This window comes from Myotis yumanensis, unplaced genomic scaffold (genome assembly GCF_028538775.1).
Source record: "Myotis yumanensis isolate MYYU_CA2020_CCGP unplaced genomic scaffold, mMyoYum1.0.hap1 SCAF_1, whole genome shotgun sequence".
NCBI lineage: Eukaryota > Metazoa > Chordata > Mammalia > Chiroptera > Vespertilionidae > Myotis > Myotis yumanensis.
The window spans coordinates 125496769-125785126 of NW_027223752.1; the positions used below are offsets into that span (position 1 = coordinate 125496769).

The following is a 288358-nucleotide window of genomic DNA, read 5'->3' on the forward strand; positions in this document are numbered from 1 at the left end:
GGGTGTTTTGGCAGAGAGCATAGCTAACCTCACCAAAGACATCACCACTGAATGTTATCCCCAAACTATGGGTGTGGATAGTGTCATAGAACAGAAGGAAAATTGGACTTGCCTCACCCAATTCCTAAAGTAGATTTATACTTAAAAGCCAGAAAGTTCCTTTACATTCCATACCAAGGAGCATCTGCCACCTATTGTTCATGTAGAAGACTACAGGAGTTGAAAATCCAGTCCTGGCCCTCCACAAGTTAACTCATTCACCAAGTATTCAGAGGACCCATCCCAATGGCCCTCCACTTTCCTCTCAAGTCTCTTCCCTCTTACTAAAAATAGAAAATATTTGAGATTATGAATCTTTGTGAATTACTTTAACTATAATAAACCTCTTTCTAAATGTGATGGTGTTTGAAAATTCTTTTATTTTCAATTTTAAGATTTATAGCTTTCTAACAGAATTTAAAGGTGGTTAGGCTTTGTGGGTAGAGGTAGAGGCAGTAGCACTGACAGTTGCCCTTGAAATCACAAACTGGACCATCTTTCCTCCCCAACCCTCTTTGCCAGAATGCTAGGCAGCAACTGTGAAGGGCTTAAGGACTTCATCACAGATGTCTGCTGACCTCTGTACTATCAAAGCCTCAGGTGCTTACCCTGCCATAGTACCTCCCTTTGTCCAATCATTGATTGACACATCTTTCCCTTTTTCTAGATGTGTACACCTTCAGGGAAGAAATCATATCTAGTTCAACTAGCAAACAGCAGATAGTAAATATGTATTAAGTGAGTGCTACAGAGAAAGTATGTCTGATATTAATTTGTTCTAGCTTGCAGCTCCCAAATCACTACTATGCCAGACTCCAGGAGTATACATTTCTTTTTTTTTTTTTTTCGATTTGCATATTAGGGTTTTATATAGATAGTCATTGCAGTCACAAAACGATGTGTTCTCCTTTCCCATTCTTATTTTATAAAATATAAAAATAATGACAAATATATGTTCACTATCAGAACACCTGGCCTTTTGCTTTAGCTCACGAGCATGAAATTGTATCCATTTGATGTTTTGCTTTTCATATCTGCAAAATTCAATGTCATTAAATACCATTGATTCATTTTTCAAGCATTTGAAACTATGTTCTTGAAGCTAGAGACCAAAGGTGATATGAGAAGGGTGTCACAAAGTGGAAGATGCATTCCTCAATGCCACCGATGTGCTTTGAATCTATACAGAAAATGACTTGAGAACAATGCAAAACTATACTAGTATACCTGCAGATGCAGAGGATTATGCAAACTGGTTATGTGAGTGCTGAGAAGATAAACCAGAATAATGGTGAGACCTAAGTTAAATGGGGAAAAAATAGGCAATATCCTGGAAAAGGTGAGTTTTGCACAAGATTATGAAAGTAAGTGAAAGGTTAGGGCATCAAAGAGTGAAGAGCACTCTGTGGAGTAATAACAATAGTGAAAGCATGGGACTGAGAAGCTGGGTGGTATACAAGGGCAGGAAGGAAATTAATTGGCTGTAATAAAAGGAACAGTGCTAACTAGTCTATACAAACTAAGAGTTTAGTGCTTGGAATAAATATGGGAGCAGATCTTGAATGGTAGACTGAACAATTCATGTGTTCTTTTCCAAGCACTAGATAGCTACCCATTCATTAAATCCATTTGTATTGAATGCCTTGTATGTGCCAGGACTTACCTCATGCTAGGCACTATGTGAAGAGTTTCAAACATTGTCTCATTATCCCTCACAACAATACTATCAGTTTTAATATATTCCCCCATTTTGTTCATAAGGAAACTGAGCCTCTGAAGTCACACAGGTAGCAAAAGATATTCAGACCCAGAAGTTCTATCTCTGAAGCTCCCACTGATAACTACTACAGTTACAGGCATTTTCTATAGGTTTTTGAGCAAGAGAAGAACATAATTAAAATATTATTGATAAGAAATTACACAGTAGTTATATGAAAGATGAACATGAAAGCAAAGTCCATGTTTTTAAATGGCTCATATGAAATATTAACCATTAATTTAGTCACAATCAATATTAAAATGCATACAATTTCCCCACTGAATCTTTAAAAATCATGTATATTCTGATCTGAAAGGAGAAAGACTAAAACTTAATAGTACCTGCTTCCTATTCTCAGCTCTGCTGAGCAATGAGAACAATACACAAAATTTCTTTCTCTTCTCTGAGAGTCTAACATTTGATGAGATTTTATGTATTTATTTAACTTTGCTATGATATAAAATCCCAGACACAGAATTACTTTTTCTTTTTAATATCTAGCAAAATTATATAGAAGTCAAATATCCTTTTGCAGCAATTTCATGATAAAAATTAAAACTACAAAAATGAAATGTTCATTTACTTTCTGCCTAAAAGAAGAGTTATAGGCTCATGTCAAAGAACATTTACTCTTCATGTCACATAGTTACTTCCACTGCCATTAAGTAGTGAAACATCTAGATTAGAAACTGGAAAAAAAATCTTTGGTGAGCATCACTGCTTGTGATTACAGAACAGGTTTGCATATATATATATATATATACAAGATATGCTAGAATTTGTTTAAGATTAAAGAAAAAGATAGGCTAGTAAATGTTATTTCTAGGATTTCAAGTACTAGAACAATTTCGCCCTATTTCTTTGAAATGCCATATAAATTGTTGCCAATTATTCATTATCTGAACTTATTCTGGTATTTTTATAGTCAACTCCCTTTGCTCTGGGAGATTGATCTACAGTAAATATAAACTTTGACCCTGGGACTCAGCTGCCTCATTTGACAAATGACTATGAAGGGTCTTGGAGATAACTAGCTTAACTCCCTAAGAGGGTAGGACAACTGCTAAGAAACTGCTAAAGTTTCCTCCAGCTCTAACACTCTCTAATCTACAGAATGTCAATGAAATTTTATGTTTTATTCTGTGATAAATCTTTTGGCTAATATGTAACCATCTCTATTTACTTTTGTGCTAAAAATGCAATTTGCAACCTGGAAGAAACTCCAAAAGAAGGAAGTTTGAAGTTACTTTCTTTTAACACGATACTCTTACCCCCAAAGAAGTTGAAACACAGAGCATTAACAAAGTTAGAAAGAAAATGAGCATCCTTTAGATTTATGTCTAGCCTATTTGTAAACTCAATCCAGGAAGGAGATTCTAAATTCCCCTGGGTAATCTTCTTGAGAAGCTAACAGAATAGTGCCAAATATTTACATTCTTGCTTGAGGCTGACTAAACTTTGGCTCCTTGAAAATGTTACCTGTTTTCATTATCCCTACAGAACCCCATGCTGTGCCAGGTTCATGGTGGTGAGTTCTTTCCACCTATTTTTATATGTTGATAAAGACTGTTATTCAGTTTAAGGCTCTTGTGACCTGAGAAACAAAGAGCTCTTGTAAGAGAACTTGAAAATCTTTTATAGTTTGAATTATTGGAGGTGATTGAGCTAGTTCATTTTCAGTCTTGAAAACATGTAGCTTCTCAAAAATATTCTTAGCATACAGGTCATGACCAAGAAAGATTAAACAGTCATTTCAAGTTTTAGCACAGGCAGAAACATTTTTAAGCTGCTCATTTCCCAAGGACTGGCTAGTTTAGGAAACTGGTTTATCAAAGCAATGACATCATTGTCTAGTTTTCAACCTTTCTCAGCTAAATTATTATTTTTTTTTTGTCTTTCATTTTTTTTCTTATCTTCTAGCTAAATTAGAATCTGCACTTTAAAATTTGGTAAGTCTTTGGCATGAATTTACAAACTGTAAATTCAAATGTAAATTTTCATAAATGTAAAATGTAAATCTTTAAATTCTGCATGTAAAATAAATATATGTATATATGATAATACATATACTAATTACATATACATCTATGTTTATAAATATACACACAGATAATAATAGAACAGGGCTTTCAGATTATATTTTTAAAATATGTTTGTTCCTCCAAAATATTAGTAAAATCTTGGTGGTTTGAAATTTCTTCTCTCACTTTCTTTCCACTTTCAAACATTATATGAGATATTATTTATAATAACAGTGATTTCTAGAACAAATTGAATAAGTATTAGAATATTCATTTACATAGAATCATTATTTTACATAGCAAGAGCAAAAAACATCTACAAGTCATTGACCAAGATTTAGTCAACCTATATCTACTCTGTGTTTTAAATGATTCAATTTTTTAAAAGCAGGAGATAGAACTTTTTAAAAAATCCTGATTTCTGACTTTCTTTAAGAAAGCAAAAGATCTGCCAACACCAGGCATAGATTCCAGTGTGACCACAGTCAATAGCAACTGTGTAGCTGCCTCTCTCTTCTAGTAAGGCTGTGCTCTTTAGTACATCACAGCCAATTGGACCATCTCACTTATTTGTTATACGTTTGGCCTTTATACTCATTTGAGTTTGCAACCATTAATTAGTCCAACCTTCTCATATAACAGAAGTTGACTAACTCAGAAGTTAAATGACTGCTGGGGTCCAATCCCAGCAGGTCCAGGGGTCCCCAAAGGTGTGGACGGAGTCGGCGAAGAAGGAATGACAGGGAGTCAGCCTTCAGTTGATCAGCAGCCTAGCCAGGATCTCTAACCAGGATCTCCAGCCAAGTTCTGGTCAGGATCTCCAGCGAAGTTCTGGTCAGGATCTCCAGCAAAGTTCTGATCAGGAACTCCAGTGAAGTTCTGGTGTGGTTCTGTTGCCAGGTTCTGTTGCCATGTTCTCTCACTAGGTTCTCCAGCCAGGTTTGGTCACCAGGTTCTTTAGCCAGGTTCTCCAGGTTCTCCAGCCAGGTTCAGTCACCGGGTTCTGTAGCCAGGTTCTCCAGCCAAATTCTGTCTAGGATCTCCAGCCAGGTTCTGTAGTCAGGTTCTGTAGTCAGGTTCTCTAGGCAGATTCTCCAGCCAGGTTCTATCCAGGTTCTCCAGCCAAGTTCTGTAGCCAGATTCTGTCCAGGATCTTTTGCCATGTTCTCTCACTAGGTTCTGTCTCTAGGTTCTGTGTCTCCAGGAGTATACATTTCTTATTTCAAAGCCCTAACTCCTTGATTCTTGGTCCTCTTCAGTACTAGGCAGCCATGCTGGATGTTTCAAAAAGGTTTTACCAGTATGAACCAATGATTTTCACTGCGTGGAGAAATCACAGGTGATCATTTTTTTCTTTACACTTTTTTTTGGGACTTATTGATTTCGTAAAAACTAATTGATATGTTATTTTTATAATTATATTAAAAAGTAACACTACAGCCCAGCTGGAGTGGCTCAGTTGGTTGAGCATCATCTTGTGCACCCAAAGGTTGCCAGTTTGATTCCTGGTCAGTGCACACACATGGGTTGAGGGTTTGATCCCCACTTGGGGAGTGTACAGGAGGCAACTGATCCATGTTTCGCTTCTCCCTTTCTCTCTCTCTCTTTCTCTCTCTCTCTCTCTCTCTCTCTCTCTCTCTCTCTCTCTCCCCCCCCCCTCCCTCCCTCCTCCTCTTCCTCTCTAAGTCCTCAAGTGCTCAAGTGAGGATTAAAAAAAGAAAAAGCTACCCTAACCGGTTTGGCTCAGTGGATAGAGCATCAGCCTGCAGAATGAAAGGTCCCAGGCTTGATTCCTGTCAAGGGCATGTACCTTGGTTGCCAGCACATCCCCAGTAGGGGGTGTGCAGGAGGCAGGTAATCAATGTTTCTCTCTCATTGATGTTTCTAACTCTCTATCCCTCTCCCTTCCTCTCTGTAAAAAATCAATAAAATATATTAAAAAAAACCCAAAAAACTGGACGATGTGGTTTGGTGGTTTAGCGTCCACTCAGTTCGATTCATGGTCAGGGCACATGCCCGGATTGCAGGCTCAACCCTCAGTGCAGCTGATCAATGATTCTCTCTCATTGAGGTTTCTATCTCTCTGTCACTCTCCTTTCCTCTCTCTATAAGGTCAATAAAAACATATTTTAAAAAAGAAAAAAAAATAACACTACAGAATTCAAAGGGAAAACAAGGAAGTAATAAAACTAAGAACAGATTTCTTTTTTAAAAAATCTCCCTCTCCACCCCCCCCCCCCGCCCCCCCATACTCTCTTCTACCTCCTCTGATCCTCCTTTCCTCTGGGAATTACATACAGTTGTCTGTGTCTATGAGTTTTTTTTCTTCTTCTTAATTTCTTCACCTTTTTCACCCAGCCTCTCAACCTCTCTCTCCTCTGACAGTTGTCAGTCTGTTCTCTATTAGTCATTTTTTTTAAAATTAAATCTTTATTGTTCAGATTATTACATTTGTTCCTCTTTTTTCCCCCATAACTCCCCTCCACCCAGTTCCCACCTCACCCTCCTCCCTCACTCCCCACCCACTGTCCTCATCCATAGGTGCACAATTTTTGTCCAGTCTCTTCCCGCATCCCCCTCACCCCTTTCCCCCACAAAAATAGCCAGTCCACTCCCTTTCTATGCCCCTGATTCTATTATAATCACCAGTTCATTCTGTTCATCAGATTATTCACTTGATTTTCAGATTCACTTGTTGATAGATGTGTATTTGTTGTTCATAATTTGTATCTTTACCTTTTTCTTCTTCTTCCTCTTCTTAAAGGATACCTTTCAGCATTTCATAAAATACTGGTTTGGTGGTGATGAACTCCTTTAGCTTTTTCTTATCTGTGAAGCTCTTTATCTGACCTTCAATTCTGAATGATAGCTTTGCTGGGTAAAGTAATCTTGGTTGTAGGTTCTTGGCATTCATCACTTTGAATATTTCTTGCCACTCCCTTCAGGCCTGCAAAGTTTCTGTTGAGAAATCAGCTGACAGTCGTATGGGTACTCCCTTGTAGGTAACTGACTTTCTTTCTCTTGCTGCTTTTAATATTCTCTCTTTGTCTTTTGCTCTTGGCATTTTAATTACGATGTGTCTTGGTATGGTCCTCTTTGGATTCCTTTTGTTTGGGGTTCTCTGCGCTTCCTGGACTTGTAAGTCTATTTCTTTCACCAGGTAGGGGAAGTTTTCTGTCATTATTTCTTCAAATAGGTTTTCAATATCTTGCTCTCTCTCTTCTTCTGGCACCCTTATAATTCGGATGTTGGTACGCTTGAAGCTGTCCCAGAGGCTCCTTATACTATCTTCGTATTTTTGGATTCTTTTTTCATTTTGCTTTTCTGGTTGGATGTTTTTTGCTTATTCGTATTTCAAATCGTTGACTTGATTCTTGCAATCCTCTAGTCTGCTGTTAGGAGTCTGTATAATATTCTTTATTTCAGTCAGTGTATGCTTACTTTCTAGTTGGTCCTTTATCACAACCTCGAGGGTCTCATTAGATTTCTTGTAGATCTCATGAAGTTTATTGGCAGTTTCTAGAAAATTCTTGAAAAACCTTAAAAGTGTGGTTTTGAACTCTATATCCAGTAGTTTGCTTTCCTCCATTTCTGTCATTTGTTTCCTTTTTCTTTGTCTCCGCATTTTTTATGCTTCCCTGTGTTGATAAAGTGGTTTTCTGTGCTAAGTGTCCTCTAGGGCCCAGTGGCTCAGCCTCCCCAATTACCTGAGGAGGACATTCTTGGTGCATCCCCTTGTGGGCTTTGTGCACAGTCTTGTTGTAGTTAAGCCTTGATTGTTGTAGGTATCACTGGGAGGAATTGGCCTTCAGGCCAATTGGCTGTGAGAATCAGCTGTGTCTTCAGTGGGAGAACTTCTGTGCTGGAGACACCCCTCTGGGGCAAGACTTGCTTTAATGGGGCTTTGGTGCTCACTGAGTCTGCCCCCTGAGTGTGTCCCTTATGGTTCCACGGAGCTGCAAACTGGATGGTCCCACTCAGACCTCTGGGTTTCCTGGCTCCTGGATCTCTAGGGAGGTGTTAATCTAGCCTTTGCCTGAGACTATCCAGCAAAAGCCTCCCTGCAGGGCTTGGGCAGGGTGAGTCCCATGGGATCAACAGAGCGGGACTAGCAGTTATGGCTGCTCTCAGTGCTGCCTTCAGAGGCTCTGCTTCTCAATGTCCTGGTAATCACTGTAAGCCCCTCGGAGAGAAAGCTGCCCTCAAGTTCCGACCGATGCCAGACAGTCCCGCTTCTCCCGTATGAGTCTGGGTCCCTAGAGACTCGCCCGGAACTGGAGCTCAGAGCCTGAGACTCCCTCCCGATTGAAAACGACAACTGCGCCCTCAGCCGACAGCCCGCTCCGAGTACGCCTCTGTACCTTAGTATTTTACTTCCGCACTGTGCCTCCTCTGAGTCTCGGTATGCTTTTCTCTTTGCTTCTAGTTGTAGAATTTCCACTCAGCCAGCCTTCCTGTGGTTCTGGATGATGTCCGTTCCATCTTTTAGTTGTATTATTGAAGTGGTTGTTCACAGCAGCAAACTCCGGTGTTTACCTATGCTGCCATCTTGGTTTTTTCTATATTAGTCATTTTCTATTTTGTTAGTTTATTTTGTTCATTAGATTCCACATGAGTGAAATAATTTGGTACTTACCTTTCTCTGACTGGCTTATTTCACTTAGTATAATGCTTACCAGGTCTATTCATCATTTTTTATTATTTTACTAGAGGCCTGGTGCACAAAATTCGTGCACGGGGGGTCGTCCCTCAGCCTGGCCTGCACCCTCTCCAATCTGGGATCCCTCTCGAAATCCGGAACCACTGGCTCCTAACCGCTCACCTGCCTGCCTGCCTGATCTCCTTAACTGCTCCCCTGCTGGCCTGATCTCCCTAACTGCTCCCCTGCTGGCCTGATCGCCCTAACTGCTCTCCCCTCCTGGCCTGATTCCCTTGCCTATCTGCACTTCCCTCCTGGCCTGATTCCCCTGTCTATCTGCTCTCCCTTCCTGGCCTGATCCCCCTAACTGCCTATCTGAGCTCCCTTCCTGGCCTGATCCCCCTAACTGCCTATCTGCTCTCCCTTCCTCTCCGTGCCCTTTGAACCCCTGGTGCAGGCAAGCTGAGAGCTCTCTGCTGTGGCCCCGTCCCTGTCCTGATTGATTGTTACGTGATGGTGTCACAGCAATTTGCATATTCCTCTATTATTAGTGTTTTTTTTTTGCGTCCAAGTAGTATTCCATTGTGTACCATAGCTTTTTATCCACTGATTTCTAGAGAGAGTGGAAGAGATGGAGGAGGTGGTGAGAGAGGAACAGCTAGACGAGAAAGACACATTGATTGGTTGCTTCCCATACTCACCCCCGCTGGGGAACCTGCAACTGAGCTGTGTGCCTTTGACCAAGAATTGAACCTGGGATCCTTCAGTGCATAGGCTGACACTCTAACCACTGAGAAAACTGGCCAAGGCTGGACCATAGCTTGGGCTGTTTCCAAATCTTGGCTATTGTAAAAAATGCTGCAATGAACATAGGGGTGTATATATTCTTTCCAATTAGTGTTTTGGGTTCCTTTGGATATATTCCCAGAACTGGAATCACTGGGTCATAAGGCAGTTCCATTTTTAATTTTTTGAGGAAACTCCACACTGCTTTCCATAGTGGCTGCACCAATCTGCATTCCCACCAAAGGTGCATGAGGGCTCCCTTGTCTCTGTATCCTCACCAACACTTGTTTGTTGGTTTATTGATGATAGCCCTTCTGATAGGGGTAAGGTGATATGTCATTGTGGTCAACAGATTTTTTTGTTGTTGTTAATCCTCACCCGAGGTTATTTTTCCATTGATTTTTAGGGAGAGTGGAAGACAGAGGGAAAGACAGAGAGAAACATCGATGTGAGAGAAACACATTGATTGGTTGCTTCCTGCATGTGCCCCAACCAGGCCTGGGCTAGAGAGGAGCCTGCAACCAAGATGTGTGCCCTTGACTGGAATTGAACCCGGGACCTTTTGGTCCATGCCAATATTCTATCCACTGAGCCAAATCAGCTAGGATGGATTTCTTTCTTTTTATAAAAAAAATATATTTTTATTGATTTCAGAGAGGAAGGGAGAGGGAGAGGGAGATAGAAACATCAATGAAGAGAGAGAATCATTGATTGGCTGGCTCCTGCACGCGCCCCCCCCCCCCCCCCCCCCCCCCCCCCCCCCCCGGATTGAGCCTGCATCCCTGGCATGTGCCCTGACCAGGAATCGAACTGTGACCTCCTGGCTCATAGGTCGATGCTCAACCACTCAGCCATGCTGGCTGGGTGGAATAGCAGATTTCTAATTCTACCATGGCTAACTTGACCACACAGATTATTTGCTCCCAAACTCCTATTCTAGTCCATATCAGTTTAAAAAAAAAAAAAATTTATTGCTGTTTTACAGAGAGGAAGGGAGAGGGATAGAGAGTCAGAAACATTGATGAGAGAGATACATCAATCAGCTTCCTTCTGCATGCCCCCTACTGGAGATATGCCCGCAACCAAGGTACATGCCCTTGACTGGAATCGAACCTGGGACTCTTCGGTCCGCAGGCCGATGCTCAATCCACTGAGCCAAACCGGTCAGGGCCATATCACTTTTGAGGGCCCTAAAGAGCTGCTCACTTTTTCATTTTCAAGATAATTTCTCTTGATAGCTTCCAGCAGACCTCATTGAGGAAAGAATGGAGGTCTATAGAACTGATTGCTCATTGAGGGTAAATAACCTAATATACCCACTCAGGTAGGTATCAGCATATAAAGAAATTACTTTACAGAGACTCCCCACTAACTTCTTTCTCAATTTCCCAGAGATAGAGTAAAAGTTTATGTTTTCCCCAGAATCAAATTAAAATTTGAAGTTAAAGGCTGTCCAGGTGACCCTAGTGAACGCAGGGTCAGCAGGGTGGGTTGAAACCTGTTAGTAAGGCAGCATTAAGATGCACTTCAAAAGCTATGTGAGTTTAGCTTTTAATGCAGAAACATTTGATGCTGTTTTTAAATGTTGGAGCATTAACAAAGGATGATGAGAATACAGGGTGAGGCAAAAGTAGGGTTACAGTTGTGAGTAGGCGAGACAGAGTTTATTCTTGTATTATTTTCCATACAAACAACTGTAATTCTACTTTTGCCGCACTGTGTATACGTTTGCTTTGGCTGTAGTTTAATACTTGTTGCAGTCATTTTTACATGAACTGCTTACCCTTTCTTCTTATAGTGTATTACAATTATTTTCAAACAACTGTCATGAATTCATTTAATTATAAAACCAAACTGTTGATATGTTTAACAAGTACAGCTTTTTATGTCATAGTAGTTATCTGCTTATATAGCTTAGTTGTTTGCTCATAATCTGAGAATGTGATAGATATAGAATTTACCCTAGTAAGCATGCAAAGCTTGCCTGTAGTCAGTTACCTTTAGTTTTTTCCCCTCTTTGATAGGATCAGATGCAGTGAGAAGGCCTCAGATATTAAATAAAGTCTAATAATTAATAATGAAAAGTCACCCTGAAAAATACATCTAAGTAAGATCATCTGCTAAATTGGGAGGGAAAAGTTTTCTTTTTCTGAAGAGAAACTGGAAATTCCTCCTTAAATTTGCTGTATTTATTCTTTATACCCCTCTGAGGCCAGGGTTTAAAAATCATTTTTGCTTTCCCCATAGGTATAGTTATGATTTGTGGCATTTTGATTAAAAATATATTCTGATTATTCCCTCAGAACTTTGCCCCTTCACCCCAATTTCTCTAAGGGTGTTTAAGGTTATAAAGAATGTTCCATGCTCTCACCTTAACATTCTGCCAATAATCGAATTCATTCTTTTTCACCCCTTTTCTACTATTTGGTCAGCAGGGATAATTTTTTCTTTCTACCAATCAACCATCACCATAAAAATTAACTACCTATTATCTTAAAACCCCAGCCAGAAGACATACTTAAAAATTCCATTACACATTAATAAATCCATTACTCATAGGAGCTACTGTCTAAATAATAATAAAAAAGATCTGAAAAGTTCATTAGTAAGAATCTGGGAGACTTTCCTGTACATGAAAGAGGTAGAAAAAATACGTTTATTAGCATGTTCAAGGTAGTCAAGTTTTTAACAAATATCTAATTCCTCACAACAACCCTGTGAGGTAGGTAAGTCACTGTTTTGTGATAAACTAACATCATTCCAAATAAAGTGCAATTCCTAAAAAAATAAATCTGCAGTAGGAATAATTTTGTTAATGATACCATTTATGTATATACTAGAATTTGTGTTTCTGTGTACTCTGATTCATGCAATAAGGTGTCCCTAGAAAAGTTTACTGCAAATCAAATTCTATTTAAATACACGTGGGGAACTATTTAAATAAACTCTGGGGTGAAGTTTTTTGTAAAATAAATCAGTATTTTTAATCTTATGTAAAAAAGGAATTTTCTTAGTATTTGCTCAAAGTGAGGCATTCTCAACAAAGTTTCACTCACATTTATCCATTCTTCAGTATATTCTCTCAATGTGGCACTATGCCAATTTAAGACTTAATTTACTAAATTAAAACTTAGCAATTTGGTATATGGCAGTGACCTGGGTTATCATATAGAAATCTCCAATATGTTGTGCTCAATCTCAACCCAAAACCTATGGTAGAAATGAAATGTAAACACAAAAAAATTGTAATTAACTTCAAAAAATATTTTTCCTTAAGAACATTACTTAATTTTTTCCTTTACATCACAAAAGAGAGATCTTAGGGTCTTTGAAGAGAAACACAATATTCTGTTATCTATACAATCCTAGTGATTTTTATTGCAAATTAAAGCCTGATTTTACCAATTTACTATTTATAAGGGAGCTAGCAGATATTACTATAAAAATTTAGGTATTTTTTTTTCCCTGTGGCAGTATGACTTACTAGGAAAAGAAATATTCCCAAGCACCCATTTTTTTCTTAAGTATATATTTAAAGTACATTTCTACTGTTAATCCAACATTAGTAAACATCCAGTTGCCTAATTTTTTTATGGTTGTCTTATCTGAAAAATACATTTCTACTGAAGAATTTCCATTACATTTAATTAGGAGATAGATGTTTAGATTAGTTATATAATTTATTTTGAACAATAACTCCAATTACGCTCAGGAACTTAGTTAACACTTAAAATCCACTGGCAGGTTTATAATACTTTAGCAAGTGGTTAAAGGAATTTGCCATTGTAAAAAATTATCCAAGCCCAGAAAAATCATTCTCACCAAAAATTTTAAAAATTAGGCAAAACAACAGGTAAAATAGACTAAGCCATCTATAACTTGTACATTCAAATACATACTAATCCAATAGTGCACTTTGGATTATAGTGAGGTAGGGCAAAGAAATAAAGTCAAATACATTTTGAACTGTGAAATTTATATAAACTGAAACAGTGACTTATACCCAGGTTTTAGCTGAATATAAACAAAAATTTTGAGAATTCAATGACAAAGTATTTTCTTAGATTCAAGGACAGAATTGTAAAAAAAAATCTTTGAGGTACATATAAATAAAAAATACAAAGATATATTTTCTCTCAACATAAAATATGCTTGTATAAAAATAACCCACGATATAGAAAAAAGAGATACAAACATTTTTGCATAGATTCTCCATATAAAATATTTCCCTGGGGCTAGACACTGGAAAATACACCTCTGAAACTAATATAGTTGAACTATTTTTCTTGGATACCAAGTATATACAAAATAAAAGCCCTTCATCTTAGGGAGCATGGGCAGGAGGGAAAACAATTAAATTTAGCATCAGTCTATATTTATTTCTCTGCTGCTCGAATATAAACCAATGATGACAAGAGGAGAAACTCTGGGGGTTTATTTAACAAAATTAAATTCACATTTCTGAGGCCATCATAATGCATCCAATGTCCATCAATCTGGAAAGCTGCAGAATAATGATGTTCCTCTTTGTTAAATAATGTGGCACCTTCCAACAAATACCTGTAAATTCAATGACAAAGTGTAGCAGAAAATTACAATACTTTGTTCTTAAGAGAAATATTCCTTAAATTCTTAACTAAGGAAAAAAAATTGAGATTGTTTGCATTGTATTCCCTGAAAAAGATATCCATCTAAACAACTAATGTACAATAATGGGTAATTAAGAATAAAACATTTAAGAATTTAAAAAATTGATATAATTTAAGAATTAAAAAAATATATATCTTAATTCATAACCAGTATGGTTCTATTAAGAGAAAACACACAAAAAACTTTTAGAGCAAAAAGTTAAAGGAACCCTGCATGTCCTAATTTGTATGCGATATTTTTATCTATAATAATGATGGTAACATTTTATTTAAAAAGTTTTTTAAAGATGCCCTGATTGGGGATTGAACCCTGCAAACCTGGCGCATTGGGACAATGCTCCAACCAACTGAGCTACCTGGCCAGAGCCAGTAATATTTTATTTTTAAATGATGACTTCATACCATATACTACTTTGACTTGAAATACCAGTAATAATCAGAATTTACTGCTTACTATATATAGGTACTATCCTAAACATTTTCGTGTGCTATGTAAATTAAATCCTCACAGTAATGGCACCCCAGATAGATATTGTCATCTCTGCTTTATAGATAAGAAAACTGATAAGTGAACTTGTTTTATAAGCTATGTGACCTTACTGGTCCACAGTCACATAGCTTATAAATGGTGGGGCTGGGTTTGAACCCAATTCTTTCTATTCCATAATTCAAGCACCTAACCAATATGCACCCTGTCGGCAACTAACTTCCTGTAGTAGATGCTGATCCTATTCAGTATACACAAATTTAAAGACAGCCATGATCTAAATAATATTTCCTTACGGGCTAGAAAAAGTCATACCAGAATAGCAGAAAAACATAAAATAAATTTATTTTTGACTAATTTTATAAAACAAACAAAAAACCACCTACTTGTGATCAGATAAATCCAAATAATAGGGTACATATGCCAGATCTTCAGATTTCCAATGCTGCATATTTAAGACAACAAAAGGAGGCGCCCCATGGCAGAAAACTCGTTGGGAGAATTCTCTTAAGCCACCACACCTAAAATTGAAAGTAGGCATGAACTTTATTAAACTTGGAATAAAGCTGCCTTTTATCACTTTTGGGTTGTCTTTATTACTTCATGTCATAAGCACAAATATCTATTTTAGGAATGGGTAATAATAGTGTAGCTATATTAATACCTTATACAAGGTGGGCAAAAGTAGGTTTAGAGTTGTGAGTACACGAAACAGTTTATTCTTGTATTATTATTTAGTGCTAGAGGCCCGGTGCATGAAATTCATGCAGCAGGGGCGGGGGCGGGGGGGGGGGGGACCCTCAGCCCAGTCTGCGCCCTCTTGCAGTCCGGGAGCCCTCACTCCTTACCACCCACCTGATCGCTGCTCCTTACCACTCGGCTCGCTGCTCCTTAGCAATGCAGTGGAGGCAGGAGAGGCTCCTGCCACTGCTGCTACACTCACCAGCCATGAGCCCGGCATCTGTCTAAGGGCACTGATCATCAGGGGGCAGCTCCTGTGTTGAGCGTCTGCCCCCTGGTGGTCAGTGCGCATCATAGTGACTGGTCGTTCTGGTCGTTCCGCCGTAACAGTTGCTTAGGCTTTTATTATATAGATTGTATTATTTATTTGTATTCAAACTGTAAATCTACTTTTGCACACCCTTATATATCTATTTCCAGAAGTTTACAGGCACTGAGATTCTATATGCAAGAAATGATACTTTTAAAAACTCCAGGAAAAGCTAGCTGTTTTATCTAGGCTTATAAAAGTGAGTAGCTTTTATTTTTAGATACATTTTTCTTTATCTAAGATGGTTTCAAAGGGAAATAATGACAGAGATGTGAAAATAGGATTCTTACAGGCCTCTTTAGACGAGATATAATTCCCTAATTGCTTCCTTTTGCCATTGAATGAAGCAAATTCTATTTTCTTAGCAGCATCAGGTATTAAGCATATGGATCAGAATTCAACAAATACAGTTATACAGTAAAATCTCGATTAACCGGAATGTTCAGGGTATAGTATTTTGGTTAACAAACATCACTGACTAAACTAAATAAACAGGAAAACCATTTTGCTTTAGTATTGATTGCTAAAATACATTAGTTCACTCTCTGAACTTAAGTACAATTAACTGAAAATATTTTATTCTTTCCTTCTTCAGTGATTAATTAGCTGTAAGATCATCATTCTAAATATTTGTTCTCATTGTACAATAATGTAGATATAGGAATTAAGAGGTTGAGATGAATATATTCTTTCTGCCCCTTTGGATTTCTATTTTTTAAAAATTTTATTATGTTAAATTTTTTGGTTGCAATTTACCTTTCTCCTAAATGAGGAGTGCAGAAAAAATCCAGTTAATTGAGGGTGCCGACTATCTGGGTTCCGGTTAAGCAAGGTTTTATTGTACCTACTCAGCAGTGGGGAAAAAAAGAAAAGGCATTTGCTTTGTATTCATCAAATAACTATCCTATATAATAAAAGGCCAGTGACCATAATGGCGTTAATGACCAGAACGACTGATCAACCAGTCGCTATGAGGTGTATTGACCACCTCTCGATCCCAACCCCCATCCTGCAGGCTCTGATCGCTGGGTGGCCAACGGGGAACCACGGGGAACCGGGGTGGGTGGCGGCGGGGCGGGACTGGGGACTGGTGAGTGGGCAGAATGACCGACCTCTTGGTCCCTCCCCCAGGCCTGCAGGCTCCGATCATGGCGAACGGGGAACCACGGGGAACTGAAGTGGGTGGCGGCAGGGCGGGACTGGGGACTAGCAAGCAGGTGGAAGGCAGACCTCTTGGTCTCTCCCCCCTGGCCCGCAGACTCCCATCGCTGGATGGCGAATGGGGAACCACGGGGAACTGGGGTGGGCGGCAGTGGGGTGGGACTGGGGACTGGCGAGTGGGCAGAAGATGGCCTTGATCGCAGACTAGGCCTATTGTCCCATGCACGATTTTGTGCGCTGGGCCTCTAGTAGTATTATATTCTACTTGGTAATGACAATGCAGAATAAGTATAGGAAACTAGAAGGTGTTAAGATTTTTAAAGTATTAGACTTCTTAAATACTTATGAGTAGCTATTTCATATAGTATTAACATCAAAGAGATATCAGTCCAGGTTTCTTTATAAAAAACACAGAATACTTTCATCTTAAATGTCATATACTCACCCCCGCTCTTCACACAGTTCAATCCTGGAACAGAATAACTCATCCACAGCCAGTCGTATCAAGTTTCCATGTGGAATTTCTTGGGGAGGACTACAAGAATTGCAAAATGCATGTAAGAACTGCTTCAACATTTTACAGGCAAATACATTATTAGGATTACAAAATTTACCAGTCAATTCATTATTAAAGCAAATCCAATAAAAGTATAACCTCTGTTACTCATCTTTGTACTTCTTGTAAATAGTAGAGAAACCAGTTACATTTAATAAATGTCAATGCATGAAGCTTTCCAAGAAATATTAAATCTTTCTGTAAACTAATGCTGAAATATGCAGTTGTTGTTACTTTAAAAAAATTTCCAGAGAATTCAACAGAAGGGGGAAGAAATTAGGGCCCAGAATCAGGAAGGCAGCTGATTAGTTACTAAAATTGGTAGCCTAAGTTGCAGCCACTGTTGGCCTCACTTACCTGGTTTATTAAAAAACTTTTTCCACATATTTCAGAAGTTGTTTTAAATATAGGATTAAATAAAATATGCAAAAGCTTAAAAAGTAGAGTATAATAAAATATTTTATTGAGAAACACAAAATATTAGTATTAATATAGTACTGTAAATATTTCATTATAGTTCCAAAACATATTCAGATTAAAATATTAGTTTAAAAAAACAAGACAAATTTCTGAAATACTTTAAGTTGTGATTTTAAGTAACAGAACTTTTTTGCCTGATAGATTTGAAAATCAACATCCTTATATCAGCAATACAGGAAAATGGACAAAGTATATTTCAGAAAAAGAGAGACATTGACTCTAAAAAGAATAAAATATCTTCAGTGTACCATGATATAATAATATTAAAGTAAATGTGCAATAAAGAAATATGAACTTAATAAGTTAGTGTATGTGAGGTATATCCTTCAAAGAGAACAATCTATTAGGCTGTTTTTCTGGACCATACGGCCAAATACAATTTCTGACAACAATGTGTTTGAGTTTGTTTTTCTGTCTTGTTTTTTCACTGACAATTATCCCTTTTCCAGCTCATGTCCATTGGGGGCTTTAATGTTTCCTAACACTCCATAGGGCTTGCCAGTTTGGCCTTCCTCCCTGTCATTTACTAGCCTGGAGGTCTGCCTTCGTTCTGAAAGCGAAAAATACTTAGGCTACCAGCACCTTTCCTAGTCAGTGAAAATGCTCCTCATAGCCACATCTTCTCCAGGTGTTAAGGTTCTAAGTTTGTGATTTCTGTCTATAATTATTGAAAGTACATGGAGTACTTTCAATCTTTTTTTAAAAATTGATTTTAGAGGAAGAGAGGGAGGGGGAGGGGAGAGAGAGAGAGAGAGAGAGAGAGAGAGAGAGAAAGAGAGAGATATCAGTTGCTCCCATATGTGCCCCCCATGGGGAATCAGACCCACAACCTGGGTATATGCCCTGACCTGGAATCAAACCCGCCACCAACCGAGCCACGGCTCAATCTTCTTATTCATGTAGAACTAGCCCACTCAACATAGATCTATTCAAAAGGTGAAACATTATATTGGAAACACATATTGAATAATGTTTTTCAAGAGGTTACATTTGTGATGCAGAAATTCATTATCTACAAAATCACATTAGTAAATCAAAGCAAGGGCAATATATTTTGCACTCTCAATAATTCATTACTTTGCAAGCGAAATGGTTATCAGTTGGTTTTGTAAAGTAAATTCTAAGATGTTTGGATATTTCTGCCATGGGACTGAAGAGTCTTGAATTTGTGTGGTTGATTTATGTCTAATTAGTGTTGTACTTTAAGAATTACTTTGACTATATATTTATATTTATAGCACTTCATTAAAAAAGTTGTATACTGTTTCTAAAAGTGACAAAATAGCCCTGGTCGGTTTGGCTCAGTGGAAAGAGCATTGGCCTGTGGACCAAAGGGTCCCAAGTTCCATTCTGGTCAAGGGCATGAACCTTGGTTGCAGGCTCCTCCCTTGCCTGGGCCCTGGTCAGGAAACCTGAAGGAAGCAACCAATTGATGTGTTTCTCTCACATCGATGTTTCTCTCTGTCTTTCCCTCTCTCTTTCGCTCTCTCTAAAAGATCAATGGAAAAATTATCCTCAGGTGAGGATTAACAAAAAAAAAATTTTTTTTAAAAAAGTGACAAAACAAACTTTAGAGCAGATAAGACTGTTAGAGAAACTTACTTTATATTAATTGTACGCTGCTGATCTTCCTGCACTCGAATTGGGCATCGCCAATTGGAACAGTAACTCTCTTGTATGGTAGACATGAGATTTTCGAGATTTTTTGTAAAATTATCATGTTCATTCCCAAACAAATCGATTATTAATGAAGCTTTATGAACTTCAGATTTATATTGCTGTTTTTCCATCTTGTCCCAAATCCAAAGTAGCTTCACAGTTGTAAAACTGTAGGTGTCCATTAAATAAAGAAAACAGTCTACAAACTCTCTACCTAAATGAAGAGAGAGTTCCCTGGGAAAATTTTCATTTTCATGAAGAATGACATATAATAACATCAAGAATCCATCTATGGTGCAGGTATTTTTCAGTCTTATTTCAACATAGAGTGGTGTACAGGATACTGCTTTGCGGCCAGCTTTGATAGTAAAAACACCTCCCCAAGGAAGAACAGGCCTCCAAAATGAGCGATCTTGATTATAGTTATTTTTAATTGATGCTTTGATCTCTTCAAACAGTGTCTTCATCCTGCATTTTAAAAATTAAAAGTAGAACATGTATGTGATTACATATGATATGTTTAAATGAAAATAAAGCTATCTAAAGATTTAAGTTATATTTGGTTAGATGGCGTCCCAATGCAACAAAAATATCTTAAGACAATTCTAGCTTTGAGTCATTTTGGGGGAAATATACATGGTCTTTGAAAAGACCACTTCAGAAGCTGCAACCTTTTTTCGAGGTACTGAATGGCTATTTGATAGGCTCTTATATTAATTATACTGAAGATTTTCATCTGTGATATAGGAAAACCCACTTCTAGGAATATATTCTAGGAATCCCAAAACACCAACCAGAAAGAATATATGCACCCCTATGTTCATAGCAGCACAATTTATAATAGCTAAGATGTGGAAACAGCCCAAGTGCCCATCAGTAGATGAGTGGATAAAAAAGCTGTGGTACATTTATACCACGGAATACTATACAGCTTTAAAAAAGAAGGATCTCTTACCCTTTGAGACAGCATGGAGGGACCTGGAGACTATTAGTCTAAGTCAGCGGTTCTCAACCTGTGGGTCGCGACCCCTTTGGCGGTCGAGTGACCCTTTCACAGGGGTCGCCTAAGACCATCCTGCATATCAGATATTTACATTACGATTCATAACAGTAGCAACATTACAGTTATGAAGTAGCAACGAAAATAATTTTATGGTTGGGTCACAACATGAGGAACTGTATTTAAAGGGCCAGGAGGTTGAGAACCACTGGTCTAAGTGAAATAAGCCAGTCAGAAAGATAAATATCACATAATCTCACTTATATGTGGAATCTAATGAACTGATGAATAAAATAAAACCAGAGGCATGGAAACATGGAACAGACTGGCAAATCTGAGGTAATCTCAGAGGTAAGGAGTCTGGGGGAGTGGGCAGGAAGAGACTAACCAAAGAATTTACATGCATATATGCATTGCCCATAGACACAGACAACAGGGTGGTGAAGGCCTGGGGCAAGTGAAAACCGGGTGGAGGGGGGCAATGCGGGAAAAGTGTGGGGGAGACATCTGTAATACTCTCAACAATAAAGATGGGGAAAAAAGAAACTGCAACCTTTTTTTTGGAGAGGCCTTTATATTATACCGCAGATTTTTTCAATGATATAGGAAAACCCTGTAATAAGAAATCTTAAATGAAGGTAAAGCTATTTAAAGATACAATCTAAATTTGGTTTTGGTATTCCTAATGTAAACTTCTTCCACCCTCCAAAATACAAGCTGTACTTCATTTTCTTGTTAATATGTGTGGTTTTACTTATAAAATGAACTGTAATGGAACCCTTATTCGGGCTACAGAATAATTACCAATTAGCTTTGAAAGACAACATAGGAAGAGTAATCGTGAGACTTAGCTGAATAGTAGCACAATACAAATATTATTTATATGTACTTTGGGATTTTTACTTACAATCTAGGACCACGCTATATATCTGACAATTTGAGGCCACGCTGTGAAGATTTGATTCAGAACTTGGTAAGTATCCTGATGCCCTACTCTGCACGTTTTGGGAATGAACTGAGGTGTCCTCTCTGTTTAAACTGGTACACATCCTTCCCCCAACTCTGAGGGTAGCTAAGTATTCTGTTTTTAAAGTCATCGACAGTATTCTAACAAACATGTTCATGTCATATGTATGGTATATAGAACAAAATTAAAAAAAAAAAAAGAATGATGTTCTAATAAAACTGAATAGAAAACTGCTTTACCTTGGGATAAAAAAAGTCAACTAAAAACATCATGGTCTTTCCAATATATTACTTTTACGGAAAAGTATATTTTTCATGAAAAAAGGGAAGCATCTGAGGAACAGGAAAAGAGAAGGGAGTAACTGAGGTCAGTGTCTTATTTTGACCATCTTTTCAAGTGCCACACCCTCCCAAGCATAACATGAATCCAACACTCAATACTTTGGACCTGTATATTTTATTTGCGTGAAAAATTTAGTTTAAGTTGATTTTACAACAGTAGTAGACTAAAAATTCAGTTATATGATCTATAAACACAGTATTTTTGGCTTGAAGAAAGATATTCTACACTCTAAAGTATTCAATACTATATTTAGTCTGAAATGTAGATGTTTATACATAGAAACAGGTTGGCTCTAGTCAACCAATTAGGAATAAGAGGGCGTGGCAAACCTGGAACCTAAGAGAACACAAAACTCAGTTTCTTCTACAGAACTAACATATTTCTGGGGCAGATTTGAAAAAAAAAAAATCTTAAGGCATTCAAATACTTTAAAAATGAAAATAAATTTCTTCATGGTTTATTTCTGTTGAATTTTTAAGAACTCTGTAGCAAAGTCATAGGATCAAGAGCTTGAGTTCACACTCCTACATACTACATTGAAAAGGAATGGTAAATCTCTAGTGCTTTTTTTCAAATTATCTTTTGGGCATGACCAAATGAAGAGTAACTACAGCTCTACAAAGCAACATTTATACTTTAAGAGAATTAAACTACAATTTTATATATTTGCAATGAGACTTCTTTAGCCTTTTTCAGGAAAAATAAAAAAGAGGGGGGTAGAGAGGACTGGAAGAACAAAAAGGCACTTAATCTGGTATCAGCACTAATGTGGTGATGTGTCCCAAAGAATTACTAAAAATTACTTAAAACGATGAAGAAATGCCTGAAAAGCCCTGACTTGCTTTCGCCACACCTAAGAATGCTCATTAGGCATGGCATTGGAAATCCTGGAGGAGTTATCCTGCTGTCTTTATTTTCCTGCCTCAACAGGCCCTCCAGTTTGAATAAACCTGCTGAACTGCCCTGACCTCTTACGGTATTTCCTTGGCAAAGCACCACCTCTTTTCCTGCGGTCCTTTCCAAGGGTGACAATCTGTACCCCACATTGGTCGTGAAAACCGGACCCTTTCCCCAAGGTATTGAATGCCGGACTCCCTAAAAGCTCGGGAGTCCTAAAGGTCCCGTCTGCAATCAGCGCGCTGAAATAATAGGAAAGACAGCCACGCGCCCCACCACGAAGCGGCGCGGGGCTTAGGGATGGGGCGGAGGGGGGAGGTAAGGTACCCGCTGCGGGCCCGGTGGGCACCCAGCTCAGCCCCCGGTCCGCGCTCCGGCCACGCCCACCCTGCCCCCTGCCCGCCGCACCCTGGAAGGCCTGGCACCGAGCACTGGCTCCGCACTGCGGGCGGGTCCTCGAAACACGCCTGTGGAAAGGCTGGACGCCGCTGTCTGCGTCCAGGCAGTGGCCCCGCAGAGCGCCTGGGACTGCTGGCAATGGGCTAGCGGACGGGGCCGCGGATGGCGTTTCCACACCCGACAGCCTCCGTCCACCGGGAAGCCGAATCCTCGTACCTCCTCGGGGACCGAAAACCGCCGGTGCCACCGCACCCGTCGCCGCCGCCGCTCGCTCATGGAGAGCCCGGGCTGCCGTCGCTGCCGCCGCCGACTCATGTACTAGAACCGCCGGCTGTCTCGGCCTCCCCCGGCGAGAGTGGTGGGCTCCGGCACGGCCTCCATCGCACCCGCCGCGGCGGGAGCCACAGCAGCTCCGGCGCCCAGGCCCGATCCGACCGGACCCACGGAGCCAGGACCGCGGGACGCGTTGCTTATTACGGAGGAAGATTCGGCCTGACCTCCGCCTCCCTTCCCCCAGCCCCCAGTTCCCAGACGCCCGACGGCGCTGCTGCGCAGGCGCAAAGACGCCCCAGTCAAACGTGCGTGGGTCGGGGGTGTACACAGCATTCAGCTTTGCCCAATGGGAGCGAACATCAGGTGCGGGGGGCGGGACCTCGCAGGGAGGGGCGTGGTTCCAGCGTCCGAGGAAAAGTGGAGCAGCCAAAGTGGGCAGGCTTTGCACGGAGGAGGAGCTTAGTGCCAAGCCCGTTAGGCTTTTTGAGGTTTGTACCATTTTTGGACCTTCCTTGATTTGTGTTTGATTCTAGATCTTGCCTTCTCAAATTCTTAACTTAGAGGGGGAAAACTTTGTTTTCTCAGAATTATTCAAGCTTTATCGGTTCTCAAACCTGTGGGTCGCGACCCCTTTGGCGGTCGAATGACCCTTTCACAGGGGTCGCCTAAGACCATCCTGCATATCAGATATTTACATTACGATTCATAACAGTAGCAACATTACAGTTGTGAAGTAGCAACGAAAATAATTTTATGGATGGGTCACAACATGAGGAACTGTATTTAAAGGGCCAGAAGGTTGAGAACCACTGGTAGGAAAATTTTGAATTAGTGTATTAAATGCTGCCTTTAGTGTTGAAGGTAATGCTTGGCCAAAATGCTGTAATTTATAACAGAAGTTAACATCCACTAAATAAAGTAGATAGCTTTAATTTGTGATGAAAAATTTTTGGTTTGGATATGATAAGACTCTACACATGAAGTGACAGCCAGAAATTTAAGCGCGAGAGTTGCTTAATGCTGCAGTCTGTGGGCTCAACCATAATAGCTGTTCAGTAGGCCCTGGTTCTTGTATTCTCCCTTAAAGAGTCAAAGCCCACATGGCTTTGCTTCTGTAGAACACAGACCACCCTGGAAAACTACCTCCACCTACAATTAGAAATGGGATAATGTTGAGATTTTCCCTATCTAGTCATTCAACAGATGATTGTCTGGAAAGACAAGTGCAACCCTTAGAACACACAATTCAGAGAGCTCAGTGTCAGCCCAGCACATTGCTGTGGTCCTTAGTCACAGCTGAGTCTGGCGGAGGTAGAATGTCATCTTGACCAATGTGATGGTCAGCCAGACTGGGGACCTCATTCCTCTCTCAAGGAGTCTAGTGATGGAAGGATGCAGGCTGGGAGAGAAGCGTGACTTACTGAAGTTAATTACTGCTGGTGGAGATGGGAATAAATGCATATCTCTCAGAGCAGAGGGGGAAGAAAGATGGCTCTGCCCCCAACCAAAGGAATTAATAATTGTGTCAAAGTCTGCTCTTTTCTGCTTTTTCTTATGGTATTTCACAAATGAGGAAACTGAGGCTCATTAAATAACTAGTGTGTATTGGAATTCACATGCAAAAAAGTTCACTCTCAATATTAAAACCATTCTGCAAGTAGAAAGTTCTTTAAAATGTTTATAAATTGGATTATATGTTTAATTGACACTCTCATAAGACATGGAATTCATTTTATACTCTTTGGGTCATTCTCTTCCAGAAAACAGACACAATAATGGTGGTTGTTACCATTTCTGGAGAATAGCAGGGTCCATTAAACTCAGCTGAGGCTTGGCCAAGGAGGGGAAGCATGAATTCCTTGCATACTTAGATAACTCACAAACCTCACTGAAGCCTTTAACCCAGATTTTCATTCTGCTTCCTTTCTGCTCCCCTCAAAGACTGATACCTGAGTTGCAGTTTTTTAAAAGACAGCTTTATTCAGGTATAATTGACAAATATATGGAGCATATTTAAAGTATATAATTTGATAAGTTTTGACATATGTATACTCTCTTGAAATCATCAGTACAACCAAATGAATAGATCCATCATCCTCAAGTTTTCTCATGTCCCTTTAAACTTTTTCCCTATCCCTCTTTGCCTCCCACATCAAAGCAACCACTGATCCATTTTCTGTCATGATAGGTTCATTAGCATTTTCTAAAGTTTTATGTAAGTAGAATCAGACAGTATGTATTATTTTTTTGGGGGTGTGTCTAGTTTCTTATACTTAGCATCATTATCTTGACATTCATCCACGTTGTTCTGTGTATCAATAGTTCATTCCTTTTAGTTGTTTTGCTGAATGTATTCCTTTATGTGGATGTACTGCAGTTTGTTTATTCACTTACCTGTTGATGGACATTTACATTGCATCTACTTTTGGGCTGTTACCAATAAAGCTACTATGAATAGTGTATACAACTGTTTATATGGACATACAGGAATGGGCAAAAGTAGATTTACAGTTGTTTGTATGTAAAAAAAGACATGCAGGTTATGATTATTGCAGTAGCTTTATTGGAATGTCACAATGCAACTGTAAGCCTACTTTTGCCAACTCTGTATATTTCCATTTTTTTCTGGGGTAAAAATCTAGAGGTGGAATGATTGGGTCTCATGGTAGATGTATGTTTAACTTTGTAAGAAACTGCTGAATTGCTTCCCAGAGTGGTTGTACTATTTTACATTCCCATTAGGAGTGTGTTCAAGTTCCATTTCTTCCAAAACCTCACCAGCACTTGGTATGTCAATTGTTTTTAACTTAAGCTGTTCTAATAGGTATGTAGTCATATCTTGTGGTTTGAATTTTCCTAGTGATTAATGAAGTTGAGCATCGTTTTATGTGCTTATTTGCCATCTGTGTATCTTTTTTGGTGAGGTGTCTGTTCAGATCTTTGTTCCATTAAAAAAATTGGGTAGTGTTTGGCCAGAGTGGCTCAGTTGGTTGAGTGTCTACCTGTGCACCAAAGGGCTGCTGGTTTGATTCCTGGTCAGGGCACATACCTGAGTTGTGGGTTCGATCCCTGGTTGGGGCACATACAGAAGGCAACCAATCAATGTTTCTTTCTCTCCCTTCCTCCCTTCCTCTCTCTAAGCATGTCCTAGGGCAGGGGTGGGCAACCCCTGGCATGCTAGCCAAACATGGCACGCCAGTAACTTTTGCTGGCACGCGAAACCCTCTCATAAAATCTTCCATTTACAATTTTTGTGAACATTTGAATGACTTAAATGTTAAATTACAAGGAACTGGCAAGACACTTGATGTTATGTTTGGTTACATAAAGGCTGAAAAGAAACTGGAAGTCTTTAAGAGGGATGTGGATGGTGAGAAATTTAGAAATTTCCCAAACCTCAAGAGGCACATCGAAGACCTCCAAAAAGATGACAGAACAGACTGTCAAAGCCTTCAAAAGCTGTTTTTAAACATCATCGAGTCAACTATTGAGCAGTTCTTCTCAAGATTTGCGAAATTCAGAGAACTGGAAGAGACAGCAAAATTCATGAGGTTTCCAGACAGCATGAAACTAGAGGAACTAAACTTACAAATGTTTTCATGGATAGACATGGCTGACTTTGAAATGCAGTTGACTGAATTTCAGAGTAGCTCAATTTGGAAGCAGAAATTTATTGACCTTAGAGTTGACTTGGAAAACATTGAAAAAAAAAAAAAAAAGCGATTAGAGACAGGAATACCAGAGAGAAGTGTCGAAAACGAACTATTGAGGACTTGGAATGCCATTCCAGAAAATTTTTTCTGTTTAAAAAACTTTGCAACAGCATTACTCTCCATGTTTTCATCCACATATGCTTGTGAATCTTTGTTCTCAGTGATGAATTTTGTTAGTTCTCATAATAGGAGTAGCCTGATGGGTGAAAGTAGTAGCTCGTGCATATCTCTGAAGGTCATGAAATAAAAACCTGATGTAAAATCTCGGTCATCAATGATGCAGCAGCAAAAGTCCCACTGATAATATCAAACGGAGTCATAAAGTTTTCTGTCAGACTATCAGTGTACATGTATACATTAAAAATAAATGTATTTTTCATCATCATATACTGTGTTTTTGTCGCTTGAATGAACTTTATTATTTCTTCAAGTTTCTTCACATAAGTACACCTTAAGAGATATCAAGTAGGCGTAACATGTTCTCAAAAAATTAGGGTTGGCATGTAGAAGAATTTTGAGTCAGAGATTTTTCTGGTTTTGGCACGCACTCATAAAGAGTTTGCCCACCCCTGTCCTAGGGTAAGGATTAAAAAAAAAAGTTGGGTTGTTTGTTTTTAGAGTTCTTTATATTTTCTGTAAATAAGTTCTTTATCAGATATAGGCTTTACAAAGATTTTCTTCCAGTATGTAGCTTCCCCCACCCCCTTTCTCTTTCTTAACAGTACATTTTGAAGAACATAAGTTTTAAATTTTAATAAAGTTCAAACTATTTTTTTTATGGTTGTGCTTTTAGTGTAATTGCTAAGAAATCTTTACTTACTCTAGGCTCACAAAGACCTTTTCCTCTGTTCTTCTAGAATTTTTCTTGTTTAGGCTGTATATTTAAGTCTATGATACATTTTGAGTTAATTTTTAAAAAATTTACTATATCCACTATTTAAAAAATTTAAAAAATTTATTGATTTGAGAGAGAGAGCAAAACCTCAATTTGTTGTTCTACTTATTTATGCATTTATTGGTTGATTCTTATATGTACCCTGACCTGGGATCAAACCTTCAACCTTGGCATATAGGGACAACACTCTAACCAACTGAGCTACCTGGCCAGGGTTTGAATTTAATTTTTAAATATATATTTTTATTGATTTCAGAGAAGAAAGGAGATGGAGAGAGAGATCGAAGTATCAATGATAGGAATCATTGGTAGGCTGCCTCCTGCACACCCCTTACGGGGGATCAAGCCTGCAACCCAGGCATGTGCCCTTGACTGTTATCGAACCCGGGACCCTTCAGTCCCCAGGTTGACTTTCTATCCACTGAGCTAAACTGGCTAGGGCTAATTTTAATTTATGGTTTACAACATTGATCCAAGTTCATATTTGTTACATATGAATAATCAATTGTTCCACAACATTTGTTGAAAGGCTATTCTTTTCCACTGTGTTGCCTTTATACTTTTGTCCAAAAATCAGTTGTGCATTATCATTTATAAACATTTTATTTAATATTTATTTGTTCTCAATTGTATGTTACACAGTGTTTTACTATTGGAGATATACATCAGTAAGTGTTCTTAGGTTGCAAAGACTAGAGACCAGATATTACTAACTTAAAATAAGAAATTTATTAGAAGGATGCGAGGTATAACAGAATTAAAGAAAAAGCTGAAAGCCCAGCCGGTGTGGCTCAGTCATTGAGCATCAACCTATGAACCAGGATGTCACAGTTTGATTCCTGGTCAGGGCACATACCTGAGTTGCAGGCTCAATCCCTAGTGTGGGGAGTGCAGGAGGCAGCTGATCAATGATTCTCTCTCATCATTGATGTTTCTACCTGTTTCTCCTTCTCCCTTCCTCTCTGAAATCAGTAAAAATATATTAAAAAAAAAAAAAAGAAAAAGCAAAAGTTGAAAATCAGGTTTTAGCTACCTTGGTTGATCAGAAGTGAGGTAGTTCCCCAACAGGCAATGGAACCCTATTGACAGAAGAAGAGGGAATGATGCTGGGCAGATATTACATAACAGTGTTTCCCAACATTTTTTATATCCACACATAATAAATAGTCAGAATTGGGCAGTGTGAGGGTAAACTGATGGAGATTATGAGTTGTCTCTATAGGGTGTGGTGAAAAATATTGTTACATTTTCTTTATATTATATAATTATAAGAAAAAGGCAAAGTATGAGGGAGATATGAAATATTGATTTTATATAAAATCTATTAAAAATTTGATGAGAAATTTGAGCTAGTTTTCATAATATGATTTTTATTTCAAAATTTTATTCAAACCTGCCTAACATATAGTGTCCCAAAAAATGTATACACATTTTTATTTTATTTAGTTAAAAAATATATTTTTATTAACTTCAGAGAAGAAGGAAGAGAGCTAGAAACATCAATGATGAGAGAGAATCATTGATTGCCTCCTGCACACAACTTGGGCATGTGCCCTGACCAGGAATCGAACCATGACCTCCTGTTTCATAGTTTGATGTTCAACCACTGAGCCACACCAGCTGGGCTGTATACATATTTTTAATAATTATGAATTCCAACGGGTTAAATCTGAAAAGAAAGAAACATCAATTGAGCTATGGGCTGTTAAAGTGTATATACATTTTTTGGGACACCATGTATATAAGGAAAAGTGTATCTATATATATAAAAGTGTATGTGACCAAATGACCGGTCCACCGGTTGCTATGACATGCACTGACCATCAGGGGCAGATGCTGGGCTCACGGCTGGCGAGATGCTGGGTTCACGGCTGGCGAGTGCAGCTGCGGAGCAGCAGCGAGCCTACTGAGTGGTGGTGGCAGGCACAGCGGGGCCAGGATTAGCGGGAGCGGTGTGGCACCTGGCCCAGGCTCAGGCTCCTCCCCAGCTGCCTGCCATTTTGCTCACTACTACATCCCTTGGGGGATGTTGGACTGCTGGTTTCAGCTGATCCCTGCAGGCCATGCTGAGGGACCCCACCGGTGCATGAATCCATGCACCAGGCCTCTAGTTCAGTGATGGCGAACCTATGACAAGAGGTGACACACGAACTCATTTTTTTGGTTGATTTTTCTTTGTTAAATGGCATTTAAATATATAAAATAAATATCAAAAATATAAATCTTTGTTTTACTATGGTTGCGAATATCAAAAAATTTCTATATGTGACACAGCACCAGAGTTAAGTTCGGGTTTTTCAAAATGCTGGCACCCCGAGCTCAAAAGGTTCGCCATCACTGCTCTAGTATATAATAATTATGCATGTATCTTGATGAATTTTCAAAAAATTTCACTTGTGTGTTCCAGTTATGTATATTTGCATAACAAATCACCCCTAAACTTATTGGCTTAAAATAGTAGTATTTATTTTGCTTATGAATTTGCAATTTGGTCAGAGCTTGGCTGGAGTAATTTGAAGGCTGGAGGCTGGAATTATTGGAAGTCTCCTTCACTTACAGGTTTGCTTATTGATGCTACCTATTGACTGGACTTTAGCTGCCTATGTGACCAGAATACCTTCATGTGATTCCTTGACTTTCTCATAGCATGGTGTTTGGGTACCAAGGGTGAATATCCAAAGAAAGAGAGCCAGTAGAAGCTCTAGTGCCTTATCTTTTATTTTTTTAAAATATATTTTTATTGATTTCAGAGAGGAAGGGAGAGGGAGAGAGAGATAGAAACATCAATGATGAGAGAGAATCATCAATTGGCTGCCTCCTGCTCGCCCCACACTGGGGATTGAGCCTGCAACCTGGGCGTATGCCCTGACCAGGAATCAAAACGTGACCTCCTGGTTCATAGGTTGACACTCAGCCACTGAGCCACACCAGCTGGGCTGTAGTGCCTTTTCTAACCTAACATTGGAAATCATGTAGTGTCAGTTCCAGTGCTTTCTGTATCATGGAGGTGAGCCACTAAGGCTATCCAATATTCAAGGGGAAGGAATTGGACTTCACCTTCTGATGGGAGAAGTGTCAAAGGATCTGTTGACATGTGTTTTTTTTTTTAATTTTATTTTATTGTTTAAAGTATTACAGATAGTAGTACATATGTCTTCTTTTTTTTCCCCCATTGTCCTTCCCCCGGCCTCCCCTGCTCCCCGGCACATATCCCCTCACCCCACCCCCTCCATGTTTTTAAACCACCACACTTATGTAACCAACTCTCTATTCAAGAAGCAGAACATTACCAATACTCCAACCTCACATTCCTATCATTACCTGCTGCCCCAAGTGTAACCACTATCCTTATTTCTAGTAGCATAGATTGCCTGTTTTTGTACTTTATGGAAATGAATCATGCAAAATGTACCTTTTGTGTCTAGCTTTTTTTCTCCCAGCATTGGTTGTGAGATTCATCTATGTTGCTCCATGTAGATTGTTCTTATTACTGTTTAGTATTCTATTTTGTAAATAGCAGATAATGTTTTTTGTCCTATTTATTGTTGATAGGCATTTGGGCAGTTTCTAGTTTTTGGCTAATATGAAAGGTTCTGATTTGAAATTCTAGTCCATGTGTTTTGTTATGTATGTTGAGAAAATGTGTAGGAGTGAAATTACTGGGTTTAGGGTATGCATGTATTAAATTTTTGTAGATACTGTTGAACAGTTTTCGAAACTCTGCCACCTGGTAATTTTGAACATGGTTTCTTAATATTAGGTTTTATGCTTGAAAAGGGTACACAAAATCCTCTTCAAAATGTATTAATAATGTGCTCCTCAGATTCTGGATAGTTATTATTGACAGACAAGGCTGGGCTCAGCTATCTCTGTTGACCGGAATGTGGCTTCTTCAGTGTGATGTCTTCTTACATGGTGACTCAGATTTGTAAGAGCAAGTGTGCCAGTGAACAAAGCAAATTCTGCATGGCCTTTTTGATCTAACCTCAGAAGTCTAGCCCAGTTTTTGCATGAGAAATGAATTCTCCATTGCATTTCTTCAATTCACAGAATTGTCATTAATCAGAATTTAGATAATTTGATTTTTAAAATTTGTATTCTAAATCTAATATCTGTTTCACTAACAAGTGTTAAGATTGAAATTCTTTGTTATAATGAGAATGGGTTTACAATAAATTCAAATTTTTCATATAAATACTTAATAGTAATGTTTTTCTTTAAACATACATAGATGTTGATCTATTTAATTTTAATAAGTAATTTTAGGACTCATATTATTATTAGTGAACTATTTTTACCATCACTTTTCCAATGTTGAATTTGTGCTTTGAATCTATAAACTTTGTTGGTTGGTGTTAAAAGAGATCCAGATTGTACCCCAAGCTATTCCCACAGTATTTTCACTAAGGTAATTGAGTTGACCATACTTTTATCAAGGTATAACAATTGATAACTGGAGCTGTCTAGAGACTACACTGAGTGACTTTTTCAGGAAGATGTTCTCATTTATCAGAAATGATTCAGGAGAGTATTAGGCAGGAGCTGGCTCACACCATTGTGACAGGGAAGGAGGACTGCTGTGTATGTCTAAGGCACTAGGGGTTGCAGTTAACATGTTGTTTCATGGGTGCTTTCTAGTAGCAAATTGCAGTGATTTTTTAAAGACTAGGTTGAACTGAAAATTGTATTGCAGTGATAAAGAACTGTGTTGTTGAGTCTTTTTGTCTTTCCCATTTGATTAATGTAATCCTATACAACACAGTGACTTGAACATTCTAGAGAGGATTGTAAAATGTACTCTAAACATAATTTAAAAACCACCCAGGTATGTGTTTTAGCATAGAGAAGTTATGGTGAAAGAAAACTAGCATAAATATTTAGAACAAAGAAGACTAAATGTATCATAGTATTAAAATGGTATTGAATGCACATATATAAAAGATAATATTCACCTAAAATTGGCTAGTTGTTTGTATAATTTTGACAAGAAAGCTTGTACAGTGAGAGGCATGGGCAGATGAATTTGCAAATCTGTCTCAAAAATTCTGGGACAATGTGCCAGCACTGGGAGTTTTAGCTCCTTGAGGGCAACTAGGAATCTTATGAGGTGGCTTTGGGAAGCTTGGACCTTAGGATTTGTCTCCCAGACACTAGCTTTATGACTATATTATAATGAAGGCGGAAAAATAGGCTGCTCTAAATATTGAGGGGTGAACTCTGGAGATAAAGAAGTTGTTCTGAGGTGGGGGAGAGTGGAAGGAATAAGTCACTTTTATTTTAAAAACATTATTAGGTTATTTTTTTATTGTGGACATTATTAGAAATGCCCCCAATTCCCCCCCCCCCCCCCACTTTCCCACTCCACCCCATCCCTGCAACATCCTAGGCCTTTACCACACTATTGTCTGTATCCTTGGATGATGCATATCTACACTAATAAAAGACAAAGATGCTAATTGACCATACCTTCGCTACGCCCTAAGCCACGCCCACCAGCCAATCAAGGCGACTATATGCAAATTAACCCAACCAAGATGGCGGCCGGCAGCCACAGAGCTGGAGCAAGCTGGAGGCTTGGTTGTCCCGGCGATGGAGGAAGCCAAGCTTCCCGCCTGCCCTGAGCTGGCTGTGGCCTCTACTCATGGCAACAAAGTTTCAATTATAGAAGACAAATAAATCCCAGATACCTGCTTCCAGCCAGCCTCCACTGGGAGCTTGGGTGGCTGGGGGCTGTGGCCAGCTGCAAACGGCCATCAGCCCCTCACCCAGGCTGGCAAGGCACTCCTATACTTATACTATTGTACTATTTGAAAGTGGCGCCTTTTCTATCTCCCTTGCTTCATTGATTGACAGTATTGCCAATTTCTATCCTGGTTGATAAAATGAGTAATTCTGCAATTGATTAAGGTCAAATCCATTTTGTTAACTCCTGTTTTTTTGTGTGTGGTTGCCATATATTTTTAATGCTATGTGGGAACTTAGGAAATAAAAAAATATCCTTTTTATTTATCTATATGTTTACCATTTCTGGTGCTCTTCATTCTTTTGTGTAGATCAAAGTTTCCATGTGGTATCATTTCACTTCAGCCTGAAGAACTTCCCTTAATGTTTTCTGTAGTACAGATCAGCTATGTTGTTTTAAAAAATGTCTGTACATTTTTTTACCTTTTCCCACTTGCCCCCTCCTCTTGAATCTGGGAAGGCTAGCGATTTCTTTGACCTGTAATATATAGCAGAAATGAAACACTATGACTTTCTGAGGCTAGTTACTAAAAGACCATGAAGTTTGTACTTTATTCATTAGAACACTTGTTCTTAGAGCTCTGAGTCACCATGTGAGAAAACTTACCAGGCTGGTGAGGCCACATTTTGGTCAACAGAGGCAGCTGAGCCAAGCAGTCTAGTCACTCTTTCCATGGCGTCAGATATGTGAGTGAAGCTGTCTTGAACCCCACTAAGCTTCTCATTCACCAGGTGAATACCACTGAGTGACTTCCTTTGATGCCATAAGGAGTAGAAAGATAACCTAGCCAAAACCTGCCTAAATTCCTGATTCTCTTAATTGTGAGATATAATGAAATCATTGATTTAAGCTATTATTTTTTGAAGTAGTTACACAACATTAGGTAAGTGGAACAAAATTTGGGGTGCTGTTGTAAAAAACCTAAAATGTGACATTGGCTTTGCAACAAGATGTCAGGCAGAAGTGGAAAGGACTTTGAGAAGACTGTTAGTAGAATCCTCACATCCATGGAGGAAGGTGTCAATGAGGACTTAAAGGAAAGTAAGGAAAATTTTATTGGAAGATGATGGAGGATCTTGTTGTGTAATGACACATGCTTTAGAAAATTTTATAATATGGAGAATTATGTATTTAATGAACTGACGAATCCTGCTTAGGAGATTTCAAGATAGAATGTTGAAAGGGTCAACTGGTTTTTGTTTGGTTTTGAACTGTGAATCATGAAGTATGGCTAGACAAAGCTATATGAGAAAAGGAACTATTCAATTTCAAACAGAATTTAGAGGAACAAGATCTGAAAATGAAACTCTTTTTCATCCTTAGTTTCTCCCAGAAGAACATACTCAAAGTAAAGTACTACCTCAGGACAAAGATAAAATCTAAGGCCATTAGAAAAGCATGGATTCAAGGTAGAGATGAAGCCAAGGTTATGTTTATAAAACTTTCTGTTAAGAGTTCAGAAACAAATAAAAGGGCTTGTAAGGTTCTTAAAGAGTTACATTATAGACAAGGGGTGGGCAAACTTTTTGACTCGAGGGCCACAATGGGTTCTTAAACTGGACTGGAGGGCCGGAACAAAAGCATGGATGGAGTGTTTGTGTGAACTAATATAAATTCAAAGTAAACATCATTACATAAAAGGGTACGGTCTTTTTTTTTTTTTTAGTTTTATTCATTTCAAACGGGCCGGATCCGGCCCGCGGGCCGTAGTTTGCCCACGGCTGGTATAGACTCTCTCTCTTAAACACTAGTTTCTAAGAATCTTTAGGACATTGCCCCACAGCAACCTCACAGGTAGCCCAAGGTAGAAAAGGATTTATTTAGAAGGAATTTGTGGATATGACTTTTATCTATGGAATAGGATATAAATTGATACACAAAAAAATCCATGACATTTATACAGTAATTATATAAGCTTGGATTTAAGTCCCCCATCCCACCCCCAAAACCAAAACAGAGACTGCATAAAATAAAGAGAGACTTTTGGACTTTCAACCATCTATGGGCAGGAAGCAGGCTGAGTAGGCTACACAGCTTCAGAAATGGTATAGTTCTGATTGACAGAGGAATGGTGGCATGAGAGATCCCCTTGAGCTCTTTCCCTGAAATTTCAACAAGTTAACCAACTATAATTCAAAAAAGAATTCCCTGCTCAATACAGAGGCACACCTGAGAGACCTGCATGTTAAAACATCTAAAGGTGGGCAACCAGGAATAAATGGGCAAACAGGAAGGGTGGAAAGCTCAGATGGACCACAGATGCAGCCCTGCAGCCAGGAGCTCATGGCTCAGCCTGGAGAGGGGAGGAAGCTGGTGGTAGCAGACACTTCACTTAGGAAGGACAGAGCTGCAGGGGGCAGTCCAGCAGGGCAAGTGGATGGAACAGTGACAAAGCAAACAGATAACTGACAGACCCTGCTTCCCCTCGTCCCCACCTTCTCTCTTCCCCGTCTCCTACTTTCCCTCACCACCCGCCCCGCCCCCCCCACCGCACCAGGTGGTCCCCCCCTCCTCCTCCTTTCCTCAGCGCGCGTGCCGCTGGTCACCTGCCATGTACTGTGCTGCCCCCTGGTGGTCAGCGCACATCATAGTGATCAGTCGAGCTCCAGGTCTCCTGGTCAAACTCCTGAGGGGACACTTTGCATATTAGCCTTTTATATATATAGCTACCATGATGGACAATGTAGATGAAATGGAAAAATTCCTAGAAAAATACAATGCTCCAAAACTGAATCAGGAAGAATCAGAAACCTGAATAGGCCAATAACAAATGATGAAATTTAAGCACTGATGAAACAAAACAAAACAAAAACACCTCTAAGCAAAGAAAAGCCCTGGTCCAGATGTCTTCACAGGGGAGTTTTACCAGACATTCAAAGAACTAACACTCATCCTCCTCAAACTATTCCAAGAAATCTAAGAGGAAGGAACACTTCCAAGTTCTTTTTATGAGGCCAGCATTACCCTAATTCCAAAATCAGATAAAGACACTACAAGGGAAGAGAATTACAGGCCAATATCCCTGGTGAACATAGATGCTAAAATCCTCAAAAAATATTAGCATATTGGATCCAACAATATATTAAAAAAAGATCATACACCATGACAAGTGTAATTTATTTCAGGGATGCACATCTGGCACAATATTTGTGAATCAATAAACGTGATACATCACATAAACAAGTTGAAAGACAAAAATCACACTATCATAACAATAGATGCAGAAAAAGCATTAGACAAAATCCAACACCCATCTAATCTAATAAAAGAGAAACATGCAAATGGACCACCCCTGCTACACCCCAAGCCACACCCACCAGCCAATCAGAGTGACTATATGCAAATTAACCCAACCAAGATGGCGGCCGACAGCCACAGAGCTGGAGCAAGCAGGAGGCTTGGTTGCCCCGGCAATGGAGGAAGCCAAGCTTCCTGCCTCCCCTGGTGGGCTGTTGCCTCCGCTCAAGGCAACAAAGTTTCAATAATAGAAGACAAACAAATCCCAGATACCTGCTTCCAGCCGTCTCCACTGGGAGCTTGGGTGGCTGCGGGCCATGGCCAGCCTGTAAACAGCCATCAGCCCCTCACCCAGACTGGCCAGGCACCCCAGCAGGACCCCCCTCCACCCTGAAAGGGGTGTGGTCAGTCTGAAAACGGCCCTCAGCCACTCACCCAGGCTGGTCAGGCACTCCAGTGGGGACCCCCTACCCGGAAGGGGCTGTGGCCAGCCTGCAAACAGCCATCAGCCCCTCACCCAGGCTGGCCACACCCTCATGGGGTGAGGGTCCCCACTGGGGGGCTTGGCTAGCCTGCAAACAGCCATCAGCCCCTCACCCAGACTGGCAACACCCTCATGGGCTGAGGGTCCCGCTGGGGGGCTTGGCCAGCCTGCAAACAGCCATCAGCCCCTCACCCAGGCTGGCCAGACACCCCAGTGGGGACCCCCACACTGAAGGGGCTATGTCCAGCCTGCAAACATTCATCAGCCCCCCACCCAGGCTGTCCAGGCACCCCAGCGGGGACCCCCACCCTGAAGGGGCTGTGGCCAGCCTGAAAACAGCCATCAGCCCCTCACCCAGGCTGGCCAGGCACCCCAGCAGGACCCCCACCCTGATCCAGGACACCATTCAGGGCAAACCAGCCGGCCCCCACCCATGCACCAGGCCTCTATCCTATGTAATAAAAGGGTAATATGCAAATTGACCCTAACAGCAGAATGACTGGGAATGACTGGTCATTATGACCCACACTGACCACCAGGGGGAAGAGGCTCAATGCAGGAGCTGCCCCCTGGTGGTCAGTGCGCTCCCACAGGGGGAGCTCTGCTCACCCACAAGCCAGGCTGCCAGCTGCCAGTACAGCGGTGGTGGTGGGAGCCTCTCCTGCCTCCTCAGCAGTGCTAAGGATGTCCAACTGCAGCTTAGGCCTGCTCCCCGCTGGCAAGTGGACATCCCCCGAGGGCTCCTGGGCTGCCAGAGTGATGTCTGACTGCCAGCTTAGGCCTGGTCCCCCGGGGAGCGGGCCTAAGCCAGCAGGTGGTCATCCCCCGAGCAGTCTCAGACTGTGAGAGGGCACAGGCCGGGCTTAGGGACCCCCCACCCCCCTGAGTGCACAAAGTTTTATTCACTGGACCTCTATTTTTTGATAAAAACTGTCAGTAAAGTGGGAATAGAGGGATCATATCTCAACGTAATAAAGACCTTATATGGCTTACCTGCAGCCAAAATCATACTCAATGGGCAAACCTAAAACCATTACCCCTAAGAACAGGAATAAGACAGGGATGTCCATTTTCATAACTCTTACTTGAGATAGTATTGGAAGTCTTAGTCACAGTGATCAGAAAAGAAGAAAACATAAAAGGCATCAAAATTGGAAAGGAGGAAGTAAAACTGTCATTATTGGCAGATGACATTATATTGTACATGTAAAACCCTAAAGACTCCACCAAAAAACTACTGGATTTAATAAATGAATTCAGCAATGTAGCAGGGTACAAAATTAACACACAGAAATTGAAGGCATTTTTATACACCAATGATGAATTCTCAGAAAGAGAAACTAAAAAAACAATCCCATTTACCATTGCAACAAAAAAATTAAGATACTTAGGAATAAATTTCATCAAGGAGGTGAAAGACTTGTACTCGGAAAATGACAGTACATTGAAAAAGAGATAGAGGAAGATATAAACTAGTGGAAGAATATCCAGTGTTTATGGCTTGGTAAAATTAACATCATTAAATTGTCTATACTACCCAAAGCAATCTACAGATACAATGCAATCCCTATTCAAATACCAGCAACATATTTCACAGATCTAGAACAAATACTACAAAAATTTATATGGAACCAAAAAGGACTGTGAATAGCAGCAGCAATCTTGAGAAAGAAGAACAAAGTTGGAGGAATCACAATACCAAATATCAAGTTATACTACAAAGCCATTGTAATCAAAACTGGCACAAGAACAAGCATATAAATAAATAGAACAGAACAGAGACCCCAGAAATCCACTCAAGCTACTATGTTTAATTAATATTTGACAAAGGAGGCACGAGCATACAATGGAGACAAGACAGTCTCTTCAACAAATGGTGTTGGGAAAACTGAACAGACACATGCAAAAAGATGAAACTAGACCACCAACTTACACCAGACACTAGAATAAACTAAAAATGGATAAAAGACTTAAATGTAAGTCGTGAAACTATAAAAATCTTAGAAGAAACCATAGGCAGCAAAATCTCAGATATCTCTCGTAGCAATATGTTTGCCAATATATCTCCTAGGGCAAGGGATTCTACAGAGAAAATAAACAAATGGGACTATCCTATATAATAAAAGCCTAATATGCTAAGTGTCCAGTCGTCTGTTCAACCAGTCAAAGCATAATATGCTAATGATATGCTAAGGCTGTTCAACCATGATGTGCACTGACCACCAGGGGGCAGACGCTCTGACTGGTAGGTTAGCTTGCTGCTGAAGTCCAGCTGATCAGGACTGAGAGAGATGAGCTGGACATGCCCTGGAGCCCTCCCTGGCTGGCCAACCTCCTGTATCCCTTCCTGGCCCCAATCGTGCACTGGTGGGGTCCCTTGGCCTGGCCTGCACCCTCTTGCAATCTGGGACCCCTCAGGGGATGTTGGAGAGCTGGTTTTGGCCTGATCCTGCAGGCCAGGCCGAGGGACCCCACTGGTGCATGAATTCATGCACCGGGCCTCTAGTATCAAAATAAAAATCTTCTGCACAGAAAATGGAATCATCAAACAAAATAAAAAGGGAGCCCACTGTATAGGAAATATATTTGCCAACTAGTGGCCTGGTGCACGGATTCATGCACATTTAAAGGAAATTAATTAGAAGAACGAGTCATGTGGTAATTATGTTACTGCAAAAAATTACATGTCAAAATACTATATATAATATAGTATAAAATTAAAATACAAAATATTTTAACACTTGGGTTGCGGGTGAATTTCCCGCCAAAATATAAGATGGCGCGTTAAAATGCCCATATCTTTTGAAGTATGGGTTCGATTGAAATGAAATATTTGGTAATACGCAGTTACAATCGGCCCGAGTTTACACGTTTCCCGCACTCCACCGCAAATCTATATGAACCGAGTTTAAGACGGCTCCCGCGGAGTACGCGCAATTCACGCGAGCTGACTTAACTCGTTTCCCGCAACCCAAGTGTTCTATAATAGAAGTGTCAGAGATGAAAGAAAATTAGTAAAATGTATATGAAAGTAATATATAAATTGATTAATAAATAAACAATAACATGATATAAAAACAAAGACATGATATAAAAATAACAAAAAATATGACATAAAAACAACATTGATTGATAAATTGATTAATGAATAAACAACATGATATAACAACAACAAAGTGCCAATAGTTGGTCTTCAGATACATTCTGTTGTCATGTGTGATTGGCGCCAGCAAGAGCTGTATATGGAGACAACCAAGATGGCAGCATAAGTAAACACCTGAATTTGCGCACAACCACATTAAAAATACAACTAAAAGACAAAACGAATATCATTCAGAACCAAGGGAAGGCTGGCTGAGTGGACATTCTACAACTAGAAGGAAAGAGAAAAGCGCATTGAGTCCAGTAGGAGGTGCAGAGGTGTGGAAGTGTAGAGGTATGGAGACGTGCGCAAAAGGGGCTGGCAGCTGGGTATGCTGTTGTCTTTTTCAACTGGGAGGGAGATACAACCTCCCCACTCCTCTGAACTCCAGCTCAGGGTGAGAATTTGGGGACCCAGACTCATACTGAGAGAAACTGTACTGTCTGGTATCGGGCCGGAGCATGAGGGTGGCTTTCTAGCAGTGGTGCTTGCAGCATTCATTGTTCCTGCACGGGGCTGCAGGACACAGAGACCCAGGGACCTATCTAGGGGGAGGGCAATCGGGCAACCATTGCTGTTTGCACCACCTGGTGATTCCCTGAGACCATGCCTCACCCAATTTAGAACCCCACCCAAGCTGTGCGCAGAGGCTTTTGCATACTAATGGCCTGGCGTTTCTCTACCTAAAAACCTGTCAAACTGTAGTTGGGTCAGAGAACCACAGAGTTTCCAAAAGAAGGCCTAAGGCTTGTCAGCAGCCTGCATTACTTCACAGCTGCGCCTCACCTGGTCACCTCCAAACCCCAAACAAAGAGGAGGAATCTGCAGATCTCTCTGTAGCACCTGCTGGGTGGCCTCAGGAAGTGGCGGACTTTGCACCTCCTTGGAGATCCAAGAGCCAGTCTACCCAGTGGTCAGAGTGAGACCATCCAGATTACAACTCTTCACATCCATAAGAGACACACTCAGGGGGCAGACTCAGTGAGCGCCAAAGCCCCACTGAAGCAAGTCCTGCCACATAAGGGTGTCTCCAGCACAGAAGTTCTCCCATTGTAGACACAACTGGTCCTCACAGCCAATTAACCTGGAGGTCAATTCCTCCCAGTGACACCAACAGCAATCAAGGTTTAACTACAACAAGACTGTGCACACAGCCCACAAAGGGGAGCACCAAGAGTGTCCACCTCAGATAATTAGGGAGGCTGAGCCACTGGGCCCTATAGGACACCTAGCACACAAAGCCACTCTAGCAACACAGGGAACCAGCCAAAATGCACAAAGAAACAGGTCACAAATGAAAGAAATGGAGGAAAGCAAACTACTTGATATAGAGTTCAAAACCATGGTTATAAGGCTACTCAAGAATCTTCTATAAACCTCTGAGAGGTATAGTGTGACCCTCAAGGATATGAAAAAGGACCAACTAGGAATTAAGCATAAACTGACTGAAATAAAGAATAATATACAGAGATCCAACAGCAGACTAGAGGATCCCAAGAATCAAGTCAAAGATTTAAAATACGAAGAAGCAAAAAAAGACCCAACCAGAAAAGCAAAAGGAACAAAGAATACAAAAATATGAAGATAGTGCAAGGAGCCTCTGGGACAACTTTAAGCGTACCAATATCTGAATTATAGGGGTGTCAGAAGAAGAGAGAGAGCAAGATATTGAAAACCTATTTGAAGAAATAATGACAGAAAACTTCCCCTACCTTGTGAAAGAAATAGACTTACAAGTCCAGGAAGCGCAGAGAACCCCAAACAAAAGAAATCCAAAGAGGACCACACCAAGACACATCATAATTAAAATGCCAAGGGCAAAAGACAAAGAGAATCTTAAAAGCAGCAAGAGAAAGAAACTCAGTTACCTACAAGGGAGTACCCATAAAACTGTCAGCTGATTTCTCAACAGAAACTATGCAGGCCAGAAGGGAGTGGCAAGAAATATTCAAAGTGATGAATAGCAAGAACCTACAACCAAGATTACTCTATCCATCAAAGCTAGCATTTAGAATTGAAGGTCAGATAAAGAGCTTCACAGATAAGAAAAAGCTAAAGGAGTTCATCACCACCAAACCAGTATTATATGAAATGCTGAAGGGTATTCTTTAAGAAGAGGAAGAAGAAAAAGGTAAAGATAAAAATTATGAACAACAAAATGACAGCAAATACTTCTATCAACAAGTGAATCTAAAAATCAAGTGAATAAAAAATCTGATGAACAGAATAAACTGGTGAATAGAATAGAATCAGGTATAGAAAGAGAATGGACTGACTGTTCCCCGGGGGGAAGGAAGTGTGGGGGGTGCAGGAAGAGACTGGACAAAAATTGTACAACTATGGATGAGGATAGTGAGGGGGTTAAGGGCAGGGAGTGGGGTGGGACCTGGGTGGAGGGGAGCTATGGAGGGAAAAAGAGGAACAACTATAATAATCTGAACAATAAAGTTGTATTTTTTTAAAAAGAGTTTTATATATGTTGTGCATGTGCGAGTCAATGTTTATTTTTAAATTGCCAGTGCGTGTCATATGTACTGGATGGTCAGACAGAGGTATGGTTGGTCAGCCCAGTGGTCGGCAAACCGTGGCTCGCGAGCCACATGCAGCTCTTTGGCCCCTTGAGTGTGGCTCTTCCACAAAATACCTCACGCATGTACAGTGCGATTGAAACTTTGTGGCCCATGTGCAGAAGTCGGTTTTCGGCCTGGGCGAGTCTATTTTGAAGAAGTGGCGTTAGAAGAAGTGGGGGGTGTAAGTCGGTCGGGCGACGGGAGACGTGGCACAGGCGGGCTGCGGGATACACAGCGTGGGGGAGGCGCTCGCGATTCATGCACGAGTTGAATGAGCCAGTCAGTCAGCAGTCTCATTGTGCAGTGGTTAGTGCTAGTCGTGTCCAAAAATCGCGCGCGGGTGACAAAAGTACCTACTTGAAGCATAAAGTTACCTGTATTTTTCCAACCAGCTGCAAATCCTACAGGTATTTTTGTCATCAATTTAAGAATTGTAATTATTTTGTGTTGGTGGCTTTATTATTATAAAATGAAACATTTTTTTAGGTGCCCTGTTTGACATGGCTACAGAGAAGAAGCAAAGAAAAACGGAAGACGAAAACCATGAATTTTTTAAATTTTTTATTTATTTTTTATTTTTTTTAATTAAATTTTTATTGTTCAGATTACATTTGTTCCTCTTCCCCCCCCCCCATAACTCCCCTCCTTCCAGTTCCCGCCCCACCCTCCGCCCTCACTCCCCACCCACTGTCCTCATCCATAGGTGCATGATTTTTGTCCAGTCTCTTCCCGAATCTCCCATTCCCCTTTCCCCCCCAAGAATAGTCTGTCCATTCCCTTTCTATGTCCCTGATTCATTATAATCACCAGTTCATTCTGTACATCAGATTATTTATTCACTTGATTCTTAGATTCACTTGTTGATAGATGCATGTTTGTTGTTCATAATTTGTATCTTTACCTTTTTCTTCTTCTTCCTCTTCTTAAAGGATACCTTTCAGTATTTCGTATAATACTGGTTTAGTGGTGATGAACTCCTTTAGCTTTTCCTTATCTGTGAAGCTCTTTATCTGACCTTCAATTCTGAATGATAGCTTTGCTGGATAAAGTAATCTTGGTTGTAGGTTCTTGGTATTCAGCACTTTGAATATTTCTTGCCACTCCCTTCTGGCCTGTAAAGTTTCTGTTGAGAAATCAGCTGACAGTCGTATGGGTATTCCCTTGTAGGTAATTGAGTCTCTTTCTCTTGCTGCTTTTAAGATTCTCTCTTTGTCTTTTGCTCTTGGCATTTTAATTATGATGTGTCTTGGTGTGGTCCTCTTTGGATTCCTTTTGTTTGGGGTTCTCTGTGCTTCTTGGACCTGTAAGTCCATTTCTTTCACCAGGTGGGGGAAGTTTTCTGTCATTATTTCTTCAAATAGGTTTTCAATATCTTGCTGTCTCTCATCTTCTGGCACCCCAATAATTCTGATATTAGTCCGCTTGAAACTGTCCCAGAGGCTCCTTACACTATCTTCACACTTTCGGATTCTTTTTTCATTTTGCTTTTCCAGTTGGGTGTTTTTTGCTTCTTCGAATTTTAAATCTTTGGTTTGATTCTTGTGCTCCTCTGGTCTGCTATTGGGTATAATATTCTTTATTTCAGTCCGTGTATGCTTACTTTCTAATTTCTTTATCGTAGCATCGAGGGTCTCATTAGTTTTCGTGGGGCTCTGCTCAAGTTTATTGCAAGCCCTCAAAATTGCGATTTTTAGCTCCATATCCTCCATTTCTGTCATGTTTTTTTGTCTCCGCATCTTTTATGCTTTCTTGGTGCACCCCTTGTGGTCTTTGTGCGCAGTCTTGTTCTAGTTAAGCCTTAATTGTTGTAGTTAATACTAGAGGGATTTGACCACCAGGCCGACTGGCTGTGGGAATCAGCTGTGTGGAAAACTTCTGTCCTCTGGGGAGGTGCTAACCTAGCCTTTGCCTGAGGCGATTGGCAAATGGGTCTGCGCAGGGCTTGGGTGGGGCGGGATCAACAGGGCGGGGGGAGGGAGCAGCTATGGCTGCTCTCAGTCCGTCCCCAGGGGCTCTGCCTCTCTGTCCCAGCAACCGCTGCAAACCTCGGAGGGACTGTAGCCAGACAGTCCCGCTTCTCCCGTTCGAGTCTGGATCCCTAGAGACTCGCCTGGATCTGTAGCCCAGAGTCTGAGACTCCCTCCTGATTGAAAATGACAACTGCGCCCTCAGCCACCAGCCCGCTTTGCGCGCGCACCACCGCACCACCGTACCTTTAAATTTTCCACACTGCGCCTCCTCTGAGCCTCGTAATCCTGTTGTTTTTCCTTCTAGTTGAAGAGTCTCTCCTCAGCCAGCCTTCCTGTGGTTCTGGTTGATGTCCGTTCCATCTTTTAGTTGTATTTTTGAAGTGGTTGTTTGCGGCAGCTGTCTCCGGTGTTTACCTATGCCGCCATCTTCGATTCTCTGAAAACCATGAATTTAAAGTTGAATGGACCGAGACTTTTGAGTTTATTCAAAATTTAAATGGCCTTCTGACCGGTCTTATTTATCAGGAAAAATTGGCGCATAACAAGAAATCAAATTTGGAGAGACACTTTACAACTAAACACGTGTCATTTAGTACTAAATATCCTGTCGGTGATGCAAGGAAGAAAGCAGTTGAGGAACTTCAGAAGAGTCAAGAAAAATCAAGTTCTGTAATTAATTACTGGATGCAATCTTCCAACAATGTTAATATTGCAAGTTTTGTGGTTAGTCCAGAGATTGCTAAGAGAGGAAAATCATATACAGACGGCGAATACATAAAAAGTTGTTTTATAAATGCATCTGAAGAGCTATTTTGGGATTTTAAGAACAAAGCAGATATTCTAAAAAAAAATTAAAGAGTTACCATTGTCTGCTAAAACAGTGAAAGATAGAACAGTCAAAATGTCTTCGAATATAACCAACCAGCAAGTCGAAGATCTTAAATTGGTTTCAGCTTTATCAATAGCAGTTGATGAGTCTTGTGACATAAATGATACAGCGCAAGTTTCATTTTTTGTACGATTTATTTCATCTACAGGTCCTAAAGAAGAACTTTTAGGATTATTGCCACTCAAAGGTCAAACACGTGGAGAGGATATAGCAAATGCTGTAATTGAGTGCATTGAAAAACATCATATTCCACTCGATAAAAATTGTCTCAATTTCAACAGAAGGGTCGAAAAGTATGACCAGTGTAAGAAATGGGTTTGTTGCTATTTTGAAAGAAAAAATTAATCACGAGATACTTACTTACCATTGCATCATTCATCAAGAAGCTCTCTGTGCGCAGACATTTCCAGAAGAAATTTGCAAAGTTATGGAATTGGTGATTAAGATTATCAACTCCATTATAGCTAAAGCTCTTAACCATCGCCAATTTAAAGAATTTAGTTGAAATGGAGAGTGAGTATGCAGATCTTCTGCTGCATAACAAGGTACGTTGGTTATCAAGAGGAAACGTTTTGAAATGTTTCACTTCCTTATTAACAGAAATTAAAGCATTTCTCCTTGAGAAGGGTGTTCACTATCCAGAACTAACGAACGATCAGTGGATCCAAAAATTTTATTTCATGGTAGACGTTACATCTCATCTAAATCAGCTTAATCGTAAACTACAGGGGAAAGGAAACACAGTTTTTTCGATGTTAGAAGAAGTTATTTCATTCGAAAACAAATTATCTCTTTTTGCTCAAGATTTTGAAAGAGAAACTTTGATTCACTTTCCAAGCCTGTTGAAACATCGCCAAGAAAATAATTCTGATATTGACATTTGCTATTTCAAAACAACACTTTTAAATATGAGGGAAGCTTTTCTCAACAGGTTTCAGGAATTCAGAAACAGCAAAGTGATGTTAGCCTTTGTTAAAAAACCTCTCAATGCTACTGTAACAGAATTAAATTTTTCTCCATTTAATATTGACATTGGCAACTTTGAAATGCAATTGCTGGGTTTAAAAAACAAAGAACTGTGGAGCTCGAAATTTGAACGTCTTGGCGCTGATATAGAAATATTGGAGAAAAACAAATGTGAACTTAGTTCACGGCACAAGTGGTCTACTTTGAAAGACCTGGAGAAGGAAGATATGTTGATTTTTAACACCTGGAATAGTATTCCTGACTCATATAATCAACTGAAAAAACTAGCATTTGCTGTTCTTTCCTTATTCGGGTCTATATATTTATTCGAACAATCATTTTCAAGCATGAACCTTATCAAGAGTAAATTGAGAAGTCATCTTATTGATGAGAACCTGGAATTGTGCCTAAAATTAAAAACAACAACATACAAACCTGACTTACCCAAACTTTCCAAGGAGATGGAAGGCCATTGTTCACATTAGTGTTTGTCAGTCATTATCATGATTTAATTTTATGGATATTGTTAGGTAAATTGTAAGAAATTTAATTTTATCAATAAATAATGTTGTTATTAAGTATGATATCAAGTTTTATTCAACGTACCTATAGTTTAACTAAGACTTAAAACTTTAAGTAAAGTTTATTAAGTTAATTTTAGGGAACGTTGTGGAGTGAAAAAAGATCTAGTGTTGAGGATTGAGGAAGGTATGTTGAGATGGTTTGGACATACGGAGAGGATGAATGAAAGGAGATGGATGAAACAAGTATACAAGATGAGTGTGGATGGGAGAGTTGGAAGCGGTCAACCTCAGCGAACATACCTCAATCAGATTGAGGATGTTTTTAGCAAAGGCCAGCTTAGGAGTACCCTAATTAAGTTAATAACAGTGTACCTACCTATATAGTTTAAGTTTAAAAAATTTGGCTCTCAAAAGAAATTTCAATCGTTGTACTGTTGATATTTGGCTCTGTTGACTAATGAGTTGACGACCACTGACTTAGCCTTTTATATAGGAAGGTGATACATCTAATAAAGGGTTAATATCCAAAATGTATAAGGAACTCATACTACTTAACAAAAGGAAGTCAAACAATCCAATTAAAAAAATGGGCAAAGGACCTAAATAGACACTTTTCCAAAATGGATATACAGATGGCCTACTGACATAAAAAATGCTCAAAGTCACTAATCATCTGAGAGTTGCAAATCAAAATGACAATGACCTATCACTTCACACCTGTTAGAATGGCTACCATCAACAAATGCCAAGTGCTGGCGAGGATATGGAGAAAAGGGAACCCAAGGACATAGTTGGTGGGAATGATACTGGTGCAGCCATTGTAGAATACAGGAGTTTCCTCAAAAAATGAAACATGCATCTGCCATTTGACCCAATTGTCCCACTTCTAAGAACATATCCTAAGAAACCAGAAACACCAATCAGAAAGAATATATCTATCCCTGTGTTCATAGCAGCACAATTTACAATAGTTAAGATCTGGAAACAGCCCAAGTGTCCATCAGTAGAGGAGTGGATAAAAAAGCTGTGGTATATTTACACCATGGAATACTATGCAGCAGTAAAGAAGAAGGGTCTCTTACCCTTTGAGACAGCATGGAGGGATTTAGAGAGTATTATGCTAAGCAAAATAAGCCAGTCAGAGAAAGAAAAGTATCACGTGATCTCACTCATATGTGGAATCTAATGAACAAAATAAACTGATGAACAAAATAAATCCAGAGGCATAGAAATATGGAACTGACTGTCAAGTCTCAGAGGAAAGGTGGGGATGGATGGGTGTTAGAGATTTACCAAAGAACTTGTATTTATATATGTATATCCCATGGACACAGACAATAGTGCAGTGAAGGCGTTGGCAGGAGTGGATTTGGTATAGATGGGATCAAGGGGGATAAAAGGAGACATCTATTGTGAAGCCATGGCCCGCCTAGCTCGGGTTCAAAGTCTTGGAGAAAGAGCTGACGTGCAAATTAATACACAAGACAAGAAATATAAATTTAGAAATTATGGGGGAAGCCAGCTGGAAACTTAGTTCAAGTGACTAAGCTCTGCTGAATCTCTAAACCCATCTCCTTTTTATTTACTAGAATACACAATTGCCCTTTAGGAATGCAAACAGGCATATCAAAAGGTAAAGTATGGTAAACAGTATAAGATTATCAGGTTAGGGGGTTGCCTTCGGCCATTCAGTCAGCAGCAGGTAATAATATGCAGATATTCAGCCCTGCTGAATTTCAAAGTCCCATTCAGCTTTCTGATGGACTTCTTCATTTGTATATTAATTACTGTTGATCTTTGCCTCCAGCAATCTATAATACTTTCAACAATAAAGATCTAAAGAATAATAAAAATATCTATAATAATAATCTATAATAATAAATGTGTAATATGCTAATTAGACCGGACGACCTTTTGGACGAAGCCGGGGCTGCGAGGGAAGCCCGGATCCCGGGTGCCTGCCGGTGGCCAGAGGAAAGCTGGTGCTGGCAGCCTGGGGAAGGAAGGCCTGCTCTTGCACGAATTTTGTGCATCGGGCCTCTAGTTAAAATATAAAATACTCAAAAAACAGAACAAAATCAAAAGTGAGCAGAGGACCTGGAAATACACTTCTCCCAAGAATAGCGAATAGATAGGTGAAAATATGTTCAATATCACTAGTATTTAGGGAAATGCAAACCAAAACTACAATGAAATACCATCTCACATCTGCTAGAGTGGTTATTATCAACAAGACAAGCAATAACAAGTATTGGAGAGGTTGTGGAAAAAAGGTAACCCTCATTCACTGCTGGTGGGAATGTAGACTGGTACAACCACTGTGGAAAGAGGTCTGGTGATTCCTCAAATAATTAAAAATAGAGCTACCATATGACACAGTAATCTCTCTCCTGGGTATAGATCTGAAAATGTCAAAATCATGTATTCACAAATATATATTCACTCCTGTGTTCATTACAGCATTATTTACGGCCAAGACAAGGAAACAACCAAAGTGTCCTGTGATGGAGGACTGGATAAAGAAGGTGTGATACATATACACAGTGGAGTACTACTCAGCCATAAGAAATGATGAAATACTACCATTTGCAATAACATGGATGGACCTTGAGAACGTTATGCTAAGTGAAACAAGTCAGTCAGAAAAAGCTAATACCATATGATTTCATTCATATGTGGGATATAAAACTGCAACTTGTGAACACAAACAGCAGTGTGGAGGTTGCCAGAGTGAAGGGTGTGGAGGGTGACGGGGGTCCTAATATAAGGTGACAGGAGGAGATTTGACTTGAGTGGTGGGCACACAGTGCAATATACAGATCTTGTAACATAGAAACCCATACCTGAAACTTATGCGATCATATTTACCAATGTCACCCCAATAAATTAAAAAAAAAAAGAAATGGTATAGTTCTAAGGAAAAGGAAGAATGGCTTGGAGGGCAAAATCAAGATCTCAGAGGGAAGAACCAAAAATGGAAAATCATTCCCTATTAAGCAGGATTCAGCCCCAATCATGAACTGAAAGCATATGCCCAGCTGTATTTTATAATTTCAGTGAGTTAGTGACTTCCTATTTTCCTCCTTTATTAATGGATATTTATTTATTGAAGTTACTCTGTGCCTTTCACACCACCATAGTTTGGGTCTGTGTGGAACAGATAACTTCTCTTTTTATTTATTTTTATTTTCTTATTTAAAAAATTAATTTTTCTCATCACCATTTATCCCTCTATTTCCTCTTCCCCCTCTATCTATTTCCCATCACCCCCACAATCACCACTCTGTTTTCCATGTTCATGAGTTCTCTCTTTTTTATTATCTTTTTTGCTCAATCCCTTCAGCACCCCCATGACCCTCCACCCCAGAGCTGTCAACCTGCTTTCTATGAGTTTGTTTACATTTTGCTTGGTACTTAATTTTGTTCATTAAATTCCACATATGAGTGAAATCATATGGTACTTGTCTTTCTCTGACTGGCTTATTTCACTCAACATAAAGTTCCCCAGGTCCATCCATGCTGTCTTAAAAGATAAAACTTTCTTCCTTTTTACAGCAGAGTAGAATTCCACTGTGGAAACCACAGCTTTTTTATCCACTCATCTACTGAAGGACACTTGGGCTGCTTCCAAATCTTGGACTGGACATAGCGCTACATATATTCTTTTGAATTAGTGTTTCTGGTTTCTTCAGATAAATTCCTAAAAGAGGAATCGATGGGTTATAAGGCAATTCAATTTTTAATTTTTGAGGTAACCCCATACTACTTTCCACAGTGGCTGCACCAGTCTGCATTCAACAGTGCACAAGAGTTCCCTTTTCTCCACATCCTCCCCAACACTTGTTGTTTGTTGATTTAATTTTTTAAAAATTATTTATTTTATTTTTTTTGTTAATCCTCACTAGAGGATATTTTTCCATTGATTTTTAGAGAGAGAGTGGAAGGGAGGGGGAGATACAGAGAGAGAAACATTGATTGGTTGCCTCCTGAACATGCCCTGACTGGCTCGGGGATCAAGCCTGCAACTGAGGTATATTTCCTTGACTGGAATCAAACCCGGGACCCTACAGTCCATGGGCCAGCGCTCAATCCACTGAGCCAAACTGGCTAGGGCTTGTTGATTTATTAATGATAGTTATTTTGACAGATGTGAGGTGATATCTCATTGTGTTTTTGTTGTTGTTGTTAATCCTCACCTGAGGATATTTTTCCATTGATTTTTAGGATGAGTGGGAGAGGGAAAGACAGAGAGAAACATCGATTGTTTGCCTCTTGCACGATCCCTGACCAGGGCCCAGGTCGGGAGGAGTCTGCAACCAAGGTATGTACTCTTGACCGAAATTGAACCTGGGACCCTTTGGTCCACAGGCCAACGCTCTATCCACTGAGCCAAACCGGCTAGGGCTCATTGTGGTTTTAATTTGCATTTTTCTGATGATTAGTGACATTGAGCATCCTTTCATATGTCTATTGGCCATCTGTATGTCCTCTTTGGAGAAGTGTCTATGCAGATCTCTTGCCATTTTTTAAATTGGAATGTTTTGTGTGTGTCTCTGTGTGTGTGTGTTGAGTTTTACAAGTTCTATATACATTTTGAATATTAACCCTTCATCAGATGTATCATTGGCGAACATGTTCTCCCATTCAGTGGGTTGTCTTTTCACCTTGTTGATGGTTTCCTTTGCTGTGCAAAAACTCTTTAGTTTGATGTGGTCCATTTATTTTTTCTTTTGTTTCCCTTGCTGAAGAGATATATCAGAAAAAAATATTGCTATGAGAAATGTCTGAGATTTTACTGCCTATGTTTTCGTCTAGGATTTCTATGGTTTCAGGTCTAACATTTAAGTCTTTAACCCATTTGGAGTTTATTCTTTTTAAAAAAATATATTTTTATTGATTTCAGAGAGGAAGGGAGAGGGAAAGAAAGAGAAACATCAGTGATGAGAGAGAATCATTGATTGGCTGCCTCCTGCATGGCCCTTACTGGGGATCGAGCCCACAACCCAGGCATATGCCCTTACCGGGAATTGAACAGTGACCTCATGGTTCATAGATCACTGAGCCAGAGCAGCTGGGCATTGAGTTTATTTTTTTTCTTATTAATTCTTTATTGTTTAAAGTATTACATATGTCTCCTTTCCCCGCCATTGACCTCTTCCCAGCCGTTCCCACTCTCCAGCACATGCTCGCACCTCCCTACTGTCTGTGTTCATAGGTTATACTTATATGCATGCATACAAGTCCTTTGGTTGCGTCCCCCCCCCCCCCCCTTCCCTCTGAGGTTGGATGGTCTGTTTGATGCTTCTCTGTCTCTGGATCTATTTTTTTCATCAGTTTATGTTGTTTATTATATTCCACAAATGAATGAGATTATGTGATATTTATCTTTCTCCAACTGGCTTATTTCGTTTAGCATAATGCTCTTCAGGTCCAGCCATACTGTTGCGAATGGTAAGAGTTCTTTGTTTTTAACAGAAGCGTAGTATTCCATTGTGTAGATGTACCACAGTTTTCTAATCCACTCATTTGCTGATGGGCACTTAGGCTTTCCAAATCTTAGCTATTGTAAACTGTGCTGCTGTGAACATAGGGGGTGCATATATCCTTTCTGATTGGTGTTTCTGATTGCTTGGGATATATTCCTAGAAGTGGTATTACTGGGTAAAATGGGAGTTCCATTTTTAATTTTTTGAGGAAACTCCATACTGTTTTCCACAGTTGTTGCACCAGTCTGCATTTCTACCAGCAGCGCATGAGGGTTCCTTTTTCGACACATCCTCGCCAGTACCTGTCATTTGTTGACTTGTTAATGATAGCCATTCTGACAGGTGTGAGATGGTACCTCATTGTCATTTTGATTTGCATCTTTCAGATGATTAGTGACTTTGGGCATGTTTTCATATGTCTCTTGGCCTTCTGTATGTCCACTTTCAAAAAGTGTCTATTTAGGTCCTTTGCCCATTTTTTTGATTGGATTATCTTCCTTTTGTTAAGTTGTATGAGTTCCATATACATTTTAAAAAAATATATTTTCATTGATTTCAGAGAGGAAGGGAGAGAGAGAGAGAGAGGAGAACATTGATCAGCTGCCTCCTGCACACCCCCTACTGGGGATCGAGCCTGCAACCTGGGCATGTGTCCTTGACCAGAATCAAACCTGGGACCCTTTAGTCCATGGGTCATGTTTTCTTATTCATTCAGCTACCCTATGTCTTTTGATTGGAGCATTTAATTCATTTACGTTTAATGTTATTATTGACTAGCGGTCTGGTGCACAAATTTGTGCAGTGGGTATGGGGCGGGGTGGCGAGTGTGTGTGTCCCTCAGCCTGGCCTGCGCCCTCTCGCAATCCAGGACCCCTCGGGTAGGGTCCCTAGGCCTGGATGGTGATCAGGGCCTATTGGGGCTTTTCTTCCCCTGGATGCTGGCAGCTGGCCCCACCCCTGCTGCTGCCACTGCTTGCCATCTGTCCAGCGCTACCCCCCTCTGTGTGTGACAGGTGTGGGGTGCGATTGCTTGGCTGGCCTGGGCCTCCCTCTATGGGGCGATTGTTGGCCGCCCCCGCACACCCACCACACGTCACTGGCCGGTGGCCTGGGCCTCCCTCTACAAGGTAATCATGGGGTGATGGAGGAGTCCCTCGATCAATTGCATCACACCCACCTTGGCTGGCCTGGCACCAGTGTGGTCATCCAGAAGGTCGTCCAGATGGTTGTTCTGCTGTTCGGTCTATTTGCATATTACGCTTTTATTATTATAGATAAGTACTTGTTTGTAGCCATTTTTATTATTTATGCTTGTGTTCCTTATTGCCTTTCTATTTCTTCTTTTTACAGAAGTCCCTTGAGCATTTCCTGCATTGCTGGCTTTGTGGTAATAAGCTCTCTTAGCCCTTTTTTGTCTGTGAAGCTCCTGATTCCACCTTCAATTTTGAATGATAGCCTTGTTGGGTATAGTATTCTTGGATTCAGACCCTTGCTTTGCTTACTTTGTATATTTCATTCCATTCCCTTCTGGCCTGGTGTGTTTCTGTTGACAAATCAGTTGATATTCTAATTGGAGATCCCTTGTAGGTAACTTTCTGTCTCTCTCTGGCAGCCTTCAAGATTCTTACTTTGTTGTTGATGTTTGCCAATTTAATTATGATGTGTCTTTGTGTTGGTCTTTTTGGGTTCATATTGGTTGAGACTTTATGTACTTCTTGGACTTGAGAGATTTTTTTCTGGCCAACACCAGGGAAGTTTCCTGTCATTATTTCTTCAAACAGGTTTTCTATTCCTTGCTCCGCTTCCTCTTCTCCTGGCACCCCTATTATGTGGATGTTGTTTCATTTCGTGTTGTCCCAAAGCTCCTTTAGGCTCTCCTCCTGCTTTTTAAGTTTTCTTTCCAGTTGCTGCTGTGTGTGTTTTATCCTACCTAGTCTTCAAATTCACTGACGTGGTCCTCAGCCTCTTCTAGTCTACTATTGAAGCCCTCCATTGTGTTCTTTATTGCAGCTATGTCATTCTTCATTTCCTCTTGGTTCCTTTTCATGTTGGTGACATTCTCATTCAGCTTCTTATAATTCTCATTGAGTTGTGTGTATTTGTCATCCAGTCATTTGAGCATCCTTATAACCATTGCGCTGAATTCTTTCTCTGACATGTTACTTGCCTCCATTTCATTTAATTCCCTTTCTGGTGATTCGTATTTTTCTTTCCTCTGGGGATTGTTTTTTATCTCCCCATTTTTTGCTGTATTGTTTTAATTGTTTCTATGTCTTAGATCCAACTTCTTTGCTATCCAGGTTCTTTTGGGGGTGGTGCTATGTAGTTGGTGATTTTTGGGACCCAGTGGTGCGGTCTCTCAGGTCTCCCGGACTTGGTGATCTAGCGGAGCTCCTTACTTGAGCTATTTGGGTTCTTTTGATGTAGTTAGGTCTTGGATGTTAGTTTCTTATTCGTGGATGATGTCCCGTCACAGGTTGGCAATGTGACTCACCCCCAGCTTCATTTTGCAAAATGTTTTGGTTGTGATAGTAGTTATAGCTCTTGTGGAAAAGGTTGCATGAGGTCTCACTGGTATGTGCTCACTGTGGCTTCCCAGAGTCCATGGCCTGGGAGGAAGGAGTCTCAGGGCCTGAGGCTCAGGTACTGTGACTTTGGCTGGTGTTGTGCGACTCTTGCTGGATTAGCGTCACTCTGCAACTCACTACGAGGGTCCCAGAGCCGTGACAGTGGGGGGTGGGTGTCTCGTAGTCTGTGGTTGAGGCAGTGGGACTCTGGCCAAAGTGATTTCCCTCTCTGAATCACAAGGGGGTTCAGGAGCGAGCAGCTGGGGATGTGGGAATCTCAGAGTCTATGGCTGATATAATGTGACCTTGTCCAGGGAGGCGAGTTCTCAGTAACTCATCGAGGTGTCCAGACGTAGGCAGCCAGGAGGGGGATGTCATGGACCCTGCTGAGGGAGCCATGCACCCTTGGTTGGAGAGGCACATGCCCAGTGGCAGCTCACAGAGGGGCCCAGGAGCCATCTTCCAAGGGTGTGTGCTCGTGAGGCCCGCATGCTGGAATGGAGTGATTGTGGTGTGCCACCGGCCCCGTGGAGGGAGAAGTCCCAGTTTCTGTTTTGGGAGGTGTGTGCCCTTGGTTGGATACATGCACCCAGAGGTGCCCATGAGCTGTCTGCTCAGGGGAAGTGGGCTCAGGGGGCCTGTGTGCTGGAGTGGCACTACCACAGGAAATGGATGCCAGCAATAAGGATTGTGCCTTGTGGCAGCTCAGAGAGGCATCCAGGGGCTGCCTGTCAGGGCAGAGGGCTCAGGGGGCTTGTGTGCTGGATCGGTGCAACTGTGTGATGGGAGGTCGGCAGCTGAGGAGAGGGAAGTCCGAGTTTCTGCTGCTGGGGCCTTGGGCCCTTCCTTGGTTGGTTGGATACAAGTGCGCCTAGTCGCAGCTCACAGAGGCACCTGGGAGTTACCTGCTGGGGCAGCAGACAGCGGGGGCCTGCGTGCTGAAAGCACACAGCCATCGTGTCTGTGGGCAGGCAGCCGGGAAAGGGGGAGTCCGAATTTCTACTTCTGGGGCTGTGCACCCTTGTTTGGATACAAGCACACCCAGTGGAGGTTCAAGGAGGCACCCAAGAGCCGTCTGTATGGGCAGCGGGTTCAGTAGGCCTGCTTGCTGGAAAGGTGCAACTGCAGTGTCTGGAGGTCAGCAGCCAGGGAGGGGGAAGTCCAAATTTTTTGCTGCCTTGTGCCCATGCATGCCCACCGGGGGCTCACAGAGGCATCTGGGAGCTGCCTATAGGGGTGGCGGAGCTCAGGAGGCCTGCACACTGGAAAGGCACAACTGCGGTGTCTGGCGCTCAGTTGCTAGGGAGGGGGAAGACTAAGTTTTTGCTGCCAAGGCCTTGTGTCTTTGGTTGGATTCATATGCGCCCAGCGGCAGTGCACAGAGGCATCCGGGAGCTGTTTGCCAGGGCAAAGCACTCAGAGGGGCCCTCCACGACCCGCGGTGTCTGTGGACAGGCAGCCGGGAAGGGGGAAGTCCCAATTTCTACTGCCAGGGCAGTGCGTCCTTATTTTTGATATGAGCGTGCCCAGCTGGGGCTCACAGAGGCACCCAAGAGCGGCCTGTGGAGCGGTGGGCTCAGGAGGTCTGCACACTGGGAAGGCACAACTGAGGTGTCCAGAGGTTGTCTGCTGGGGAGGGGAAGTTGCACTTACTGCTGTGGGAGCCGTGCATCCTTGGAGGTGGAGGTCCAGGGTCTGTGGGTCTGTGGGTGGGGCAGCAGGATTTTGGCTGGAGTGGCTGCAGGGTCACGGGCAGTGTCCAAGGCCAGTCGGGGTGGTGGTGCTAATGAGTTCCTAGAAGAGGCCGCTCTCCCCTTCAAGATGGCATGGGCTCCGTGCCCAAGCCCCACAGCCTGGGGAGTGCCTGCAATGGTGGTAGGGGCTCCCTGTCCAGGAGAGCCTGGTCTGCCAGCCTCTGATACTCCTGCCGGATTTACCAGTAACTGTCCCTCACTCACTCACACACTCACCACACATATCCACACACTCTCCTTTCACCCCCTCACTCACTCACACCCTCTCCCTCACCTCCGTCCTGCCAGCCGCCATCTTCTCCTAAAGATTCTGAAACAGTAGGTTTGGGTAGGGCCTAGAAATATGTATTTAAAAGAGCTTTCTGGGTAACTCTGCTGTGTTTCTTCTTTGAGAACCACACAGAGATGGAATATACATATTAATTACTAAGATGGGCTAGCTGCTTGATACAAGCCTGTATTAGTCATGACTTCTGGTTATAAGCAAATGTCAGAAACCCAACAGCCTTGAGCAAAATGAATTTACTGGCTCATGAAACGAGGAAGTTTAGAGTAGAACTGGCAAGAGTGCTTTGTGATGCCCTACAGGGGTTCCAATCATCTCATTAGCTATCTTTCTCTCTCCTTCCTCACTCAGCTTTACTAACAGTCCCTTCCTGTGGTGGAAAAGGTGGCTTCTGACAGCTGTAAGTTTTCATTTTTATTGTTCATAATTCAAAAGTAAGAGACCTTCTGCTCTCAGTATTTTCCTATCAAATGGCATGGATGGACTCTGGCCACCCCTTTGACTAGTCATTGTGAAAGGAAGATGGTCAAGTGAATAGCCAGGGGTCAGACAGGGCCTGTGATTACGTTTCATCAGAACCATGCAGGATGGAGAAGGGGCAGGTTTTCAATGGGAAACGGTGTTTTGGAAGAGAAAAACACAGATATACACAAAGGCCCATCTATTGAGATTGAGTGTGATGTAAAGACTGCTGGTGGTACAGTGACTTATTATGGGCATTAACCATTTAATCTGTAATTATTTATCATTAAGCATTTAATAAAATGATGCAAAGCTGCTGGGGGGTCACCGAATTTCAAGCAGGAAATTTCTGTTTGAGTTATTGTACAAGGTAAGTATAGTATATACCTGTTACTGTTTGAAAAATATAAGTTCTCTTAATCCTGATTTTCATGGGGGTGGTAGGCAGCCTCCTGAATGGCTTCCATTGATTCCTACTTCTTGGTATTCACATCCTTGTCTTATCTCCCTCCCCTTGTATATGAGCTGTACCTAACGATTTGCTTCTAATGAATAGAATATGCACAAATGCTGGGATGTCACTTCCAAGATTGGGCTATACAAGACTGTGACTTTTGTCTTATTGGCTTTTTCTTGCTGCCTTTTTTTGGTTTGCTTACTTTGATGAAGCAAGCTGCATATTGGAGCGGTCCAAGTGTCAGGGAACTGAGGACAGCCTCTGGCAAAGAAGTGAACCTTGCCAATAATCAAGAGTGAGCTTGGAAGCGCATTGTTCTCAGTGAAGCCTTGAGATGACTACAGCCCCAACTGACTTTTTTTCTTTTTAATCCTCACCTGAGGACATGCTTATAGAGAAGAAGGGGGAGACAGAGAAAGGGATGGAGGGGGAGAGAGAGAATAAGAGAGAGAGGGAGAGAGAGAGAGAGAGAGAGAGAGAGAGAAACATTGATTGATTGCCTTCCATACATGCCCCAGACTGGGATCCAAACTTCAGTCCAGTTATGTGCCCTGACCAGAGTTGAATCTACAACCTTTGGTGCGCAGGACAATACTCAAGCAACTAAGCCACACCAGCTGGGCTCAACTGACATTTCGAATGCAGCCTGTGAGAAACCCTGAGCCTGACGACCCAACTAAGTGGTGCCCATATTCCTGACTCAATGAAACTGTGAAATCACAAATGCTGTTCTAAGCCACTAATTTTTGGATAATTTGTTATGTAATAACAGATAAAAATACAATGTGAGACTTAAACATTTTAATATTCCATATACATACTTCATGGATTACTGGGACATGGTAGAGGGCATTGCTCTCTTAGAACTGGGTTCTGGTTAGCCAGTGATGACTGCTGAATTGTTGCATCTTTCTCTGAGTCTCCTTTGTTATTTAGATCTGGATTTTATGTTTCCTTTGCATTCTCTCAATTTTAAATCACATTGCTGCCCTCCTCCCCCAACACACATGTGAATTCAGTCCAGAGCCAGGACGAGGGTGAGGCAAGCTGGAAGCTGAGGCACGAATTTAAGGAGGCCCTCCCTAGGCACCATACTTGGCTGTCCATAACCTGGCTCCGATTCAGCCAGTACAGCTGGTTTTACATTTTGGTCCCTATTCTTATGAAATTATCCGTTTACCTGTGATGGTGTCCTAATGCTCCAGGAAAAATTAAGCTTTGTCCTATACCCAAGCCTAGATAGATACCCAGTATGTGTTTGTCTTTGTGTGTGGCAAGTATGTGTTTGTGTAAATCTGTTTTCATTCATGTTCTGCTGTCTCTTCATCCCTTTCTTAGTGTCCTCTCTCCAAGGGAAGAAAAGTTGATAATCTGGTTGGCTAGGGCCCAGGACATTTATTGGGCCCTGCATTGCTAGTAGGCAGGGTACTGTGTTTTAAATGTCAATACCTATGGTCCTACCTTGTTTGGCTTAGTGGATAGAGTGTCAGCCTGCAGACGCTCAAAAGGTCCCGGGTTCAATTCCGGTCAAGGGCACATGCCCAGGTTACGGGCTTGATCCCCAGTAGGGGTTGTGCAGGAGGCAGCCGATCAATGATACTCTCTCATCATTGATGTTTCTATCTCTTTCTCCCTCTCCCTTCCTCTCTGAAAACAATAAAGCTATATAAAAAATAAATTAAAAAATAAATGTCAGTACCTATGAGTGGTGTCCTGTTTTGTTTATCCTACCCTGATGTGGTAAACACACCCAAGCAGGTCCTGTCTTTTTAGAAGAGGCCAGGCATTTTCCACTTCTTTTGCATCTTGAATTGTCATCTTGAGCTGTCTAGACAAGATTGTCTGTCTATCTTTTTCTTCCATTTCATGTCTGCAACTGGGGCGGTTACATAATGGCAGAGTCTGTTTTCTCTGTGAGTCTTGCCATTTTTGATTTGTAAACCTTTAGGACTAAGCCACATTCTTCAACTCAGCTTCTGTCAGACCTTATCATTGGGAGTTATTGGGTGCGGGCTTGGCTGTTAATAAAGGAGTAATTTCACCACTGGTTACTGTTTCTTAACTATAGCTCTCATGGTTGGAAAATGTGCAGGCAGGAGAGGTGAGGATAGGGCAGGATCTGAGTTTAATACCAGCCTAATGTCATTCAAACCTCACCCTGCATGCCTAAATGTTGCTGTTCACTGTGGGGCCGAGTGAGTATAAACAGAGAGCCTGGAATGTAGAGTCACAGTGCTGTGTGGGAAGACTTTTGTGTGGTATGCAGCAGCAGGCTTCAATTGTGGCAGCCCAGCTGCAGCAGATGGTATTGCTGGCATGGGGCCATGGCTGGGGTTGACAAAAAAAAGCGTTCATTTTGGGGTCAGAACAGGTTTGATTGAGCAAGCAGGGATCTGGTCTTGCTAAGGGGAGAGAAGTGTTTTCTCAGGGCGAGGAGAACCTCTTTAGGAGCTTGTAGTCTTGCAGAGACAGCGTCAGATGTTATGAACAGAATACACAGGGAGAGAGCAAACTCTCTCTGGGATCAGAGAAAACCAATGTCAAAACAGCAGATCTTTGGTGCTCAGGCTTTGTGAGAATGTACTTTACAATTAGGTAGCACAAGCCCATTCTCCTCCTCACCAGGTGTCTTTGGTCTTTCAGCAAGGGCAAGTTTTGTTCTCCAAGGAAGATCGGGTTCTTTTGCAGTGGGAAACTAGACAGTAGCAAGGGATTAGGATTTTTTTTTTTTGCCCTTGGGTTTGTGAAGATTAACTAAGGCCTTGGGAATTAAAAATCTAAGGAAAATCAAGTTTTGGTGAGAAACCCTTGGCAGAGATTCTTGCTTCTCCTTGGACCCCAGGGAAAAAGAAGATAACAGCAACTTCACAAATTACCAGCACCTGGAGTTTCTGTAAGCCTTGGACTTAATTGAATTCAGTTGCATTTGATTTTATGAGCCGAGTCTCCAAATGTTAGGGTGGACTGACCAGCATCTTGGCAAGACAGAAACCACAGAGAGTCTTGTTTTTGTTTGTTTGTTTGTTTTGGTCTGCCCTCCTTTTCTCAGATAATACCAGTTCTCTGCCATGGTCATGGTAGGTGACAGCAATGTAGGAACTTGGATTTGCCTGGAAAATGCCACTGGGGCAGTTATTATATTTGGTTCTAAATTTTAAAATGGATAGGGGAGTGGCATTGTTATTCATGTGTGTTTTACTGACATGTTGAAGGAGAGAAATTAGACACCTGCGGGTTGATGTTAGCATTAATTTAATTTAGGGTGGTGCCAAAGGAATACCACTCATTCTAGGGGAAGAGTACAGTACTAGGTGGCAGCTGAAGAAGGCAGCCAGTCCTCTGAGGCTACCCTACTATGGACACTGAGCAAAATTAGAGATTGAAGGGGAGAACTATGGGCTCCAGTTTCCTTTCGACTGTTATTTCTTCACTGGCTGTTCACTTGGTTGATCCCAAGGGGTCTTCCAGGTAGCTAAGGAATCTGGGAGGGGTTTGACCTTCAGCATCATAACATCTAGCAAAAAAAAAAAAAAAATGAGGTTAAGGGAAGCCACCCACTCTTGCAGATGGAATATGCCGGAGGGTTCTGGTTTGGCTCCATTCTGTAGCAAGTGGGGTGCTGCAGAGCTTGTGGGGTGCTGTTTCCACAGCCCAAGGAATGATGGACAGCTGGGTCTAGTTCATGAACTCAGAGCCTATGAGGGCTTTTGTTCCAGGAGAGACAAGTAAGTGGTTAGCAATTGCTGCCCTAATGGTGTATAGCATAGGCTGAGTAGAGCAGTTTCTTGCAAAAGAAACATATGGACAGCCCTGGTCAATGTTGCTAAGTGGTTAGAGTATTGGCCCTCGTACCAAAGGGTCATGGGTTTGATTCCTGGTCAAGGGCATGTACCTGGGTTGCAGGTTTGATCCCCCACCCAAGGTGGGGTGAGTGTGGAAGATAATCAATTGATGTGTCTTTTTCACATTGATGTTTCTCTCTCTAATAAAAAAAAAGTTAATGGAAAAAATATCCTTGGATGGGGATTAAAACCCCCCAAGCAAACATATTGACAACTTGTGGCCCCTATAGGTGGGTCCAGAGACTCCAGGAAACTTGAGATGAGGTTGCTGAAACTTCTATAGAAGGAGTCTCGAGGGCACTAATGAGAATGCCTGTTGTGTTGCAATTTGGATAGATTCCAGAGTCTTTTGTTGGAGGGGGACCATTTAAGGTAGGCTGACTTGCAAGTAATAGCATAAATGGGCTTAAGTAAAATTTGTAAATGAAGAATATGTTGTCATCAGAACCCCAAAAGAATTAAAAGATATTGTGGGTGCTGGGATGGTCAATAGTTGTTTCTTGACAGTGTCTGGGATGAAATAGCCCTTGGTTTACTGAGTACTTTTTAGGAATGAACTGAAGCAGTGGGGCTTTGTATTATGTGTGGGATGATGGCTCATCTCCTTTTCTGAGTTCCTTTGTGAGTGATTGTATGTCCCAAATGAGTACTTCCAATGAATCTCATCAGTGTAATGTCACACCTGTGATCCTAAGAAAAATTGGATAGAGTTAAGCTCTTGCCTGCAAAGTTTGTGTATGATATTAAGACTGTTGAGGTGTCCCATGAGCAGCTGAGTTAAGTTATGTTCTTCCCTTTTGGAGGTGAAGGCAATCTGAAGCCGAGAGGCTGTTGAGATAGTCACTGAACAGAATGTATTAGTCAAGTCTATAATAGCAAAATGTTCATCAGTTGTTGATTGGATAGTCAATAATTTCAACAACATTGGGTATAGGAGCCCTGATGGGTGGGCCACAGCATTTAAGGTTGTGGTAATTCACCATGAGGCACCTTTCATTCTTTCCAAGTTAAGATACAGGCAAAATTGGACTGTTAAATGGAGAAGCAGTGAGGACAATCACCCCTTCTGTAAATGGTCTTATATAATGAATTTCAATAATTGAATATTTTAATTTACATTGGGCCATATTAACTATTTTAGCAGGGGGAGAAGGTTCATGGTATACCATTTTGTCAAGTGCCAGCAACTTAATTTAACTTTAACTTATTAGGTTAGGGCATCCATGTCCACCATGATATATTCAAAGTAATGCTGTATCTGTGGACAATTTAGGCAAGGCAGTAGTACCAAAAGTTAAGATGAGGCATACTTATTTGTTCCCTGTTTTATACTTAACTCTCCTAGGAGTAGAGGGAGTACCTTGTTTAAATGCAGTGGAAATCCCTAGTATTGATTAAGTCCATGAACATTTGCCAATTGGTACATTTCATCATATGATATTAAAGTTAATTCAGAACCTATGTTATATAAGCCCCCAAAGCCAAACAATGCTCTTTTATCTTTTGTTGTATAAATTATTTTAGTAAACTTTGGATTTCCATTTGGATAATATTGTGGGCCTGTGTGTGTGTGTGTGTGTGTGTGTGTTACTACTGGATATACTTTGAGGATGAGGAGAATCTTCGAACCTGCTCATGCTTATACTTTTTTTTTTTTTAAATCCAGAGAGTCTCAAATAAGTGTCATCAAGGTTAGGGGCTTTCCCTGTGACGACACTTGTTTTATAGGGTTTAAGACCATAGGCTCAAGTCAGGTTTGAATTAGCCCCATTGTTGTGCCGAAGGGTGCCAGAGGTGTTTTTTCATAAAACCCTGAGGCCCTAGCTGGTTTGGCTCAATGGATAGAGCGTTGGCCTGCAGACTGAAGGGTCCCAGGTTCGATTCCGGCCAAGGGCACATGCCTGGGTTGCGGGCTCGATCCCCAGTGGGGGGCGTGCAGGAGGCGCCAATCAATGATTCTCTCTCATCATTGATGTTTCTGTCTCTCTACCTCTCCCTTCTTCTCTAAAATCAATAAAATATATTAAAAAAACCCCCAAAACAAAAAAACCCCTGAGGATTAAATCTTAGTTATAACAGACACATATGCATCACAACAAAAGAGGCATTAAAAAGTCCTGGTGAGCTATTTGCTCTTAGCAGTGAGGACCTCAGCACACCACATGATGGCTGCTGTTTTCTCTCTCTTCTCCTTCCCACCTCCCTTCCTCCATCTCTTACTACTCTTTCATGAGTGACCACTGATGGACTTGTATGTTGCACAGGGTAGAGTCTTTCCTCTGAGAACTTTATACAATAGGAACAATGCCTGGTGAGATACAACCAATTGGTTGGTTACAGGGTAAAAGTCTTTCCCTGGTGCCTAGCATCAGTCACAACTCCATTCTAAGACACATAGATAGGTCTGGGCTGAAACACATGAACCAGTATTTGATACGTGGCATTTAGGGAAAAGAGTAAAGTATATTTTTCTTATCTTTCTCCACCTGTACCCTGGGAATGTACAGAACCACTTGGGGATTAAAAGGTATGGCGAGGAGAAAGGAAACACTAGCACTTTATATAAACCTCCTCTCCTGACAGGAGAAGCATCAGCCAGCAGGCTGGGTTTGATAGTAATGCTCTATATCTCTTGATTATTCATGATTAATGATTATCTGGTATTGACGGAAAAAAGAACTAACAGTTTTTGAGATTGTGACAGTCATTGTGCTAAATATTCTATACTTGAAAATGTAGGCAGACTGGAGAGCCTTCATATAATGTATTTTAAAAGAATCTCAAATAAGTGATTCATTTGTGGAGGTCTGATATCTGAGCACAGGCCTTTGAAGGACAGAACTGCTGGTTTTCTGAGGCTTGCTTTTGGGGCAGGGGTGATGGGAAATCGAAGTGGTGGAGGACGTTAATGGCAGCAGGATTGGGGTGGAAGACATAAAATCAGCCTCCGTACAAAGGCAGGGAGGATGGAAGAAGAGAAATGCTTGTTACAAGTTGGTTTCCCCAGGAAGCAGAGCCAGAGACTAGGAGTTGGATGCAGATAGTTTATTTGGGAAGTGAATCATGGGAGCAGGAGAAAGAAGTGTGGTGTTGCTTTTAATGCAAGAGGCTGGAGGTGCGTCTGGGGTCACATGGAGCTGTCTGCCAACATTATGGCTAAAGTTAGAGGTGGGCCTTGAGGATGAGCTGTAGACACACAGGAGGCATTTACTGTTGTCCACCCCTCACATAGCTCATATTCACCTGTACCTCATGTTAAATCCACTTTTTCACTGAGTCTTTAGGAGTTGGCAGGCCTCAAACTATGTAAGACTTACTATAGTGGGTTAGAAGAACAAGGTTTAGTCCCTGCTGTGGCAGTGTGCCACAGGCATGACTGATATGTTTTTCCAGTCCAGATTTCTCTTAATCAGCACTTGGGGGTGTAGTTTGCTTATCTGGCAAGGTGATCCAGACAGACTCATCTCTGAGGTGTCTGAACTCTTGGCTGTCTTGCTCTTATCAGGTGTTAGTTTTTGCAATTGACTGTTTGCTGTGGTAACTGGACATGAAAGCACAAGAAGATGCAAGTGAGCATCCTAGGTACTCATGTACCTCTCCATGCTCCCATTACATAGCAGCAACCTTGGCTCCTCATGATAATCAGAGTTCACTGCCTCTGCAACATAGTAACTTAAAAAAAATGTTTTTATTGATTTTTTTAAAAAAAATATTTTATTGATTTTTTACAGAGAGGAAGGGAGAGGGATAGAGAGTTAGAAACATCGATGAGAGAGAAACATTGATCAGCTGCCTCCTGCACACTCCCCACTGGGGATGTGCCTGCAACCAAGGTACATGCCCTTGACTGGAATCAAACCTGGGACCCTTGAGTCCATAGGCTGATGCTCTATCCACTGAGCCAAACCAGTTAGGGCTTGATTTTCTTTTTTTAGAGAGAGAAAGAGGGAGGGGTAGAAACATCAATCAGCTGCCTCCTGCATGCCGCCCCCCACTGGGGATTGAGCCTGCAACTTGGGCATGTGAACTGACTGGGAATCAAACCAGTGATCTCTTGTTTCCTGGGTTGAAACTCAGCCACTGAACCACACCAGCCGGGCAACATAGTAACTTTTTGTGTTCTCTGCTGGGCCACTGGCATAAGGATCCCAAAGTGATCAGGTCTCTATTTATAGCTTCAGATTCAGCACAGTCCTGCCATGCCTCCTGGTGGAAATGCCGTTCCTTCCCCTCCTCCCCCTCCCCGCTGAGAACCAGGGTGGAAGATCAGAGAGCCCAGGATGGTGCGAAGGAAAGCCACATTCTGTACACAGAGTCACTGGAGTGATGGAGAGAGGGGCCAATACCACATCCTCCTCTTGATTCTGTACTCATATATTCAGCTACTGGGTCACAGGTCCCTATATCAGCCATTGGTTGAACTCATATACTGCATCCTGGAGAAAAGTACCCCTATCTTGCAGAGTATCATCCCTGAATTGGTGCCTCAGCTGACCTTTAATAGAATATTCCAACATTCTGTTAGTACAGTTACTTCTGGGTTAGTCTAAGCTCACCTAGACTGTCCCCCAAAGTTGCTGCTGAAAAGATATGCTCTTGGGCTAGTGTGGCTCAGTGGTAGACATCAGCCCACACACCAAAAGGTCATGGGTTCAATTCCCGGTCAAGGGCACATACCTGGCTTGCAGTTTTGTTCTTGACTCTGGTTGGGGCACATGTGGGATGTAACCAACTGATGTGTTTCTGTCACATTGATGTTTCTCTCTCTCCCCTCTCCCCCTTCTATTCCACTCTCTAAAAATCAATAGAAAAAATATCCTCAGGTGAGGATTAACATCCCCAGCCCCCTAAAAAATGACCAAAGATGTTGTGAATGCTGTCTGTTTTTTTGGGGTCTTAATTTTTGCCTGGGGAAGGGAATTTATCTAGCCTCACAGCTTATATATTATTATTTTCTTGTTTTATTGAAGTAGGATTAACAAATAAAAACTATATATTTAAAAAATATGTGATGTTTTGATATATGTACATATTGTGAAATGATTAGCACAATCAAGCTAATTAACATATCTATCACCTAACAAATTTATCATTTCTTTTGGCATGTGTGTGGTGAGAACTTAGAGTCTACTCTCTTACCAAATTTCAAGTATTCTAGTACAGTGCATTATTATCAGCTGTAGTCACCACACTGTACATTAGGTCTCAGAACCTACTCCTTATAACTGAAACTCCTCATTCTCTCCCACACCCCATCTTTGGGACTATCTTTTGCTGTTCAAGTCATTAATGGCGCTTGCCTTCCCAGAAAACTTTTCCTTTTATTGTTCCCTCACTCAATTTATTTTTGCCCATGTATATATTGATCTTCATACTACTTCAAGTTCCGTTGTTAATTCTCTTGCCCTTATAGTTCAAGATTTCTGGGAAAATGCATATTCTGTAGTTCAAAAAACCCTTACCTTTATTTTTGATTTAGATGCCAATTCTGTTTCCTATTGAGGCATAAAATTTTTGAAAAGATTACTCTAGAACAGGGGTGGGCAACCCCTGGCACGCGTGCCAAACATGGCATGCCAGTAACTTTTGCTGGCACGCAAAACCTTCTCTTATAATCTTCCATTTACAATTTTTGTGAACATTTGAATGACTTAAATGTTAAATTACAAGGAACTGGCAAGACACTTGATGTTATGTTTGGTTACATAAAGGCTTTTGAAAAGAAACTGGAAGTCTTTAAGAGGGATGTGGATGGTGAGTGATTTAGATATTTCCCAAACCTCAAGAGGCACATCAAAGACCTCCCAAAAGATGACAGAAAAGACTGTCAAAGCCTTCGAAATCTGTTTTTAAACATCATTGAGTCAATTATTGAGCAGTTCTTCTCAAGATTTGCGAAATTCAGAGAACTGGAAGAGACAGCAAAATTCATGAGGTTTCCAGACAGCATGAAACTGGAGGAACTAAATTTACAAATGTTTTCATGGATAGACATGGCTGACTTTGAAATGCAGTTGACTGAATTTCAGAGTAGCTCAATTTGGAAGCAGAAACTTATTGACCTTAGAGTTGACTTGGAAAACATTGAAAAAAAAAAAAAGTGATTAGAGACAGGAGTACCAGAGAGAAGTGTTGAAAACGAACTATTGAGGACTTGGAATGCCATTCCAGAAAATTTTTTCTGTTTAAAAAACTTTGCAACAGCATTACTCTCCATGTTTTCATCCACATACGCTTGTGAATCTTCGTTCTCAGTGATGAATTTTGTTAAGTCTCATATTAGGAGTAGCCTGACGGATGAAAGTAGTAGCTCGTGCATATCTCTGAAGGTCACGAAATATAAACCTGATGTAAAATCTCGGCCATCAATGATGCAGCAGCAAAAGTCCCACTGATAATATCAAACGGAGTCATAAAGTTTTCTGTCAGACTATCAGTGTACATGTATACATTAAAAAATAAATGTATTTTTCATCATCATATACTGTGTTTTTGTCGCTTGAATGAATTTTATTATTTCTTCAAGGTTCTTCACATACGTATACCTTAAGAGATATCAAGTAGGAATAACATGTTCTCAAAAAATTAGGATTGGCACGCAAAAGAATTTTGAGTTAGAGATTTTGCTGGTTTTGGCACGCACTCACAAAAAGGTTGCCCACCCCTGCTCTAGAATTTCACATCTTTTCTGGTTTAACTTATGTGTACTTGCTAGATTTTCAGTTCTAACAGTTTTAACCATGGTGCATGTTATAGGTATGTTGCTATGCCTCCAGATGGCAGTATAATACCATCCAAGAAGCTCATATTTTTCTGCTATACATCACAGTTGGTGTTTCTGCTTCTATAAAGATGACCTTCATTTTGCCAATGATAGCGTCTTCTCCTTTCATTTTTCCCCTTTGACCCAATCCTGAAACATTTGATTACTAATTATATCTGGCATCAAAGTGAAATTTGTAAAATATCAAGATAGCTACAGGGTGTTGGATTGGGTTTAGGGTGCTGCAAAGTCAAAGCATCCATTAAACTTGGTGTTTTAATGATAATAAAAACAAAGGCAGCCTACAACATGAATTCCTGGTCATACTGACATGTTATTAGGGCACCTAGTACTGAAATTGAGTGCTATATAGCACTTCAAATTAGCACCACATGTCTAAAATATTCACAACCCATAGGTAGCATTTATTGTTTTTTCTCAATTAGCAGAGATCATTACTTATCATCATCATTTCAATGTTTTGCTATTATGGGAAATTTTATCAGAGAGGCAGGTTCAAGAAGATGTTAGTCCATTTGCCATCCATTTCCTCTGTCCTGTAATTTAAGCCTGTAGACCTGTGCCTGTGGCTCTTTGTCTCTGTTGGTGAGTTTGATTTCCTTCTGAGCTAGTTAACGTTGTTTCTTTCCATGACTTCAGCCTGACTGTTAACACTAGACAGCCTCTTGAAAATGCATTACCCTGGCCTTACGAGGGATAGAAGCTGGGAATTCGTATTCTCAGTGCAAATCTTTCATTACTGGCAGACAGTGAAGCCAGTCTCTCCAACGAGGCTTTACTGCTCTTATCAGGGAGATTGATGGGCTGACTACTTGAAAGGTTATGGATTGCCACCTGAACCAGTGCGTCCCTTTGTGTTCCCCCTGCCACCATCCTAGTTCAGGCAGGGATTATTGCCTTTGCTTCCATGATACTTTGTTTCTTGCCTTAAGCTCTTCCTTGCACAGCTTGGTATCTCTTTGTAATTCATAATTCTTCCATGACTCCCCACTGCCAAATGGACAGTTTAAATTCTCTCGCTGTCCCTTGTGACGTAGGCCCAAGACATTGTCATAGTTCTACTCCACAATATTGTATTCCCCAGAAAACTAGACTACTCAGTATTCCCTGAAGAAAAGTCATGCTTTTTAGTCTCTGCCCTTTTGCTCATGAAGTTCCTGTCTCTGGAATATGTGTTCTCCCACCACCATTTTACATGACTGAGATTTACCAATTCTTGAGAATCTGGCTGAAATTTAAGCTCTCCTGAGAAATGGTCCTTTCTACTCTGCACAGGAAACAATATTCTGTTTATGTATCACTTATAATGCTTTGCTTTCATCACTTTTATGGCATTTGTAATACTTTTTAAATAAGGTAGAGTTGGAAAATAATCCTATATAATAAAAGCCTAATATGCTAAGTGTCCGACCATTTGACCTGTTGCTATGATGCGCACTGACCACCGGGGGACAGACACTCTGACTGGTAGGTTAGCTTGCTGCTGGGGTCTGGCAGATCAGGCCTGGGCAAGACAGGCTGGACACACCCTGGAGCCCTCCCACGGTGTCTCCCCAGCCCCGATCGTGCACCACTGGGGTCCCTCAGCCTGGCCTGTACCCTCTTGCAATCTGAGACCCCCTCGGGGTATGTTGTAAAGTTGATTTTGGCCCAATCCCCGCAGGCCAGGCTGAGGGACCCCATTGGTGCATGAATCCATGCACTGGGCCTCTAGTATATTATGTTTGTACTAGTAGCCCGGTGCACGAAATTCGTGCACTGGGGTAGTGGGGGAGAAGGGGCCCCTCAGTCTGGCCTTCACCCTCTCCAATCTGAGACCCCTCAGGAAATGTCCAACTATCTGTTTGTGCCCACACTTTTAACAGATAATAGCTCCATTGTTGTTCCTTTCTTATGCTTAAAACCATTGGAATTAGTAGGTATTCAAAGTGTGTATACATTTTGGGGGGACACCCTGTATATCTCTAGTCAGTGGTGAAAGAAACCAACAGCAGATTTGGAACCCCCAGACAGGGAACCTTGCTCATTCCCCACATGTCTCCCCACTTCACTTTCCACCTTCGTGGGCAGCAGGAGAATCAATGTTTTCTCTCATTACTTCGGAAAAGCACGTCCTGTCACCCGTTGCCCAGCAGGAGTGCGCTAGGCCCCAAGCAAGCAAGGCTCAGTCAGGGCAGCCTTCACTCATGGGTGCTGGCACCCAAAGTGCACATCCCTCCTTTACGGTCGCCCCGACTATCCCACTGTTTCACTGAGAGGACGGAATTCCTCTCTGCCTCTGGGCTCTTGATCTTGAACGCTGACCGAAGGCACCTCAGAGAGGGCTGCCCGCGCCCACCAGGTGTGTCTGTCTGCACCTGCTCCCGCCTCAGCACCTGCATTAACCCCCCAGAGGTGATCTCGTAGCTGCACTGGCCTCCGTGGGAACAGGGCATCACCACTCCATGCTCTCACTGTCATCTCACAGGCGCCCACTCTCAGCACCCAGAACACCCAGACACTCTCCAAAGGACGTGAGCGCATCAGAGGGGATGTTGCACATCCTGTGGGGGTGTTAGGCATGCCGGGTTGATGGAAGTGCGGTGGAGAGGCGGGGGGAACTTGTGCACGTCTTGGTTTGCAACTGTTGCAGGCGTGGGAGGGTGACAGTGTGCTGGGGGATGTTCGCATGCCAGGGGGGATGTGCACACTGGAGGCCTCTGGCTTTGCAGATCCGCAAACCCCCCTGGCGCGGCCAGGAGGACGTCAGTCTGGCCCGCCACGGTGGCTGTCCCTGCGATCCTGCACCTTCTGGGCCAGGAGGCAGATCTTGCGCAGTCACTCCTGGGCGCTGATGGCTGCCTCCCCGCCGTGAAGGGTCACGGATCCGAGTCCCAGGATCGTGCACAGCCTTAAGTGCTGCCCCCCGCCCGGCAGGGTCACAGATCTGTGTCTTGGTCCCATGGACAGCCTCAAGCACTGGCCCCCGCCCGGCAGGGTCACAGATCCGGGTTCCGGACTGCGGACAGCCTCTCGCGGTGCCCCCCGTCTGGCAGGGTCACAGATCCGTGTCTTGGTCCCGTGGACAGCCTCAAGCACTGCCACCCCTCCTGGCCAGGTCACAGATCTGAGTCCTGGACTGCGGACAGCCTCCTGCGGTGCCCCCTGTCTGGCAGGGTCACACATCTGGGTCCTGGGACTGTGGACAGCCTCCAGCACTGCCCCCCGTCTGGCAGGGTCACAGATCTGAGTCCCAAACCGCAGACAGCCTTGCCTGCTGCCACCTGCCTTCAGTATGCAAATTAGCCGCCATCTTGTTGCTTCAGGGTGGGGGTCCCCACTGGGGTGCCTGGCCAGTCTGGGTGAGGGGCTGAGGGCCGTTTTCAGGCTGGTGGGCGACTGAAGCTCCAAACCTCTCCTTTCTTTCTTCCTTTCTTTCTTTCTTTCTTTCTTTCTTTCTTTCTTTCTTTCTTTCTTTCTTTCTTTTTTAATTCTGGCATTTATTTACCTTCTATGCCTGTCACTGGAGCTGAGAGCTGGCTTTCTCTCTGAGGCTCCACTGCTGAAAGCAGGTTTCTGGCCTTTGTTTACCTTCTGTATTCGAAACAATGTTGCGGTCTTGCTGGCTCAAGCCTGGCTGACTGAAAACAGGTTTCTGGGGTTTTGTTTAGCTTCTATATTTATTACAATGTTTCAAACTGCAAGCTCAGAGGCCGGCAGCAGAGGCGGGGAAGCTTGGATTCCTCCGTCACTGAAGCAAGGAAGCCTCCCTGTTCGCTTCAAGCTGCCTGGCTGCTGGCCACCATCTTGGCTGGCAGTTAATTTGCATATCTCACTGATTAGCCAATGGGAAGGGTAACGGCTGTACGGCTAATTACCATGTTTCTCTTTTATTAGATAGGATAGCAATTTGTAGTTTAAGAAGCATTTTCATAAATAACATCTCATTTTGAAAAAAAATTATTTTTATTGATTTCAGAGAGGAAGGGAGAGGGAGAGAGAGATAGAAACATCAATGATGAGAGAGAATCATTGATTGGCTGCCTCCTGCATGCTCCCCCCCGCCGCACTGGGGATTGAGCTCGCAACCCAAGCATGTGCCCTTGACCAGAATCAAACCTAGGACTCTTCAGTGTGCAGGCCAATCCTCTACCACTGTCTACTGAACCAAACCGGGTAGGGCACTTTATCTCATTTTTAAAACATTATTTCAGAATAATGGTTCATGGTAGAAATTATTTTTTAAAATCCTCACCCAAGGATATTTTTTTCATTACCTTCTAGAGAGAGTGGAGGCATAGAGGAGAGAGAATGAAAGAGAGAGAAAGAGAGAGAGAGATCCATGTGAGAGAGACACATCAGTTGCCTTCTGCACAAGCTCTGGCAGGATTGAACCTGCAATCCAAGTATGTACCCCTGACTGGGAATTGAACCCAAAAACCCTTCAGTGGTCAGGCTTATGCTCTAACAACTTAGAAACACCAGCCAGAGTTAAGAACTCTTATCTTCTTTTATGGTTGAGGCAGAAATATTATAAAATACAGAAATATTAGGTCATTTGCTCAGAGTCGCACAGCCAATTAATGACATCTGGGATTTGAACTTGGGTCTTATGTCTTCCCAATACAAGTGCTTTTTCATTACTCCTTGCTGTCTCAGATGAAGACTATAAAAATCACTAGTTCTTTGATAAATCACTAGTTTACCTCCCCAAGAATGACACTACCAAGGAGAGGAATTCTATATAAGTATGTGCATAAACTGGAGACCATGTAGCATTTCCTACCTCCAACTTCAAGTTATATTCCTCAGTAGTTTAACCATTTTGTGATAGATTACCATCTAGGAAATTAGAACTTTGTGTAATTTTATTGTTGAACAGTTCATAAAAGGAGCTACACCAGATGACTGGTCTTATTATCCAAAATTTGAATTCCTCTTCCCATTTTCACTATTTATATTAGGGAATCAATGGTTTATACAACTAAAATTAAATTCCAAAGGTATGTGGAGATTTAGGGGAGGTCTATTTGAATGGTGGTAGAGACCCAGGCCATTGACATTTAACTTAGAATATTTAAAAATATACTTCAGGTTTCCTGATCCCTAGATCAGAGCTCTATCTACTATGATACACTGAGATCCTGGATCAACGTTGTATATGTGAGGGGTACATCTGTTTCAAGCTGGGAAGCATGGTGACTTCTGGGCTTTCATAGTCACCCTCAAACCTAGAGAGTGTATATGGCATAAAGAGCATTGTGGCACCCCTAGTGACTTAGAGGTAGTGTTATTTAGTGAAGGATCTCTGGATGGAGAAATATAGACATCTGGTCTTATTAGCTTCCCTACTGCACCAGTGCCTTTGCACTTGCTGTTCTCTCTCTCTGTGGAATGCACTTCTCCCAGATATGTCTTGTCCCCTGTTTCATTTACTTCTTAGAGAAACCTCAAAATTGCCACTTCCTACTATCTAAAAATTTCCACTTCTCTTCTATCACTTCCTACTTCCATATTCTAGATTTCTTCCTTGATTCTCATCACCATTTGACATTACATTGTTTATTGTTTTCATGACAATATGACAAATGTACGCTCACGAAGGCAGGGACTTTGTGTTGAATAAGTCTAATTTTCATTTAGAACAGTGCCCAGTAAATAGGAATCAATAAATTTTTATTGAATGAAAAAACACCACCACCCTTCAGTAGTAGATATGTATTTAGAATAGTATTTTAAAGATAAGTAGTTTAAATAATCTTATATAATGTATCATAGTAAAGTATAAAGATAATGTTATTTAGACAATAAATATAATATAATGTATGTATATATCATAATATTTCTGTCAAAGATTTTTCCCATTTAAATGCTTTTTTTGCAAGGCTAAATTTGAAACATGATTTAAAGAATTGAAGACATTTATTTTTTAAAAGGGAATTGATAAATCTCACTCTTGCAACATGAATTTTTTTAAAGGCTCAAGTATTGTTTAAAAATTCCTTCATTATCATTAAAAATATTTGCATGTGAGAGATGAAGTATAAGTGCAAGATTCCTTGTTAAGTGTGGACGAAAAGGGGCCACTTGACAAACTCAGGGAAGGCCTGCCTGGTGACCTTGCAAACTGAGACCTAAAATAACCACATAGGATGGCCTGAAATTAACATTTTTCAACTAAAAATAGTTTGTGATGGGTAGTCAAGTCCTAGGCCAGTATGTTCTCTGACAAAGGTCAGTCTTTACCTTAACTGAGCCTATTGTCTTTTTAGAATGTCAATTAATTTTCCTGTTTTTGGACAACCTCAAGGCACTGCTCTGCGGGAGACCACAAATCCCCTCATTGTTATTGAGTTAGCTGTTGACTGTTAACTATCCTGCACGACCTAAGTAAAAAAAGTATGTGTCAATCCCAGAGGTTTCCCTGCTTTGCTTTCTCCCACCTTCTAATCTATCACCAATGGCTTTCAGATAACCCACTTATGGCTCCTCTTTTGATTATAATGTATAAAACAAGGTGAAAAACTGCCAACCTCAGGAGCGTTATCTCAATTCATCGAGATTCTCTTCCTGGGACTTTTCAACAGTTTGGCTCAAATAAACTCACAAAAATTATTCACAGGTTTGAATGTGTCTTACGTTAACATAAACTATTTATCTTCTGAGGATTACTTCTCTAATACCAGCTAGCTCCATGCATCTAGGTTTAATGTTCAACCTAATATAAAACTGAACTCAGAAAGCTATCCTAGTGTAATAGTCTTAAATCATTAATTTAGGCCAGAGTTTCCCAGTTTGCCTGAATATTAGAATTACGTGGGACACTTGTCAAAAACAAAGCCTTCCCCTCCCCAGTCAGAATCATTGGACGGTAAGGTCTGGGAAACTTTTTCACCTAGTGATGCTTTTTATCATTAGGCAATTTTGAGAAATTGCTTAATACTAATGATTTTTATACAGAGTGCAACTGGTGAACTTGTAAGCGTGTGTTTTTGGATTCCATTCCCAAGTATCTATGTTAGAGGATGTGAGTGGTCTATTAGTTACCTTTGGAAAAATAGGGGCTCAGGAGAGTCAATGTTAAGGACCTGGCTGGGCAGAAGAGGGTCTGTGATCATCAGTGATTGACAGCTTATCTAGCTTGGAAATCCTTGAGGGTAGGCAAGTGCTGAAAGGACAGAATAAGAAAGAGCCTTAAGCCAGGGAATCATGGCGTATGGATCAGTTGTGTCCCTAGCATAACTCTCAGCCTGAGAACAACAGCCTAACTTTAACATGAAGTCCATCTGAACCAAACTGTAATTTGAAGGCCTGTTGAGAAAGTGTACACTTGTGAGTCTGGGTTTGCAGGGTGAGCAGCAAGATAATTCCAACTGGTTTGGAAATGAAATAACTATAATTGCAAGGAGGTTGAAGAAAGAGGGAAGAAGCTTTATTTGCTGGTGGTTACTAATAATCCAGGTTTCCTTAGTCCCAAAATATTTCCCATTACATATAATCAAAGAGTGGTCTTCAGATTTCTTCCATTTGTTATAAATGCAGGTTTCTGGGCCCTACCGTAGTAATGCATTAAACATCTGTAGGAGTGAGACCAGGGAATTGCATTTTTAAAGTTCTTAATAATTCTTATACATATTAAAGCTTAAAAATCAAGACCTAATCAGAGGTCCTGAAACCTGAAATATGTCTAGATAGGCATTTTACCTGGTAAAATGCAAGTCCACTGGGAAGGATAATACATTAAATAGATTATCAGACATTAAATGAATTAGCTTTCTGGAAGAAAAAGGCACTGGGACAAGAATGTGGGGGTGGAGGAAGACGACGTAAATGAAAGCAAAGGCAAAGAAACTTTCCTTGCTGGGTTTCCCTGAGTAGGTTTTACATTTATATGGTAGAGAGGCATTCTGAGGGATAAGCAAATTGGGGGCTTTGTTTGCAGATGGATTCCAGCAGCACCTTCAACACAGAAGCATGCTGGTGTGGCTGGGGCAGAACAGCAGGGGGTTTCTATTGTAAAATGAAGAGATGTTTTATGGGAGAGTATAAACGCTCTCCCTGAAAACTTAGGGCTGTACTCCGGTGTTTCTTAGTCTCTTAATAACTATTATAGTTCTTTTTTAAAAAAATATGTTTTTACTGATTTTTATAGAGAGAAGAAGGGATGGATATATATATATACTAGAGGCCCTGTGCACAAAAATTTGTGCACATGTGGGGGGGGAGGGGGGTCCCTCAGCCCGGCCTGTGCCCTCTCGCTGTCTGGGACCCCTCAGGAGATAATGACCTGCTGGCTTAGGCCTGCTCCTGGGTGGCAGAGGGCAGGCCCAATCCCTAGGTGCAGCCCCTGGTCGGGCTCAGAGCAGGGCTGATTGGGGAGTTGGGGTGCCGCCCCCTGTCATGCACAGGGCAGGGCGGATTGGGAGGTTGAGATGCCACCCTCAGTCACGCTCAGCGTGGGGCCGATTGAGGGGTTGGGGCACCGTCCCCTGTCACACTCAAGGAAGGGTTGATGGGGAGGTTGCGGCGCCACCCCCTGTCACGCACAGAGCAGGGCCAATCAGAGGGTTGGGGCGCTGCCCCCTGTCATGCACAGAGCAGGGCCAATCAGGGGGTTGGGCGCTGCCCCCTGTCATGCACAGATCAGGGCCGATCAGGGGATTGAGGAGCTCCCCCCTGTGACGCACAGAGCAGGGCCCATCAGGGGGTTGGGGAGCTCCCCCCTGTCACGCACAGGGTAGGGCCGATAGGGGAGTTAGGGCACCGCCCCCTGTCACCCACAGAGCAGGGCAGATCAGGGGGTTGGGGCACCGCCACTGTCACACTCAGGGCAGGGCCGATGGGGAGGTTATGGCTCTACCCTGTGACGCACAGAGCAGGGCCCATCAGGGGGTTGGGGAGCTCCTCCCTGTCACGCACAGGGTAGGGCCGATAGGGGAGTTAGGGCACCGCCCCCTGTCACCCACAGAGCAGGGCAGATCAGGGGGTTGGGGCACCGCCACTGTCACACTCAGGGCAGGGCCAATGGGGAGGTTATGGCTCTACCCTGTCACACACAGCAGGGCCGATCAGGGGGTTGGGACGCCGCACCCTGTCACACACAGAGCCGCAGGTCGCTCAGGGGATTGGGGAGCTCCCCCCTATCAGGCACAGAGCAGGGCTGATCAGGGGGTTGGGGCACCTTCCCCTGTCACAAACAGAGCAGGGCGGATAGGGAGGTTGTGGCCCCGCCCCCTGTCACACACAGAGCAGGGCGGATAGGGAGGTTGTGGCCTCACCCCCTGTCACAAACAGAGCAGGGCGGGTAGGGAGGTTGTGGCCCCACCCCCTGTCACTCACAGAGCTGCAGGGCGATCAGGGGGTTTGGGCGCTGCCCCCTGTCACGCTGATCCGGTGCCAGGAGGCCTCGCGGCTCCATTGATCCCGGTGCTGGGAGGCATGTTACCCTTTTACTGTATAGGATAGAGGCCTGGGGGCCGGCTGGTTTTCCCTGAAGGGTGTCCTGGATCAAGGTGGGGGTCCCCACTGGGGTGCCTGGCCAGCCTGGATGAGGGGATGATGGCTGTTTGCAGCTGGTCACACACCCTTCAGGGTGGGGGTCCCCACTGGGGTACCTGGCCAGTCTGAGTGAGGGGCTGAGGGCTGCTTTCAGGCTGGCGGTTTTTGACTGAAGCTCCCAACCGCTCCTTTTTTTCTTTTTTTTTATTTTATTCTGGGCCAAGGCCTCTGCTGCTGAAAAGCCGGTATCTGGTTTGTTTGTGTTCTATAATCGAAACAATGTGTAACTCCAGCTCTGAGATCCCAGCCGGCTGAAAGCTGGTTTCTGGGGTTTTGTTTAGCTTCTATATTTGTTAGAATGTTTCAAACTGCCAGCTCAGAGGCTGGCAAGGCAGGCGGGGAACGTTGGAGTCTGCAGTCACTGGAGCAAGCAAGCCTTATGTTCGCTTCCAGCTGCCTGGATGCCAGCCGCCATCTTGGCTGACAGTTAATTTGCATAAGGATATGCTGATTAGCCAATGGGAAGGGTAGCAGTCGTACGCTAATTACCATGTTTCTCTTTTATTAGTGTATATATATATATATATATATATATATATATATATATATAACATCGATGAGAAAGAAACATCATTGATGGGCTGCTTCCTGCATGCCCCTACTGGGGATTGAGCCTGCAATCCAGACATGTTCCCTGACCAGAAATGGAACCAGCAACCTCTTAGTTCATGGGTTGGTGCTCAACCACTGAGCTACACTGGCCAAGCTGTTATAGTTCTATTATTGATTACTTTAAAGACCCCTGTAACTTATTGTATTTGCAAGCTTAAAGAGTACTCTGTTTCTATTGACTCTGTTCTTTTAAAAGTGATATACTAGACAGAAGAAAGAATTTTAAAATTCAGTTTCCATATTTCATGGGCATATTCTGTAAGAATACCTAATGATCCTCTTTCTTACTTCTAACCTTATAAAACAATCATTAGATTTTAATTTTTCCTCTTGAAAGCACCTAGCATTCTGAGCAATGGCTGGTCCACTTCCCATTGTAAATTATTAAATAGGCATTTTGGGTTAAGAGTAACACTGTTGTGAGTTTGACATCCAGTGAACATGAGTGATCTAGGGACTCATCACTTTTTGGCTAACCTGATAAAATTGAATTCATTAACTTGTAAAGCAAATAATTAATTTCTCCTGATCTCACCAAAATGTAGATTTCCTGTGTCAGAACATCTGCCTATCATGTTGAGAAAGCCAGTGTATTAGTCATCTGTTGCTGCACAACAAATTACTTTATAACTTTGGCTCTTTGAGCAATAAATATTTATTATTTATTGTCAGAAATTCAGTAGCAGCTAGCTTAGCTAGATGATTCTAGTTTGGGATCTTTCATGAGATTGCAGTCATAGAAAGAACTGATGGGGAATGGAGGATTTGTATACAAAGTGGTTGGCTCATGTGGCTGGCAAGTTGGTCCTGGATAATGGTGGCAGGCCTTAGTTCTTCAGTTTGGCTTCTCAATAGGCTGCTTGAGCATCATCATGACATGTGACTGGCATGGCTGGTAATCCAAGACAGAACAAGGCTGAAGCTGGAATGTCTTTTATTTCTGCAGTATTTGTCACATAGGCTAGCCATGATTCAGAGTGGGAGAAGACTATCTAAGGGCATGAGTATGAGACTATGATTATTGGGGCAATCTTGGAAAGCTGGCTATCACAGTATCAATGTCACAATATCACAGACACCATATTTATTACATTGTATTTATGTAATTATGCTTTTTTTTTTTTAAATTGCTTAAAGCATTACAAAGGGTATTACATATGTGTCCTTTTTTTTCCCCCCGCTCTTGACAATACCCCGGCTTCCCCTACCCCCCAGTGTCTTATGTCCATTGGTTATGCTCATATGCACGCATACAAGCCCTTCAGTTGATCTCTTAACCCCCTCCCTCCTGCCCCCCAACCCTCCCCGGCCTTCCCGCTGCAGTTTGACAATCTGTGTGAGGCAGCTCTGCCTCTGTATCTATTATTGTTCAAACGTTTATAATGGTCTCTATTATCCATGAATGAGTGAGATCATGTGGTATTTTTCCTTCATTGACTGGCTTATTTCACTTAGCATAATGCTCTCCAGCTCCATCCATGCTGTTGCAAATGGTAAGAGTACCTTCTTTCTTACAGCAGCATAGTATTCCATCGTGTAGATGTACCACAGTTTTCTAATCCATTCATCTACTGATGGGCATTTAGGCTGTTTCCAGATCTTAGCTATGGTGAATTGTGCTGCTATGAATAATTATGCTTTTTAAAAAATATATTTTATTGATTTTTAAAACAAAATATATTTTATTGGTTTTTTACAGAGAGGAAGGGAGAGAGATAGAGAGTTAGAAACATCGATGTGAGAGAAACATAGATCAGCTGCCTCTTGCACACCCCCTACTGGGGAGTGCCCACAACCAAGGTACATGCCCTTGACTGGAATCAAACCTGGGACACTTCAGTCTGCAGGCCGACGCTCTATCCACTGAGCCAAGCCGGTTAGGGCTAATTATGCTTCTTTAAATTAAAATCATACACTTTCTCAAGCACCATATTATAAATAAGAATGCCATTTGCTTTTAGTTTCCTCATATAGTAAGCTCACTGTTCTTTCCTTTGGAAATGGAGACCAGATGAGCAGTTTTTGGCATAAGAAAAATAATTTAAATGAAATATTTAAAAATATTTTATGGCGATATACTACATTTAGGTTTGGTCTAAAGTCTCTGGTTGTGTGTCTTTGCAACCTCCACTTTTCCTCTTATTCTTTGGCTAGCAGTGTGATTCCATGGATTTGAATATCACGGGGAATATTTTTCAAGACTTCATGTAGTGTAAATTTTAAACCTATTAATACAGTTTATGTTTATGCATGTCTTCTCAAGTAAATTCAAGTAAGAATATTTATGTAGTGTTATTCCTATTCTTTCAGAAATGTTTTATAGAAATTATTATCATTGAAGAATTTATTGTTTTTCTGACAGTAACATCTTCGCTGCATCAGTCTTAGAGGAAATTTTCTTGACAACAGTTTTTGTGTTCTATGTCTGGAAATAGCTATGAAATATATTCAATTCTCCGAAAATCTCAAAGGAAGAGTTGCTGTAATAAATTTTTTGACACAAATATTTCACATTTTCAGTTTTGGAAGCAGCTCCACAATTCTATAGGGAAAAGTTGAAAAAAAAAAAAGAACAAAATACCTTGAATATATAGGTGGTAACTGCTATTTCAAGAAGATAAAAGGAAGGCTCTTTGTCCTAATTTGTATTTTCTAGCTTTATAAACACTTTCCCCCTGTATGTGTGATAAAAAGATAACTCTCTTACTGATCATTTACAGGTAACAAAGAATTATGATTCCTTAACTATCTATACTAATAAAAGTGCAATATGCTAATTAGACCGGACAGCTAAACAACCTTCCAGATGTCATTCTGGACATCCTTCTGGATAAAGCCGCGGTGGTGGAGGCCGAGGAAGAGGCGGTTAGGGGCGATCAGGCAGGCAGTGGAGCAGTTAGGGGTGATCAGGCTGGCAGGGGAGCAGTTAGGAGGTGATTAGGCCGGTAGGCAGAGGGGTTAGGGGCAATCAGGCAGGCAGGCAGAGGTGGTTAAGGCAGAGGGGTTAGGGGCGATCAGGCAGGCAGGCAGGCAGGCAAGCGGTTAGGAGCCAGGGGTCCCGGATTGCGAGAGGGATGTCTGACAGCCAGTTTAGTCCTGATCCTGCAGGAGTCCCGGATTGGAGAGGGTGCAGGCTGGGCTGAGAGCCCCCCCGCCCCCGTGCATGATTTCGTGCACCGGGCCTCTAGTTTATATATATAAAAGCCTAAGTGACCCTCCTAATGGTACCTATGATACCCAATGACCACCAGGGGCCAGATGCTGTGATTGGTAGCTATTATGCACACTGACCACCAGGGGGCAGACGCTCAATGCAGGAGCTGCCAAGCTACGGTGACTTGACAGCTGCGGTTCTTGGGTGATGCACCTGGAACCAGAGAGGAGGGAGCCTGATTCTGGGGTGTGTCACCCGAGAACCCCCTCTCGCAATCAGGGACCCCTCCGGGGATGTCGGAGAGCCGGTTTTGGCCCAATCCCCACAGGCCAGGCTGAAGGACCCCACCAGTGCACGAATCCGTGCACCGGGCCTCTAGTTAATCTATATGTGTGCTGACTCTGACTTTGTAAATGCTACTAAGGAAGATGAGAGAGGAAAGACTTAGAACCTGTTGCTGTGAATCTAGGAGAATGTCTCCTTAAGGCAGAAGGTAAATTGTTAGAGGCCCAAGGTCTTATGGACAGTATGAAGCTTATGAAATATTAGGCAAAAAAAGGTGAATTAGCAAAAGGTATTAGAAACATGTAGATTGTAATCATATCAACATGATTCCTTGGACCATGTAGTTGGTAATTATGACCTATATAAAAAATTAAATGAGACATTTCCATGTGACTCCATGTATGGGATTTTAGAAACAAGAGAGTTTGAGAGAAAATTGAAGGTTATTTGTCAGCTGAGCATGATGAACTTGTATTTGAATTAATGATCTCAAGTGGACCTGCTAAGCTGAGAAACCAAATCACAGGTTAGTGAAAAGAATGCTAGAAGAAATTTCTTAAAACAGCCTTCTTAACTTTCCAGCTACTTTTTGGTTCATGGGGTGAGTCTTAATCCAAATTTTGCTTCAAACAAGTCTACCTGAGCAGGAGTTGAAGACCAGATTCAGTCTCAAGACTGTAGATATATATTTGCATTATGCAATATAAAGATGAATGGTAAAATTTACCATTGGGCCCTTCCCCAGCTGTAGTTTGCATGTAGTATGGAATGGTTGAGGAGCATTATCTTTGGAGTCAGACTTACGTTTGAATCTGGTGCTTGCCACTTGCTAATAATGTGGTCTTGGGAAAGCTACTTAATCTCTCTGATTATAATTTTTTAAATTTATAAATAGGGGATAATAGTACCTACTCAGGCCTAGCTACATAATTTGTGGGGCCCACAGCAAAAGGAAAATGCCAGACTCCTTGTTCAAAAAGCAGGAAAAAGGTACTGTTAAAAGCACTGATATATAAAGCTTTATTCCTTTATAAATATTTTATTACTTATAATGATATGATCATTATAAGCATAAAAAAGACTTAAATTATTACCATAAATTTGATCATTCATCTTTATATTGCACTAGAGGCCCGGTGCACAAAAATTTGTGCACTCGGGGGGAGAGGGGGTCCCTCAGCCCTGCCTGTGCCCTCTTGCAGTCTGGGACCCCTCGGGAGATAACGACCTGCTGGCTTAGGCCTGCTCCCGGGTGGCAGAGGGCAGGCCCAATCCCTAGGTGCAGCCCCTGGTCGGGCTCAGAGCATGGCCGATTGGGGAGTTGGGGCGCCGCCCCCTGTCATGCACAGAGCAGGGCGGATGGGGAGGTTGCAATGCCACCCCTAGTCACGCTCAGGGTAGGGCCGATTGGGGGGTTGGGGCACCCCCCCTGTCACACTCAAGGAAGGGTTGATGGGGAAGTTGCAGTGCCACCCCCTGCCATTCACAGAGCAGGACCCATCAGGGGGTTGGGACTCCGTACCCTGTCACACACAGAGCAGGGCCCATCAGGGGGTTGGGGCTCCGTACCCTGTCACACACAGAGCAGGGCCCATCAGGGGGTTGGGGCTCCGTACCCTGTCATACACAGAGCAGGGCCCATCAGGGGTTTGGGGAGCTCCCCCTTGTCATGCACAGAGCAGGGTCAGTCAGGGGTTTTGGGAGCTCCCCCCTGTCATGCACAGAGTAGGGCCAATAGGGGAGCTGGGGCACCGCCCCCTGTCACATACAGAGCAGGGCCCGTGGGGGGGGGGGGGGTAGTTGAGGCGCCACACCCTGTCCCACACAGAGCCGCAGGGCAATCAGGGGGTTGGGACGCCGCCCTCTATCACCCACAGAGCAGGGCCGATCAGGGGGTTGGGGCGCTGCCCCCTGTCACACACAGAGCCACAGGGCAATCAGGGCGTTTGGGTGCTGCCCCTTGTCACGCTGATCCCGGTGCCGGGAGGCCTCGCGGCTCCGCTGATCCCGCCCGGCAGGGTCACAGATCCGGGTCCCAGACCGCAGACAGCCTTGCCTGCTGCCGCCTGCCTTCAGTATGCAAATTAGCCGCCATCTTGTTGCTTCAGGGTGGGGTCCCCACTGGGGTGCCTGGCCAGTCTGGGTGAGGGGCTGAGGGCCGTTTTCAGGCTGGCGGGCGACTGAAGCTCCAAACCTCTCCTTTTTTTCTTTTTTTTTTATTCTGGCATTTATTTACCTTCTATGGCTGTCACTGGAGCTGAGAGCCGGCTTTCTCTCTGAGGCTCGGCTGAAAGCAGGTTTCTGGCCTTTGTTTTCTGTATTCGAAACAATGTTGCGACTCCAGCTCTGAGATCCCGGCTGACTGACAGGAGGTTTCTGGAGTTTTGTTTATCTTCTGTAAATGTTACTATGTTTCCGACTGAAGCTCAGAGGCCGGCGGGGAACGTTGGAGTCCACAGCAAGAAAGCCTCCTGTTAGCTTCCAGCTGCCTGGCTGCCGGCCGCCATCTTGGCTGACAGTTAATTTGCATAAGGATACGCTGATTAGCCAATGGGAAGGGTAGCGGTCGTACGCCAATTACCATGTTTCTCTTTTATTAGTGTAGATAATGCCAATAGATATTTACAATATATATAAATGCCAATATAAGGACATTTAACTCATGTGGAATAATCAGCATTTTTTAACTCATACATGCATATCTATTTCATTCTTACCAGAACAGTGGGGAAAAAACTGCATAAAACTAACTTTTTATTTTACTTATTTATATGGGCACATTTTACCAACACTCTCTACCTTCAATTCCTGATGAGGAAGGAAGGACTGAGTTGCCTTATCTTTCCTTTATTTTATTTTATTTTTTTCCTGTGTCATCATTTTCATCATTAGTGATATTGAGAAGTAATAGGATAAAAAAAAGGACGTGATAGGATTCCTAGGTCCTTCATGTTTCTTAGAGTACCATTACCTTATGTTTTGTTCCAAGCAAGTCCTGGTTCAAAAGGGTAAAGCATGGACTCTGATCTGTCAGTGACCCGGCTTACTCAGTCACAGGTATGCTCTATGGAATATGACCACAGAATTCTGGTGGGCCAACTATATTTTGGGTTTTAGTGAGACCCAAATAAGCATGTGATAGAAGCTTATTTGGGTAACTTGAAATGGCAAGTTACAGCTGACACATGCATATACCTACTTTGCTCTTATGCATGCTCCATTGTCCCATTCAACTTCACTTATAAAACACATGCTGGAAAAAGAAAACACACAAAACAAACAAAAAAAACATGATATAAGATAAAATTATTAAAAATTTCAAGATGGCAACAGCAGAGCTTTTAAACACACGCAGGGCCCTCTGAGAGCAGGGCTCTATGTGATTGTACTTGTCACATGCTCATGAAGCTGGCCCTGTACCTACTTTATAATGCTGCAAGTCCCCTAGTAGAGTACATAGTAGCTGCCCAATAAATGTCCTTCCATTGTCTTATAGAAAACACTGGATTCCTTCAGAATAGGCATTCATGAAAGCAGGACTCAGAATCTTGATGCCCAAGGGGTGATAAAAATTACTCATATTGGAACTGTTACTTTTTCTAAAAGAAATACTTACAGCATATTTTTCAGGTTCTTTAGAAACCAATTGAAATCCTTCTGTAGTTTTGTCTTGATTCAGCCATTATTGTCTTGGTCAGTAGATGAAATAAAGGGATAACTATTTGCTGTGATTTGCCAGGTCTTATAAAGCTTCCTCTCCCTCTCAAATCTCTCTCCACTATTTACTTAACATATTGTTTCCAAGTTTAACATTAGAAATTCACTCCTCTGTGTTAAAGTGGTGTCCTATTTTAAAATACTAAGTAAAACTACTGTATAACTGAGCATAAAGTGGTTTTGTTTAAATCATGTGAAGTGTTTAGAAAAAGAAAAGGACAAATTTTCTGTGGAAAGCGTTTTGACTTTAATAGTCATATTTAGTCAGAATTTAGTGAAATAAATAGATTCTTTTAAGAAGGGACCTGAGCCAGAACCGGTTTGGCTCAGTGGATAGAGCGTCGGCCTGCGGACTCAAGGGTCCCGGGTTCGATTCCGGTCAAGGGCATATACCTTGGTTGCGGGCACATCCCCAGTGGGGGGTGTGCAGGAGGCAGCTGATCAATGTTTCTCTCTCATTGATGTTTCTGGCTCTCTATCCCTCTCTCTTCCTCTCTGTAAAAAATCAATAAAATATATTAAAAAAAAAAAAAAAAAAAAAAAGAAGGGACCTGAATGAATCAGTGATAATTCTAACATAGTGCCTCTATGCCCCTAGGGCAGTGGTTCTCAACCTTCCTAATGCCGAGACCCTTTAATACAGTTCCTCATGTTGTGCTGACCCCCAACCATAAAATTATTTTCGTTGCTACTTCATAACTGTAATTTTGCTACTGTTATGAATCGTAATGTAAATATCTGATATGCAGGATGTATTTTCATTGTTACAAATTGAACATAATTAAAGCATAGTGATTAATCACAAAAACAATGTGTAATTACATATGTGTTTTCCGATGGTTTTAGGCGACCCCTGTGAAAGGGTCGTTCGACCCCCAAAGGGGTCACGACCCACAGGTTGAGAACCGCTGCCCTAGGGTATAGTAAAGCTTCCTTCAAAGGTTAACTTTGAAGAGTTGTAAATCAGACCTGAGGCTTTGTTGGAGGCAAATGCTTAGTGCTAGGAAGAACTTATTGAGGCTTATCTTGGCTGTGTTGGTCAGGGGAGGTTAAAATTATAGAATTTTGTTCAAGCTACTTATCGTACTGGAGACTGTTTGGCCTGAATATTTTTTCTTCCAAGTATATTTGCCTCCCAAATTTTCTAAGTAAATACTCTTTTGTTTTTTTCTCCCCTCTTTCAGCTATCCATCCCTAAATCTTTCTATCCTTTGGGCATTCCCAAACTGATATTGTGGTTTAGTGGGCAGAGAGTACCTAAGAGGTCTTAACTAGAAGCTGTACTTATAAATTTAACCATCCTATTTTGGGAAAACATCTGAAAATACAAATAAACTTAGAAAGGTAACAGATTAATGAAATAATCTCAAAATGACTCTGTTGCATTTTTCTGTGGCCCAATCCCTACCCAAGGGCTTTGCAATTGTTATCTCATTTATTTCTAGCTGTAACCATTTGAGTTAAGTTCTTCTTGTTTCCATTGCATAGTTAAAAACTTGGCATATGATAGGTAATACTAATCATGATTGCCCTCATGAAAATTGGTTTACTATTGTATTCAGTTTTTGCCACAATAATTCTGAGTAAAAAACCATCTCAAAAACTCAGTGCCTTACAAATACAAACATTTATATATTTTTGCTCATGGGGCTGCAGGTTGGCTCTGCTGGGTTTGACTGGGATCAGTTGCATTTATATCTGCTACCCCAAATTTCTCATTCTCCCAGGACCAGCAGCTACCTGGAGACGTTATTTTTCTCATGGCAAATCACAGGAGCACAAAAGCACAAGCCAAACTATGAAGTCACATTTAAGGTCTTTGTTTATGTCACATCTACTAACATTCATTGGCTAAAGCAATGTCAGTATTGAAGGGGCAGAAAAGTATATTTTACCCACAGTGGGAGAGCACTATGAAGTGACTTGGCAAAGGGAGTGGATGTATACTCTATTACAGGGGAACACCTGGGATCAATACTCCAGTCAGCTTCTAGTTGGGGGTAGGGCACTGAGAAAATGTGACTCACATTGGGTGGGTGGGAGGGAGATAAAGAGAGACCGTGATGCATGGTGCATAGTGTGGCAGGTCTGGCACAGAGCAGCAAGAGGGGTCCAGACCAGGTGGGGGGCATGCCAGAAAGGAAAGATGGGCATGCCCTCATCTCTTTTTACAAAGTTCAAGCCAAATTGCCTACCTAGAACTTTATTTATTATTGTCCCCATAAATAAGGGGACCATTCGGAGAGAACAATGCAGCCCAAGACCCCAGGGTCCATTTTGAACCATTACATTATTTCAGCCCTGAGGAGTACTAGTTTAGGGTTTGTGGTCATTGCTTATTCTCAGCAGATTTTATGATGTTCATTAAATTGCCGGCCCAATTCTCCTCCATTGTGGCACAGATAATATTCTAAGTAGCTTTCCTAAAAAATCTCACTGCTCATAGCAATCAGGCTGCTTCCTAATTTAAGGACTATGTTTTGGATTAGAGTCCAACCATTGGTTCCTTTGGGGTTTTGACATGCTGTTTCCAGGAAAGAGCTACCATATTATTATCCCAGTTGCCACAAATAATATGAGGTTATAACAAAATTAGTAGCATTTTTTAAACTTCTAGTTTGTAGCTTGGGGAGATATTCTAGCCTTTGCAAAGGAGGGGGTGAAGTTGGAAAGAGGAGTCAGAGTCAGATAATAGAAGGCTTGGGAGGCTATGATAAGAAGTTTGGACTTTATGTAGGACTAGAGGCCTGGTGCACGAATTTGTGCATGGGTGGGGTCTGGCTGCCCACCCCTGATGGGGGAGGGGCAGTGATTGGGGGCAGGACCATGGGGGGAGGCAGTTATTAGTGTCAAAGACCTTTGCAGGGTATATACGTGTTGGCTATCCGATGAGTTGAAGCTTCAAAGGCGCTTTAGTGTCAGGGACACTTAAAGCTTCTGTTTCTAAGCCTCTCCCTAGACAGGTAACGTGGTTTAGTTCCCTGCTGACAAACCCTCTAAAGCAGCGGTTCTCAACCTGTGGGTCGCGTCCCCTTTGGCAGTCGAACGACCCTTTCACAGGGGTTGCCTAAGACCATCCTGCATATCAGATATTTAAATTACGATTCATAACAGTAGCAACATTACAGTTATGAAGTAGCAATTAAAATAATTTTATGGTTGGGTCACAACATGAGGAACTGTATTTAAAGGGCCAGAAGGTTGAGAACCACTGCTTTAGATATATTCCCAGAATTAGGATTGCTGGGTCAAAAGGAAGTTTCATTTTTAATTTTTTGAAGTAACTCCATACTGTTTTTCACAGTGGTTGTGCCAGTCTGCATTCCCACCAACAGTGCACAAGGGCTCCTTTTTCTCCACAGCCTCACCAACACTTGTTTTTTGTTGATTTATTGATAGCCATTATGACAGGTGTGAGGTGATATCTCTTGTGGTTTTAATTTGCATCTCTCTGATGATTAGTGACTTTGAACATTTTTTCCTACGTCTATTGGCCATCTGTATGTCCTCTTTAGAGAATTGTCTATTCAGGTCCTTTGCCCATTTTTTAATTGGATTGTTTGGGTTTGGGGTTTTTTTCGGAGTTGAGTTGTATTTGTTCTCTATATATTTTGGAAATTAACCCCTTTCAGATGTATCATTGGCAAATATGTTCGCCCATACAGTGGGCTCCCTTTTCATTTTGTTGATGGTTTCTTCTGCTATACAAAAGCTTTTTAGTTTTATGTAGTCGAATTTGTTTATTTTTTTCCTTTGTTTCCCTTGCCCAAGGAAATATATTAGACAAAAATATTGCTACGAGAAATGTCTGAAATTTTACTATGTTTTTTTCTATACTTTCATGGTTTTGTGACTTACGTTTAAGTCTTTAATCCATTTCAAGTTTATTCTTGTGTGTGGTGTAAGTTAGTGGTCTAGTTTCTTTTTTTTTATTTATCTGTCCAATTTTCCCAACACCATTTATTGAATAGACTGACTTTACCCCATTGTATGTTCTTGCCTCCTATGTCAAATATTAATGGGTCATTATGTATTTTAAATATACCCTAATGAATGGACTGTTAAAGCATTTGGTCCTGCCATAGAAACATCACCTCTCTATACACTCACAGCTGCATGGTTCCTGTTTCTCCTCTTACTCTTCCCCACTCATGACAACATTTAACTAAAATTTTAAAACTTTGCAAGTGTGCTTTCAAATCATTCCCCCTTAAGCCATCATTTTTTTTTTAGTCTAATAGAACCTGTGTTTCTAGGTGACCATGTCTATCTGATTGAACCAGGAGAAGGGAAAGGTCTTTAGGTCATAAGCGAAAGAATTTAATTAGATGAACTCTCGGGTACATAGATTAATACCTTGAAATACGTTCCCATCATACACAAGCTGCCAATAAGAATGAAGCCACTGATTTCACTTACTACATCATGATGTCGTTCTCAGTGACTTCTGTTTTAGGGAAAGTGATTAAGGTCCAGAAGAGTGCAGTCTCCCCAAGCAGCTTATGAGACATCTATTGGGGCAGCTCCTAAGAGCAGGGCCAGGAGCTACAGATAAGACATTGGGTCTTGCCACAGGATTAGATAAAATGGTGAGGTTGTTGAATGAGGTCTTGATATTTGGAGGTTCATTTGTTAGAATACCCTTTTCCATTTCCAAAGCACAGCCAAAGATGTGGTCAGGGCTGTCAAGGTGATACTTTGCAAAACTCTTCAAACCTTTGTGGAACTGATGTAAAGGGTTCTACTTCATAAGACTGGGTTCTTCATTTACTTAGCAAAGGATACTAAAATAAGTTAAAGTGAAGTGATAAAGTAGAAACCCATATACATCTTCCAAGGCCCACCAAAGTTCCAAACTGGGGCACAGAATCCACTTCCTCACAACAATCATATGAGATTGATCAGTCAAACTCGAAGTGTGGTTGAAAGAGACACACACAGGGATAAAAAGTAAGGAGAAAAGGTGTCAGAAGAACAGGAGACCCTTTGATAGGGGAGATCATGTCTATGAGGGAACTCTGGCATCTCTATATATAAATAGATCACAAGAACTCTTGAGCACATTATAATCCAGTGCAGCAGCAGCATTCGCACACTGGAGCCAACTCGAGTCCCAAGATAAAGCTGGATCACTGATTCTGGGATAGCACTGCCAAGTGAGGAGAACTGTCTTTTAAAGATGAGATAACGGATCCCTGTCAAATTTCAGAGTTGGTCCCAGGCCCTTGAACAAGTTGCATTAAATAGAAAAACTACACTTTCTCTTCCACACTCTAACCTGTGTATGGTGTGGGGTATATTGCTTTAGCCTGAACTAAAGGGCTCCACATATGATTGCAGGTATATTTGGCAAGCTAACAGCAAATATGTCTTTTGGACAGCAAATTACTCCTCCCTTCTCTGACATATGCATGGTCTTTATACACAAGCTAATACCCACTGCAGGCAAAACCAATGCCATGTTTTTACCCCGTATAGATTTGAATCTTACCAAGGCCTTTTTTCTTTTTTGGGTATACTAAAGGTACACTTATTTTTTCTTTCCACAAACAACAACCAAAGAAAGAAAGAAAGAAAGCTAGTAGTTTGCTTGTAGAACTCAATTTTTTTTTTTAATTTAACAAACAATGAGCACCTACTTTTTGCCAAGCAATTTAGGAAAAGTATTTAAAATAAAATAAATCTCAAAATTAGATGGTACTTCCAACTAAAGCCCTCCAGAATTTTGTTGTTTTAGAATTGAAGGTGCTATATAATGTTAGGAACAGTTGGTCTTAAAAGGGTGTCCAAAACAGGGTACTCCCAAGAAAGAGAACATGATTGCTCTCACCATCTCTTGCTTAAAACATCAAGTAATTTCAAATTGGTGTCCCTGCCCAGCCAGCATGGCTCAGTGGTTGAGCATCAACATATGAACCAGGAGGTCATAGTTCAATTCCCAGTCAGGGCACATGCCCAAGTTGCAGGCTCGATCCCAAGTGTGGGGCATGCAAGAGGCAGCCAATCAATGATTCTCTCTCATCATTGATGTTCGTATCTCTCTCTTCCTCTCCCTTCCTCTCTAAAATCAATAAAATCTTTTTTTTTAATTTGGTGTCCCTACCTCCTATCCATTTTATTCTCTCAAATCAAATTTTCCCATGCTCTCAGAGCCATCTCTCTCTAAAAAAAAAAAAAAAAAAAAAAAAGCCACAATCTTAGCACCTCAGTTCCTCCTCTTTTCTTTCCTCAATAATCTATGTATATAAAAGCTAAGCAACCGAATGGCAGAACTACCAGAACGACCAGTAGCGATGATGCACATTGCAGCAGCCAACCGGCCCGATCGGGGGCAGGGCCGGCAGGGTGGAGGTGCCATGGGCGGTTGGCAGTCCGGCCCCGCCCCCGATCACTGAAGTCTGACCTTCAGTGATTCTAAGTAAGTAAACGCTCTCCAGCCTTCATAGACCAGGAACCTGAATGACCAGTGATCAGGAGGAAAACTGCTCGTGGTCTGGACCATCAGTCAGGTGTCCAGGAGAGGTGCCCAGCACAACCACCATCATCCTGCATTCTCTCTCCACTGCTTACTACCAAAGAGAGCAGCCATATCACACCACAGCCTCTCTTTCTGAAACACTAATTTGAAAGAATATATGCACCCCTATGTTCATTGCAGCGTTATTTACAATAGCCAAGATGTGAAAACAGCCCAAGTGCCCATCAGTAGATGAATGGATAAAAAAGCAGTGGTACATTTACACAATGGAATACTGCTCAGCTGTTCAAAAGAAGGAAATCTTGCCTGACTGGTGTGGCTCAGTGGTTGAGCATTGACCCATGACCCAGGAGGTTACAGTTTGATTTCCGGTCAGAGCACATGCCTGGGTTTCAGGCTCAATCCACAGTAGAGGATGTGCAGGAGGCAGCCAGTCAATAATTCTCTCTCATTGATGTTTCTATCTATCTCTCTCTCTCTCTCCCTCTCCCTTCTTCTCTCTGAAATTGTTAAAAACTTTTTTTCTAAAAGAAGGAAATCTTACCTTTTGTGACAGCATGAATGGGCCTAGAAAGTATTATGCTAAGTGAAATAAGCCAGTCAGAGAAAGACAAATACCATATGTTCTTATATGTGGAATTTAATGAACAAAATAAGCTGATGAACCACATAGAAACAGAGTCATGGGTACATGGAACAAACTGACAGCTGTCAGAGGGAAGTGGGGTTGTGGGCTGGATGAAAGAAGGTGAAGGGATTAAGCAAAATAAAATATACTAGTATATATTTCTTACATAGACACAGACAACAGTGTGGTGATAGTCCAGGAAAAGGGGGTTGGAGGGAGGTAATTGGGAATGGAAAGAAACTGCTTTGAGGCAATGGGCACACAATGTAGTATGCAGATGATATTTTGTTGAGTTGTATACTTGAAACCTGTATGGTTTTATGAACCAGTGTCATCCCAAAAAATTCAATTAAAATTCAATTAATTCAATTAGTTAGCAACTCATTCCATTCATTCATGATAATTTTTACTATTTCTGGAGCTGAACTTAAATGCTTGTCAACCAATAGGGCTATATCTTTTTAGTGTGCTTTCCTCCATCCACCTCTGAGGCAAGGGTGACTATTTTGGGCTTATATACTTCCTAGCTGCTGAGGACAGAGCTCAGGAGAATAGTAGTCTCAGCCTGTCAGTCATACTGCTTTACTTTTAGGGTCTCATCAACTTGAGCATTTCAAAGTATTCCCACTTCTTGCTGGTTATGGTATAAATTGCCAGAGGTTGGAGGTGGTAAAAAAGGGCATTTGTATCTCTATTGCTATATCATGTGATAACAAATTATGTCATATTTTTCTTCTTTACTGGTTTAAGGTTACACATTTCTGAGTTAATCTATCATAGTTCTTTTACTGAAATAATAATGTGCATGAGTCTAGGGATAATTATTACCATAACTCTATACTAGTAACTCAGCTCTCCCGAGCTATTACCAGTGCAGCCAATTTAAAGATTGGTATAAATATGTGTTACATTAGCCTTACCCACGATGATTGTTTTCTTAGACAATATATAAATAGAGGAAACTGTCCTTGTACTGCAAGTGGAGGCTGCAGATGTTCTTGGGATATAATTGTGACTGCAATGACAAACTCAAAGGAAATAAGCCTACAGTTATAATAAGGTTGAATGCATCTCTTATCAGCTATTGGATTCTTTTATCTGTGTGTAAATCAGGCTTTTCAATACCAACTAAGTGGTTGGTAATACTAACTAAGTAATTGGCTAATTGTTCTATGGAGCTATTAGTTAGATCATTTCTATCGAATGACTCCCCTATAGCTTCAATAGACTATATCTTCTAAAAAAATGTCTAAAGGGATAAAACTTTTAGTAGGGGTAATAACTCTCCAAAGAGTCTTGTGGGACATACTAATTCCATTCACAGCAGTTGAATAATCCAGATGGTCTCAAATTTTGTCCCAAACTTTGTAGATAATACAGTGAGCAGAATGAACATTTAAATTGCTTAGCTCAAATTATTACAGATGAAATAATAGCCTTGCATTTTCTTCTGGCCAGCCAGCAGGACTCTATACCATTAGTAACACTTTATTTTGTACCTGGATTAACACCAGGGTTGGGGATTGTGAAACAATCTACATCTTTTTTTGTTGTTGTTAATCCTCACCTGAGGGGATATATATATAAAATTGATTTTTAGACAGAGTGGAAGGGAGGGGAGAGACAGAGAGAAACATCAATGTGAGAGAGACATATCGATTGGTTGCCTTCCACACGCGCCCTGACCAGAGCCAGGGATCGAGCCTGCAACCGAGCTACGTGCTCTTGACTGAAATTGAACCTGGATCCCTTCAGTCTGTGGGCCGATGCTCCAACCACTGAACAGAACTGGCCAGGGCAACAATCTACATGTTAGGGAGTTGTTGAGACTTGTTTTCTTGGTCCAGTGTGTGAAATCATAGGCCATAGTTCCAGAGTGCCTTCTTATAGTATCTTAGTTATTCTTGTTTTCTTCACAGTTATGTCATGTTTATTATCCAGCATCTTGAATGCTTCTATACACCACTCTCCTAACAGATGATCTAAAAAATAATAGAGGTAAAATCATGTTGATAAACAAACTGAAAATTAGGCTTCACAAATTAAACATCAATTTCCAAGAGAATCAACAACAATGGTGAAGATGTGGACAATCTTGGTGATCTTTCCTGCAGCTTTGGCTGAGAGAGGATCAGAAGATTGAGAGTAAAAAAAAATAAAAACAAACAAACAAACAAACAACACAGAGAACAAAATAAATAAACAAAAAACCCCAACCAACCAAACAAACAAAAAAACACCTCTCCACACTTCTAGAAAATAATTGACAATTCTACAGTTATGGTAGAATTAGAACTGGTTTTAAACCTGTCATTGATTTGTGACAATGATCACTAATGGGTAGTGGCTTCACTCCAGTGAACACACTTTTAAGGCTGGCACACAATTGCTGCCTTTGTAACCAACATAAATATGCTTTTAAGGTTGATGTCAATTTACTCTCACCTCTGTAATCAATAAGCATTTCCCAAGAATGCTTTATCAGATCAGAACTTTGTTCTACCCAACCAGCATAGCTTTTTAGTACTTAAAATAGCATTAATTTTATCATTGTGCTTTCAGTTTTAGATTTTAAATAGTGGTCTCAACCTTTGACAGGGATATTGCTCATTTATTCATGGCAGTAACTTCAGATATTAAAATACAAAGCTTATTTTTTCCCTTTTCTGTTTCATTTTTCACCCCGGAACTCTGATAACAAAAGTAATGTCTAGACAGGCTGCTGACCTTGCCAGGTGTGAGAACATTTGATTGTTCACTTTCAGCGAAGGATATCTAAAGCAAGTAGATGGAAGTCATGAAGAGTGTATGGAACATTACTGTTAGGTGTTTTGTGTCTTCCTACTACCTCACGCAAGGAGAGGAGAATGTTCTACCTATCCTATTATGTCCTGAAATTAGGTTCCCAAAGAAATTCTCTTTTAGAATTAGAGATATTTAATACAGGCACTGTGGTAGCTTCTTGTCTAGAGCTCTCTGAGAAGCAGAACATCCAGGCATAACCAATTTCTGGAACTGGGAGGACAGCAGAAAACTGGCCGAGTGCGCAGCCTGTCTAAAGAAGGCAAAGAGCCCCTGGGATCCTGTGGAGCTGAGTTTGGAATAGTTGATAGTAATACTTTTTTCTCGAGATTTAGGGCAGGCCAAAGAAAATATATGTGCTGTAGACTAGTCTTATAGAGAGGCTGTGGAGTACTCAACCAACTGGGAGCTGAAGTGGCAAACAGCAGCCTTTCTCCTGACAATAAGCAGTTTAGGAGATACTGCCCAGCTGGATGCTCAATGACCATCAAACCTGCCATAAAATGGAGCCAGCAGCTGGAGCCACCAGCACCAGAAGACAGATCAATGGGGATGCCAGTAGCCAGGGCGAGAAGAAAAGGGGCTGTGAACCAGCTGTGCTAACTGGCTCTTAAGCAGACTCTCCCTGTCTTTACTGACGTGCTGCCAGGAAGCAGAGAACTGGCTCATCTGGGAGTTTAGAGTGAAGAGGGTACAGGGGAAGAAAGCTAAAAACAAACCTTTGAACTGTGAATGCTGACTGAGATAGTACTTGAATTTTACTGAAAGGGAAGAAGTTTTAAACTAAAAGTGACTTGAAATTTATTATATTTGTGTTTATCACAATGGGATAGACTAAGTGCCGGGAGCCGGTCCATCCTTGCTGCTTGACACAGTCGCTGCAGGAAAGAAACATCTGCACAGCATATGTTTCAAGGGACCTGGCATATATAGCATATTGTTCTTAATATGTTTGCTCCCTTTAAACGCCATGTGTTTTAACCAAGGTCACCTCTCCGAGAAAGGTTGTTTCCCCAGGTGGGGATCTTTCCCTGAGGTTAGGGAGGGGATACAACCCCTTAATTAAGTGCCAGGTGGGTAGTTAAGCTACATAATCTTTACTCCCTGGAATGGAGATAAGAAACGCCCTAACCTTTGTAATAGAAATTGACAGGATTAAAATCGGCTGGTATAAATACGGATGTAACAAGACAATAAACATCAGATCCTGATCAGTTCCTAACCAGAACTCCGACCAGAACTTTGGCTGGAGATCCTGGCTAGAGGTCCTGACTAGGCTGCTGATCAACTGAAGGCTGTCTTCGTGTCATTCCTTCTTCGCCGACTCCGTCCACACCTTTGGGGACCCCTGGACCCGCTGGGATTGGACCCCAGCAACTAAGTAGTCTTTTTTCAAGCTGACTAGGAGTTCAGAACCAACACGGTGATGAATAAGAGTGGTGAGAGTGGACATCCTTGTCTTGTTCCTGATCTTAGAGGAAAAACTTTTAGTTTTTTGATATTGAGTATGATATTATCTGAGTGTTTATCATATATGGCCTTTAATATGTTGAGGTACTTTTCTTCAATTCCTATTTTATTGAGTGTTTTAATTATAAATGGATGTTCTACCTTCTCAAATACTTCTTCTGCATTTATTGACAAGATCTTATGATTTTTATCCTTTCTTTTGTTAATGTAGTGTATTACATTGATTGATTTGCAAATGTTGAACCATCCTTGTGCCCCCTGGAATGAATCCCACTTGGTCGTGAAGTATTATTTTTTGGATGTACTCTTGTATTCAATTTGCTAGTATTTTGTTTAGAATTTTTGTATCTGTATTCATCAGAGATATTGGTTTGTCGTTTTCCTTTTTTGTGTTATCCTTGCCAGGTTTTGGTATCGGGCTTACATTGGCCTCAGAATGTGTTAGGAAGTATCTCTTCTTCAATTTTTTGGAAGAGTTTGAGAAGGATTCATTTTAAATCTTTGAACCTTTGGTAGGATTCACTTTTGAAGCCATCTGGTCCTAGACTTTGTTTTTTGGGAAGTTTTTGATGGTTGTTTTTAATTTCCTTACTGCTGATCAGTCTATTTAGATTTTCCAATTCTTCATGATTTAGTCTAGGAAGGCTGTATACTTCTAGGAACTTATCCATTTAGCCTAGGCTATTGAATTTGGTGGCATATAGTGTTTCATAAGATTCTAGTATCGTCCTTTGTATCTGTGACTTTTCATTTCTGATTTTATTTATATGGATCTTTTCCCTTTTTTCCTTAGTGAGTCTATACAGAGGTTTGTCAATTAATCTTTTCAAAGAACCAGCTCTGTTTTTTATTAAATTTTATAGTCTTTTTGAACTTTATTTCATTCAATTCTGCTATACTTTTTAATTTTTCCTTTTTTTCTGAAGTCTTTGGGTTAATTTTGTTCTTTTTTTTCTAGTACTTTAAGATGTGATGTTAGGTTGTTTACTTGGGATTTCTCTTGTTTCTTGAGATAGGCTTGAAATAATATTAACTTCCCTCTTATTATTGCTTTTGCTGCATCCAGTGGTTTCGTTATATTGTATTGTCATGTTCACTTTTCTCTATATATCTTTTGATCTCCTCTTTTATTTCTTCTTTGACTCAGTCATTTTTAATAGTATGTTGTTTAATCTCCATGTATTTGTGGTTTATGTTCATACTTCCTTTTGCTGTTGATTTTTAATTTCAAGGCATTGTGGCCAGATAATATGCTTGGTGTAATTTCAATCTTCTTGACATTTTTTTTTATAATTAAAAAATTAAAAAAATTTCTTTATTGTTTAAAGTATTACATATAGTATTACATATATCTTCTTTTTTCCCCATTGACCTCTTCCCGGCCACCCCCACCCCCAAGCACATGCCCTCAACCCCCAGTATCTGTGTCCCTTGGTTATGCTTATATGCATTTTTGATCCTCACCCGAGAATATTTTTCCATTGATTTTTAGAGAGAGTGGAAGAGAGAGGTAAAGACAGAGAGAAATATTGATGTGTGAAAAACACATCAATTGGTTGCCTCCTGCAGGTGTCCTGGCCTGGTCTGGGGAGGAGCCTGCAACAGAGGTAAGTGCCCTTGACTGTAATTGAACCCGGAACCCTTCAGTCTGCAGGCTGATGCTCTATCCACTGAGCCAAACTGGCTAGGTTTTGAATTTGTTGATGCTAGTTTTGTGACCCAACCTAAGGTGTATTCTTGAGAATGTTTCATGTTCGCTGGAGTAGAATATATGATTTGATGTCCCTTGAGTATTTCCTGTAAATGTCAATTATGTCCATTTGGTCTAGTGTTTCTTTTAAGGCCAATATTTCTTTATTGATTTTCTGTTTGGTTGATCTGTCTAGAGCTGTCAATGGAGTATTTAAGTCCCCGACTATGATTATGTTTTGATCTGTTTCTCTCTTTAGTTCTGTGAGTAGTAGATTTATGTATTTTGGTGTTCCCTGATTGGGTGCATATATATTAAGAAGTGTTATGTTTTCATGATGTAGTGTTCCCTTATCATTATAAAGTGTCCATCTTTGTCTCTTGTTATCTTGCAATCTATTTTGTGAGGTATAAGTATGGCTACCCCTGCTTTTTTTTGTGGATGTTATTTGCTTAGAAAATTACTTTCCACCCTTTTACTTTGAATCTACCTTTGTCCTTGCAGCTTAAATGTGTCTCTTGTAGGCAGCATATGGATGTTTTTGTTTGTTTGTTTTTTATCCACTCTGCTACTCTGTGCCTCTTTTTTGGTGAATTCAGACTACTTACATTTAGGGTAATTATTGATGTATGAGGATTCCCTATAGCCATTTTATCTTTTGTTTTCTGTTAGCTCTGTGTCTCCATTGGTTCTTTTCCTTTCTGTCTGTTGTTTTTGGTGGTATTCCATACATCTTTCCTCTATTTCTTCTTTTTTAAAGCTACATGTCTTTGTTTGGGAATTTTTATGGTGGTTGCCATTAGGTTTACAAAGAATGAAGTTGAATATATACCGTAGTTTTTTCCCCTTTTGAGTGCATCTGATCTTCATCTTCCTTTGCCAGTTCAGACCTTTACCATTTTCCTTTGTATGTTTTTGTTGTCACATATTATTTCTGTTTATGTTGTAAGTTTTTTGGTGGACTTAACTCGTAGTGTTGTGACCTTATGTTTTTATTTCAGGTAGAATAACTCTCTTGAGTATTTCTTGCAGTGGAGTTTTTCTGGTGATAAAATCCCCTAGCTTCTGTATGTCTGGGAATGTTTTTATTTCTCCTTCATATTTAAAGGATAATTTTGCTGGATATATTATTTGTGGCAGGTAATTTCTTTCTGTCATGTGTTAGAATATTTGGTTCCACTCTCTTCTTTCTTGTAGTGTTTCTGCTGAGAAGTTGCATGAAATTCTGATTTTTTTTTTGTAGGTTACTTTCTTCCTTTCCCTGGCTGCTTTGAGAATTTTTGACAGCTCCAATATCAACTGCCTTGGAGAGGGCATCATTGGATTGAGGTAACTAGGTGTTTTGTTTGCTTCTTTTTTTTTTTTTATTTTTTTTAATTTTATTTATTTTATTTTATTATTATTTTTTTAATTAAATTTTTATTGTTCAGATTACATTTGTTCCTCTTCCCCCCCCCCCATAACTCCCCTCCTTCCAGTTCCTGCCCCACCCTCCGCCCTCACTCCCCACCCACTGTCCTCATCCATAGGTGCACGATTTTTGTCCAGTCTCTTCCCGAATCTCCCATTCCCCTTACCCCCCCAAAAATAGTCAGTCCATTCCCTTTCTATGTCCCTGGTTCATTATAATCACCAGTTGATTCTGTACATCAGATTATTTATTCACTTGATTCTTAGATTCACTTGTTGATAGATGCATGTTTGTTGTTCACAATTTGTATCTTTACCTTTTTCTTCTTCCTCTTCTTAAAGGATACCTTTCAGTATTTCGTATAATACTGGTTTAGTGGTGATGAACTCCTTTAGCTTTTCCTTGTCTGTGAAGCTCTTTATCTGACCTTCAGTTCTGAATGATAGCTTTGCTGGATAAAGTAATCTTGGTTGTAGGTTCTTGGTATTCAGCACTTTGAATATTTCTTGCCATTCCCTTCTGGCCTGCAAAGTTTCTGTTGAGAAATCAGCTGACAGTCGTATGGGTATTCCCTTGTAGGTAATTGAGTCTCTTTCTCTTGCTGCTTTTAAGATTCTCTCTTTGTCTTTTGCTCTTGGCATTTTAATGATGATGTGTCTTGGTGTGGTCCTCTTTGGATTCCTTTTGTTTGGGGTTCTCTGCGCTTCTTGGACCTGTAAGTCCATTTCTTTCACCAGGTGGGGGAAGTTTTCTGCCATTATTTCTTGAAATAGGTTTTCAGTATCTTGCTGTCTTTCATCTTCTGGCACCCCTATTATTCTGATGTTGGTACGCTTGAAACTGTCCCAGAGGCTCCTTACACTATCTTCACACTTTCGGATTCTTTTTTCATTTTGCTTTTCCAGTTGGGTGTTTTTTGTCAAATCTTTGGTTTGATTCTTGTGCTCCTCTGGTCTGCTATTGGGTATAATATTCTTTATTTCAGTCCGTGTATGCTTACTTTCTAATTTCTTTATCGTAGCATCGAGGGTCTCATTAGTTTTCGTGAGGCTCTGCACAAATTTATGGCAAGCCCTCAAAATTGCGATTCTTAGCTCCATATCCTCCATTTCTGTCATGTTTTTTTGTCTCCGCATCTTTTATGCTTTCTTGGTGCACCCCCTTGTGGTCTTTGTGCGCAGTCTTGTTCTGGCCAAGCCTTAATTGTTGTAGTTAACACTAGAGGGATTTGACCACCAGGCCGACTGGCTGCAGGAAACAGCTGTGTGGAAAGCGTCTGCCTTCTGGGGAGGCGCTAATCCAGCCTTTGCCTGAGGCGATCGGCAAATGGCTGTGCGCAGGGTTTGGGCGGGGCGGGATCCACAGGGCGGGCGGAGGGAGCAGTTATGGCCGCTCTCAGTCCCATTCCCAGAGGCTCTGCTTCTCAGAACCCCGGCAGCCACTGCAAACCTCGGAGAGAAAGCTGCCCTCAGGTTCCAACTGATGCCGGATAATCCCGCTTCTCCCGTTTGAGTCTGAGTCCCTAGAGACTCGCCCGGATCTGGAGCCCAGAGTCTGAGACTCACTCCCGACCGAAAACGACAACCGCACCCTCAGCCACCAGCCCGCTTTGCGAGCGCACCTCGGTACCTTTGTATTTTCCACACTGCGCCGCCTCTGAGCCTCGGTTTGCTGTTCTCTTTCCTTCTAGTTGTAGAGTCTCTCTTCAGCCAGCTTTCCTGTGGTTCTGGGTGATGTCCGTTCCGTCTTTTAGTTGTATTTTTGAACTGGTTGTTTGCGGCAGCGGTCTCCGGTGTTTACCTACGCCGCCATCTTGGTCTCTCTGATCTTGTTTGCTTCTTGGCTTTGGGGATCTAGTTATTTCCATAGGTTTGGGAAGTTCTCTTTCACTATTTGTTTTAATAGACTCTCCATTCCATGCTAACCTCTTCCTCCTCCCAAATGCCTATAATTCTAATATTACTTTTTCTGATGAAGTCAGATTATTCTTGTAGAGCTCTTTCATTTTTTGTTTTCTCAGGTCTCTCTCTTTTCCCCTCTGCATCATTTTGATTCCTGTCTTCGATGTCACTAGTTCTTTTATCTAATTGGTTGGTTTTGTTGGCTATGTTCAGTAGTCACTATTAATCTCCTTAATTGCATGCATCATTTCCAGGATTTCTGATTGATTCTTTTTTAAAATTGCAGTTTCCTTGGTAAAATACTTATTTTGTTCATTGATTTTTTTTTTCCTGAGTGCCTGTCATTATTTTCTTGCATCTTGTAGAGTAATTTTAGAACTGCAATCTTGAAATCGCTGTCATTTATATCACATATTTCCATGTGTTCCAGCCTTCTTTCTGGGGATTTTACATTTTCTTTCTGGTCATCATTACTGTGGTTCTTTATGGTATTTCTGCCCTCCTTTGTTTTTGTATTTATCTATGAGGAGGTTTTTCTACTATGTTCTAGTACATTGGTTCTCAACCTGTGGGTCGCGACCCCTTTGGGGGTCGAATGACCCTTTCACAGGGGTCGCCTAAGACCATCGGAAAACACATATATAATTACATATTGTTTTTGTGATTAATCACTATGCTTTAATTATGTTCAACTTGTAACAATGAAATTGGGGGTCACCAAAACATGAGGAATTGTATTAAAGAGTCGCAGCATTAGGAAGGTTGAGAACCACTGTTCTAGTAGATGACGCAGAATCATAAGATTTTTACCTCTGTCTTTCTTATTTGAGCCTCTGTGGTTTCTGTATGACAGTACTGCCTGTGCTGCTTGAGGGTGGGGTTTGTTTTGCTCTCACTGTAATGGCGACCCTTGATCTCCACATGGTCTCACCCCAAGCACCCCTTCTGGGGATCAGTCACAGAGGGAAACAGTAATTCTATTGTAACAGCTCTTGGTTTACAGATGATATGCTCTTGGACCTGACTCCAAGGGCAATGGGAAGTGAGAGTTGGGAGTCCAAGGAGTCACAGGGGTCTGTGGTTTCGTTTCTCTGTCTGAAACATCTATGCTTGTCTCTATAGTGGGGAGCCACATGGCAGAACCCCATGCTCTGTCAGGCACTTGCTGACTCAAACACTGTTTACTTTTATTTTTTTATTTTATTTATTTTTTATTTTATTATTTTTAATTATTTATTTATTTTTATTAAATCTTTATTGTTCAGATTGCATTTGTTCCTCTTCCCCCCCCATAACTCCTCTCCTTCCAGTTCCCGCCCCACCCTCCGCCCTCACTCCCCACCCACTGTCCTCATCCATAGGTGCACGATTTTTGTCCAGTCTCTTCCCGAATCTCCCATTCCCCTTTCCCCTCCAACAATAGTCAGTCCATTCCCTTTCTATGTCCCTGATTCATTATAATCACCAGTTGATTCTGTACATCAGATTATTTATTCACTTGATTCTTAGATTCACTTGTTGATAGATGCATGTTTGTTGTTCACAATTTGTATCTTTACCTTTTTCTTCTTCCTCTTCTTAAAGGATACCTTTCAGCATTTCGTATAATACTGGTTTAGTGGTGATGAACTCCTTTAGCTTTTCCTTATCTGTGAAGCTCTTTATCTGACCTTCAGTTCTGAATGATAGCTTTGCTAGATAAAGTAATCTTGGTTGTAGGTTCTTGCTATTCATCACTTTGAATATTTCTTGCCATTCCCTTCTGGCCTGCAAAGTTTCTGTTGAGAAATCGGCTGACAGTCGTATGCGTATTCCCTTGTAGGTAATTGAGTCTCTTTCTCTTGCTGCTTTTAAGATTCTCTCTTTGTCTTTTGCTCTTGGCATTTTAATGATGATGTGTCTTGGTGTGGTCCTCTTTGGATTCCTTTTGTTTGGAGTTCTCTGCGCTTCTTGGACTTGTAAGTCCATTTCTTTCACCAGGTGGGGGAAGTTTTCTGCCATTATTTCTTCAAATAGGTTTTCAATATCTTGCTGTCTCTCATCTTCTGGCACTCCTATAATTCTGATATTAGTGCGCTTGAAGCTTTCCCAGAGGCTCCTTACACTATCTTCACACTTTCGGATTCTTTTTTCATTTTGCTTTTCCAGTTGGGTGTTTTTTGCTTCTTCGCATTTCAAATCTTTGGCTTGATTCTTGTGCTCCTCTGGTCTGCTATTGGGTATAATATTCTTTATTTCAGTCCGTGTATGCTTAATTTCTAGTTGGTTCTTTATCATAGCATCGAGGGTCTCATTAGTTTTCGTGAGGCTCTCCTCAAGTTTATTGCAAGCCCTCAAAATTGCGTTTTTTAGCTCTATATCCTCCATTTCTGTCATGTTTTTTTGTCCCCGCATTTTTTATGCTTTCTTGGTGCACTCCCTTGTGGTCTTTGTGTGCAGTCTTGTTCTAGTTAAGCCTTGATTGTTGTAGTTAATACTAGAGGGATTTGACCACCAGGCCGACTGGCTGTGGGAATCAGCTGTGGGAAAACTTCTGTCCTCTGGGGAGGTGCTAATCTAGCCTTTGCCTCAGGCGATCCGGCAAATGGCTCTGCGCAGGGCTTGGGCGGGGCGGGCTCAACAGGGCAGGCGGAGGGAGCAGTTATGGCTGCTCTCAGTCCATCCCCAGGGGCTCTGCCTCTCTGTCCCAGCAACCACTGCAAACCTCGGAGGGACCGTAGCCAGACAGTCCTGCTTCTCCTGTTTGAGTCTGGGTCCCTAGAGACTCGCCCGGATCTGGAGCTCAGAGTCTGAGACTCCCTCCTGATTGAAAACGACAACCGCGCCCTCAGTCACCAGCCCGCTTTGCGCGTGCACCTCCGTACCTTTAAATTTTCCACACTGCGCCTCCTCTGAGCCTCGGAATGCTGTTGTCTTTCCTTCTAGTTGAAGAGTCTCTCCTCAGCCAGCCTTCCTGTGGTTCTGGGTGATGTCCGTTCCGTCTTTTAGTTGTATTTTTGAAGTGGTTGTTTGCGGCAGCAGTCTCCGGTGTTTACCTATGCCGCCATCTTCGGTTCCCTGAATTTGGTTTTTAATGTTCCACTGTTTACTTTTTCTCACTGCTCACCACTTGCCCTGCTTGGCTGCCTCCCACAGCTCTCTGTTTTTCCTGCCAGCTGATGAAGTGCCTACTATCTCCAGTTTTCTCCCTTCTCCTGGCCAGCTGAGCTGTGACCTTTCAGCTGCAGGGTTGCTTCTGTGGGCCATCTGTGCTTTCCTCCCTTCTTGTTTCCCACTTTATTCCTGGATGCCCACCTTTAGATTTTTCCATGCATGGGTCTCTCGGGTATGCATCTGTGTTGAGCAGGGATTTCTTTGTTGAATTATAGTTGGTTAACCTGTTGAAATGTCCAAGGGAGAGGAAAAATTGTGCCCTTATGCCTCCATTCCTCTGACATCACTTTATACTTGATATGATTTAATCTTCTTGAACTTGTAGAAACTTAGTTTGTGTTCTAACATGTGGTTTATATATGAAAATGTTCCATATGCACTGGAGAAGAATGTATATTTTGTAGCTTTGGGGTGAAATGTTCTGAAAATGTCAATTCCATCTAAAATGATCTACTGTGTTTTTTAAGATTGCTGTTTTCTAAACAGGATTGTTGATTTTTGTCTAGAAGATCTATCCAGTGATGTCACTGGGATGTTAAAGTCCCCCTACTTTGATTGTGTTGCTGTCAATCTCTCCCTTAAAATCCTCCAGAATTGTTTTTATATATTTGGATGCTCCTCTATTGGGTACATATATGTTTACCAGAGTTATATCCTGTTGTTGTATTGATCCCTTTAGTATTATGAAGTGGCCTTCATTGTCTCTTGTTATGGCCTTCACTTTGAAATCTATTTTGTCAGATACAAGTATGGCTACCCCAGCATTTTTTTTTTTTTCATTTCCATTTGCCTGGAAAAATTTTTTTTCATTATTTCACTTTCATTCTGTGTGACTCCTTTGTTCTGAGGTGGGTCTCTTGTTTTGTATCCATTCAGCTACCCTATGTCTTTTTTTTTTTTTTTTAACTATACAAGAGTTTTTTTTAATATTCTATCTCTTCAAAGGTAATCACTTAAACAAAAATAAAACAATGTAATGTAGAGTTTATTATACATATAAAAGCAAAATGTATTGCATCATAAAGGCTGGGAAGAAAGAAAGTATACTATTGTAAGATTCTTATATTCTGCGAAGTAGTATGTCATTTGAATGTAGAGAGTGACAAGTAAAAACTGTATGCTATAAACTAATATAATCACTAAAATAACAAAAATAATTATAGCTCATAAGCCAAAACAAAGAGATAAAGTGGGATCATTTTTCCTTACTGAGTAGTATTCCATTGTATGACTATATCACAATTCATGTATTCATTTATCTGTTAAGTATAAATAAAGCTGTTATAAACATTCACATACATAAACATATGCTTTCATTTATCATGAGTAAGTACTTAGGAATGTAATGATCAAATTCTTTGACAGGTATATGTTTAACTTTTTAAGAAATTAAACAATTTTGTGAAGTGGCTGTACCATATTAAATTCCCATCAACAGAGTATGAGAGTTCCTCCACATCCTCCCAATGCTTATATAGTAAGTCTTTTTCATTTCAGTCATGGTAATGCATGTGTAATGTTACTTCATTATGGTTTAAATTTATGTTTCCCTAAGAGTAATGATGTTAAGCATATTTTCATGTGCTTATTTGCCATCTTTATATTTTCTTTGGTGAAATGTCCTTCCAAATCTTTTGTCCATTTTTTTTAGTGAACTGTTTCGTTTCTTATTATTAAGTTGTAGGAATTCTTTAAATATTCCATATATGAGTACTTTATTTAATACATGATTTGAAAATATTTTCTCCTTGTCTGCAGTTTGTCTTCCTTTTCATATATATAAATAAAATCTATCATTTAGAAATTTCTCCTAAGAATATAATCCAAGACATGAAAAAGAGAATAGTTAAGTCAATTATGTAACAGTTACACAATGACATATTAGGTAGCCATTTTAAAAGAACACTATGTAACAACATGTACAAATGCTAAGAATAACATGTTAAATGAGAAAAAGAGTTCATTATATTAATAAAACATAATGGATATAATAGAAAAGGGTTAGAAGAGAGTATATCGAAATCATACTGTTTGAACTGGTAAAAGGCTAGGTAATTTTTTCTTGACTCTAAATTTTTTATAATAAAGTTATTGCTTTAGTTATTTTTTATTTTTAAATTGAGATATAATCCTTATACCATAAAACTTACCATTTTTAAGTGCACAATTCAATAGTGGTTACTATACTCACTAAGTTGTGCGACTACACCACTATCTAATTCCAGAATATGTAGAGAGCGCCTGGGAAGGCACATGAGCATTTCTTTAATTATTGTCAACTGAATCCAGTGGCGTTGGCAGAGCCACCTCCTGGAAACACGCCTTGCCAGAGGTAGGAATGTTGTCAGCTTGACCTTCAGCCCAGGTGCCAGGTGGTGGGTTTCGTTATCTAAATCCAACCAAGCACCAGGAATGAATACGACTCGGGCTCACCCAAGAATGCACATAATCTCCTCTGTCTTGACCTTTAGTAAAACTTCCTAGTTTTTGCTGTATAAAATAAATACACTGTATTGGCTCTGGGTCCCTGTCTCTCCATCAGAGGACAGTGGTCCCACCCAGTCCCAGATTTCCCTACTGTATTTGTGTCTCTTTCATTTTCTCAATCCCCCGTCACCCCTACTCAGGAACCAGACCGCTCTCTAGCCGTGCTGGGTGCGGAAAATAGAGAAATATTTACAAGGTTATATAAACTGTTTATTTTAAAATCAATTATAGTATTTTAGACACATTTTATATAAATATCCATCTTGAGTCTTTTAAACAAAAGATTGCTGTCTTCAATTTATATGTGTTCATTAATAATGATAAAGGCTGTGAATGGCCATGTACGTATGTTTCCTATCATCTTACATTTTACTAATACCCAAGTTCAGTTAATAATTTCATATTAAAATGAGAATCAAACTTAAGTTGCCAAATGACTTGTCAGCACAATACAAGTATAAATAAATAGGTCCCTGATTTGTAATTTTCACATACTCTTCTCCATAATCACTAGTTTCTATTTGAATTGTTGGCTCACTGTACCAGCATACGATATAAGCCGCTGGGAACAAATCTTGCTCGTCAGACACTGTGATAATGGTCCTCAGTAGTAAATTCACAGTCACTTACAGTGCATGAAACCTTGGACACACATTATCTCACCTGATCCAGGTAAGAGCTTTGAAGTGGGTACTATCATTCTCCCCACTGCACAGATGCAGGAATTGAGGCTCCAAAAAGTTAGGGGCCTTGCTAGGGTTATTCAGCCAATAAGTAGTAGATACAGGGGTTGAGTCATTATCTTCTGATTCCCAAACCTGTCCCTTTCTACTAAAATCTGCTGCCCCTCCAAACACACCGTTAAGCATTCCTCATGAACTCAAAGAAAAAAATCCAGGCAACCAGTGCTTGCTATGGTCCCACCGTGTTGCCCTCCCCACATGCTCAAACCCCGACTCCTGCCCCAGCTGAGCCTCACCTATATCTAACAGCTGGGCCACACGGCCGCCATGGCACCTGGCCATGTCTCGCCTCCCAGGAGCTGTTCCAATAAGCCAGCTAATAGCATGGAGATTAGGAACAAATTCATGAACATACACTGGCCTGGGAAGCACCAGTTGCACAAACAAACTAAGATCAGAGAACCACTGGAAGTGAGGGAGGCCCAGGAGGCATAAGGCCTCTCACTGCAAACAATGGACAAGACCACAGACCATGAGGCCCAAGGAGGCGGGTCAGGAAGGGACAGGGCACTGGTCACAGTAGAAAACGGAAAACAGCTTTCAGTGATACCCTCCAAAAGTCCCCACTGCCTTCGGTATGACATTCAACTACCAGGCCCCCCATGATGCAACCCAGGCACCCTCCCGCCTCGTATCTTACCTCCCCACTCACTCACTATCCACCCGCCCCTCCCACCCCGCCAGTGATCAGTCACCTCCTGTGCTATCCTCTGCCCCCCACCAGCTTTGCACGGGAAGATCCACAGTCTCACCACTCTCTTCCCTTCTCACCTGTCAAACCCTCTTCAGCCAGGACCCAGGCCTCCCTCCCCAGCCCTCCCCTCTTCCTAGCCCCAGATGGCCCATTCTCCTCTCCTCCCACCCCCCCACCCCCATCTCCCTCTCACAGGCAATGCTACTGCCTCCCCCATCCCAGAACTAACAGCAGAGCCAGGAGTTCCACCGTGGGTGGCTCTCAATCCTCCCTTTATCCGAGCCTCCCTTGGAAATAATGGGGCTCCAGCCCATGCCACAGCTCTGGAGCTATGTTCATCTGCTCTGCTCTGGCCTAGCCAATGGAAAGCAGGGAAGCAACCCCAGACATGGCCATAGAGCAACTGAACTGTGACCCAAAGTGTGAGCAAGTCAAACAATGCAAGGGATGGCCACTCATCCTGCAGGAGTTAGCTCCAAGTCCCTTTCCCCCTGGTCCACAGGAGAGGTGAGCCTAAGAGGATGGGGCTGGTACCAGCTGGGCATTGGTACCCAGTCTCCAAACTACAATGGCTTAGGGGTTCAGCAACAATATCAGGGAAGATGCTACAGTGATGTTCCCGGCAGAGGGGAGACCAGGCAAAATGGCCCCCAAGACCCCTTTTGGCAGCTGGTCCTTAGTTGTAGGACTCTGTTCAGCTAGATTTCAGGTCTTTCTGAATGATGGTTGTTTTGTAGTTTAGTAATAATTTTGATGTGTTTGTGGGAGGATTCAAGTAGCACATTTACCTATGCCATCATCCTGACTGGAAGCTTATGACAAACTTTTTTATAATAAAACTAGAGGCCTGGTGCACAAAAATTTGTGTACTCAGGGGCGTCTCTCAGCCTGGCCTGTGCCCTCTCGCAGTCTGGGACCCCTCAGGGGATGTCCACCTGCTGGCTTAGGCCTGCTTCCCGGGGGATCGGGCCTAAGCTGGCTGTCAGACATCCTCCTGGCAGCCTGGGATGTCCACTTGCCAGTGGGGAGTAGGCCTAAGCTGCAGTTGGACATCCTTAGTGCTGCTGAGGAGGCAGGAGAGGCTCCCACCACCACTGCTGTGCTGGCAGCCATCAGCCTGGCTTGTGGCTGAGCAGAGCTCCCCCTGTGGGAGCACACTGACCACCAGGGGGCACCTCCTGCATTGAGTGTCTGCCCCCTGGTGGTCAGTGTGTGTCATAGTGACCAGTCATTCCCAGTTGTTCTGCTGTTAGGGTCAATTTGCATATTGCCCTTTTATTATATAGGATAATATTGAAAATATTTTTGCTTTTTTGATTCATTTTTATACTTGCACTGTAACTATATTTAAACCAAACTTTAATATTTTGCATTACTGCAGTGTCTAATATAGTACCAAGAATCATTAAGACTTCAATAAATTGTGATGAACTTTTGGATGACATTTTCCCCAGTATAGTCCTATTTTCATTTTATTTTTTTATTTTTTTTTTCTGATGCAAAAGCATAAGAGTCTTTATTCGAGCTAGCTCGGCTCCCCCACCTTGCCGACACAGCAGCAGGAAGCAGAGAGAGAGATAACTCTGTGTGGCTATTTTCATTTTTAATGTTTTCAAAGTATTCATGGTTATATACGGGGTGAGCAATAGTAGGTTTTCAGTTGTTAAAAATAAATAATACAAAAATTAGTAAATAATAATACAGGAGTAAATTCTGTATTTCACAAACTCACAACTGTAAACCTACTTTGCCCACCCCTGTATACTTGACTTACAGTAAATTTTGTTGAGTGGTTTATTTGCTTCTCAAGGGCTATCTTAGGTCACAGTACTTACAGCTATGAGTTTGGCATGACTAAATAATGCCTTCTTTAACTTATAGTTTGATTTTTTGGAAACTGATCTATCTCCAGGTACATAACTTAAGAATCATTGGTATATAGAATTAAATTTGCTTTGCCCCTTTATGATTTTGATCACTTGCAAATATAAATGATTCACTCATCGCTTTCCTTATTTTTTTAAAAAAATATATTTTATCATTTTTTTACAGAGAGGAAGGGAGAGAGATAGAGAGTTAGAAACATCGATGAGAGAGAAACCTTGATCAGCTGCCTCCTGCACATCTCCTACTGGGGATGTGCCCGCAACCCAGGTGCATGCCCTTGACCGGAATCAAACCCGGGACCCTTCAGTCCGCAGGCCGACGCTCTATCCACTGAGCCAAACCAGTTTCGGCTTGCTTTCCTTATTAAGTGCCTTTTTACCTTATCCATGGAATTATAGATGGAAATGTGTTAAATAGTAGCATAAGTACAGTTCACTTCCATTTTGGGTTAGAAGGGAAAACATGGTCATTTTAGACTTAAAAATTAAAATGAGCTAAGTTTTGAGGACAGAGAACAAAAGAATATTAATATGAGCACTATGGTCTAATGAAATTAAAAAGAAGTGGCTGTCTCAGAAAACAATTCAATTAAACAATGAGACATGAGATAAGCTCTTTAGAGGCTGACAGTTATTACAATTCTAGACAATTCAATTTTAGTTTGGAATAAGTAGTGGACCTGTTGGTTTTGTCATGTAAAATACAAATGGGAAGAATATTCTACCATGCTTTTCCAGGATGAATCTCTAACCACAGTAAAATTTCTCAAGAAATATGATGTAAAATTGGATATTAAAATTCATGCTCTCTTTGAGTGGGAATCTGTATTCCAACAATTTAGCTAATTTATATTCAAGTGTAATAACTTGAATCAACAAGTCTGATGAATACATATCACACAGTGATAAAGAGATATGATACCTAATATTTTTGTGAAGTAGGTTTCTACTTTTTTTCTTCTATAGTCTAGATCAGTGGTTGGCAAACTCATTAGTCAACAGAGCCAAATATCAACAGTACAACGATTGAAATTGCTTTTGAGAGCCAAATTTTTTAAACTTAAACTATATAGGTAGGTACATTGTTATTAACTTAATTAGGGTACTCCTAAGGCTTAGGAAGAGCCACACTCAAGGGGCCAAAGAGCCGCATGTGGCTCGCGAGCCGCAGTTTGCCGACCACGGGTCTAGATAAAAGTAAACTAATGAGAATATAATTTTAATAGACATCTTTCTCTCAAGGATTTATTTTCCATTTACCAATTATAATTTTTATTTAATTTCTATGTATTTTCTTCCTTTAATTATCTAGTTTTCACTGTTCTGAATAAGAAGGTTTTTATACAGTTTCCCAGAACCCCATGACATAGTTTAATTATTGGAAATATAATATAAGTAGAGCATACACAGCAAGATCAGGAGTCCTTATGCCCTCCTCTTCTCAGGTTTCACAAGTTTCTCCCATTGCATTGCATGGGGAGAAAACTATAGGTTCTGATTCCTGGAACAAATTAGCTTCAGGACAATGTGGGTAATTCACAGAGACCTGATGCTGCATAATAATCATTTAACTTGAAAACATATGTGGCAAGATAAGAACATTCAGAATATTAAAAAATTTATTTATTTATTTATTTATTTATTTACTAGTGGTACAGTGCACAAATTCATGCACATTGAAAGGGAATTATTTAGAAGAAATATTTAAATATTGCTATTTGCCCTTTCTCTATAATAGAAGTATCAGAGATGAAAGAAAATTAGTAAAATGTATATGACAATAATATATAAACTTAGTAAATAAACAATAACAACATGATGTAACAACAACAAAGACATGATATAAAAACAGCATTGATACAAACAATGACAGATAAATTGATTTAACTTATTCTAATATCTCCCTGTATGCCACATTAAGAGAAAAACACTTGCAGAGTGCTTGACTAATTTCCCTTGTGATGAAGTATTTACAACTTTAATGTCACACGCTCTTTGAACTTGAGAGAAAGCAACATATAACTGACCATGTCTGAAAATGGGTTCAGGTAGGAATATTCCTATTCTGTCTAGGTTTTGTTCTTGTGATTTATTAATAGTCATCGCAAATGCTGGCATCATGGGGAACTGTCTTTGAATTAATTTAAATGGGAGGCCAGTGTCAGATGGGGACAAATCAATTCTTGGAGTCAGAACAACCTCTCTTACCACAGATCCTATTAATATTCAGCTTTGATTATGTTAGGTCATAATCTTTTGATAATAAATTTAGTACCATTACAAAGACCCCATTTACTATTAAGATTTCTCAGTAGCATGATAATTCCATCTACTTTCAATTTTAATTTATGACATGGAATTCCCAAAGGAGTAATACTATTAAGAAATTCAATGAGAAAATTTTCCTTTTCAGCATCATCTGTGGAATCAATGGAATCATCACTCAAATATGTGTGAAAATCTCCATTGAGTATATCCAAAATTTCTTCATTTAATTTACGAACGTGCTCATTTTTTTGAACAAAGAATTGCACGTTTAGATATATTTTTAATATTATCTATAGATATAGTATTTCCAAAGGTAGCTTCAATAATAGATCTGTTACAAATAATTTCATGGGGGATTTCAGTAATATCCATTCTTAAATGAAAACTGCTATCAAGTTTGCATTTCCAAGTTTTACTAACCATTCACTATAAGCACTAACCATTCACTATGATCTCATATTTGTTTTAAGAGACAACTTTCTGAAACATCCCCAAAGACTACAGTACTTTAAACTCGTTTGTACTATGGCTGATTGCATAGCATGAGGCACAACACTGAGACATTGTCAAAAATCCCTTCTGAGAAGGAGAATTTTCCCACCAAATGCATAATTTCTCTTAGTAATCTATCTATGGCGTTTATAGCATGACTGGATGCCATAGTGTATTCATCAATAATGAGAAGTTGGGCCTTTTTAATGGTTTTGGCAACTTCACTCTTTATATCGAGTCTAGAAATTGAAGTTTCATTTAATGGAATTGGTAATTTATATTGGGAATGAAAGGTTCTTCCACTGAGAAGTAAATTTGCAGCAATTCCTGTAGATGCTGTAGGTAAAACAGTACCACCACAACCTCTAATATAATGTATTAAAACTTTATAAAGATACGTTTTTTTATTACCCCCTGGACCATCCAAGCAAAAGCATTCAGGGTGTACAGTTTGGTCTTTGATGGTGGAAGTTATAGTCTGAAAGGCTGCCAACTGTTCCTCATTCAGAGAATTTATCAAAACCTAAGCCTTTGTCGCTCATATGATTCATCACATGTATTTGTATTCGTTAATAAAGGATAGTTTGGAAGTTTGCAATGTGAACATTTCATTTCATGCAATGTGAATACTTCTTGAATTTCGTTAAGGGCATGCATTTCACACTGCACAAAGGCACCTTCTCTTTGGTGTAATTTCCAGCAAAAATCTTCAATAAAATGAGATTTATTCTCATCCCATAATTTGTCTGCTTCAGAAGGACACACAAACACGCATATATATGCAAAAAGTTGCTGGAGTTGTTTGGGCATATCAAGGATGATTGCATCATTAATTGTATCTTTCCAGATAGTGTTGTCGATTAATAATCCTCGATGTTTAGCAGCTTTATGAAATGTATCATAAATTACACCTCCTACAGTTCTCAGATCAGCAAAACTTATTGCACTTTTTACATGCAGAAGCAAAAGTCTAGGTAATATTGTTCTGGTTCTCTAAAGATCACAGTGAATAGTTTACCTAATACTTTATTCCCACCTTTAGGCGTTTTCTCCATGAAGAATTATTAAACACATAATTGTGGGATCTCCAAATAATAATAATTACGCACATCGGAATCTTCTCTATTCAATAAGAACCAAGCCACCTGAGTTAAGCCTTTTAGCCCTATCTAAAACTTCAGCAAAATCATCTGCATGAAAATATAAATTCTGATCATTTGGCAAATGAATAGCTAATCTTGTGATTGCATAAGATTGGTCATGCATTCGCATTGCAAAACATCTCCAAACAGCCTCAGGAGCACTCACATACCTGGAGTCAATGAAGTCCTGTACTTCGTCATGATTGATAATTTTTTTTCAGAAATTTGAATATTTGCACAATCGTGTCCTTTATAGATGTATTTAAATAAATATTTGACACACTTTTAATTGATGCACAGACTTCAGTGTTTATATGACAGTTATATATAAGGCACAAATACAGTTTGTGAGGGACAGCCCAAATGTTATTGACAACTTTATTTCCAATAGACTTGGTGCTACCAGATCTTCGTTTGTATTTGGGATATCCATCAATATTTACCATGGTCACATTTTGAAATTCTTTTGGATATCCCTTTGAACGTTTCCCATACATAGACTATTTGGATTTTGTATTCCACACGGTCCATGTACCATATTTGATTTTACAACTTGAAAAAGTCAAGGACAGTGTTCTTCTTCTGGAATTTCTGCCTTAACTATGTGGTCAATGTCATTTTCCATTTGTAATTTGGATTCACTATCTAATATCAATAATATGTGGGCATGAGGCAGTCTGCGTTTTTGAAATTTGATGACATGAATTTTAGCTGTAACTTTGCCAAATAAATTGAGTTTACATATATAATTTAAAAGAGCATTCAGCTTAATATTAAAAACCTGGCTACCAAGTCAGGTCTTTTTTCAACTTTTTGCCAGCATTGTAAATTGTTTGTAATATCTGCCCATCTGGAATTGCACTTCATGGTTATGAATAAATCGGCTTGCCATGCTTCATTACAATTGCCATAGCATCGTGATATTGCTGTTGCCTATTTCTGGGACTACACTCAAAAGACGACACAAGTATTATCATTTTACCAATTGGCACATTGTCATTTTCAGATCTAGATGTGAGATAATCCATCAAACCATTATATTTTTCAACTCTCAACTTAGATTGGTTTGCTTGAATGAAATTTATTTAAGTGGCTTTCATTTTTGAATATGAATCAACAATATACTGTTGAGTTAATTTTCCTGCATTTAAAATAGGCTTGAACGTGTCCCAGATGGGGAGATGAAATCCATAATACTGCATTTGTGTGACTCATGTCCTTATATTTTATCTAGTATCATTATCGATTACACTGTCAACTTTGAGTCTTAATACATTATCTATTCACCAGTCTTTTTCACCATGTGGAAAAAGAATAGGATACGTCATTGCATCTAATGTAGGACACAGGATACTGATTTCTTTCATTTTAGTGTTATTCAGATTATTGGAATCTGGTTTACAATGAATGAGCAAGTCCCTTTCAAAAGGAGGTTCTCCATCTTTGATTCTGAATATGATGGCAACTTCGGTTACACGGGGATAATTATATCTACCTGGATCACTATTACGATCGTATTTAATTGCCATTGTTACTTCCATGGGAGCAATACTTTTTGCTAATGCTTCAGATTGGGCTTCCTTTTCTACCTCAAGTAGCATCTTGTATGATTTTGTTAATTCATGCATGAGGTTGTTTTGATCATGCGTCTTTCTGAGCAACCTTGGTTTTCTGGCATTGCTAATCTTTTACTTGTAGCTTTGGCTGTATCTAAAATATAGAGTTGAGCAAATTTCCGAGAAACACCATCTGAAGGATGTAAAGTTCCAGTACGGTGATAAACCTGTCCATGTATTCTAAAACAGTATGGCGCATATCCTGATGGTGATGCAATATTTGCACCCATTGAAGCAAAAGCAAAAGAACTATTTATTGAACAAATATTTCCCATGAATTTTTAACTGTCAGAACCTTTGTTTATCATTAATTTTTTAAAAATATGCTGGGTATTCTGGAAAATGTATATCATTTGGACAAACTGTGCCTTTGCTACAACATCGAGTAAATTTTCCATCAGATGGTTTTTCATTGGAGAAATTTAGTGATAGGCAAAATTGACATGTAACAGTCATTCCACCACAACTGTGTTGGATAATTGCATCCTCATTTACTCCATTTTTTTAAAAATATATTTTATTGATTTTTTACAGAGAGGAAGGGAGAGAGATAGAGAGTTAGAAACATCGATGAGAGAGAAACATCGACCAGCTGCCTCCTGCACATCTCCCACTGGGGATGTGCCCGCAACCAAGGTACATGCCCCTGACTGGAATCGAACCTGGGACCCTTCAGTCCGCAGGCCGACGCTCTATCCACCGAGCCAAACCGGTCTTGGCAATAAAAAGGGGGGCCGCGGCAGGCGGCGCTCGTGCCGCAGCTGGACCGGACCCCGGGCTGCAGCTGGAGCGATGCGCCGGCCGCCCGGTGGGGGTGGAGCCCCGCCTTGGCCCCCTACTCCATTTTTGCTGTGAAGGCAGTTCCTACCAGGATTGGTAGTACTTGTCAGTGACTGTTCTTCAGACATATTCTGTTGACAATGCCAGCTTCTTTCAACTGCAGAGGTACGTTGTGCCAATAGTTGGTCTTCAGACATTTTCTGTTGATGATGCCACTTTCTTTCAGCTGCAGAGGTATGTTGTGCCAAGAGCTGGCCTTCAGACATATTCTGTCGATGATGCCGGTTTCTTTTGGCTTCAGAGGTACTTTGTGCCAATAACTGGTTTTTAGACATATTCCCTCCTCCCTCCTGTCAGGGTTCAGGGTGCACATATCAGGCTCCCTCCTCCTTCTTGTCAGGGTCCAGGGTGTGGGTGAATAGGATTCTGGGCTGTCAGAGCATGGGCAGCAAGCTAACCAACAGCCGATTTTGTGAGGAATTAGGCTCCCTCCTCCCTCCTGTCAGGGTCCGGGGTGCAGGTGAATGGGATTCTGGGCTGTCAGGGTGCGGGCAGCAAGCTAACCAATGGCCGATTCCACAAGGAATTGGGCTTTCTCCTCTCTCCTGTCAGGGTCTGGAGTGGGGGTATCATGCTCCCTCCTCCCTGCTGTCAGGGTCCAGGGTGAGGGTGAACGGGGTTCGGGGCTGTCAGGGTGCTGGTAGCAAGGTCTGGATCAGTGCACGTCATAGCTACTGGCTGGTCATCTGATCATTCCGGTCGTTCTGGTTGTCCTGCCATAATGGTCACTAGGCTTTTATGTAGATTTTTATCCTCACCCAAGGATGTTTCCTAATGTTTTATTATTTTTATTAATTTTATTTTAAAAGATCTTTATTATTGAAAGTATTAAATATGTCTTCCTTTCCCCTCCATTGACCTCTTCTAGCCCTCCCCCGACCCTCACCCCAGGCCTTTATTACCCTATTGTCTATATCCATGAGTTATGCATATACACATACAAATTCTTTGGTTGCTCTTTTCCCACCCACCCATCCACCCCTGGCTTCACTCTGAGATTTAATAGTCTCTTCCATGCTTTTATGTCTCTGGATCTATTTTGTTCATCAGTTTATTTTTTCCTTAGATTCTACATATGAGTGAGATCATGTGATACATGTCTCTGACTGGCTTATGTTCCTTAGCATAATACTCTACAGGTCCCTCCATGCTATCTCAAAGGGTAAGAGATTCTTCTTTTTTACTGCTGCATAGTATTCCACAGTTTTTTCCCCCTTGTATTTCTAACCATTTTTTTAAAAAAAAAATCTTTATTGTTGAAAGTGTTACATATTTCCCCTTTTTCCCCCATTGCCCCCTCCCACCCCTTTTCCCATCCAAGCTTCACCACCCACTGTCTGTGCCCTTGGGTTATGCATAAATGCATATGAGTTTATTGGTTGATCTCTTCCTCCTCCCCCCCCCCCCCCCCAACTCACTTGCCTTCCCTCTGAGGTTCGACAGTCTGTTTGGTGTTTCTATGTCTCTGGGTCTATTTTTGTTCATCAGTTTATGTTGGTCATTGGATTCCACTTATGAATGAGATAATGTGATACTTATCTTTCTCCGACTGGCTAATTTCTTTTATCATAATGCTCTCTAGGTCCATGATGCTGTTGCAAATGGTAAGAGTTCTTTCTTTTTTACAGCTGCATAGTATTCCATTGCATAGATGTGTCATAGTTTCTTAATCCACTCATCTGCTGATGGGCACTTAGGCTATTTCCAAATCTTAGCTATTGTAAATTGAACTTCTGTGAACATAGTGTACATACATTCTTTCTGATTGATGTTTTGAGCCTCTTAGGATATATTCTTAGAAGTGGGATCACTGGGTCAAATGGAAGTTCCATATTTAATTTTTTTGAGGAAACTGCATATTTTCCCATAATGGCTACACCAGCTTGCATCACCACCAGCAGTGTACTAGGGTTTTCTTTTCCCCACATCCTTGCCAGCACTTGTCATTTGTTTATATGTTGATGGTAGCCATTCTGCCAGGTGTGAAGTGATACCTCATTGTAATTTTAATTTGCATCTCTCTGATGATCAGTAACTTTGAGCATTTTTTCATATGTCTCTTGGCCATCTATATGTGCACTTTGGAGAAACCTCTATGTCTTTTGCCCATTTTTCAAAATTGGATTATTTGTCTTCCTTTTGTTAAGTTGTATAAGTTCCTTATATATCTACTTAAAAAAATAAACTTTTTTATTGTTGATAGTATTACATATATTTCCTCTTCTCCCTCCCTTTTCCCACATCCTCCCACCCCCTACCCACTCCCTATGTCTTCACTACCCTATTGCCCATGTCCATGGGCTATGCCCATCTATATATATAAAAAGCCAGTGATCAGAACACCATAATGACCATAATGACCAGTCGTTATGACGCCCACTGCGGCCAGCGAACTGGCCAGATAGGGCAGGGGGAGGGGTGCCAGCTGGCCAACCTCCTGCGGCCCCTCCCCCCAGCCAGCCTTACACCATGATCGGCCTGCAGTCCCACCCCTGGCCAGCCTGCCCACCCCTGATCGCTCCCCCATGCCAGTAGGGCATGGGGCTGGCTGGCCAACCTCCTGCAGCCCCTCCCTCAGCCCGGCCCCACCCCCGATGGGCCCCCACCACCCCGATTGGCCAGCAGCCACTCCCCCAGACTGTCCCTGCCCCTGATTTCTCCCCCACCCCAATAGGGCGCGAGGCTGGCTGGACAATCTCCTGCAGCCCTTCCCCCCAGCCAGCCTGCCCCTGATCCCCCCTCCACCCCAGTAGGGGGTGGGGCCAGCCAGCCAACATCCTGCAGCCCCTCCTTCCACCTGGCCCCATTTCAGATTGGCCCCCCCCTACCCCGGTCAGGGCCAGGGCTGGCTGGCCCACCACACACACACCCTCCCCACGGCCTGTCACACACACACACACACACACACACACACACACACGCACACACACACACCACGCATGTCTGCACTCTCCCCTCTCACTCCCTTACTCACTCACACTCTCTCCCTCATTCCAGTCCTGCTGGCTGCCATGTTCACTCTTCCTATTTTGGATATTAACCCTTTATCAATGTATCATTGTCAAATCTGTTCTTCCATACACTGGGATCCCTTTTCATTTTGTTGATGGTTTCTTTTGCAGTGCAGAAGAAACCTTTTATTTTGTTGTAGTCCCATGTTTACTTATTTTTAAAGAAAGAGGAAGGGATAGAGAAACATTGATTAGTTGCCTCCCGTATGCACCTTGACTGGGGATCAAACTCAAAAGCCTAGGTATGTGCCCAACAGGGAAAGGAACCTGCAACCTTTGTGTGTGTGTGTGTGTGTGTGTGTGTGTGTGTGTGTGTGCTCCAACCAACTAAGCCACCCAGCCAGGATCATTCACACTCTTTTAAACATGGAAACATAACTTTTTGTTTTTCTTCCCTTAATTCAGTATACAAGACTGATAGAAAACAAATATTTTCCTTTGGTTTGATGATTAAACCATCCCTGCTCATGTGGACAGGAAAACCATTGTTAGGTGGCTAAATTTGTGTGTTCAACACTTATTCAACAACTCTATTGAGCATCTATAACATGTCGGCCATTATCCTAAGTACTAGTTCACATTTTATGTAAATGAATATGAAGATGCATAGGGAAAAATATATAGGGAGAGCTATACAATTAGAAATATAAATATGTGATTTCAAAAAAGTGCTGTGAACAAAATAAAGCAAGTAACTGAGTGGAGTTTGAGGGATTGAGGGCTCCTTCAGGGAGGAGACTGTTTAAGAAAATGACTTAGGCCCTAGGTGTAAACAGCTACTGTCTGAGCCTATTCAGACTACTTTAACAAAAATACCATAAACTGGGTGGATTATAAACAATAAACACTTATTTCTCATAGTTTTGGAGGCTGGGAAGTCCAAGATCATAGCTCTGGAGGATTCAGTGTCTGGTGAGAGCCCACGCTCAAGAGTGCTGTCTTTTTGCTGTAACCTCAAGTTATAAGTGGCTAGGGAACTCTCTGAGGCCTCTTTTATTAAAGCACTAATCCCATTCATGAGGACCTCACCTCACAACTTAATCACATCCCAAAGGCCCCACCTCCTAATATTGGGTATTAACTTTCAACATATGAGTTTTTGGGGAATACAAACAGTCAGACCATAGCAGCCCACTAAGGTGTTTTGTTAAAAAGTAGGGGTGATAGGGTTTGAAGAAAGAGGCAGGGTACATTGGAGAAGCTGGGGGGAACGTGAGGATTCCATCCAAGACTGAAAGGGGAAGGAGATCTGTGGGTACTACTTGTAGAGTATACTATCCTTGGCTGTATTCCAAAGGTGTAGCCAGACTACAGAGAGGAGGTTGTGTGAGCAGGAAGACAGCATGAAATGCTGGGTTTCCAACCTCAGCATATTCTTGTGTCCCATTTGTGGCAAGGAAGCAGTAGAGGATTAGAAGTAAACCACTGAGACCAGCTCACAGGCATGAGTTGTTTGGGCAGATGACCCAATGGTATTGTGTTTGCAATGGTATTAGTTAAGATCATGGAACCTTGGCTAAATCCTGGAAGTATTCATGGGAGCATCAAGATGCCTCATGTTTTTTGCTGGCAAAAATTATATTGATTTGTAATAAATACAAGTGTTTTTTCTTTCACATGTGAGTTTTTTGACTGATATTAATATTGGCTAAATTTAAATGACTTTCCAAGCTGCATTTCATCTCCTTCCACCTACTCCAGTCTCATCCTGCTCAAATGGTAAGCACATTTATTTGCCTCTTTCAAATATTTCAACCTGAACATTATTTGAACAGTCTTGCTCTATGGAGTTTACCAAGAATTCGTCTGCATCAATTGATATGACCATGTGGTTTTTTTCTTTCAGTTTGTTTATGTGATGTATCACGTTTATTGATTTGTGTATATTGTACCATCCTTACATCCCTGGGATAAATCCTACTTGGTCATGGTGTATGATCTTTCTGATGTACTGCTGGATCTGATTTGCTAAGATTTTGTTGAGGATTTTGGCATCTATGTTCATGAGGGATTTTGGCCTGTAATTCTCTTTCATTGTGTTGTCTTTACCTGGTTTTGGTATTAGGGTGATGCTGGCTTCATAGAATAAGCTTGGAAGTGTTCCTTCCTCTTGAATTTTTTGTAGTAGTCTGAGGAGGATAGGTTTTAGTTATTCCTTGAATGTTTGGTAAAACTCCCCTGTGAAGCTGTCTGGTCCTGGGCTTTTGTTTGCTGGAAGCTTTTTGATGACTGCTTCAATTTCTTCCATAGTTATTGGCCTATTGAGATTTTTAGATTCTTCCTGATTGAGTTTTGGAATGTTGTATTTTTCTAGGAATTTGTCCATTTCCTCCAGGTTGTCTAGTTTGTTGGAGTAGAGTTGTCCGTAGTATTGTTTAACAATCATTTGTATTTCTGTGGGGTCTGTTGTTATTTCGCCTCTATCGTTTCTGATTTTGTTTATTTGGGTCCTCTCTCTTTGCTTCTTGGTGAGCCTGGCTAGAGGTTCATCAATCTTGTTTATCCTTTCAAAGAACCAGCTCTTGGTTTCATTGATTTTCTGTATTGATTTTTGGTCTCTATGTCATTTATTTCTGCTCTAATCTTTATTATCTCCTTCCTTCTGCTCACTCTGGGGTTTTCTTGTTGCTCTCTTTCTAATTCTTTGAGTTGTAGAGTTAGATGATTTAGTACCATTTTTTTCTTGTTTTTTGAGATAGGCCTGTAGAGGTATAAACTTCCCTCTCAGGACTGCTTTCATTGTGTCCCATAGGTTTTAGATTGTTGTGTTTTCATTGTCATTAGTTTCCAGGATGTTTTTAATATCTTCTTTGATCTCATTGGTAACCCAATCAATATTTAATAACATGCTATTCAGCTTCCAAATGTTTCAGTATTTTGGGTTGTTTTTATTGTAGTTTATTTCTAATATTATGCCCTTGTGGTCTGAGAAGATGCTTGGTATGATTTCAATCTTCTTGAACTTGGGGAGACTTTGCTTGTGGCCCAATATGTGGTCTACTTTTGAATCTGTCCCATGAGCATCTGAGTGGAATGTATATTCCGTGGCTTTGGGGTGAAGTGTTCTGAAGATGTCAATTAAGTCCATCTGATCTAGTGAGTCATTTAGGATTGCTGTTTCTTTGCTGATTGTTTGTCTAGAGGATTTATCCAGTGATGTCAATGGTGTATTAAAGTCCCCTACTATGATTGTATTGTTGTCGATCTCTCCTTTGATATCTTCGAGGAGTTTTTTTTATGTATTTGGGTGCTCCTACATTGGGTGCATATATGTTTACCAGGCTTATATCTTCTTGTTGTATTGATCCCTTTAATATTATGAAGTGGCCTTCCTTATCTGTTGTTATGGCCTTCACTTTGAGGTCTATTTTGTCTGATATAAGTATTGCTACCCAAGCTTTTTTTTTCCTTTCCATTTGCCTGAAAGATATTTTTCCATCCCTTCACTTTCAGTCTGTGTGAGTCCCTTCTAATGAGGTGGGTCTCTTGTAGACAGCAAATGTATGGGTCATGATTTTTTATCCATTGAGGCACTCAATGTCTTTTGGTTGGAGCATTTAGTCCGTTTACATTTAAAGTTATTATTGAAAGGTACTTGTTTGTAGCCATTTCTTTTTTTGTGTGTGGCTGTTTTCTTTCTGAGCTTGTTATTTCTTCTTTTTACACCAGTCTCTTTAGCATTTCTTGCATTGCTGGCTTGATGGTGATAAACTCCCTTAGCCTTTTTTTGTCTGTGAAGCTTCTTATTTCCCCTTCAATTTTGAAAGATAGCCTGGCTGGATAGAGTATTATTGGATTCAGTCCTTTGCTTTGCATCACTTTGTAAATTTCCGTCCATTCTTTTCTGGCCTGATGTGTTTCTGTTGAGAAATCATTTGATAATCTAATGGGAGATCCCTTGTATGTAACTTTCCGTCTCTCTCTTGCAGCCTGTAAGATTCTCTCTTTGTCCTGAACATTTGCCATGGTAATTATGATGTGTCTTGGTGTGGGTCTTTTCGGGTTCACTTTGTTTGGGACTCTCTGGGCTTGTGTGACTTTTTTCTTCCCCACCTCAGGGAAGTTTTCTGATATTATTTCTTCGAATAGGTTTTCTAATCCTTGTTCCTCTTTCTGTTGTTCTGGCACCCCTATTATTCGTATGTTGTTTTGTTTCATGTTGTCCCAAAGCTCCCTTAGACTCTCCTCCTGTCTTTTAATTTTTTTCTCCAATTGAAGTACAGTTTAGGTGTGTTTTGCTTCCTTGTCTTCTAATTCACTAATTTGGTCCTCCGCTTCTCTTAGTCTACTCTTGATACTTTCAATGGTGTTTTTTATTGCAGCTATATCGCTCTTCATTTCTTCTTGGGTCTTACTTAAATTGTTGATTTTTTCATCTGTTTCTTCTTGGTTCTTGTATATGTTGTTGATTTTTCCCTCCATCCGGTTTATGCACTCTAGGACCCTTATTCTGAATTCTTTTTCTATCATGTTGCATGCCTCTGTATCACTTAGCTGCTTTTCTGGCAAGTCCTCCTTTTCTTTCCTTTGGGGGTTTCTTTGTCTACCCATGTTTGATCTCACTGACATATCTAGCTGTTGAGTCGTTCAGTGGCTGCTCCCTGGGTGGCAGTGGCTCCTTGGGCTGTGGTAGCTCCTTGAGCGGTTGTGGTAGCAGCTGCTCCTCTGTTGGTAGCCGGTCCTCTGATGGGTGCTGTTCACAGCTGTGGTGGCTCTTCTGGCTTGTGGAGGGAGGCTTCACACACAGCAACTGTTCCTCAGACAGAGCGTGTGGTGATCAGGAGGCTGCTGTTGCTTGGATCTGCTTTCTGTGGGGAGAAGCAGGACTCCTCTGAGTTCACGTAGTCGCACTGCTTGAGAGCCGTTGCTTCTGGGTTAGTAGCCGGTCTCTGGATGCCAGTAACAGCCACTCAAGATGGCGCGGTCTCCGTGGCTCCAAGAATTTGATCTTTTATGGCAGTATTTCAGAAGCTTAAGAAAAGTTCACTAAGGGAAAAGTTAATTTTGTGGCTGAACTTTATGATCTGATTTATATGTTAAACTGCTACTTGTCTTTAAGGAAACCTAAATTTGCCTTAATTTTTAAATAATACCTACTGCCTTTGATACAATTTGAAAAATGGATCGCTTTTGATGTCATTTCTTTTTATTCTAGGAGGTCAAGTTATATCCATTTTTGGCAGCTTTGAAATTTGAGAAAGGTTTAAATGACAATTCTTGTCTCCCCCTCAGAAAAATGGTTGCAAAGAGGTTTCTGTGCTAACCTTTAATATTTTACCAAAATGATTATGGGTTATGATTCATTGGATTCTACTGTCTAAAAATCTGTGACAAAATATATTGTGTAATAAAACAAGATTGATATTTTATTGAACTGCTGTGATAATTATCCCTCTCCTCTTTCCTTGCAAGGAGCTGCTGAAGTGTTCCAGTTTGTCTGAAACAGGAATGGGAGTAGACTCAGATAATGCTGTGCCCATTTCTTATCCTAACACTTACTATGTGGACCTAGGAATGGATGCAGTCAGATTTTATATTTGGTAAAATCTCCCTTCTCTAAGAATAGAATCTCCTGGGTGATACCTTTTCCAGCATTCCCCAGCTACCTTTATTACTCTACCTTTAGTACTTTCTCCAGTCTCCTTTTATACTCCATGTGGGATAAATTGCCAAATTACCCCCTTCCCCAATTTTACCATCAAAGAGAGACTCTTAACTTGAAAGGATGCAACCTGAGATGGGGCTATTACCTGGAAGGCATTGTGCAACTGTGTGACTCTGTGCTTGGTCTCAGTCCAGTTGAACAGAACCACAGTTTTTTTCCTGGAAGAAATGAGTTACCTAAAAGAAATGAGTTGCCATTTGTTTCTCTATGGCAAGCCAGAGATCTACTATTGGACAAATGTGTTTTTCTTCTTTTACATGAAGACTTATTGTCTCCAGGGAAAGCTAATGTTTGTCACTAAGAAGTGTTTATTTAATTGGTCCCCTAGTGAGGGAATCAGCCAGCTTGCCACTGTCACAGAAGGGAAACTGGAACTAGAATTGGGGGACATATGTTCACTTTGGTTAAAGAACTGAAATAGGATGTGGGAATAGGCTCTTTTTATGTATAATGTAGGGAGTGGGTAGACAGGAATATTAGGGCAGCAGAGGCACCATGAGTGTTATGTAATAGGGAATATTAGAGGCATTGGACTGTATATGATTGAGGAGCTGGACAAGTGAAGATCTGGAAGGAGAGTTGCAGGATCAGAAAAGAAATGACTCACTGGTCCATCTGAGAAGCCAACCATGTCCAGCCACCAAAGTGGGGCTGAGAAGAGAAAGGTCTATGGTAAGCTCTCGCCTCTATGTCAGCGGTTCTCAACCTGTGGGTTGCGACCCCTTTGGGGGTCGAATGACCCTTTCACAGGGGTCGCCTAAGACCATCGGAAAACACATATATAATTACATATTGTTTTTGTGATTAATCACTATGCTTTAGTTATGTTCAATTTGTAACAATGAAAATACATCCTGCATATCAGATATTTACATTATGATTCATAACAGTAGCAAAATTACAGTTATGAAGTAGCAACGAAAATAATTTTATGGTTGGGGGTCACCACAACATGAGGAACTATATTAAAGGGTCTCAGCATTAGGAAGGTTGAGAACCACTGCTCTATGTGGTTACTGTGGTGGATCTGCAGCCAGTTTTCTGATGATGGGCTTGGGATCAATGAGGTCAGCATTTGGGAAGAAGGGTTGGGCATAGAACATAGGAGAGGAAGGATGAAATGGAACCTTCTCATTATTTCTGCACCTATCCTGCTCTGTATCTGTTAGCAATGACCTTCAGAGAGTAATGGTCACTGCTTTACTTCTGCCTTTTAAATCTTATGCAAGTTTTGTCCAACATCTCTCAGAAGCATACAAGGAAGGAGATCCTGGGAAGTATCTTTCCTTAGTTTAACAGTGCAAACCCTCATTGCAGGGCTGTGAACCCGAGGGCAGTGGGCCTAATCAGAAATAGAGACAGCTATGAGGTGGTCACTCTCCTTCACAAAGGAGATGCCTCATGTAAATGATATATAAACAAAGAAAAAAAGACTCATGCACACAGACAATAGTATGGTGATTGCCAGAGGGAAGGGAGGGTAGGCAGGAGAAGGTAAAGGAGAGATAAGTGGTGATGGAAAGAGACTTGACTTGGGGTGGTAAACACATAATACAATATACAGATTAGGTATTGTAGCATTGTATACCTGAAACCTGTATAATTTTATTAACCAGTGTCACTCCAATAAATTCAATTAAAAGAAGTCCAGATTAGCCAGAATGTTAACTTTGTCCATCCCACAGTATATTTCTCTTCTGAACTTCCCTTCCATAAAGAACTTCATAGTTACATCGATATCTAATATGATTAGTTTTCTGGGGGTCAAAAAGCACAAATTGGACAAAAAATAAGGGCTACATATTAGTTATTTATAATTTTGGTAGTAGCAGAAATCCAGTGAAGAGTAGCTTAAAACAATAAGGATTTATATTTTGCATAGGGTAAGAAATCTGTATGAAGCTTGTCCTGAGCTGGAACAGAGGCTCAATAGCATCACGCTATACCAAAACCAAGGTTGGGTTGCCTCTTGCAGGAAAGCCAACAGTGTGAGTGAAAAGGAAAGTGATTCATTCAGGTGCTGGCAACCTGAGAAGATGACAGGCTCATACCTTAGACCAGTGGTTCTCAACCTTCCTAATGCCACAACCCTTTAATACAGTTCCTCATGTTGTGGTGACCCCCAATTTCATTGTTACAAATTGAACATAATTAAAGCATAGTGATTAATCACAAAACAATATGTAATTATATATGTGTTTTCCGATGGTCTTAGGTGACCTCTGTGAAAAGGGTCTCGACCCACAGGGTGAGAACCACTGCCTTAGATAATCTTAAAATTTCAGTGCAGGCAGGAGTTCTTATAGGGAGAGAGAGGCAAAAAGAATGAAGAGATCAGGGGGAGGGGCAGTGGTTGTGCAGACAGTGTCCTTGCTGGTTCCAATATGGATCTTTAAGGTCAGCATACTGGAACTGATCAGTGCCAGCCAAATTCCTGCAGCTGGGTAATCTGCATCAACTGAAGTCATGGTCAAGGCCATTTCTTGTACAAGTAGGAACTAGAACTGCAGATGCCTGCAATATGCTTATAAGGGAACTGTCAGTATGTGAGTTCATTTTGTCAGTTTGTTAGTACATTTTATTTTAATTGAATTTCATGCTTAGAGTAGTATAAAGTTTTTATTCCCTGTTACAATAGAGGACTCAGGTTCTTTCACTTTCATATGCCATGTACCCAGCATGTTGTTTTTTTGTGCTTGTGCTTGTTGCCTCATGGTCTCAAGATATCTGCCTCAGCTCCCACATTGCATCTTCTTTTAAGATAGGAAAAGAGAGAAAAGAACAAAAAGCTTCCTCCTGTCATGGAAAAGTCTTCCCAGAAGCCCACTTTCAGACTTCCCCTTCTAGCCTATTGGCTGGAACAGTGTCACCTGGTTAACTCTAGTTACAAAAGGAGTGTGGGAAAGACCATATCTGGCAAAGTGGAAAGGTGTTACCATGACTGTTTCAAATTGATCATGATTCAACTCTTGGACCATCAGGAGAAAGTCTAACTTGCCTGATATTTACCTGAACACAGAATTGATGTTCTAGTTGCATAGAGGGAAGACATGGTAGTGGTGGGTGGGAGGACATCTGAAAAAAGCCAAAGAACAGGGTTTGCCACAGGCTATTTTGCTGTTCCTCATATGTTCCTGAGTCTCAAGGAAAGGGAGCATATACCTTTCTAGTGGACTGTCCTAGAGAAAATTTCACCTGCTGTGGATAAAGTATGACCAAATATTCTTAACTCTGACAACAAATGGCATCCTTTAAATTGGAAGGGTGGTGGTGGTGGGGTTGGCCTCTGAATTATATCTTTACTATAAGACTTATTAAAGATACTGCAATTGTTTTGTTTTATGTCTGACTCTTTCATGAAGAGACAAGCTCATTGAGGATAGAGATATTGTCTTATTTATATGTGTCCTAGCATCCAGCATGATATCCACCTGAATGAATACTGATTATTGCAAGAATTAACTCTCCTAGAGAACATTTGGATATGGGTCTCAGTGGCCTGTGAATACACATTTGAAACTTCGGTAAAATTTTAAATTCCAATGCATAGGCTATACCTGAGACCTATCCTATCAGAATCTCTGGGGGTAGAACCTAGACATCAGTATTTTTAAAAGCAGTAGTTTTATTTATTTATTTTTAGCATTTAAAAAAATTTATAATTAATCTTTACTGTTGAGATTATTGCAGATGCCCATTTCCCCCCCGCCCCATAGCTTCCCTTCACCCAGTTCCCACCCCACCCAGGCCCTCGCCACCCTATTGTCTGTATGCATACAGATAATATATATACATGCATATAAGATCTTTGTCTAATCTCTTCCCGCACCTCCACACCCCCTTCCCTCTGAGAATCATCAGTCTGTTCCATTTCCATGCCCGATTCTATTCCATTTACCAGTTTATTCTGTTCCTCAGATTTTTTTTATTCCTTTGATTTTTAGATTCAATTGTTGATAGATATATATTTGTTGTCACTTTGTTCATATTTTTTATCTTTACCTTTTTCTTCTTCTTCCTCTTCTTAAAGAATACCCTTCAGCATTTCATATCATACTGGTTTGGTGGTGATGAACTCCTTTAGCTTTTTCTTGTCTGTGAAGCTCTTTATCTGACCTTAAATTCTAAATGATAGCTTTGCTGGGTAGAATAATCTTGGTTGTAGGTTCTTGATATTCATCACTTTGAATATTTCTTGCCATTCCCTTCTGGCCTGCATAGTTTCTGTTGAGAAATCAGCTGACAGTTGTAGGTAACTGTTTTTCTCTTGCTGTTTTTTTGCCCTTCGCATTTTAATTATGATGTGTCTTGGTGTAGTCCTCTTTGGATCCTCTTATTTGGGGTTCTCTGTGCTTCCTGGACTTGTAAGTCTATTTCTTTCAGCAGGTAGGGGAAGTTTTCTGTCATTATTTCTTCAAATATATTTTCAGTATTTTGCTTTCTCTCTTCTTCTGGCACCCCCATAATTCGGATATTGGTACACTTGAAGTTTTCCCAGAGGCTCCTTACACTATCTTCATATTTTTGTATTCTTTTTTCCTTTTGCTTTTCTGGTTGGGTGTTTTTTGCTTCCTCATATTTCAAATCATTGATTTGATTCTTGGGATATTCTAGTCTACTGTTGAATCCCTGTATATTACTCTTTATTTCAGTCAGTGTATGCTTAATTTCTGACTGGTCCTTTTCCATTTTTTTTTTTTTTTTTTTTTTGCATTCTCACTGAGATCCTTGAAAGTCTCACTAAGTTCCTTGGAGGTTTCTAGAAGATTCTTGAGTAACCTTGTAACTGTGGTTTTGAACTCTATATCTAGTAGTTTGCTTTCTTCCATTTCTTTCATTTGTGACATATTTCTTTGTATCTGCATTTTGGCTGTTTCCCTGTGTTTGTTTCTATGTATTGGGTAGCTGCTAAGTCTCCTTGAATTGATAGAGTGGCCTTGTGTAGTAGGTGTCCTATAGGGCCCAGTGGCTCAGCCTCCCCAATCACCTGAGGTGGACACTCTTGGTGCACCCCTTTGTGGGCTGTGTGCACAGTTTTGTTGTAGTTGAGCCTTGATTGCTGTTGGTATCACTGGGAGGAATTGACCTGCGGGCCAATTGGCTGTGGGGACCATCTGAGACTACAGCGGGAGAGCTGCTGTGCAGGAGACACCATTATGGAAGCAGGACTTGCTTCAGTGGGGCTTTGGTACTCACTGAATCTGCCCCTTGAGTGTGTTGCTTATGGATGTGAAGAGTTGTAATCTGGTATGGTCTGACACTGACCACTGGGTGCACTGGCTCTTCGATCTCCAGGGAGGTACAAAGTCAGCCACTGCCTGGGGCCATCCAGTAGGAGCTACATAAATCCTCCTCTTTGTTTGGGGTTTGGAAGTGCCCAGATGAGGCCCAGCTGTGAAGCAAAGCAGGCTGAGGCTGGTGCCTTGCCTTGGGCCTTTTATTGATAGGTTTGGGGTTTCCTGACCCAGCTGCAGCTTGTTTGACAGAGCTTTAGCCTGAGAAAGGACATACCATTCATATGCAAAAGCTGCTGCGCACAGCTTGGGTGGGGTTGTAAATTGGGTGGAGTGGGTTCTCAGGGAGTCACCAGGGTGGAGCAAACAGAAATGGCTGCCAATCAGCCCTGTACTGGAGATGTCCCAGTACAGGAATAATGACCACTTCGAGCACCTCCGTCTGGAAGAAAGCAGCACCCAAGTTCCTGCCCTGATGCCAGACAGTCCAATTTCTCCCTGTATGTGTCTGGGTCCCTCAGAGCCTTGCCCGGCACTAGAGCTCAGAGGAAGTGGGAGCTTGTAAATTCAGTTTGTGGTGCCCGCCTTTTAAGAGGAGCAGCTGGGTCTCCAGCAATCTGTGTGTCACTGAGCCCCAATACACACTGGTTTTTACAGCCTGTAGTTCTTACTGCCCTTAGGGACTTCTTTCCCCAGCTCTGGGACCCTGGGCTGGGGGTCTAGTGTGGGGCTGGGACTTCTTGCTCCTCCAGGCGGCCTCCTCAGAGGTGATCTCCTTCCCGATTAAAAAAGCGGCACACCTGGGTGCCAGACCAGCCCGTTCCACGCCTCCGCACCTCCTACCAGTTTCAATGTGCTTTCTTCTTTACTTCTCTCATTGTAGTACTTCTTTTTTAAAAAGAATATATTTTATTGATTTTTTACAGAGAGGAAGGGAGAGGGATAGAGAGTTAGAAACATCGATGAGAGAGAAACATCGATCAGCTGCCTCCTGCACACCCCCCACTGGGGACGTGCCGAAAACCGAGGTATATGTCCTTGACCGGAATCAAACCTGGGACCCTTCAGTCCACAGGCCGACGCTCTATCCACTGAGCCAAACCGGTCAGGGCTTGTTGTAGTACTTCTACTCAGCCAGCTTTCTGGTGGTTCTGTATGATGGATGTTCTGTATTTTAGTTGTAATTTTGATGTGGTTTTGGGAAGCAGCAACTATAGCATTTACCTATGCCACAATCTTGGTTCTCTCCTAAAAGCAGTATTTTTAAAGTTTTTCAGGGGCCGAAACCGGTTTGGCTCAGTGGATAGAGCGTTGGCTTGCGGACTGAAGGGTCCCAGGTTCGATTCCAGTCAAGGGCATGTGCCTGGTTTGCAGGCACATCCCCAGTAGGAGATGTGCAGGAGGCAGCTGATCGATGTTTCTCTCTCATCGATGTTTCTAACTCTCTATCTCTCTCCCTTCCTTTCTGTAAAAAATCAATAAAATATATTTAAAAAAAAAGTTTTTCAGGGGATTTAAGTGTGTAGTTGGGGTTGACAGTCACTGTAATGGAATCTTTACAGTTTTTTTTTTTTTTGTATTCCCTGGAGAACAACAATAACAAAAAAAACAGGTATGTGTATGGGATTCTTGAGGTTTTATTTCTTTGTAGAATTCAAACAGTAGTTAGGGATTATATCCCTAACAAAGATAGTGTGTTGCAGTGAAAATATCTTTTAACTACTTCTGTGTTAGCCTATTAAAAATCTTCATAAGGAAGATATGCGGGTTAGAAATGAGATGAGAAGATACCATCAGAACTATAGCAGTATTATGATATTATGCAAATTAGTAATCCCATTGCTTTCTCCATGGATCTCAAAGAATGGCATAACCATAACCGAGGTTCACACCATGCCTTTGTTCCCTCTTTCCTGCTCTTTATACTCCATTTCTTCATCTCTTCCCCCAACTCCTGCTCAGAATTCTAGGCAGTTCTAAGTTTTCATGTTTTAACTCTACAGAATTGGCAATTCTTAGGCAAGAAAGGGTCTTCCTGGTATCTACTAGAGAACAGTGTTTGTTTCCATGGAGGGTCATTATCATATTATATACTGAAAATGTCTCCAACCCTAATTAGATTTGAATTATGTCATTTGGTCTTGTATGTAGTTGGTGCACAATAGATATTTATTGAGAGGCAGCATGGCAAAGTGGAATCAGATAGACCTTGGTTTGGGACCTGATCAATCACTTAAAAAAATTAAATTCTTTATTGTTTAAAGTATTACATATATCTCTTTTTCCCTCATTGTCCTCTCTCTGGCCACTCCCACCTTCCAGCACATGCCTTCACCCCCCTATTGTCTGTGTCCATTGGTTATGCTTATATGCATGCATAGAAGTCTTTGGTTGATCTCTTATCCCTCCTCTCCCTCCCCTCCCCTGCCTTCCCTCTGAGGTTTGACAGTCTGTTAGATGCTTCTATGTCTCTGGATCTATTTTTGTTCATCAGTTTATGTTGCTCATTATATTCCACAAATGAGTGAGATCATGTGGTATTTATTTTTCTCTGACTTCAATTACTTTTTATCTGTATTATTTAAGTCCAATTATTTAATCTTTAAGATCCTTGGGTTCCTGATCTATAACATGTGAACTAAAATATCTTTCTTTCAGGGTAGGGGAAGGTGGGGGTAAGGGGGAGAGATCAACTAAAGGACTTGTATACATGCATGTAAGCCTAACCAATGGACACAGACAACAGTGGGGTGAGGGCATGAATGGGAGGTTGGGGGGACAATGGGGGAATAAGGACACATATGTAATACCTTAATCAATAAAGAAAACAAAATAAAATATCTTTCTTTCAGAGGTGGTGTGATTCTCATAGCTTTCAAATATATTTCTTAATTTCCCACTAAATCAAAAAAACAAACCAAAAAAGCAACTCCCACTGACTTGGTCAACTTGGACTACTATAACAAAATGTTATACTGAGTGGCTTAAACAATAATAATTTATTTCTTACAGTTCTTGAAGCTGGGAAGTTCACATGTTATAGATCAGAAATCTGGGAAGATCGAGGTGCCAGCAGATTTGGTTCTTGGTTGGGGCCCTTTTCCTGGCTTGCAGATGGCCACCTTCTCACTTTATCCTTGCATAGTAGAGAGAGGAAGCTCTGATGTCCCTTCTTATAATGATAGTAAATCCTATCATGGAGACTCCATTTTTATGACATCCTCTATATCCATATACCTCCTCTCTTAGTCAGTTTGGGCTGCTATAATAAAGTACCATATACTGATGGCTTATAAACAACAGAAATTTATTTCTCACAGTTCTCGAGACTGGAAGTCCAAGATCAGCGTGTCGGTTGAGTTCTGATAAGAGCCTTTTTCTGGGTTATAGATTGCTGTACCTCTGTGTGGTCTACCACATGGTGGAAGGGGTGAGGGAAGCTCTCTGAGGTCTGTTTTATAAGGGCACTAGTCCCAGTCATCTCCCAAAGATTGCACCTCTTGATACTATTACATTGGAGATTGGATCTTCCACATATGAATTTTGAAGGGACATATTTGTCCACAATACCCATAAAACCCAAGAAACTGGACCCCAAACTTTTTATCAGTTTCACAGTTACTTCCCTCCTCTTCTAGGAAAATATCTCAAAATACTTGTCTATTTTCATTGTATCTATTTTCTCATCTTCCATTCACCCCTCAGCTAAATCCTGAAACAGTTCTCACATATTCCTAAATTAATCCTAACATTTCAGCAGCATTCTACACTGGCGATCATTCCCTTCTTAGACTTCCATGACATGGTGCTTCCCTGGGTTTCTTCCTACTTCTCTGTTCACTCTTTGTCATTGGAGTCCCTTAAATTTATTCCTAGTCTTTTTCTCACTTCATATTTATTTCCCACTTGCACCCATGGTTTCACTTATTACTTTCATGTGAATGGCTCCCAAATCCACATCTGTATCTTCTCTAGGCTCCAAACTTGTCATTCTTACTAATTTATTGACATTTCCACTTGGGCCTCTCAATGTAGAAAAGTGAGACTCAACAAATTCAAAATAATGCAAAAATTTCTTCTTTGGCAAATCTTGTTTTCATCCATTTCTCTATCTTAGAGGATGGTTCCATTTTTATCTATCCATTTACAAGCCAGAAATCTGGAGAAACTTTTATTCATCATCCCTCATTACTAAGCAATTGCCATGTCCCTCTGGCCTTATATCTTAAAATTCTTTTAAATCTATATACTTCTTTCTGTTTTCACTGCTATTGCTCTCTTTCAGTATATCACTTCTTTACTCTAGATACTGAAATAACTTCCTACTGGTCTCCTCATTTCCTTTCTTGCTGCCTTCCAATCTGTTCTCCCTACTCCAACTGGAGAGATCTTGAAATTCAAAATTATATTGTCCCCTGCTTAAAACACATCAATGGCTTCTATTTTTTTTTCAGGTTAAAGAACAAAATCTTTAACTCTTGGCCTGCTAGTATGTGTGTGATCTGGTTTCTGTTTCTCTCTTCAGCTTCATTTCATAGCTTGCCACCCCATCACTGCCTGTGCTCTAGCCACATTGATTATCCTTTAGTTCCTGGAAAATGCCATGCTTCTTCCCACCTCAGGGCCTTGTGCAAGCTCTCCCCCAGCCCAGAACATGCTGGTCCTACCTTCAGACATACTAACCTCTACTCATTCTTCAGAGTTCATTTCTCTGACTCTAAGTCAATTGATCTATTTTATGTGCTCATAGTTCTGTGAACTTACCCTCAATGGCATTCTGTCACAGCGTATTCATTTTCTAGGGTTGCCATAACAAAATACCACAGACTGGCTGGCTTAAGCAACAGAAATTAATTTCTCACAATTCTGAGACAAGAGGTCTAAGATCAAAGTGTTGGAAGATTTAGTTTCTCCTAAGGCCTCTCTCCTTGGCTTGCAGATGGTTTCTTATCACTGAATCCTCACACCCCTTTTCTCCATGTGTGTATCCCTGGTGTCTGTGTCCACATTTCTCTTCTTATAAGGATGCCAATCAGATTGGATTAGGGTCCATCCTAAAGGCCCCACTTTAACTTAATTACCTTAAAGACCCTATCTCCAAATACAGTCACATTCTGAATACTGGGGCTACAGCTTCAATATATACATTTTTGGGGGGACACAATTTAGTCCATAAGAGTTATACATTTACTAAAGGCCTGGTGCACGAAATTTGTGCACTGGGGGATGGGGGGTCCTTCAGCCCAGCCTGTGCCCTCTTGCAGTCCAGGACCCCTCTGGGGATGTCCGCCTAAGCCGGCAGTAAGACATCCCTTTCGCAGTCCAGGGCTTTCGCAGTCCGGGACCCCTTGCTTCTTTCTGCCCGCCTGCAGCGGAGGCGGGAGAGGCTCCTGCCACCGCTGCTACACTTGCCAGCCGTGAGCCTGGCTTCTGGCTGAGTGACGCTCCTCCTGTGGGAGTGCACTGACCACCAGGGGGAAGCTCCTGCATTGAACATCTGCCCCCTGGTGGTCAGTGCACACCATAGTGAGCAGTCATTCCTCCGGTCATTCCTCTGTTCGGTCAATTTGCATATTAGGGTTTTATTATATAGGAGAGGCCCAGTGCACGAAATTTGTGCATGGGGCGGGAGCTGTCCCTCAGCCCAGCCTGCACACTCTCCAATCCGGGACCCCTCAGGGGATGTCCGATCCTGGGGATCGGGCCTAAACCGGCAGTCGGACATCCCTCTTACAATCAGGGATTGCTGCCACCTAACCACTCGCCTGCCTGCCTGATGGCCCCAATCACTTCTGACTGCCTGCCTGATTGCCCCTAACTGCTCCCTGCTGGCCTGATTGCTCCCTAACTGCTCCTCTGCTGGCCTGATCGCCCCCTAACTGCCCTCCCCTGCCGGTCTGCTCACCCCTAACTGCCCTCCCCTGCTGGCCTGATTGCCCCCTAACTGCCCTCCCCTGCTGGCCTGATTGCCCCCTAACTGCCCTCCCCTGCCAGCCTGATCTCCCCCTAACTGCTCCCCTCTGACAGCCTGATTGCCTCCTTAACTGCTCCCCCCTGCCAGCCTGATCACCCCTAACCACCTGTGCCTCAGCCCCTGCCACCTGGCTTTGTCCAGAAGGAAGTCTGGAAGATGTCTGGACTAATTAGCATATTACCCTTTTATTAGTATAGATGTTCAGTTTGGTGATTATTATTGTCTTCTCCAGTAGCTTATGGTTTCATTGAGGACAGGGAATGTGTCTGTGGTGAGCCATCATTGTTATTACATGGGCTGGCAGCAATGTACATGAGTCCGTTTGCTGAATACTAGTAAATGAACAATTATGAATTAGAAGACTCTAGCAGAGTATGAGAAATAGTAAATGCTCTATAGGTGATAGATGCTATTAACAATGGTGACAATGAACCAAATGGTTCTGCTGACTCAGGGGATCATTCTTAGTTTTGTTTTTATAATCTAGTTGTTGCTCCTATTAGCATTTCTAATGAGCATCTCTGAGGTCCTGCTACTGAATTAAATCTTTAGGCTTCCTTGCAAGGGTTTAACCAAGTGATTATAACACAAGGCAAAATGGTACTAGCACAGCTTCAGTAAATATGGATCTATTGATAATGATGGATTTCTTGTGACTAATCTAAACTTCTTGTAAGAGATTATCTTAGAGCTTTTTTAATGATTGATATGTTAAACCCTTTCCTGAAATATTAATTTTTTAACTCATCTTTGTTATAGAAAAATATAAATGAAAAGTAAAAATCCTTGATTGGTTATGTTTTATTTAACACAATGGATTGATCCTCTAATCTTCATTATAAAATTGTGTAAAATAGAATTAATAAATTAATATTAATATTAATATTTAAAGCTCGTAAATGTATTTTGTGCCTGCTATATTTTGTTGGTTTAATTGTATTACTTTGATGGACTTTTATATATGCTTTAAAAGAAAAATGAGCATATATTAATATTTCTCTTAAATATATGTTTCTTTTTCAGGATTTTAAGATAAACAAATTGATTAAAACAAAAGAACAATCGTTGATGTGATGGGTAATGTTGATTTCACTTGTTCAAGACTTTGTATGCAAAAAAAGCATGGGCTATTGCTAACATAAAGAGTATATGAACGATATGCCTAGAATTTAACTTATTTCCCCAAATAATAGGAAAACATGCCAAGACCACATGCTTTTACATTTGCTGTTTGCCCAAACATGTAATTCACCTTTCTAATCAGTAGATGTCAGTGTTGTTTCATTGCAAACTCACAGGCTGAGGTGAAGTAAGAGCCCAGGAGGATTGTATCAGACTGTTGATCAACACTCTGCACCTTTGCTGGTTTCTAAGGGTCATGGACTTCTTTTAGCATCACAGAGACAAAAAAGACCTTATTTCCTCACAGGCTGCACAGAATGAACATTCTTTCATGAGGCTGATGAAAAATGAAAGGCAACAATTTTCAAAGAGCCAAAGGCCATTTTTGCTTAATAATTACCAAGAGATATCAAATGCTTATTCTGTGCTAGGCATGGTGTTAAGCATTTTACACAGATTTCTCTCATTTAATGTTTTCTGAGAGCAACTTCAGGAGGAATTTCACTCTTATTACAATCAAATTTCACATGTGAAGAATTTGGAGCACAGAGAGGTTATATAATTTGCTCAGAGCCACAGGACCAGGAAATAGCAGAAAAAGAATCCAAACATAGGGAGGCCAATTGCTGAATTTAACTTTGTCCTTAACTGGTTACTATGTCGACTCACCTTTAAATTAATCATAACCAAGAAGAATCTTTGTGAAAAACAGTGCTAAATACTTCTTTTGAAAGAAACCCACTTAGGAATTACTCTAAATTGGGTATTGTGACTTAGTATAGAATTTCCTGAAATAGGAAATCCTCATTTCTGAAATATTTTAAGAAAAGGTAGCGGGTTTTTTTTCCTTTTTGAATGCCACCCAATCACAAAGCGATGATGTTTCCACAGCCCTGTCGGGAAGGTGTGTGCTGATGTTAGAGGATCTTGCATAGACATTTATTGTTGGTGGCATATCTGAGCCTATGCACAGGTTGGGATGGTGGAGCAATGACACATGAGCTCTAATTGATGTTTCTTTGGTTGTCCTGAAAGTCAGCATCATGAAACCTTTTATTGAACCACAGGAAAAGTCTAAGTAACTATGATTTTTAGTAATCTAGCTAGCAGCTTGGTCAATTCAGTAAAAACATGGAACATTAAAAAAAAAGAGCCTACTAGAAGGCAATTGGTCAATATATATAAAAACATTAATACATATAATTTAACATAACAATTCCTTCGTAGGAATGTTTCCCAGGAAAACAGTTTTTGATAAATCTGCTTGGATAATCAAAGCGTTATTTATATAATCTGAAAGTGAGATTAGTTAAATACAATTTAGTTACTAAAATAAGTAGAAGAATAGTTAATGATGTGAATATTTATAGTATGTTATTAAACTTGTAAAACTATATTCTGTGAGATCCCAATATTATAAAAACTTAAAACATATATGGAATGAAGAGTGACATACACACTGAAACATTAGTATTTACTTTTTCGGTAATGGAATAATAGATGACTTTTGTTTTCTTTCTTTGCATTTTTGTTTCTATTTTTTTTAAAAAAATGCATAAGTAGTGTATTACTTATGAATTAGAAGAAATCTCACAAGCTATTTATATTTAATAACTGGGTTCAAAACATAGTTTGTTACTTAGGAAAGCTGATTATTGCCAGTTATTTTCTAATATCTTCATTGTTGTTAATAATTCATGGTGTGTGTGTGTGTGTGTGTATGCAGGAGGACAAAAAGGAGCTCAAAACAGTTAGTTTTATCTATTTCCAAAAGAAAGGTTAGATGATTAAAAAAAAATCTTGGATACTTGATTATGCAATTTGAAGATAATCAGTGAGGCTTTGGTCAAGTGTTTCTCAGAAAATTTCCAACCTAGTGTTTCTATGAAGGGCCATTAAGCTTCGTGTAGGTTAACATATTTGAAGGCACTGTTGAAAGGGTGTTTCTCATTTAGATCATATTTAGTCTGTTTTCTTTTTAACATGAAAACAAAGTCATGTATGGGATATTTTAAAATCTGTTGCTGCCTTTAATTTGGCTTTTTAAAAAAACCATCTTGATTGAGCCTTTTAGATTTGTTGTTTCTTCTTTTAATGCCAGGTTGCACAGTACAGAGATTCTGGTTTATTTTATAAATGTTGAACATTATCGAAATAACATAATTCTAATTAGACAGTGAGTGCTCAATTAAACAATTCTGACATGGTCTCAGACTTTTCTTTTGGGGATTTTACTTAGCAATTTTTTCACAAACATATTCATCTGGTTCTAAAATAGCTTTCAAGTTTTTGAAATGAAGGCTTTTACCATGAAATTATTCTTTTAAATTGGAATTATATTAATTAATGTGTCTTTAATATGAGGAGTTTTATGAAGCATCTGTATCAAGTGTCAGGGCTTTAGATGGACATCCCTTCATTGATCACAGCTCAAACAAGAGCAAAGGATGAACGAAACCATGACTTACTAAAAGGTCAATCTTGGTGGCAAACCTTGGGGACCTTCTGGTCTCCACCTTACAAAGGTTATTGGTGACAACTATGGCTAAATTGATTAGTTACTCTTTTGAGGCTTGAAACTCTGTCTCTAAACTCATATTGGGTTGAAAACTTTAAATACCTTGTTTCCAGGAGTCTTTCATATTTTTCATATTAATAAATGCACCTTCCCCCGCCCCCCCCCCCCCCCCCCCCCCCCTTGAGTGCTTGCTCTACACTTCCTTACTGGCCTGACTTTAGTCTGAATATGTATGAGATGTTGGCCATTGGCATGTTTTGGTCCACAATATGCTAATTAGGAATTACAACAGGTGATGGGGGTCTTCCTGCTGGAAATCAGGATTCAAAACAGTTTTACTGCTGAGGAAAATCTGAAGTTCATGATACAATGCATTGTGTAGCCAGTATTGATTTTGGTTAAAGCAAATTACACTGAGTCATGGCTATAGCCTATAATACAGTGCTGCTCAAACTGGCCTTAGCTTCTATTTTCTTCCATTAAAATACCATCCAAAATTGGAAGTATCACAATGAAATGCATTTAAGGTAGCTATTTCGATGGAAATGGCATCTTTAGCTGTGTCTTTTTGTACTGGCTTATAGGGTTCAGTAACTGAAGCTGTTTTTTCCTTTTTTTTCCCTACTTAGTTGTGTTCATGGTTGGAAGCACAGCCTGCAAATGAAAAAAAAATAGGGAAATAAACCTAAACTATATAGTTTTCCCTATGTCATTTAGAACAGAAGAGTGTGTTCTTAAGATCCACTGTTGTGGCTCAGTGGTTGGGCATCTACCTGTGGATCAGGAGGTCGGGGGGTTTGATTTGCGGGGTTGAGGGTGGGTGGGGGTGGGGGTGGAGGGGTGGGGTGAGGGTGGGGGTGGGGAGGGAGGAGGGTTTTAGCCGTTGATTCTCTTTCATCATTGATATTTCTGTCTCTCCCTCTCCCTTCCTCTCTGAAACCAATAAAAAAAAAAAAAAGAAAAAGTCAACTTTTCCAATAATACATTCAAGTTTAAGCTCTTTTGCTAAGTACTATTAAGGGGGGGAAAGAGACAAAATGCTTACCTAGGAAATACAGTTTTGAGTTTTATTTGATGTTGCTCAGGAGAAGAACATACTGGCAGTAGTCCAAAGGGCTCTAATGTCAAGCATCTAAGAAATTAAAAAGTTAGGAACGAAGGTGACTGATTATACTTCAATGACAAATGGAGGTAACACATAGATTACAATCTAAATTTTTAAAGATTACTTCGTTATAACAAACCTAATATTTACTTTGACAAGCTATTTAACATAGCCTAAGAATCAGGCACTATTCTAGTACTTTAAGCCTCACTATGACTATTGGTTCTATAATTATCATCAGCTACCCCATTTTACAGATTATACTGTTGTAGTAAAGGGAAACTTTGGCTCCTGAGATTATTTTAAATTTAAGCCAGGATACAGTAATATTATCAAATAAAATTTTTGAAGCAATGTAATGTTTAAATTTTAATTTTGCACATTCAAAATCCCTTATTTTTCTTCATGGAGGAGTCAATAATAATCAGTGCATTTGGTCTCTGCTCTTTTTGTTTTTCTTTGAATTATCAGTATGTGATAATTCAAGCTCAAAGCACCATTTCTCTTTTTCCTTAGCTTAAAAATTTGGCTTTAGGTGAAATAGACTGCTGTGCTGACCCTGGGCTTTTTAAAACACTGTTGTATAAGCTATAAATGGTTTATTAACATGCCCCTCACACCTCATATATCTTTGTCCACAAGGACTCTAGAATAACAAAATGTGCATCGGAGGCTTTGCCACACACAATTAAAATGAAAAGAGGAGGGAGGATTTCACTACTTTGTTAGGGTGACTTAAGTGAGGGAGAGGAAGAAGTAAATGGATGAATGAATGACCTTATTAGTCTGTTAAATAATTGGGATGCTTCTTTTTCTGGTCTCAAGGATTAATTGCACAAGCCGTAGATGAAGACATATCCAAAATGCAAAGTAGTGTTTAAGGGATTCTTTTCTTGTATGTGCCCTTTGTCCTCCTAGTTCTTATTTCACACAATCCCCTTCTTCTGAGTATTTTCATTCGCTTTTATAAGAGAAAAAAAGGAAATAAATTTCCTCTGCTGAGGTATTACTGAGAGGCAATGGTAAGGAGAAGGGAAAAACAGGAAAAAAAACGGGGAACAAATGGGTAGAGGAGAGCAATTAGCGCAGGGTATTCATCCTGGAAAATGATTCGTCTCAGCTCAATTTTAGAGCTGTACTTTTTAGTCTGGTGGAGAGAGAGGCATAAAGTAACTTGCCTGAACACTTGCTTATGACTGAATTTCAAGTCTTCTCTGTCTGGTTCCAATTCTACATGTAAAATGTGAACTTAGTCTCTATTGAAATCTTGCTTTAGTGTATCTCAGTGGCTTATTGGGCTACAGAGGAAAACAGAATTCCAAAAGTCTGTAGCTGTTAAAATATATCTTAGTACAAGAGACCCTTGACACACCAGTCTTGATCTCACAGATTCTATTAGTGAGAGCCGTGGCAAATTGATTAGAGTTACTTGTGTAAGGTCTGGGGCTATGCCCCTGAGCTCCTGTGGAGCTGAAAACTTTCAGTCCCTAGTTTCCAGATGTCCCTTTCAGCATCAACAGCAGCAATAGAACAAACCAGCAACTGTAATGTGTAGTGTACTCAGAAAAAAAGAAATCTCAGACATACATGGTTCTGTGGGGTGCTGCTTATTTTGCTTTACCACCCTCGGCATCCTCTTTCCCCTAAGTCTTGAGTGTGATCAGGTGAGACCAACACAATTAGGGCCTGGAATGGGTATTTTATTCTGGATTTTAATGAAAATACAGAAGGATATGTTGAGAATTATAGAAACAATAGCATGAGAAAAATATACATTTATTAGGTATGCATATATCTATACACAAATCTTAAGTTCAATGAAGAGAGTTATTTGGTATAAGGTTCATTGTTGAACATTTAATTCCTACTACAGTATCCAACACCAGAATCACAATATATGTTTGTTTAATAGATGAAAGAAATAGTGAATTATGATAATTTCTGTGAGTATATCATTGATAACCTTTATTTAGGGCCACTAAAAAATAGTTCGGAATATTCTGTTCCTTTTGGATTTCTCTCCCTTTCCTTTCCTCTCATCAATTTTCCTTCCTCTTCTTCCAAACATCCTGTATCCATGCTTTCTTTTTTCTTTTTCTTTTAATTTAAATCCGTTAGTATCCATTGTCCTAGGAGTTGTATTGGTAAAGGTATTGCTATGACATACTAGGTGTACCGGTTAATAATGGCAGATTTTGTAATCAAAGAAAACAGGATAATTTCAATAGAAACATCAAAAGGGCTTTATTCAAAGTAATGTCCATCGCTAGCTACACATTTTCCCCATCTTTCAGGTAATTTCTGGATACTGTCCCACAAATTGTCTTGTTTTGAGGCAAACCATTCAGAGACACACAGTTTTCCACTTCTTCGTATGTTTTGAAGTGCTGCTCAGAAAGTGTGTGTGCCACCGATCTGAACAAGTGGTAATCTGAAGGAGCAAGGTCTGGTGAATACAACAGGTGGGTTAATACTTCCCAGGCAATATATTTAACATGTCTTTAACTAGTTTTGAAGTGTGTGATGGTACATCATCACGAAGCAAAATTACTTTGCTGTGTCTTCTGGAACATTCTGGTCGTTTCATGATCAAAGCATGGTTCAAATTGATTGTTTGTTGTCGGTAGTGATCAGCATTAATGGTTTCACCTGGTTTTAGAAGCTCATAATACACCACACCTTCCTGATCCCACCAAATGCAGACCATTGTCTTCTTTCTGAAGTGATTTGGCCTTGCAGTTGATGTTGATGGTTGACCTGGATCAACCCATGATTTTGTGCATTTGGGATTCTCAAAATAAATCCACTTTTCCTCGCCAGTCACAATTCAATGCTAAAAAGACTTTCTTTCGTGCTGTTGAGGCAACATTTTACTATGACTTTTCGGTTTTCCATTTGTCTTTCTTTCAGTTGATGTGGCACCCATTTTCCTTCCTTTAAAATCTTTCCCATTGCTTGTAAATGATCGAAAATTGTTTGCTGAGCAACATTTAATCTTTCTGCAAGTTGTTTTTGAGTTTGACACACAACTTCATCCAATAATGCTTGTAATTGTTGGTCTTCAAACTTTTTTGGTTGACCTGAACGTTCTTTGTCTTTCACATCAAAATCATCACTTTTAAAGCCTTTAAACCAGTGTTCACAAGTATCTTGAGATGGAGCATGTTCACCATAAGCTTCCCAAAGTATACGATAACTTTTTCTTCAAAAGAAAGTAATGAATTAAAACTTCCTGCAAATGCTCTTTTTTTCTTATTGGCATGAAATTCGACATTTTTAAGCGTAAAAATATCTATGATGTTAACACCTTCAGCAAATTGGATGTGTGAAGTTTTGAAGCTTGCTGCAATACAACAAAATAGCATACATATCAAATTGCATATATCAACATATGTGTAACTCCATCTATTGAAAAAAATCCGTATTATTAACTGGTACACCTCATATGTCTAATATCTTGCTGCCTATGGATTCTTCTAAGATTTTTATGGTTTCCCGTCTTATGTTTAAGTCCTTTATCCATTTTGAGTTTAGTTTTGTGTATGGTGTAAATTGGTGGTCTAGTTTTACTTTTTTGCATATATCTGTTCAATTTTCCTAACACCATTTATTGAAAAGACTGTCTTGACTCCATTGTATGCTCTCTCCATACTTTCTTACCTTTCTTCTTTCATTTGTCTTAGAGATATACTCCTACATTTCTCATGCCATCAGTTATGGATTGTCAGCTTCTTGTTTTAGGACTCCAATCAGAATCACACCTTCATGTCATAGTGTTTGCCTAGTACTTGCTCAAAGTATACTCTTTCAGTAATGAGCCTCTAACATTTGATATTTAGAGAGTTGGCTTTCTTCTAATATATTCTTCAAAATGCTGGCACCCCACTTGATTACTTTACTCCTGTTGGGTCTTCATTATGCAGTTCACTGATAACTTCTTGTGTAGCACCATTAAGAATCTTCACACCTTAGGTAGCAACTCATATGAATTAATTATCCTTCTATGTAGGTTACACAGTTATTTATTGAATACTCAACCATATGTTAAGGACTTTTGGAGTTACAATGAAGGATAAATTATAATCCCTGGACTCTCCTACAAATTTTGGAGGCCAGAAAAATATTTGGGAGATAAATAAAAGGTTCAAATAATTTGAAAAAACAATAAGTTATCAATATTTCCTGGTTCAGAAATGCCAACTTTTTTTATATTTGAAGAGACATTTTGTATTCTCTAGAGTTCAGTGTAGTATTGCCTTCAAGAAGGGTCAAAATGAGAAAGAGGCAATTTTAGAGGAAATATAGTATTAGAAGTAGATAAATTAATTTTATTTTACAACATTGTCAAAAGACTGCTTTTAATTTTTTTTAAAATGAATCATTTGATACTTTGTGTGTATTTCTTTCTTTTTAAATTAGAAATTTTCATAGAAAATTCTTTTTCAAGTTTTTTGGGAAAATTAAAGATGAAAGAATAGTTAAGAACAAGTGTTAAATAATGAGCATAAAATACTTGCATTATCACACAGCAAAATATATCACAAATCTATAGCAGTTACAAATGATATGATGCTGGCAGAAGAGTTATGAACCAAAACCATGCATAAATGAGGATTTGGTATGTTATAAAAATGACATTTCAAATTCATTGGAGGAAAAACAATTATTAAAGACATGGCTTTTGGGAAATTAGTTCATTATATTTGGAATAAAATAATTTATCTCAGACTGCATACAAAAACATAAGATGGATTAAACATTTCAATGTAATATATAAAGTTCTAAAAATTGAAAAAAATTCAAGAGAATTTTGAAGGAAAGCAAATGACAGATTTGAGTACCTAGAGATAGTTAAATGACAAATGACAGATTGGGATAAAATGTTCATAATACATGCCTAACAGAATCTTAATGTCTGGTACACTCACAGTCTATGTAGACCAACATGTAAAGCAAAGTAGTCCAGTGGGAAATGGAGCAAATTATATGACGAGTTATTCAGAGAAGGAGAAATACAAGTGGTTAATAAATATGAAAAAAAAAATACTCAAGCTCAGAGGGAATCAGAAAAAATGAAAGTTACAGCAATGAGATACAATTTTTTTTCCAGATGCCATTTTTTATCTATCAGGTTGGGAATATTGTGCTGGCAAAGATGAGGGAAAATACAAGTTCTCTCGAGCTCTGTTTGTAAGAATACAATTTAATACAGTATGAAAGTTTTTTGGGGGAGAGCAATTTCACAATGCTTAGCTCAACAAAAAATACATAAATTCTTTGTACTAGAAATTTTAAAGAGGTTTCTACTCCAGGGAAATATAGATATACTTTGATAATGACAGTTCTAGTCTTTGTAGCATAAGTTTAATTCATTTTGAATTAATTTTTATATATGATATAAAGTAAGGGTCCAACTTCATTCTTTTACATGTGGATATCCAGTTTCCCCAGCACCACTTATTGAAAAGACTGTCCTTTTACCAATGAATAATCTTGGAACCCTTGTCAGAAATCAACTGACTAGATATGTGAGCATCTGGTTTCTGTATTCTATTCTAATGATCTATATACCCATCCTTATGAAAGTACCACACTGTTTTGTTTACTGTAGTTTTTTTAAAATTCTCACCTGAGTATTTTTTGAGAAAGTGGGAGGGACAGGGAGAGACACAGAGAGAGAAACTTCATGTGAGAAAGCCACACCAATTGGTTGTCTCCTGCATGCGCCCCAACTGGAGCCACGGCATGCAACTGAGGTACGTGCCCTTTATGAGAATTGAATCTGGGACCCTTCAGTCCATAGGCCAATATTCTACCCACTTAGCCAAACCGGTTAGAGCTATCTTTATTAATTTTTTTTTAAGAGTGAGAGGAAGGCAGAGAGAGAGAGAGAGAGAGGGAGGGAGAGAGAAACATGAAAGTAAGAGAGAAACATCGATTTGTTGCCTCCTGTACATGCCCTGATTGGGAATTGAACCTGCAACCTAAATATGTGCCCTGACTGGGAATTGAACCTGCAACCTTTTGGTATATAGGACAATGCTCCAACTAACTGAGCCACCTGATCAGGGCCATTTACTCTAGTTTCATAATACGTTTTGACATCAGGAAGTGTGAGTTGTCTATGTTCTTTTTCAAGATTGTTTTGGCTTGTAATAGGTTTTCATAGATGCCTATTATTGGGTTGAGGAGTTTTCTTCCTAGTTTGCTGAGAGTTTTTATGATAAGACCAGAGGCCTGGTACACAAAAATTTGTGCACTCGGGGGAGGGGAGGGGGTGGTCCCTCAGCCCGGCCTGTGCCGTCTCTCAGTCTGGGACCCCTCGGGGAATGACCACTTGCTGGCTTAGGCCAGCTCCCTGGGGAATTGGGCCTAAGATGGCAGTCAGACATCCCTCTGGCAGCCCAGGAGCCCTCGGGGGATGTCCACTTGCCAGCAGGGAGCAGGCCTAAGTTGCAGTCGGACATCCTTAGCGCTGCTGAGGAGGCGGCAGAGGCTCCCACCACCACCGCTGTACTGGCAGCCGTCAGCCTGGGTTGTGGCTGAGCAGAGCTCCCCCTGTGGGAGCTCACTGACCACCAGGGGGCAGCTCCTGCATTGAGCGCCTGCCCCTGGTGGTCAGTGTGTGTCATAGTGACCAGTGATTCCCAGTCGTTCTGCTGTTAGGGTCAATTTGCATATTACCTTTTTATTATATAGGATAGAGGCCTGGTGCATGGATGGGGGCCGGCTGGTGTGCCCCGAAGGGTGTCCCGGATCAGGGTGGGGGTCCCGCTAGGGTGCCTGGCCAGCCTGGGTGAGGAGCTTATGGCTGCAGGTTGGCCACAGCCCCTTCAGTGTGGGGGTCCCCCCTGGGGTGGCTGGCCAGCCTGGGTGAGGGGCTGATGGCTGTTTGCAGGCTGGCCAAGCCCCCCAGCAGGGACCCTCACCCCATGAGGGTGTGGCCAGCCTGGGTGAGGGGCTGATGGCTGTTTGCAGGCTGGCCACAACCCCTTCAGGGTGGGGGTCCCTGCTGGGGTGCCTGGCCAGCCTGGATGAGGGGCTGATGGCTTTTGCAGGTAGGTCACAGCCCCTTCAGGGTGCGGGTTCCCACTGGGGTGCCTGGCCAATCTGGGTGAGGGACTGATGGCTGTTTGCAGGCTGGCCAAGCCCCCCAGCCACCCAAGCTCCCAGTGGAGGCTGGCTGGAAGTAGGTATCTGGGATTTATTTGTCTTCCATAATTGAAACTTTGTTGCCTTGAGTGGAGTTCCACAGCTGGCCAGCGTAGGCGGGAAGCTTGGCTTCCTCCATCGCCATGGCAACCAAGCCTCCTGCTTGCACCAGCTCCGTGGCTGCCGGCCGCCATCTTGGTTGGGTTAATTTGCATATAGTCACTCTGATTGGCTGGTGGGCATGGCCTGGGGCATAGCGAAGGTACAGTCAATTAGCATCTTTGTCTTTTATTAGTGTAGATTATTGTCAAAAGCATTTCCTGCATCTATTGAAATGATCTTATGGTGAATTACACTTAGCTTTGAATGCTAAACCAATCTTGAATTCCTGGGATAAACACCACTTAGTTATGATACATTATCCTTTTTATATGTTGTTGGAATCTATTGGCAAAAACTTGGCTAAGAATTTTTGCTTCTATGTTCATGGGGATCTTGGTCTTAATTTTCTCTTAATATTTGTCCTTTTCTGGTTTTATCAGGGTAATGCTGGGCTTATGAATGCAAAAGTTCATCCCTCTTCAATTTTCTGGAAGAGTTTGTGTAGGATTTGTGTTACATCTTATTTTCTAAATATCTTAAAATGGAAGCATAGATTGATTTAAAATTTTTCTTTTCTAAGAAAAGCAGTTAATGTCATAAACTTCACTTTAACCACTGCTTCAGTTGTATCTCACAAATTTTGATGTTACATTTTAATTTTTGTTCAATTCAAAATAGTTCTGTTTTCCCTTGAGATTTCTTCTTTGACCCATCTATAAGTATGTTTTTTAATTTTCAAGTGTTTGGAGGTTGTCATGTTATTTTTTAAAATTGATTTTAATTTAATTTCATTATAATCAGAGAATATATTTGTGTTATAAATTTCTTAAGATTTGTTTTATGCCCACAGGTTCAGTGGCACTAAAAGTTCTGATATCCTTCTCTGATTGTCCTGCTACCAGATGTACCAAGTATTCTGACCAGGATTTTGGTTTCATTCAGTGGGACAGACAGGAGGGAGCTTTTGAACACCCCAACCAGCTTCATGCTCAGGGTCCTCATCCTAAGGTTGCCCTGCATCCTAAGGGGCTACCCAGCTGTGTCACCCTGGAGTAGCCCAGGCTCTGCGAATCCCACCACCAAGGCTGGCTTTTCCAGAAGCTAAGTTAGAATTTATTTTAAAAAATTTACCTTTATTGTTGAAAGTATTACAGATGTTCTCCCTTTCCCCCCATTGACCCCCTTCAGTGTCCCTCCCCCATCCAGGCCTTCACCACACTATTTTCTGGGTTATGCATATATGCACATAAGTTCTTTGGTTAGCCTCTCTCCACCCTCCCCATAATCCCCGACCTTCACTCTGAGATTCGTCAGTCTATTCCATGCTTCTGTGTCTCTGCGTCTATTTTGTTCATTATTTTATTTTGTTTATTAGATTCCACATATGAGTGAGATCATGTGATACTTGTCTTTCTCTGACTGACTTATTTTCCTTAGCATAATACTCTTCAGGTCCCTCCATGCTGTTTCAAAGAGCAAGAAATCCTTCTTTTTCACAGCTGCATAGTATTCCATGGTGTAAATGTACCACATCTTTTTTATCCACTCATATACAGATGGACACTTAGGCTGTGTCCTGATCTTAGCTATTGTAAATTGTGCTGCTATTAACATAGGGGTGCATATATTCTTTCTGATTGGTGTTTCAGGATTCTTGGGGTATATTCCTAGAAGTGGGATGACTAGATCAAATGGCAGTTCCATTTGTAAATTTTTGAGGAAACTACATGTTTTCCATAGTGGCTGTACCCAGTCTGCTTAATTATTTATTATTATTATTTTTTTAAATTAAATCTTTATTGTTCAGATTATTACGGTTGTTCCTCTTTTTCCCCCCCGTCCTCATCCATAGGTGTACAATTTTTGTCCAGTCTCTTCCCGCAACCCCCACACCCTTTTCTCTGCTGAGAATAGTCAGTCCACTCCCTTTCTATGCCCCTGATTCTGTTATATTCATCAGTTTATTCTGTTCATCAGATTATTTATTCACTTGATTTTTAGATTCACTTGTTGATAGATGTGTATTTGTTGTTCATAATTTATATCTTTACCCTTTTCTTCTTCTTCCTCTTCTTAAAGGATACCTTTCAGCATTTCATATAATACTGGTTTGGTGGTGATGAACTCCTTTAGCTTTTTCTTATCTGTGAAGCTCTTTATCTGACCTTCAATTCTGAATGATAGCTTTGCTGGGTAAAGTAATCTTGGTTGTAGGTTCTTGCTATTCATCACTTTGAATATTTCTTGCCACTCCCTTCTGGCCTGCAAAGTTTCTGTGAGAAATCAGCTGACAGTCTTATGGGTATTCCCTTGTAGGTAACTGAGTTTCTTTCTCTTGCTGCTTTTAAGATTCTCTCTTTGTCTTTTGCTCTTGGCATTTTAATGATGATGTGTCTTGGTGTGGTCCTCTTTGGATTCCTTTTGTTTGGGGTTCTCTGTGCTTCCTGGAGCTGCAAGTCTATTTCTTTCACCAGGTGGGGGAAGTTTTCTGTCATTATTTCTTCAAATAGGTTTTCAATATCTTGCTCTCTCTCATCTTCTGGTACCCCTATAATTCTGATGTTGGTACGTTTGAAGCTGTCCCAGAGGCTTCTTACATTATCTTCGTATTTTTGGGTTCTTTTTTCATTTTGCTTTTCTGGTTGGGTGTTTCTCGCTTCTTCGCATTTCAAATCTTTGACTTGATTCTTGCCCTCCTCTGGTCTGCTGTTGGGAGTCTGTATAATATTCTTTATTTCAGTCAGTGTATGCTTACTTTCTAGATGGTCCTTTATCACACCATCGAGGGTCTCATTAGATTTCCTGTATATCTCATCAAGTTTATTGACAGACTCTAGAAGCCTCTTGAGAGACCTCAAAAGTGTGGTTCTGAACTCAATATCCTCCCTTGATAGTTTTGTCCTATTTCTTTGTCTCCGCATTTTTTACGCTTTCTTGGCACACCCCCTAGTGGTCTTTGTGCGCAGTCTTGTTGTAGTTAAGCCTTGATTGTTGTAGTTAATACTAGAGGGATTTGACCACCAGGCTGACTGGCTGTGAGAATCAGCTGTGTGGAAAACTTCTGTCCTCTGGGGAGGTGCTAATCTAGCCTTTGCCTGAGGCGATCCAGCAAATGGCTCTGTGCAGGGCTTGGGCAGGGCAGGATCAACAGGGCGGGTAGAGGGAGCAGTTATGGCTGCTCTCAGTCCTGTTCCCAGAGGCTCTGCTTCTCAGAACCCCGGCCGCCGCTGCAAACCTCGAAGAGAAAGCTGCCCTCAGATTCTAAATGATGCCGGACAATCCCGCTTCTCCCGTCTGAGTCTGAGTTCCTAGAGACTTGCCCGGATCTGGAGCCCAGAGTCTGAGACTCCCTCCTGATTGAAAACGACAACCAGGCCCTCAGCCACCAGCCCGCTTTGCGCACGCACCTCGGTACCTTTATATTTTCCACACTGCGCCTCTTCTGAGCTTCGGTATGCTGTTCTCTTTCCTTCTAGTTGAAGAGTCTCTCCTCAGCCAGCTTTCTTGTGGTTCTGGGTGATGTCTGTTCCGTCTTTTAGTTGTATTTTTGAAGTGGTTGTTTGTGGCAGCAGTCTCCGGTGTTTACCTATGCCGCCATCTTGGTTATCCTCAGTTTAGCTTCTATATTTGTAATAATGTTTCAAACTGCAAGCTCAGAGGCCGGTAGCGGTAGGCAGGGAACGTTGGCATCCTCCGTCATTGAAGCAAGCAAGCCTCCTGTTAGCTTCAAGCTGCCTGGCTGCCGGCCGCCATCTTGGCTGGCAGTTAATTTGCATATCGCCCTGATTAGCCAATGGGAAGGGTAGCAGAGGTATGGCTAATTACCATGTTTCTCTTTTATTAGATAGGATATGCATAGCTCATGGGCAGTAGAGTGTTGAAGTGCTGGGGGATTGGGTTAGTGCTGGGAGAAGGGCGCCAAAGGGGGTGAAAATGGGAGATATCTGTAATACTATCAGCATTAAAAATATATATTTAAGAAAAAGAGATCTTCTGATCGGCTTTGGAAGAAATGGGGATGAGTAGGTCTTCTCAGCTCTGCCTAGTTGGGCCAGTGATGTGAGTGAGATGAATGGATGAGGAAGTTTGGGTACCCTTATCTGAACTGGAATGTACAGAAGAGATAGGGATATAGAATGAGACAATGGGATTGAGGTGGTTGGGGTTTTTTGTGTACGAAAACAAAAATGGGAAGATTTTATTTTAGAGGACATTTGGAGTCTTTGATTAGCTGTCTTGTATATTAGGATACTAGAGAAAAATTGGATGAGTATAAAGAGCTATTTTCTTTAACTTAACTCAGCAGGCTTAGTTGGTCATTGAAAGACCATATCATAGCCAAAGTCATTGTTTGATTAGGTCAGCTTTGAACCAAGGAACCTTTTTCTCATAGTTATAGACTCATGTCTCATTGTGGTTTCTGATCCCACTGGCATACTATTGTTCACAAGAGGTTGTGGATAAATGCCACTGTTACTAGGAGTGTGACTGAAGCCAATGTCCCGTTGATAATGAGCCATGGCATCACACTTGTATAGGAAAAAATAATTTTTTTAATTGGAATATTTTTCACATAGTTGGAATTGAAAGCATATTGGTTGACATAGTTATTGACTTGTATTATCAGTACATTGGTAGGTATTGATATTCCAAGTATTAAATTTCATTTTTCAATTTACCTCAGTTTTGAAAAGCATGTGACTTAATGAGGAATAAGCATGTTTTCCTTATGGATGCATACTGAGCAAAACTGAAATCTATTTTATTTTTCTTCTGATTCTTTGGGTATTGAAGACTTTCCTTTGGTTTAAATTCTGTAATCTCCAAAATTGTACATGAGTAATTTCTGTCTAACAAAGGATATCTGCATTGTTATTTTGGTTCTTTTTATGTATTTGAACATTAAAATGCAAGATTATAGTTTTAATTCTTAGTTTTGTCTTACACATGGTTATTATACAAGTGTTATTTTTAGATTGTACTAGGCTTAGTCTGTCAAAGTAGCTTAGGGATTATCAAAATATAATTATCCCTAACTTTAATTTAAAGGGAAAACTAATAAAACAAAATGAACTTAGATTGCTAACAAGTTTTTGCCTATGAAAAAATTGTGCATTCAAATGCTACAGACTGGCAATCTAGCTATTTTGTGTCAAACTCCCTCTTCTTATATATGTATGGATGTTATAACTCTAAGCAAAAAACAGGAGTCATTGTAAGTGTAGATGTGAGTTTTAGATGTACTAATATCCATGCTGAGTGAGAATACTATCTGATAGATGGGCATGTGGGATCCTGATGTGTGAATTAAGTAGTTGATTGACTGTAAAGGGAATAGAAAGCTTTGAGAAAAGCTAGAAGTTGAGAAAAATAAGAATTTTAAGGTTTACCAAAGCCATTTTTGTGGAAAATATGAAAGTGGAGAAATGCTTTGGAGACACTGGGATCCTCCAGCATGTGCTTTAAGTCACTTTTGTCTGAGCCCACCTACGCACTCTAATTAGAGATAGGCAGAAGTGGTATGTGAAACGATCTATTACACACAGGACTTGGAAGTCACATAGTCCTGGTTCTGCCACCTCTTACTATGAGATCTGAGGTTATTAACTGCATTACTTCTCAATTTCCTAATCTGTAAAGTTAGCATAATAATACCCATTTCATAGGGTTGTTATAAGAGTTAAATGCAATGATGCATATAAAAATGTAATGAAATGCTACACAGGACAGGCTACATAAATGCAAGCTAACCATTTAAAAAATTGCTGCTCTTGTTATTAAAGGAGATGAAGAACCATAGAGTGTGAAAGACCATTTGGCAGATGAGAGGGTTGAGAAATAAGAAGATAGTGATGTAGAGGGTTTTTTCCCCTATGCCTGCCTATGTGTATATACAGGAGGGAGCAAAGTAGGTTTACAATTGTGAGTACATGAAGCAGAGTTTATTTTTGCACTAGAAGCCCGGTGCATGAATTCGTGCATGGCGGGGGGGTCCCGATGGGGGTGAGGAGGCCGGGATGGGATTGGCCCTCTGGGCGGTGGGACACCCTTGCCAGCCCGGGATTGGATCTGTCCTGCTGACATTCACGCTGGTTGTCAGGAGTCACCTGGCAGCCACTTTTATATACTTTCTTCCTTGTGGAGTGTCTAGGGAGGGGAAGCGGCTGTGGTGCCTGAGGCCGACTTCCAGGAGGCCAGTGCCGCTGTGGAGATCATGCTGGTGGTGCTGGTCCGTAGGTGCCTGGCCTGTTCTCTGGAGATTGGACCTGCAGCACTACTGAGGGAGTGAGTGGCTGCCCCTGGGACTGGTTGTTGTGGGAGCACACTGACCACCAGGGGCCAGACACTCAAAGTAGGAGGAGGGGGAGGGTGGCACAGTGAGGCCTGGAGGTGCATGTTATGGCCCAGGGAACCCAGGAACTGCAAGCCCAGAGCTTGCTTTACAATGAAAAAAAAAAAAAAAAAAAAGCGGCTGACGCTGCCTCCCTGGAAAGAACGGCTCCAGGAGGGAAAGACCTCCCCAGGCCCTGCCTGGCCTGGCTGGTGCGCTGTGGACTCACAGGGACTCAACCGGTGTCATGCAGGAAGCCCAGCCTCTCCAACTCCAAAGCCGGTTGCGCCAATAGCTGCTCCCAGTCCAGCTCCATGGCAGACACAGCTCTGCCAGGCCAGGCCACCTCAGCTCCAACTTCAAGCTTCTGGCTTCCTGCCTGCCCCTTCCTAGACTGCGTGCACTTGGGCACGTGGCTTCAGCCTCCCCAGCCAATAGCACCGCAGCACAGCCAGAGAGTGGCAGGACACAGCCACCAGGGCTGGCTGGGCATTGATTTGGCCACTGACTGACATCCACGTGCAGTTACACTGAGTGTTTACATTTGTAGGGAAGCAGGGCAGTCTGCTCCTGTCACCTGCCTCACCTTCTAGGCTAAGAAAGGCCCTCTGTTCTCCATGTTACTCCTCCCATCTGGAATCAAAACTTCTTGGGGATGAATGATCCAGCAATGGCCCCAATACACGCTCAGTGTCACTGTCACAGACATTCTGTCATTACAGCCCATTCCTCAGCCTGCAGTGCCCTGCTCCACCCACTGCCACTTCTCACCTGTCACCCCCTGAGGACCACCTTATGTTATCCTATCTGAAATGTGAGCGAGATCTCAAATGCCGCCCCGCCCCCCCCCCCCCCCCCGCCGCTGTCAATAGCTCCCTTACCCTACCTTTCTTCCTTGCATTTTAAAAATATATATTTAATTGATTTTGGAGAGGGAACTAGAGATAGAAACAATGATGATAGAGAATCATTGATTGGTTGCCTCCTGCATGTTCCAAGCTGGGGATCAAAACCTCCTCTGACTCCTCCCCCTGTCCCTTCCCTGGCCAGCAGGCCCCTGAGGGAAGGAGGAGGGGGAGAGGCAGGGAACCAAGGGGTGGTGGGGCACCCAGGGCAGCGTCGGCATATGGCATGTTTCTTCCACACCCAGCCTGGTGACCGTCACCTCCTCTCCCGACCCCACCCGAGCCTTTGGGCCCTGATCAGCCTGGCCCTGATTGCCCGCCAGGCCTAGGGACCCCACCTGGGCATGAATTTCGTGCACCGAGCCTCTAGTTATTTATTAATTATGATATTATTTATTTGTATTATAATTGTAAGCCTACTTTTGCCCACCCCTGTATATATGGTTTTATGAGTCTATAATGCTATGTTTGCATTGGCAAAGTAAGATTAGTAGCTGAGCTATCATTCAGTAAAATTTATTTGGTATTCAGCTTATCTGCATTGAGCCTTTTTTTTTTGAATCGGCGACAGATTCCTTTGTCAATGTTATCTGAAATATTGCCTATTTCTTCACTTTATTATTTCTCTGTAGATTCAATTTTAAAATGCCCTAAAGCAACCTCATGCCATATTAAAGGGTTGACGAAAACAGACCTGGGCTGTTCAGGGGAGTGACTGTGATTGTGAGGGCTCCGGAGGGAGAAAAGTACGTGAAATAAACTGAGGCTCACAGAGTTGGGAAATCAGTGATCAGCTCCAGCTAAGATCAAGCAGACAGGGTGCTTCTGAGTGAGGTCAACCTTAGAGCAGAGATACCTTCTCTAGTGGTAGTTTCAAACGTGCTTACAGTCAATGGAAAGACACTGAAAACCTCCTCTCCAGCAAGCTAAAAGTTAGAATAAAATAAAAAGTGAGAATTAGTCTCCTATCTTTAAATTGTTTGGGGATATATAATTTCACATTATTAGCCTTTGATTTTTTTCTCCTTTCTAAATCAAGAAGGGTTTACTGGGTGATCTTAAGAATCTGTTTAAGGTTGTGTGTGTGTGTGTGTGTGTGTGTGTGTGTGTGTGTCTAGAGCAAGGGGGAAGGGGAGGGGGAGAAACATGTTTATTGAGAGCCTACTATTATAGCTAAACCCTAGTACTGATACTCAGTGAATCATGGACTTTATCTCATTATAATTCTCCTAGCATACCAAATGGATGAGGCACTATTCTCCTATAGTACAGAGAAGGAAACATAGACTTAGAGAGTTGAAATAACTCTCAGACAAGTAAATTTTAGGTTTGGATTGGATCACAGATCTGACCTCTGATTTTATAATCAAATGACCTGGAAGCCAAGGGTTTTAGTTTTCAGGAAAGCCAGCAGTTCTTCTGACTTTTAAAAATTAGAATTGGGTGAAAGAAGAATCCATAAGCAAAAGTAATGGCAATAGTCTTTATTTGAATACTTATTTTTTAATATATATATATATATATATTTTAAATTACAGTTAACATACAATATTTTCTTAGTTTCAGGTATTTAACATAGTGATAAGATTTTATATAACGTATGAAGTGATTGCCTTGATACGTCTAATACCCATTTGACACCATACATAATGATTACAATATTATTGACTACTAGTGGCCTAGTGCATGAAATTCGTGCACAAGGGGGGTGTCCATCAACCCGGCTTGCACTCTCTCCAATCTGGGGCCCCTCAGGGGATGTCTGACTGCTGGTTTAGGTCCGTTCCCACAGGGATCCCACAGGGTCCCTCTTGCAATCCGGGACTGCTGGCTCCTAACTGCTCACCTGCCTGCCTGCCTGATTGCCCCTAACCACTCTGCCTGCCGGCCTGCTTGCCCCCAACTGCCTCCCCTGCCAGCCTGCTTGCCCCCAACTGGCCCCCCAACCTACCTGCTCGCCCCCAACTGCCCCTCCTGTTGGTCTGCTCGCCCCCTACTGCCGCCCCCCCCACCAGCCTGCTTGGCCCCAACTGACCCCCGCTGCTGGCCTGAATGCCCCCAATTGCCCCCCCTGCCATCCTGCTCACCCCTAACTGCCTCTGCCTCGGCCTCGCCTCCATGCCTTTGTCTGGAAGGACACCTGGAAGGTCTCCTGGAAGGTCTCTCAGAAGATCTCCTGGTCTAATTAGCATATTACCCTTTTATTAGTATAGATAATTCCTAAGCTGCACTTTATATTCCCATAACTGGTTTTATAACTGGAAATTTGTACTTCTTTATTATTATTATTATTTAATAAATCTTTATTGTTCAGATTATTACAGTTGTTCCTCTTTTTCCCCCCATAGCTCCCCTCCACCTGGTTCCCACCCCAACCCCTGCCCTTCCCCCCCTTCCCCACTGTTCTTGTCCATAGGTGTACGATTTTTATCCAGTCTCTTCCCGCACCCCCACACCCCCTTCCCCCCCGAGAATTATCAGCCCACTCCCTTTCTATGCCCCTGATTCTATTCTATTCACCAGTTTATTCTGTTTGTCAGATTTTTTATTCACTTGATTTTTAGATTCACTTGTTGATAGATATGTATTTGTTGTCACTTTGTTGTTCATAAATTTTATCTTTACCTTTTTCTTCTTCTTCCTCTTCTTAAAGAATACCTTTCAGCATTTCATATAATACTGGTTTGGTGGTGATGAACTCCTTTAGCTTTTTCTTATCTGTGAAGCTCTTTATCTGACCTTCAATTCTAAATGATAGCTTTGCTGGGTAGAGTAATCCTGGTTGTAGGTTCTTGCTATCCATCACTTTGAATATTTCTTGCCACTCCCTTCTAGCCTGCATAGTTCCTATTGAGAAATCAGCTGACAGTCGTATGGTACTGCCTTGTAGGTAACTAACTGTTTTTCTCTTGCTGCTTTTAATATTCTCTCTTGGTCTTTTGCCCTTGGCATTTTAATTATGATGTGTCTTGGTGTGGTCCTCTTTGGATTTCTTTTGTTTGGGGTTCTCTGTGCTTCCTGGACTTGTAAGTCTATTTCTTTCACCAGGTAGGGGATGTTTTCTGTCATTATTTCTTCAAATAGGTTTTCAATATCTTGCTCTCTCTCTTCTTCTGGCACCCCTATAATTTGGATGTTGGTACCCTTGAAATTGTCCCAGAGGCTCCTTGCACTATCTTCATATTTTTGTATTCTTTTTTCCTTTTGCTTTTCCGGTTGGATGTTTTTTGCTTCTTTGTATTTCAAATCTTTGACTTGATTCTTGGGATCCTCTAATCTGCTGTTGGATCTCTGTATAATATTCTTTATTTCAGTCAGTGTATGCTTAATTTCTAATTGGTCCTTTTTCATATCCTTGAGGGTCTCACTATATTTCTCTGAGGTTCCTAGAAGATTCTTGAGGAACCTTTATAACCGTGGTTTTGAACTCTATATTCAGTAGTTTGCTTTCCTCCATTTCTGTCATTTGTGACCTGTTTCTTTGTCTTTGCATTTTGGCTGCTTCCTTGTGTTGATAGAGTGGCTTTGTGTGCTAGGTGTCCTATAGGGCCCAGGGGCTCAGCCTTCCTAATTACCTGAGGTGGATACTCTTGGTGCACCCTTTTGTGGGCTGTTTGCACAATCTTGTTGTAATTAAGCCTTGATTGCTGTTGGTGTCACTGGGAGGAATTGACCTCCAGGCCAATTGGCAGTGAGGACCAGTTGTGTCTACAATGGGAGAGCTTCCGTTATGGAGATACCCTTATGGGGCAGGACTTGCTTCAGTGGGGCTTTGGTGATCACCGAGTCTACCCAGGTTTTTAGGTGGAGAAAGGCCAGGCCAATCATATGCAAAAGCCTCTGTGCACAGCTTGGGTGGGTTGTAAATTGGGTGGGGCGGGGTCTCAGGGGATCACCAGGGTGGAGCAAACTGCAATGGCTGTCAGTCTCCTCTGCCTTGGAGAGGTCCAGGAGTCTGTGTCCCACGGCCCTGTGCAGGAAGAATGACTGCTCAAGCACCTCTGCGAGAAAGCCGCCCTTACGCTCTGGCCTGATGCCAGACAGTCCAGTTTCTCTCCGTATGAGTCTGGGTCCCCAAATTCTCTCCTGGAACTGGAGTTTAGAGCAGTTGGGCAGTCGTATCTCTCTCTCGATTGAAAAAGACAACAGTGTACCCAGCTGCCAGCTCCTTTCGTGCGCCTCTGTACCTCCGCACTTCCACACGTCTGCACCTCCTACCGACTCAATGCGCTTTTCTCTTTCCTTCTAGTTATAGAATTTCCACTCAACCAGCCTTCCCATGGTTCTGGATGATATTCGTTTTGTCTTTTAGTTGTGGTTTTAATGTGGTTGTGCGTGGCAGCAAGTTCAGGTGTTTACCCGTGCCGCCATCTTGGTTCGTTAATTTGTACTTCTTAAACCCCTTCTCCTTTTTCACTTATCTTTCCAATCCCCCCTCCCATCTGGCAAGCATCAAAATGTTCTCTGTATTTGAGTTTGTTTATGTTTTGTTTGTTCACTTATTTTGTTTTTTAGATTCTACATGTGAGTGAAATCATATGGTGTTTGTCTTTCTCTGTCTGACTTATTTAACTTAGCATAATTATCTCTAGGTCCACCCATCTTGTCTGAAATGGCAAGATTTCATTCTTTTTATGGCAGCATAATATTTCATCGTATATTTGTACCAAATCTTCTTTATCCATTCATCTATTGATGAATATTTAGGTTGCTTACATATCTTGGCTATTGTAAATAATACTACAGTGAGTATAGAGGTGCACATGTGTTTTGGAATTAGTGTTTTGGATTTTTTTGAATAAATACCCAGAAATGGAATGGCTGGGTTACATTGTAGTTCTAATTTTAATATTTGAAGGAACCTCAATACTGTTTTCCATAGTGGCTGCACTAATCTGCATTCCCACCAACAGAGCATGAGGGTTCTTTTTTGTTCATTTATCCTCGTCAACACTTGTTTGTTGATTTATTGATGATAGCCATTCTGACAGGATTGAGGTAATATCTCATTGTAGTTTTAATTTGCATTTCCCTGATGATTAGTGATGTTGAGCATCTTTTCATATGTCTATTGGCCATCTGCATGTCTCCTTTGGAGTAATATCTTTTCAGCTCCTCTGCCCATTTTTTAATCAGATTGTTTGCTTTTTTGGTGTTAAGTTGTATGAGTTTCTTATATATTTTGGATAATCTCTTCTCAGATGTAAATACTTAGTTTTTTCAAGATGTCCAAAGAACATTACATACATATATGAACAAATCCTTAGTCCATCAGCTGGTGCTGGTGAATTCACTTTTCTGTCAGTTGGTGTATTTGCTGTATCGTTAACAATTCTTGCTTTTCTCCTCCCTGCTATTTGCTCAAGCTAACCTCTTTAATTCCTCCTCTTTCTCAAATCCGATTCTTCCAATCTCTCTCTCTTAATGATACTTGAAATCCCACTCTTATTTTGAACCATTTGCTAATAAGTTTGGTTTAGAAATTTTTCTTTTAAACTTATATGGAGTTTCTTTCTATTTATATGGTGTTAGGGGCAGAAATAGAATAGTGGGGACTAGCTATAGTAGCTATAATTACAAGAAATATTAATCAGGTTCTGTTAACTGTGATTGTTCTTTTCTGATAAGAGAAAGCACATTCTAACCTGGCTTAGAGTTGTATGCCCTGGGACAATGGAACTAACATTGGAATGCAGTCCATTCTCCTTTCTGAGAACTGCCCATAATCATGGAAAGATTACTAATTTTGTTGCTGAAACAATCTGGTCCCAGAGGCGCCCACCCTTTTCTTTCCTTTGAGAACTCCCTGCCTCCCTAGCCCACATTGCCTATAACCTGTAACCATTACACTTTGCTTACTTCCCCATGCCTGTAATCCCTACTTCCCCAGGTAATCTTTGTCCTTCTACCCAATATAAGCAGCTGGCTTATGGGAGGGGTAGAACACATTTTTGTGGCTGACCTACTGCTCACCCTTACTACTGGCATTATTGGAATAAATGCTCATATATGATTCAACCTTGTCTCTGCTTAATTGGCTCAAGAAGTGACAGGCATCTAGGACCTATTACTTGTTCAGTTTCACTTGGTTTATTTAACTACTAGAGGCCCAATGCATGAAATTTGTGCAAGGGGCGTGGCTCTCGTAGCCCCTCGCAGCCTTGGCCGGCCCTCGCAACCCCAGCTTCATCTGGAAGGTCGTCCGGATGGTTGTTTTGCTGTCTGGTCTAATTAGCATATTAGCTCTTTATTATATAGGATTGTTTACAAGTTGGTAGTGTTGGATATATTTCCATAAGTATATACTTAACTACCTTGGCTATCTCTTATCTAGCAGTGTCTTACTTTATGCACAATTACATACCTATAGAATAACAGAGTCACATTTTGTAGACATAATTCACCTGAAGAAAATATAGCACTAAGAATTTAGATTAACATTGTGGTTAGAAGTCCAGTGTCTGGAGCCCACATTGCAAAGTCTGATCCTGGCACTACTTAACAGTTGTGTGATGCTGGGCAAGTTAATTAGCTCCATGTTGCTTAGTTTCCTTATCTGTAAAATGATAATGGCACTAGGGTTGGTTGGAAGATCAATTGAATTAATAATTTTAGGGTATTCAGAATAGTAACTGCTATTACAAGTACTGTACAAGAGCATGCTATGACTTTTTATTTATTTATATTACCTTATTTTATGTTTATTTATTTTCTTATTTTTTAATTATTGTTAAAAGTATTACATATGTCCCCTCTTGTTCCCTTCCCCCCCAACCTTTCTGGCCTGGTCGACCCTGACCCCAGGCCTTCACCACCATATTGTCTGTGTCCATGTGTTATGCATATATGCAAACAAGTTCTTTGGTTAATATCTTCATACCCACACACCCACCCCTGCCTTCCCTCTGAGATTTGATAGTCTATTCCATGCTTCCATATCTCCAGATCTTTTTTCCCTCTTTGGTCTCAAGGATATTTATTTTATTTCTTTTTAATTTTAATTTTTTATAATTCTTTATTGTTGAAAGTATTACATATGTTCCCCCTTTCTCCTCATTAACCCCCTCCAGCGCCCCCCCTCAAGAATTTCAACACCCTATTGTCTGTGTCCATGGGTTCTGCATATATGCATACAAAGTTCTTGGTTGATTACTTCCCACCAACCACCCTCCCTGTCTTCCCTCTAAGATTCTACACTCTGTTCCATGCTTCCATTTCTCTGGATCCACTCTGATCATCAGTTTATTTTGTTACTTAGATTCCACATATGAGTGAGATCATGTGATACTTGTCTTTCTCTGACTGACTTATTTCGCTTAGCATGATACTCTTCAGGTCCCTCCATGCTATCTCAAAGGGTAAGAGGTTCCCCCCCCCCCCCCTTTTTTTTTTTTACTGCTGCAGGTATCCCATGATGTAAATGTACCACAACTTTTTATCCGCTCATCAAATGATGGGCACTTGGGCTGTCTCCAGGTATTAGCTATTGTAAATTGCACTACTATGAACATAGAGGTGTATACATTCTTTCTGATTGGTATTTCATGGTTTTTAGGATATATTCCTAGAAGTGGGATCACTGAGTCAATGGAAGTTCCATATTTAATTTTTTGAGGAAACTACATACTTTTTTTCCATAATGGTTACGCCACTCTGCATTCCCACCAGCAGTATACTAGGGTTCTTTTTCTCCACATCCTCGCCAGCACTTGTCATTTGTTAATTTGTTGATGGTAGCCATTCTGACAGGTGTGAGGTGATACCTCATTGTCCTTTCAATTTGCATCTCTCTGATGATCAGTGACTTGGAGCTTTTTTTCATGTGTCTTGGACATCTGTTTGTCCCCTTTGGAGAAGTGTCTATTTAGGTCCTTTGCCCATTTTTTAATTGGATTGTTTGTCTTCCTTTTGTTAAGTCATATGAATTCCTTATATATTTTGGATATTAACTATTTATCACATGTATCATTGCCAAATATGTTCTCCCATACAGTGGGCTCCCTTTTTACTTTGTTGATGGTCTCTTTTGCTGTGCAGAAGCTTTTTATTTGATGTAGCCATTTGTTTATTTTCTCCTTAGTCCTTTTTCCTAGGAGATGTATCCATAAACATATTGCTGCCAGAGATGTCTGAGATTTTGCTGCCTATGTTTTCTTCTAAGATATTTATGGTTTTGTGACTTATAATTCAGTCTTTTATCCATTTTGAGTGTATTCTTGTGTATAGTTTCATTTTTTTGCATGTATTTTTCCAATTTTCCCAACACCATTTATTGAAGAGACTGTCTTGACTCCATTGTATGTTCTTGCCTCCTTTGTCAAATATTAATTGAGTATAATGGATTAGGTCAATTTCTGGGGTCTCTGTTCTGTTTCATTGATCTACATGTCTGTTCTTGTGTCAGTACAAGGTTGTTTTGATTACAGTGGCTTTGTAGTATAACTTGACATATGGTAATGTGATTCCTCCAACCTTGTTCTTCCTTCTCAAGGTTGCTATGGCTATTTAGAGTCTTCTTTAGTTCCATATAAATTTTTGAAGTATTTGTTCCAGATCTGTGAAATATGGTATTGGCATTTTAATAAGAATTGCATTGAAGCTATAGATTGCTTTGGGTTGTATGGACAATTTCATGATGATAATTCTCCCAATCCACGAACACAGTATATTCTTCCACTTGTGTATATCTTCCTCTATCTCCTTTTTCAACATCCTGTAGTTTTCCTAGTACAAATCTTTTACCTCTTTGTTTAAGTTTATTCCTAAGTATCTTATTTTTTTTGTTGAAAAAGTTATGGCATTGTTTGTTTAGTTTCTCTTTCTGAGACTTCATTATTGGTGTATAAAAATGCCACTGATTTCTAGGTGTTAATTTTGTACCCTGCCACCTTTTGGACGGTCTCTTTGTCTTTAATTTTTGGCATTTTAATTATGATGTGTCAGGGCCTGGCCTTGTTTGGGTTCTTCTTGCTTTGGACTCTTTGTGCCCAGTGAACTTGTGTGACTGTTTTCTTTACCAGGTTACAGATGTTTTCTGCCAATATGTCTTCAAACACATTCTGTATCCCTTTCTCCCTCTTCTGGCACACCTACTATTCAAATATTGTTATATTTCATGTTGACCCCCAGCTCCCTTAAGCTGTCCTCCTATTTTTTAATTGTTTTTTTCTTCTTTTTGGTTCTCTGATGGAGTAATTTTTTTCTCCCTTGTCTTCTAATTCACTGATTCAATCCTCGGCTTCCCCTAATTTGCTATGTATTTCTTCTACTGTTTTCTTTTTTTTCTTTATTAGCACTATGTCCTTCTTCATACCTACTATATACTTTCTCATGCTGTTGAGCATCTTTGCCATCATTATTCTGAACTCTATATCTGATAAATTTCTTATCTCCATTTCATTTAGCTCTTCTTCTGGAGAATTCTCTTGCTTTTTTGTCGCCCCATTTTGGCTGCCTGTTTGTGTTTGTGTTAGAACACAAACACAAACAGGATCTGCTATGAGTCCCAATCTCTAGTGCAGGAAAGTGTCAGACACTGCTTCTGACTGGCCCTGAGTACCTTGTTTGGAGCTATCAGAAATCCAGTTTCTGGCTCCTGCTGGGACTTGGTGCCTTTGGAACGGATCAGTATGTACACCAAGGTCTGCTTTTACTAACCTTGGACCATGAATTAGATCAGGCAAAGACTCAAATTCTCTAGAACTCCCCTTTTGCCTGAGTCTGATAGTTCTTCAGTCTTGATTAGCCTCAGACTATTGCCTATAGGGTGAAGCGAGAGGTTTTCCAACAGGGTAGGGAAATTGCTCCTGCCTGCAGGATGATTGTTATTCTCAGTCTCTTAATCAGCCTCAGGAAATCCACAGGGTAGGGCAAGGTATTTTTCCAATAGGGTGGGGCAATTGCTTCTTCCCCAGGCAAAAACTGCCAAGATGGTAAACTTCTGCAGGAGAAAGATATCCTCTGCAGTATGAAGGAATGACTCAGCACAGGAAACTGGGGTGTCTGACTTCTGAGGTCTAACCTCAGAGCCCCCAACCCTGGCTTATGCTCACACAGCTCCATTCCACTCTACCTTCCATCTGCTGGAGTCCAAGGTGAGTGGCTGCACATGAAATTTTGTGGATTGGCCTTTTAAGAGGGTGCCTGAATTTCAAGCTGTCTCTCTCTGGCAGACAGCAATCCTGCTACTTTTCACAGCCAGATGTTCTGTGGGCACCTTTCTCAGTTCTTATTCTCTGGGCTGGGGAGCCCAGCTTGGGGTTTAGACCCCACAGTTCTCAGTGGGAACCCCCACAGCTGAGATATCCTCAGGAACTTCACCTGCTGTCTGTGGGAGCCTAGCCAGCTTTTTAGGATCTCCACACTTTACCAGTCTCTATGAGGTCTCCACTTTCCATCCTTGGTTATAAGGGTTCTCTCCAGTTAGTTTTCAGCTGATTATTCAGAATGGTTTTCTGTATTTTAGTTGTAATGCCATTTTGGTCCATTTTGGAGTGTGTTGGTGTAGCTTCCACTTATCCTGCTATGATTATTATTATTTTTTAAAAATGTTAAGAAAATATTTTTCTGAGAGGAAGGGAGAGGGAGAGAGGGAAACATCAATGATGAGAAAGAATCATTGATTGGCTACATCCTGTATACCACCCAGTGGGGATCAAGCCTGCAACCTGGGCATGTGCCCTGACTAGGAATTGAACTGTGACCTCCTGGTTCATAGGTTGACACTTAACCACTGAGCCATGCCAGTTGGGCTGCTATGATTATTTTTTAAGACAAAGATATGTATAAGAGATAATTGTCATTATTTATTTATTTAGAATTCTGTGATTTGTAGACCTTTAAAGTAGGCTAAATTAAATGGTTTTAATACCAATGAAAGCTCTAAAATTTAATTGGATGTGTTAATTGATATGCATATTGAGGAAAAGATGACACATGATTATTTTTAAAAATAATCATGAACATGTTAAAATCCATTTTCTCATCTTCTAGAGTGGTAAATTCACTAATGCTAGAAGTACTGGTGGAAGATGGCAGGATGCCTGTTCCTCCTATTTTAGCTGTGAAGAAGTGATGATGGCCAAATCAGGGCACACTCAAACTCTGTTTCAGGTAGGAGATCTCTTCACAGATCCTTCTTTGATGTCAGCTTTACCGAAGATAGCTGAATTCTCCAGCTGGGTAGTTTTAATGTAATCAAATTGTCTGTAAGAGAATAAGAGGCTAGAGGACTCACCCAAGCATGTAGGCAGTCAAGGTACATTCATTTTAGAGCAACAAATTTAATATTTTAATGCAGCAGATTTAATATAGTTATATCTACATTTCAGCAGAGCAATTGTAATGACATAATGCCTATCAAAAAATAATTTCCAGCCCTAACCAGTTTGGCTCAATGGATAGAGCGTCGGTCTGCGGACTCAAGGGTCCTGGGTTCGATTCTGGTCAAGAGCATGTACCTTGGTTGCAGGAACATACCCAGTAGGGAGTGTGCAGGAGGCAGCTAATCAATGTTTCTCTCTCATCGATGTTTCTGACTCTCTATCCCTCTCCCTTCCTCTCTGTAAAAAATCAATAAAATATAAAAAAATAATTTCCATTTTGATATACATTACAGACCTCAATCTACTGTTTCAACCTCCTAACAATATAACCCATTTAAGGGATACACTGAAGACATACTCCTAGATTGAGATAGGTGCTTACTTTTCTTCATACAGGCAATACTTTTTTAGAAAATTTCTTGTATTACAGGATAACAATATTTAAAGGTTGAAACTAGTATTTAATCTGTGTAATACATTGTTTAAAACCTGCAATTTAAAAAGTTCAAGAATATTTGAGTGCCATCACCTTTTAAAAATTGGTAGCAATATGAAAATTTAGTTCTTTATGACCAGTTACTTAAAAGCAATTTTATTATTGTTGACATTTTATAAAACATAAGAACCTCCTTTCTCCAAATGCCATTGGAAACTGTGAGGGTCAAATGTGAGTTTTTTATGTTATGAATAAATGTTGAGCAAATGGATATGGTGCCTCAAATATGACACAATCATATTATTCTAAAATTGGTGCTTCCCTTCTAGCCCCACTGGCCTCCAACTGTACTCTGAATGTGCAAAGTAACCATGCCAACCTCCCAACCTTTTTGCTCATCTCCCCTTGCCTCTCTGGCTTGGAATCTTCCTTCTCTAGATCATCATATTTTATTTTCTTACCCCCTTTAGATCTCTACTAAATGTCATCTCAGTGAGGCTTTCTCATTATCCCATCTAAAATTATACCTTTCACTGACATCTCACACTTCTTCCCTCCTTCTTTTCCTCTCAGTACTTAACTACTGTCTAACTTGTTTACATCTGTCTGACTCCCTACAAACTGTAAGCTCCTTATCAACAGAAGCTTTGACTGTCTTGTTTATAGCCATATCTCCAGGGCCTATAATAGTGCCTGGCATTTAGTAGGCATATAAAACATATTAAATGGATGAGGAAATGAATCTAAATCTTTTATATGTGACTTGGCATTTATGAGTATGTATTATGTTCTGGGAATTTCAAACAGAATAATGAAGCCATGATATAAAGAACTGAATATATATATATATATATATATATATATATATATGGTCATTATTTTGTAACATTCTTCATATTTCAAAGGCTATGCTGTTCATAGTCTTTTCCTTCCTTAGTTTTTTTTTTTTAACATAGCCATTATTTTCAGAAACAGCTCTGTGGGACTGTGCCTAATTCTTTTTCAGTGCTCTATTGTGGAGGATGCTGACCTTTCTTTCTTTCATTGTCTTGCCTCTTTACTATATACTGTGCTCTTCTTTTGGGACCCACTCTCTGCAAAGTTTTTCATAAGTAGATAAATTGAATTTGTGTAATTAATTTTATTCAGGTGCTGAAATTTAAAATTTAACAAAATCCATGTGTGAAAAGCAGTGCTGTTCTTTTGTGCAGGTAGGTATGCAAGGTAATTCTAGTAATTGACACTACTGTGTTAGTACATATTTCTTAGGGATTCAGTGTAGCTGCTTAAAACAGAAAACTCAAATAGCAGTAGCTTAAACAAGATAGAAACTTGTTTTATCTTGTATAATGATAAATCTGGTTACTGATACTGGCTTTATGACTCCAGGTATCAGGGCTGAGATGTCTGCAATTCCTTTGGCCCTTGTCTCAAAGACTAAAGAAAAAAAATTGGAAATAAAAAAGGGACAAAAATCACCATGTTAGTTGAGTTAGATTCCCTATTTTTGAAACTTCTCCAGAAGCCCCAACAACAATTTCCACTTCCATGGCATTGGACTGTTTTATGTCCCATGGCCATCCCTATCTGCAAGGGAGGTTGGGAAATATAGGTGTTTTCTTTTTATTTTGTTGTTTTTCTTGAGCACATGGGCACTGCCAACAAAATTGGAATTTTATTAATGGGAAAGAAGAAGAGAATAGATGTTGAGTAGGCAACCATCAGTCTGTGACAAAATAAAATATATCTGGAAGGTAGATAACATTTTTTTTTCATAGAAATGAAATTTACTAGGTAACATCTTCCACAGGAACAGCATTGAGAAGATTACCTGAAGAAAATTGCATTTCAAAATTTTGGAAAGCATGTACATAAAATGCTCTTTACCACATAGTGTAGTTGATAAATGCATATTAGAGCTAAGAAGACATGTTAAGTTCTAAAGCAAAGAATCATATCCATATTGTTCTGTCTTGAAAGACATTGATCAGAAAAAGTCCTAAATGTCAGCACAGATATAAATAGTAGTTCCGAGTAATTCTGGATGGGTCAGTGTGGATCATAAAGATCATAGAATTTAGTTATAGATTGTATAATAATTTTTTAGATTGTGTCAAAGTTTAAGGTACATTATTTAATAAAATGTAATGTTTTACAAGACAGATTATATAATTAAAATAATTATATTTTGAAAACACAAACAGTTTATAATATTTTTAGCTCATCTATTTGGTAACTAAAACAGAGAAATATTGCAAATAATGAGCTTATACATATTTTTATAAGCTGTTATTAATTCATTTAGAATTACTTTATTGCAGAATAATTTTTAATATTTTTCTGTCATAGAGTTCCATTTTTTTAACTAAAATTTACAGCAATACAGAAAATACTTTGGGTTGTCATGGGAAGTGATGATTTAATATTCCTAAGGAAAATCTTTAAAGTATTTTATTTAAATTTCTCTTATTCTAGTAACTACTTTGGAAATAACTTTAGGTGGCTTATCATACATGCTATAGAAATAGTAGATGGAATGAAAGAATTGAATCCCCCAAAAGGCAACACACTTTAATTTTTAAAATTTGGTCTATAATTATACACTAATGTGTTTTAATCCTAGGGAAAAGCTTTTAACGATTTTTTTATGTTTAATTTAAATGGATGCAAACCTTACTGAGTTTGAATTAACATTGCACATTAATTGTAATTGTCTTTGTTTTCTTGATTTTAAATGATAAACAAAGAAAGGTCTCTTATTTTCCATAATTTGTGTTTTAAGAAATGTAATATATGCCAAATATATTTTTTGATTTTTTTTATTAGTTAAGGTATTACAAATGTGTCCTCATCCCCCCCATTAACCCCCAATTCCCCTCCCCCCCCCCCCCCCCCCGCCCCGCACACTCATGCTTCCATCCCCCTGTTGTCCATGTCCATTGGTTTGGCTTATATACATGTATACAAGTCCTTCGGTTGATCTCTTCCCCTTACCCCCGCCCTCCCCTACTTTCCTTCTGGGGATTGATAGCCTGATCGCTGTTTCTCAGTCTTTGGATCTGTCCCTTTTCATCAGTCTATGTTGTTCTCTATAATCCACAAATGAGTGAGATCATGTGGTATTTATCTTTCTCTGACTGGCTTATCTCACTTAGCATAATGCTCTCCAGTTCCATCCATGCTGCTGCAAAAGGCAAGAGTTCCTTTTTTTTTTTTTTTACCGCAGCATAGTATTCCATTACGTATATGTACCACAGTTTTCTAATCCACTCATCTGCTGATGGGCACTTAGGCTGTTTCCAAATCTTAGCTATGGCGAATTGTGCTGCTATGAACATAGGGGTGCATATATCCTTTCTGATTGGCATTTCTGGTTTCTTGGGATATATTTCTAGTAGTGGGATCACTGGGTCAAATGGGAGTTCCATTTTTAGTTTTTTGAGGTAGCTCCATACTGTTCTCCACAGTGGCTGCACCAGTCTGCATTCCCACCAGCAGTGCAGAAGGGTTCCTTTTTCTCCACATCCTCTCCAACACTTGTTGTTTGTTGATTTGTTGATGATAGCCATTCTGACAGGTGTGAGATGATAACGCATTGTCGTTTTGATTTGCATCTCTTGTATAATTAGTGACTTTGAGCATGTTTTCATATGTCTTTCGGCATTCTGTATGTCCTCTTTCGAAAAGTGTCTATCTAGGTCCATTGCCCATTTTTTGATTGGATTGTTTTTCTTCCTTTTGTTAAGTTTCATGAGATCCCTGTAAATGTTGGAAATTAAACCCTTATCGGTGGTATCATTGGCAAATATGTTCTCCCATGTAGTGGGTCTTCATGTTGTTTAGTTGATGGTTTCCTTTGCTGTGCAAAAGCTTTTTATTTTGATATAGTCCCATTTGTTTATTTTCTCTTTAGTTTCCATTGCCCTAGGAGCATTATCAGAGAAGAAATTCCTTCGGCATATGTTTGCAATTTCACTGCCTGTGGATTCCTCTAGTATTTTTATGGTTTCCTGTCTTACGTTTAAGTCTTTTATCCATTTTGAGTTTATTTTTGTGTATGGTGTGAGTTGGTGGTCTAGTTTCATCTTTTTGCATGTATCTGTCCAAGACAGTCAAGAAGAGACTGTCTTGACTCCATTGTATGCTCTTGCCTCCTTTGTCTAATATTAATTGGGAATAGTGGTTTGGGTTGATTTCTGGGGTCTCTATTCTATTCCATTGATCTATATGTCTGTTCTTGTGCCAGTACCAAGCTGTTTTAAGAACAGTGGCTTTGTAATACAGTTTGATATCTGGTATTGAGATCCCACCTACTTTGTTCTTCTTTCTCAGGATTGGTGCAGCTATTCGGGGTCTTTTTCTTATTGCAGATGAATTTTTGGAACGTTCGTTCTAGATTTGTGAAATATGCCATTGGTAATTTAATGGGGATTGCATTGAAAGAAATGTAATATAAATGTAATATTTTAGATTAAGTAAGTCTCAGGGGACATAAGTATGACTCACAAATGTTCTTCACACTCAAGAAGCTTCTAGTTTGATGGGAGAAACAGATGTATAAACATTAACTTTCTTTGAGGTTGAGGGCTATGCTAGAGGTATGAAAAAAGTGCTGTGGATGTCTGGAGGAGAGGGAGATAATGCCAAAGGAATTAAGGGAGGGGCATGACATTTGACATGAATCTTGAAGGCATTTTACTAGGTGTAAAATTAGGGGATGGGTATTTCAGAGAGAGAGCAGGGAACAGGTGATACAAAGGAAGGATTCCCTGAATGAATGCTCAGTGGGGAGGGCAGTGAGAGGTGGTACTTAGCAAGAAGTTGAGGCTGACTATGAATGGATTAGTATGCCTAGCTAGGGACTTTGGATTCCACTGGCAGTGACAGGCTTACTCAGTGTAAGTACTACAGTGACATGACCAGATTCATTTTTTAAAAAAAAAATTAATCTTTATTGTTGAGATGATTACAGATGTCCCTATTTTTTCCTCCCATAGCTCTCCTCCACCTGTTTCCCACCCCACCCCAGGCCCTCACCACCCTATTGTCTGTGTCCATACCAGATTCAGTTTTAATAGATATGGCAGTAATGGCAATTAAGAAGACAGACTGGGATTCCAAGATAGCAGTGGATTAGGTGGAAGATACATTTTCCAAGGACCAAACTGGAATTACAACTAAAATATAGACAGATCATCCTGAAAAACCAACTGAAGACTAGCTGGAGAGAAGCCATATGACTAAAGTCTTAAAGAGTAGACAATATTGAGATCGGTAGGCAGCGTGGAGAACATGACAGGGCTGGCCATGTTCCTATAGGCATCAGCTGAAGTTTCAGAGGGATATTTCAATTGGGGGAGGTCCCCCCACTGAGAAGTCTTAAGTCTAAACCCTAAGCCGGGCTCCTCAGCCCAGAGAACTAGAACCTGGAAAGATGCTCACATGAAAATCTCACTGTGAAAAAGAGCTGCGTTTCCATCTACTAAGGAATGAGGGCAGGCACCTTCTTAAAGGGATAATGCATAAAATTTTGTTAGTAGCCACTAACCTTGGGCTCCAGCAGAGGGAGGACAGAGTGGACTAGAGATGCTTGAGGAGAGTCGGGTTGGTGGCTCTGGCAAGAGAGTTGAGAAAGCAGTCGCTAGGATTCCTGTACTGAGTCATTTTCTCATACTACAAAAGCCACTTTTCTCAGGTAGAGCTTTTCCATCCATGCAGCATTAGGCTGAGGGTAGCAATACCCCCACCCATTGGAATCCCTCTCATTCTACCCTGTGGAATTTAAGCCCTGCTGAGGACTAGAGCCAGAGGCTCATTAAGTGACTGAGACTAACAGGCAGCCTGCAGGCAGAAGTGGATCTCTTGGTGCTTTGAGTCATTTCCTGATGAGCTCCTGGGCCTGGGACTAGTAAAATCAGGCCTTGGTGCACAGCTTGGTCCTGTCCACATGCACCCAGGCCAAGCAGAGTGACCTATAAGCTGTGGATTGCTGATAGCTCCAAACAGGTTGCTCAGGCCAGTCACAGACAATGTCTGACATTGGCCTGCACCAGAGTCCCTCTGAAGAGGCCCAGAACCAATACACTCAGTAGCCAGCTTCAGATACAACAGAATCCAATAAGCTTCATAAGCAGCATATCTATAGGGGTATAATGGCAGGCACCAAATTCTGCTGAGGGGAATTCTACTTCATGTGATCAGTATCTGCAGGGAGTTGAGCTTTACTGTCAGCCAGCCTGAAGGTCAAGCCCATGCATGAATCCAATAGCAATCAAGACTCAATTATAACAGGAAGAACCACACAATGTGCATAAGGGACATTTTTGGAGCACCCAGTTCTGGTGAACAGGGATTCTGTGCCACTGAGTCCCACAGGTCACCTACTACATAAGACCATCATACAAGACTGGGAGTTGTACTAGATCTATCTAATCCATAGAAACAAACACAATTAGGCAGCCAAAATGGAGAGACAAAGAAACTGGCCCTAAATGAAGAAACAAGAGAATTCTCCAGAAGACGAACTAAATGAAGTAGAGGTAAGCAACATATCAGATACAGAGTTTAGAGTAATGATTATAAGGATGCTCAACAGCCTGAAAAGTATATAGAAACCATAAAAAAAGACTAGTGAGAAATGAAGAATGCCATATATGAAATAAAGAATATATTGGAAGGAATGAACAGCAGACTTGATGAAGTAGAGGATCCAATTAATTATTTGGAAGTCAAGATAGAAAAAACACCCAATCATAGCAGCAAAAAGGAAAAAAAGATAAAAAATGAGAATAGTTTAAGGGGCCTTTGGGACAACATTAACTGAAACAACCTCTGCATCATAGGGGTGCCAGAAGAAGAGAGAGCAAGGGAAACCTATTTAAAAAAAATAATGCCTGAAAACTTCCCTAACCTGGACAAAGTCATACAAGTCCAAGAAGTGCAGAGAGTTCCAAACAAGATGGACTGAAAGAGGCCCACACCAAAACACATCACAATTAAAATGCCAAAAATCAGAGACAGAGAGAGTATCTTAAAACTGCAAGTGAAAGGCAGTCAATTACCTTTAAGGGAACTCCCATAAGACTGTTGACTGATTTCTCAACAGAAATATTTCAGGCCAGAAGGGATTGGCATGAAATAGTCAAAGTGATGAAATATAAGGACCTACAAACAAGGATACTTTACCCAGCAAGGCTATCATATAAAATTGAAGGAGAAATAAAGAACTTCCCAGACAAGAAAAAGCTAAAGGTTTGTTATCACCAAATCACTATTACAAGAAATATTAAAAGGCTTGCTTTAAGTAGCAGGAGCAAAAGAAAACAACACAGAGGAACGTAGTTTAAAAATAAAATGGCAATAAATATGTACCTATAAATAATCACGTTAAATGCAAATGGTTTAAGGCTTCAATCAAAAGGCATAAGTTAGCTGAATGGATAAACAAACAAGATCCATGTATATGTTGTCTTCAAGAGACCCAACTATGAGAATGAAAAATACACACAGACTAAAAGTAATGGGATGGAAAAAGATATTTAATGCAAATAGAAAGGAAAACAAACTGGAGTAGCAATACTTATATCTGACAAAATAGTCTTTAAAACCAAGGCTATAGTAGGAGACAAAGAAGGACACTACATAATGACAAAGGGATCAATCCAACAGGAGGATATAATCCTGGTAAACATTTTTTTACCCAACATAGGAGCACCTAAATATGTAAAACAAATTTTGATGGACATAATGAGAGAGATTTTCAGTAATACAATTATAGTAGGGGATTTTAACATTCCTTTTACATCAATGGGTAGATCTTCCACAGAAAGTCAACAAGGAGATGGTGGCCTTAAATGAAACACTAGATCAAATGGATTTAATTCATATCTGCAGACCATTCCACTCCAAAACAGCAGAATGTACATTCTTTTCAAGTGCACTTGGACTGTTTCTAGGATAGACCACATGTCAGGAAACAAAACAAGTTTTAATAAGTTTAAGAAGATTAAAATCATATCAAGCATCTTTTCTGACCATATTGCTATGTAACTTGAAATCAATCACAAGAAAAAAACACTGAAAAACAAAGATATGGATGCTAAATAACATGTTACTAAACAATGAATAGGTTTAACAATGAGATCAAGGAAGAAATAAAAGATACCTTGAAACTAATGAAAATGAAAACACAACAACCCAAAATTTAGGGAAAGCAGTCCTAAGAGGGAGATTCATAGCATTACAGGCCTATATCAAGAAACAAGAATAAGCTCAAATAAACAATCTAACTTTACACTTGAATAAGATCAACAAACAAAGCCCAGAGTTGGCAGAAGGAATGAAATAATAAAGATTAGAGCAAAAGTCATTGAAATAGAGTCTAAATAAATAATAGAAAAGATCAATGAACCCAATAGCTGGTTCTGTAAAAGATAAACAAGATTGACAAACCTTTAACCAGACTCATCAAGAAAAAAAAGAGAGAACCCAAATAAATAAAATCAGAAATGAAAGAAAAGAAGTAACAACTGACACCAAAGAAATACAAAGGATTATAAGAAAATATTATGAACAACTATATACCAACTATTGGACAATCTGGAAGAAATGGACACATTACTAGATATATACCACCTTCCAAAACTAAATCAGGAAGAATCAGAGAATCTGAATAAATAGATTACAAGTAGTGAAACAGGCAGTAATAAACAACAACAACACTCCAACAAAGTAAAGCCCTGGACTGAAAGGCTTTATAGGTGAATTTTACCAAACATTTGAAGAACTAACACCTATCCTTTTCAAACTACTCCAAAAAATTCAATAGAAGGGAAGACTCCTGAGCTCAGTTTATGAGGCCAGCATTATCCTAATTCAAAACAAGATAGAGACACGACAAAGAAAGAAAATCATAGGCCAATATCCCTGATGACCATAGATGCTAAAATCCTAAAATAAATATTAGCAAACTGAATCCAGCAATACATTAAAAAGAGCATATACCTTGAACAAGAGAGATTTATTCCAGTGATTCAAAGTTGCTACAATATCTGCAAAACAATAAACATGATATGCCACCTAAACAAATTGAAGGCTAAAAACCACATGATCATTTCAATAGATGTTGAAAAAGCATTTGATAAAATCCAGTACCCATTTATGATAAAAAGTCTCAGCAAACTGGGAATATAGGGAACATACATTAATGTAATAGAGGTCATGTATGACAAACCCACAGAAAACATACTCAATGGGCAAAAACTAAAAGCATTCCCCATTTAGATTGGGATAAGACTGGGATGTCTGCTTTCCCAGTCTTGTCCCAAGACAGATTAAAAGTAAAGGGATGGCCCTAGCCGGCTTGGCTCAGTGGATAGAGCGTCAGCCTGCGGACTGAAGGGACCCAGGTTCGATTCTGGCCAAGGGCACATGCCTGGGTTGCAGTTTTGATCCCCAGTGGGGGGTTGGGGGGGGATGGGGCATGCTGGAGGCAACCGATCAATGATTCTCTCTCATCATTGATGTTTCTATCTCTCCTTTTCCCTTCCTCTCTGAAATCAATAAAGAAATATATTTAAAAAAGTAAAGGGATAGAAAAAGATATTTCATGCAAATGGAAAGGAAAATAAACTGGAGTAGCAATACTTATATCTGACAAAACTGGGATGTCTGCTCTTTCCCACAGCTCTTATTCAACATAGTACTGGAAGTCCTAGCCACAGCAATCAGACAAGAATAAAAAATAAAATGTATCCAAATATTAAAGGAAGAAATAAAACTGTCATTATTTGCAGATGACATGCTATTATACATAGAGGACACTAAAGTTTCCACACAAAAAAAAACTACTAGAGCTGATAAAGGAATTCATTCAAGTAGCAGGATACTAAATAAATATCCAGAAATCAGTTGCATTTTTATACACCTATAATGAGCTATCAGAAAGGGAAACTTTAAAAAATCCCATTCACAATTGCTTTAAAAATAATAAAATACCTACAAATAAATTTATCCAAGGATGTAAAAGACCGGTATTTGGAAAAGCATAAGACACTGAAGACATAAATTGAGGTAGAAACAAATAAGTGGAAGCATATACTGTGTTCATGGATAGGACAAATCAAGGTCATTAAAATGTCCATACTACCCAATGCAATCCAACACAATTCCTATGAACATAACAATGGCATATTTCATAGAACTAGAATAAATTTTTCAAAATACCCCGAATAGCAGCAGTAATCTTGAGAAAGAAGGACAAGGTTGAAGGAATCATACTACCTGATATAAAACTATACTTACAAGCCATAGTAATCAAAACAGTATGGTACTGGCACAAAAACAGACATATAGATCAATGGAACAGAATAGAGACCCAAGAAATAAACCCATGCCTTTATAGTCAATTAGTATTTGACAAAGGAGACACAAACATACAATGGGGTAAAGATAGTCTATTTAGTAAATGGTGTTAGGAAAATTGGACAGATACATCCAAAAAGATGAAACTTGACCACCTTCTTACACCACAAAGAATAAACTTAAAAGGAAGCAGACCAGGCATTTTGAAACAAGATAGTACCTTCAATTTGGGATATTTATTTTCAGGAGCATCTATCTAGCAGGCAGTTAGAAGTAGATCACTTCCTTTTTTAACTTGGCTGCTTTGAGAATTTTTTCTTTGTTATTAATTTTTGACAGCTTTAATACCAAGTGCCCTGGAGAGGCCTATTTGGATTGAGGTAAGTAGTGTCCTATTTGTTTCTTGGATTCAAGGATTTAGTTATTTTCATAAGTTTGGGAAGTTCTCATTCACTATTAGTTTGAATACACTCTCCATTCCATGTTCCCTCTCCTCTTCCTCCACATGCATATCATTCTAATATTGCTTTTTCTGGTGGAGTCAGAAAATTCTCATAGAGCTCTTTAATTTTTCTTTATGCTCAGATCTCTCTCATTTTTCCCTCTGCTTCCTTTCTTGATTCCAATCTTTGATATCACTAATTCTTTCCTCCATCTGGTTGACTCTGTATCTGTGCTCAGTAGTTCACTCAATCTCCTTAATTGCATGCTTCATTTCAAGGATTTCTGATTGGTTCTTTTTTAGAGTTTCAATATCTTTGGTATAGTACTGGTTTTGTTCATTTATTTTTTTCTGAGTGCATTGAATTTCCGGTTTGTATTTTCTTGCATCTCATTGCGTACTTTCAGAACTGCAATTTTGAAATCTCTGTCATTTATATCATATATTTCCATGTGTTCCAGCTTGCTTTCTGGATATTTTTCATTTTCTTTCTGATCATCCTTGTTACTCTGGTTCTTCATGGTATTTGCTGTCCTCTTCTGTTTGTACATTTATCTCTGCAGATGTCTCCCTACTATTTTCCAGTAAATGGCACTTAATAACAATATTTTTTACCTCTGTGATAGCCCAGTCTTGAACCTATGCTGCTTCTGTATGACAGTACAGCTACCTTACTTGGGGGAGGGGTTTGTTTTGCCTTCAGTATAATCATGATCCCTGACCTCTGTGGGATTCCACCCCAAGCACCCTCCCTAGGGGTCAGTCACAGAGGGAAACAGAAGTTCTATTGCAATAGCTCTCTGTTTACAGATAATATGCTCCTGGACTCAACTCCAAGGGCAACAGGAGGCTAGTTTTAAGAGTCCAAGCAGCAGCATGGCTCTGTTGTTCTGTATCTTTGTCTGAAATTCCACAGCTGGCCTGACAGTGGAGAGCTGCCTAGCGGAACCCTGTACTCTGTCTGGCTTCTGCTGACTCAGACACTGTTTGCTTCCTTGCCACTCACCCTGCTGGGATGCTCCCCCCCCCTCCCCCAGTTCTCTGTTCCTCCTGGCTGAAGGAAGCATCTGCTACCACCAACTTTCTCCCTGGCTGGCCAAACCCTGAGCTCCCAGCTGCAGGACTGTGTCTGTCGGACGTCTGCGCTTTCTTCCCTTCATGTCTCCTCATTTATTCCTAGTTGTCCACCATTAGATGTTTCAATGCATGGATCTCTCAGGCATGCGTCTGTGTTGAGCAGGGATTTCTTTGTTGAATTATAGTTGGTTAACTTGTTGAAATTCCAGAGAGAGAGGACAAGGGGCTCTCTCCTACCACCATTCCTCTGATGTCACTTTCCTTTGTATATTATGTATGTTTTTACAAAAATTGAATCATGTTATATATAAACTATTTTTTAAAATGTATTTTATTGATTTTTTTATAGAGAGGAAGGGAGAGGGATAGAGAGTTAGAAACATCAATTCACCTGCTTCCGGCACACTCCCCACTGAGGATGTGCCCGCAACCAAGGCACATGCTCTTGACCGGAATCGAACCCGGGACCCCTCAGTCCTCAGACCGATGCTCCATCCACTGAGCCAAACCGGTTAGGGCTATATATAAACTATTTAATAATTTGGTATTTTCTGTATTTTTGCACATACAGGCATTTCTGGCAAAAGGAAATATGTGTTTCTGAAAAACCTTTTGTTTGGCAAAACTGCACACTAAAAATGACAAGGCTCTACTGGGAAATAAGATGATGGCATGGTATTTAAAATAACAGCAAAGACTATACTTTCAGGGATCATTTCTATAGTTCGTTAAAATAACAGCAAATTTGTAACCAGAGCACTAGCATAAACAATTGTTGGTACCAGGGGAGATAACTAGGATTTCCAGGTAGAACATTTAGCACGACCATTTACTGGCACATCAGATAAAAAAAATCAAGAACAATAGAATGCCAATGCTATCAACCCTTTAATTGGACCCAACGGAGTGTGCTTTTATCTACACTAATAAAAGACAAAGATGCTAATTGACCGTACCTTCACTAGTCCAAGCCACGCCCACCAGCCAATCAGAGCGACTATATGCAAATTAATCCAACCAAGATGGCAGCCGGCAGGCATGGAGCTGGAGCAAGCAGGAGGCTTGGTTGCCCCGGCGATGGAGGAAGCCAAGCTTCCCACCTACCCTGGCCAGCTGTGGCCTCTGCAAAAGGCAACAAAGTTTCAATTATAGAAGCTAAATAAATCCCAGATACCTGCTTCAGGCAGCCTCCACTGGGAGCTTGGGTGGCTAGGGGCTGTGTCCAGCCTGCAAACAGCCATCAGCCCCTCACCCAGGATGGCCACACCCTCATGGGGTGAGAGTCCCTGCTTGGGGGCTTGGCCATCCTACAAACAGCCATCAGCCCCTCACCCAGACTGGCCAGGGACCCCAGCAGGACCCTCCACCCTGAAGGGGCTGTGGCCAGCCTGAAAACAGCCCTCAGCCCCTCATCCAGGCTGGCCAGGCACCCCAGCGGGGACCCCCACCCTGAAGGGGCTGTGGCCAGCCTGCAAACAGCCATAAGCCCCTCACCGGGCTGCCCAGGCACCCCAGCAGGACCCCCCACCCTGAAGAGGCTGTGGCCAGCCTGCAAACAGCCATCAGCCCCTCACCTGGGCTGGCCAGGCAACCCAGGGGTGACCCCCCATGAAGGGGCTATAGCCAGCCTGAAAATAGCCATCAGCCCCTCACCTGGGCTGGCCAGGCAACCCAGGGGTGACCCCCCACGAAGGGGCTGTAGCCAGCCTGAAAACAGCCATCAGCCCCTCACCCAGGCTGGCCACACCCTCATGGGGTAAAGGTCTCCACTGGGGGGCTTGGCCAGCCTGCAAACAGCCATAAGCCTCTCACCCAGGCTGGACAGGCACCCCAGTGGGGGCCCCCACACTGAAGGGGCTGTGGCCAGCCTGCAAACAGCCATCAGCCCCTCACCCAGGCTTGCCAGGCACCCCAGCGGGAGCCCCACCCTGATCCGGGACACCCTTCAGGGCAAACCACCCAGCCCCTACCCATGCACCAGGCCTCTATTCTATATAATAAAAGGGTAATATGCAAATTGACCCTAACAACAGAGTGATTGGGAATCACTGGTCACTATGAGACACACTGACCATCAGGGGGCAGATGCTCAATGCAGGAGCTCCCCCCTGGTGGTCAGTGTGCTCCCACAGGGGGAGCTCTGCTCAGCCACAAGCCAGGCTGACAGCTGCCAGTACAGTGGTGACAGCAGCGCTAAGGATGTCCAACTGCAGCTAGGCCTGCTCCCTGCTGGCAAGTGGACATCCCCCGAGGGCTCCTGGGCTGCCAGAGGGATGTCTGACTGCCAGCTTGGGCCCAATCCTCCAGGGAGCAGGCCTAAACCAGCAGGTGGTCATCCTCCGAGGGGTCCTAGACTGCGAGAGGGCACAGTCCGGGCTGAGGGACCCTCCCGAGTGCACAAATTTTTGTGTACCAGGCCTCTAGTGTACAATATAAATGGAAACAAAGCTCTAACCTGGTGGAATTACCATCAAGGTAGGCATGGATGCCAGTGAAATGGTCACTTTTGAAGTTCTCACTAGGTACCTTGAGCATCCTTATAACCGTTGCTTTGGATGCTGTGTCTGGTAAATTGCTTGCCTCCATTTTATTTAGTTTTTGCCTCCCTTTTATTTAGTTCTTTTATAGTTATTACTAGAGGCCTGGTGCATGGATTCATGCACTGGTGGGGTCCCTCAGCCTGGCCTGTGGGGATCAGGCCGAAACCAGCTCTCCGACATCCCCCAAGGAGTCCTGGATTGCGATAGGGTGGTTCTCGGGTGACGCACCCCGGAATCGGGTTTTCTCCTCTCTGGTTCTGGGTACGTCATCCAAGAAACTCAACTGCCAGTCACAGCAGCTTGGCAACTCCTGTGTTGAGCGTTTGCCCCTTTGTGGTCAGTGTGCATCATAGCTACCAGTCAGGCGGTCAAATAGTCAGATGGTCACTTAGGCTTTTATATATATAGATGTCCCTATCTGTGAGGGTGCCTCTCTGAGTAGGAAGGCACTGTAGACCACATTGGGCCCTCCTCAAATTCATGTGTTGAAGCCCTAACCAAAATATGATGGTACTTGCAAATGGTTGTGAGATAAATAGGTTTAGATGAAGTTTTTAGGGCCCCTCCACTCCCCTCAATACACCCATGATGAGATTAATTTCCTTAGAAGAAGAAAAACCACAGAGCTTTGCTTTCTTTTTACTATGTGAATACACAGTGAGAATATGGCTGTCTACAAGCTAGGAAGAGATTCCTTACCAAAAACTCACCATGTTGCACCTTGATCTTGGACTTATAGCCTTCAGAGATGTGAGAAAATAAATTTCTGTTGTTTAAGTCACCCCATCTGAAGTATATTTATAGCATGACTGAGATGACAAAGACTGAAGATCTGTGAGAAAACCCTGTTTTAAAATTTATTTACCTGTCAATTTTTTATTGTGGAAATTTTCAAGCATGCCTATAAGTAAAGACAATTACATAGTGTATTAAAAAACTAGCTTTGACACTTATAATTTTTCCAATCCTGCTCTCCTGTCTTCCCAACTCTCCCCCTCACTTTTTAAAAATTTTCTCCTCATGTTTTAAAATTATTTTTTCTTTTTGTTGCTCTGATTGTTATTTTCTACTACCTCATTTTCCAAATCGCTGATCTGGTCTTCTTCTTTATCTAGCTTGCTGTTGATTCCTTCTAGTGGATTCTTCATTACTGATATTGTATTCTTCAATTCTGATTGATTCATTTTTATGGTTACTATGTCCTTTTTCATGCTTTTGAAGTTCTCACTGAGTAACTTGAGCACTCTTATAACCATTGCTTTGAATGCTGTATCTGGTAGATTGCTTCCCTCCATTTTATTTAGTTCTTTTTTGGGGGGATTTCTCCTGTTCTTTTATTTGGGGCATGTTTCTTTTTCTCCCTCTTTTGGCTGCCTCTCTGTATTTGTTCTGCTATGTCTTGGTATAATGGAATTGTGTGGGTCTGACAGTCACATCTCTGTAGTCACCTGATCTAGGTACTCTAGGAATGCCCCTTGTGTGGGTTATGTGAGTTCTCATGTTGTAATTTCAGTCTTGATTGCTATTGGCCCATTCATGTGTGGGGAGGACCTTCAGGCTGGCTGAGTGTGAGGATCAACCTTGTTCACAGTTTATAGTTGCTAGTCAGGTGCTGACCACACAAAGCGGATTTTATCTCAGTATGGTCTGGTGCCTGCCTAGATCACTCTTTGGGTATGCCACGTGTGAGATAATTGGATCCTGCTCTGATGTTGTCTGAAGCTGGCCACTCAGTGTATCTGTTCTGGGGTCTTTTGGGAGGGACTCTGGTACAGGTCAATGTCAGATGCTGCCTGTGACTGGCTCTGGGTAACCTGTTTGGTGCTACAGAGCATTCCACAATTTGTGGCTGCCTCTATTGGGGGAATAGCCCATGTTCCAAAGCCACACAACTCAGTTGGGCATCATGGGGACTGTTTTAGAAGTTTGCCTACCACAATTGCATAGCATGTTATTGTGTGGATTACATTATAATTTATTTAATTAATTCTCTATTGCTGGAAATTTAAATTGCTTCCAATCACATTATACACCCACAACTTTCCACTGTATTTTTCATGCCTATTTTATGCTTGAACCATCCAAAAATTCAAGCTCAAAAGCAACCCCTTCTTCATGTTCAGACTGCAGAGAAATATATTACTCTCTTACCAATTCTTATAAAATTTTAATGAATAACATTTTCTTTATTTTTGTTACAGGCATTTTAGATAAAAATGATATTCATCATTTATCCCTTAATATAGTCTTAAATTTAGAATTGATATTCTGTACATAAAGTGCTCTTCTAATTCAATAAAAAAGACAATGTCCTCAATATAAAAATATGTGAAGAGAGTGAACAAGTGAATGACAGAAGTGACTAATTATTGACATAAAATATTAAATTAGAAAAAATCAAATTATGACAAGATATGTTTCTAACTAATTCAATTGACAAAGATTTAAAAACAGCATAGTACTTAATAATATTGTCAAGGATATACATAATCAGGTACTATCAACATTCCTGGAAGAAGTTTGCATTTATATGCTATGACTCATCAATTCAATTTGCCTAGGTTTTCTGTCTCTTCTTTCACATCTTGTAGCTGAAATTGAACTACAGAATTTTTCCAGTGTTAGTTGTCACTGTGGAATCACTGTCACTATATTCAAAACATCAGAAAATATCTGTCAGTGAAGTGAGAACAGTTTATCAAAAAAGGCCATGCCATAGTCACTTTATGGGTGTAGATCCTGACAAAAGGATTCTCAAGTTGCCAAGGAGGTTAAAGGGAGTCAAAACAACACTGACAGTCATAACAGAAACAGACTTCATTGCTACCCAAGAGGATGTGGGTGCTATGACAGAACCATTGATATGCACCTGGGAATACATGAAGTGCACTGCATTAAACAACAAACTATCTCCATGATGTGGGGGAAAAAGTGTTTTTGTAAAACATCACGTATATAATCTTAAGTTTCTCCAAGACAATTTAAAAAAATCTTTATTATTGAAAGTATTACATATGTCCCTTTACCATCCCTCCCCCATTGACCCCTTTAGCCTGCCCCCATCACCCTGCCCCAGGCCTTCACCACCTATTGTCTGTGGCCATAGACTATGCATATACACATACCAGTTCTTTGGTTGATCTCTTCTCATCTTCCCACCCACCTATCCCTACCTTCCCTCTGAGATTTGACAGTCTGTTCCATGCTTCTATGTTTCTGGATCTATTTTGTTCAACACTTAATTTTGTTTATTAGATTCCACATGAGTGAAATCATGTGATACTTGTCTTTCTCTGACCGGCTTATTTTGCTCAGCATAGCACTCTCCAAGTCCCTCCATGCTGTCTCAAAGGGTAAAAGATCCTTCTATTTTACTGCTGCATAGTATTCCATGATTTAAATGTACCACAGTTTTTTTATCCATTCATATACTGATGGGCATGTGGGCTGTTTCCAGATCTTAACTATTATAAATTGCTCTGCTGTGAACATAGGGCTGCATAAATTCTTTCTGATTGGTGTTTCGGGTTTCTTAGGATATATTCCTAGAAATGGGATCACTGGGTGAAATGGCAGTTGCATATTTAATTTTTTGAGGAAACTCCATACTGTTTTCCATAATGGCTGCACCAGTCTGCATTTCCACCAGCATGTGCTAAGGTTCCCTTTTCTCCACATCCTGGCCAGCACTTGTCATTTGTTATGTTGATGATAGCCATTCTGACAGGTGTGAGGCGATTCCTCATTGTCATTTTAATTTGCATTTTTCTGATGATCAATGACTTGGAGCATTTTTTCGTATGTCTCTTGGCCATCTGAATGTCTGCTTTGGAGAAGTGTCTATATAGGTCCTTTGCCCATTTTTTAATTGGATTGTTTGTCTTTCTTTTGTTAAGTTGTAGGAGTTCCTTATATAGTCTGGATATTAACCCTTTACCCGATGTATCATTGCCAAATATGTTCTGCTATACCGGGGGCTCCCTTTCCATGTTGTTGATGATTTCTTTTGCTGTGCAGAAGGTTTTTATTTTGATGTAGTCCCATTTGTTTATTTTCTCCTTAGTTTTCTTTGTCCTAGTAGATGTATCTGCAAACATTGCTATGACAGATATCTGGGATTTTGCTGCCTAGGGTTTCTTCTAGGATTTTTATGCTTTCATTGGTTACATTTAAGTCCTTTATCCATTTTGAGTTTATTCTTGTGTATGATGTAAGTTGGTGGCCTAGTTTCTCTTTTTTTTTTGCATGTATCTGTTCAATTTTCCCAACATCATTTATTGAAGAGACAGTTTCGAGTCCATTGTATGCTCTTGCTCCTTTGTCAAATATTAATTGAGTATATGGGCTTGGGACAATTTCTGGAGTCTGTGTTTTGTTCCATTTATCTATATGTCTGTTTTTGTGCCAATATCAGGCAGTTTTGAGAACAGTGGCTTTGTAGTATAACTCGATATCTGGTGCTGTGATCCCTCCAACTTTGTTCTTTCTCAAGATTGCTGTGGCTATTTGGGGTCTTTTTTACTTCCATATAAATTTTTGAAGTATTGATTCTACACTTGTAAATTACCAATACTTGGTGATTTATGCCCTTTGTAACTTAATAGGCATTCCATTAAATCCATAGTTTGCTTTGGGTAGTATGAACATTTTAATGATGTAAATTTTACCAATCCACAATCATGGTATATTCTTCCACTTGTTTATATCTTCCTCTGTCTCTTTTTTCAATGTCCTATAGTTTTCCGAGTAAAAGTCTTTTTCCTCCTTGGTTAAGTTTATTCCTAAGTATCTTAATTTTTGTTGTTGTTGCAATGGTAAATGGGATTGTTTTTTTACTTTCTCTTTCTGAGAATTTTTGTTGGTGTAAAAAATGCCATTGATTTCTGGGTGTTAATTTTGTGTCCTGCTACATTGCCAAATTCATTTATTAAATCTAGTAGTTTTTTGGTGGAGTCTTAAGGGTTTTGTATGTACAATATCAAATCATCAACAACTAATGAGAATTTTACTTTCTCTTTTCCAATATAGATGCTTTTTATGTTTTCTTCTTGTCTGATCTCTGTGGGTAGGACTTCCAGTACTATGTTGAATAAGAGTGGTGAAAGTGAACATCCTTGTCTTTTTCCTGTTCTTAGGGGAAATAGTTTTAGTTTTTGCCCATTGAGTATGATGTTGGCTTTAGGTTTGTCATAAATGGCTTTTATTATGTTGAGGTATGAACCCTCTATTCCCACTTTACTGTGAATTTTTATCAAAAATGGGTGTTGGTTTTGTTGAAAGATTTTTCTGTGTCTATTGATATGATCATGTAATTTTTGACTCTCAATTTGTTTATGTGATGTATCACACTTATTGATTTACAAATATTGTATCAGCCTTGCATCCCTGGAATAAGTCCTACTTGGTCATGGTGTATGATCTTGTTAATATATTTCTGGACCTGATTTGCTTATATTTTATTGAGGATTTTAGCATCTATGTTCATCGGGAATATTCGCCTGCAATTCTCTTTCTTTGTAGTGTCTTTATCTGGCTTTGGAATTAGGATAATGCTGGCTTCATAAAAAGAGCTTGGAAGTGTTCTTTCCTCTTGGATTCTTTTGAATAGTTTGAGGAGGATGGGTGTTAGTTCTTCTTTGAATGTTTGGTAAAGCTCCCCTATAAAGCTGTCCGGACCAGTGCTTTTGTTTGCTAGGAGTTTATTTTATTTACTATTTTTAATTACTGCTTCAATTTCCTCAATTATTCTTGGCCTATTCAGGTTTTCTTGTTCTTTCTGATTTAGTTTTGGAAGATGGTATTTTTCTAGGAATTTGTCCATTTTATCTACATTGTTCAGCTTGTTGGCATATAGTTGCTCATAGTATTTTCTTACAATCTTTTGTATTTCTGTGGTGTCAGTGGTTACTTCACTACTTTTGTTTCTGATTTTATTTATTTGGGTCCTGTTTCTTTCTTGATAAGTCTGGCTAAAGGTCCATCAGTCTTGTTTATCTTTTCAAAAACCAGCTCTTGGTTTCATTGATCTTTTGTATGATTTTTTTACTCTCTTTGTCATTTATTTCTGCTCTAATTTTTATTATTTCTTTACTTTTACTTACTCTGGGCTTTTCTTGTTGTTCTCATTCTAATTCTTTAACTTGTAGTGTTAAATAATTTATTATTAATTTTTCTTGTTTTTAGTGGTAGGACTGTAATGCTATTAACTTCTCTCTTAGGACTCTATTGCTGTTTCCCAGATATTTTGGGTTGTTGTGTGTTCACTTTCATTTGTTTCCAAGAAGTTTTGATATCTTCCTTGGTCTCATTGGTAACCCATTCATTGTTTAATAACATGCTATTTAACCTCCATATATTTGAATTTTTTGATTTTTTTACTGTAATTGATTTTGAATTTCATTGCATTGTCATCTTAGAAGATACTTGACATGATTTCAATCTTATTTAATTTTTATAGACTTGTTTTGTGCCCTAACATATGGTCTATCTTTGAGAATGACCCATGTGCACTTGAGAAGAATGTATATTTTGCCACTTTTGGGTGAAATATTCTATAAATGTCAATTAAATCTCTCTGTTCCCAGTGTGTCATTTAAAGTCACAGTTTCCTTGTTAACTTTTTGTCTGAAAGATCGATCCAGTGAAGTTAGCAAGGTGTTAAAATCCCCTACTATGATTGTATTACTGTCGATATCTCCCTTAAAGTCCTCCAGAAGTTTTTTTAAAAAATGTATTTAGATGTTCCTATATTAGGTGCATATATGTTTACCAGGGTTATATCCTCTTGTTTGATTGATCCCTTTAGCATTGTGGAGTGATGTTTATTATCTCTTGTGATGGCCTTCATTTTGAAGTCTATTTTGTTAGGTATGAGTATTGCTACCCCAGCTTTTTTTTTCATTTCCCTTTGCATGGAAATTTTTTTTCATTCCTTCACTCTCATCTTGTGTGAGTCTTTTGTTCTGAGGTGGGACTCTTATAGACAGCATATATTTGGGTCATGTGTTCATATCCATTCAGATACCCTGTGTCTTTTGATTGGCACATTTAATCCACGTACATTTAAGGTTATTATTGATAGGTACTTATTTATTGCCATTTTAATTCGTGATTCCTATGTTTCTTTCTCTATTTCTTCTCATTACAGCAGTCACTTTAGCATTTCTTGTAGTGCTGGTTTGGTGGTGATAAACTCGTTTAGCTATTTTTTGTCTGGAAAGCTCTTTATTTCTCTGTCTATTTTGAATGATAGCCTTGGCTATAGTAATCTAGGTTTCAGATCTTTGCTTTTATTTACCTTGAATACTTCATGGCATTCCCTTCTGGCCTGTAAAGTTTCTGATGAAAAATCTTCTGACAGCCTTATGGGAGCTCCTTTGTAGCTAACAAATTCCTTTTCTCTTGCCACTTTTAAGATGCTCTCTTTGTCTTTAATTTTTGGTGTTTTAATTATGATGGGTCAAGGCATGGGCCTGTTTGGGATCTTCTTGTTTGGGACTCTCTGTGCCTCCTGGACTTGTATGCCTTTTTCCTTTACCAGGTTAGGGAAGTTTTCTGCTATTATTTCTTCAAACACATTCTCTCTCCCTTGCTCACTTTCTTTCACTTCTGCTCTTCTATGATGTGAATATTGTTATGTTTTATGTTGTATCACAGCTTCCTTAAGCTGTCCTCCTATTTTTTTAATTGTTTTTTTTTGTTTTGATTTAATGATTGATTGAGTTTTTTCTCCCTTGTCTTCTAATTCATTGATTCAATCCCCGGTTTCCCCTTGTCTACTGTGTATTCCTTACACTGTGTTCTTTATTAAATGCTGTCATTCTTCATACCTACTATATCTTTTCTCATGCTGTTGAGCATCCTTGCCATCATTATGCTGAACTCTATGTCTGATAAATTTATTATTTACATTTCATTTTGCTCTTTTATTGGAGAATTCTCTTATTCTTTCATTTGGGGATGATTTTTTTGTCTCCCCATTTTGCCTGCCTGTTTGGGTTTGTGTCTTTGTACTAGGTAGGTCTGCTATGACTCCCAATCTCTAGTGCAAGAGAGTGTCAGATGCTGTTTCTGACTGGCCCTGAGTACCCTGTTTGGAGATATCAGCAATCCTTAGCTTGTGGCTCCCTCTGCTGGGGCTGGATGCCTTTGGAATGAACCAAGATGTGCACCAAGGTCTGCTTTTCCTAGCTGCGGACCCTGAAGTAGATCAGGCTAAGACTAAGAGCCTCCAGAGACCCACCTCTGTCTGAAGTCTGATTCCATGTCAATTTTTTTTTTTAAAAAGGACACTTTTTTTTCTAAGCGAAAGAAGTCTCATTGGGTCTTTGTCTTCATCTTAGAAATCAGTACAGTGAAATGAATTGAAGCTGATTTTTCATTTTTTTAAAGGAAATGCCATATTGTTAAATGACTGTTTCATTTAAAGGTATCTATTCTTTGCTACCCTATTATGCAAACAAACTTATGTATATCTTATGATTGTTTGCCAAGTATATGATAGGAAAAACCTGGGGCCAGAACTCTTTTCTCATTTGTCTTTGTGTTTAGGATATAATCCTTGATGCTGACTTAATACAGTAATTAAGTCATTTGATATTTCTGTATTTCTGAGATTCTTTACAAGATTAATTTGATGATTAAGAAGGTAGAGATTAATATACAAAAGCACTTTGAATTTATAGGCCATGGTTCTCTTCCAACTAAAGGTTTCTGCTTATTGCCCTCTTTCCGCAGTCAAAACAGAGGAGACTGTTGATTTTCATTGTATATTGACTGTGAAAATAAATACAGGGATTATATGAGTTTGATGCAGAAAGTTTAATAGCTATTCTTATTCTGGTTCTCATAACCTTGATATCTAAGAACATAATTTAGTCTTAGAACAAGGATTTTATACTTCTCTTGTTTCTCTAAGTTTCCTTTATTCTTTTTTTTTTTTTTTAAATTGATTTCAGAGAGGAAGGGAGAGAGAGAGAGAGATAGAAACACCAATGATAAGAGAGAATCATTGATTGGCTGCCTCCTGCATGCCCTCTACTGGGGATCAAGTCCGCAACCCGGGCATGTGCCCTTGACCGGAATTGAACCCAGGACCCTTCAGTCTGCAGGCCAATGCTCTATCCACTGAGCCAAACTGGCTAGGGCTTTCCAAGTTTCCTTTAAAATGGAAGTGAAAATTCTACTTCCTTTCATGTCTCACAGAGAACAGATCAAAAGGCAAACACAAAATGTATAGATTCTCACATCTTTTAAGTATACAGTAAACAATTACCCAACTTGTATTTTACTTGTGGGTTCTTCCTCTTTTCTTTTTTTCTCAAGTCTTATTTTTCATTGATGCATTTGTGTTTTGCATATATAATTCTAAGTAGTTCAATCTAATGAAGTAGTGACATATCCTCTGAAATCATTTTATTAGCCTGTTTACTAATATAGGGCATTTATTTTGCTTCTCCTAGTTTGGCAATTTTCTACTGACTTCCAAATTTCCAGTTAATGCATGATATATGAAATTAATAACCTCTTTAATCTGAGAGTCTTCATAGCTGAAAATAGCTTCCATTTAACAATACTTAGCTATAAATTTGCCCATATCTTGTAGAATATTCACACTCTCATCAGCCTCTTATTAACAATTGATTTAGCATATTCTAATTACAAAATCATTAATTTGAACATATTTCATAAATCCTTTTAAAGCAGCTTAACCTCATATGTTGCCTTCTCTTTTACATGTAGACATTCTACATGATTAAATCAGAAAACATGCTCAATATGTCCTTTATATTTGATCCTTACCTAATTTGTGTTTCAAGATTGTAGAGGTCAATGCACGTGGAAATCTGTGTGTATACTTTATCAAGATGGCTTAAGGGTAAGTTGTAAGCCTCCAAGTGGGCTAAATGATTTAAATAATGGTGAGCTAATTAAAATTCTATATATTTGTTTGTATAAGGTCATAGCTTTTGAAGAAAGTTTGGTATGGAAAGCCATACCGCTATAAGTATTGAGATGATCAGTAGTTCAATTAAAGTGGCAAAAGGCCACACTAGGATAGTGTGATATTTTGAGAAGTGGCACATTAATCAATTACAGTTTTCTGATGGGGTAAGGCTTAAAATTCTTACTGCAGTGTGGCTGGTGTGGTTCAGTGGTTAAGCATCCACTTAGGATCCAGGAGGTCATGGTTAGATTCCCTTCCTCTCTGACATCAATTAAAAAAGAAAGCACAAGCACAAAGCTTGTAAAGAAGAAAAAATGATCATTATGACTTGAAAGGAGCTTCTATATAGAACAAGGCAATTGAAAACTATCTTTTAAGTGCTCTAATTTTTTTTTCTTCTGTTTGGTCTTAGCTTATATTGTGTGGCAAGGAGATAGAAAAGCATGATTTTAAATCCTGACTCTGCCATTAACTCACAGTGTGGCTTTGGTTAGGACTTCTAACTTCTTCCAAGCTTCCTAATTCATGAAATTAGGAAGTGGTGCTAAATGATCTCCATAGTAGCATTTGGCTTGAAACCCCTGTGATCATATCTTGTGTAAATGGTATATTCTCTGATTTCTGATTATTGAAAATAGTGCCTAATTGGGTTTGAAACATAAAATAAACAAATGTGAAATTTAAAATTTTTTTGTGCCTATTTATTATTTAAGCCTTAATCTTTGAGAAAGCTAAAGCTGGCTGTTAAATAGTTCTAATTAGCATGAATGGTTGTAGCATTTAAAATCCTTGTCCTGCCTTTGATAAGATCAAAATCAGAGTGAGTAATATGCCTTGGTTGAACATTAGTATGCAAACCAGGAAGCTTGAAAAGATGTGTTTAGGCTCTGAGAATAAAGCAGAAGGCAGCACATTCTGACAGCTGTGAGAAACACAAAAAATATTAATGGTGGCAGTTAGAGAGTCAGACAGCGAATAGCAATGCACAGGTGCATTTTCCCTAGTGCATATATTTCTTCTTTAGTATTCATGATAAGTTTCCAATACCTTCATCTTTACACAGGAATTAGAAACAGTTCAGACTTATTAGTTCAGCTGAGCAATAGCCTAGGACAGCTAAAAGAACAATCTCTACAGTGGTATGTATATTTGTAATAAAGTACTCTTCTATGATTATTCTTTAAATATCACCATAGTTCCATTTTTCTTTTGTAATAAAGTCATTGTCATTGCAGTTTTATGTTCTTTTAATTCTATTCTTTTTTAAAAATATATGTATATATATTTATTTATTGATTTCAGAGAGGAAGGGAAAGGGAGAGAGAGATAGAAACATCAATGATGAAAGAGAACCATTGATTTGCTGCCTCTTGCATGTCCCACACTGGGGTTTGAGCCCATAACTCGGGCATATGTTCCAACTGGGAATCGAACCATGACCTCCTGGTTCATAAGTAGATGCTCAACCACTAAATCATGCTGGCTAGACTTAATTCTATTCTTAACAACTTATCTGAGTAGAGTGAAAAATTTCATTAATTACAAGCTGTTCTACATGCCTCACTGGCCACTATCTTTTATTACAAATTTCAAACATCCATCTCTCAACATTTTGACTTTAAAGATTAAAGTGTCACTTATGATTTAAGATAATGATGTGAAAAAACTTTTAAGTCAATATAGAAATTCATCACCTTAGAGTAGCAAAGTTATAGAAATGTGAAGCATGAACTTCTGCTTGACTATGTCTATGTACATGATCACATTGAATCCCCCTGCACACCCGACAAAAGCCCCAAACATAGCAGGAATAGATATCCTGGACACTCTCTTTTCAGAATTATCAAGAAATAGGATGTAATGTGCACAAGGCAGGTTCCTAGTGATATTATCTCTCTCTCTCTCAAGTTCTCTGTCAGTAAACAAGTGAACCATTTGAGTCTTGAATACCTGAACAGATGTATTCCTAATGCTCAAACCTCTAATCAACTCAACTACTTGAAGAAAAATGATGGAAATAGTATCGTGCTGTCATTGGTGCATGAATAGTAGCATTCAACCAAGCCACTGGAGAAAATTTTTGTTTTCTGTACAAAATCCAGAACAAAACCTTGCATGTTTAGCAGTCAATATTATCAAGTTTTAAGTTTCAATATCAGAAAAGTATAGTATATATTAACTCATAGACTAAAGATTTTCATAGGTGTAGACATGTTGATTCACTTATGTTTTTTCAAATCCACAAATATGTCTTTTGGTATTTCTAATTTGAAATGGTATCTACCATTATCACCTTATCTTAATAAGATGGTCATTTTTTCTTTTTAATTCTGCTAGAGTTAATAACAAAATTCATTTTTCGGATTTAAAACCACTGTGGATGAGTTCACACTCACCCTCACCCTCACCCTCACCCCTGGTCTTCTAATAACAGTTACAAAAATTTGAGCAAAGCTTCCTAAAGGATATTTTTACTTTACTGATTTGTCTGAGGTTTTGAACAGTGTGTTGAACGTTATAAAAGTATTTATTGTGATGTGGGAAATGGATGAAAACTCTTCTGTATTTTAAATTATTTTTACAATTAAAACTTGTTCTGTAGAAAACACTATATTAGAACTAATACATGAATTCAGTAGGATACAAAGTTAATATTCTGAAATCTGTTTTACTTTATACACTAATAAAAAACTATCAGAAAGATAAATTAAGAAAACAATCCCAACTACAGTTATATCAAAAACAATAAAATACTTAGGAATAAATTTAACCAAGGAGGTAACAGACCTGAACTTCTAAAACTATAGACATGGATGACAGAAATTAAACAAAAAACCCCAAATAATTGGAAGCATATACCGTGCATATGGATAGGAAGAATTAATATAATTAAAATGTTCATATTACCCCAATCAATCTACAGATTTAATGCAACCCCTATCAAAATACCAATGATATTTTTCACAGAACTAGAACAAATTATCCTAACATATATATGGAACCATAGAAGAACCTGAATAGCCAAAGCAATCTTGAGAAAGAACAAAGTTGGAGATATCGTGCTTCCTGATTTCAAACTATACTACAAAGCTATAGTAATAAGAGTATGGCACTGGCACAAAAACAGACACTTAGATCAATGGAACAGAATAGAGAGCCTAGAAATAAACCCTCTGTCCCAATTAAGCCCCAATTAATTAGTTATCTGTGTTAGTGGGACAAATGCAGGTGACCAGGAGTCAGCAATAACGGCCTATCCCCTGGTACTTCAATGTCTAGACAGCTGAGCCGAACCGGAACACATGAACACACAAGACAGAATTAGTATGCAGTCACACAAGGTTTATTTACCTATTCCTAGTGGGTCCTAGGCTCCAGCAAAGGCCACCTGGCGATGCACACCGAAAGATGGACGACAAAGATGGAGACAGACAGGCGGCCGCAGTTGGTTCAGGCTCTCATAGCAGAGCAGCCAATCAGGGGCTTGTTTCATGGAGTGACATGGAGTCCTCCTCTCATTAGGCAGGAGACAGTCACTGAAGAAAAATCTGATGCTTATATAGCCGGTGGTAAACAACTTGTGTCTTATCAGTGTGGGCCAGACGGTGTGCCTTTGCTAGGAGCAGGGTGTTTACGCTTTAAGGGCTTAGGGCATTCACATCAAGATAGTGGGGTGTTCACTACATTTTGGAAGTTACAGAGTATTGGGGTCTTCACACAGCAAACATTTCACACATTAATTATTTCACACAATAATTATTTCCACACATTAGAGGGGTTTCCTTATGATCATAACATTATTATAACACCCTCACTTAAATAACCAATCTGTGAAAAAGGAAGCAAGAATGTACAATGGGGAAAATACAGTGTCTTCAATAAATGGTGCTGGAAAAACTGGACAGATATATGTAAAAAAAGGTCCTTCTCCAAACATGGCCCGGCGGCTGCCCCCTCAGCAGCTAAGGGACCATCCTCACCTGCATATTAAAATGGCTGTACCTAAAGAAGCCATCTATCTCTTCCTTGTCAGAATGCCAGTGCAGGATCTACATGGTAATCTTGATTGAGCTGGTAACACTGCCTTGTAATCACATGATCAGTAATGCATGCTTCCAATCGACTGTCGAAAAGGCAAACTCATGCTGTTCCTTCTGTTGCCACTGGGTCTCTTCGTGGACCAGGTACCATACCTGAAGAAAGTCTCTCATCAATAAGGAACTGTGGCGATGATTCAAAAACACTATTCAAAGGCATGCAAGCTTATAGCCTCTGGATAAGTATGGGAAGAAATTGTTGATGACTTATCAGCCAGTTCATCTGTTAAGTAAACCTGAAGAATTGAAAAGAGAAAATGAAGAGGAGATAAGCAAGGTGGAGGCACAGGGAGGGACCAATGAGGAAGAAGCAAACAAAGCCAGTGAAGAGTACATACAAAAACTATTGGCAGAGGAGGAGGAAGAAGAAAAAAGGCAGAAAAAAGGAGAAGAGAAATGGAAGAACAGCAAAAAAGTGATGAAGAATGGCAAGAAAGCTAAGCATTAATATTAACAGTTTCTATGAGGAAAAAGTCTTGGCTTCTCACACGAATTCCAGAAAATCTTATCCAGTCTCAAGCAAGCTGCAAAAGTAAACTAAAAGCAAACAAACAAATACTGGAGATATTCAGAAATATTTGTCACCTAAATCTCAATTTGGGTCAGCATCACAGTCTGAAGTTGCACAACAAGGTAAGAAAAACTCCATGTCTAAGGAAACTCCATGACAGTAGCGATGTGTAAAGAGCCAAGACATTGAGGAAGACATGCCAACACTTTCTCCGCAAATATGCCTTGCAATTCAAGAACAAGGTGCAAAGTCATCAATAGAGTCACCTATGTGCCAATTATGCGCCAGTGGTACAGAATGGTGTCTTGAAGGAGAAGTCAAGATGAGACCAAGCAATCAGGATAAAGAATTATGTGTCATAAATCATGAGAGACCTGAAGCCAGAGTTTCCCACTCTAGAAAAGCTGTAGTTAAGCCTTGTGGCAAAACAGAGAGTGGGTGTACTATGTCAGCTATGACACAGGTAATTGGAAATAACACAGTTGAGACAGAAAATGAAAAATCTTGTCCTACTGATCAGTGAAGAAAGTATTTCCAAAAGAAAAAACCAAGAGTCTTCATTTGAAGCAGTCAGTGATCCATGCTTTTCTGCAGAAAGAAGAAAATGTCCTCTGACTCTTCCTCAGACCAAGAGGAAACAGAAACATTAACCAGCTGTACCCCACAACTGTTAGATTTGGAACATTTACTTTTTGAGAGACATAAACAAGAAGAACAGGACAGGTTATTAAAGATTCAAAAAGAGGCTGATAAAGAACAAATGAAGGTAAGCCAGCAGAAAGGATCCCCACATGAATATCAGTTATGTGCTACACCCTCACCTCCAGACAAATTGCTAGATGAACAGAGACATAATTCCAAAAATAGGAACTTAAAATGACAAGCTTATATAGAGCATTCCAAACCTCAGAGAGGCCCAAAAAATGAAAATTGGCAACCTTTTTTTAAAGATCCAGTTGAAACATTCAGTTAATGTTAATGGAAGAAAGATTTCAAAGTCTACTAGAGATGATTGTAATGTATCTAAAAGTGTTCATTCCTTACAGCCTAGGAAGTCACAGAAAGGTATTTTTCAGATGTTTCAGAGATGTATACAAAGTAATCCATGGGCAAAGGAGGGGGTGTTTTAGAATTTGGTAAAGCTGGATTGTGATGCTCTCCTTTTTATCATAAAATGTTTATAAAATGTCTATTCTGCTCTGTGGGCACACTCATTGCCTGTAATTGAAGGGCTGTGCAATTACAAGGGAGGAATATACAAAGGTACTTCTGCCAAAGTCAGTGATAAGCAAGAGTCTCAATTCTTTATGAATAACTGTGATCTGCTGAGTTTGACAGTCCTTATATGTAATAGATATGAAAATGCCTGGACCAACTTCCAAGAAATCTTCCAATGCTATTCTCTTTTTTTAAAAAAATTCATGTTTTATGGCCTTTGCTCACCTTTTTGTGCTGACTAGTAATTAAAGCAAGATTAAATATAAATATAAGCATTATAGAATTTTCTTTCATTTAAAACTAGAGGCCTGATGCACGAAGATTTGTGCAAGAATGGGCCTTCCTTCCCCTGGCTGCCGGCACCGCCTTTGCTTTGGCTGGAGCCGCCTTTCCGCCTTCCCATGCTGCCCAGAGACCCTGAGCGGCTGGGGTGGTGCGGAACACCTGCGTTGTCGCCATGGCGACAATGCAGGTATCCCACCCTGGCCGCTCAGTGCCTGTGTATGCAAATTAACTCGCCATCTTTTTGGGTTAATTTGTATACTCACTCCTGATTGGCTGGTGGGCATTGTGAAGGTACAGTCAATTTACATCTTTCTCTTTTATTAGTGTAGATGGATTAGAATCATGTGAAGTCAGAAAAATCAGAGTTTTCTGGAAAATTAGGATTAATCGACAGAAAGGAAACTCATCTCTTAAGGCAAAAGGACTTAAGAGTTGGGGGAGGCTGAGTAGAGCGAACTGATAACTTGGAAGCATTGAAACTGAGTGGATGATCAGAAACTGGGTCCAGGATGGAGTAGCAGAGCATTCTCCCTTATCCTTTCTTTGCTAAATGACACAGTAAACATTTGGGTTTTTCATCTTGTGACACTATAGTAAGTGTCATTAAAATCATTAGTTATTAAATTACCTGAAATTTTGGAAATTCATCTTTTTATTAATTTGTTATTTTAGAAAAAATAGGAATTACTGTAAAAGAGTTAAATCACAGTGTACAGTATATTGTTAAATCACAGTATGTTGTGGAACCCAAGATATAAATAACTATGTGTTTATTTCCTTATTATTTGTATTGGTAGTGATTTTTATTTGTGTTTATGGTCAGAAATAATATGATACTGGGGTTCCCCCCTAAATTCCCCCACAAAGTTAAATCAGAGGCCATGATTCCATTTTGTGAAATTTAACTTGGAGACTATTAATTTTTGTTTCATTAACATGAACAACTTTAGCCTGGCTGGCATGGCTCAGTGATTGAGTGTTGACCTATGAACCAGGAGGTTGAGGTTTGATTCCTGGTCAGGGCACATGCTCGGGTTGTGGGCTCGATCCTCATTAGGGGCATGCAGGAGACAGCCAATCAATGATTCTTTCTCATCATTGATGTTCCTATCTCTCTCTCCCTCTCCCTTCCTCTCTGAATCAATAAAAATAAAATATGAACAACTTTGAGCAAACAAGCAATAGCATTTCTGCTGATGCTAGTTATTCCTCCTTTTAAGGTAAAAATGCAATAAAATGTCCTAGAGCTAAGTCTAGCTTCAATGTGTCAATATTTTTATACACTTTTGAGATATTTTACCTCCAAATTTTATAACTGAAATTCTGTTCATCTTTGCCTACTTGGTAGCATCTACTTCAATATTCATTGGGTAGGTAATTAGGGGTAGAATTCTGATGCTAATTTAAAATTTACTTTGCCCTTTCTAAAATAAAAATGTAATTGCCTTTGAGTAATGAGATGATTGTGCTGAAATGAAGTGTAGTCAGAAATGAACAAAATTTGTCTAAAATAGACTAAAATTTATTTTTCATCCAACATATTTAAGAGCGATTTCACTTCACATGTAAGGGAAGATGTTGGATCTCCTCAAATTAAAAGTTATGTAATTAAATCTTCCATGACCAAAAAGGGGGGGGGGAATACTGTGATGTACTCAGGATTTATATATTTAACCACTTACTTGTGAAGAAGTCTTTCTGATTAAAATTGGTTTTAAGATAAATTTAAGTTTATGGTGCCAGATGGGTACTAGATTTATTGTGGTGACCACTTTGTAAATTATATAAATGTCTAAGCACTATGTTGTACACCTGAAAATAATATCATCTTGTATATCAATTATAATTTAAAATAAATGTAAAAATATAAATTAAAACAAAAACCAAAATTAGATAAAACAGTTCAGAATTTGACTTTGTGCCAGAAAAACACTTAAATTTTGAGTACATGTGCATTAAGTATTATGTTTTTTGTACAAAATTGGATTATCTGCAATTTTGTTATGAATGTGCTTTTTAGGCACATTAATAACTGTGAACATGTTTTCCTGACAGTAAATATGCTATCATATTGTACTAAAAACCAAAATAACTTTTTCTGTAACCTCACCTTTCTGATCCCATAGTGATACACTGTTAAAACAATATAAAGAAATGTGTAGATTGTACTGAAGTCTTTTCCTTTAAGACATATGGTGTGAGTGCAAATACCCATTATGGAGCTGCGATAGCCAGAAAGGTGCTCTGACCACAGCGGGTAGTTGATTTCCTGGGTTATTCAGGAGCCATAAGAATCAAATCTTTGTCTGTTTTGATTTTACCATAGCTGGATTTCATATCTTCATTTGTTCTTTAGCTGCACAAATAAAATCAGTTTCATTTCTCAGTCCCAAATGATTTTCCAGAACATAAATATTTTCACTTTTTTTTATAGACCATAGAAGCCATGGCTACTTGCTTGACTAAAGGAAACTGCCCCTACAAGCATTCTCTTTCCTACCTTAAACCCTGTAAATTCTTTTTTTAAAGTATATTTTATTGATTTTTTACAGAGAGGAAGGGAGAGGGATAGAGAGTTAGAAACATCGATGAGAGAGAAACATTGATCAGCTGCCTCCTGCACACCCCCTACTGAGAATGTGCCTGCAACCAAGGTACATGCCCTTGACCAGAATCAAACCTGAGACCCTTCAGTCTGCAGGCCGACACTCTATCCACTGAGCCAAACCAGTTAGGGCCCTGTAAATTCTTTATTTAAAAAAATCAGACACTGAGGTCTGATTTATGCATTATGAAGCTTATCATTTAAGTTTATTCAACTTTGCTTCCTCATTCCTCAATGCAAGTCAATTCTACGTCTCTACCTATTCTTACAATGTTTGAGATGTGATTAAAGATAAGGACAAAAGTAAGAACAAAATTAATAGCAGTTTTACAGGTAGTCTTTGGGTAAAATTATGTCTGAATAGGGGATAGAAGGTTGGATAGGAGAAAGAATAGAAAACTAAAGGCTTATGGATACAAAGTGACTCTATAATGGAGAATGCTGGGGAAAATGTAGAGCCTGTAATTTATTTGATGGGAACATGATGGATAAAAACCCAATCTGACCACAATGAGATATCACTATACATCTATTAGAATAGCTACAGTAAAAAATAGTGAAAATTCTAAATGCTGGCAATAATATGGAGAAACTGGATCTCTCATATATTGCTGGTGGGAATGTAGAATAGTACAGCCATTCCAGAAAATAATATGACAATTTCTTATAAAGCTACTAGAGGTCCGATGCATGAAATTTGTGCAAGAGTAGGCCTTCCTTCCCCCAGCTGCCAACACTGGCTTCCCTCTGGCACCCGGGACCTGGGCTTCCCTTGGAGCCCTGGCTTCATCCAGAAGGCCCTGATTGCTGGCCAGGCCTAGGGACCCCATCCGTGCACGAATTTCATGCGCCGGGCCTCTATTACAGATATAAGCACATGCATATAAAACGGTGAAAATGGAATACATTCTGTAGTTAGTATTAGAGTTAACAATATTTTATCAATTTTAATTTCCTGGGTTTGATATTATACTACAGTTTTATAAGATGCCACTAATGGGGGAAACTAGGTGAAGTGTACAAAGGACTCTATGTAATAATTTTACAACTCCCTGTGAGTCTATAATCATTTAAAAGTAAAGAGTTAAAAACCCCCACTCAGCCTGTTTTTGTTTTAATGATGACACCAAAGGTCTCTTTGCTTTTATAGTGTAATACTTACTATTTTTTTGGCATTCACAATGCATCTTGTACTAATTTGGAAGATTACATTCATTTGTAATTACATGAGAAAAAGACACTGGCTTATAATGCCAAATTGAGATGTTAAAGGGTGTTGAACTGAAATATAAGATAACTAGAGGACCCCTGCCCACCCACCACAACCCACTGTTCGGTTGCCTGGGTTTCCCTCCTTGGGGCGATCATGGAGCTCCCCAGCCCCCCCCCCCCCCCCCCCCGCCCCCGATTGATCGCCCCACTGGCTGGTGATCTGGGCCTCCCTCTGCAGGGTGATCATGGGGCAATGGCCAGGCCCCCAACCAATCACATCGCACCCACCTTGGCTCGCCTGGCACCAATGGGTGTCATAGCATGGTCCCAGATGATCGTCTGGATGGTCATGCGGGTGGTCATTCCACTGTTCGGCCATTTGGTCGATTTGTATATAACGCTTTTATTATATAGGATGATCACACTGAAGAGAAGATAAGTAACTCTCTTTAGTGGGCTCTATAAAGCTAGGTCTCATATCTGTACCACATTTGATCAGTGAACAAAGGAGTAAGAATGCATACTCTTTTTAAATTAAATTTATTGGGGTGACATTGGTTAATAGGATCATACTAGAGGCCGGATGCATGAAATTTGTGCAAGAGTAGGCCTTCCTTCCCCTGGCTGCTGGCATCGGCTTTCCTCTGGTACCCAGGACCTGGGCTTCCCTCTGGCCTGGTTTGTCCAGAAGGATGTCCGGAATCACATTTGGAATGACATCTAGTCTAACTAGCATATTACGCTTTTATTATTATAGATAGGTCTCAAGTATATGATATATGATCTGTATATTGCACAGTGTGCCCACCACCCAAAGTCAAATCACCTTCTGTCACCATATATTTGGCCCTCTTTAGCCACCTCCTACCCCCTTCCCTCTGGTAACCACCATACTGTTGTCTGTGTCTATGAGTTTCAGTTTTATATCCCACATATGAGTGAAATCATATGGTTCTTAGCTTTTTCTGACTGACTTATTTAGCTTAGTATAATATTCTCAAAGTCCATCCATGTTGTCACAAATAGCAGTATTTCATCTTTTCTTATTTCTCAGTAGTATTCCATTGTGTATATACAGTATATATACCACATCTTCTTTCTGCATTCTTCTACCAAAGGGCACTTTGGTTGTCTCCATGTTTTGACCAATGTAAATAATGCTGCAATGAACATAGCAGTGCATATATCTTTGCAAATAAATGTTTTCAAACTTTTTAGATAAATATGCAGGAGAGGGATTGCTGGGTCATATGGTAACTAATCTTAATTTTTGAGGAATCTCCAGACTGTTTTCCATAGTGGCTATACCAGTTTACATTCCCACCAGCAGTGAATGAGGGTTCCCTTTTCTTCATAACCTCTCTAACATTCACTACTTTTCTTGATAATAGACATTCTAACAGGTGTGAGGTGGTATCTCATTGTGGTTTTGAGATACCCTATAGCTAGTGAAGTTGGACATATTTTCATATATCTGTTGGCCATTTATATGTCTTCTTGGGAGAGGTCCTCTACCTATTTAGAAAAATCTTTATTTTTGAAAGTATTATGTATATCCTCTTTTTTCTCCCATTGACCCCTTATAGCCCACCCTCAGCCCCACCCCATGCCTTCACCACCCTTGTCTGTGTCCATGGCTTATGCATATATACATACAAGTTTTTTGGTTGATCTCTTCCCACCCACCCATCCAACCCCACTTTCCCTCTGAGTTTTGAAAGTCTGTTCCATGCTTCTATGTCTCTGAATCTATTTTGTTCATCTGTTTATTTTATTATTTAGATTCCCCATATGAGTGAGATCATACGGTAGTTGTCTTTCTCTGACTGGCTTATTTCACTTAGCATAATACTCTCCAGGTCCATCCATGCTTTCTTAAAGGGTAAGAGATCCTTCTGTTTTATAGCTGCATAGTATTCCATGGTGTAAATATACCACAGCTTTTTTGTCCACTCATCTACTGATGGACTGGGCTGTTTCCAGATCTTAGCTATTGTAAATTGCACTGCTGTGAATATAGGGGTGCACACATTCTTTCTGATTGGTGTTTTGGGTTTCTTAGGATATATTCCTAGAAGTGGGACCACTGGGTCAAATGGCAGTTGCATATTTAATTTTTTGAGGAAACTCCAAACTGTTTTCCACAGTGGCTGCACCAGTCTGAATTCCCACCTGCAGTGTACTAGGGTCCCCTTTTCTCCATAACCTGGTGAGCACTTGTCATTTGTTGATTTGTTGATGATAGCCATTCTGACAGATGTGAGGTGACATCTCATTGTTATTTTCATTTGCATCTCTCTTATGATCAGTGAATGACTTTGAACATTTTTTTTTTTCATATGTTTCTTGGCGATCTGTATGTCCACTTTGCACTTTGGAGAAATGTCCATTTAGGTTCTTTGCCTAAATTGGATTGTTTGTCTTTCTTTTGTTAAGTTGTATGAGTTCCTTATAAATTTTGGATATTAACCTTTTATCAGATGTATCATTGCTAAATATGTTCTCCCACACAGTGGGCTCCCTTTTCATTTTGTTGATGGTTCTTCTAACCACTTAAAAAAATTGGGTTGTTTGTTTGTTTGGTGTTGAGTTTTATGAGTTCTTTATTTTGGATATTAACCTCTTGTTAGAGCTGTTGTTTGCACAAATCATCTCCCATTGGGTTTGTTGCCTTTTTGTTTTGTTGGTGTTTTTTTTTTTTTTTTTTCTGTGCACAAGCTTTTTAATTTGATATAGTCCCAGTCATTTATTTTTGCTTTTATTTCCCTTACCTTTGGGATCACATTTATAAAATCTTCTCTAGGACCAAGGTCCACAGTTTTAGTTCCTATGTTTTCCTCTATGCAATTTATTGTTTCAGATCTTATATTGAAGTCTTTGATACATTTTGAATTGATTTTTGCACATGGGGGTAGACTGTAGTTTAGTTTCATTCTTTTGCATGTGGCTCTCCAATTTTCCCAGCACCATTTATTAAATAGGCTTTTTTTTCCCCTCCATTGTGTGTTTCTGGATCCTTTGTAAAAAATTATTTGCATACCCGAGCCGGAGTTGCTCAGTAGTTAGAGCATCAGCCCATGGACCGAAGGGTGGTGGGGTCGGTTCATGGTCAAGGGCGTGTATCTGTGTTGCAGTTTTAATCCCTGGTCCCAATTGGGGCGTTTGTGGGAATGCAACCAATAGACGCTTCTCTTTTTCTTCCTCTCCCTCCCTCCCTCCTACTCTCTCTAAAAATCAATGGAAAAAAATGTCCTCAGTGAGGATTAACAAAAAAATACCCTCCAAAAAACAACAACCCATATACATGTGGTTTTATTTCTGGGCTCTCAATTCTGTTCCATTGGTCTGTGTATCTGTTTTTCTGCAAATACTATGCTCTTTTGATTATGGTATCTCTGTAGTATAATTTGAAGTGAGGTAGTGTGATACCTCTGGCTTCATTCTTTTTTAAAAAATATATTTTATTGATTTTTTACAGAGAGGAAGGGAGAGGGATAGAGAGTTAGAAATAACGATGAGAGAGAAACATCGATCAGCTGCCTCCTGAACACCTACTGGGGATGTGCCCGCAACCAAGGTACATGCCCTTGACCTGAATTGAACCTGGGACCCTTCAGTCCGCAGGCCAATGCTCTATCCACTGAACCAAACCGGTTAGGGCTGACTTCATTCTTTTTTCCTCAGGATTGTTTTGGTTATTCAGGGCCTTTTGTGGCTCCATAAAAATCTGATGATTTTTTGTTCTGTTTTTAAAAATGACATTGGAATTTTGATGGGATTGGAATGTATATTCTTTTGCTCTAAATGTAGAACATGGGACATAGAATTAATTTTCTGTGTATAGAACATTGATGCTCTGTGCATATAAATGAATAAGAGTCTTATCATCAACCCACAATGAAGGGGCAAGATATGTGCAAAAAATACTGTAAGAGTAAAACTAGCCACGAAAAACAAGCAGATTTTTAATAACCATTACAAAGTTTATTTGGGGGCCGATTATCCTGACATCAGGAGGATAAAATAGACAGATAAGCTTAGACATTCTGATAGTCATGAATAAATAGATGCCAAATAACAAAATGAACTAGGATTCAGTGCTTTCATTCCCAATTTCTGTAGTAACCACCTTAAGCTGGAAGTCCCATCAGACATATTGGTTTTAATTAATAATGGTTTCCTAATTGGTTTGGTACTTAGTATGTCTCTAGGGTTTTCAAATGGTTAAAAATCCAATAATTCCCTCCAGGGGCCGAAGACCTGGATACTCCCACCCTGTTTCTTTTTGCCTGAGCAATCATGTGTTCCATCAACTAAGACAGGTATTGGTTATATATGATGAATTATGGCTAATTTCTGTTTTACAAGCAAATAAATAATTTTGTGGCTCATTAGGCTGATCATTTCTCTGGTTTTTTTTCAACCTTTGCTGTGCATTTTTATCACCTGGTTTTCTCAGACCTATTTTCCCCTGCAAAGCTTCAGTAATCAAATGAATTGCTAGACCCATCAATCTGATGCCATGACCTGTTAAAATGGGATTCATCAAAAGAATTTCATTATGTTTTTGTTAGAACAGTTGTCAGAAACATTTCATTCCTGCTCTCTGGTCCCACTGAGTGACAAGTGACTGATACACACGTGAAGGAAGTTTTAAGTTGAGATGCAGACTGAGTCAGAGCTTCCTACAGACAGTCTCCTTTGCAGAAAAGACTTTCCCGTAGTCATGAGTGGATAGTTAAACTGGGATCTTCTCCTCTTGAAAGATTAACCTAGGTGGGCGAATACTTCTGGTTTAAATACCAAATGTGTGTTTGGGTAGTAGCAAGTCCCCAAGGGAGATTTAAGTTGCAAGTAGAAAATAGCATTTGCAAAGAGAATTTTAGTGTGATTGCTGTTTGCCGTAAGAATAATCATTCATTGAAGTAATTAACCTGCAAAATAGAATCATGAGCTGAACCAGGGAAAAAGGGATCTTTATTGAACCAGATGCAAATCGGTTTCATCATGTCCATTCCAGTGTTGAGAATAGTGACCAAGACTCTAGCTTCCCCTTAGCCTGACTAAACTTTAGGCAACCTTCCTCTTTTTTTCCATTTTTTCTTAAAAAAAAACCCATTTTTTAAATTGATTTCAGAGAGGAAGGGAGATGTAGAAGAGAGATAGAAACATCAATGATGAGAGAGAATCATCCATCGGCTGCCTCTTGCATGCCCCTCACTGGGGATCTGAGGCCACAACCCAGGCACGTGCACTGACTGGGAATTGAACCTTGACCACCTGGTTCATAGTTCGATCCCTGGCCTCCCTTTAGAAGCATTTACTTTAGAGAACTTGCCATTGTAAATTATTTCTCTGTCTCTTTGAGATATAAATCTTCCACAAACACAAGGTATTTTTCTCCTCCCTTTGAAATGTAATCATTGAGAAAGATAGGGCCCTAGTCTCCCAGTCTCTGCGGGAGGGTAGAAACCTAACTTTAATAAGCCTCAAACAGCAAGTGCAGATGGCCTAATCACATTGCCCAATCCTTTTCAATGCCCTCTGTTCACTCCAGCCTCTAAAAATGCTCCTGCCATTTGTTTCTGAGGATTGAGTTCTATGTCAGCTCCCCTTTTGCAATAATCTTTTTTCCCTATTGCAGGAGTTTTGAATAAATTCTTCCTTGAATGTTTAACTGGTCTGGGGCAATTGTTCATTTAACATAGATCCCAGATAATTTCTTTGACTTTATTTTTAACCACTACAAATCTGTTTGGATATATTTTCAGAATATTTTTGCATTTGGTTTACCTAGTTTTCACTCTGTGTCATAATTTATTAGATCACTTTAAGCCGGAAATGTCATTCAAGAGCTAATCTCCCTTTAAAAAAATGTCAGCATCAACTCTAGGCAAAATTGTGTAGTATACTCACTTCTCTCTCTTTTTGTATATTTATTTTTATTGTTGACAGTATTACAGATGTCTCCCATTTCCCCACCCCCCTTAACCTTACTCTGCTCAGCCCATAACCCCTCACCCCTAGGTCTTCACCACCTTATTGCCCATGTCCATGGGTTATGCAAATAAGTATATAAGTTGTTTGGTTTATCTCTTCTTGTCCACCCACCCCTGAGATATGTCAGTCTTTTCCATGCCTTCATGTTTTGGATCTTATTTTATTGGTCAATTCATTTTGTTCATTAAATTCCACAAATAAGTGAGATCATGTGATATTTGTCTTTCTCAGATTGGCTTTCATTAGCATAATAGTGTCCAGGTCTACCCATGCTGTCCCAAAAAATAACAGATCCCTCTTTTTGACACCTGCATAGTATTCCATTGTGTGAATGTCCCACACCTATTTTATCCATTTATCCACTGATTGACATCAGGATCAGCTATGATGACTAATGACCCCCTGCCCTGGTACCAACCAATCAGTGGAGACCATGACCCTGAAAGGGCACACCTGAAAAGCTGATGAATATTCCTTTGAGATCCTGCCCTTCTACCTCCCCTAAGATCCTTGCCTTATAGAAAGCAGATAGTAACTCTCAGGACAAAGGACGCAGCTGGTGTTTTTCTCTCTTTTGAGCACACCCACTTCATTCCCCAGGGTTCTCAAGCTCACTTCCCCTGGAGCATACCTGCTCCTACCTCCCTCTCTTTTCCCCAGGAGAATTCTCTTTCTTTTATTTTTCCTATGCTTTAAGGGCCCTCCTTTTCCCTCTGTAACTTGTTTACTGAGCCCATACAGCCCAGCTGGCTCACTTTTCCTACCTCTTTGACTCTGTGACTTTCTAAATAAACTTTAGCTTATGATTTGAATTCTTGACTCTGAATTTATTTCTTTGCCAAACTCAAGTACTAAGATCTGATACCATTCTGGTGACATTTAACCACTAAGCTTCATGTTTTAAGCTGGCTCACCACCAGAATATCTGGATTCTAATCTTTGGAAACGGAAAATGAAGAAGTGGTTTAAGTGGATCTCATATTGCTTTAGGTCATCTTGTTATTGGTATGAGGTTTTTTTCAAAAGAAAAAAAAAGCCAATATCCAAAACGTCAGAGTTTGAAGTAAGGAAAGGTTTATTGATTGAAAAAACCCAGTTCAATAAGATGTGGGGTACCTTTTAGCTTCTGCAAATCCATCTTAAGAGAGGTCAGAATTCAATAGTCTTTTTTTGTATTCTTAATTGTTGAAAGCATAACATATGTCTCCTTCCCCCGCCCCCCATTGATCTCTCCCTGGCCTCTCCCACCCCCCAGCACATGCCCTCACCCCCCTAGTGTCCGTGTCCATTGGTTATGCTTATATGCATGCACATAAGTCCTTTGGTTGCTCTCTTACCACCAGCACTCCCCCACCCCCTCAACTTCCCCTGCCTTCCCTCTGAGGTTTGACAGTCTGTTCAATGTTTCTATGTCTCTGGATCTATTTTCATCAGTTCATTATATTCCCCAGATGAATGAGATCATGTTATACTTATCTTTCTCTGGCTTATTTTGCTTAGCATAATGCTCTTCAGGTCCATCCATGCTGTTGCAAATGGTAGGAGTTCCTTCCATTTTACAGCTGCATAGTATTCCATTGTGTGGATGTATGAGAGTTTTTTAATCTACTCATCTGCTGATGGGCACTTAGACTGTTTCCAAATCTTACCTATGGTAAATTGTGAGGCTATGAACATAGGGGTGCATATATCCTTTCTGATTGGTGTTTCTGATTTCTTGGGATATATTCCTAGAAGTGGGATCACTGGGTCAAATGGGAGTTCCATTTTTAGTTTTTTGAGGAAACTCCATACTATTTTCCACAGTGGCTGCACCAGTCTGAATTCCCACCAGCAGTGAAGGAGGGTTCTTTTTCTCCACATCCTCTCCAGCACTTGTTGTTTGTTGTTTTGTTGATGATAACCATTCTGACAGGTGTGAAATGGTACCTCATTGTTGTTTTGATTTGTATCTCTCAGATGAGTAGAGACTTTGAGCATGTTTTCATATGTCTCTTGGCCTTCTGTATGTCTACTTTCAAGAAGTGTCTATTTAGGCTCTCTGCACATTTTTTGACTGGATTGTTTATCTTCCTTTTGTTAAGTTGTATGAGTTTCCTATAAATTTTGGAAATTAAACCCTACTCAGATGTCACATTGGCAAAGATGTTCTTCCATGTGTTATGCCCAGATTTCAGGATCCCCAACAGACCATCAGGGAGCCAGCCGAGTCTGATGCAAAAGCAAAGAGTCTTTATTCGAGCTAGCTCGGGCTCTCCGTCCACCACACTCGCTGACGCAGTGGCAGCGGGCAGAGAGGCCGAGAGCCCTGTGGGAAGAAGGGTTTTATAGGGGGGTTGGTGTAAGGGGAAGAGAGAGGACTGTGGGCCCTGCCAATTGGCCAGGTACAAGTCGGGGTCTTGTTACACAGGATGTGGTTGTATCTATGGCGTGCACTTCCCTTGATTATCATTGGTTAGTTTAAAGAAATCCTAGGTGTGGCTAGCAGAGGCTTGGGCTTCTGGGAAGAAGCTCCTTGCTGAGCACATGGCTTCCCAAAAATGGAGGATCCAGGGCAAGATGGAGGTCGTAGCCCTCGCCCTTTCACATGCAGGGGGCTTTCTTGTTATTTTGTTGATGGTTTCTTTTGCTGTGCAGAAGCTTTTTATTTTGATGTAGTCAAACAAGTGCAGGAATATACCATGTTCATGGATTGGTGGAATCAACATCATTAAAATGTCCACCCAAAGCAATTTATAGATTCAATGCAATCTCCATTAAAATACCAATGGCATATTTCACAGACCTAGAACAAACTCTCCAAAAATTTATATGGAATAAAAAAAAAATCAAACCCAAATAGCCGCAGTAATCCTGAGAAAAAAGAACAAAGTTGGAGGGATCACAATACCAGATATTAAGCTATATTACAAAGCCACTGTTCTTAAAACGGGCCTGGTACTGGCACAAGAACACACATATAGATCAATGTAGTGGTTCTCAACCTGTGGGTCGTGACCCTTTTGGGGGTCGAAAGACCCTTTCACAGGGGTCGCCTAAGACCATTGGAAGACACATGTATAATTACATATTGTTTTTGTGATTAATCACTATGCTTTAATTATGTTCAATTTGTAACAATGAAAATACATCCTGCATATCAGATATTTACATTACGATTCATAACAGTAGCAAAATTACAGTTATGAAGTAGCAACAAAAATAATTTTATGGTTGGGGGTCACCACAACATGAGAAACTGTATTAAAGGGTTGCGGCATTAGGAAGGTTGAGAACCACTGGACCAATGGAACAGAATAGAGAACCCAGAAATTGACCCAAGCCATTATGCTCAATTAATACTTGAAAAGGAGGCAAGAGCATAGAGTGGAGTAAAGACAGTCTCTTCAATAAATGGTGTTGGGAAAATTGGACAGATACATGCAACAAAATGAAACTGAAATGGGAATTTTTGGTAATATAGGCAGGTTTAGGGAATTTTTAGAATTGTGGTCCCAGGTGCAGTTACATTTTCATAAGACAAGGGAGCAGCAACAGTTACATTTCCATAAGACAAGGAAGCAGCAACAAATATATTTCCATAAGACAAGGGAACTGGAAATAGCCAAAAAGGTCTATATTTACAAAATAAAGAAGAAAGAAGAAAGCCCAGAAGGAATAGGAGGACAATGAGGGAGGAGGGCCTCAGGAGTTACTATAGTAACCAATTTGAAAGGGAATATTGACTAATCAGAGGGGATGTCAGGACACAAAAACTATAGTCTTTATAAAACATGGAAACAGGAAGTTGGTGGGACTCTTTCCCTCTCCCCATGTGGGAACCTGTACTTGTTCTTCAGTAAATCTACCCTCTGTCTGAGGATTCATTCTTTGACTCCGGTGGACAAAGAATCCGGGTTCCAGTCCAAAAATTCTGTATCAAATCTAGACCACCAACTTATAGCATACACAAAAATAAACTCAAAATGGATAAAAGACTTAAATCTAGGATATGAAACCATAAAAATCTTAGAAGAATCCATAGACAGCAAAATATCAGACATATCTTGTAGTAATATGTTTACAGACACATTTCCTAACCTTCTGGCCCTTTAAATACAGTACCTCATGTTATGACCCAACCATAAAATTATTTTTGTTGCTACTTCATAACTGTGATGTTGCTACTGTTATGAATCGTAATGTAAATATCTGATATGCAGGATGGTCTTAGGCGACCCCTGTGAAAGGGTTGTTCGACTGCCAAAGGGGTTGCGACCCACAGGTTGAGAACCGCTGTCCTAGGACAATGGAAACTCAGGAGTCCTTTATGTTAAGGGAAGGGAGGCAGGGCAAATAAGAGGTAGGTGAAGGCCATAGTCAGCTAGGATCCAGACAGGGATCCAAGGAGGAGTGGGAAACTTCTAAATCTCTTTGTTTTTCGTCAGTCTATTGACCCTTGCTAATCTGAGTCTGGTCTGGAGACTCCTATAAATCTTTCATGAACAGTTATTATTTTGTACAGGTCTTCCCACATCTTTGGGAAAGGCAATATCTGGCAAGTCCTTGTTCTTGCAAAAACTCAAGCCTCCAGTAGGATTCCTCTAGTTAATTAGCATATCTATAGCAAGAGCTATTAGCCTGAAGGCCAGTGGTTCTCAACCTTGGCTGCACATTAGAATCACCTGGGAATCTTTTTTAAATCCTGATTTCTGAACCTCATCCACCAGAAATTCTGTTTCTTTGTTATGGGGTGGGGCCACAACATTAGTAAGAAAGAAATAGAATTTTTGGAGGATGAGGCCCAGAAATCAGGATTTTAAAAAGATTCCCAGGTGATTCTGATGTGCAGCCAAAGTTGAGAACCACTGCTGAAGGCCATGAAAGAATTAAAGGTCAGACTAGAATTAAAATAGAGAGAGCTAGCATTTCACAATCCTATTGGCTGCAAAGGTTGCTGGGCGATATGGAACCCACATATAACTGCAAGGAGGCTGGGAAACATAGCTTGGAAGCAAGTTGCCTACCTAATAGTTCAGAAATGGTGGTAGTAAAAGGTAGAAAGAAATAATGGGTATTAAAGGGCAATGAACAATTTTTATCATAAATATGTGACCCCCCCAAAGACATAAAGTTTTTCTGTGGATAAATAAATCCCTACCTTGGGGTAAATCCATGTTTAGAATTGCAGAAGTCAAAGAAGAATGCTCAAAACCTAAAATTCTTTTGTGTCAGCAATCCACCCAAGGAGGAGGTTATAAGCATTTAACCCATTGTTGCATGTTTCAGTCTAAAGTTCATATACTAGTTTAATGATGTGCAACATGAAAAAGAAAAAAAAAAGGAAAAATGAGAAGCAACAATAGCAATGGTTGACATGTTAAATCTTGACTATACAGAGTACAAATCCTTTCCTTTAGAATGTTCAAATGGCAATGAATGCCAACATGAATTCCTTAGCAGCTATGCTTAAAAAATAGAAAATGGAATCTCTCTGGAAGTGTGCCTGTAAGAGAGATGGCCAGAGTTGTTTTGCATGACTCACTGTCCATTATAGTCACTTCCTAATGAAATTTCATGTCTGTCTTAATTTCATTGGAATTGCTCATTAGGAAGAGAAAACAACTTCTGGGAAAATAAAATTCAAGTTCTGTAACAGGTTTCTGTTGGTCTGGCTACCACTGACTTTATATTTTTATTAAAAAAAATTAGCTACCACTGAGTTTAGAATAACTATATTTCCCTGCTTAGTTGTCCAAATTATCTATCACCTGATTAAAGACGTCTTCTGACATTTCACACTGATCATTAGAAATACCTTTAGGCAATGACAGAATAATTTGCATTAGAAACCCTATTATTCACTGAGATTAATTAACAATGCAGTATTTAGGGAGTTAGCAGTACAACTCTTCTTGATGCTAGTTGTTGTTTCAGTACCCTGCAGGGATGACACTGAATGAAATCTAGCAAGTCACTTCAAAATAAAATAACTCTCTGTGAGGAGTGAAAGTATGCCAAGCCAGTCCCAGAAAACACTTTGAAAAATTGCTTGCAAAGCTATTGTATTAGATTTTGGTTTGCTTTATTCTAATTATAAGTTTATAATCAACTTGAAAGTGAAAGCTTGGCAACTAGAGCTGAAGACAAAAACACTTTCAGATTGGGAATGGCTTTGTTAAAGGATTGGTTCTTTGAGTTCCTTGAAACATAGGTGGTATATTTACCCTGGTTATATGTATCAATTTGCCTCTGTCAGTCATAGTTTATGTCTGTTGCCTCAGTATAATTATAAAGTGTAACCCTTTCACTCTTCAAAAGTGTCCCTGTTTGAATAATATGTTATATAGTCCATCTAACTATAGTGAATTGAAGTGAAAGATATTTTGCTTTTTAAAAAAGTATATATTATCAGATGAGCTTTTAAGGATTGGATGTTTCAATGTAAGAAACATTCAAACCTATAGAGAATTTTTGTGAGTTTACTTGAGCCAAACTGTTGACAATTGTTGGAAAGCAAAATCTCAACAGATTGAGATAATGCTTCAATGGCAGTTTTGCACCTTAATTTATACATTACAATCAAAAGAGAAGGTGTAAGTGGGTTACATGAAATCCACTGGTGATAGATTAGAGAAGTGGGAGAGAGCAAAACAGGAAACCTCTGAGATTAGTTGAAAAGTAAAATGATAGACACATCCATCTTTTACATAGGCAGGCACAGGATAGTTAATGGTCAACAATTAACATGATAACAATAACAGTAACAATGAAAGGATTTATAGCCCTCCCCCTTCCCATTGGTTGTGCCCTGAGGTGTCTGGAAATAAAAAGGGGAATTACACTGATATTCCAAAGGTATGTTATGGTAAATGCAAAGACACTAGGGAGGCTCAGTTAAGGTAAAGATTGACTTTTGTCAGGGCATATTCTAGCCTAGGACATGACTACCTGCCATAAACTGCTTTTAGTTAAAAAGTTTTAATTTCAGACACTCCTTTGTGGTTATTTTAGGTCTCTGAGTTTGCAAGGCCACCACACAGGCCTTCTCTGAGCTTGTTAAGTTAGCAAGTGGCCCGTTTTATCCACAGACGTAATAATAGCATGTTTAATACTTGATGAGCAAGGAATATAAAATTTGAGCAGTGGGTAATACTGATACTGTTGTAATAACCTGGTTATTAATTAACTAGAGGCCTGGTGCACAAAATTTGTGCACAGGTAGGGTCCCTAGGCTTGGCCGGCAATCAGGGCCAATCTGTGGGGCAATGGGTGGGATGATCGGGGGGGGGGGGGGCGCTGGCACCCACCTTTGCTGGTCTGGCACTAGCCCCGCCCCCTTCTGCCACCACCAGTGGCCTCCCTCTGCGGGGTGACCGGTGGGGTGATCAGGGGGCACCTGCTGGCACCCGCCTTGGCTGGCCTAGGGCCTGCATGCTGGAGGCAGCTCCTGTGTTGAGTGTCTGCCCCCTGGTGGCCAGTGAACATCATAGCGACCGGTCATTCTGCCTTTCAGTCTATTTGCATATTATGCTTTTATTATGTAGATTATATAGACTAGAGGCCCAGTGCATGAAAATTCATGCACTAGAGGGGGGGTCCCTCAGCCCGGCCTGCCCCCTCTCACAGTCTGAGAGCCCTCAGGGCCAGGAGGTGACCTGGCGATCAGGGGAAGGTGACGCCCCATCACACCTCTGCTACTGCCATTGCTGGCAGTGCAAACCTTGGCCGGTCCTGGTTACCTGAGCCTCGGGTGGCCCTGGGCAGCTGGGCAGCCACCATCCGAGGCTTGCCTGCACCTTGGGCCGGCCCTGATTGGCTGGGGGGCTGAGGGGACTGGGGGACTCTGGAGGCAGATGTGTGGAGCGGCTGGGCCTGCCTGGGGGAGGGCCCAGCCTTGCCATGTGCCTGCCACCCCGGCAGGGCTGAGGGGACTGGGCACCACCATCTTGTGGCTGTGGGAGATGCCATCTTTGAGGGTGTGGCGGTCAATTAGCATATTCCCTCCTTATTGGCTGTGGGCACCACCATCTTTGAGGGCGGGAAAATCAATTAGCATATTCCCTCCTTATTGGCTGTGGGCACCACCGTCTTTGTTACAGTGTGAGGGTCAATTAGCATATTCCCTCTTTATTAGATAGGACAAAGGGAAGCTGCAATTTAGACGCCAGCCTAATAAGGACTGGTTGATGTGGGAAGGTGCTTGGCTGTCAGTCAGACCTGGGAACAGGGCATTGGCCAGAATAGTTGAGGCAACTGCAAGAGCACGAAATCTGATACATAAGCTCCTAAATAAAGGGAATTCCTCTCTTGCTCTCTTGGCCCTCGTGTGCTCCCCTGCATTCTCCCATGTGGCTCATGGCCACGTGGAACCCACACAATGGACTGCTGGACTGAGACTAGCCTAATGTTGTATTGGACTCACTTTCACCATGAAATGGAAACTCTGGACACGTGCTCTGCCTTTAGCTCTGTTTAAGCCCCAGGACTGGTTTAAGGGATACAACCCAAGGGATATAATTTCATGCAAATAAACCTTTCTACCACATCTCATTCTCCCATGGGAGTCTTTAAAAATTCTTTTTCTCAAGATATTGCAGGTACCTGACCCCGGCTTTCAGTGGGGAAAGGATACCCCATTCCCACTAGCAGCAGAGGAATCCCACCCATGCAATCCTCTGATAAAAACATCACTTCTTCCCTCCAATTCCAGAGGGCAGAGTTCAAGTCTATCATTGTGAATTTAGACTTTCAGTATTCACAGACTTGACATGTGAAGATCTAGAACACATTGGAATTTAGAAATTTGGCAGTACACACATTAAAACTGTGCCACTGCAACCACATTTCAGTGGAATTTGTTTTTACTTAACTCTTCTGAAGTCTTAAAACTTTGATTTTTACTGAAGGAAACTAATGTCTGCATTCTTACTCAACCCTCATATTGATATGAATAGGTTTTGGAACTTCAGAACTGAGGCACGGTCCCTTATATATGCTAGATTCTCAATAAATATTTGTCCCAAGTAGATCCTGGGAAAGGATTTAGGGTATTTATCTAAGATGTCCCTTGAGATAAACTTTAACCATGCAGGTGTGGGACATTCAAGTAGTTGCTAGCGAGGAGGCTACTCTATGCAAGCAGGACCAAGGGCAGGCCTAGGACTGAAAAGACCAGAAGCTTTAATTTCAATTTTAAGCATACGCAAAATAATTCAATTAACTGCTGGAGGAATTACACCACATGAAACATATGCAGTTGCAAATCACACAGCACTTTATTACTCAGAAAAGTTCCTGATGCTGTGGGTACAGGCTTGGTGGGATCCCAGTGGTCCTGTCCCTCTGGGGTCTGGCAGCTGGGCTGGTCCAGTCTGGATGCAGGGGTCTGGCGTTCCTCACTTGAGAGCCCAGTTGCATCTTGATCGGGAAGTACTAGCCATTCTGTCATCTGGCAAAGAGAGGAGCGTGGAGTGGTGTCGCTTGCCGGACTGACAAAAGGACGTGCCTTTGAGGCTGTCTCGATAGGCGAGCACCGTTGGCTGGTCAGGACCCATTTTTAAAGCCTGTTCCGTACCCGGGGCAGTTCAGGTGGCTATCAGTGAATTACGTCAATGCACACATGTTAATCTCAAACAGGGCGAAGGGATAAATGTGATTATCTAGGGAGAGTACATCACTCACTCAAATGGTTATCTTTTTTTCTTCTTCATGTCACATGCTTTTATTTATTTATTTTATTGTTTAAAGTATTACAGATAGTAATACATATGTCTCTTTTTCCCCCCATTGACCTTCTTCTGGCCTCCCCTACCCCCCAGCACAGGCCCTCATCCCACCCCCCAGGATCTTGTGTCCATTGATTATGCTTATATGCATGCATACAAGTCCTTCAGTTGATCTCTTACATCCCTCATGCCTCAACACTCCCCAGCCTTCCCACTGTAATTTGACAGTCTGTTCCATGCTTCTCTGCCTCTGTATCTATCTTTTTGTTCATCAGGTTATAATGTTTTTTATTATCCATAAATGAATGAGATCATGTGGTGTTTTTCTTTCACTTCCTGGCTTATTTCACTTAGCATAATGCTCTCCAGTTCCATCCATGCTGCTGCAAAGGTAAGAATTCCTTCTTTTTTATAGCAGCATAATATTCCATTCTGTAGATATACCATAGTTTTCTAATCCACTCATCTGTTGATGGACATTTAGCTGTTTCCAAATCTTGGCTATTGTAAATTGTGCTGCTATGAACATAGGGGTGCATATATCCTTTCTGATTGGTGTTTCTGTTTTCTGGGAATATATTCCTAGAAGTGGTATTACTGGGTCAAATGGAAGTTCCATTTTTAAATTTTTGAGGAAATGCCGTACTGTTTTCCACAATGGCTGCACCAGTCTGCATTCCCACCAGCAGTGAAGGAGGGTTCCTTTTTCTTCGCATCTTCTCCAGCACTTGTCATTTGTTGATGTTTATGATAGCCATTCTAACAGGTGTGAGGTGGTACCTCATTGTTGTTATGATTTGCATCTCTTGGATGATTAGTGACTTTGAGCATGTTTTCATTGTCTCTTGGCTTTCTGAGTGTCCTCTTTTGAAAAGATTCTATTTAGGTCCTTTGCCCATTTTTTGATTGGATTGTTTATTTTCCTTTTGTTGAGTTGTAAGATGTCCCTGTAAATGTTGGAGATTAAACTCTTATTGCAGATAACATTGGCAAATATGTCCTCCCATGCAGTGGGCTTTCTTGTTGTTTTGTTGATGGTTTCTTTTGTGGTGTAGAAGCTTTTTATTTTGATGTAATCCCATTGTTTATTTTCTCCTTAGTCTCTCTTGCCCTAGGATCTGTGTCTGTAAAGATATTGCTATGACATATGTCTGCAATTTTGCTGTATATGGAGTCTTGCAGGATTTTTATTGTTTCCCATCTTACATTCAAGTTCTTTAGCCATTTTGAGTTTGTTTTTGTGTATGGTGTAAGTTGGTGATCTAGTTTCATTTTTTTGCATGTATCTGACCAAATTTCCCAGTACCATTTATTAAAGAGGCCGTTTTGACTCCATTGTATGCTCTTGCCTCCTTTGTCGAATATTAATTGAGTATAATGGCTTGGGTCAATTTCTGGGTCCTCTATTCTGTTCCATTGGTCTATATGTCTGTTCTTGTGCCAGTATCAGGCAGTTTTGCAAACCGTGGCTTGGTAATATATTTTGATGTCTGGTATTGTGATCCCTCCAACTTTGTTCTTTCTCAGGATAGCTGTGGCTATTCGGGGTTGTTTTTTATTCCAGATGAATTTTTGGAGAGTTTGTTCTAGATCTTTGAAATATGCTATTGGTATTTTAATAGATATTGCATTGAATCTATAAATTGCTTTAGGTAGTATGGACATTTTAATGATGTTGATTCTACTAATCCATGAACATAGTGTGTTCTTCCTTTTGTTTATGTCTTCCTCTATCTCTTTTTTTTTAATGTCCTGTAATTTTCTGAGTACAGGTCCTTTACGTCCTTGGTTAAGTTTATTCCTAGGTATCTTAATTTTTTGGTGCAATGGTAAATGGGATTGTTTTTTTCATTTCTCTTTCTGTGAGTTCATTATTGGTGTATAAAAAGGCCATAGATTTCTGGGTGCTAATATTGTATCCTGCTACATTGCCAAACTCATTTATTAGGTCTAGTACTTTTTTTGATGGAGTCTTTGGGGTTTTCTATGTATAACATCATGTCATCTGCAAATAAGCACAGTTTTACTTCTTCTTTTCCAATTTAGATGCATTTTATTTTTTCTTCTTGTCTGATCGCTATGGCTAGTACCTCAAACAGGAGTGGTAAAAGTGGGCATCCTTGTCTTGTTCCTGTTCTTAGAGGAAATGGATTTAGTTTTTCCGCATTGAGTATGATGTTGGCTGTAGGTTTGTCATATAGGGCTTTTATTATATTGAGGTATGATCCCTCTATTCCCACTTTGCTGAGAGTTTTTATCAAGAAAGAATGTTGGATTTTGTCAAATGCTTTTTCTGCATCGATTGATATGATTATGTGATTTTTGTCTCTCAGTTTGTTTATGTGATGTATCATATTTATTGATTTGCAGATATTGAACCATCCTTGCATCCCTGGAATAAATCTCACTTGGTCATGGTGTATGATCTTTCTAATATATTGCTGAATCTGATTTGCTAAGATTTTGTTGAGGATTTTAGCATCTATGTTCATTAAGGATATTGGCCTGTAGTTCTCTTTTTTTGTGGTATCTTTATCTGGTTTTGGGATTAGGGCAATGCTGGCTTCATAGAAAGAGCTTGGAAGAGTGCCTTCCGCTTGAATTTTTTGGAATAGTCTGAGGAGGATAGGTTTTATTTCTTCTTTGAATGCTTGGTAGAATTCCCCTGTAAAGCTGTCCGGACCAGGGCTTTTGTTTGCTGGAAGATTTTTGATCGCTGTTTCAATTTCTTCAGTAGTTACTGATCTATTCAGGTTTTTTGACTCTTGTTGGTTGAGTTTTGGGATCTTGTATTTTTCTAAGAATATGTCTATTTCATCTAGGTTGTCCATATTGTTGGAATAGAGTTGTTCATAGTATTTTTTTTCATAATCGTTTGTATTACTGTGGGATTGGTTGTTATTTCACCTCTTTCATTTCTGATTTTGTTTATTTGGGTCCTCTCTCTTTGCTTCTTAGTGAGCATGGCTAGAGATTCATTAATCTTGTTTATCCTTTCAGAGAACCAGCTCTTGGTTTTGTTGATCTTTTGTATTGTGTTTTTGGTCTCTATGTCGTTTATCTCCACTCTGATCTTTATTATTTCCTTCCTTGTGCGTACGCTGGGCTTTTCTTGTTAATCTCTTTCTAACTCTTTGAGTTGTAGGGTTAGATAATTTATTACCATTGTTTCTTGTTTTTTGAGGCAGGCCTGTAGAGCTATGAACTTCCCTCTCAAGATTGCTTTCGCTGTGTCCCATAGGTTTTGGATTGTTGTGTTTTCATTGTTGTTTGTTTCTATGATGCTTTTTATTTCTTCTTTGATCTCTCTGGTAACCCATGCTATTTAGCCTCCAGGTGTTTGATTTTTTTGGATTGTTTTTATTGTTATTGATTTCTAATTTTATGCCATTGTGGTCTGAGATGGTGCTTGATATGATTTCTATCTTCTTGAATTTGAAGAGACTTTGCCTATGACCCAATATATGGTCTGTCTTTGAAAATGACCCATGTGCACTTGAGAAGAATGTATATTCTGTAGCTTTGGGGTGAAATGTTCTGAAGATGTCAATTAATTCCATCTGATCTAGTGCATCATTTAGGATTGATGTTTCTTTGCTGAGTTTTTGTTTAGAGGATTTGTCTGATGGTGATAGTGGGGTAGTAAAGTCTACTACTATGACAGTATTGCTATCAATCTCTCCCTTGATATCCTCCAAAAGTTGTTTTTTTTTAATGTATTTGGGTGCTCCTGTATTGGGTACATATATGTTTACCAGAGTTATATTTTCTTGTTGGATTGCTCCCTTTAGTATTATGAAGTGGTTTTCCTTATCTCTTGTTATGTCCTTCACTTTGAGAACTAATTTTTTCAATATAAGTATTACTACCCTAGCTTTTTTTTCTTTCATTTCCATTTGCCTGAAAAATCTTTTTCCATCTCTTCACTGTCGGTCTGTGTGAGTTCTTTTTTCTGAGGTGGGTTTCCTGTAGATAGCATATATATGGGTCATGTTTTCTTATCCACTCAGCTACCGTATGTCTTTTGATTGGGGCATTTAATCCATTAACATTTAAAGTTATTATTGATAGGTACTTGTTTGTCACCATTTTTATTCTTTACGCCTGTGTTCCTTCTTCGTTTTCCTGTTTCTTCTTTTTATAGCAGACCCTTTAGCATTTCTTGCATTGCTGGTTTGGTGGTAATAAACTCCCTTAGTCCTTTTTTTTCTGTGAAGCTCCTGATATCACCGTCAGTTTTGATTGATAGCCTTGCTGGGTACAGTATTCTTGGATTCAGACACTTCCTTTGCATGACTTTGTATATTTCATTCCATTCATTTCTTGCCTGATGTGTTTCTGTTGAGAAATCAGTTGCTAGTCTTATGGGGGATCCTTTGTAGGCAACTTTCTGTCTCTCTCTGGCCGCTTTTAAGATTCTTACTTTGTTGTTGGTGTTTGCCAATTTAATTATAATGTGCTTTGGTGTCAGTCTTTTGGGGTTCATTTTGTTTGGGACTCTGTGAGCTTCTTGGATTTGTGTGAGTTTTTTCTCCCTATATCAGGGAAGTTTTCTGTCATTATTTCTTCAAACATGTTTTCTATTCCTTGCTCAGTTTTCTCTCCTCCTGGCACCCCTGTTATGGGGATGTTGTTTCGTTTTGTGTTGTCCCAAAGTTCCCTTAGGCTCTCCTCCTGTTTTTTAAGTTTTTTTTCTAGATGCTGCTCTGCTTGGGTATTCTTTCCTACCTTGTCTTCTAGCTCACTGATGTGGTCCTCTGCTTCTTCTAGTCTACTGTTGATGCTTTCTATTGAGTTCTTTATAGCAGTGATGTCATTTTTCATTTCTTCTTGGTTCTTCTTCATTTTCTCTTGGTTCTTAAACATATTGTTGAATTTGTCTTCCATTCTTTTTAGCCACATTATGACCATTTCTTTGAATTCTTTCTCTGACATATTGCTTGCCTCCTTTTAATTTACTTTCTTTTCTGATGATGCTTCCTTTTCTTTCATTTGTGGGCTATTTCTTTGTCTCCCCATGATCTCTCTTCTCTGGGTGTCTGGTTATGTAGCTCTCTCTCTTCGTCCAGCACTGTGTGCAAATTGTCTCTTCTTCATGTCCTTTTTCCCCTGGCACGAAGCAGCCGGCACACTGGTAAAATCTGAGGCTGCCTTTTTGCTCCCAGTACAGCTATGGGCTAATTTTTAGAGTTCCCTTCTGCCAGCAGCCCCGTGGATCCCCTTCCACACTCGCGAATCATGCTGCCCCCAATGATCACGGACTTTTTGGGGAGCAGACTTCCTCTACCCGCGTTTCTCTCTCCAACCTGGATGGCAGACCTCATCTTTCCCTAGGCGAAATCTCACCTTTCCGTGAGGAGGAGCAGGGCTCATCCGAGTCCATGTATTTGCGCTGCTTGAGATCTGGTGTTCCTGGGTTCGTAGCTGGTCCCTGGGTGCTGTGGTTGCAGGGTCCTTGGATGTATATGCTTCCAATATCAGCCATTCTGCCCTTCAAGATGGTGCGGTCTCTGCGGGAGAGCCGGTCTCTCTGGGAGAGATTTTGGCAGCAGTGGAGGCTGCCCGGTTAGGGGAGCTTGATCCAGCAGTCTCCAACAGTCCCCTGGAGTATAGCTATCACTCACCCACAAATTTACACTCTACGTACATCCACACCCTCTCCTTTTGTTCTCTCACTCACACACTATCTTGCAGTCTGCCTTCCCATTGGCAGCCATCTTCTTCACCCACCCCCCTCAAGTGGTTATCTTGACAAGTCACTTTGAGTCAGTAACTGAAGTTCAAACCCTGATCTGTAAGATACACATGCTTCAGGGCAGTGTGGAATGTGTCCTTAATATCACACTTTAAGTTTCAAGGAAACATTTCAAAACCTTCTTAACATTTTTAGACATTCTTTAACCATTTTTTTTAAACATTTCTATATTTTACTATAACAATATTATATAGTTGAAAGGAACTACCCCCCCCCCCCCTTTGAAGTGTGCTTATGGCTCACAAAATATTTAACTCTTCAGCTATGTTTTGTCATGAACTGAGAAGGGTCTGAGATGGTACCTGCAAGTTAACAAGTTAGCCTGGCACAGGTTCATGGATGCTGAACAAAGATATGAGCCACCCATGTCAGAGAAGAAAACTTTTGCTCATGGCACAGCAAGCAGCATACAATTCCTGTTCATGTTGGTTTTCTTGCTCCCTTAGTCCCAGGGGTACAACGTGGACCCATCCAGGTGGATGATGATCATACAGTGGGTGTGCATCCAAACTAAGGAAGTCTGAGTTTACAGAACTCCAATTTTTCATACGGGCTGCAAACAACACTGCCCAATCTTTAACCTGGAGGCATTATCTTTATTGTACTGGGCAGCAAATAAACTACCCTCTGCTCCCAAGGGAGGTACTATATTCTAGAACCAAAGCTGTCAGTGCCTCTGCTTGCAACATGTGCTAAATATATCTTAGCAATACATATTTGAGTTTCTAGGTTTATATGTTATTTTATGTATAACATTAACTGTCTAATTGCTAAATCTTCACTTCCCAATCAGCTGCAGTGATACATTTAAGATGTTCTTATCTCTTGACTGCATTCTCATTTTATTTTACCAGAAATATTAAAATTAAAAAAGGAGTACATATAAAAGTTTGTTAGAGGAGATTATATCTACTCTCATTTATTCTTATTATGTTCTGTACCTATTGTTTAAAATATTACATTTATATTTGGAAAACATGGGTACTATTTTTCAGTAATTTATGTAACCAAGAGTATAATAATAACCACTCCAGGTATTTATTTAGCTATGGAGTAGTTTGCCTTGCTTGTATAATGGAGAAGGAATGTTAAAGATAACTGTGATATTTTATGCCTGGAAGAAGCAGTAACCATAGCTCAATGGATATTTTGATTCGATGACTGGGGTTGCCAGATGTCTTCGAATCCTTCATTTTCTTATACATTTTCCACTTTATCATGTTTTCAGTTTCTTTTCCTTTCATTTTGTTAAAATGTATAAACTCATGTTGATTTTGCATTCAAATAATCAAAAAGCCCAGATGCTGAATATTTTTTTGAGGGGAGTAAAGTTTATGGTATACTTTCATAAGAGAATAGAAAGATAATACATAACAAAATCCTAACAAGACTTAGATCAAAAGCGTAACTTCCAAAGCATGTTTTAGGTTAAGTGCAGGTCAAGTTCAGCTTCCTAACACTAATGATAACAAATAAAACAACTATAACCATAGCAACTACTATTTATTGAAAGCAAATTATTTGCAAGTTATGTGGCAGGTGCTTTTCTATGTTATTTCTCATCCTCTGCACAGTCTTTCAGCTAGGCATTATCTCCAATTCACAGATCAGATATTGAGGTTCAGAGGTTAAGGTAACTTGCAATAGGTAACAACTCAGGCCTTTTATGATCCTGTAATTCTCTTTGAATTATCAAATATAGAGATCACCATATTTAAGGTGGCTTTTGGAAACCTCATTTGCTATGCCTTCTTTACCATTTTTATTCTAAAATATTCAATTGATTTCAGGTTCATTTTAGGTAAAGACATAAATTATGCATATAAATGAGCTAAAATCTGAACATATATATATATATCTTTTTCTCTTACTTCCCATATATATTTGTATATGTACAGTGTATGTATATGTATGTATATATATAAAATTTCAGTAACAATTAATGACATGAATTTTTTTTTCTACCCGGGAAACTTTCTCTAATATACTTTGTTCTCTATGTGATCACTTAAAGCTTTATTCGTTCCCTCAACTATGGCACTTAACACACAGTCCTGTAAAATTCTTTTTTAAGAATGAGAGGAACATTTATTTTTAGTTTAATAATATGAAAAGATTTTTCCATCACCATTTATCCCCTCCTATGCCCTCTTCCACCTTCGCCCATCCCTCTCCCACAATCCCCACACTGTTGTGGTCCACTCTATGTCTCTGTATTCTTCATTGCTAGTCCCCACCTCCCACCCCCCCTACTCCCACCCCCAACTCCCACTTCCCTGAGCTGTGTGCTTGCTCTCTATCCAAGAGTCTGCTTTTTAGGTGACACCTCTGCCTCTGTAAGTCCCTGGAGGACAGGGACACTTCCTGTTTACCTTTTTATCTGTGGGTATAGCCTAGTGCCTGGAACTTCATTAGTGATAATACATGTTTTTGAACAAAAGAAAAAAGTGATTAGTTTACTTTGATGGTGTACATTATAGACACTGCCAGGGTCTTAATTTTTTTCAAGTAATTTATATAAAAGGCTGTTACAACTCACAAATTTTACTTTAAGAGCATTGAAGATCATTGTAAATCTTAAAATAATGAACATATTCTATAGAAATTGCTGACTAACCTAGAAAATAAGCCATGTTATTTTTTCTCTGTAAGCTATTCCTTTCTAGCCATGGCATTATGCTAAAGAGTGTAAAACCAGAAGGCTGGGAGGAAATGAGTGGTTATATAATATCCTGCCTTATCATTAAACAGCTTGAAACCTAAACCAGATTAGACACAATTCTCTTCTCAAACGCTGCCTAAAAAGACAATTCTACAGCTTAACTTGGTACTACATTCTGTGATTTTATGTCACTGAAAAAATGTTTCTGAATACGTAATCTAGATTTTTCCAATTTAGAGTTTAAGCACTGTAGGTTAGGCCAAATATTCTAAAGTAGTGTAGAAATTCTTTAGTGCCTTTGTATTAGTTAAGGCTAGCTCATGCTCATTCAACAACAGCCCCTAGGTTTCAGTGGGTTAAAATCACTAAGGTTTATTTCTTACCCAGAGTATATGCCCATCATGGGGCAACTTCTGGATCTTTGTACTGCTTTGTCTGGAACCCAGGCTAAGGAACATCCACCATCTGGAACATTGCCATGGCAAAGGGTAAAGAAAGGTATTGGCAAAGCATGCACTAGCTCTTAAAAACTTCCACATACAAGTAACACATGTCGCTTCCTTTGTTTCATTGGCCAAAGCAAGTCATATGGCCACACCTAACTTCAAGTAGACAGGACTACCATAGCTTCTCATAACATTTTCTCTAGGCTAGCATGAAATGAATTTAGAACAAAACATATTTTTATCTGACCAGGCACAATGCCTAATTTTAAGAATAAATATTTTTCTAGCATATTTTATTTTATTTTTTTGGTCTTGAATATTCCAAGTCATTGAAAAATATAGAGTAATAAAATTTCAGTTTTTCTATTTTCTCATCTTTAGAATCAAATTCTCCATTTCAAGCATCCATGAGTATAGGTCCCCAGTAGATCCATCATTATTCAGAACTATGCCACCACCATGATTTCAAACAATGATCTTCTCATTAACTATAATATTCTGTTATTTATTCATCAAGTACATATTGAATGCCCAACACTAGGGATGCAATAGTGAACAAAGTAGAAGGCCTTCATGGAAATGTTGTTTTGATGTTCTAGAGTTTCACTATAAAGTATCTAAATGTAGATCTCTTTTAATTTGTTCTGTTGGGATGCATTGGACTTATTAAATTTGTGGATTCGTGTATTTCTTTCATTTCTCAGTCATTATCTCTTCAAAATGGACTCTGCCTTATTCTCTCTCTCTCTCCTAGAACTTACTAGAATTTGTTAAACCTTTTCACACTGACTTCCAGCTCTCTAAATCTCTATTTTATGTATTCTATCTTGTGTTCTCCTGGCTTCATTATAATAATTTTTTTCAGATCTATTTTAAAGTTTGCTAGTTATCTCTTTAGCTTCTGTCAAATATGCTATTAATGTATTTGTAGTTTATCATTTCAATTATTATTCTTTTTACCTACACATTTTATTTGGTTCTATAAGCTTAATTATTCTTTATATTATTTTGTTCCTTGCTCATATTTTTGAACTTGTATATTAGTTCTTCAGATATAGTATATGTATACACATTATTTTATATTCTGTCTGTTAGTTTCAATATCTGAAATATTAGAAAGTCTGCTGATACTTAGTGTTGGTGCCTTGTTTTCTTTATGATCAGTGATATTTGCATGTGAATCACTTATTTTTCTTTGATTTGTATATATGCTTGCATTAACAGTCCAAGACCACTTGGCTTAAGATTTTTTCACCCTCTAAATTAGCAAAACTTATGAAAATAAGTTACTTGTAGTTTTATGCAGTAGTTTTCTCCTATATACAGAATTGTGATACACACATCTTTTAATTCTGTAAATAATGTTATCAAAATAATTTTAATCTTTGTAATCTCAGAAACATTTACTTTAAAATACATTCTAAATATCAAAACTACAAGAATGAGAATGTTTCCTATATATAGGTTTATATAGATTTTTTATAGCTTTATCTAAAGAAGAAAAAGAAAATCATATATTCTTGGTTAAGAATAAAGTTATCCACGTATTCAAAAATGAAATAATATTTTATTTTACTTGGGAGAGAAAGAAGAGAAAGAGCTCTTTAGGACTAACTAAAGTGAATGTGGGGGCTGACAAGTTGGAAATCTATAGGGCAAGTCAGTAGACTGTAGACTCAGGTAAGAGGTGATGTTGCAATCTTGAGTCCTAATTCCACAGGGTAACTTACTGAGAACTGAGGAAGAGTTTCTATGTTGCAGTCTTAAGGATAATTTCTTCTTTTTCAGGACATTTCAGTCTTTGCTCTTAAAACCCTCAACTGATTGGATGAGGCCCACCAATAGTATGAAGAGCAATCTGCTTTATTCAGAGTCTACTGATTTAAGTGTTACTAACATCTAAAAAGTATTTTTCACAGTACCTGTTGCTTGACCAAACAACTGGGCATCAGAGCCTAGCCAAGTTGACACATAAAGTTAATCATCACAGATGGCCAGCATCTTGCGAGTTGTTTGACACTATGTGGGTTTTCCCATACTCTAGAAAGTGCACCAATAGGTCTTCTTGACTGATTCTGTTTACTAGCTTGTTCTTCAAACTGAAACTTTCTCACCTTTCTTTCTTTTTTCCTTCCAATATTTGCATGCAGTTTTTCCTAAAAGGCAGAATCCTTCTGGGATGGGTAGGTGTATCCAATGGTGAAGGGTCTCTGTGCTATGCCTACCATGCTGGCTCATAAAATCATGAGCATGGAAAGGGTCATGCCACCCAGATTGGCTTCCTTTGAGTCTAGCATGCAATCACTTAAAGATATTGGAGTCCACAGAATCATGGCAGAACAGGCCAGGAAACTCAAGTTCCTAAGAACCTACCACTTTGCATCTATCTTCTCCTTAGGATGCCCTCTCCATATTTTTTCTGTGGAGGCTGCAGATAATAATGTGGACTTAAGTCTTGAGAAATAAGTTGAGCAGAAACAAATCATGCTGAACTACTTACTAGTAGGTTCCTCTCAGCAAATCGAGACATCCAACCTCGTGCTCATGATCCCAGAATGCAACATCTGTGGTCCTGATTCTTGGACTTCTTGAATTGGCCAGGTAACTCTTAGATAATAAAATTTCCAGATGAATCTGCCATGTGGCATAGGCTGAGAAGTCTGCCATTTTGGGACTACTCTGTAAGTTATTACAATTGTTCATCTTAAATTATTGTTTCTAATGCTTTCTAAAGATGGAGAAGAGAAAAAGAAATGGTATTTAGTTTACAGTTTTAAAAGAAGAGGAACTACAACTATGTTTACCTTATTCAACCTCCTTTTTTGGATGATTCTATGATGGTGCTTAAACAGACAATATGTGGATATTTGCCAGGTGAGTGAATTCTTGACAAAATAAGGCTGTAGGTAATTAGACAATTGAACTCATGATTGGAAAAGTGATGTCATCAAATAAGAAGATACACCAAAAAATGTAACTTTAAAGCTATGTAAAAGATATTATCAGTCAACTTCACTTTAAAAGCATTCATGTGACCAACTCCTTAAAATATCTCATTATTTTTACTATTGCATTGCTAAATATAATACACTAGTGACCCAGTGTGTGAAATCACGTGAGACCCAGACCTGCGGGAAATTGCTTGAGACCTGGGACCCCAGACCCTGCTGCGCTGCAGGACTTCCCTGAGTTCCGCCAGTGACGTGGGACTCCCCTGAGTCCTACTGCACCATGAGACCCAGAGTCAAATCCCCACCCACCCGCGTACGCCTCGCCGTACCCTCCTGGTGACAGGTCTTTGGTCATTATGGCGTTAGGGCCACTGGGTTTTATATAGTATAGGTGTACCAGGTTAATAATAGCAGATTTTGTAGTCAAAGAAAACCTGATCATTTCAAGAGAAACATCAAAAGTGCTTTATTCAAAGTAATGTCCATCGCTAGCTACATATTTCCCCATCTTTCAGGTAATTTGTGGATACTGTCCCAATAGAAATTTTCTTGTTTTGAGGCAAACCATTCAGAGACACAATTTTCCACTTCTTCGTATGTTTTGAAGTGCTGCTCAGAAAGTGCATGTGCCATCAATCAGAACAAATGGTAATCTGAAGGAGCAAGGTCTGGTGAATACAACAGGTGGGTTAATACTTCCCAGGCAAGATCTTTTAATGTGTCTTTAACTAGTTTTGAAGTGTGTGAGGGTACCTCATCATTAAGCAAAATTACTTTGCTGTGTCTTCTGGAACATTCTGGTCATTTCATGATCAAAGCATGGTTCAAATTGATTACTTGTTTTCAGTAGCGATCAGTATTAATGGTTTCACCTGATTTTAGAAGCTCATAATACACTACACCTTCCTGATCCCACCAAACGCAGAGCATTGTCTTCTTTCCGAAGAGATTTGGCCTTGCAGTCAATATTGATGGTTGACCTGGATCAACCCATGATTTTGTGCATTTGGGTTTCTCAAAATAAATCCAGTTTTCATTGCAGATCACAATTTGATGCAAAAAAGACTTTCTTTTGTGCTGTTGAAGCAACATTATACTAATGACTTTTCAGTTTTCCATTTGTCTTTTGTTCAGTTGATGTGGCACCCATTTTCTTTCTTTTATAATCTTTCCATTGCTGGTAAACAATCGGAAATTGTTTGCTGAGCAAGTTGTTTTTGAGTTTGACATGCATCTTCATCCAATCATGCTTGTAATTGTTGGTCTTCAAACTTTTTTGGTTGACCTAGACGTTCTTTGTCTTTCACATCGAAATCATCACTTTTAAAGCATTTAAACCAGTGTTCACAAGTATCTTCAGATGGAGCATGTTCACTATAGGCTTTCCGAAGTATTCAGAAGCACTTTTCTTCAAAAGAAAGTAATGAATTAAAACTTCCCTCAAATGCCCTGTTTTTGGGACAAAATTTGACATTTTTAAGCATAAAAATATCTATGATATGAACACCTTCAGCAAATTTGACATATGAAGTTTTGAAGCTTGCTGTCAATACAACAAAATAGCATACATATCAAATTGCATATATATCAACGTATGTTTAACTTCATCTATTGAAAAAAATCTGCATTATTAACCGGTACACCTAGTATATACAGAGAGTTGTTAAAAATTTAAGTATATAGGAATGAAGCTTTCTGCTCTACTTACATAATATGAATTTAGGCTGCAAACCTGAAAAAGGGCAGCTTGCTGTTACAAATGAATTTTAGACAGTTTTCTTTGTAAGTCTCAGTAGAGATTAGGGGTTATTATTAATTTATCCTTAGATTTGGGGTGTTGTCCTATGGGCTTCCAGCTTTATTGGCATAGGGTTTTCTGATCAATGCCTCATCTTAAAATGTTCTTATTTCTCAGACCCTCAAGGTTGTGAAAATGAAAAGTCAGGTTCACCAAGGTTAGCAAATGCACCCAAGGCTAAAACCAGTCTCCATGTTCACTGTTCCCTTCAGAGTTTTAGCTTCCTTCCTTCCTTCCTTCCTTCCTTCCTTCCTTCCTTCCTTCCTTCCTTCCTTCCTTCCTCCCTCCCTCCCTCCCTCCCTCCCTCCCTCCCTCCCTCCCTCCCTCTCTCTCTCTCTCTCTCTCTCTTTCTTTCTTTCTTTCTTTCTTTCTTTCTTTCTTTCTTTCTTTCTTTCTTTCTTTCTTCTTTCTTCTTTCTTTCTTTCCCGTGAGTATTTCTTGTCTTCTTGCTAAATTATAGATGCACTTAGTAAGATTTAAAAAATATTTTGTCCAACAGTCTGTTCTGTGCTTCTATGTCCAGGATCTATTTTGTTCATCAGTTTATTTTGTTCATTAGATTTCACATATGAGTGAGATCATGATACTTATCTTTCTCTGACTGGCTTATTTCGCTTAGTTAGTCCATCCATGCTGTTATAAATGGTAAGAGTTCTTTCTTTTTTACAGCTGTGTAGTATTCCATGGTGTACTAGTAAATGTACCACAGCTTTGTTACACACTCATCTGTTTATGGGCACTTGGGCTGTTTCCAAAACTTAGCTATTGTAAATTGCACTGTTATGAACATAGAGGTGCATATTTTTGGACTGTTAAACCTCAGAGGGAAAGCAGGAAGAGTGGGTGGGTGGGAAGAGATCAACCAAAGAACTTGTATGCATATATGCATAACCGATGGACACTGACAATAGGGTGGGGTTGGGCTATAAGGGGTCAATGGGAGAAAAAAGAAGACATAAGTAATACTTTCAACAATAAAGATTAAAACAAATATTTTGTCTAACATTTTATCTGTTTTTAGTGCAGTATTGGTCAAAGTACTTAGTCTACCATACTGCAGTTTATATATACATATATATATATATATATATATACTAGAGGCACGATACACAAAATTAGTGCAAGAGTAGGCCTTCGCAGCCCCAGCTGCCTTGGCCCTTGCAGCCCCGGCTTCATCCGGAAGGTTGTCTGGATAGTTGTTTTGCCTTTCAGTCGATTTGCATATTATGCTTTTTATTATATCCTATCTAATAAAAGAGAAACATGGTAATTAGCCGTACCTCCGCTACCCTTCCCATTGGCTAATCAGGGAGATATGCAAATTAACTGCCAACCAAGATGGCGGCCGACAGCCAGGCAGCTGACGCGAACAGGGAGGTTTGCTTGCTTCAGTGATGGAGGAAGCCAAGCTTCCCCACCTGCCGCTGCCAGCCTCTGAGCTGCAACTCTAAGAAACATTGTAACAAATATAGAAGCTAAACCAAACCCCAGAAACCTGCTTTAGTCAGCCAGGCTTCAGCCAGCAGGACCGCAACATTGTTTCAAATACAGAAGGTAAACAAAGGCCAGATACCTGCTTTCAGCAGCCGAGGCCTAAGAGCTGGAGCCAAGCCTCAGAGCTAAAGCTGGCCCAGAATAAAAAAGAAAAAGAAAAATAGGAGCGGTTGGGAGCTTCAGTCACCCGCCAGCCTGAAAACGGCCCTCAGCCCCTCACCCAGGCTGGCCAGGCACCCCAGTGGGGACCCCCACCCTGAAGGGGGTGTGACAAGATGCAAACAGCCATCATCCCCTCATCCAGGCTGGCCAGGCACCCCAGTGGGGACCCCCACCCTGAAGGGGGTGTGACCAGATGCAAACAGCCATCATCCCCTCACGCAGACTGGCCAGGCACCCCAGTGGGGACCCCCACCCTGATCCAGGACACCCTTCAGGGCAAACCAGCCGGCCCCCACCCGTGCACCAGGCCTCTATCCTATATAGTAAAAGGGTAATATGCCTCCCAGCACCGCGATCAGCGTGACAGGGGGCAGCGCCCAAACCCCCTGATCGCCCTGCGGCTCTTGTGTGACAGGGGGCGGGGCCACAACCTCCCTATCTGCCCTGCAATGTTTGTGACAGGGGAAGTCTCCCCAACCCCCTGATCAGCCCTGCTCTGTGCCTGATAGGGGGGAGCTCCCCAACCCCCTGATCGCCCTGAGGCTCTGTGTGTCACAGGGTGCGGCTTCCCAACCCCCTGATCGGCCCTGCTCTGTGTGTGACAGGGTGCGGCGCCCAGACCCCCCCCCCCCCCCCCACGGGCCCTGCTCTGTGTGTAATGGGGTAGAGCCCTAACCTCCCCATCGGCCCTGCCCTGAGTGTGACAGTGGCGGCGCCCCAACCCCCTGATGGGCCCTGCTCTGTGCGTGACGGGGGGAGCTCCTCAACCCCCTGATCAGCCCTGCTCTGTGCGTGACAGGGGGGAGTTCCCCAACCCCCTGATGGGCCCTGCTCTGTGAGTGACAGCGGGGAGCTCCTCAACCCCCTGATCGGCCCTGCTCTGTGCATGACAGGGGGGAGCTCCTCAACCCCCTGATCGGCCCTGTTCTGTGTGTGACAGGGTACAGAGCCCCAACCCCTCTGATGGGCCCTGCTCTGTGCATGACAGGGGGCAGCGCCCCAACCCACTGATCCGCCCTGCTCTGTGTGTGACAGGGGGCGGTGCCCCAACTCCCCTATTGGCCCTACTCTGTGAGTGACAGTGGGGAGCTCCTCAACCCCCTGATCGGCCCTGCTCTGTGCGTGACAGGGGGGAGCTCCTCAACCCCCTGATCGGCCCTGCTCGGTGCATGACAGGGGGGAGCTCCTCAACCCCCTGATTGGCCCTGCTCTGTGTGTGACAGGGTATGGAGCCCCAACCCCCTTGGTGGGCCCTGCTCTGTGCATGACAGGGGGCAGCGCCCCAACCCCCTGATTGGCCCTGCTCTGTGTGTGACAGGGGGTGGCTCCGCAACTTCCCTATAGACCCTGCCGTGAGTGTGACAGGGGGCGGTGGCCCAACCCCCCAGTTGGCCCTACCCTGAGCGTGACTAGGGGTGGCATTGCAACTTCCCGATCCGCCCTGCTCTGTGCATGACAGGGGGCAGTGCCCCAACTCCCCAATCGGCCCTGCTCTGAGCCCGACCAGGGGCCGCACCTAGGGATTGGGCCTGCCCTTTGCCACCTGGGAGCAGGCCTAAGCCAGCAGGTCATTATCTCCTGAGGGGTCCCAGACTGCGAGAGTGCTGCCAGAGGGCACAGGATAGGCTGAGGGACCCCCCCTACCCCCCCAGTGCACTAATTTTTGTGAACCGGGCCTCTAGTATATATTTTTATATATATGTATTTTTTTCCTAAAATATTATAAAGAAACATGAATAAATCATCTCAAAATTTAGCTTCATAAATAAAGCTATAAATAAGATCTGAAACAATAGATAGAAAAAATATAGGTACTAAACTTGTGGACCTTGGTCCTAGAGAAAAATTTTTGACCCCAAACGCAAGGGGGTCAAAATTCTGCACACCAAAAGAATTTACCAACAAAACAAAAAGGCAACCAACCAAATGGAAGGTGATATGTAGAAAAACCAGCTCTGACAAGGGTTAATATCCAAAATATATAGAGAATGCATATAATTCACTAAATAAGCAAATAAACAACAAACCTATTAAAAAATAGGCAGAGGATCTGAATAGAGGCCTTTCTCAAGAAGATATATTAATGGTCAACAGATATATGAAAATATGGTCAACTTCACTAAAGATTAGGAAAATGCATATTAAAACCACAAAGAGATACCACGTCACACCTGTTAAAATGGATATTATCAACAATTCTTGTAATAACAAGTGTTGGAGAGGTTGTAAGAAAAAGGAACCCTTATTTACTGCTGGTGGGAATGTAAACTGGTACAGTCACTATGAAAAACAGTATGGAGGTTCCTCAAAAAATTAAGAATAGAGCTACCATATGACCCAACAACCCTCTCCTGAGTATCTATCAGAAAAAGTTGAAAGCATTTATTTTCAAAGATATATTGTACCCCTGTGTTCATTGCAGAATCATTCACATGGAAACAACCAAAGTGTTCTTTGATAGATGACTGGAGAAAAAAAATGTATTCCATATATACAATGGAATACTATTTAGCTAGAAGAAAAGATAAAATACTGCCATTTGCAACAACATAGATGGATCTTGAGAATATCATGCTAAGCCAAATAAATAAGTCAGAAAAAGTTAAGCACCTTATGATATCATTCATATGTGGGATATAAAGCTGAAAGCAACAAATGAACAAACAAGAAAAACAAATAAAAACTCATAGAGCCAGAAACAATATGGTGGTTACCAGAGGAAAGGAAGGTTGAGGGGTAGTAAAGAGTAAAAGGGCTTATATGTATGGTGATGGAAGGAGATTTGACTTTGGCTGGTGGGCACATAATGCAATATATAGATCATAGAAATGAACACTTAAAACCTATGTGATCTTATTTTTCAGTGTCACCCCAATATATTTAGTTAAAAATATTGACCTCAATGTATTAATCTATAAAAAATTCATGATAATAATGAGAACTAATATTTGTTACAGTCTTCTCCCACTGTGGCAGGCACTGAAATAAGCATTCTGGATTACTAAAATATTTAATCTTCACGGTAACCCTAAGTGCTTTTATTATCTCAGTTTAATAGATGGGACACAGACACACAGAGACAATTCTTAAGATGCAGGTAAAGATTGGGTATTAAGTGGTTGAATGGGGATAGAAATCTAGGCAATTTGAACCTGGAGTCTTGTAAACACTATACTATACTGCTGCACATTTAGGTAAATGTATAGAAAAATCCAGTGACAACAGCATGCATGGGGTGGGGCTGGAAAAATTTATATAAAATTCACAATGCTAGTGATTTAGTGATTTTGGGGGAAATAAGTAGGAGTTTGGAAAGGATTAGGTGGAGGGACATTAATTAGAACTTTAAATTGTTTTACCCTCTATAGGTGAGTTCATTTCCACTGAAAAGAGTTAAATCATTGAGATAAAGTTCACCCAACATCTCTCTTCTTCACCCAAGTTAGCATCTTTACTCTTTGTCTTATTCTCTGTTGCTGGCCCAAGAAGGAGTCTCTGTCTTTCCAAGAGTGACCCTCCATTTGGGCTCTCAAGGACCTACTTTGTCAATATTTTCTTCCTTTAAAATTTTCCCTCCTTCTTAATTCCTTTCCCTTTGCCTACCAAAAAACCTTTCATTATACTTTTTGTCACTCAAGGTATCATAGACTGTCTTTGCCCCTTCTTGGTTAAATGTTTTGAAAAATAATTGTGGTAGATAATGACCCCTCCCCAAAATGTCCACATCCTAATTCCTGGAGCTCGTGAATATGTTGCCTCACATGGCAAAAATGGAGTTTATATGTAAATTTGAATTAAGGTTGTTGAGAATGGGAAATTCTGGATTATCCAAAGAGGCTCAAAGTAATCGCAAGGACTCTTAAAAGATGGAAGAGGGAGACAAAAGGAATCACAGAGAGATTTGAAGATGTTACACTGCTGCTTTTGAAAATGGGTGAAGGGGCCCTTTTGAACTAGAATTATAAGTCTACAGGAGGCCTCTAGAGGGTGGAAAAGTCAAGAAAATAGATTCTTCTTTAGAGCCTCCAGAAGAAGAGCAGCCCTCCTGAGTCCGTGATTTTAGCCTAGTAAGACACATATTGGACTTCTGACTGCTAGAGAATATAGTTGTATTGTTTTAAGCCACTCAGTTTGTAGTAATTTGTTACAGCAGCAATAGGGAACTAACTCAATAGTCCGGCTTTGCCTTCATGTCTCACCACTAGAAATTCTGCCCTCTACCACTCTGCCCAACCTGCTCTTTCAACATCTCTGTAATCTACCCGCCAGTCACCAGTGACTTCTTTGATATTGTGTCAAATGTGAGCTTTTATTGTCTTCAGGGGAAGCTTTTCTTTGCAGCCTCAACTACTCATACTTTGAACTTTGATATTTATAATTATTACTCAATTTATTAAAGTTACAAATGAAATAAACTCAACAACAAATAAAACAATAGTTCTTCCTTTAGTTCTCAGGTTCACCTAACAAATATTATTCTGTTTATAAGTTCAGCAAATGTTAGCTATCACTTTTCAAGGGTCCTTTGATTAGTATTTGGGAACAGTTACAAACTTAGTTAATTAAACTCACTTTAACAGTTAAATCTGTATTTAATACATTTGATTTGTCTCATAAGCACTAAAATCTATTTTAATAAGCAAAATCTTCTAGGTTTTTAATTATCTTATGACTATAGAAAACCCTAATAAACTTATTAATATAGCGAGATTTCATTTTTTTATAATAAGATGCCCACTAAAATTACCAGTCTTAATCAATTACTAAAGAACACCTTAAATCGCACAACTTAAATATATACAATTTTTACTTGTAAATCATATCAGTAAAACTTAAAAAATAAAATAAATTATTCAATTATACATTTAAGCTAGAATTATAAGTCTGAACTGTTATTTGAATAGGCCAAATATTCTTAAATAATCTACACTAATAAAAGAGAAACATGGTAATTGGCGTACGACCGCTACCCTTCCCATTGGCTAATCAGCGTATCCTTATGCAAATTAACTGTCAGCCAAGATGGCGGCCGGCAGCCATGCACTGAAGTGAGCAGGGAGGTTTGCTTCCTCCAGGAACTGCAGACTGCAACGTTCCCCACCTCACTTGCCTGCCTCTCAACTGCAACTCTAAGCAACTATTACTATGTTGCAAATAAGAAGCTAAACAAAACTGGCTTTCAGTCAGCCCCGGACCGCAACATTGTATCCATGTTTTCAGCAGCGAGGCCTCAGAGCTAAAGCTGGCCCAGAATAAAAAAAAAAGAAAAGAAAACAAGGAGCAGTTGGGAGCTTTTAGTCAACTGCCAGTGGGAAAACAGCCCTCAGCCCCTCAGCCAGCCTGGCCAGGCACCCCAGTGGGGACCCCCACCCTGATCCAGGACACCCTTCAGGGCAAACCAGCCAGCCCCCACCCGTGCACCAGGCCTCTATTCTATATAGTAAAAGGGTAATATGCCTCCCGGCACCGGGATCAGCGTGACAGGGGGCAGCGCCCAAACCTCCTGATCAGCCCTGCTCTGTGCCTGATAGGGGGGGAGCTCCCCAATCCCCCGATTGCCCTGCGGCTCTGTGTGTGACAGTGTGCAGCGCACCAACCCCCTGATCGGCCCTGCTCTGTGTGTGACATGGTGCGGCGGCCCAACCCCCCCGCCCCCACGGGCCCTCCTCTGTGTGTGACAGGGTAGAACCATAACCTCTTTATCGGCCCTGCCCTGAGTGTGACAGTGGTGGCGCCCCAACCCCCTGATCGGCCCTGCTCTGTGGGTAATAGAGGGTGGCGCCCCAATCCCCCTCCACGGGCCTTGCTCTGTGTGTGACAGGGTAGAGCCATAACCTCCCCATTGGCCCTGCCCTGAGTGTGACAAGGTACAGCGCTCCAACACCTTGATCCGCCCTGCTCTGTGTGTGACAGGGGGCGGTGTCCCAGCTCCCCTATTGGCCCTACTCTGTGAGTGACAGCGGGGAGCTCCTCAACCCCCTGATGGGCCCTGCTCTGTGAGTGACAGGGGGCAGCGCCCCAACCCCCTGATTGGCCCTGCTCTGTGAGAGACAGGGGGCAGCGCCCCAACCCCCTGATCGGCCCTGCTCTGTGCGTGACAGGGGGTGGCGCCGCAACCTCCCCATTGACCCTGCCTTGAGTGTAACAGGGGGCGGTGCCCCAACCCCCAAATCAGTCTATCCTGAGCATGACTGAGGGTGGTGTTGCAACCTCCCGATCCGCCCTGCTCTGTGCATGACGGGGTGGCGCCCCAACTCCCCAATCGGCCCTGCTCTGAGCCCGACCAGGGGCTGCACCTAGGGATTGGGCCTGCCCTCTGCCACCCGGGAGCAGGCCTAAGCCAGCAGGTCATTATCTCCCAAGGGGTCCCAGACTGTGAGAGGGCACAGGCCGGGCTGGGGGACCCCCCCCCCCCCCACGGAGTGCACAAATTTTTGTGCACAGGGCCTCTAGTACATGTATATAAAATACTAATGTACAAATATTATTACTAAGTTTTTAACTCTTTGAAGACTTCACTTAATTTTAAATCTTACTCATTTAGGAAACAACTGTTTTCTCAAACATTTTGAGAGAGGCCTTCCAACTGGATGACATGCCATAATATAAGAAACTTTGGCTAGGACATAAACTAGATTCTTGTTATTGATACTGATGGGATATATGATCATGATTTATAATGCATAATTGAGGTGTTAACACAACCAACTCTTCCCTACATTTAGATTTGTCAACCTGAGGAGTCAATTTTGAGTTCTTCTTTTTATTTTTTCCATATTGATACAATCACTCATGAATTCTCCGTATTTACCATGTCTTTGACCTGGTTTTATACCCCTGTGTTCATTGCAGAATCATTCACATGGAAACAACCAAAGTGTTCTTTGATAGATGCCTGGAGAAAAAAAATGTATTCCATATATACAATGGAATACTATTTAGCTAGAAGAAAAGATAAAATACTGCCATTTGCAACAACATAGATGGATCTTGAGAATATCATGCTAAGCCAAATTGAAAAAAATTCTCTGTTTGAAACACTTAGGGCAATGCTGTTGTCTCTATCTCTCTCTGGGAGATTCTTAATCCACATTATGAGAGCCAAGCCTCTTAAAAATTCTATAGTGAAGACATTTGTTTATCATAGTTTAACCTAGCATTTCTGAAATTAAATGAACAAGAACCATTTTACCCTTCATATTATTTATTAACACCCCACAGGCTTGGGAAATGCTACTCAAATCTGTCTGTTCCTTTACATTCTCACTACTCTCACTTTAGTTTGGGCCTTCATTATCTCCCACCTAGACTAGTCTCTTTGGTCTTCTTAACAGAATCTGCTTCCTTTCTCTATAATTTTAATCTATTCTTTAAACACTGCCAGGATGATCTTTTCATAATACATTTCTAAATGTGACCCTCCTCTGCTCAGAAGCAGATAAATGGAAGGATTAGGGATCTGGAGACTTTAATTCATATCTTGGCTTTGGCACTAACTAGCAATATAATCTTGGAAAATTCATGTTCTTTGTATGGGTCTCAGTTTTTCGAACTGAAAAATCAACAGGCTGTTCTGGATGGCTCTATAGCTCCTTTCAACTATTAAATTCTATACTTGCAGAATAAAGCAGAGATCCTTCTTTTGCCTCCCATGTAATTACGTTAGCCCACCTCTTTCCAACTTAATTTCCCTTTCTATTTCCTTTGAACTCTGCAGTTCAACCAAACTAGACTGGTACTTATTTTCTCCTCTGCATATTATGTGGCTTTTATTTTTACTTAAACCCCCTTATGTCATAGATTCATTATGTCTGCCTCTACAATTCATAGTCAATTTAAGATGCATCTCAATGATTGTCTCCTTCAGGAATGTCATAACACTTCCCTAATTAGTTGGAATCTCTCTGACTTTTGTAGCATTTTATACCTCTATTTTAGCTCCTATTGTTCTGCCTTGACTTCTTCGGCTACACATGCCCTGTTCACCCAATAAGGTATAAACTAAATTAGTGACTATTATCTTATTCATAAGCACTAACAGAAGTCAGCAACTGCTATCTTATATATACTCACTCTCCCTAGGACATTTATTGCCAGTCTTTGAGATAGTTGGGCAATCAGTTTATAATGTTTAATTGAAGAGGAAATTTTGATCCATTAGAGCAGTGATTCCCAAAGTGGGCACTACTGCCCCCTGGTGGGCGCTGCAGCGATCCAAGGGGGCGGTGATGGCCACAGGTGCATTTGTTTTAACTTTTTTTGTATTACCTTTCTATTCTGAGTTCAATAAATAGTTTCATAATTTCAAACTTCAATGTTTCTAATTTACACCTTTCTTTACTATATTTTATGAAAAAGGTAGAAACATTAATACATATATCTTTCTGTTTAATTGCTATTAAAATTAAAAAAATTAATTTCCAGGGAGCACTGAGTAATATTTTTTCCGGAAAGGGGGCGGTAGACCAAATAAGTTTGGGAACCACTGCATTAGAGATGTGCTTGCATAAAAGCTGCAATATAAATACTGTAATAGAGAAGCTTTAATAGAAATACTGATTTTTTCATTTGGAAATAAGCATAAAGAGAATTTTTAAAAACTTCTTTGGGTATGCCTTGGCCGGTATTGTGCAGTGGACAGAACATTGGCCCATGCACCAAAGAGCTGTGGATTTGATTCCCAATCAAGGTCACATACCTGGGTTGTAGGTTCTATCCCTGGCCCCAAGTTGAGGTGCATGCGGGAAGCAGCCAATTGATGTATCTCTCTCACATGGATGTTTCTCTCTCTCTCTCTCACCCCCTCTCCCTTCCACTCTCTCTAAAAATCAATGGGAAAAATATTCTCAGGTGAGAATTAACAACAAAGAAAACTAAAAATAAATATATCCATTAAAAAACATTTTTGGGTATATATTATAAAACACTGGGCTTTTATTGCCAACTATACAAGAAAACAAGTTTGAAAAATTACTTAGCCAAACTCTTTGGGCTTTGGTGGTACTATTTCTTCTTGTCTGAATGATGATCCCTTCTGTAGAGATTTATAGCTCTTTAATTTTCTCCCATAATATTTCATATGAAAATAGCAAGTGAAGTTAATATCCCTCTGTTGATAGAAAAATAAAGGCTGAAGTAATCTTATCAATTTGGTTATTTCATTACCTCCCAGTTTGTCATTGTCTGAGGTCTGAGTCTCATTTGAACTTCATGTGAATGTAATATACCTTAAATATTACATTCCAAGTTTCACAATAGTCAAATTAAGCTAGAATAATTGTAATTCAGTACACAGATCCCACATATTGCTTTTGTAACAAAACAAAACAAGAACAGCTTCAAGTAGCACTTTCTTGTGTTTCTTGTATCTTATACACATGTATATACACATTAGATAAATGAAATCCTGCCACCTTAAATGTTTTTCTCATAGATTAAACATGATTTCCCCAACAAGAACCTTGGAATAGCTTGTGTTAGGGGATGCTGCTGTGATTATAGGAGGGAACAGTGTTGTGCATGCAATGAATAAGGATTTAGTGAGGTCTATAATGGTGAGCTAGTTAAAGGGGAATCTTGAAATATACATCAAAGGGAATTTAATCTAAAAGCTAAAAATAAAAAGGCCCATTTCATTGAGAAGTGTTAATAAAAATTGTGGAATGCAAAAAGGAGACTTATCTTCTGGAAAACACAGTCTGAAAAAGGAGGGCATAATGTTAGCTGGTGACAAATACCATCATCCAGGATTTCATATGTATCAAAGTGAAGCATGGGGTGCGGGAAGTGACTCTCCCCCTTGTGGGTTCTTGTCTCATGAAGTTTGAAGAATAAAATTCACGGCCTAAAAGGACTTGTTAGTAAAAGGGTGGAAATTTATTGGAAGCAAATACAGACTCCCACATAGGGTGGGAGTCCCAAGGGGGTAAACTCCTAAGCCCCTTTTTTCCTAAGGCTTATAAATGCTGTAGTTCTTTGTCTCTTCATGCTCCCTTCTAATTTGACCCCTTCCCCATTTTAGTTCCTTTGCTTTTCTAATTGGTCACTCTTTTTGTAGAATATCAGCTCAAAGTCCAAAAACACACGTGGTGCCCCCTCTTCCTCTCCCCCTTATCTTGTAACATTCCTCTATCTCCTATGAAAATCTGTTTCCCTCTTTCTGCCATCTCTCGACATTTCTCTATCCCTGGTGAAAGTGTGTTTCCTTTTTCCCCATACTCTGACTTTTCTTTATCTTCTGTGAATGTATGCCTTCTTCTCCTCTTATCCTGTGGCACCTTTCTATTCTCTGTGAATGTATGCCTTCTGGCAGCTCCAAGCCCTCACCTATTCATTCCTCCCCCATGGGCCCTCTTTATTCCTAAGACTCCCTAAACCTGCCTATTTTATCCCCAAAATTCCTTTCAAATGGACTAATATTCATACTGAAGTATGTGATAATTTAATAGATTTTTAAAATTTATGTAGCTCTTTTAGAAGTTCTCAGTGTTCACTGATGATTGGAACAGTGGAATTTAATTTTTAAGTGAGAACAACCATGATCATGGTATTGATATCACTAGAAGCATCCATCCAGTTTTACTTGTGAATGCATATTTTGCTTTGCTGAGTATGGTTAGTGCAGCTTTAAGTTTAGCTATCTTGGTTGTTTGAAGTCTACTATTCATGAGGCTGAAGTCAAATTCATCAATTCTGTTCTCTCTTCTCTCTAATGCCTATTACATTATGCAGAATAAACCTCTGTTAGAGGACTACTAGAGGCCCGGTGCACAACATTCGTGCACTGGGGGGTGGGGGGGGGCTCAGCCTGACCTGTGCTCTCTCACAGTCCAGGACCCCCAGGGGGATGTCTGCCTGCCAGCTTAGGCCCACTCCTTGGGCCTAAGCTGGCAGGCAGACATCCCCTGAGGAGTTCTTAGCACTGCTGCAGAGGTGGGAGAAGCTCCCGCAACCACCGCTGGGCTTGCCAGCCGTGAGCCCAGCTTCTGGCTGAGTGGTGCTCCCTGCATTGCGCGTCTGCCTCCTGGTGGTCAGTGCATGTCATAGCGACTCGTTTGCATACTAGCCTTTTATTATATAGGATAGACAATGCTAGAATTCTATGTGGCCATTTCACACATACTTGCTACTGATTGAAATGTGGTTGTCTAAGAGAAAACCTATTATTCCTGTTTGGAAAACCAGCTCAAAATTCAAGTCACATTGGGAGCAGCTCAATAGCTTCATTTTTATACATAAAATACTAACACATACTTTAATGTGAAAGGCATTTCAAATCATAATACAGAAAGTCAGCTAATTGTGCATGGGGCATACATGATTTATTAAAATAAAAGTTTTTTCTATAAGTATAATATTTATTACTAGATGTATTTTCAGCACAGTGTTCTGGAATAACCCTTTTATGTTTATTTAGAAAAATATGAATCTAGTATGCCTGTAAATAGAAGGTGGTTAGTAAGATAGAGAAAAGAATATTTTTGTTTGTGGACCTGCATATTAACTTTTCACAAATGGAATGTGGTGCACCTTTAGAGGATTTAGCTCTGAAGAACATTTTATAAAGTTCTATATATTTTACAGCATTGAGATCTGACACTGAACATATTTACATAAATTACAATTTGACAAAAAAATAAGGTGACCTTAATTACAGTTTCAATTGAGTTTGGGTTGGAGTCTGGAAAGGTTGCTTTGGTAGCAACTATAGCTAACTAGCGATCATCCCTTATAAAACACATGACTGCAACTTAGAATTAATTCTGGAAAAAATAATAAATGTTAATACACCAAATGTCCCAGTATCAAGGCTAAAATCTTTATCATTATGTAAGCATCTTTTATCTACAATGCAAAGAAAACTGGTGTTCACAATTATGCATATGAAGCATTCCAAGATATGAAGCAGGCGTTAAATTAATAAAAGTTAAATTATATTTAATGCAGTTTGGAGTTAGTGTATTTGATTGTATTTAGTTTGAAAATTGATTATTCATGTGTGGTATACGAAGTGACTTTCAATTTTCCAGAATAGAGAATATAAAACTTAGGAACAGATTGAGTTCACAAGATATATTTGTATACCAATTTATTTGGAACTAAAAAATATGTTTCTATGAAAACAATGTTATATTGTTTACATGGAAAAGCTTATTGTATATCTATTATGTGCCAGACAGTCAGAAATAAAAGAAAGATTACTAATATTTCCTCAAAAACAGCAATGGATGAGTGTGGTAAAGGTAATGTAGAGTGTTTTGGGAATAGAGACAATAGATGTATAAATCATTCTAGGGGCCAAAAAGGGCTTTTCTTTTCTTTTTTAAAAATATATTTTTTTTGATTTCGGAGAGGAAGGGAGAGGGAGAGAGAAATAGAAACATCAATGATGAGAGAGAATCATTGATTGGCTGCCTCCTGCACACCCCCTAGTGGGGATCGAGTCTGCAACCCTGCAACCTAGGCATGCGTCCTTAACCTGAATCAAATCCAGGATCCTTCAGTCACAGGCTGATGCTCTATCCACTGAGCCAAACCAGCTAGGGCAAAAAGAGCTTTTCTAATAGGGCAATGCCTGAATAATTTTAAAGAATAAATAAATATTAGCATATTGTTGTTTGAGGAAGAAGGAGGATAACCCTGGAAGAGGGGACAGCATATGTGAAACCGTGGTTATGTATTCAGGTAACTACTAGTGGTTTGATATAGCCAGAACATGAGACTGATGGAGAGAATTGGGGAACAAATTGGATTTATCACTTTAAAGCTATTGGGTATCTTTTGATGTCTCATCAACATGGAAGTGAAATCATTAAGTTAATGCTTTGAAAGGACTACTCTGGTAGCTCCATGGAGTGTGAATTGAAGTAACTATCACAAAATACAGAAAAGCCTGGTAATAGGCAAATTCAACTGTCCAGGAGTGAAGTGATGGACCAGAGCTACAGAAAGTCTTATAATTACCCCCACCAAGAAAGCCTTTGACTTCTGTCTGCATCCCATCTTCTACAGAGGATTAGACTAATATCTTTGAACTGGTTAGGAGTTAGATACCACACTGCTCTCCACTTCTATATTACTTCATTATTTCCCTGCATCCTGCAGGCTGGTCTTTCTCTTCCCTTCAGGAAAACACACACACACACACACACACACACACACACACACACACACACACATTCTGCTGGGACCTTTCTGATTTAATAAATCTACAGAAATTATTGGATTGATTAGATGCTTGGGAATGAGAGAAAGGGAAACATTTAGGATAATTCTTGTTTCTAGTTCAGGTAATAGAGATGTCATCTATTGAGATAAGGTTCACAGGAAGGATAATACAATGTGAGGGGAAAAAGATAAGTATAGTTACGTCTTTGGGACATTCAGGGAGGCAGTCCAGTAGACAGGCTTATGGCAGAAATGTGGCTGGTGGTGTTGACAGGGGAGTCATATGCATATTGAATCTCAGTAAAAATGTATTTTAGATCAACTCACCGAGAAGACTGATTAAAGTAAATTTGGGAGACTGAGGAAGGAAACATGAGCAACTCTGAAATTTAAGAGGGAACACTGAGCAAGAGGCTTTTTGAAGATGGATTCCTTAATTTAAACAGATGGGATTATTAACCTATCCTAATCAAAATATCTAAAACATGTTGCCTTGAAAGGAAAGAATTAAGTTCCCTTTAAAAATGTAAGACAGTCTTGTCTCTCTGGTAGAAGAAACTGTACAAGCATGAGGCGTGCTTACTGAGAACTTACATATGATTTATAAACTGCAAAGTAGAATTGAAGCATAAGAAAAAAGTCACAATGGGATGGAAAAATATGGATAGTCTCTTCCAGGATCATGCTTGTTCTGTGAGCAATACTACCCTATACAGTCAGAACAATTTCAGCTAAAGTGTAGATAAATATACCAAAGAGAAACAGCCAAAGTTCTGAGAATTCTACAGAAAACATTCACTCTTCCTTAAAATGTTTTGTTCTCATAATCACAGTTGCATGACATATTCTGAAGTCAGCAATTCTGAAGAAGCATTGCTGTTCTGAAGACCAGATTACTTCCTGTCAATTATGGCAGAACAAAGTAATATATAATGAAAAGAATCCAAGGATCGCAAAGCTTTTGTTTGCAAGAGTTGCTGTTTGTGGAAATTCTCCTTTTCTGTTTGGTTAAAATCCTTTTCCTGAGTAGACAAATTTAAATGGCTGTTCTTAGCAGAGAAGTTTGACACTTTTCATGAACGAAGACATAATCCTTAGAAAGGTGAGAGTCATCTCGTCTATTGCTGTAGCCTGGGGTTTCTATAATTTCTCAGTTTTAGGCTTCTGCAGCACAAGGCCAATTTTGATTGGGGAGGGGATATCCTTCTAAGCACTTTTTTTGTGTGAGAAACTCAATGTTACAGAGTATTTGTCCATTTTCTTTTTATTACATTTTTACTGATTTCAGAGAGGAAGAGGGAGAGAGAGATAGAAACATCAGTGAGAGAGAATCATTGATCTGCTGCCACCTGCATGCCCCCTACTAGGGATTGAGCTCGCAACCCGGGCATGTGCCCTTGACCAGAATCGAACTGGGGACCCACAGGTCCGCAGGCCAATGCTCTATCCACTGAATCAAACTGGCTAGGGCTATTTGTCCATTTTCATACGTTTCCATATTCATACTTGAAATTTGGGGTTTTGTTGGATGGGCAAAAGCTATTTACTAAATGATTTTCACAGAAGGCTAATCATTCATAATTACTAAATAAACTTTGTTGAATGGCCAATAAGAATGATAATATTTTTTTACTACCACCTGCACCTGCCATGATTGTAAGTATATATGACTGAATCTTATTCCAAGCTGTCTAATTATAGGGTTTAGCACTTTCTACTACATTGCTTGGCATACAATATTCTCTTTGGCAAACTGACAATCTCCCTTCATGAGATATGACCAGCATAGGAAAACATTGCTGGCTTTAGGCTCTATTTTGCTGATGTGACACAAAACTGCAGGATTTCAAATGTGATATTGATCCAGAAATGTATTTTTCTTAGACAGCACAAAGTAGTACAAAAAAAAAGTCACATATGGTGTGAGTTGTCATTTTATTTATCAGTTCACACCTTCATCATGGTGGAAGGAGGCTGGGTCTCTTCTGCTTATAGACCAGTGATGGCGAACCTTTTGAGCTCGGAATGTCAGCATTTTGAAAAACCCTAACTTAACACTGGTGCCATGTCACATATAGAAATTTTTTGATATTTGCAACCATAGTAAAACAAAGATTTATATTTTTGATATTTACTTTGTATACTTAAATGCCATTTAACAAAGAAAAATCAACCAAAAAAATGAGTTCGCGTGTCACCTCTGACACACGTGTCATAGGTTCGCCATCACTGTTATAGACTCTGTTCACATGAGGCTTATGTCATGTTTGAGATATTATTATTTTGGGTTTCTCTTAGCTGAACCCATTCTAACACAATAATAGTTACACTCTATTTTGTAATCCAAATTAGGTCTTCTATGATTGGCCTACAGTTTGATCCAAAAAACTGACAGCCTAAATAGTATCCACATAATTATATTTGGACTAGAGGCCCGGTGCACAAAAATTTGTGCACTGGGTGCAGGGAGGGAGGTCCCTCAGTCCGGCCTGTGCCCTCTCGCAGTCTGGGACCCCTTGGGGGATGATCACCTGCTGGCTTAGGCCTGCTCCCCAGGGGATTGGGCCTAAGCTGGCAGTCAGACATTCCTCTGGCAGCCCGGGAGCCCTTGGGGGATGTCCACTTGCCAGCGAGGAGCAGGCCAAAGCTGCAGTCGGACATCCTTAGTGCTGCTGAGGAGGCGAGAGAGGCTCCCACCACCACCGCTGTACTGGCAGCTGTCAGCCTGGCTTGTGTCTGAGCAGAGCTCCCCCTGTGGGAGCACACCGACCACCAGGGGGCAGCTCCTGCATTGAGCATCTGCCCCCTGATGGTCAGTGTGTGTCACAGTGACCAGTCTTTCCCAGTCGTTCTGCTGTTAGGGTCAATTTGCATATTACTCTTCTATTATATAGGAGTGCCTGGCCAGCCTGGGTGAAGGGGTGATGTCTGTTTGCAGGCTGGTCACAGCCCCTTCAGGGTGGGGGTCCCTACTGGGGTGCCTGGCCAGCCTGGGTGAGGGGCTGAGGGCCATTTTCAGGCTGGCCACACCCCCTTCAGGGTGTGGGCGGGGTCCTGCTGGAGTGCCTGGCCAGTTTGGTGAGTGGCCGATGGCAGTTTGCAGGCTGGCCAAGCCCCCCAGCGGGGACCCTCACCCGATGAGGGTGTGACCAGCCTGGGTGAGTGGCTGATGGCTGTTTGCAGGCTGGCCACAGCCCCTTCAGAGTGGGGGGTCCTCCTGGGGTGCCTGTCCAGTCTGGGTGAGGGGCTGAGGGCCGTTTTCTGGCTGGCTAAGCCCCCCAGTAGGGACCCTCACCCGATGAGAGTGTGGCCATCCTGGGTGAGGGGCTGATGGCTGTTTGCAGGCTGGCCACGGCCCACAGCCACCCAAGCTCCCAGTGGAGGCTGGCTGGAAGCAAGTATCTGGGATTTATTTGTCTTCTATAATTGAAACTTTGTTGCCATGAATGGAGGCCACAGCCAGCTCAGAGCAGGCAGGAAGCTTGGCTTCCTCCATCGCCGGGGCAATCAAGCCTCCTGCTTGCTCCAGCTCCAGCCGCCATCTTGGTTTGGTTAATTAGCATATAGTCGCTCTGATTGGCTGGTGGGCGTGGCTTGGGCATAGCGAAGCTATGGTAAATTAGCATCTTTGTCTTTTATTAATGTAGATAATATTGTTTAATATAAAGTCAAGAAGTTCTAATTTTTTTATATCTGTAAAATTAGGATATATAATTTCTTTGCTTCAATCTTTCACTCAACTTCTCCAAAATATCATCTGCTTTGTTAAGTCCCCTTTCTTTTTTCTCTGTGGAGACCTCTCTCCCAGAGCCCTGTGTTTTTCTGTTCCAGTTTTGGACTCGATGCTATCTAGACCTGCTGAAAAGTGGTTGTACTGAGACTTCCATTCAGCGCTTTCAGGAAAAGTCTATTAAAGAGGGCACGTGTGAAAATGATGTCAGCCACTCTTTATTTAACAGGTTAGTTGTGGGAAGAGGCTGATATCAATAAAATGCTTCTATGGGCAACCTCTTCATTACTTTCCTTGAACATTATCCACTATTCCCATTTTTCATGTCATTTCTGGTTTCTCAAACAGTGTCAGGCTAATCCAATGCATAGCTTTTCATCTGGGTTTCTTTCTATCTTAGATTCATCAACTCCTATTTTTCTTTGGAGATTTTTCTCTTGTGCTCTCTCAGTATTCCTGAGAGTTAATACAGTGAAGTGGCCAAGTACAAGGTCCCTACACTTAGATAGCCTTGGTGTGATCCTAACCCCATTACTGTTTGGTTGTATAATTTTAAACTTTAATAACTACTTATCCTCTCTCTAAGGCTTAATTTCCTCATCTGTAAAATTGGGATAATAATAGCACCAACTTCATGGGTTTGCTGTAGAATTAAGCGAGTTAATCCATGCTTAGGGTTTACCACAGTGCCTAGAATACAGAAAATGCCCAATGTTACTTATAGCTAAAACTAACAGTAGCATTAGAGAGTGAACCAGCCATGGTCACAGATACAAGAGACAAAGTTCAAACCTAACATGACTCCAGAGCCTGACTTTTCAATGACCACGCAGTGCTGTTTCATGTAGAATGCATGTTGGGGAACTAGCTACCATCTAGAACAGTGGTTTGCAGTTAGCGTGTGTATGATATGTGGGAGGTGGGGGCTTAAAGTGAGATGGGGAGAAGAATAACCTGATTCCTTGAGGATACTTTTCTAAGTACATATGCCTTGGGACCCCTTTTGAGAAAGTTTGATAAGCTCTTCATGTTGGGCTGTGGCAGGGATGTGTAGTTTGAATTAGCTTCCCTGGTGACCTGATGTCCCCTCTGGTTGAGAAAACTGATTTGGGGAAGTTGCTACTTTCCTGAAGTGGAATGAGTCTATTAACAGAAATCTTAAGAAATTATCCAAGAAGGAAGTCAAATGAAAAGAAAGAAAAATGTTCCTAGACTCAATATGTCTCATGAAAACATTCAATAACAATAAACAATTTCATGTTTTCACTGCTGTGACTCATTTCTACATGCAAAATGTACTCCAGAAGCCACATAAGCCTTTAAAAAATTCATTTAGTTTCTATTCAGCTAGTTTCTCCCTTTGATAAGTGCTTTAGTTAATACTTACAGTACCAGATGTATAAATATCCTCAAAATGCTCACTGTCATAAATTACCTTTGTATACTTAATTCAATGACAACTAAAAGAAAAGAAAGATCATTAAGGATTTTCTGGTACTTCAGCAAGGCATTGTCACATTGTTCTTTTATTCTAAACTGAAATCGATAAGTCATGCCATATATTAAATACATATATTTTAAATACAAGATTCTTCTTTATTGTGACATAGGAATTAAGAAGCAAGTAATTTAAGTATGATAGAAATAAAAAGGGCAATGAATATTAAATAGATTGCACTTATATAGGTTTTCCATTGGATACTAAGTGCCTTACATGTTTGAACATTTAACCCTTATAGTAACCCTATAAAAAAGGTTCAATTATTATATGCCCACTTTTACAGATGAGGAATTGGAGAGAGGTTAACCTGCTCACGTTGTATAGCTAATAAACTGAGGGAGCTGGGGTTTGAAGTCAGAGGAATATGGCTCCAGAATCTGAGTTTAACCATACTGCCTTTCCCTGAACCAAAGGAGAGGAGAATGGAAAAAGAAGCCTGTGACAAATATCTATCTTGTGATGTATAAAACATATCATGTGATGTATAAAGATGCAATTGATTTATGGATATTTATTTTGTATCCTGCTACATTATTGAATTCATTTTTCAGTTCTAGTAGTTTTTTGGTGGAATCTTTATGGTTCTTTATATACAGTATCATCTTATGTGCAAATAGTGACAGTTTTACTTTTTTTCTTTCCAATTTGAAAGCCTTTTATTTCTTCTTCTTCTGTGATTGCTATGGCTAGGACTTACAGTACTATGTTGAATAAGAATGGTGAAAGCAGTCATCTCTCTCTTGTTCCCTATCTTAAGGAAATGCTTATAATTTTGCCCATTGAGTATGCTGTTGGCTGTGGGTTTGTCATATATGACTTTTATTACGTTGAGGTATGTTACCTCTATTACTACTTTGTTGAGAGTTTTTATCATAAATGGTGCTGGATTTTATCAAATGCTTTTTCTGCATCTATTGATATGAACAAATGAACTATCAGAAATGAAAACTAAAAAAACAATCCCATTCACAATTGCTTCAAAAAGAATAAAATGCATAGGAATAAATTTAACCAAGATGTAAAAGACCTGTACTTGGAAAATTATAAGACACTGAAGAAAGAAATTGAGGAAGATACAAATAAGTGGAAGCATATACCATATTCATAGATAAGAAGAATTAACATAATTAAAATGTCCCTACTACCTAAAGCAATCTACAGACTCAACACAATTTTTATCAAGATACCAATGGAGTATTTCACAGAACTAGAACAAATGTTTCAAAAATTTGTATGGAACCATAAAAGACCCTGAATGGCAACAGTGACCTTGAGAAAGAAGAACAAGGTTGGAGGAATCACCCTACCTGATATCAAACTATACTACAAGGTCATAATGGTACTGGCAAACAAACAGACATATAAATCAATGGAACAGAATAGAGAGCCCAGAATTAAATCCACACCTTTATAGTCAATTAATATTTGACAAAGGAGCCACAAAAACCATACAACGGACTAAAAATGCTCTTTGAAATAAATGTTGGAAATATTGGACAGGTATGTTCAAAAAATGAAACCACTTTCTTACACTGCACACACACACACACACACACACACGAACTCAAAATGGATTAAAGACTTAAATGTTAGCCGAAACCGGTTTGGCTCAGTGGATAGAGCGTCGGCCTGCGGACTGAAAGGTCCCAGGTTCGATTCCGGTCAAGGGCATGTACCTGGGTTGCGGGCACATCCCCAGTGGGAGATGTGCAGGAGGCACCTGATCGATGTTTCTCTCTCATCGATGTTTCTAACTGTCTCTCTCTCTCCCTTCCTCTCTGTAAATAATCAATAAAATATATTAAAAAAAAAAAAAAAGACTTAAATGTTAGATTAAAAACCATAAAAATCCTAGAATAAAACATTAGCAGTAAAATCTCAAACATTTCTCATAGCAATATTTTTTTTTCTGATATATCTCCTCAGGCAAGGGAAACAAAAGAAAAAATAAACAAATGCGACTACATTAAACTAAAAAGTTTCTGCACAGCAAAGGAAACCATCAACAAAATGAAAAGATAAATCACTGAATGGGAGAACATATTTGCCTATGATACATCTGATAAGGGGATAATATCCAAAATTTATAAAGAACTTTTAAAACTCAACACCAAAGAAACAAACAATCCAATTAAAAAATGGGCAAAATACCTGAATAGACACTTTTCCAAAGAGGATAAACAGATGGACAATAGACATATGAAAAGATGCTCAACTTTACGGTTCATCTGAGGGATGCAAATTAAAACCACAATCAGATATCACCTTACATCTGTGAGAATGGCTATCATCAATAAATCAACAAACAACAAGTGTTGGTAAGGATGTGGAGGAAAGGAAACCCTCATGCACTGTTGGTGGGAATGCAGAATGATGCAGCCGCTGTGGAAAGCAGTATGAAGTTAACTCAAAAAATTAAAAATGGAACTTTAAAAAAAAATTTATTGATTTTTTACAGAGAGGAAGGGAATGAGATAGAGAGTTAGAAACATCGATGAGAGAGAAACATCTATCAACTGCTTCCTGCACACCCCCTACTGGGGATGTGCCCACAACCAAAGTACATGCCCTTAACCGGAATCGAACCTGGGACCCTTCAGTCCGCAGGCCGATGCTCTATCCACTGAGCCAAACCGGTTAGGGCAAAAATGGAACTTCTTAATGACCCAGGGATTCCACTCTGGGAATTATCTGAAAAAATCTGAAACACTAATTTGAAAGAATATGTTCATTGCAGCATTATTTAAAATAGCCAAGGTTTGGAAGCAGCCCAAGTGTCCATTAGTAGACTAGTGGATAAAAAAGCTGTGGTACATTTACATAATGCAATACTACTTTGCTGTAAAAAGGAAGAAAAATTTACCCTTTGCATCAGCATGGATGAACCTGGAGAACATTATGTTTAGTGAAATATGCCAGAGAAAGACAAGTACCATTGATTTCGCTCATATGTGGAATTTAATGAACAAATAGAACTACCAAACAAAATGGAGACAGACTCATAGATAAAGAGCAGTCAGACACCTGGGAGGGGGGAAGGTGCTAGGGTGGTGGTAGAGGGATTGAGCATAAGAGGGAAAAAAAGAGCAAACTCATGGACATAGACAACAGTGTGGTGATTGTGGGGGTGGAGAGGGATGAGTGGAGGTGGAAGAGGGCATAGAGGGAATAAATGGTGATGGAAAAATTAAATTTAAAATAGACATATGAACATAAAATAAATTGAATACTCTTTTCTCTATTTTTAATATGCTTTTATTATTTTAGAGGATTATAATGATCTAAATTTTAGTTCCTCAAGTTAAATTTTTCATATAGGTAACCACAGTTTCCTCCTCTGACACATCATCATCTCATTCTGGGGCATCTTTCTCCCTGCCCTCCCCTTTGAGAACTATAATGCTATGCGGTAGTGTATATATGCAAACAGATGCTTGTGTTCATTTAGGCTAACCCAAATTTTAGTTTACATCAGAATCACCTGGTAGACTTGTTAAACTCAAAATGCAGAATTTCTAATTTAGCAGTTTGAAATGGGACTGGAGAGTTTGCATTTCCTACCCTCCTGCTTTATTGAGACATATTGACAAATAAAATTATAATTTATTTATTTTTGTAATCCTCACCAGAGGACATGCTAAGAGAGAGAAGGAGAGAGAGAAAATGAGAGAGAGAGAAACATTTATGTGAGAGAGAAATATTGATCAGTTGCCATCCATATGTGCCCATAGGTAATGCATATTTATCTATATATAAATGGATAATATCCTGAATGTCCATCTGGGTAATGACATCACATAGCAACACCTGGCTTCCTCTTCCTAGTGAAGACTAGCCTCTTTGCAGTTTTTTCAGCCCTGGAACACAACTTGCTTTATAGCCAGGTGGAAACATTTCACACTGTAACCAAATGTCTGTGAAGTGTTTTCCCATGCCTCATCTCATTTGATCCTCACACAAGTCCTGAGTAGGTAGATAGGAGACTTGGTGGAATCCTATTTTCTTTTCATTAGCCGGGAAATGGAAATTTAGAAACTTTAAAAACTTGACCTGACTGAAAAGAAGTAAGAAATGGTGGACCTAAAAAATTACTTCATATTTTCTCACTGAGCAGAATATAGTCAAACACTGCTGCAGTTAAATATTTTACCCTTTGTTCTCCCTGCGTAATCTATAATAATAATCTGCTTCATTCTGATATTTACTGCTGTGTTACTGACAATTACCTTAAAGAGAAGTTGGGTGCTTCACTGGGCAGGAAAAAGTTTAGCTAAATCAGAAAGCAGGTCTAATTAAGCAAGTTTAGTCTATATCTATAAAAGGCTAAGTTGACTTGCGCATGTGCAATACATATAAAACTCTCGCTGATGCCAATGACACGTGTGTGTTTTGATCTGTCATTGTCGATGGTGAATTTGGTTGACACTTTATTATAGAGAAAGGGTGAATAGCGATATTAAAATATTTCTTCTAATTAATTTCCTTTCAATGTGCATGAATTTGTGTACCGAGCCACTAGTATGCATATAAGTGCATCTCCCCAACCTTCTTCTCTTGGAGATTCATCAGTCTGTTCCATGTTTCCATGCCTCTGGTTTTATTTTATTCATCAGTTTATTTTGTTCATTAGATTCCTTGTTCATTTATTGTGATTTTTAGATTCAATTGTATGTATTTATTGCCATCTTATTGCTCATATTTTTCTTCTTCTTCTTCATCTTCATCTTTGTCTTTTCTTTTTCTTCCTCTTCTTAAAGAATACACTTCAACATTTCATGTAATACTGTTTGGTGTTGATGAAATCCTTTAGCTTTTTCTTGTCTGTGAAGCTCTTTAACTGACCTTCAATTCTAAATGATAGCTTTGCTGGGTAGAATAATCTTGGTTGTAGATCCTTGCTATTTATCACTTTGAATATTTCTTGTCCTTTCTGGCCTATAAAAGGCGAGTTTGACTTTTAAAAAAAGATTACTCAAATAAGTGATATCATACAGTATTTATCTTTCTCTATTTGGCTTATTTTATTTTGCAATAATGCCTACCAGTTTCACATATATTGTCACAAAGGCAGGATTTTCTCCTTTTTATGCCAGAATAATACTCCATTGCATATGTATACCACATTGAAGAAATCCATTCATTCATTGACAGACACTTAGGCTATTTCCATATCTTGCTGCAATGAACCTGTTGACCCTTTAATCTTGGACGTCTAGCATTCAGAATTAGGAGAAAGAAAATTTCTGTTGCTTAAATTATTCTGTGGCATTTTATTAAGGCAGCCCTAGCAAACTAATACAACCAAGAGTGAAGAGAAAAATGCTTTCAGAAAATAAAAACAAAACAAAACAGTTTACCTGTAGAAAGAATGAGAATCAGACTGACCTTGGACTTTTTACCAGCAATACTCGATGCTAGAAAACAATGGAGCAGTATCTTCAAAGTTCTGAGATATTATTTTTAATCTAGAACTCTATATACTCAGTTTAAATATCAATCACATGTGATAGCAGAATAAAGATACTGTCAAACATGTAAGCGCTCAGAATGTTTATCCTCACACATCATTACTTATGGAACTTATTTGAAGATAATTTCATTAAAAATTATGTAATTCCGCCAAACCGGTTTGGCTCAGTGGATAGAGCATCGGCCTGCGGACTGAAGGGTCCCAGGTTCGATTCCGGTCAAGGGCATGTACCTTGGTTGCGGGCACATCCCCAGGGGGAGATGTGCAGGAGGCAGCTGGTCGATGTTTCTCTCTCATCGATGTTTCTAACTCTCTATCCCATTCCCTTCCTCTCTGTAAAAAATCAATAAAATATATTAAAAAAAATTATGTAATTCCAAAAAAGAACAAGAAAAAATAGGCCAATGTAGAAGAGGGAGGAAGGAAGGGCAGCAATAGAGGTGAGGGCAGGGTCAAAGTTTAGCTAGTAGTATCCAGATGTCCAGGTATTGATTCTGTAGTGCAAGAACAAACCATTAGTTCCACTGACCTAGGTTGCCAGGGTTTTTGAAATTAAAAATGTATTCCTTGAAATATTTGGCACATGCTTTTATTAAAAAATTACTCATTTAGATGAAATTAAAATATAACTGGGAGTTCTGCATTATATCTGTCAGCTCTGTTCTAGACTGAAGATACTAGTTTCTATCACCTTGTACAATATTTAGCCCATAAGAGGCACTAATTCAGTAGTCAATAGAGTGTCATTCAGAAAGTTTCTGCACTAAGAAATGATAGAGAATTAGAAAAAAGAAAAAAACCAAATGCAACCAATTAAGAGACTGTAAGGGACTCTTGAGGGGCATAATTTCAGAGGCAGACACATTTCATAAAGTTTACATTTGTTTGTTCATGAACCTTTACTTCATCAGCAAATTGTTTAACACACCCAAAGTCCATAATATATTGTAGTCATTATTTGCTCTAAATCTAACATATAACTTTATAGATTATACTTTTTTTTGGAATTTTCATTTAATATAAAATTTCTTATATTAATAAATTATCTCAAAATATTATAAAAGCATTTTGTGTTGTGATACCTTGATTTGGAAGTTCTGCATACAATCCTATTTTACTGAAAAAATAAAAAATATCACAGAACATCTATTGATTAATATAGGCTAATTTTTGTGGACTATTTGAAACAAATATAGTTCTTCATTTTAAAGGTACATATTACCACAGAAACCTTATTGTGTTCATCTTTCAGAAAAAATTCTTGGCTTTTTTCTTATTTTGAAAATGTGGTAGAGTGATAAATTAAAATTCACAGCTTATCAGTGTGACAGAATATTAAAATAGAGAAATTTAAAAACAAACCTTTATATTTCTAAAAATATGAGAAGTGCTTTTCTATGAATTTCCCACAGTGTTTTTTCTTTGAGAAAAACACACATTTGATCTGCATTTGATTGACTGCAAGACAAAAGTCAAGTTGCTCTAATTTAAAGTGACTTACTCTTGTCATACAATGTCATCTCTTGTTTTCAGCAGAGATAGAAGAAATGTAGTGAGAAAATTGAAAACCATTTTAATGCTCCCAAAAGAATTGTAACATGAGCTTGAACATATGGGTAATTTGTGAGGTAAACTCAGCTATGGAGTCTGATAATTTTCAATGTATTTTTGTGGCTAAACCAAGAAAAGCTTTCTTTCTTTCTCTTTTGAGACAAAACTCTGATCAGATCTCTTCAAATTTTCAATTTCATTTTTAACTAGGGTATTGAACATGCATGACTCATGAGATATGATAAAAATGCAACTCTACCTTTGCCCTCTATTGCTCTTTTAAAATTTATTTAATTGAATATTCTCTCCTTCCTCCTAGATGGAGGTATGGTTTCATTACTTTTTTACTCACATTTATGTAACAGACTGTACTAATGTCACTTTAGGTAAAAACCAGCCTCAATTAAAACATTAGAATATCCACTTCCCAACAATGATCAAAACATTAATGTTAAATTTCTCCTTTTCCCCAGCAAGACCCATGTATTGAAATGGAGGAGGGCCTTGTCCTCTCCACCCCATTATTATTTCTCTTCCTTTCCCAGCTTGCTAACTGTGTATTTTGACCCTCCACTCTTAAGGCCCAGGGGGAGAAGGGAATAAGGGGGAAGAGAGCAGTCTTAGTTGGTTGTGTAATCAAAACTAGCTACATAATTTTCAGGGTCCATTACAAAATGAAATGCAGAGTCCCTTGCTCAAAAAGCATGAAAAAGATGATTTTAAAGGTCCTAAAATATAAAGCTTTTTTCTTTTTTCCATAATCTTTCTCTGAACTTGTCATGCTGTTTTTATTTGCTATTTAATATCAATTGAAGAAAAAAGTTAAAATTAGCATGATTTTATAGCATCATCTTTATGTTTTGCAATTCCAGTTTTCAAAGCAAATATAAGAGCACTTTACTTGTATGCAAAATCTCTGAAATGACAACTTGTATTTGCAGCTGGAATATCCATGTACGGAACAGTGGAAATGATGCACAAAATGAATTCAGCTTGTTTTTATTCCACTTCTTGATACACGTACATTTTACTAACACTCTCTGGGCTTACTAATAGATAAGGGAGAACTGAAAGGAAAAGGAATTGTGAGTTGCCCTGTCTTTCCATTCCCTTCTATGCCATCATTTTTGTTTATTTATTTTAAAATTTAAAAAGTTTATTTTTATTGTTTTTTTAAAATATATTTTTTATTGATTTCAGAGAGGAAGGGAGAAGGAGAGAGAAAGATATAAACATCAATGATGAGAGAGAATCATTGATTGGCTGTCTCCTACATGCTCACACTGGGGATATGTCCTGACCATGGAATTGAACCATAACCTCCTGGTTCATAGGTCGATGCTCAATCCCTGAGACACACTGGGTGGGCATCTTTATTGTTGAAAGTATTACAGATGTCTACCTTTTTCTACCATTGATGCCCTCTACCCTGTACCACCCCCAGGCCTTCACCACACTATTGTCTGTGTCCATGGGTTATGCATATCTATACTAATAAAAGGGTAATATACTAATTAGACCGGATAGACTGGATGTCCTTCTGGAAAAAGCCACGGTGTAGGGGCAATGAGGCCGGCAGGGGAGAGTGGTTAGGGGCCATCAGGCCAGCAGGGGAGAGCAGTTAGGGGTGATCAGGCTGGCAGGGGAGAGTGGTTAGGGGCATCAGGCAGGCAGGCAGAATGGTTAAGGGAGATCAGGCAGGCAGGCAGGTGAGCAGTTAGGAGCTAGCGGTCCTGGATTGCGTGTTGGACATCCCCTGAGGGGTCCTGGATTGGAGAGGGTGTAGGCCGGGCTGAGGGACGCCCCCCCCCCCCCCCCCCCCCCGTTCACAAATTTCATGTATCAGGCCTCTAGTCTGTAATAATAAAAGGGTAATATGCTAATTAGACCGTACGTCTTCTGGACGTCTTTCCTGATGAAACCAGGGCTGGAGGGAAGCCAGCTGGGTCCTGGGTGCCTGTGGGTGGCCTGGGGGAAGCAGCCCAGGTCCCAGGTGCCTGCAGATGCCCAGAGGAGGGAAGCCAACCCAGGTCCCGGGTGCCAGAGGGAAGCTGGTGCCGGCAGCCGGGGGAAGGAAGGCCTACTCTTGCAAGAATTTTCATGCATCAGGCCTCTAATATGCATATAAATTCTTTGGTTAATTTTTACTGTAAGTGGTTAGTTAATTCAGACTAATCTATAATAATCCATAATAATAAAAGTGTAATATGCAAATTGACCTAACGACCGAACAGCAGAACGAACATCCAGACAGCTTTCCGGATGACCACACTATGACACACACTGGTGCCAGGCCAGCCAAGGTGGGTGTGATGTGATTGGTCAGGGATGGGGGGCCCTGCCATCACCCTGCATTTAACCCACAGAGGGAGGCCCAGGCCACCCTCTGCCCTGCAATCGTTCGCGGAGCCCTGTGATCGATCACCTCAAAGAGGGAGGCCAGGCTACGCAACTGGTGGCGCTGCAGCAGGTAGGCAGGGCTTCCCTCTGAGGGGTGATTGATCTGGGGGCCCCGCAATCAATTGCCCCATAGAGGGAGGCCCAGGCCACTAGCCAGCAATACTGTGGTGGGTGGGCAGGGCCAGCCAGCAATCACCCGGCAGAGAGAGACCCAGGCCAGCCAAGCGATCATACCCCACACCTGCCACCCACAGAGGGAGGTAACTGGTGGCAGCGCCGCACAGATGACAAGCAGTGGCAGCGGCGGGGGCGGGGCCAGCTGCCAGTAGCCAGGGGAAGGAAAGCCCCAATAGGCCCTGATCCCTGGCCAGGCCTAGGGACCCTACTTGAGGGGTCCCAGATAGTGAGAGGGCACAGGCCAGGCTGAGGGACACCCCCCATTTCTCCACCCCTGTGCATGAATTTCATGCACCGGGCCTTTAATCTATATACAAAAGCCTAATATGCAAATTGTCCCCTCAGGAGTTCAACCAGGAGACTGGGAGTTCAATTACTTGCTATGGCGTGTGCTGAGCATCAGGGGGCAGCTTGGAACAAACAAAAGCCCCCGGCTGGCAGCTGGCAGCTGGAGAAGGGAGGCCCCAGCTAGCAGCTAGAAGGCCCTGATCATCCCTGATCACCAGCCAGGCCTAGAGACCCTACCAGTGCATGAATTTTGTGCACCGGTCCTCTAGTAAATGAATAAGAAAGAAAATGACTAGGGTTTCTTGGTCATTTGTATTTCTTAGAATGCCATTGCCTGCTTTTTGTGTTTGAAATAAGTTCTGATTCATATGTAAGGCATGGACCCTGGGGTTGTCAGCAATCTCTGCTTACTTAGTTATACATATAACACATTTACCTTGTACTTACTTTGAGATTCACTGAACTCCCATGCATTCTGGATCCAGTGGAATTCTGTGCTCATAGGTCATCATAAATGCAATATGCAAATGGGGCAGCAAATAATGACAGACACACATTGTCCCATTGGACTTATCAAACACTCGCTGAAAGATGTAATTATTAAGACTTTGAATACTCAAAGCATTAAATCATGCATGGGGCCTTTCTAAGGGCAGGGGCCTATGTTACTGCTTAGGTTGCATTCCATGAAGCTGATCCCAAGTGCCAGTTGTCCTTTACACATAGTCTCTTGCTATTGGAGTCCCGTTGACTCTTCCAGGTGGTTGACTTAGGCAGGCTTTCAGCTGACTCTTGTGAGGTTTACATCTGGTCTACGTTCAGTACTCACATGTGTTTTAACTGCAAATGTAGCTACTTTTCCTATGCAGCACAACCCACCTTTGTTTTGCCACCAAAGCAGCTCCCAGGTTTCCTAGAAGATAGTCGACCTTTGTATCCTAAGGTGCTAGAACATATGTCTCATAGATGGTCTCACTGCAACACCTTCCCTCTAGACTTTAGGCAAAGGAGCAAAAATTTCTCTATCCTTTCTTAGCAACTCAATGGGTTAGAATTCATAATACAACACCTTTATCTGTCTCACAAAGTCCTCTCCACAATTCTACTTCTTGAATCTTATATATCTCGATGGGTGCAAACCAGACTTTGATGTAGTTTTCAAATAATGTCTCAAAAATCTGCATGTGGTTTTTCCTCAAAAATTACTTTGGTATCTGATATCTATCTTATCTCAGTGCCTCAGCTGAAACTTCCAAATTATACATTCTGTTTCATGTAAATTATCGTACTGGGCACAAAGCATGACATGGGTACAGGGATTGAATGTGTTAAATGTTTGGTCTTTTTTTTTTTTAAAAAAAATATTGATTTCAGAAGTGAAGGGAGAGAAGAGAGAGAGTTAGAAACATCTATGATGAGAGAGAATCATTGATTGGCTGCCTTCTGCACATCCCCTACTGGGGATTGAGCCTATAACCCAGGCATGTGCCTTTGACTGGAATTAAACCCGGACTCTTCAGTTGGCAGGCTGATGCTCTATCCACTGAGCCAAAACAGCTAGGGCTGTTTGGTCTTTTTGAGTTTCATTGAGGCCATACAAAATTTAAATGCCTATGAATCTTCTTCCTAAGGACGAGATGCTGCTAAGTTTTTAATCTGTCTTGAAGCTCATTAAATTGGGTTCCCTGATCCAATTCTAACATGAAGAGATAGGGGATTCCCTACACCAACAAGCAATTCTTGGACACTATTGGTGTACAAGAATTTGACTCAATTCTGACACAGTCTAACATGAGATAGCATCAGGTTCTATAAGTTAGAACACACACATTCAAATGCCAGCTGAAAAGCCCAGGCTCTTATCTGTTCTTCTGACAGACTGGCTACAGATCAGAGGTTCCAATGACCCCCATCAACTCAGAATGCCAATTGCAGGTCCATGTTGTTATCTATATTCTTGACCTATTGGCTATAATAGTGTTCAAATAATTTGTTAGAGTGGCTCACAGAATTAGAGAGACACTAGATTATTAATTTATTATAACAGTATATAATTCAGGAATAACCAGATGGAAGAGATGCATAGGGCAAAGTATGTGGGAGGGGGCTCCAAGTTTCCATGCCCTCTCTAGTCATGCCACTCTCCTCAAATCTCCATCTGTTCATCAACCTGGAAGGTCTTCGAATCCAGTCCTTTTGGGTTTTGATGGAAGCTTCATTATAGTAATAATTAACAAATCATTGGCTGATGACAGTTCATTCAGCCTCCAGCTCCTCTCCCCACTCCAAAGATGGGTGGGGGGTGGGCCTGAAAGTTTCAACCCTCTAATGACATGGTTGGCTTCATTGGCAACCAGCCCTTATCCTTAGGTGCTTATCAAAAGCCACCTTATTAACATAACAAAATACACCTTTTTCACACATTGGGAAATTCTAAGCATTTTGGGATCTGTTAGCCAGGAACTATGGATGAAGACCAAGTATATATGAGAAAATATTTTGGTCATCTGAATGACAAAATATCTATTTCTTATAAATGACAATCTTGCATTCATAAAACAGGGACACTGATCAATTATATGTTGGCCTGAGGAATTCAAGCGTTTTCTATATATATATTGATAGCTCATTGCTAATGCTTCAACTATTTGTGGTGATAATATGCTGTAGGAACAAAAGCAGAGCTCCAGTAATAGAGAGATATGGATATGATTTTTGTTTTTTCCACGTCTTATTACCTTGTAGAGTTACTTAACCTTCCTAACCTGTAATTTCTCATCTGTAAAATGGGAAAATAATACTTTCTAGGGTTATTTGCTGATATGATGTATGAAAATTCCAGAGACTCAACCAGAGTTACTTGTCTTGATGAACATCACTAATTTAGTGGATATCTTTAAGTTTATTTGATGGAGAGGAAAAATTGTTATTTAAATAGTCACTGACAGCAACCTCTTCTTATAGGAGTGGTATATATTACCTTTGGTTTAGCAAAAATCTTCATGATGCGGCTTTTGTTTGTGGAAATATAGGCCTCAGAGTATGCACAAGAAGTGAGAGGAGTAGAACTAAAGTACCCTATATGTTTACCCTAAACAGTAAAAAATTTGGAGTTTAACCCAAACATGGTTGTAATGTGGCATCTATCTCTATCTCCTACCCAAGAAAACATATGTCTCTAGGTAGTAGTGAGCAATATAAATTTTAGGAAGATGGAAGAGTGTTGTATATCTTAGGTGAACAACATTTCAATCCAAAAAGCCTATTATGTATATCTTTTAACTGCAAATTGCTCTCCTTAGCCTCCATACAGCCTTTATCTCTTGGTTGTAGAATCTTCCCAACTACCATTTTTCCCCATAATAACATGTTTTTCATTACCTTTTTTTTTCTTTTTGTCATAGGAGTTTTCAGGAATAGCTTAGAACTAAGAGAAGAGGGCCTGGAAAACATGAGAAAGGTACACAGAACTTCAACTAGCCCATATGGCACTTTGAGCAGCTTCAGACAGATGTGGCCCCACCCCTGAACATGTGCCCCAGATCATGGTGGAGCACACTGTGAGCTGAATTTTAGCCCCTTTCTCACCACTTTAGCTAAGCACACTTTGCAGTGAACAGCCTGAACAATCTATGTGTTGGCCCTGAAGAGGGAAGAATAAAGTAGCAAGAGAAACCTTTGGGAAAGGTGAGAATTTTTTCATGCCTAGCAGGTTGGAATAATTTTAAAGACAGGATTGGCTAGTGTACAATTTTAAAGATATATGCTGCGAGACAGTAAATAATTTCAGTTACCGTGGAGGCATCAATGAAACTGTCTATTAATAAAGTCTTAAGTTGGTGGTGTTTTGAAGAGTGAGTGGATTGAGTCTGAGTTCACCTGAATGAATAGAAACCTGAGGCAGAATGTGATTGGTGAGTAGAAGCAGCTCTATGGCATCCGGGTGATTCAGGAGCAGTTTTCAGCCTAACCAGCCTTTCACAAATATCCTAGAGGGGTGTGCTTTGATTATGGGGGAAGGCTGATACTTGATTCTATTTCTATGAGTGGGATCCAGCACTAGGTAAAGGGAGGCATGGAATACAATGATGAAGAACATCAACTCAGACCACTGGAATCATATCTCAGTGTGGTATACCCAGTGTACCAATTATCCTCACTATTCATTCTGATATTCATACGCTTGTATATGCTCTTCTCCTTAGGTGTGGGCTGGATTGACTTCGTAAAATTTATTCACTTTTAGGAAATGGATTATGGCAGATTGGTTGTGCTGTCATTTCTAAGAATAGGTTACAAAAAGCCTAGGGCCCCTATCTTGGGTATTCGTTTATTCTCTCTTGTTCTAAGCGAAAATAGCTAACTGCCATGTTGTGAGCGGCTTTTTAAAAGGTCCATATGGCAAGAAACTCAGGGCAGCCTCTGACCAATAACCAGCAAAGAACTGAATCATGCCAATAGCTGCATGAGTGAATTTAGAAGCATATTATTCCCCAGGCAAACCTTCAGATGGAACCTTAGCCTTGGCAAACATATTGACTGCAATATATGAGAAAACTTGATGAAGGGGCACCCAGCTTTACTGCTGTATCAGTTACTTATTGTTGTATAACAAACCTCAAAACTCAATGGCTCAAAACAACAACAACAACAACAACATTTATTATCTTATAGTTTCTGTGGGTCTGGAATTTGGGCATGGCTTACCTGGGTGTTTCTTGCCTGGAGTTTCTCTTGAGTTTACAGTAAAGATGCTAGTTGGGGTGATGGTCACCTCAGGGATTGACTGGAGCTGGAGGACTCACTTCCAAAATGGCTCACGGAAAAGTTGACGGTGGTTAGGAAGACTCAGCTCATGGACACATGGCCATCTTCTTATGACTTTTTGCGTATTCTCACAGTATGACACCTGGCTTCCTCTGACATAAGTGATTCAAGACAGAAAGGTAGAAGCTGAAATGGCTTTTACAACCTAGCATCTAAGGCAGTGGTTCTCAACCTTCCTAATGCCGTGACCCTTTAATACAGTTCCTCATGTTGTGGTGACCCCCAATTTCATTGTTACAAGTTGAACATAATTAAAGCATAGTGATTAATCACAAAAACAATATGTAATTATATATGTTTTCCAATGGTCTTAGGCGACCCCTGTGAAAGGGTCGTTCAACCCCCATTAGAACCACTGATCTAAAGTCATACACCATTATTTTTGCCATAATGATTGATCCACAGACCATCCCTAATATAATATGAGAGGGATTACCCAGTGGTATGACTATCAGGAACCAAGCTATTTGACCTTGGATTAGCTGCCCAATGTTGCTTAACTTCAGTTTCCTTGGCTTTGAAATGGGGATAATAATGGTAGCTGTCTTATAAGGTTGTGAAGATTAAATGTCATATTTCAGATATTAGCAGTTACTAACCCATACATACAAGTTTTTTTCTTCAATTTAAAATTAAATATTCTAAAAAGTGTGTGTAAGTAGAAAATAATGGGTATTTCTAGTATTCCATCTTGAATTATAAGAGAATCTTATGTATATGCTCAATAAATGTTAGCTATTTTCATCATTGTTATTGTTAGTTATGAGGGTATTGTTGTTTATATTGGAGGGCTGGTCCATCTTTTTTAACATTGCTTCAGAAGGATTTCATAGATGACTTGCTATGTGATCATCTTACATCTGAAGTTCATTGGGATGCTATCTAATGGCAGCTCTTGATTAAACTACATTTAACACATTATGTCCTAATACATTATTCTGGCTAGTAAGACTGCCTCATTACATGTCTCAGAAATTAAAAGTGCAGCTTCTAATGTAAGTGTGCTGTCCTTAATGTGCTGGCAGTTTTTGCCAACATGGTCAGCAGAATACAGAATATGCCTGATCTACAATATCTGCAGGTCAGTTCAGACATTCTGAGTGTTGTTTAGGCTTTTTCTTTCAGTCTAACAAAGGTGTGTAAAAAAAACGGGATACAGTTTTAGGAATAATTTGCTTGTAAGGAGCAGAAACTCAATCAAGGTTGCTGAAGCATATGTCCATTTATTATTAGTGTCAGAGAAATATCACAGATTGCAACTATTGGAAACAGATCTCATGAGACTGGAAATTTATCAGGTGATCTTTCTGTCTTGCTACATGGTCTTCATCTCTTATCTTGGGGTCTCTGGGGTAGGCAGCTAGTAAGATGTTTCATAATGACCAGCCCCTCCTGGTAGTCATGTCCTTATATAATCTTCTTCCCTTGAGTGCGGGCTGAACTTATTGACCCACTTCTAAAGGTGGAAGTAATGGGATGAATATCGGGACCCTCTGCGATTTGGTCTCTGACCTTGCTCAAGTGACTAGGCCATTTTATAGTTTAAACTCTGATTCTGTCTACGTGATGAGCTGCATTCCTTGTGCTGTCCATTTTACAACAAAACTTGTTTTACTAGTTTATTTTGTAGACTCTGAAGAGAAACTGGGGTGTTGGCCCTGCCTTGTGCTCCCCCCCTTTGCTAACCATGTCTTATGACTCCAACTGTTGGCCATATCTTGTGAGTGTACCTGCTGACCATGAGTCAATTGAAATCATTGTTCTTATTTCACAACCCCACTTGCTGACCACCGAGTCAGGAGACCCCTGAAAATCCAGTTGCCTGCAGCAATCAGAAAATGAATAATGTTAGTTTATGATTTTGTTTTCCTAGCAATCCATCCTTTTGATCAGCAACTCCTCGAAACTCTCTTCTTTAAGACTCTTGCCTTATTCTTCCTACCTTAGAGCATGTCTCTGATTTACAAATCAGATCCCTCAGATGAGTCCTGTGGAACTCTTGCTCACACTTCAATCTTGGGTGTGTACATTCTTTCTCTCTCTCAGAACACATGTGCTGGGGAAGCAAAGTGCCATGTTTTGAGCAGCCATATGGAGGCCCAGATGGTGTGGGGAAGGACAGAGGTCATCAGTCCAATAGCCTATGAGATACTGAGATCCTCACTCTGAAAGCCCGTGATCAACTAAAATATGCCTATAACCATGTGAACTTGGAAGTGGATATCTCATCCCTATTTGAGTCATTTGGTCTTGAGATTGTTGCAACCCCAGCTGACGCTTAACTGTAACCTCAGAAGGGACTCTAAACCAAAATTTCCTAGGTGAACTGATCCACAGAAATAGTGAGATAGTTAATGCTTGTTGTTTAAGCTGCTAACTTTGGTATAATTTATTAAGAAGCAAAAGATAATACAGAGTTTGGTGCCTAGAAGGAGCAAGTTACCATGATGAAAACCTAATGTTTGGGAGTGGCTTTGAAATGAGAATTGAGAAAAGTGATAGTGAAATTCTGAAGTGCCTTGAAGAAGCTTTTAATAGGCATAAAATAATCTTAAAAACAAAGCCTGAGGTCTAGCTCTAGCTGGTTTAGCTCAGTGGATAGAGCATCAGCCTAAGAACCAAAGGATCCCAGATTTGATTCCGGTCAAGGTCACATAGCTTGGTTGCAGGCTCCTCTCTGGCCCAGGCCCTGGTCGGGGCTTGTGCAGGAGGCAACCAATTGATGTGTTCCTCTCACATTGATATTTCTCTCTGTCTTTCCCTCTCTCTTCCACTCTCCATAAAAATCAATGGGAAAATATCCTCAGGTGAGGATAAAAAAAAAAAAAAGAACAAAGCCTGAGGTCTATATTGACAACGGAGACAGTTTTAAACTAAAGATAACATCTAGGCTTCAATTGTGCTTTAGTTCCAGGCCCAGAAAAGTGGTGAAACTAGACAAAGCCAGGAAAGCCAGGTCTTTGAGCATGAACTCACCTGTGTCTCTGGGTGTGGGATACTTCCTAAAAATAAACCCTTACTTTCTTTGCTTCAAGCTCCTGTTCCTTTTTGATTGGGCTTTGATGCAAATGGACCCCTCTAGTCCAGTAACAATAGAAGCTTCTTAGTCTTTAATATGGCTGACAGTGAATGCTGGCAGTAAGCTGAAGGAAAGGGGAATCATTGTTATGCAGTGGCAGAAAATTTAGCAACGTTGTTGTTTGTAGTTATGGTATAACTAGAGGCCTGGTGCATGAAATTTGTGCATGGGTAGGGTCCCTAGGCCAGGCCAGTGAACAGGGATAATTGGGGCCTTCTGGCTACTGGCCAGGGCCTTCCTTCCCCAGCTGCCAGCTGCTGGTGAGGGCCTTCCTTTGTTCCGTGCCACCCCCTGGTAGTGAGCACACATCATAGCAAGCGATCAGACTCCTGGTCTCCTGGTTGAACTCCTGAGGGGACACTTTGCATATTAGCTATATATATGTACTAGAGGCCGGGTGCACAAAAATTTGTGCACTCGGGGGGGGGGGAGAGGGGGCTCCCTCAGCCCGGCCTGTGCCCTCTCGCAGTCTGGGACCCCTCGGGAGATAACGACCTGCTGGCTTAGGCCTGCTCCTGGGTGGCAGAGGGCAGGCCCAATCCCTAGGTGCAGCCCCTGGTCGGGCTCAGAGCAGGGCTGATTGGGGAGATGGGGCGCCTCCCCCTGTCATGCACAGAGCAGGGCGGATTGGGAGGTTGCGATGCCACCCTCAGTCACGCTCAGGGTAGGGCCGATTGGGGGGTTGGGGCACCGCCCCCTGTCACACTCAAGGCAGGGTCTATGGGGAGGTTGCGGCACCACCCGCTGTCACACACAGAGCAGGGCCAATCAGGGGGTTGGGGCGCTGCCCCCTGTCATGCACAGAGCAGGGCCCATCAGGGGGGTTGGGGCTCCGTACCCTGTCACGCACAGAGCAGGGCCAATCAGGGGGTTGGGCGCTGCCCCCTGTCACTCACAGAGCAGGACCCATCAGGGGGTTGGGGAGCTCCCCCCTGTCATGTACAGAGCAGGGCCTATCAGGGGGTTGGGGAGCTCCCCCCTGTCATGCACAGAGCAGGGCCGATCAGGGGGTTGAGGAGCTCCCCCCTGTCACTCACAGAGTAGGGCCAATAGGGGAGTTAGGGCACTGCTCCCTGTCACACACAGAGCAGGGCAGATCAGGGGGTTGGGGTGCCACCATCTATCACCCACAGAGCAGGGCCGATCAGGGGGTTGGGGCGCCACCACTGTCACACTCAGAGCAGGGCCGATGGGGAGGTTATGGCTCTACCCTGTCACACACAGAGCAGGGCCTGTGTGTGGCGGGGGGGGGGGGGGGTTTGGGGTGCTGCACCCTGCCACACACAGAGCCGCAGGGCGATTGGGTTGGGGAGCTCCCCCCATCAGGCACAGAGCAGGGCTGATCAGGGGGTTGGGGCGCCTTCCCCTGTCACGAACAGAGCAGGGCGGATAGGGAGGTTGTGGCCCCGCCCCCTGTCACACACAGAGCCGCAGGGCGATCAGGGGGTTTGGGCGCTGCCCCCTGTCATGCTGATCCGGTGCCAGGAGGCCTCGCGGCTCCACTGATCCCGGTGCTGGGAGGCATAGTACCCTTTTACTATATAGGATAGAGGCCTGGGGGCTGGCTGGTTTGCCCTGAAGGGTGTCCTGGATCAGGGTGGGGGTCCCCACTGGGGTGCCTGGCCAACCTGGATGAGGGGATGATGGCTGTTTGCAGCTGGTCACACACCCTTCAGGGTGGGGGTCCCCATTGGGGTGCCTGGCCAGTCTGGGTGAGGGGCTGAGGGCTGCCTTCAGGCTGGCGATTGACTGAAGCTCCCAACTGCTTCTTTTTTTCTTTTTTCTTTTTATTCTGGGCCAGCTTTAGCTCTGGCTCTAGCTCTGAGGCCTCAGCTGCTGAAAGCAGGTATCTGGTTTGTTTGCATTCTATAATCGAAACAATATATAACTCCAGCTCTGAGATCCCAGCGGCTGAAAGCTGGTTTCTGGGGTTTTGTTTAGCTTCTATATTTGTTACAAAGTTTCAAACTGCCAGCTCAGAGGCCGGCAAGGCAGGTGGGGAACGTTGGAATCCTCCTTCACTGAAGCAAGCAAGCCTCATGTTCGCTTTCAGCTGCCTGGCTGCCAGCCGCCATCTTGGCTGACAGTTAATTTGCATATACTCACTGATTAGCCAATGAAAAGGGTAGTGGTCGTACGCTAATTACCATGTTTCTCTTTTATTAGTGTAGATTAGAAAGTACATGAACTGGGTGATCTAGTAAGAAGATTTCCAAGCAGTGTTGAATGTGCTATCTGTTTTTTTCTTGCTACTTATAGCAACATAGAAGAGGAATGGATTAAATTGAAGTAGGGATGTTAAGTAAAAAGGAGCCAAGACTTGACAATTTTGAAAACTCTGATTTTCCTGGTGGTAACTGGTGCCAAAATTAACAAATGGCTTTAAATCCAAGATCAGATCCAGAGCACTGCCTGGAGAACAGTGGTCTAAAGATAAAACAAAGGATGTGACTGTCAAAACTTTTGTTAAGACCTCAGAAAGATAAAGGATTATGCCCCAGTGCACTATTCAGTTGCACAAAGGGCCCTTTAAAGAGATTATAATAGTGTGTTTCACAGATTCTCTCAATGAAACAATACTGCATCTAGGAAGCTTAAGAGCATATGTCTCAGTTGTCTCGTAAAAAGCTCAAAGGAGAGAAGCCCTCATCTCAAGGTTTGTGAATGTGGCTTTTGTCTAGTGCAGTGAACCCAAAGAGGATTCACAGGAGACCCACAAAGTTCTTACAAGAGTTACAAAAGCAGAAACATCTCCAGCTTGGACTCAGGAGGGCAGACAGTATGGAGAAGTCTTTGGACCCCAGAATAAAACTGGAAGGAAGGAGAGTGTGCTATCCACTTACTATAAACACATGCTCCCTTTCATCACAAAAGGAAGGAAGGCACAGAGGGCAGAAATAATAACCGAGAAGGCAGAGTTGAAATCAGAGAAAATTATTCCCAGCTTTGAAATTCAATTAAGGAACATTTAACGTTTGCCTAGTTGGATTTCAGAATTGCCATGGACCTGTGACTCCTTTGTGTATTCTTCCTCCTTTTTGGGAGATATGCATATAGCAGTTTTCCAATACCTGTCTCTATTGTATGGTGTGTGTGTGTGTGTGTGTGTGTGTGTGTGTGTAGGAGGGACAGATAACTTGCCTCTAATTTCACAAGTCTATAGATCAAGAGGAATTGTTTTTGAGGATCTGTACTTCAGGAACTATGTTTGAGAAGATTCGTCAATTCCTGGACTACTTAAATGACATTAGACAACAGGATTCTGGATTTTGAACTGACACAATAATGGAATGAAACTCTTAAGGCCACGGGAGGGGATGAGAATTTTGCATGTGAGAGAGATGTGAATCATTGGAGCCACAGGTGTAGATTGTGGTAGGCAGCCTCTAAGATGGTCCCCAATGATTCTCCCGCCTAGTACTCATGCTCTTCCCACTGAGTAGGGGTTGAACTCACTTTCAATGAACATATATAGCAAAAGGTATAGGCTGTAACTTCTGAGATTAGATTTCAAAAACACTTGGCTTTCATCTCAGTTGTGTGTTCTCTCTCCCTCTCTTAGATTACTGGTACGAGGGGAAGCAAGCTGCCTGGGCATGAGCAGGCCCATGGAGAGCTCCATGTGGTGTTGCAAGAAATCAGGCTCCCTAAGGGCTTTCTCCCACGAGGAACTGAAGCCTACCAACAGCCATATGAGTGATCTTGAAAACAGATTCTTTAACCACAGTCTGGTCTTGTGATCTTTGAAGTCCCAGATGGCAGCTTGACTATGTTATGAGAGACTCTGAACCAGGATGACCTAGCTAAACTGTTCTGATTCCTGACCTTCAGAAAATGTGAAAGAATATGTGTTTGTTGTTTTAAGGCAATGGGTTTTAGGATAATTTGTTATGCAGCAATAAATAAGACATTCTGTTTCCTCTTTTTGCAGACTGACTTCTTTGCTGACGCATCGATTTCATACAAGGTTGCTTTGCTTGCTGACCATAATTGACTGACTCACTTTCTGGGTCCCAATTTTAAATTTTTGGAGAGGGAATTCCATTGGCTCAGCTTGGGTCAGAGGTCCCATGCTGGTTCTATTTCCTTTCCATAGAAATGGTGGAGCATGAAGTAGGTAGTGTTGCCATTTCTAGGCTGTTGGTAAGTTAGGTTTTATGAAGACAGTAGAGAGGAATTGACGGGCCTTCTAGAATTGCTGCTTTGAGAAAAGGTACCCCAGAACTGTTTTTGTACCTGGAAAAGTAAGCTGGATTATTCACAACTGTGAATCTAAGGCCTATAACATTTTTAAAAGATTCGGTATAAATGCCATAGCATGCTATAGGATTAACATTGATACTTTAAAAAATATATTTTTAAATTGATTGTAGAGTGGAAGGGAGAGGGAAAGAGAGATAGAAACATTGATTGGTTGCCTCCTGTATGCCCCATACTGGGGATCGAGCCCTCAACACGGGCAAGTGCCCTGACCAGGAATAAAACCATTGACCTCTTGGTGCGTGAGACGATGCTCATTCCACTGAGCCACACCAACCGAGCAACATTGATACTTTTAAATAGTTATTTATACTAAATGGAAGTTAATGCTGGGTGTAACTCAGCAGTAATTAGTAAAGCTATTCCCACAATATTTTCACTAAGGTAATTGAGTTGACCATACTTTTATCAAGGTATAACAATTGATAACTGGAGCTGTCTAGAGACTACACTGAGTGACTTTTTCAGGAAGATGTTCTCATTTATCAGAAATGATTCAGGAGAGTATTAGGCAGGAGCTGGCTCACACCATTGTGACAGGGAAGGAGGACTGCTGTGTATGTCTAAGGCACTAGGGGTTGCAGTTAACATGTTGTTTCATGGGTGCTTTCTAGTAGCAAACTGCAGTGATTTTTTAAAGACTAGGTTGAACTGAAAATTGTATTGCAGTGATAAAGAACTGTGTTGTTGAGTCTTTTTGTCTTTCCCATTTGATTAATGTAACCCTATATAACACAGTGACTTGAACATTCTAGAGAGGATTGTAAAATGTACTCTAAACATAATTTAAAAACCACCCAGGTATGTGTTTTAGCATAGAGAAGTTATGGTGAAAGAAAACTAGTGTAAATATTTAGAACAAAGAAGACTAAATGTATCATAGTATTAAAATGGTATTGAATGCACATATGTAAAAGATAATATTCACCTAAAATTGGCTAGTTGTTTGTATAATTTTGACAAGAAAGCTTGTACAGTGAGAGGCATGGGCAGATGAATTTGCAAATCTGTCTCAAAAATTCTGGGACAATGTGCCAGCACTGGGAGTTTTAGCTCCTTGAGGGCAACTAGGAATCTTATGAGATGGCTTTGGGAACCTTGGACCTTAGGATTTGTCTCCCAGACACTAGCTTTATGACTGTATTATAATGAAGGCAGAAAAATAGGCTGCTCTAAATATTGAGGGGTAAACTCTGGAGATAAAGAAGTTGTTCTGAGGTGGGGGAGAGTTGAAGGAATAAGTCACTTTTATTTTAAAAACATTATTAGGTTATTTTTTTATTGTGGACATTATTAGAAATGCCCCCAATTCCCCCCCCCCCCCACTGTCCCACTCCACCCCATCCCTGCAACATCCTAGGCCTTTACCACACTATTGTCTGTATCCTTGGATGATGCATATCTACACTAATAAAAGACAAAGATGCTAATTGACCATACCTTCGCTACGCCCTAAGCCACGCCCACCAGCCAATCAAGGCGACTATATGCAAATTAACCCAACCAAGATGGCGGCCGGCAGCCACAGAGCTGGAGCAAGCTGGAGGCTTGGTTGTCCCGGCGATGGAGGAAGCCAAGCTTCCCGCCTGCCCTGAGCTGGCTGTGGCCTCTACTCATGGCAACAAAGTTTCAATTATAGAAGACAAATAAATCCCAGATACCTGCTTCCAGCCAGCCTCCACTGGGAGCTTGGGTGGCTGGGGGCTGTGGCCAGCCTGCAAACGGCCATCAGCCCCTCACCCAGGCTGGCCAGGCACTCCTATATAATAAAAGGGTAATATGCAAATTGACTCTAACAGCAGAATGACTGGGAATGACTGGTCACTATGACACACACTGACCACCAGGCAGCAGACGCTCAATGCAGGAGCTGCCCCCTGGTGGTCAGTGCGCTCCCACAGGGGGAGCTCTGCTCAGACACAAGCCAGGCTGACACCTGCCAGTACAGTGGTGGTGGTGGGAGCCTCTCCTGCCTCCTCAGCAGCGCTAAGGATTTCTGACTGTAGCTTAGGCCTGCTCCCCGCTGGCAAGTGGACATCCCTTGAGGGCTCCCAGGCTGCCAGAGGGATGTCTGATTGCCAGCTTAGGCCCAATCCCCCAGGAAGCAGGCCTAAGCCAGCAAGTGGTCATCCCCCAAGGGGTCCCAGACTGCAAGAGGGCACAGGCCAGGCTGAGGGACGCCCCCAAGTGCACAAATTTTTGTGCACTGGTCCTCTAGTGTGCATATAAATTCTTTGGTTAATCTCTTCCCAGCTCCCCCAATGCCCTTCCCTCTGAGATCTGTCAGTCTGTTCCATGCATTCATGTCTCTGGACCTATTTTGTTCATCAGTTAATTTTGTTCATTAGATTCCACATGTAAGTGAGATCATGTGATATTTGTCTTTCTCTGACTGGCTTATTTCACTTAGCATAATACTCTCCAGCTCCATCCGTGCTGTCCCAAAGGGCAAGAGATCCTTCTTTTTACTGTCGCATCAAATTCCATTGTGTAAATGTACCACAGCTTTTTTATCTACCCATCTATATATATATAAAATAGAGAAACATGCTATTTAACTGGGATGCCATAATGGGTCCACTGGACAGGAGGAGGTTGCCCACACAGCCTCGGGGGCGGGACAGCAGGGGCCTCAGCGTGCCTGCGCTGGGGGAGGGCCTGATCAGCAGTGCCCCGGCTGCTTCAAGAGTGGGAGAGGGCAGCAGGGCTGGACCAGCAGCAGCCTTGGCTGCTGTGGGGTCCGAGGAGCGAGGCAAGGCTGGACCAGCAGTCTGCGGGGCCTGAGGAGCGAGGTAGGGTTGGACCGGAGGTTGGGTGGTGCCACACAATTTGCTGCGGGGCCTGGGGAGCAAGGCATGTCCAGACTGGCAGCTGCTGCAGGGGCTGCTGTGCTGTGGGCCCAGGTCAAGGCTCATGCAGGAGACAACCAATCAATGTGTCCCTCTCACATTGATGTTTCTCTTTGTCTTTTCCTCTCTCTTCCGTGCTTTCTAAAAATCAATGGGAAAATATCCCTAAGTGACTCGAGGGAAGGCGACCCTAGTGATTTTGAATCGCACGCTGGCCTCCTAGTTTGCTGATAAGTACTTGGACTGTTTCCAGATATTAGCTATTGTAAATAATGCTGCTATGAGCATAGGGCTGCATATATTCTTTCTGGTTGGTGTTTCAGGATTCTTAGGATCTCTTCCCAGAGTGGGATTGCTGGGTCAAATGACAGTTATTTTTAATGTTTGAAGAGGCCCCATACTCTTCCATAGCAGCTGCACCAGTCTGCATTCCCATCAGCGGCGTACTAGGTTTTCTCCACATCCTCACCAACACTTGTTGTTTGTTGATTTATTGATAGTAGCCATTCTGACAGGTGGGAAGTGATATCTCATTGTCCTATTAATTTGCATCTCTCTGATGATAGTGACATTGAGATTTTTTCATATGTCTCTTGGCCCTCTGTATGTCCTCATTAGAGAAGTACCTATTCAAGTCCTTTCCCCATTTTTTAATTATATCGTTTGTCTTCTTTTTGTTGCATTGTATGAGTTCTTTATTTTTTTAGGATATTAACCCTTTATCAGATGTATCATTGGCAAATATGATCTCTCATAAAGTGGGTTCCCTTTTCATGTTGATGCTGGTTTCTTTTGCTGTGCAGAAGCTTTATAGTTTGATGTAGTGCCATTTGTTTATTTTCTCCTTAGTTTGCTTTGCCCTAGGAGCTGTATCTGTAAACATAGTATTGCCACAAGAGATGCCTGAGATTTTGCTGCCTATGATTTATTCTAGAATTTTTATACAACAACAAATTTAATACTACTACTAATGATTATTTTTTTCTGTGTAACAGATATCATTCAGATTACTGTCATTATGGCATTATTTTGTTATTATAACTAATCTTTTAGGAATTGCTAATCCTATGTAACAACCGAGGAACTGAAAAAGTTATCAAAGTTAACATTTCAATATTTTTTATTGAATAAATAATGTTTTATTACAGAAAATATGAACTAGCAAAGATAAGATATGACATTGATAACCATGCCCCAAACTACCCTCCTTTCCCAACTCTATATGATTTACCTATTGACTTTACTTTCATTTTATCTTATGTTAATAAAAATATTTCTAAATTTATGATGATATATATAACTTAACAGGTTGTACAAACAGCAGAGCAGAAAGAGAATTACAATAAGAAATTTTTGATATTTTTTCACTGTATCATCTTTCATGAAGCAAGCAAGTCAGGTAAAAGGTACATTTATTCACTTGCAGGAGCATGTACTATGTAAGCACAAGAAAATGAGCATTTTTTCCCCCAATAAAATTCAACTCAGAGTATCCATCAAAATAAGATTCGAATTCATGTAAAAAGGTTTTATAACCTTGATATTCCCCAGATTTTCTTGTAGTATGTGACCCGGAAATTTAGTAAATGCCCAGTGATACCCGTAGAAACCCTCAGAACCACCCTGATAATGATGACATCAAGGGGGCCTTAAGTGGGCCACTGAAACGAATGTTCCAGATTATTAAACTTTATTACTTTTAAAAGCAAATTATTTTTTTATTTTAAGGAATCTTAACACACACATGCTACCCATTTTTCTGCTTCTTAAACTGAACTTACTAAATATTTTATTCATTTTGTGATGACTAGGTCTCAGGTTACCACTATGAATAATTTTTGTTTTATATGTTAATACAGTGTTTCCCTCAGGGGCTAGTGATTTATATCAGTCTGTTTGATTAATTACCTTAAGCTTTTAAATAAGTTCTGGTGATTCTCTTGACTGTATTATCTCTTCCTTACTCTAGGCTATTTCAATTTGATAATTCCCTTTCCTTAATACTTTTAATCTATTACTTTCTGTTATCTCTATCTTAGTATATATTAGATAAACATTCAAAATCAGTAGATTATGTTATATAATTGTAATCAGTGGCCTTTTACCCAACAGCTTGAGCTCCACACTTCTGAAGATATAATAAATGGGATTTATTTGTTATTCAAAACATGTTTTCAATGCCAATACCATATTACATTGAATCTAAGATGTCAATTATAATTTGTTACATGGAGTACTAAGAAAGAAAAAAAATGTTGCATATTAAGATGCATCCCCAATTTATAGATATTAAAATGTGTAAAAATACAAGTCTTGGAGGAGATGAAATATAATGTGAGTGATGGGGACACATCAATGATCAAAGCAAACAATATTTCTACTTTGATGGAGCTTATATTCTAATTGGCACGCATAATTATGTCAGGTGATGGTTAGTGCTATGAAGGAGAAGCAAAGCTAGGCAAGGGGTAGGAGAATGACAAGTGGAAGAGGTGGTGTTCTTTTTATAAGTAGCTGGAGAGTCAGAAAAGATGTCTATGATGAGGGGATGTTTAAGAGGAAATAAATAGGAAGAGAAAGAGTGAGTCATGAGGTAGAAGAAGATAATTCCAGGTGGTGAGTGCAAAGACTCTGAGGTGGGAGTATGTTTCAGGTGTTGAGGAACAGCAGGTAGGTTAGCATGGCTGCAGTGGAAGAAAGGAGGGAGAGCGTAGTAGGAGATGACATCAAAGAGATGGTGAGCTCCAAATTAGGCCAAGCCTTGTAAGACATGGTACTAAGAACTTTGGAATGCACTCTGTGATAGATAACAAGCTGTGCAAGGATTTTGAGCGATATGATCTAATTTTAACAGAAACATTATGATTTCAGTGTGGAGAAAGACTGAAAACAAAAAGTTCAGTTAGGAGATTATTGGAATTATCCAGATAATGGATGATGGAAATTTAGACCACTGTAGCAATGATGGAGGTGTTGAGAATTGGTCATATTCTGGACATATTTTGAGGGTCAAGCTTGTAGAATTTGCTGATGGATTTAATGAAGGGGTGTGTGAAAAAGAGGGGAGTGAGACCAAGGTTTTTTGGCCTACAAAGGAACAGAGTTGACATTTATTGAGATTGAGGAAAACTCAGAGAGAGGGAATAGGGTAGAGGAAGAAGAAGTGAAGACTGATTTTATACATGTTAAGTTTGAAATATCTTAGCTATCAAGTGAAAAAGTGAAATAGGCAGTTGAATATACATGAATCTGGACATCAGGGGAAAGGCCCAGACCAGATAAATAAATTTTGGAGCCAGAAAATGAGTGAACAAATGTGTCAATTGCTCCTCACAGATTGAATAAAATATGGACTAAGAATTAACATTGGATTTGTTAACATAAAGTTTATGAGAACATATTGGAGTAGATTCAGGAAAGAATGAGAGGCAAAAAAGTGGAAGCATTGTTTTTCAAGGGTTTTTGTAAAGAGAGGCAGAAAAATGGGCTGGTTAATACTCTTTCCCATAATTTTGAAACCTTTTTCAATTACTTTTAATATCATCCAGTTGGAAGGTATAGCAACAAGATATTTGGGCTTCAGGGCATATTCATTCTCTGATGTCATATCTTAAAAAACTCGGTCAAGAAATGAAGTAAGCTCAAATATACTTTCATTCAAAGCAAAAACATATATTCTTTATCATTGCATTTTTTTTTTTAAATTTAAGGTAGCATTGAAGACAAAAGGACAAGATTTGCAAATACAGGGCCCAAAATGGCCGTCCACCTTTTACACCAGAAATCTCCACACTGTCTCGGTGGTAGTCTAAGTGGAGACTCAGGTGCCTAGGCAGATACTAACTTGGGCTTCGGATGTCATTGTATGTATTGACACTTCAGACACTACCTGTCAACAGAAACTCAGAGCAGCTAAAAATATAGGGAGGTTCCTGTATGAAATTCCTGCTAGGAATTCAATTAGCTGTTGTACTTCTACAGTGGGTAGCTATAACCTTTTAGAAATAAGTATTTGAGGATTGAATACTTGTGCTTCAGTAATCTGCAACATCCAAAAGGTATAAGAATGCAGTTCTAGATTTTTGCAGGCTAGATCACCCCCAACACTGACTTATTTCTTCAGACTCTGGTCTTCTCAGTGGGTGGGTCAGTCGCTGCTGTCACTGCTCTGCTGGGACTAATGCCATCCATCTGCTCTGCCCTGACTGGCCCTGTGCTCTGCTGCATCTCCACACCATTTTTCTTTCACTTTTCTTGGTACAGGCAGGTTCAAATAGCTATTTCAAAATAGCTGCAATTACCACTTTCCTCTAAACTTTAGGCTTTGTGGATGAGTCTTATTAGATAAGAAGGTTTCTTGCTAGATACCTTCTTCCCTTGGAATGATTTCTTTCTTCCTGAAGTGTTCCCAAGCAATTTACCTTATCCCTCTTCTCACCTTTGCCTGCCAGACATGCCATCTATGTCTGAACTCTAATCTTGGGCCATATTTGACTTCTTTGCCTTTGAGTCTCCTCATTCTTCTTGTAAATCAGTGGATGTAAAAATGTACCAGGGGCTGTGACTCAACTCCACATGCTGGATGGATACACATCTTGTCTGTTTCTAGGCTAACTGGAAAGCTTTAGAGCACATATGGGTTTGGGAAAAGAAGAGAAATACTATGGATATAAAGTCTCTGCTTTTTCTCCCCCTACCCATGCTATAGTAGTTAGGATCTTTGGAGAAGCAGAAAGAGAAATGGAGTTCAGATTTTCTGAAGTACCATAAAAACCTATTTTAGGGGCTTAAAATAATGGTGATTATTACTGGTATCTGGACATAAATGCAACGTGTGTGTGTGTGTGTGTGTGTGTGTGTGTGTGTGTGTGTCTGCATGCTCATGTGCACCTGCTAGCCTGCTGGCTAGCCTGGAAAAAGCTTTTCAGTTGCTTTTTTTTCTTTATGGGTCATGCCTTACAGATCAATTCTTTCACTGATCTGGCTCTTGAAACTTCAGGGGTTTAGATGGGTGAGGAATGTGTTGGAGTTGCACTGAGAATTGCTATAAAAAAGCCTGTGTGTATAGATGATGATGCTACTGACACATGCTGTTGGCAAACTGAGTGTTTAGTGCGGTTTTTGTTCCTCCCAGCAGCAGGGATGGTCTGAGCTGAGCCTTTCCTGCTGCTCTCCAGGTCCCCATTTGTGAAATGGCTGGCTGCTTGCGGGGAGGAAGTCGATGGCTGGGAACCATTTTCTTCATGCAATGTTAAGTGCTCCTTGTGGATGCTGCTGCCAAAGGGGTGATGAAAACCTGGCAAATTATTGTTCATCTCAAGCGGCTCCTGATGTGCTTCCTACTGAGGGGAAGTAAAAAAAGAAAAGGAGGCTGCAGCAGGCAGGTGCTGATGCCTTCCTTTCTTTGGTCTGTCCCCTGCTGCTGGGTCTTGCTTTTGTGGATGAGGCGTCTGTGGGGGCAGCACAATCCACGTGCTTAGGATAGCTGCTCATAAATCAGCAGAGGCAGCAGGCAGGTGAAACACTAAAACGTTACCCTATAAAATATTTAAAGAAAGCTGTGAATTCAGTTTTCTTTTGATTAGTTCTCCAGATCTATACTTCAGTAGCTTTGCTGAAGTGCCTGAGTCAAACCAGAGGTACCCCCAGAGCCCATTTAAGTACTTTGCGCTATTTACTTAATATTTTAAAGACAAAAAACACTTTGGAATATTGAGCACTCCAAAAGAACAGAATCTACTGATGGACCCTGAGGGCATTTCACCTTTACGACAGCAATATTGCCAAAAACTATAGCAGTCTTTCATTTTTATAACAGTAGATACATTATGGGATGAGTCCGCTTCAGGGGGGTCTTTTAACTCAGTGCACTGCCTTCTTGTGTGGTAAGTGTAACCTCTAGGGAAAGTACTGCTTTTTATTTTGATGTCTTCCATACCTTTATTTATTTAATTTTGCTTGAAGTGTTCCTTTTTTATTTATTTTTTTATTTTTTTTTAACATTTTTTTTTTAAATCTTTATTGTTCAGATTATTACATTTGTTCCTCTTTTTTCCCCCCATAACTCCCCTCCTTCCAGCTCCCACCCCACCCTCCACCCTCACTCCCCACCCACTGAGTTCATCCATAGGTGCATGATTTTTGTCCAGTCACTTCCCGCATCTCCCACACCCCTTTTCCCCCAAGAATAGTCAGTCCATTCCCTTTCTATGTCCCTGATTCATTATAGTCACCAGTTCATTCTGTACATCAGGTTATTTATTCACTTGATTCTTAGATTCACTTGTTGATAGATGCATATTTGTTGTTCATAATTTGTATCTTTACCTTTTTCTTCTTCTTCCTCTTCTTAAAGGATACCTTTCAGCATTTCATATAATACTGGTTTGGCGGTGATGAACTCCTTTAGTTTTTCCTTATCTGTGAAGCTCTTTATCTGACCTTCAATTCTGAATGATAGCTTTGCTGGATAAAGTAATCTTGGTTGTAGGTTCTTGGTATTCAGCACTTTGAATATTTCTTGCCATTCCCTTCTGGCCTGCAAAGTTTCTGTTGAGAAATCAGCTGACAGTCGTATGGGTATTCCCTTGTAGGTAATTGAGCCTCTTTCTCTTGCTGCTTTTAAGATTTTCTCTTTGTCTTTTGCTCTTGGCATTTTAATGATGATGTGTCTTGGTGTGGTCCTCTTTGGATTCCTTTTGTTTGGGGTTCTCTGCGCTTCTTGGACCTGTAAGTCCATTTCTTTCTCCAGGTGGGGGAAGTTTTCTGCCATTATTTCTTGAAATAGGTTTTCAATATCTTGTTGTCTCTCATCTTCTGGCACTCCAATGACTCTGATATTAGTCCGCTTAAAGCTGTCCCAGAGGCTCCTTACACTATCTTCACACTTTCGGATTCTTTTTTCATTTTGCTTTTCCAATTGGGTGTTTTTTGTCGAATCTTTGGTTTGATTCTTGTGCTCCTCTGGTCTGCTATTGGGTATAATATTCTTTATTTCAGTCCGTGTATGCTTACTTTCTAATTTCTTTATCGTAGCATCGAGGGTCTCATTAGTTTTCGTGAGGCTCTGCACAAATTTATGGCAAGCCCTCAAAATTGCGATTCTTAGCTCCATATCCTCCATTTCTGTCATGTTTTTTTGTCTCCGCATCTTTTATGCTTTCTTGGTGCACCCCCTTGTGGTCTCTGTGTGCAGTCTTGTTCTAGCCAAGCCTTAATTGTTGTAGTTAACACTAGAGGGATTTGACCACCAGGCCGACTGGCGGTGGAAATCAGCTGTGGGAAAACTTCAGTTCTCAGGGGAGGCGCTAGTCCAGCCCTTGCCTGAGGCGATTGGCAAATGGCTGTGCGCAGGGTTTGGGCGGGGCGGGCTCAACAGGGCAGGGGGAGGGAGCAGCTATGGCCGCTCTCAGTCCGTCCCTAGGGGCTCTGCCTCTCTGTCCCAGCAATCGCTGCAAACCTCGGAGGGGCCGTAGCCAGACAGTCCCGCTTCTCCCGTTTGAGTCTGGGTCCCTAGAGACTCGCCCGGATCTGTAGCCCAGGGACTGAGACTCGCTCCTGATTGAAAACGACAATCGCGCCCTCAGCCGCCAGCCCGCTTTGCGCGCGCACCCTCACCACCGCACCGCCGTACCTTTAAATTTTCCACACTGCGCCTCCGCTGAGCGTCGGAATGCTGTTGTTTTTGCTTCTAGTTGAAGAGACGCTCCTCAGCCAGCCTTCCCGTGGTTCTGGTTGATGTCCGCTCCGACTTTTAGTTGTATTTTTGAAGTGGTTGTCCACGGCGGCAGTCTCCGGTGTTTACCTATGCCGCCATCTTCCGAAGTGTTCCTTTTTTAAATTGACTTTATCAGTGTGACATCTATATATATAAAAGCCAAGCAACCGGAAAGATGGAACGACTAGAACTGGTCGCTATGACACACACTGTGTGGCCAGCTGCTAGCCTGATCAATCCCTGATCAGCACTCCCCTAACTGCCCCTGGCCCCTCCCCCAGCTGGCCTCACCCCCAATCAGCCCCATAGGGGGTGAGGCCAGCCAGCCAACCTCCCATTGCCTCTTCCCCTGGCTCCCATAGCCCCCCCCCCCCCCCCCTGATCGGGGGCTGGGCTGTGGCTGGTCCAGCCCAATCATCCCCAATCAGGGCGGGGCCAGCTGGACCCCACCCATGCATGAATTTGTGCACCGGGCCTCTAGTTTATTAATAAAATTATACAGGTTTCAGGTTTAGAGTTCTGTACAACACATCATCTGCATATTGTATTGTGTGTTTACCACCACAAGTCAAGTCTCCTCTCATCACCATTTCCCTCCCTGCCCCTTACCTACTTCTACCTCCCCCAGTCCTCTTTGCCTCTGGCAATCACCACTCTGTGGTCTGTATCCATGAGTCTTTTTTTTTTTTTTATCTTTGCTTAATCCTTTTACTCTTCAGTCCCAGCCCTCAATCCCCTCCCCTCTAACAGTTGTCAGTCTGTTCTCTATATCCATGCCTTTTATTTAGTCCTAGAGGCCTGGTGCACAAAATTCATGCGCTCAGGGGAGGGGGTTCCCTCAGCCCAGCCTGCATCCTCTCGCAGTCAGACATCCTTAGCGCTGCTTCTAAGGTGGGAGAGGCTCCTGCCACCACTGCTGCGCTCGCCAGCCATGAGCCTGGCTTCTGGCTGTGGGAGTGCACTGGTCACCAGGGGGCAGCTCCTGTGTTGAGCATCTTCCCCCTGGTGGTCAGTGCACCTCATAGCAACCAGTCGTTCTGCCGTTCAGTCGATTTGCATATTAGCCTTTTATTATATAGGATGTTTTAACAAAAGAAACAACTAAATGTGTTTGCCAGGATACAGGGCTTGAAGTAGAAACAAAATAACTCTAATAGATTTGCCCCTGATTTAGAACCAGAAAACTGGGTTTTAGTGTTGGCTCTGCTGTTCAGTGGTTATGCAACTCAGGAAAATTTTGGCTACACCAATTACTAGCTGTGTGATGGTGGGTATGTTATCTAATCTTGCTAGAGCATGTGTGTTTTTTTTTTTTCTTGTGTAACATGAGGAGAATTAATAATGCTGACTCTCTGGGCTGTTGTGAGAAATAAGAGTGCAGATTTAATGCCTAGCACAAAGCTTTGCCCTTTATAAGCATCTGATAGATTTAAATGTTACTAGAACTGAATTTTAATTGCATTTTATTTTTTGCTGTTCTCTAAAATTAAATTTATTGGGGTGACATCCTACTTAATAAAAGCCTAATATGCAAATTGTCCCCTCAGGCAGTCGTTCGACCAAGAGACCGGGAGACCAGGAGTTCGACTGCTCACTATGACCATCAGGGGGCGGCATGGAATATGGTGGGCATCGGCACACGGTGCTGGCAGCACGTGGCAGTGGAGGCACTGCCGGCCCCGATGGGCCCCGACAATAGTGGGACCACTGCAGGATGTTGGAGCAGGTGAGCGGGTGGTGCCAGGCCAAGGCAGGTGCAAGCGGGGGCCTGATCGCCCCGCTGATCAACCCACAGATGGCAACCAGCAGCTGTGGTGGTGGGCGGGGCTGCCTCCTTGCTCCCAGGTGCTGAAGGAGCTGGGCCGGGGGGCCTGGCCCTGGTCCATCCCCATGCAGGCAGGATGATGGAGCAGGTGAGGGGCAGTACCAGGCCAAGGTGGAGTGCCACGTGGGGCTGTGGGGCTATGGGGTTATGAGGTTTGGGTGCTAGCTGGGGCCCAATCTCCGCAGGCCACCCCAAATTCGTGCACTGGGCCTCCAGTTTGTTAATAAGATCATATAGTTTCTATGATACATGATCAATATATTGCACTGTGTGTCCACCATCCAAAGTCAAATCATCTTCCATTACCATATATTTGGCCTTTACCCTTTACTATCCCCACTCCCTTCCCTCTGGTAACCACCATACTGTTGTCTGTGTCTATGAGTTTCAGTTTTATATGCCACATATGAGTGAAATCATATGGTTCTATTCTCAAAGTCCCTCCATGTTGTCGCAAATGGCAGTATTTCACTTTTCTTGTGGCTGAGTAGTACTCCATTGTACATTTGCACTGTATCTTTTTTTTTTTTAATCAAATTATCTATTGAAGGACACTGTGATTATTTCTATATCTTGGCTATTGTGAATAATGTTGCAGTGAACATTGGGGTGCATACTTTGTGAATAAATGTTTTCAAGTATTCTTTCTTTTTAAAAACTTATCTTTATTGTTGAAAGTATTACAGATGTCCTCTTTTTTGTTCTCCCCATTGACCCCCTCCAACCCACTCCTGCCCACTCCGCAGGCCTTCACCACACTATTGTCTGTCTATGGGTTATACATATGTATATGCACATAAGTTCTTTGGTTAATCTCTTCCTGCCCCTACCCCTTCCCTGGCCTGGGGGCCTGGTGTGGATGGAGTAAGGACCCCTCACTCCTCAGGGAAACCTCCACAGCCAAGATATCCTTCATGACTTTAAACCATCATTGTTTACTTAGGATTTCTCTTGTTTCTTGAGATAGGCCTGTAATAATATAAACTTCCCTCTTATTACTGCATCCCAGAAGTTTTGATGTGTCGTATTGTCATTCTCATTTGTCTCTCTGTCTTTTTTTTCTATATATATTTCGATGTCACCTTTTATCTCTTCTTTGATTTAGTCAATTTTTAGTAGTATGTTGTTTAATATCCACATATTTGTGGGTTTATTTACTTCCTTTTTGCAACTGATTTTAATTTAAAAGCATTGTGGTCAGAGAATATGCTTGCTATACTTTCAATCTTCTTGAATTTGTTGATGCTAATTTTGTGTCCCAACATATGGTCTATCCTTGAGAAAGCTCCGTGTGCACTAGAGAAGTATGTATAATCTGGTATTCTTGTATGAATGACTCTATAAACATCATTTATCTCTATTTGGTCTAATGTGTCATTTAAGGATGATATTCTGTTTTGATGATCTATCTATAGCTATGTAAATG

The 288358-nt window shown here is 40.5% G+C and overlaps 1 protein-coding gene and 1 pseudogene across 2 annotated transcripts; one reads left to right on the forward strand and one right to left on the reverse strand.

Annotated features, from left to right (window-relative positions):
• Positions 1–11879: 11879 nt before the first annotated feature.
• On the reverse strand, positions 11880–23410 carry CUNH14orf28 (chromosome unknown C14orf28 homolog). Of its 2 annotated transcripts, XM_070431757.1 has the most exons (6): positions 23109–23410; positions 19231–19755; positions 17038–17127; positions 16188–16275; positions 14767–14901; positions 13713–13804 (listed from the first exon to the last, which is right to left on the reverse strand). In XM_070431757.1, the coding sequence occupies exons 2-5, from the start codon at positions 19752–19754 to the stop codon at positions 14812–14814; spliced, it is 792 nt and encodes a 263-aa protein (XP_070287858.1). In that variant the 5' UTR covers position 19755; positions 23109–23410; the 3' UTR covers positions 13713–13804; positions 14767–14811. The 2 variants fall into 2 exon arrangements, with proteins under 2 accessions (XP_070287849.1, XP_070287858.1); XM_070431748.1 differs by lacking the exon at positions 16188–16275 and having other exon boundaries at positions 11880–13804.
• On the forward strand, positions 23055–198926 carry LOC139013224 (E3 ubiquitin-protein ligase RNF168-like; annotated as a pseudogene).
• Positions 198927–288358: the final 89432 nt, after the last annotated feature.

Excerpts from the sequence above, each read along its gene's own strand:
- CUNH14orf28 (XM_070431748.1), bottom strand. The coding sequence starts at position 19,754 with ATGAAGACACTGTTTGAAGAGATCAAAGCATCAATTAAAAATAACTAT. Across the intron at positions 17,128-19,230 it reads CAGCGTACAATTAATATAAA|TCCTCCCCAAGAAATTCCAC; the intron begins GTAAGTTTCTCT and ends CAATTCTTGTAG. Across the intron at positions 13,805-14,766 it reads TTGGATTTATCTGATCACAA|GTATTTGTTGGAAGGTGCCA; the intron begins GTAGGTGGTTTT and ends TTGAATTTACAG.